General features: G+C 38.0%; 2 protein-coding genes across 13 annotated transcripts; both read right to left on the bottom strand.

The window, feature by feature from the left end:
- Positions 1 to 135203: 135203 nt before the first annotated feature.
- TTLL7 (tubulin tyrosine ligase like 7) lies at positions 135204 to 286660 on the bottom strand. Of its 12 annotated transcripts, XM_070786226.1 has the most exons (23): positions 286192 to 286655; positions 232774 to 232900; positions 230604 to 230803; positions 230247 to 230378; positions 224681 to 224802; positions 223504 to 223571; positions 219303 to 219461; positions 217219 to 217435; positions 212400 to 212564; positions 206493 to 206651; positions 201017 to 201111; positions 195170 to 195317; positions 195011 to 195084; positions 193791 to 193926; positions 186161 to 186247; positions 181300 to 181498; positions 176987 to 177192; positions 175794 to 175928; positions 173773 to 173853; positions 162639 to 162799; positions 156662 to 156835; positions 153523 to 153591; positions 135204 to 139677 (listed from the first exon to the last, which is right to left on the bottom strand). In XM_070786226.1, exons 3-23 carry the CDS (start codon positions 230626 to 230628, stop codon positions 139557 to 139559), a joined length of 2733 nt encoding a protein of 910 aa, XP_070642327.1. In that variant the 5' UTR covers positions 230629 to 230803; positions 232774 to 232900; positions 286192 to 286655; the 3' UTR covers positions 135204 to 139556. The 12 variants fall into 12 exon arrangements, 11 of the variants coding, with proteins under 11 accessions (XP_070642327.1, XP_070642326.1, XP_070642328.1 ...); XM_070786225.1 differs by lacking the exon at positions 232774 to 232900; XM_070786227.1 differs by lacking the exon at positions 232774 to 232900 and having other exon boundaries at positions 230604 to 230684.
- On the bottom strand, positions 240613 to 241312 carry LOC139182211 (eukaryotic translation initiation factor 1). Its single transcript, XM_070786233.1, has one exon. It carries the CDS (start codon positions 241150 to 241152, stop codon positions 240811 to 240813), a length of 342 nt encoding a protein of 113 aa, XP_070642334.1. The 5' UTR covers positions 241153 to 241312; the 3' UTR covers positions 240613 to 240810.
- Positions 286661 to 288358: the final 1698 nt, after the last annotated feature.

The following is a 288358-nucleotide window of genomic DNA, read 5'->3' as shown; positions in this document are numbered from 1 at the left end:
GCCAGATCAATCTTATTCCTGGTGAGAGGCTTCTTCCTGATTTGTCAACAACCATCTTCCCAATGTATGTATCCTCATATTACAGAAAGAGGAAGCAATCTCTTTCATGTTATCCCTCATAAAGAACACTAATCCCATCATGAAAGTTCCACCCTTATGACCTAATTACATCCTAAAGGCCCCTTTTCCAAATACTATCATTCTGAGGATTAAGGTATCAACACACGAATTTCGAGGGGACACAAATATTCAATTCTTAGCAACCACAGTTTTGATTTCTTTATTCTGCATGGTACATCCCCTAATGCACACCTTCCAATGAACATATGAGTCATGCTTAACCTTGGAGGTAGGTGACTTCAAGAGAACAAAATTTAAGGGGAAAGAAACTATATAGCCTAATAGTTCCAAAATATTATTTCCCTTGTTACAAAACACCAAAATTTAAAGACTTTTCAAAAGTGCAAAAGTTTAGAAATTAACAGTACCTATGGGTAGGTGAGAGCCTGAGCCTGTATATGTGTGCACATGTGTGCATATGAGCGCACGCATGTGGGTGTGAATGGTTCTCTATGTTTGTGTGACTGAGTATACAAGAGGTAGGGGTCTGTAAAAACTCACAGGGAAGGTAGTCATCTTAGCCTAGGAGGGCAAGACCTTTTTGAATTAGTCCTACCTTCCCCATGTCAAAACTTACAGAGTATTTCATCACCTGCCATAGGTAATGGTGCCTTGAAAAAAGACATGAGCTGTCAGCCCAGAGCACACTCCCCTCTAGGAACATGAGTATTTCCTCCAGGAGGCATCAGGGAAATGTCAAATCATTGGAGGCTGCCTTTCCAACCCCAGCTAGCCTTGACCTGGGATAAAATACATGTTTCCTAAAAACACCTCATAATTTAGACTCTGCGACAGAGGTCCCAACTGGATTTTCCACACACTATTTATTCTGCTCCCCCAGACTTCCTCACAGAGAATAGATAGACATAATGCTTCCATTCCATGCTATGGATTAAGCTGATGTTTAGACAATCTTTTGTTTTCCCTCTGGAATCAAGTTAAGTCTACCTTTTACTCTCAAATAATATCCCAGAAGTTATTTTTAAGTAGAATCAACTTTATGAAAAAATTGGATAAGAGGAAATAAAGTAAATGAAATTTCTTAGAGAAAATTCCATCTGGTAAATAATCATTTGCCATAAACTCTGGAGAAGTAAGTTGACCTAACATGGTAATCATCACACCTCACTTATAACCAGCCTCTTTTTACAGCTGAGAGTGTAGTTTGATGGCAGCTTTCAGCTATTCATATATTATTTATGAGTTTTGTAAGAAACATAAAGTTTGCAGGTAATCTGCTTTCTCTGTAACCTTTCTATTGCTGATAATACAAAAATGAGTGTAATTAAATTTGCTTTTTTGTCAATGTATGCCTCAGTCACTCAGTTGTCTACAATTCTTTGTGACCCCAACGAATGTAGCCCACCAAGCTCCTCTGTCCATGGGATTTTTCGGGCAAGAATACTAGAGTGGCTATTTTCTTCTTCCAGGGGATCTTCCTGACCCAGGGATTGAACCATGTCTCCTGCATCTCCTGCAATGCAGCCAACTTCTTTACTGGCTGAGCTTTGTCAAAGAGTATATAATTCTAAATGAACTAATTTAGTCTAACCTTTGCTTAAAAAATCCCAGGACTGAAGTTGCTCTTCCAAGTAGGGTTGTACAAAATGCCACAGTTTGGAAAGTTTGAATTAGATTCAAATCCAGTCTCACTATAAGCTTTCTCTTTTAGGGGAAGTTGCTTTTAGTCTAATTTGATCATCCATAAAATAGAATAATACTTATAGGGTAATTAGGAGAAGTGAGTGAAATTAAGCCTGTAGGAACTGACTGAAGCCACTCTTGGCACACTGAAAATATTCTTCCTCTCCAACCCTGGAAGCCGAGTCTAACAACACAGCAGCTTAACATGTCTGTGCACAGGAAGGAGACACTATTGTCAGATAACAAAATCTTCATACACTTTCCACTGTATGATTATGTTTCTTCTGAGCTTTGGACTCTGGCTGAGGCATCTACATAATAAACATAACATCACATGACAATCAACATCAAGGGGATGGTCGATGATCAAAAAAGAATAGTAGCTGGCCCCAGAGGATGAAGATCCCAGACCACAGGTTCCATGCACAGGCAACTCTGTGCCGTTATCAGCAGACGCGTCCCGTTGCTCAGTATCCCTGATGAATGGAGCAGGTGTAGGGCCCTGAGAGAGATGAGATGGATATGCTGACGAATGAGACAGTCCTTGCACTCAAATGCTTATTGTCTCATTGGGGAACCAAGAAGTAAACCTGCAATTTCAGTTTCATGTAGTAAGTGCTGGCCAAGCTTAAGTTCTGGGTGCTATGAAGGAGGGTTTACCAGAGGAAGTGGTACCCAAGCAGTGATTCGAAAACAGGGATGTTTCTAAAGCTACCAATGCCTGTTCACACATGGGGAAATCACTTATTTTTTTTCTGTATAGTTGACTTAAAATTTCTGCTCTTGTCATGTTCTCCCTCTCTCTTAGATAATTCTGTGTTAAGTATAATTTCATTTTTAGTTCTGAGCCTCAGTTTAATTTACTTCCCAATACTTCTCAGTTGCTTTATAAAGTTATTAGTTAGCTGAATTCACCTAAGTGTAGGATACAGAAATTTCTCTGTGGTGAAGTAATGTCATGTACATTATATAGCACAAAGTACATGCTATTTTTTATTTGTTCAAAGTTAAATGTGTGATAATACCCAGTTCAGTGGATTCAAAATACAATTTTTAAATGGCTAAAAATATATACACCTTTATCTCACAAAGCTCATATAATTTTGTACTTGATAAATAAACTGGGAACATGCTTGTTTATTTATCTGGAGTCTTTTTAATGTCATTTACAGAAACCCAGTTCAAATAAACTTAAACAGAATAAAAGAGAAGTTTTCAACTTTTCAGATAAGGCTGGATTTAGGTCCTCAGATATTGTCCCCAGTGCTCCTTCTCTCTTTCCCTCTTATCCATCCATCCATTCCTAGTTACTGCTTTCTTTTTGCACCACCAGATTTTTCATACCTAATGGTGCAAATAGTCCCCAGCAAATCAACCCAAAGCTTCTGCTGATCTACAGTTAATTACAAAGAGAAGTCAGGGATACTTTCCTAACAAATTCAGCAGAATTCCTGAGGATGACTCTGATTGGCTAAATCTGGGTCATCTGGCCATCTAGGAAGTATCGCAGGAGACGAAGGAGGTAACTTGAGTGGCCAGTTGAGTCACATGGTCACCAACATGGCAGGGGAGGCAACTACTGCGACCAACATTTCACCAAGCTATGAGGAATGACTGCTGAAATAAAAAAGAGTTGGGCAGGGATTTCCCTGGTGGTCCAGCAGTTAACACTCCTTGCTGCTTAATGCAGGTGACCAGGGTTCAATCCCTGGTCGGGTAACTGGATCTCAAATGCCACAATATGTGTTCGCATGCCACAACTAAAGATCCTGCAAGCCACAGCTATTAATAAGACCCAGCACAGCCAAATAAATAAATAAAAATAAATACATAAAAAAAGAGGTTGGGCAGACAACATAATAATTCATCATAACAGGAAACCATCGAATGTGAAGCATTTGTGCACTAGACCAGGAGACTCAGTACGTGAGGCCTTATTGGTGGTTCAGCCTGAAAAAGGGTTGCCTCTGCTCTCAGTAAAAACCATCCCTAGAACTGCAGGCACTTCGACCCATATTTCAAATCAAAGGAAATGAACGTTTCAAAGGTAAAGCTAAACTGTGGACTCAAGCTAAAGTCGAGGATTTTATCTCTAGAAAAATGACTGGAAATCCAAAGAAATCTTACCTGGGAAGAAATCTCTATTAAACACATCTGGGCATCCAGTGGCACTGAGAAGCAAATGGAGGGAAATTCTTTAGCTGGTCACTTAAACAGCCAGTAGTAAAACTCCAAGGCTTGATGGGAAGTCTTCATTCTGAGGAGGTCATGAGAAAATCAAGGCAGCTCCAAATTGGACAATAGAGATTTACATAATCTAAATGAAAGGTCTTATTTCACAGAATATAGGTGAAAAGTTAGAAAAATATGGATAGAGAAGAAGAAATTGATTTTTTTTTTATTTCCCAAGTCCAAAATAATTTAAAAAAAAAAGTCACTTTTTATTTTTTTGATTTCCCCCAAGTCCCATATAAAGGGCTTCCCTGGTGGCTCAGTGGTAAAGAATGCTCCTGCCAGTGCAGAAAACTCAGCAACAGCCGAGTATTCAATCCCTGGGTCGGGAAGATCCCCTGCAGGAGGAATGGTAACCCACTCCAGTATTCTTGCCTGGAAAATCCCATGGGCAGAGGAGCCTGGTGGGCTACAGTCCACAGGGTCACAACGAGTTGGACATGACTTAGCGACTAAACAGACACAGGTAGCTCAGTGGCAAAGAACCCACATGTCAATGCAGGAGACATAACATACATGGGTTCCAACCCTGGGTCAGGAAGATCCCCTGGAGGAGGGCATGGCAGCCCACTCCAGTATTCTTGCCTGGAGAATTCCATGGACAGAGGAGCCTGTGGGCTACAGTCCATGGGGTCACAAAAAATTGGACATAACTGAAGTGACTTAGCATGCATGCACATAAGTCCCATAAAACAGATTAACTGCAAAAAAATGCTTCAAGCAACCACCAAAAAGCATTAAGCTGCTCTGTGTTATAAACTGTGCAAAGGGCTGAGGGAAAAACAATAAATGAGACTTGGTCTTCTGGTAAAGTCAGTTTCATGGTTAAGATAGGCTCTTCAGCAGAGTATTAAAGTATAATATTCTACAGCAGAGGTTTATAAAAGGTGTGGATTTAAGAGGTCACACTTGCAACTCTGAGGCAATAATTATGTTCCTCTATATTGCCTGAAATTTCACCTTTAGAGCTCGATTCATCTGGGTTAGAAGACATCTCTTTTAAATTTTAAATAGCCCTGGAAAGCATATCACCTTAATCAGGATTGTCAGTTGTTCAAACTTGGTGTGAATTAATTAATCAAATCATTTCCCACTAACAAGCTTCTTAAATCAGTAAACTTAGTGTGTTTTTTTTTTAGATAGGGGAGGGGCATGAGGAGCAAGGGTAACGCAAAAAGGGAATATTGGTTTTGCAGGATTAGAGAGCCTCCAAAGTCAGACTACCTCTAAGAGACCAATTAAGACTCAGCCTGGCCCAGGACAGTTGTATTTATTCCTTCGATGCACTGTATAAAGACATTTAAGAATACTCAGTAGTATAGAATGGACAATTAAGTAATTGACTGCATCTTATTTGGTGGACTCTAGGCTCATCAGGAAGAACTGAAATCAACTCCCCACTGCACATGTGCAATCTCCCCAGCCAAAGTCAGTTGATATTTGGGTCCTCAAGGCTTTGGGAGAAGTTGTCAGATGGAGATGAATCCAGGCAGACAGCCACTATCAGGCATGTTCATTGAGATAATTAAACTGAATTTGTCTGACAATGGTAACCCATTATACCAGAAGGGGCTTGGTTCTCTAGGACCTGAGAGTAGGGTGAGACTTGCAGGTTCTGAGAGGGTGTGTGGACCTAAAACAATATCCGAGAAGACCTTACAGGCCTGGCAAGAAGCACAACAATGAAGACTGGGGACCAGAGCCTCCCTGTGTCTTCTGAATCTGTGTAAATAGCATGAATCCCATCCATCAGCAAGAGGGAAGGAAAGGAAGCTACGAACAGTGCCTGATGGAAGACATCTCATTTGTCCTCAAGGATAGGGATCAGAATTAACATGACATCTTGATAAAGTAAAGCAGTATTTATGCCCAGGATGGCATGCAATAATTCAATACCCATTACAGAACTACTTATCATTAAGTAATTCTTATCATACAAATTATCATTTCAGTGAGGGAGACACAAAGTCCAAAGGGAAGATATTTAAAGGAAAGTGGGACAGGCACAATAGTTGACTTTCCAAAGTCCATTGTGAGTTTTTATCAGTAAGTGGTTCAGGAATGGGAATTTGACCTAACAAAGACAATAAAACATGAGGGATACCTGCTCGGAATTTCTGGGAAAGGTGTCCTCATTCCTAAGGAAGAGACATTAGGAAAAAAAGATGATCCTTCTTCCTCTGGACACAGTGTGTCTAGATGAAAAGAAAGTGAAAGTGTTACTCACTCAGTCCTGTCTGACTCTTTGTGATCCCATAGCCTGTAGCCCATCAGGCTCCTCTGTCCGTGGAATTCTCCAGGCAAGAATACTGGAGTGCGTAGCCATTCCCTTGTCCAGGGGATCTTCCCACACCAGGGGTTGAACTCAGGTCTCTTGCATTGCAGGTAGATTTTTTGCCGTCTGGGTCATTGCAGTCATGTTGCCTCCAGCTCAAGAACAAAGACAACACATGGGAGAAGCATCACTAAGAAAACAGCTGAGAAATGGAGCTTGACCCTGACAGACCACACACAGAGCCATGGCTTTATGAACTTCTTGTTAGATGAGATGATACCTTTCAGTTTTCTGTCACTTGCTACCGGGAGCATTTGACAGACAAGGCATGATAATTCTGATGCAATCCCCTCTGCATGGAGCATAGGTGGTTTATTATGCTTCAACCAGGACCACAGATTACTATATGGTGCAATGGCCTCTCTCGTCCCCACTCCTACCTATGCTCTACCCTATACCCAAATGCCACCACCCCAAGATCATATCAGACTGTGCCTCTGCTTAAACACCTCTACAGGCTTTATATTTCGTATAGGGACAACTCTCTAGCATGGCAGACAAGGTCCTTGGGAATCTGGGCTTCACTTGCCATCCTGTCCAACTCCCACCATTCATTCCATGCACAGGTGCACTATTCTGCTCTTCCCTCTGTTCCACAGCACCTCTCTTTCTGTCTTTTGAGCCATTCATATGAAAGTCTGCAGCCTAAAATGCCCATATCCTTCTTTTCTGTCTGGAAATCTACTTTTCCATCCATGCTCACCTCTGTGAAGCCTTTTTCTCACTCTCATTTGCTCCATATTTCATAGCACCTGAGTCACGTCAACCAGGACATTTTCGTATATCTATCCATATATGTCAATGTTCTCTAAAAGCCCATGGGCTCCTTGAGGCCATCTCCATAACCACAGCACCAAGTTACGTTCTAGACCCATAATAGGCATTCAATTACTGGAATAAATAAGTGAATGAATGAACAAAGGAGTACAACCCCCCAGGATTTAGAAAAGTTAGAAACAAATCCAATATTATCAAGAGTCCTTCTGAGTAAGAAACTACTTCTCACATCTCTTGAGGGTGTCACAGCTAACCAGCTCTCTTATGCTCCCACCCCACATGATGACTTATTCTATCACCTTAAGCTATATTTCTCATTACTGCTTATCCTTAAGACTGGGTCACTCTGGCGGACATGACATTTTTATACTGTATTTTAAGTGTGAATGTGAAAAACTGACTTCCAGCAACAACAAGGCTTTTCTGGATGGTTAACATAAATTTCATTATGTTAACTTTAAATTAGAAGAGTGTTAGGTAGTGACAAAGAGATCAGAACTAATATCTTGTATATTTGAATAAACTAGTCCCTGAGTGTATTTGTTTATTGATCAGACACAATGTGCATATATGTATTTTGACCCAAAAAGTATTTTCAAAGAATAAAAATGTTGGTAAGAATTGAAATCTGGTCATATTTTAATATCAAACAATGTAATTAGTAACATTTATGCAAGCATTAGTAAGTGTGGATATTTGTTGAGAGAATAAATATATTGGGGAAGGGAATGGCTACCTACTCCAGTATTCTTGGGATATTTGTTGAGAGAATGAATATATATGGAGAGATAAAACAGGCAAGAATGCAGCATAACATACCTAGGCATTCTACTGATGGAATTTTTCTCCAGGGCTCTGCTTCAGCTACTTGCCACTAGGACACAGACCATGGCATCTGGGGAGCTGCCAAAGCCTCGCTTGTCTCGGGCAGTTTGCAAAGTTGGCTGCAAATGGAGGTTTTCTAAGTGGCTGCTCACAAAACCATGCTGGTGGCCTTAGTGCCTGGGAAATACCAAGAGCTAAATGCTTCGTCTCCTTCATTTTCTGAATTTCATAGCCTGATGGCAGTCAGGCTGCAGGCATTGTATTCTGAAAGGATTATTGCACTTTCTGTGAAGTTGAAGTCGCTCAGCTTTTGCCCCCATGGCTTGGGACACCAACCGAGACATACTGCAATCACACAGCTGCAGTAGACGGTCTCTCGTGGCTTACTGCTTAATGATGTTGCCAACTGCAGACCTCCCTTCTATTGTGCCGACTCTTTGCCACCAACTCCCTTTTGCTTCTTTGAAGACTTTTTCTGTTTTTGTATTTACCTTATTTATCTTACCTTCACACTTCCCTGACCTGATTACCCTTAGACATAATCAACTCCTGTTTTCCTTTATGTATCAGTGGCTGCTGCTTGATGTTATGGTGTTATTTTAATACCGTAATAGAAAATGATAAAGGCCAATCAATTACTTTGTATTATCCATTGTGCTCCATTGGGATTGATTTTCCTCTATGTAATCATGTTTGCAGCCATAAAAACAAAGATTAAAAAGGGGTTTCTTTCTATTTTTCATATTCAAAGGAGTCATATTAGTAACCCTGCCTCATAACGTAGCTGCTAAAAGCTAAATTTCATCTAGAGAAATGGTGTCCCTAGGAGGTGGTGAAAGCCATGAACAGGACTCAATGCCTCTCCTTGGACTTTGGTCTATGTCTTGAGTATTTATTCTCTATATTACTGTTTGGCAAAATCTGGCATCACATTTATCTAATGAATGGCAGTCTTGTGTGGGTTGCACTTTTTTGCATATCCTAAGAGGTTTCCTTATTGTCATTCTGCTTTCTCCTCACCACATCAACTGCTAATCAACACCAAATCTCCCATGTCACACAGCCTAGAAAAGTACTGATAATGAATCTTCCCCAGGACTGAAGAGCCCTTCACTTACTGAAACTTCAGCTGCCTGCTGAGGCTCCCGATCTTTGAGAATAAATATACATTAGATGCAAGCAGAGCACAGAACAAACTCCAGAGATAGTACAAAGTGAGCAGACAGCTTGCAGGAGAGACCCACAGACCACAGACGACTCCCAGCCCCTCCAGCAGGGAGATTTTCTGAGCCAGGAACTGGTTCAAAGAGATGAGCTACAGAGACAGTCTTCTAATCACTAGCTTTACATGCTCTGAGATTGACGCGCTGGTGGACAGCCTCAGATAGCAGCCCCAGATGCGATGGAGAACATAACTCCTCCAGAGGCCAGCTTGGCCCCAGAGCTGTCCTCCGCCAATTCCTGTGGCCACAGGTCGACTGGCTTTTTGCCTTTTGTTTGGTATAAAAAACCAATCCAGAAAACCCTGCCTGTAGGCATGCCTTGCAATGCTACTGTGTTGTCTGACCTCATTTTCATTACCAGAATGCTCCAGACTCTCTGCCCTCCTCTTGCTCTTCAGCTGACCCTTTTCTCCGAAGTAGGCAGACAGCATACATTAAAAAACATTTTGATTATGAGGAGAACGTGGAGATGAGGATCAGTGTTTCTGATGCCAGTGTTCCCCTAGAGCATCCAGACATCTGGATGCTGGTGGAATCTCAGAGAAAATGCAGCCGTTGGGGGAGCTCCTGGGGTCTGATTGGGCTGGGTCCCTCTAGTCCTGCTCACCCCTTTCTCTCCTCCAGAGGCCGCTGAGATTCCGCCCCTCTGGGTGCTGGGCTCTGAAAACCACTGCTTCGCTCAGTTGCCATAGTTCAGACTTTGTCCTGTAGGCTGTGGTGGAGGCTCAATTGCTTCCATTTTTGTGAAAATGCGCATAATACAAAAAAGACAAAGAAGTATTCTGGACTATGTGCTTTGAAAGGCGGTCCCCAAGCAGTGCTCTCTCCAGCCCCTCCTGTACTTTCTGACTGAGGCCTCCCCCTTCCCAACCCTTGAGAATCTTCCCAGAACCTCTTCTGCAGCTGCCTCATCCACCTCGTCCCTGGGGGCAGCCCTGTCGCCTCACAAGCAAATGAAGCCTGAGGAAGAGAGGAAGGCCCTCCTCTCAACAAAGCCCCAGGCTCCTGTTTGCTCATTTGGTTAAAACAAAAGTCTCCAACTGCCGCCCGCAGCACCCTCCCTTTGAGAGTTCAAGCTCAGAGCCACTGAGTAATTTTTATTGTAGAGCAAACAGTTGCTTAAATAGATTGTCTCCGAGTGGTCATTATCTCCTCCTCCACCTCCACCTGCCACAGATTCCGTGGGTGCGGCCTCCCAGCTGCTGTCAGACCCGCCCACCGCTGCCAGCCCCTGTATAGAAGCAGAAGCACTGACACAGCAGTGGAAGTGGTCGAATGATCTGGAACTTTTAAGAAAGCATTCCAAATGCATCGTGACACTCTTAGCACTTATAGTGGAGGGAGGGATGGGGTCAGCTTTCTTCCTCGGGGAAATTACCCAAATAGGTTTTAATGTATAGTTTGTGTTGTGATCATACAAAAAAAAAATAAATAAAAGATACCCTCCAAACTGAGAGTTTCTTTGGCTGAAGAGGTCCTCTGGGGTTGGCTGTCTCTACTGCTATTCTGTTTTCAAAGAGAACCGGAGGGCGGTTTTCCAGGAAGCTGCTCCAGGACCCGGCCTCTGAGCTCCCCTCCCAAGCCTACCTGCCTGCCATCCACCGACTTCCTCCTTGTCTGCCGATCATCGCGATCAAGCTTCCTTCTCTGCCGATCGTCGCGGACCCTCCCCACCCCCTCCCACCCCACGTCTGACTCCGTTGTAGCTCCTTCCTCTTTGCTTCTCTCCAGCTCAAGCAGAGAAGCCCTTCCGAATCAAAAGCAGCTTCGGCAAGCCGTTAACAGTAGATTGATATCTAATACAAAGCGTTGCTCGGTGCCCTTTATCCTATTGCCCAGGTTGGGCCCAGCCCTAAGCCCACTGCACCCTACTCCAGCTCACACCCCAGCTTTCTGGGTTGTGGCATATCCCAGAAACGTAATTCCATAGAATTAAAATCAAGGGTTCCAAAAGTTGTTTGGGGCCAGATTTTGGCAATGTGCTAATGGGTGTTGTTTCCCTATTTTCTGAAAATAATTTTGAGGCGTTGCAGAGGAGACATTGTTACTTCCTAACACATCTAGTGAATTATGTCCGAATATAAGGAAAGCAGGCTAGTTGTAAAATCTCAACATCTGCCCTAATTTACTGGCTTCTATATTAATGATGTTAATTGCACTCAATGTAACCTATTGTTGAATTCCCTCTGGATCTTGGAGAAACTCTCAAAAACAATGTGAGATGGATTTAGTGTGTGAAATCCAAAAGACATTTTGGATTTTTTTTTTTCGTTTGGATTTTTCGTTTTTTTTCTTTTTTTTTTTGCTTTGCCTTTTTATTAAGTTAGAATTTATAATTCTCAATAGCCCATATGGAAAACATTTCAAGTGATATGAATGAAATTATCTCCTGAAATTAATTTCTCACATAAAACTGAACTGAGTGAACCCTTCTCATAAGCAGCTAACAGGTAAAGAATATCCAGTGTGTTAACTTCAGTTTTGGAATAGTCTTTATATTAAATAGATTACTGGAGCAAATAGCCCAACTAACTTATTTGTAAAAGGCATTTTAAAGGTGTATGTCTCTGAAATCTTCTTCTGCACCTATCTTAAATTTCAAGGCGCAGTATTGTAAAGTATTCTTGGGTACCTGCCACCATTTAGTGTTGTAATAAGAGCAAAGCAATAAGAACTTCTCTGTAGATTTCAAAACCAAAAGCTGGTTACTTGCTCAAAATATATTTATCATTGGGGAAAAAGGACTTAACAATTATTTCCCCTAATAAGAGTTATCAATATTTTAATGCTTAACATGTCCTGGGTACTGCACTTTATAGGCACTGACTGACCCTCACAGCAACTTTTTAAGGGAGTCTTATCACCTTCTTTTTACAGATAAGGAAACAGAAGAGGTAAAGGCTCACGCTCAAGGGTATGTGGTAGAATCCAAATGGAACCCCGTCTTTTTTCACATCACAGAAGTGTTATGAAAGCAAGAAGATACAAAAAGGGATGTTTGGGAGGGAGGGTTGCTTTAGCTATTTTTTATTTTTACTTTTATTTTTTATTAAAGTATAGTTGATTTACAATGTCTTATTAGTTTCAAGTATACAGCAAAGTCAGTTACACACACACACATGTACATATATTCTTTTTTAGATTCTTTTCCCTTGTTTAGTTCAGTTCAGTCATTCAGTCATGTCCGACTCTTTGTGACCTCATGGACTGCAGCCCGCCAGGCCTCCCTGTCCATCACCAACTCCCAGAGTTTACTCAAACTCACGTCCATTGAGTCGGTGATGCTATCCAACCATCTCATCCTCTATTGTCTCCTTCTCCTCCCACCTTCAGTCTTTCCCAGCATCAGGGTCTTTTCAAATGAGTCACTTTTTGCATCAGGTGGCCAAAGTATTGGAGTTTCAGCTTCAGCATCAGTCCTTCCAATGAATATTCAGGACTGATTTCCTTTAGGATAGACTGGTTGGATCTTCTTACAGTCCAAGGGACTCTCAAGAGTCTTCTCCAACACCATGGTTCAAAAGCATCAATTCTTTGGCGCTCAGCTTTCTTTATAGTCCAACTCTCACATCCATACATGACTACTGGAAAAACCATAGCTTTGACTAGACAGAGCTATGTTAGCAAAGTAATGTCTCTGCTTTTTAACAGGTTACTATAAACTACTGAGTAAAGTTCCCTGTGCTATACAGTAGCTCCTTGTTGGTTATCTATTTTATATATAGTAGTGTGTATATGTTAATCCCAATCTCCAAATTTATCCTCCCCACCCCCTACATCTTTTCCCTTTATTAACCATAAGCTTGCGTTCTATGTCTGTGAGTCTCTTTCTGTTTTGTACATGAGTTCATTTGTATCAAGGGTTTGTTGTTGATGACTATTTTTAATGTGGGCAGAATTTAGTGACTGTTGAAGAGCTAATGTTTGAATATTGTTAGAGAAGATCCCAGAGGAAAGAGCTGGGCCTGCAAGGAAAGTAAACTTTTATTACTATGTTGTTTCAGAAGGCTTGGCAGCACGAGTTACTCTCACGACTTGCCTGTGTTGCTCTGTTACTTAATCAGTATTACACAGAGCCACTTAATCCTTTTTATGGCTTAGCTTGTCTTGTAATGTGGTTGTACTGCTAATAAACCCATTCATAGAAGTAATGTACCTTTAAAAAATTGACACCACACTCTGTTTTTATGTGAGGACACTTTGTGCAAGTTTCTCTGATATCACAGCATTCGTTACGACACAGACACTAACAACAGGGTGACCTGGTAAAATGAAGAAAAATGAAACCATTTTAGAACAAGTATTCATTGCACTGTCTTCTGAGATTCTGATTCTAGGCTATGAGTCCTTTTGAATCATGGGTTAAAAGCTTCTAGACTGGTTTTTTCTCATGATAGACATCAAGTACTTCTATAAATTAAAAGTATAATAATTTAAAAAATGAAAATTAAAAAAACAACTCAATCTTAAAAATGTGCATAGATTTCCTTTTTCTTTTCTTTTGCTAGTAAAGGCAATATTGATTATAACCTCTTCTGTAAACCTTTTTATAGTTGAATATCCAGAAAATCCAGCAGTTTTAATTTCACTAAAATAAGCACGCTTATCTCGAAGAATTTTAAATATGACATAATAGTGACAGTATCTGTCGGCTTCCTTTGAGAATCAATTAGCAGCTAAACAACTATACAGACCCTGTAATGATATGTGTCTGTGGTATTTCTCCAAATTACCTGGAGCAAGGTAAATGGCATGAGAGCTGTGGTCACCAGGGAAAGCATGAAAGAATATACCACACCAGCACAAAGTTATTCAGGAAAAATCTGTAAAGAAAAAATAAGTGTCTGAGACTGCAAGGCAGCTGTTTCAAATAATAAAATATCATTTGCATCTCTGCTGAGGGTTTTGGTTCTGTCGACTGGTTGTGTCCCATGCATTTTTCCTGAACTTGCTGCTCATTTTTTTGAGCTTAGCCAGTTACGATTAAACCATCAAGTAGGTACACTTGTTTGTTTCAGATATATGAGAGACAGTAAAGCTTCATTTCAAATAGAGATGCCCAAGAGGAAAAGGTTAGAAAGTGTTGTGCAAAGCTGTGAAATTCTGACTAGCAATTTAAAGTGGAATCAGACAATTCAGTGTGAATAGGGGAAAAAAAAAAACCCTCACATCCACAGCGTGCGCAGTAGAGGGGGTGAGGGACGGCAAAGAGGTTTTATTTTTAGAATTCTTTTCTAAGTCCTTTATAAGCATCTCAATCTTTGTTAAAAAGAAACAGCAGATATGCACATTTTCCTTAGGGGAGCATTTTTTTTTCATATAAAATTTTAGTAGTTGGCTGCCTAGAGTGCGGTTTTTTGTAACAGAATATACAAATTGTATTTTTTATGGTTCCTTATTTATAGTGAAACTACCATTTTAATAAAATGATTCACTTAGATTATTTTATGGCTTTTCATTACAGATCTTCATATTTTTTCATTCGTTCTTCTCTTTCTCCCAGTTAAAATTAAAATGTTCGACTCTGCAATTAATCCCCAAAGGATGTGATTTTGAAATGCTTTTCTCTTTCAAAAACTTGCTAAAATATCTTTCTACAAATAATAAAGATCAAAATCAATACAAACCATTTGGCTGCTCATATAAGTCATCCTTGGGCTGAATTAAACATTACTCAAAGCAAACAGTTATCATTTATCTAGAGACGAGGAATTAAGTAAACTTAGTACACAAAAAAGAACAAACTGCTTTTACCCTTTCCAAATTACAGGTGTGATACACTGGTACCTAATTATCATTTTATAATATGCAGTATCTTATATACAGTACAATGCATTGTTTCACAATTGTAAGCTGCTTTGTTTTGTTGGAGGGATAGAGGTGCTTTTGTTTTGAATATGAAATATTATAACCTAAAGACTATTCTAGGAAAGACTTTTTCATATGATATGTGCCATCATTTGTCTTAAATCATGAAGGAGATACACTGTATTTAATGTGACAAATGTTAATGAAAATTCTTAGCACTTTGCATCTGGCCTCTAGCAAATCCAGTTTAAAGCAACAGGGTTTACATCTGTGGAGATGAGGATGCTGAAAGGTATCACATTATATGAATGTCTTTTGTACGCCTGCTAGCAACCTAAGAGCACAGTAACAGTCAACTAAATTTTTATGGTTCTAAAAAAAAGTACCAATATTAATTATCTCTTATTTTATTTCAAAGTTATGGTCAAAATGTTCAACAGAACTGATGTTATTAATGTAAAATTAATCTTCTAAAATAAGTTTTAAATTAGAGATCTTAGTTAACACTGGAAAATTCAAAATCACATTCTCTTTCTTTTCAGTGTGTTATTGCTGAACCATTCCATATATTGCTTTGACAATATTCCATGCATCTAAAATACATAAATCAAATGAGATTTCAGTTAGAAAATGTGTGTAAAGGAAAAAAAATGCAGCTTTTATTATTAATATGTATTTTCACAAACTGTGTTGTGGTTTAAAATGTAAAAATATACACATGCAAACACACACACACACAGTCTCTACCTAATTTGTTGAGTTAATGTTCCTTCTCAAAAAATATATACTTTGAATAAGATGAATTAAATATGGTTGGTTGGATTTTAGAATGCAATAAAATGATTACATTAAAAATGACCATATTTAAGGGGAAAATAGCTAAGTTGGGCTAATTTATTATTACTACTCATTGCATTTAAAGAAACTTGGACCAGAGATCAAAGTGCATTTTGATTTGTTTGAAAATTGTAAATGACCCAGTCCCAGATTTCCAACCCCATAAAGTTAGAAAGCAGTCTGTGAGTACTCTCTGCTCTAATCAAGAAGGAAGGGGCTTCAGCTTCAAATGTCAATGCTGTAAACATGTTAAATCTGGAAAATATTTTCTAAGCAAGCAACCATGTGTAAAATTTACTGAACTTGTCATGAAAGGGCTGCAGCTGCAAACCTACAAACTTCTCACTTCCATGAAGACTCCAGATGCCGGGACAGGGAAGCAAGATTTTCATCGTGGGTCCCCAGCTGTTGTACCTTAGAGCATTGCCTGCCGCCATCTTTTAAACAATTTTTTACCAGGTAAAGAAGCTGTGATCATTTAATACCAGGAAAGAAAATCCTGGCTTCCTTCAGAAGGTGCTCCATATAATTTACTACAGCATTGCCAACCCAAACATTCAACCATAGATTGAGATTTGCAATCCTTCCAGCTGCCCAGCTAAACCAAGTTAGTTTAGCAAAAGCTTTCAAAATGCAGAAGGAAAATAACCAGCTAATTATAGAATTAAGCAATTGTCATGTGCTGTTGCCAAAAAAGATTCCCATTAAATTATACTTATGCATTATTTTATGAAACTTTCCGAAAAATATGTTTGCTGCTTATAACTAAAAACATCTTGGGATAAATTTAAAACTTTGCTTTACTACAGAAACATAAAATCTGCCAGATATCATCATAAACAAAGACAATTTGACGAATTTTAAAAAATTACTAACACTCCTTTTAACACTACTAGCATTATATGTGATATTTACAATATGCAATCTTCTTTTATAATGTAAAGTGTTTTTAAAATGAAATCTGCACTTAAATGCCAATATCCTCTCCTTCTGGCTTCTCACTTTATGACACTAACATAGGATCTCATTCACCAAGCCAATTGAAATTTTAATAAAAGAAAGCAGGAGTTTCTAATAAACTCCTGCAGTGAGCTGATAATACTAAACATCTTTAGCAGCATGGTGTTTTTTATTATTATTTTAGCTGTATATTAATATGCTAGTATTTGTAAACTCCCCAGTGCCACTAGATTTATTTCAGAAACCTTCACTACATTCCTCCATTGTGAAAAGTTTATCTGACAAAGAAAAATTCTTTTTCGATGATTTTCCACCCAATGACTACTCAACAGGAAAAGATATGGCTGACAAATGTGTTGCATCTATGCGTTCAGTCCTGGAAGAAAGAGTAACTGATTTTACTTATTCTGGTGCCAGTTCTGGGCTAACCAAGAAAGCTGGTATAATCCATAACTGCTAGAGAGGCATTATTTGGGCTTTTGTTAGAAATGTAGCAAGATATACTGAGCTACATCTTTCACCACCATGTCTCCTTGCTAGGTTTATCTTCTAGTCCATCCCTCTATACCTTCAGCCCCAAATCCCCACCACACCTCCCAACTAGACTGCCATTACTCTTCTATTGGAGCAATAGGGGCTGTGGCTGCATAGCTTCCACTTAAAACATAGTATATAAGGATCCATGTTTACAATGTAGTTTGGATATGGAGTTCAAATAAAACCATGGGGCACAGTTTTTATAACACTGGATACGATGCAGAACTGTCACCATCAATAGCAGTGAACTGTTACATATACTTCATGTAATGAGTCAACAGTTAAATAGCATTTACTGCGTGTCAGGTACTGTTCTAGCCACTTGACATGTATGAACCTATTCAATCCTTTCCACAGCTCTGTGTGGCAGATATTATTACTGCCCTCACTTCATAGATAATAAAACCAAGAAAGGAACTTGCCAATGTCATGCAGCTTGAGAATCTGCTCAAGATTCAAGCAAGAAGTCTACAGAGTCCAACTCTTCATCCCTCTGCCTCTGTAAACAATGTTGTATGACAACTGAAACTTTTCACTGGTACCACTTCTCTGAATAACACCTATTCCATTACTTCTTTGCTGCTTATGCCCTATAAGTAAGGACAGATATCTCTGGTCTTCCTAATTTTAAATTCAGGAAGGAAAGTAAGTCTTCTCACCCTCAATCACTATCACTCCTTCCAAACTGATTACGTAAAAAGTGTCAAAAAATGTTCATTGTTGGTATTCTTAACATCATATTGAAATAAAACAGGAGCAAACCAAGACATGCTGGTTTTATGGCCTTTGTGAGGCTTAGGACAAAGCTCATAAGATGCATAAGCTGACAAGAACAAAATTTTAAAAAGCAAACTTTCTTTCAAGACATCAGAGCCAGGTTATAAGGGTTGATGGAAAGACCACCATTTGAAATGAGCATTCTGCATAGATATCCATGGTGGCCCTGGGACCAGCTTCAACTGGGCTGGCCCAGTGAGCAAGAAAACATGTAGGGCCTCATGGTCTGGCATGGAGAACCCTGATGACAAGAGCACACATTTTATTAATAGCACACATTTTATTAATAGAACTTTGTTTCTTCCAAAACCAGGATAATGAATCAACTCAATAAGAGAATAGCAGCCCTGGGGGCCAAGGTTGGGGGACAGTTCAAACAGATGTACAAAATGCATCGAAGTTGACCTCCCCCCCAAAAAAAAATCACATGTCTACTTTTTTTTCCCAAAATTTCTTGTCTTCATCTTACGGCCTGGTATTGGTTTTGAGCAGACTGCCATAGAGGGGAGCACCTTGACATTTCTCAGATTGCAACTCAAATGTGCTCACATTACATTACTGCCCAGTATGGCTCACAATATTCCATCATATTGTCCATTAGATGTTCTGGAACTAGTTTCCGCAAGCAGGCTACTAGAAGTTACAGGCACATTTGAAAAAAATAAGGTAACATTCGGTGATAGAAATACCATATATCTTTGTTTAGAAGTAGTGGCTTGTATTAAATTTAATTACTTCCCTTGTGGCTTTAAATCAAGGGCAGCTTCTGTTAAATTTAATTACTTTCCCCTGCGGTTTACATGGCAAAGGTGTCACTGCTTCTTGCCGAGTGCTTCTGGCCAAAGTGAAAGCTTGGGTTTGATTTGCTCCATAATACCAATGCTTTCTCTCATAATTTTACTTTCTGCCTCTATCCAAGAGTACATTTTTGTGGACGTTTTATTCATGAAATCTGTCTTTAGTATCTTGGAAATTATTCAATTAGTAGAATGTGACTGACAGCTGAAATCTGAAGAAAAAAAATTTTTTTTATAAATTTCAACACAAGATAGGCTGTATTTATTTTTGCCACTTTATTGTACAAATGACTTTATTTGTGACTTTATTTACATCACATAATCGCATAAAGGCAAGTTTTCTTAAATTTTCTGAATGGGGCAATTATTATTCCTTTGATTTCATTAGTGGTACGCTCAAGCTAACAATTTTTACTACTAACTATGTCAATACCCATTTCAATGGCTTAGGCCCCCGCAATTGTAGCTACCTGACAATATTGCCCTTCACTGAATTGCCATTGCAATGGTTTCACAGAAGTAAATTCCTGAAAGTTTGCTTCTCTCATGATGAAGTGGATCTTCATTAACATTCTGAAAATGAAATGCAGCTTCATAAAAAAAATAAGGCAGCTTTCAGACCATTTTAGAATTTCAGAGAAATTTTGCATTATCTTTCCCATGATTCTATGCTGATGTCAGGCTGTATTTCAAATGAAATGACAATGAAATCATTTCAATTCCATGCAATGTGCAAAAAAACAGTCAATTTTTCACTTGGCAAGCTGAAGTCTAAAGTAATTAAGCACTGCTGTGTGGGAGGCAGCTTCCTGCTCTGAAGTCAGCCTGAGATAATTACCATATTAAAGTCAAAACATCATGTGCCGCACTGATAGATAGATGGATGGAGAGATTGGGCATCTATTAAATGATCCATTTTGTTATGCTTCCTGGGAAATGTGCCATTGATGCCAATTAAGAAATATATATTCCAAGTGAGTATTTCTAAGTGACAAAACTTCTATCCGGTAAATTGAATTTATTATTTACTGATCATGAAGTACTTAAAGTCATAAAATCTGGATAGAGAGCAACCTATGAGGAGAATTACATGCTCTGACTCGGTTTACAAACCCCTCATTACCCAATTGCCACGTTAGCATAAAGTTCTTCACGATAAGATTTGTACCCAAGGTACTAACTTATTTCTGTTGTGAAAACTCTAACTGAAATATGATATTGCACATAAAAGATAAGCATTCAGAAATTTCAAAGACCCAGACAAGTTAAATTTAAATTTTATTTTTCGTATGTTTAAAAGAAAGATAAATGAAATATACTTCAAAGGATAATCTTTCTTAAGTATCTTTAAATCTCTGCCCACGTTACTGAAAAATGAAATAACCCCCAAATAGCAAAGATGGATAGTAATTTTAAAGCATATTTCAACTGAATGCACTGTAGCAAGATTAAATTATCTTAAAATTCTTAGCAACCTTGTTCCTTAAAAGTTCATAATTCATTAATATTCCTTCTCCAGTGACCAAGTATATTGTATTATTTGTGCTTTTAAAGTGATTACTGGTTAACAATCTACTAAGCAAGCATTTGATTTGTAATTGAAATCTGCCCCCTATATATCAAAGCTCACAATCAATTGCAGCAAACAATAAAAGTTGATTTTCATGTAAATATTAGTGGAAGAATAAAAGAACATGTCAGACTCTCTAAAAGAAGAGGGCATCTCCAAGTCAGGATCTTTTTTTCAAGTAAAGAAGAATAGACACCTCTACTTCTGCAGTGAAGGTTATGTTTGATCTTCTTTAACTACTTTCTATGGGATTTATTTGCCACCTTTTCCAGTAGCTTATTGATACCATAAAGGATGGAGCACTAAAGTGATATCCCTTTAAAATCAGAGGCAAGAACTTTGAGGATCAAAACTAATATTTCTCTTGTTGACAAAAAAGAGTAGATTTTCAAATACAAAAATCCACCCATATAAAGATTAAACAATAATTAGTTTCCCAAGGAGGTAATCTAAAGAATCAATAGGCTGCCTTCATATCAGATTCCATCCATGCCCTCTGGCAGATCACTTGATCTGGGGTCCCAGGGAGTCAGGGAGTCATTTGAGTGAGGCTGGCATTGCTAAATTCCAGGCCGTTCTGATAGACAGTTTCAGACCTTCGGTTCTATGTGTTTCAATAGAAATCCTAAAATGAATGCAATTTTAAATGATATTGTGTAGGGGAAGAAGGAAAAATGAGGTTTTTGTTAAGACTTGTTTTTGTGTCCTGGGATTCAACAGGAAAGTTCACTAAGTGATTTACCATCATCTCTCCCACATTGCTAGCAACAAACGTCATTCTCTTAACAAGGAATGGATAGAAAAATAGAGCAGAAGGAATAATAATAGAAAGGAGGAAAGAGAAACATTTCCTTTGATTCGGTGTATATATCTGTATGTTTAGATACAGACGTAAACACACACACCCAGGGACACGCAAACATATAGTAAAAGTTTTCTACTTTAAACCAACGAGGAAAACCATCTGAATTAGTTTAAAATGAAGATAATATTTGTTTTATTTCATTCGTAACAAGAGTTAACATTTCCTAGTAAACTATGAAATTTTGTCCTAAAAGGAAGATCCACAGAGTTAAAAAATTAGATATCACTTTTTAAAGGTTTTTTTTGTTTTTTTTTTTTTTAATTTAGAGAGAAATATTTAGTCAATTTATAACACATTCTAAAACAAAATGAGGCAGACAGGCTTCAGAGCAGGACTAGACTGCTTTGCAGTGGATGGGTCGGATTAGAAAACAGAAAGAAGCGTAAGTCCCTGGTGGCTGTCAGTGCTTCGGGTGGGGGATGCCAGCCCAGACCACTTGAAGAGCACTAATAACCCCAATGCTGGGGCTTATCTGAGGCTGAAAATAAACAAACCGGTTTAGAATGGACCAGAGAGTGGGAATTTGGTTTAGCGAATAGAGCTCTGGTCTAAGAGTAAGGAGATCTAGTTTTCTATTTCTGACCCTGCCATTGAATCACTTTATAAATTGGGATAGTTTAGAACCCCATTCTTTCCTTTTTCCCATTTGTAAAATGGAAGTGATAATATACCCAGCTTACTCTTAGCAAAGCAGAATTAGCAAACAGTTGGAGACAGTGAGTGTATAGATTCAGAGCAAGATTAGCTCTGGGAGAATTTTCAGTTCTTCATTGTGGATTCTAGCATCATTTTTGGCTGCCAAAATCCAGGTGCTATTTAGAGAATTCAACTTCAAACAGTGCATTTATTTTCTGCCCTTTAAATGTCCATGGTTTTGAGGGTTTTTTTCACCATATTAACTGCAACAGTGAAATTAGATTGTTCAGCTTCAGTTTATAGTCCATTTCATTCTTTAATTTCTGTGTTCAGAGATGATGAGTTTGGTTTGCATTCACAGTGTTCCAGGAAAATAGCAGATAAAATGGGTTTTCATTTGAAGCATTTAAGCTTCATGAAAAAGATCTGGCTTTACCTATTGCAGTGGAATATGGTAAATATAAATTGAATAATACATGTGAGAGCAGTCTAAGCTTTCCTAAGGAGAGTGTCCCTAAGCGTCGTCTCCACCTGCCCCCAACACACAATTTTCTACAACTTAAGCTAACTTCCAAAGTCTATTTTGATATATTTTGATTATGTATTGGAAGGTACATTTTTAAAACAGTTTTCCTAACATGCTAAACAATGAAATAGATTGATTCTATCTCAAACCCCTAAATCAAATAAACAAGACATCAATGCACGTAACCTTTCATTCACACTTCATCCACCACCTCATTCTTTACTCTCTTGCACTTCACCCATGGTAATCTTCTTTCTCTCAACAAATGTCATATCCAGTAACTCAATCATGCATCTTAATCAAAAGCAATAAGTGTAGCACCCGACATGAAAGAGTACCTATATAAACATAGTCTTTGGTGCCTTCAAGTCTCTCTCATACTGACACTGTTAACACAGGACAGCACTTCTCATCACTAAAAACACACCCTTGAATTCATTAAGTGTTCAACACTTTCTCTAACATCATGGAATGACAGCCAGCAGCACTGTCATCAGATTTTAAAGCAGACTGGCGCTAACGAAGTTTAGATTTCAGAATTAAGAAGAGATAAGAGAGTGTTTCTTTTATTATCAAGATAATTCCCCCAAGTCACTAGAATAATTACCTGACCCTTAAACATTATTTTTACGTGTAATCTGTCCAATCGCTCCTGGCAACTACAGCGATAAAATGGGTGCTATTCTGTCTTCAAATTTCAAACCTAGGCAAAGAAACAGGATTTTTTGGTGGGAGGTGCTAACAGATTTTTATCAGATAGAGTATCCTGCAATTTCATCGATGGCATCACCTTGGAAAGTATGACCATTTCACAGTGTGCCTGGATAGGTTAAAAAATTTAGGTATTTTCTTCCTTCTCATATTTTTACAACTTAATTTGCTTCCTAATCGTAGTAATAGTATCCTGATTGGATTTTAATATCCAAGTGGATACAGATAGAAGGAAAGAGACTAACATTTCTGGAGCCCCTCATACAAAGTAGAGGCCTTGCTAGATGCCCTCCCATGTCTTGTGTCAATTCTCCCAACATCTTTTGTTAGGCCAGTATCATTTCTCCCCATTTTTACAATAAGGACAGTGTGACTCAGCATTAAGCAAGAAGATCACAAGCTAGAAAATGGGAGTGCCAGGCTGGATTACATATGGTGGGCTTTCAGTAAATATTTGTTAGTAAACTTATGAATTTACATCTAAATATGCTTTACCACATGCTAGGCAAAAATTCTCTAAATATAAAGTTTAAAAATTCAGATATTTAACTTTGAACTGCTCAGGATTTTGCCCTTTAGTTTCAGAGTAGAGTATCCTATCGGATTACCTTCTATAAACTACAAATTAGATATTATGTACCCACATTCTAAGAATGAGAGTAAAGAATCTGCCTACTAACGCAGGAGACACAAGAGATACGGGTTCAATCCCTGAGTTGGGAGGGTTCCCTGGAGTAGGAAATAGCAACCCACTCCAGTATTTTTGCCTGAAAAATTCCACAGACAGAGGAGCCTGGTGGGCTACAGTCCACAGGATCACAAAGGGTCAGACATGACTGAGCAACTAAGCACAAACAACCATAGTGCAAGGATGAGGAAATGAGATTCAGAGAAACAGTGTTCATACAGCTAATAAATATCAGTACCAGGGTCACACTTAGATTATCTCATATTTGAAAATTTATGGGGATCAATAGACAGGGTATCACAAACCAACAAATTTACATTGGAGAGAAAGATGATGCTTATAGTAAACTATATATTTTTTTTTCCAATCTGTGTCTCTCATGGTAATGACTACTGAGTTGAGTATTCTGAAATCAAAGTAAGAATATTGGGTTCCAGTCCTGGCTAAGCCTCTTATTACAGAGACTCCGTTTTCTTATGGAAGAAATGGGAAGAAAAGTATCTGTTTCTAGTTTGGCTTATCAGTGAATCCCTGGCATCAGTGCCTAGAACAAAGCAATCTCTCAACAAATTTTGTTGAGTAAATAAATGAAATGATTATGTCACATATAAACAGTACTTGTTCTAAGTAGATTTAAGAAATGCTAATCTTAATCCTCTAGACTTTGGATTTTTGTTCTTTTTTTTTTTTTTTCTCCGTTGAAAATACAAGTTCCTAAATATTTACTCATGGAAAGAAGCTGCCTTTTTAGTTACTCAATACTGTACTTTTATAATTTATCTGTTAATAATTCATTTGGGTTCATTTTTACACTAGTCTTAAGCTAATAGTTGTCTTCTTCCTAAAGTCATTGCAAAGATTTGGGTCAAGAATCAGCAAACTTTTTCTGTAAAGGGCCAAATAATAAATATTTTAGTCTTATGAGCCCTGTGGTCTCTGTCAAAACCACTCAACTCAGTCATCGTAGCCCCAAATCAGCCAGATTACATGTTAGTGAATGAGCTTAGCTGTGTACTTGTAAAACTTTATTTAAAACAAAAAAATAGGCGGCGGACCAGATTGGCACATGGGCTGTATGCCTTTGCCAATCCCTGATCTAGAGTCTAAGTGACCGTCAGAGAGTGGCGTGCTGTCATTTTCATGTTACCTCTGCATGCATGATTAGTCCCTCAGTCACATCGGACTCTTTGCAACCCTTTGGACTGTACCCTGTCAGGCTCCTCAGTCTCTGGGATTCTCCAAGCAAGACTATTGGAGTGGGTTGCCATGCCCTCCTCCAGGGAATCTTCCTGGATCCAGGTCCAGGGATGGAACCCGTGTCTCCTGTGGCTCCTGCATTACAGGTAGATTCTTTACCAGCCGAGCCATTGGGGAAGCCCCATGTTACCTCTAGTGCTTTGCATATGCTTAATAGTTCTACTTTACTGAGCTATAAGAACTTTCTGAGTTACGCTAGAAGGCAATGGCACCCCACTCCAGTACTCTTGCCTGGAAAATTCCATGGACGGAGGAGCCTGGTGGGCTGTAGTCCATGGGGTCGCAAAGAGTCGGACACGACTGAGCGACTTCACTTTCACTTTTCCTTTTCATGCATTGGAGAAAGAAATGGCAACCCACTCCAGTATTGTTCCCTGGAGAATCCCAGGGATGGCAGAGCCTGGTGGGCTGCCATCTACGAGGTCGCACAGAGTCGGACACGACTGAAGCAGCTTAGCAGCAGCAGCAGACATAGTATTAGGCATCCTACAGAACATAAAGGAAGAGAAGATAGTAGCCTTAATTGCTTATGTTCAATAACCCACCCACATGAGCAAAGAGTTTATCAAGACATACTCCCAGGAGGGCTAACTTGGCCACTGGGTCCCTTCATAGCACTAACACTAGGCAAAAGGTATCATAAAAGGATGTTTCTCCAAGGTTTGGGGGCACAGTCATTAATTTACAAGATATTCAAGTTTCTGCAATAATGAACTATGAGCTATAGCATCACACAAATGCACACAAAGTGAAAGTTGAACACATCAGGAAAAGCCTTTAGCAGGAGCTGATTTCAGAGCTGGTATTTGAGAACAGGCTAAGTAGAGGAGGAGAAAGCATCCCAGGTGGGAGGGGAAACATATGTAAAGCCTTAGAACAAAGCAAAGTAAAAGACAAGCTGATTAGGGTTACATGAAATAGTTGGCTAATAACAAGAAACAATATTAAAGAATTGCACAAGATCTTGCTTACTCAAAGTTACTCCATTTTGTACACATTATTTAACTTGAGTACTGGATCTACAGTCTAACAAAAAGTTCTAAAAAGCTGCTGCTGCTACGTCACTTCAGTCATGTCCGACTCTGTGTGACCCCATAGATGGCAGCCCACCAGGCTCCTCTGTCCATGGGATTCTCCAGGCAAGAACACTGGAGTGGGTTGCCATTTCCTCCTCCAATGCATGAAAGTGAAAAGTCAAAGTGAAGTCGCTCAGTCGTGTCCGACTCCTAGCGACCCCATGGACTGCAGCCTACCAGGCTCCTCCGTCCATGGGATTTTCCAGGCAAGAGTACTGGAGTGGGGTGCCACTGCCTTCTCTAAAAAGCTAGCCCTGTGGAATGAGATGATTTGTAGAAATAGATCTTTTTAAGCACCTCTGCCAAAGGTGAATTTTATCATGTGATGGGTAGTAAATTGATAGCAACAAGGGAGTTAAACTTGTATAGAAATTTTGTGTACTTACAATATCTTTAACCAGCTGAAGTTCCATTATGTAAAATTCTGCATAGGCAGAGGAATGTCCCAAGTAAAAGACCCAAGCACAACCAGAATTTCCTAGCCTTGCCAGCCATGCTGAATTCCTATCCTTCTACACATTGGCTGGTCACGTGGATGCCCCTGTACTGTCTTGACCTGACAATTTTGCAACAGGCAACATCTATCAAAATGCAGCTAGCTTCAGTGGGCAGGTAAAGTTCAGTAGCCAAATCGCTTTTCTTATTTTCAGTTTTATAGAAAGAGGAGTTAGTTTTAAGGCATGTGGGAAAAAAAACTAACTCACACGCTCCCTACTTGGAAAAGCCTCCTGTTTGCCCTGGGGTTAGAGTTTTGGCCTTTCCTCATGAAAAGCTCTTCTCACTGCTGGGAATACTCAAATGTCTCTCAGGTCATGGCAATACATATAGCTCAGAGATGGGGATTCTCCTTATCATTCATCCTGGACAAACAAGGATTAGGGTAAAATGTGAGAAGAAGCCTTGGTTCACAGATTCATTCAAGAATTTAACTAATAGTTAAAAGAAAACTATGGTTCCTGGAGCTTGTCTTGTGAAATACACATTAAATCTTCCTAGCAACCCCAGGGCACCAGTTTTCTAGTTTTGTGCAGTCTCCAACTTTGCATGACTCAAACAATAAAATGAAGAAAGCTTTTATCAGTGGAAGTTAACATTTAAAAAACAGAGCAAAAGAACAGAAACAAATGGACAATAGTAAGACATATAATTTTATATGGCAATGAATTTTCTCTAAGATTCTCTGTGGTCCCTTAATCTACCACACACTGAAGCTTTAAAATCCAAAATAACCCATTACCTGGGACGCTTGAACGGGTAGATGGAAAACACTTCTCAGATTGACATGAAGTACAATTAGTAAATTGCTTCATTTCTTTTAAAACACAAGCCTTTTACTGGCCTTTTACTGGAAGACTGTGATGGAATTTCTCTTTGATGGGAAACAGAGAAGCAAGTGCTTCAACTGGGCAAAGGCGCCAGGAGGAAGTTCCAGTCTCTCATCTTTCACGGAAGATCTGCAGCATGCATTTCTGAAGACAGAGTGACATCTAAAGGGATTATGAAATAGCCAGGGCTGCTCTATGGCAGCCAAACTGACAAAGTCAAGGGCATGTCATATTTTGGAAAACTGATGAGTTTTCAGGTTTCCTGTGCTTGATTGTCCCAAGTAACCATGAAAAGAGGATCAAATTCCGATTTTAATGACATGCCTCAGGGTGCCCTCAGGACAACTGCCATTTTTATCTTAGATTCTGCAGGTCCTCAGTGAACAAAAGGGGGGAAAATCAGCTTTGAATAGATTCCTTACGCTCTTGTCAAAAGTAATCCAACTCTGAATATCTATATCCCCAAATATCATCACGCGGGCAGTTTTTATTAACCTGAAGAATTAATAGAGCAGAATATTTAAAATGGGGTTTCAGTTATTGATTCTCCAATTAGATCTTGTGTTCCCTAGGTGCTGTGTATAATAATGGTTTTGCTCAGTCTCCCGCACTCACTAGCTCGCTCGGGCGCACTCTCTCTCTCTCTTCTCTCTCTTCCTCTCTCTCGCTCTCTCCTCCGTCTCTGTGCCTCTCATAAGCATGCATGCTTTGAATACACATGTGGTGCCTAATGACCAGATCTGGGAGGCGAGGCTGCATTTGTAGATTCTGATTATGCTTTTGAAAAATATCCTCGATCCCCCAATTTCGTCTTTTCCAAGCTTATAATCCCCGCTCTTCTTCCTGCTGCACAAAGTAATTTTTATTTTGGAGTTGGCTATCATAATACGCAGCAGCTTAGCCGGAGAGCAGGGCCCGTGTGCTTGTTAACAGCACCCTGATGTTAACAATGAACTAATTACTTTTACTACTGATGTGCTCTGGGGCATGATTTTCTTCCTGTGTGGTTTCCTACTGAACAATTGTCATTACTCAATCAGAGGACTGAGTAAAGCAAAAGCAAAACAAAAAGGAAAAAAGTGAACGCATTTTCCTCCACAGGACTGAAGCCAGAGTCCCACATCCTCGATCTCGTTTTTTCTCTGCCTTCCTTAATTGTGCATTCCTTGGGAAGTAGGAATGCCGTCTGATGCATTTTTACTTATTTATGAAAAATAGTATAAAATCATGCAAGGCTCCCTGGATACTCTATCACATTTATAACCATGATGCCCCAGTGAACTGCTTAAGCATGGATCAGCTGCAGACCGAGAACTTAACTCTTTCTTCTTTACCAAAGCTGCGTCAAAGTGGTAAAACAGTGTGGGGTGTATTCCCTTTTCGATAAAAGTGCCTCTGGAAAGAAGTATGTGTGTTTCTCCATTCACACAATAGTATTTTTGGTTTTATTGGAGTTGGGGGGCATGAAAGGGAGGGGAGCAATGAGAAAGGACCACATTAGCCCAGAGAAAGTGATGATCAGAGAACATTTACAGAGGGAGATCATTTGCAGCAAAAGTGTTATTTTGCCTGAAGATAGAATTTGCTCACATAACTGACTTTCTGTGATTGTTTTTATATAAAACACCCACCCTAGACCCATTCGCACATCTACCCAAACAACAATATTTCACTTTCACGTCAAAAGAAGTTGGCATAGAAAATTCAACAAAACATGGATCCTGAGGCATTGAAACGATACATAATGACAGGACTTTTCAGCTAGTCTTAATAAAGGAGATTAAAGCAACGTGTAACATAAGATGTGTGTTAATAAAACAAGTGGTGAAAAATAACCAATTGAAGAACCTAATAATAAACGCATATCTTTACATTTCAATTAGCTTTTTGCTGATGCTGTCTTTTTTTTCAACACTTACAAATATATCACAACCATAGAAAAATGGTTATTAAGCCAGAGTGTTCTTGAAAATATGACTATTTCAGTTGCCATTTTAAAATAAATAATCTTTCTCATACGGTAACTTCTCATTCAAAGCTATTGCAATTAGAGCAAGAATCAATCACTGTGTGTTCAGACACCGCTCAATTTTCTAGAGCTATTAGCGCCCACAGTCTGCCTCAGAGGGTTGGAATTCTGAGCAGAAATCAGAAAGGTAAAGGCTGGAGATGCAAACTGGTGTATATAGGGTGGCTAAACAGTAAGGTCCTACTGTATAATGCTGGGAATTATATTCAATATCCTGTGATAAACCATAATGGAAAAGAATATGAAAAGGAAGGTATGTGTGTGTATATACATATGTGTGTGTTAGTGTGTGTGCGTGTGTATGTAATAACTGAGTCACCTTGCTGAACAGAAAATGTTAATTCAACTATACTTCAATAAAAAAATAAAATAAAGAAATGTAAAAGCTGGGATGAGACATCTTGGGGGGGGTGGCAATAGTAGTTAGAATAGCCTTTATTGGTCCACAGACACGTGTTTATGATCAGCAAGAATTCAGCTTCCTATTAATAATATCCCTTGAACTTTGTTGCTAAAATATTTCTTCCAAGTGTGAGTCAGATTCTTGGTTTGAGTCTTTTGTTCTACCAATAGTTATTTTCACACTAAGATGCCGAACATTTAGCTGTTTCCCTGCAGAAGAAACGCTGAGCTCACAGAATAGGACTTTGTTCCTGCTTCTTTACCCAGTTGAACAATAGCAACGTGAAAAGAAACAGTAGAAGTCAGAAAGCAGAATGATGGCATCCTTTGGCTATTACTCTATATTCTCCTCATCGTACAAAGTGTACATCTGGTTTAGGTCTTGTCCTTGTTTCTGTTGCAATATCAGAATGTTAGGAAGTAGTTTTTTTTGGTTTTTTTTTTTTTTATAAAGGAAACATCTTGAAGGTAGGACTTATAAAAAGAGTACAACAGAAAGCCATGAAAGCTGTATCAGTATAAATATATCTAAAAAGGGTTATACTAAGTTATAATACTTAGGCATCATTCAACGCTTTAGATAGGATCAGAAAATCAAATTTGGGACAGTGCATTGATCTGATGAAAGAACAAAACCCCTAAAATATCTCAAAATTTAAAATCAGAACATTACCAGAAGTATGCTGGCTTTTTTTTTTTTTAATGTTATAAGCCCATGATTAGAAAACAGATAATTTAAGGATTCATAGTTTATTTCACTGAGAGAAGAAAAAGAGCATGAGAGCAAGATCACTTCAGAGTGAGGCGGCCAAATCTTTCCAAACTGATTTTATTATTTAACCTCTGTGGATTTTTTTCTTCTATAGTCTAGATGATCAGCTTGATTTAGACATATCTTTTTTATCTTGGTAAATTAAATAAGGCTTGAGCAATACAAAAATTTAAATAATGTTTTTATTCTTTAAAAAAGGTTATCTCAGGAGTTTCTTTACAAGTTTATGTCTGAATATTTCAACCTTGATTTTGGACTATTATGAAACAGATGCTTTTGTTACTGTTAAAACAATAATCCAAAATATTTCCACGTGTCACATACAATAATTTTTTAAATTATATACGATTCAGGTAAAATTGGTATAGAAACTAAAATGAAGAGAAGAGTTAAGCAATTATCTCCATGGGTTTAATTCCATGAGCCTTCCAAGGCTGAAAGCAGAGTCTCACACACTATTTTCTCCTTAACAGGATAATGGCTATTAACGACTCAGGGAGAGTAGCTAAGAAGGGTGTTTTGAACAGACTGAGATCAGCTAAAGTCCTCACAAAGTGAATGACACAGACATTGATCAATTCCCTACCAGCTATTCCCACATATTCACCCCCATTATGATTAGAAAATATAAGATATAATTACAATGTTGGCCAAGTGAAGCTGAACCTATTTTATCCTGTTATCAACAACTTCCATTCCTTGCCGTACAACCCCCAACACACCCAAAGAAGGTATATTTTCCTAGCTCTAATTTTAACTTGAAAAATCACACCTCAAGAAACTCAATATCCTTTTTAAAGAGTAAGAACAATCAAAAAGATGCATAATATATTCAGTTCATAGCAGAGTGAATCATTGAGGTAACTTCCAAGATATGAAAATGTATCTGTTAAAGCTCAGATTTGGTTTTGTCAGAAGTACAGTATTAAAAATAGAAAGTTGATTATATAACTTTGGGAGGAGAAAGTAAGGCATTAGCAAACAATGAAAGAAGGAAGAAAATAAATCCAAATGTCATCTTTATGAAAGTATAAAGAAAGGAGGTACACCAGAACGAGAGTGTAAGTTTCCAATCAATAGCTAATCCACAAAAGTGATAGATGCATTTTCTTTGGAATTAATGAAGTACAAGTTACTGATAAACACCTGGAATTACCTAGCACCTTCTCACAAAGCATCACCCTAGGCAACTTTATTTCTTATCATGACTGTGGATTTAGAAGAGCAGATATCCTTAGCACCATTTTGCAGAATGACAAAGCTGAGGCCTATATTTAATTTCCTAATGTTAACATCAAATTAGCCCTCTTTTTTCTTTTTTTTTTAATACCCAAAACTCTCACTTAAAATATAATACACAGTATATGTTTCTTAAGTCGTTTCTGAAAGTTGAAACAATTTAACAACTAACTATGGAGGTAAGTACATGTTTTAAAAAATAATTCTCCAAGTCCATTCCAAACTTCTTTGTCAATTATTTTAATTATGGATACTACTAACAATCAAAAGACTATCTCAGATTGGTCAAGGTATTCATTCAACAAATAATAGTTGACCTCCATTGTGTAACAGGCATGCAGATATAAAGATGAATATAACACAGTTTCTGCCCTCCAGAAAATCACAGACCAGTGGATGAAAGACAATGTCCCTATAATTATAAAATTCCAGCATGGTGGAGCATTGACATTCAGGCCAGCCGTATTTCCCTAAAAATGGGTAAAACTTCATAACTGTTTCCCCTAGAAAAGTTCCCATGGGGTGGGTGGGCATTTTCCCCTGACTCTGATACACAAGTCTTGTTCTCTGATCCTCACGATGTTCCATAAGCTATCAGCTGCTGCTGCTGCTTAGTCACTCAGTCATGTCTGACTCTCTACAGCCCCTTGGACTGTAGCCTTCCAGGATCCTCTGTCCGTAGAATTTCCCATTATTCCCACTTCATGAACACTGGAGTAGGTTGACATTTCCTACTCCAGGGGTGGAGAAGGCAATGGCAACCCACTTCAGTACTCTTGCCTGGCAAATCCCATGGATGGAGGAGCCTGGTAGGCTGCAGTCTATGGGGTCGCTGGTCTTCTCAATCCAGGGATAAAATCCAGGTCTCTTGTGTCTCCGGCATTGGCAGGCAGACTCTTTACCAGTAGCGCCATCTGGGAAGCCCCAATAAAATGATATGATAAGTGCAATAATAGAGAGCCCCAGGATTTATAGTAGTCCTAAGGAAGTGTACCAAATGCAATAAAATGGTATAGGAGCAGTTCAGAGTTAGCTTCCTGGAAGGGATTCTCAGCAGAGGGGTGTATTGGGGGCACCCAAGACTGCCTTCGGGAGAAGGCAATGGCACCCCACTCCAGTACTATTGCCCGGAAAATCCCATGGATGGAGGAGCCTGGTAGGCTGCAGACCACGGGGTCGCTAAGAGTCAGACACGACTGAGTGACTTCACTTTCACTTTCCACTTTCATGCATTGGAGAAGGAAATGGCAACCCACTCCAGTGTTCTTGCCTGGAGAATCCCATGGATGGAGAAGCCTGGTGGGCTGCCGTCACGGGGTCGCACAGAGTCGGACACGACTAAAGCAACTTAGCAGCAGCAGCAAGACTGCCTTCAGATTTTATGATTCTCTAGGAGAATTTATAATAAACTTAGCAAATATTCATAGCTATGAGTTATTAAAGTGAAATGATATGAAGTGAAATTGGCAAAGAAAAGGCATGCATGTTGAGAAATCCAGGGGAAACCACAAATGAACTTCCAGAAGTCCTCTCCTAACAAACTTAATTCTCCCAGCAATGAATGTGGCTACACATACAAATTATTGCCAATCAGAGAAGCTTGTTAGATACTTGGAGCCCATGAATTTTCCTGGGGGATACTCATTTAGGCATCCTTTGCCTAGAATGCACAAATATTCCAGAATCCCAAAAGGAAAACAAGTGTTCAGCATAAACCATATCATTTCCATAAACAGCTTAGACACTTATCGGTTCTAGAAATGACTGGAACCCTTCCCAAGTCCAAGTTTCCAGACACCACTCAAGGGACAGCCTTGCAATCAGGCCTTTCAAAAGATAGCCATGAGGCCTACTATGTCAACTAGTTTTTATGCAAGGGATTAACATGAATGACTTCAGACAAGGAAAAAATAGCTAGAAGTTTTTAGGAGTGAAAGGAAGATCAATCGGGACTTCTCTCGTGATCCAGCAGTTGGGACTTTGCCTTCCAAAGCTTTGGGTGAGGGTTTGATCCCTGGTCAGGAGGTAGGATTCCACATGCCTCCTCACAGCCAGAAAAAAGAACCCATAAAACAGAGGCAATATTGTAACTAATTCAATAAAGACTTTTTTTAAAAATGGTACACATCAAAAGAAAAAATAGATCTAAAAAAATAAGAAAGATAGATGAATTAAATAGGAGACTAGGACAAGAAATGACCTGGGTATGGACATATATAGGGACACTAGTTCCATGTTGCTGAAGAGCAGGAGTTAGCTGGCTGAGATTAGATCATGGAACCACTTTCAAGTTTAATAAGTTTAGGCTTTATCCATAGAGGTGGTAAAGTAGGAGAGAGACAAGGCCAAGAGCTGTCTGGAAAATCTAATATTTTTAGTTGATGAGTATCTTGAACAAGAAATTTCTCCTCTTTTCCTGATCTGCCAAAGCAATAGTGTGTTAGTAGCTTAGCCGTGTCGGACTCTTTGCAACCCTATGAACTGTAGACTGCCAGACTCCTCTGTCCATTGAATTCTCCAGGCAAGAATACTGGAGTGAGTTGCCATTTCCTCCTTCAGGGGATCTTCCCTACCCAGGGATCAAACCCAGATCTCCTACATTGCAGGCAGATTCTTTACCATCTGAGCCATCAGTGAAGCCCAAAGCAGAGACTCAAGCCTCAGAAGCCTATGTTCTAATCCCAGATCTGCCACCTACCAGCTGTGTTACCGTGGAGAATTTAATTCCCTGGGCCTCAATCTTCTTATCGCTGAAAATGAATAATAGCAACTTCAAGGCCGTGTATGTGAGAACTAAATAGGTTACCTATATTTCATTAAATAGAGACATTGTCAACAGAATATACATTAGGAAAAATAATTCTCCCAATTACGGTATGACTCAATGCTTTCTCACCACTTAAAATTTTTATTTTAGCTATAATTTAGATATAGTTTTTCTTCAGTATTACTATAATATTGGAGTAAATATACATGTAAATATAATATTACATGTGTAGTAATTACAAAATATAATACACATATAAAAGGAAACTGCAATGAAATAAATTGGTTTCTCTTTACAAGGAGATCCAACCAGTCCACTCTAAAGGACATCAGTCCTGGGTGTTCTTTGGAAGGACTGATACTAAAGCTGAAACTCCAATACTTTGGCCACCTCGTGCGAAGAGTTGACTCATTGGAAAAGACCCTGATGTTGGGAGGGATTGGGGGCAGGAGGAGAAGGGACGACAGAGGATGAGATGGCTGGATGGCATCACCGACTCGATGGACATGAGTTTGAGTGAACTCTGGGAGTTGGTGATGGACAGGGAGGCTTGGCGTGCTATGATTCATGGGGTTGCAAAGAGTGGGACACGACTGAGCGACTGAACTGAACTGAAACATTAAATTACAAGCAGTCTTCCTATAAGATTTGATTCATTGATGTTACATTTTTCCTTCTTTTCTTGTTTTTCTGAACATATACTGTTTTTTGGTTTCAGTACTGATCACAATGTAATCATTTTATAGTGATTTTAACACTGAAAACCAATGTAGGTACCAAACATGCAAATGACTCAACTGAAAGGCTGGTAATACGTTGTTGCCAAGTCTATGCTTACATAGACAACGATGTCTATGCCATGACTTCTGCCTGGCTAAGAACAATTATGAGGTGCCACATCCAGTTTATAAGATTTATTCCATTTTCAAAGATGCTAAAATTTGGAGGGTGGGGGATGTGCATCTTAAATCCAATAGTAGAAGAGGTGGATTATTTTAACCAAATGAAATTTTAGCTTCAGGGACTTTCAATTGCATAGTCTCTTCTGATGTTCTGTGAAAGGTGTTCATTAAGTGCTCACAGACATAGTTCTAAAATTCTGACTTATATTTGAAAAATAAAAATAGCTTAAAATTAATGATCTTAGCTTCTACTTTAAAAAACTATTTTAAAAAAGTGGAAAAGAAGATAGTAAAAGTAAAAAGAAAAAGAAACAGTACAATAAATAAGAGAGGAAATCAGTGAATTAGAAAATGGGAAATCACAGAGAAAATAAAGTCAATGTTCATTTCCTTGAAAATATTTATAAAATTGACACATCCATAAGACTGGTAAAGAAAAAAAGAAAGAAAATGCAAATTATTAATATCAAGAATGAAAATTAGAATATCATTCAACAAATATTTTAAAAGATAATGAGGATAGCATGAATAACTTTATGCCAATAAATCTGACAACTTAGATGAAATGGAAAAATTCCTTGAAAAACAGAGCTTGCCAAAACTAATGTAGGAATAAATAGTAAATCTAAAATGGCCCTATATGTCGTGGACAGACTCCAACAATTACCTAACAATTCTCCCTACTTCCTAGTATTCATTTTATGTCATTCCTTCCCTTTGGGATTGGGTGGGACTTGTGACTTGCTTATAATAATAATATAAGGCAAAGCTGATGGGCTGTCACTTCCATGATTATGTTACAAGATTGTAGCTCCTGTTTTGCCAGCACATTCTCTCTGTAGACACTCTCTCTTGCTGGCTTTAATGAAGTCACCAGGTAAAGAGGCTTACACAACAAGAAACTGAGTAGAACTTCCAGACAATAGCCAGCAAAGAAATGAGGCTTCTGTGTGTGTGTGCTAAGTTGCTTTAGTCATATCCAACTCTTCAACGCTATGGACTGCAACCCACCAGGGTCCTCTTTTCATAGGCTTTTTTGGGCAAGAATAGTAGAATGGGTTGCTGTTTCCTCCTCCAGGGAATCTTCCTGAACCAGAATCGAACCTGCATCTCCTGCATTGGCAGGCAGGTTCTTTACCACTAGTGCCACCTGGAAACAACTAAATTGCATTAGTAACCAAATAAAAATGGCAGAAAGTGAAGAGGAACTGAAGAGCCTCTTGATGAAAATGAAAGAGGAGAGTGAAAAAGCTGGCTTAAAACTCAACATTCAAAAAACTAAGATCATCACTTCATGGGAAATAGATGTAGAAACAATGGAAACAGTGACAGACTTTATTTTCTTGGGCTCCAAATCACTGCAGATGGTGACTGCAGCCATGAAATTAAAAGACGCTTACTCCTTGAAAGAAAAGCTACGACCAACCTAGGTAACGTATTGAAAAGCAGAGACATTACTTTGCCGACAAAGGTCCATCTAGTCAAAGCTATGGTTCTTCCAGTAGTCATGTATGGATGTGAAAGTTAGACCATAAAGAAAGCTGAGAGCCAAAGAATTGATGCTTTTTAACTGTGATATTGGAGAAGACTCTTGAGAATCCCTTGGACAGCAAGGAGATCAAACCAGTCAATCTTAAAAGAAATCAGTCCTAAATGTTCGTTGGAAGGACTATTGCTGAAAATGAAGCTCCAATACTTGTGGCCACCTGATGCAAAGAACTGACTCATTGGAAAAGACTCTAGGGAAGATTGAAGGCAAGAGGAGAAGGGGATGACAGAAAATGAAATGGTTGGATGGCATCACCAACTGGATGGACATGAGCAAGCTCTGGGAGTTGGTGATGGACAGGGAAGCCTGGTGTGCTGCAGTCCATGGGGTCACAAAGAGTCGGACATGACTGAGTGACTGAACAGAACTGAACTGAACAGAATAAACTTGTAAGTGGGCTTCCCAGGTGGCCCCAGTGGTAAAGAACCCATCTGTCAATACAGGAGACATAAGATACATGGGTTGGATCCCTGGGTTGGGAAGATCCCCTCCCTGAGGGTATGGCAACCCACTCCAGTATTCTTGCCTGGAGAATCCCATGGACAGAGGAGCCTGGAAGGTAACAATCCATAGGGTCACTTGTGACCCTATGGTCACTATGGACACAACTGAAGCGACTTAACAGCAAACTTGGAAGCAGATCTTTCTCCAACTGAGCCACAGATGAGCCCTCAGTCCTGACCAAAACCTTAGGTGCCCCCATGATATTCTGAAGCAGAAAACACAGCTAAGAAGTGTCTGGATTCCTGACTTACATAAAATGTGAGATAACAAATATATAATGTTTTAAGCTGCTAACTTTATGGAAGTTAGGTACACTGTGATAAATAGTTAAAATCTTTTTTTAAATTGTATATGCAATAAATAATGTTTTTACAAACAAAACTTCAATGGTGAATTCTATCAGACAACCAAGAAAGAAATAATCCTAATCTTACTGAAACTTATTTCAGCATACAGAGGAGGAAGTAGTACTCTCCAACTGGTTTTATGAGGCCAGCAAAACCTTGAAATCAAGATCTAACAAAGATTTGACAAGAGAAGAAAATTATAGACGACTATTGTTCCTTAAGATGGATATAAAAATCCTTAACAAAATTTAGCAAATCAGATCCAGAAATATATATATATATATATATATATATATATATATATATATGTATATGTATATATACATCATGACTAAGTGGGTTTTTCCCAGGAATGAAAGTTAGGTTCAACATTTGAAAAATCAATCAGTATAAAACACTACAATAACAGAATAAGTGGAAGGGGGAAAAAAGATCATTACAATAGAAGCAGAAAAAATTTAACAATGCTCTCAATGATTAAAAAAATCTCAGTCAGCTAAGAATAAAAGGGAAGGTCCTCATCTTGCTAAATGGGTCTAATAAAAACCTATAGCTAACTTCATAATTAATGGTTATAGGTTAAGACTGGAAGCAAGGCAAATGTGACTGCCGTTGTCACTTCTTTTCAACATAATATTGGATGTTCTGACTAGTGCAGTAAAGGAAGATAAATGCCAAGAAGTGATAAATATTGAAAAATAGTAAAATTGGAAAAATTCACAAGTAATATAATTGTGTACTTGGAGAACCCTATGGAAGCTACAAAAAAATGACAAATGACAATAGTTGATAAGTGAATTTTATATAGAATACACAGTGGTCAATATTTAAAAATCAATTTCATCTCTGTATTCAGGTAGTGAATAACTGGAGCATGCAATTTTAGAAATATGATTTCCAAAACATAAAATACTTCCAAAACAAAAAACTAATAAAAATGTGCGAGAGCTCTATACCAACTACTACAAAACACAGCTGAGAAAATACAGATATAAATAGATAAGAGAGATATGTCACATCATGGATTGTAGGACTCAATAATGTTTCTACCCATTCTTCCAAAATTTATCTAGATTCTCAATGCAATCCCTTTCAAAATTTCAGTAGAGTTTTTTGAAGCAATTGACAAGTTAATTCTAAACTTTTATATGGAATTCAATAGATCTAGAATAATATATCTTGAAAAGAAGAAGTCGGAAGGCTTAAATTACCTGATTTCAGGATTTATTACAAATCATAATAACCTAGATTGTGTGGTACTAACATAGACTATCAAATCAACGAAAAAAATGAGTTAAGAAATAGACCCTTACAATTAAGGTCAATAGATTTTTTACCTCAATATAAAATTAATGGAGACAAAACATCTTTTTAACAAATGTTTCTGGAACAACTAGATGACTATGAAAAATTTTTATGAAAAATAATAAACATGAATCCCTGTTCTCTATTTCACTTCATACACAAAAATTAATTCTAAATGGATGATGCTGCTGCTGCTGCTAAGTCGCTTCAGTCATGTCCGACTCTGTGTGACCCCATAGACGGCAGCCCACCAGGCTTCTCTGTCCATGGGATTCTCCAGGCAAGAACACTGGAGTGGGTTGCCATTTCCTTCTCCAAAATGGATGATAGACCTAAACAAAAAACCCAGAACCATAAAGCTTCTAAAAAGAAAATATACACACAAGAGAATGTCTTTGCAATCTTGAGTTAGGCAAAGATTTGTTGGACAGACACAAAAAGCAACAACATTTAAAGAAAAAACTGTTAAGTTAGACTCATCAAAATGAAAAGGCTCTGCTTATCAAAAGACAACATTAAGAAAATGAAGAGGCAAACCACAAACTGGGGAAAAATATTTGGAATATGCATTTGAAAAAGGCATGTAGACACATAAAAATTATATAAAGAACTCCTATGAATCAAGGATAAAGAGACAAATTTAAAAAGGGTATATATGTGGAACCTGAAAAAAATTGGTATGGACAATCTTATTTACAAAGCAGAAATAGAGATACAGGTGTAGTGCAAGAGGAAACATAGGATAAACTAGGAGATTGGGACTGACATAGATAAGCTATTGGGACTATGTATAAAGTACATAGTTTATACTATATGTAAAGTACATGGTTTATATAATGAGAACCTACTGTTATAGCACAGGGAATTCTACTCAATATTCTGTGATGACCTAAATGGGAAGGAAATCCAAAAAAAGGGGATATATGTATACATATAGCTGATTCACTTTGCTGTACAATAGAAACTAACACAATATTGTAAAGCAGCTATACTCTTTTTTTTTTTAAAAGGCAAAAGGCCGGGATGCTTTATCAAAAAAAGATAAGCAAATGGTCAACAAGCACCCATCAGTGCTCAATATCAGGAAAACGCTAATTAAATCCACAGTATGATTCTACTTCGTACCCACTATAATGGATAAAATCTGAAAGACTGAAAATGCCAAATATTGGTGAGGATGAGGAGCAACTAAAACTTTCATACTGGTTGGTATGCAAAATGGCACAATCATTTTGAAGAACTTTGGCAGTTTTTCATAAAGTTAAATACACATTCATCCTATAACCTGGAGTTTCATCCTGGGTATTTACCAAGAGGAAATAAAAGTTATCCACAAAAACGCTTGTTCTAGACAGTCGACAGGCTGAAACTTGGAAACAATTAAAATGTCTATCAATGAAACAATGAATAAACAAACTGTATTACATTCATAAAGTGAAACACTACTCAGTAATAAAATAATGATGTACAAATTCAAGTGACAACTTGAATTAATTTCAAAAATTAATTTCAAAAACATTAAGATGAGAAAAAGAATCTTGATGTAAAAATACACTGCATGTTTTCATTCATACGAATTCTAATTACTGGCAAACTAATCTGTGGAGATAGAAGTAGGAAGTGGTTGAACTCATGAATAGGCTAGGGATTGACTAAGAGGCATGAAAACTTTCAGAATGATGAAAATGATTCTTGTGGGGTTTTTTTGTTTTTTGGTTTTTTTGGTGGGGATAGCACTTACAGAGTTGGAAAGAATTGTCAAAATTCACCAGATGAATAACTAAGATGCATGCATTTCATTTTATGTTAATTTGTTAATTAAAATTTTGAATTCCAATTCAACAAGCATAAATTGAAAACCTACTATTTGCAGGTACTATGTTACACTGTAAAAATGTCACATTTAAAATTGAGAGGAAGATAGATACACACCCTTAACCAGGGAGCCGTATTTCTGCCATTTTTGGTTAGTTACAGAAGTTTCAACAAACTGTATATTCACAACTAATGCACAATTAGGAAATACTTTTGGTAACTCAAAAGAAAAACAACTAGCTTTATCTCTACAAAATAAATGTAAATATTTGCCATGATACTAGTTTCCTTGAAATGAAAAGTCCAGTGCATTCAAGCAGGTAGAAAATATCAGAAGTAAATTAAAGGTCAAAAGAAGAGAAAGGATACAGTTGATCACACAAAGGCTCGTCAGTTAGGACAGCCTGTGACATCTGCTATCCTTAAAGTAACTGGCTTTATAATTGTTGTTACTCCTTACTCCCAGCAAGATTCCCCATCCCAAAGACCTTGGCTTTATCCAATTAGCATTCACTTTGCAAGTGAAATAGTGGGAGAAGCTATTCAACATACTTTCAAAACACTGCAGTAGGTAGTCTCATTTTATTTTCACAGACTTAGTTATTGAAATGGGGAGAGGTCTCTTTGTGGGAAGATTAGTGATTAAAACATCCTGTTCAGTTTTTATATGCATTTCTGGGATTTTTTTTTTTTTTTTGCTGCTACTTGTGAACTTAAATATTTTATTTTAAAATGGAAATAGTTAATTTAAATATTTTCTGAGATCAAGCCTAGAATGATCATTGTCAAACTACCACTGCATTTTGTTTGAACATCTTTGCCACCATTTATCCATTCTTCCAGAGGCTTTCTGTGGTTGAGAAAATCTTATGTTCTATTTTACAATCCACCTGGGAAAACATAGAAAGGTATCTCTTGGTACAGAATACACGTGTAGGTGCAAGCTCAGTGTGCTCAATTGTGTCCGACTCTTTTTGACCTCATGGACTGGGGCTCCTCTCTCCAGGGAATTTTCCAGGCAAGAATACTGAAATGGGTTGCCATTTCCTACTTTAGGGGATCTTCCCAACCCAGGGATAGTACCCATGTCTCCTGAATGTCTCCTGCATGCCTCCTGCATCTCCTGCATTGCCAGACAGATTCTTTACTACTGAGCCACCTGGGAAACTCCACACAATACATAGGTGCTTAATAAATATTTGTTGAATGAAAGAGTGAAGAAGTGTTATGGTCATAGACACGAATTCAGTGTTGTAGTTTGGCTTTGGGGCTAGTCCCTAAAGTCTTGAATCCTGGGTTCCAACAGTATAGATTAATGAGATAATAGGAAAATTTCTTAATTTTTCTAAGTCTCAATTTTATCCTTTATAAAATGTGATTAAAAACTATTCACACCTACTATGATTATAATAAAGGCAATGTGCAAAAAGTATTTTGTAGCTAGCTTGTAAAAATCTCTCAAGTACTTGTATCTATTATTTTTAAGTTTTCCATTACTGCTTTTAAAAACATTGTTGGAATAGTACAATAGCTAAGAGGACAAACTCTAGAGTTTGTCTTCTGTTCTTCAGTTTTCATATCTATAAGATTACAGGTAATGATGATAGTACCTACTACATAGGGTTGTAATGAAGATAAAATAAGTTAATGGGTGACATGTCTAGAATAGTAAAAATACAAATAGGAGTAGTTTTACATATTGTTGGCAGTAGCATTAAGTGATAGAGCCAGCTGGGTAAGTGTGCTTTCAGTGTTATACGGGTTTGCATTCCAGCTCTGCCCATGATTTATTGCATGTTCTTGAGTAAGGTGATTAACACTTCTGTGCCTCATTTTCCTCACCTACAAAGAGCGGGCCTTAGGAAGCATCACTACAACCAAAGCTAATCGAGGTGATGGAATTCCAGTTGAATTATTTAAAACCCTATAAGATGATGCTGTGAAAATGCTGCACCCAATATGGCAGCAAATCTGGAAAACCCAGCAGTGGCCACAGGACTGGAAAAGGTCAGTTTTCATTCCAATCCCAAAGAAAGGCAATGCCAAAGAATGCTCAAACTATCTCACACGCTAGTAAAAAATGCTCAAAATTCTCCAAGCCACGCTTCAACAATTTGTGAACCGTAAACTTCCAGATGTTCAAGCTGGGTTTAGAAAAGGCAGAGGAACCAGAGATCAAATTGCCAACATTCTCTGGATCATCAAAAAAGCAAGCGAGTTCCAGAGAAACATCTATTTCTGCTTTATTGACTATGCCAAAGCCTTTGACTATGAGGATCACCACAAACTGTGGAACATTCTGAAAGAGATGGGAATACCAGACCACCTGACCTGCCTCTTGAGAAACCTGTATGCAGGTCAGGAAGCAACAGTTAGAATTGGACATGGAACAACACACTGGTTCCAAATAGGAAAAGGAGTACGTCAAGGCTGTATATTGTCACCCTGCCTATTTACCTTATATGCAGATTATATCATGAGAAACACTGGGCTGGATGAAGCACGAGCTGGAATCAAGATTGCCGGGAGAAATATCAATAACCTCAGATATGCAGGTGATCACCCTTATGGCAGAAAGTGAAAAAGAACAAAAGAGCCTGTTGATGAAAGTGAAAGAGGAGAGTGAAAAAGTTGGCTTAAAACTCAACATTCAGAAAACTAGGATCATGGCATCTGGTCCCACCATTTCATGGCAAATAGATGGGGAAACAGTGGCAGACTTTATATTTTTGGGCTCCAAAATTACTGCAGATGATGACTGCAGCCATGAAATTAAAAGACGCTTACTCCTTGGAAGGAAAGTTATGACCAACCTATTCAGCATATTGAAAAGCAGAGATATTGCTTTGTCAACAAAAGTCCGTCTAGTCAAGGCTATGGTTTTTCCAGTAGTCCTGTATGAATGTGAGAGTTGGACTATAAAGAAAGCTGAGCACCGAAGAATTGATGCTTTTGAACTGTGGTGTTGGAGAAGACTCTTGAGAGTCCCTTGGACTGCAAGGAGATCCAACCAGTCCATCCTAAAGGAAATCAGTCCTGAATGTTCATTGGAAGGACTGATGTTGAAGCTGAAACTCCATTACTTTGGCCACCTGATGCGAAGAACTGACTCATTTGAAAAGACCCTGATGCTAGGAAAGATTGAAGGCAGCAGGAGAAGGGGGCAACAGAGGATGAGATGGTTGGATAGCATCACCGACTCAATGGACATGAGTTTGGGTAAACTGTGAGTTGGTGATGGACAAAGATGCCTGGCGTGCTGCAATTCATGGGGTCGCAAAGAGTCGGACACGACTGATTGACTGAAGTGAACTGAACGAAGAGAAAAGAATTGTACCCATGGGCTTCCCTGTGGCTCAGATGGTAAAGAACATGAAATTTTATTCAGGATCAAAGGAGAGAATACATATAAAGGACATAGACTAGGGCCTTGCAAAGAATAAGCAAGTGATGAATGTTAGCAATTATTGTCATTATGCAGTAGTCATCATCATCGTCATCATCTCTGCCAAAGAAATTTGTATTTATGGTCTGGAAATATGAACAAATGAAAGCTCTGTCTAGAATGAAAACCTAGGCAAGATTTTCATATAGCACTCCTTTATTAGTTCATAAACCTAATAGTTCCCTGTTTCAAGGTCCTAATTCTCTGAGCTATTCTTTCTTTTTCCTATCTGTCTAGATAGTTCAGAACCTATCAAAGGCAACCCTGTCTCATATAGTTTCGAAGGTCATTTTCTCACTAATTCAGTTATTCCTTTAAAACTAAGGATATAATAACTACAAATCCTGCTCCATGGAAATCAAGATATGTGATTCAGTTTCTGAAATTGCCTCTAAATTGAATGTCTTTGGCTAACTCATCTGCTCTCTGAATTGTGTACATTCTCTCTCAAAACTTATGCCCAGAAACGAGCTTGCAAATTTTTATATACCCAATGCTGCATGTAAAACCTAAAACAACTCAGGGCATCAAAGAAAACTCTACATTGATTGCAATTACAATCATTAAAATTCCAAAGAAATGTATCAGAAATACAGTGTAATTAACCCACAATATCACTGTCCACAGCTGGCAACTGTAAACCCATGCCTCCCTACCTCTCTGTCCAATGAGGAAGCAGCATTCAATAGTTATCAGAAAAAAATATAATTAAAAGACCCCAAAGCTGAGCTGAAAGACATATTAGAGCTCATATGATTTAAACCTTCATAGTCTAAAAACAGGAAATAAGAGTGAAAAATGTTAAATAACTTAGTCAAGGCTGCAAACTCACTTTGAATAAATTTAGTAGTCAAATAATAGTATTAGTAATAAGAATACATTCAAAAGTCCTTTACAGTTTAGACAGTTTTATAGTTTAAACATATTATCTTATACTTCTAGACATATTACCTCCATATTTGATCTTCATGGCAGAGGTAATTGGAGGGTAGGCATTTTATCTACATATTATAGATATGGTTCAAAGGTCTGAAATGATTTAACCAAAATAACCCAGCTTGTCTGTGGCAGAGGAGATACCAAAACCCAGTTCCCTCTGGATTCCCATTCCCTGCTAAGATAATAGGCTTCCCAGGTGGCACAGTGGTAAAGAATCTGCCTGCCAATGCAGGTGATGCAAGAGACGTGGGTTCAGTCTCTGGGTTGGGAAGATCCCTTGGAGTAGGAAATGGCAACCTACTTAAGTATTCTTGCCTAGAAAATTCCAGGTACAGAGGAGCCTTGCAGGCTGTAGTTCATGGGGTCACAAAGAGTAGGACACAACCGAGCAGCTGAGAATGCATACCTTAGTAGATTATAGTATCAGATCATCTACTAGGAGAAAAACTACGTGCTATGGTCTGCATGTGTCCCCTCAAAATACATATGTTGAAATCCTAACCCTCAAAGTTGATGGTATTAGGAAGTGAAGCCTTCAGGAAGTGCTTAGGTCATGAGGGTGGCACCGTCATGAATGGGATTGGTGGCCTTATAAAAGAGGCTCTAGAGAGCTCCCTCACCCCTTCTCACTGTGAAGACACAGTGAGAAGGCACTGGCTGTGAACCAGGAAGAGGACTCTCTTCAGGACTTTCCAGAACTGGGAGAGAGAAAATTTCTGTCATTTGTAAGCTATCTGGTCTATAGTATTTTGTTATAATAGCTTGTATGGACTAAGACATTATGTTACAACTGTGTGGCTTTACTATTTGTTTTGTGGTAGGAAGAATGAAGAATATTTCTTATTTTTTCCCTAGTATTGTAGAGACAAAAGGATCTTTTAACCTTTATCTATTCCATCCTCTTGTTTCAAAGCAGGTTTTCACATAGGTCACATCTTGATAACCAGGCATCTATTTGAAAATAAATGTTTTTCAAAATCTTCAAGGTGGTTTCAGCCATCAATATATTTTATATAAAATAATTTAACCAAGTTGGCAAGTCTTTTATGCTTTACCTAGTGCTTCATGGAAATAATAGGCAACTAAGATTTCTTCTGTATTTTAATGCAGCTATACTAAAAATTATGAGTATGTTTAAGTATCAATATATATTTTATTTCAAATTAGCAAAAGTAATTAGTGGTTTAAATATCTATAAAGGGCTCTGATTAACTTAATCCCATTAGTGAAACTCATCTTCCTTAGTGAAACTACAGTAATCAGTTCAAAGATAAGCACGTAAGCCAGTTTGGCCAATGAGACAAGAGGAAATGGCTTCCAGTCCCTATCTACCAGAAGTGGAAGGGTGATGCTCAGACTGACCAGCTGCCTGGGCCTGCATCACAGATGAATAGCCAGTCTCAGGGCTAGTGGCAGGTAAGCCAGTTCAATTGTTCAGTCATGTCTGACTCTTTGCAACCCCATGGACTGCAGCACACCAGGCTTTCCTGCCCATCACCAACTCCCAGAGCTTCTTCAAACTCATGTCCTTTGAGTCAGTGATGGCATACAATCATCTCATCCTCTGTTGTCCCCTTCTCCTCCTGCCTTCAATCTTTCCCTGCATCAGGGTCTTTTCCAACGAGTCAGTTCTTTGCATCAGGTGGCCAAAGTATAAGCTTTAGCTTCAGCATCAGTCCTTCCAATGAATATTCAGGACGGATTTCCTTTAGGATTGACTGGTTTGATCTCCTTGCATCCCAAGGGACTCTCAAGAGTCTTCTCCAACACCACAGTTCAAAAGCATCAAATGGCACATATAAAGACCAAATTCTAGGCCATTTTACCAGTTTCCTACCCTGTCCTAAGCCCCTTGCTCTTTTCCTGAGATATCACTAATCCAAGAAACCATTGTCCTCCAGCTGAGATAGCAAGAAACTAGGGCTTCCCATAACCTACTGCTCACATGTCCCTTTGTTCTAGGCTTTTATTAGTCAGGGTATCTTGACCCAGGTTCTGGAAAATCCAGGCTTTCTTTTATTCTCAGCTGTCTGATGCCAGTACTATTTGCTTCTGTTGAGAACTGAATTTCCTCTGCTCCAATGGCAAGTCTCAGAAGCATCTTGAATAGGTTTGTTTAGCAAAAACTCCTGAGGATTTGGCCCAATGTGGCAATATAATTATACAAATAATACAAAATTTGTGTTGTGCTGGAGTCTCTCCAAAGCTTTGTGTCTCTCCAAAGCCAAGAAGAAGATGCTCAATAAGTATATGGACACCAGCTCAGAGAAGGAGGCCATCAAGCTATTCATTCACACTACATGGATCCCAGATCTTTTAAAACAAAATTGGAGTTCTACTTCTTCCAAGAAACTCATAATTACCACTGTGAACATTACCAGCTCCCAGTGATCTGGTAGCTTCAAAAGGACATAGTCTTTACAAAATAAGACAGTCAGGACACCTGCTGCCTCACCTATATCTGATGATGAGTAAAGGGTGACCATTCAAGTTAAAACCATCCAGTTCTCACTGAACATCTCAAATGATCACTCAAACCAAGAAGACACGGCCTATTGGATGATATGTGAATGTGCCATGTCTAGCTGATACCCTATGAGACAGAGCCTTTATCAACTACCTGATGCCATCACCTTTAGGTCGACTCCCAGAACTGTGTATTTGAAAACACTGGCATATAATGTTTTCACTGAAAGTTCTGGGGAGGTAGTTTGGCCTATATTGTCTTAAGGTCTGGAGTAAGTAACTTTGGGGCTTACTGGCAGCTCAGTGTTAAAGAACCTTCCTGCCAATTCAGGAGACATGGGTTCAATCCCTGGATAGGGAAGACCCCCTGGAGGAGGAAATGGTAACCCACTCTGGTATTCTTGCCTGTAGAATTCCATGGACAGAAGAGCCTCACTATAGTGCATGGAGTCTCAAAGAATTAGCCACAACACATTGATTAAACAACAACAATAAGTGACTTTGGGGCAACCCAAACCACCCACTCACTTCACGGTTTATTGGTCTCTGTCCTCTATCCCCTTACTCTCTGCTGTTTTGCAAATTTTTCTCCAGTAATTTTATATTAGCTGGTTGGATTCATAGGCCACTCCTGCATCTTATTTTTTTTCACTCCAAATGTTATGTCCTCTCCAATATGCTGAAGTGGGCATGGGGAAGCTCAATTTTGACAATGTCTATTTCCAATTGAGTTGGTGTTCTTCTGGGTTTCTGATTCTTGAAAATATCATATTGCCTTTCAGCTCATCCCATTGAAGGCTATTAGACTGTAGCAGGCAAGATCGTCCTAGAATCCTGGGCAAGAGGCAGGGAGGATTATCAGTCTCTGAGCACTTTTCCTTTTTAATTTTGGAAGTTCAAGAACCCTCAAAATACTGGATAAGAGCCACATTTTGGAAATCAGAATACGAGGGAGAATTTACCTCCACCAACCTGCCACTGCCATCCTTGATTAATGAAGAGTTTTCTGCTTCCATGGATTGTTGTGCTATAGAACATAAAACTGCAGCTCCTAGAAGGTTTTTAAGCTCCTAAAGGAACTGTTTAAAACTTCCCAAGATTTTATTTCCCATGTACTGCTCACCATCCTCAGAATAACAATTTTTATAAATTGTATTCTTGAAGAATAACTTCACTGCCCAACTCCTGCAGCCAGCAAACCTGGCCACATCCTTGGCTCATATAACTCACTGCACTTCTCAAAATACAATACTCCCTTTAACAGCAACTGTAGCTTATAGCCCTATCATCCCCTCCCTTTCCTCCTGAATCACATTCAGTAGGAAATGACACGTCCCCAGAATGACCTTTAGGAAATCCTTGGATAAGCTGAGGAATGAGAGCATCATTTAAAAGAAGTTCCCACACTGGATGTTTCATGAGAGATGATCTGGCTTTCTTCTAAAACCACACATACCACTAAGCCCCAGAAAGAAGGTGGGAGGAGATATATGTGGTTTGATGCATGCTTTTGGTTTCCCAAATAGTTTCTTTTTTTCCCTTATATTCTGTCAAATAAGAAGCACTAGACTCTTAGTCTATTCAGGCTGCTCTAATAAAGTACTATAGACTGAGGGGCTTATAAACCATAAAAATTTATTTCTAACAGTCCTGGAGCCTAGATATCTGAAAGCAGAATGCCAGCCTAGACAAGTTCTGATTACATCCTTTCTCTGAGCTGTAGACCATCAACCTCTCATTGCATCCTCATACATCAGGGAGCAGAGTGGGGAAGCGAGCTGTCTCATGCCTGTTATAAGAACAATAATTACAATCATGAGGGCTCTACCATCATGACTTTGTCTAATCTTAATATTGATACTTCCCAAAGGCCCCAGCCCCTAATACTATCACATTGGAGGATAGGGTTTCAATATACAAATTCTAGAAGATAAACATTCAGTCCATAACAGTGAGATTCAGAGATGCTGTGACCAGCTTGGTCGTTTGGAAAGAGAGCTAGACCTAAGAGTTTGACTCCTACTTTCACATCATTTCTTATCAGGTCTTACTCTGAGTAAATCGAGCATACCGCAGCCAATTTATACCTCTGCACTAGCTCAGCAGCCTTGACAACTACACTATTTTGTGTACTAGTTGCCCTAAATATGTCCTCTCTCGTTTATATAATATATGGAAGATAGTCACAACCGTTATTCAGTGTGTTTCCTAACATTGCAGATGTAGTCCCAACAGAGATTAAAAAAAAAAAAAATGTGAGTACAAAAGGGCAAGAGGGGAGGAAAGGTACGGGATTAACAGATATAAACTACTATACGAAAAGTAGATAAGTAGCAAAGATTTACTCTATAGCATGGGGAATTACACCCAGTATCTTATAACAATACATAAAGAAATATAATCTGTAAAAAAAAAAAAAAAAGGCAATCAAATCACTATGCTGTACACCTGAAACTAACACAGTATTGTAAATCATACTAAATAAAAAAAGAAAGAAAATGTAGCCCCAATCTCATTTTGAAGTGTATTCACTAGAGTAATGTATTTTATAACTCATGGTGTCCAGTTTAAAAGGTAGCTTTCCTTCTATAAGTAAATAATATTTTCTTGATTTGGGGCTTCAGTGAGACTGCCTTTTACTAGTTCTTAAGATTCATGGCTATTTTCCAGTAGATAGTAGGTAGATGCTCAGGGGAGCAGAACAGATACCAGACGTGGATACAATTACAATTTAAAACCTTAGCAATGAAAGCATATAAATAATTGTATTAGTATATGACCAACAATTTAGAGTGACTCATAAATTCTATCACTTAAGCCCAGAGTAACCTAGCACTAAAAAAAAAAAAAAAAAAATGAGATCAGAGTTTCTTTCCTTCCTATTGTAATTTCCTTGCAAATAGCATACTCATTGGCATTTTTAGAAGGTTCAGTTGTTAGGTTGAAATCTTAGGAAAAGTAGGCTATAACACTAAAATGTTAATTAGTAGTTGCCATAATATTTCCAGCAAGAAATAATCCCATTTTCGTGTTCAAAAATAAAATTAGAATGTCTTGTTATTTCAGTTAACCAAACTCAGAGAGTTACTGGACAGTTATGTATGGCATTTTGTGGGTCAAGAGATAGCAACATACTGTTTCTAGTCTTAGAGGAACTTCAGTCCTGATCAGGAAAACAGTAAAGGTATATAAATGCTAGAATATGATGAATTTTTATGAAGAGAAGATCGCATCAATTTGAGATGAAGAGAAAAGGCTTTAGGCTTTATGAAATCAGGACTTGAGAAATTAGGATTTCCAAAAGGAGCACTCTGAGAAAAGTTGAAACAAATCAGTGAGGGAATAAGTAAATTCATTCATTAGTAAAGTTATTTATGTATGAACGACTGAAGTAAGAAATTCCTGAATGAGAGAATAATAAATTGCTGCTGAATATGTGAAATTTTTCAGCTGTATTTGGAAGGATGTTGCCCTCAACAAGAACACTTGATGTTACCTCTGGCAAGATACAGCTGCAGCTCTGAAGCTGAGTACCAGTGGTTTAAATTAAGAAACAGCTTGTTATATTAAAATTACGATATTTTGGAATAAAGCAACAAGACATATCACAAACTTCACAGAGATATAGAGCCTTTCACATGGTTCAGCAAATACACGAATAAGATTCTATGTATTTATTAAGCTGGTAAGCAATCACTAGTTACCAACTGTCTACCCCATATTGCACTAATTATTATGAAGAAATAAAAGAAGGTGAGGAAAGAATCCTTGCCTGCCAGGTTGCATAATACCTAAAAGAGAAAATAAGATATGTAGAAATAAAGGGGGAGAAAATTTCTGGACAAAATTGAGAAATGCAAATGCTACCTAGAGTTTTTCTGTCTCCCAGGGGGCTCAAAGCACATCATAATTATCTAGTAGAGAGTATCATTCTCATAAGCATTTTACAATGTGATTGGCATGGGTGCAGGGAGTGTAAGTGATCTGCATAAAGACCATGTGAGTTGAGGGGAAGAACCAGAAATTAGTTTTCTGTAAGATATATTGCAAGGAATATTGGTAGATCCAGAGTCAGAAGGCCTCAAGGTTATTTTTCCCTCCAGTTTTTAGGCATCAGGTAATGCTAGGAAAGTTATTTAACATCTCTAAAATAAGGTTTCTTCATCTGGGAATAATTGCCTGAGACATCTAGCTTACCTAGCTGTGTAAATTGAATGGGTTGAGGGAGGAGGAGAATTTTAAAGAGCTGTGTAATGCACAAAGCATTTTATACGTATATGTTAGAACCTTATTATTATTCATTTATTTCTTGGGAACCTAGACACTATTTAGGTGAAAGGTGAAGAGTGTGTTCTGAAAAGAGCCTGAAAATACCAAGATAAGTGTCATTTCAGATGATAATGGTTCCAATAGGCACAGTGCAAAATTTTGAGAGGCAAAAGTGAGAAGAAGGGCTCAAAAGTAGATTTAGAAACCTCAGGTGTGCAGGCACTGATGCTAGAGAAAAAGAGACATGGTTGTGGGGAGTCTACGTTCCAAAGGATCCAGGCAGCCACACTACAGCTCTCTCAGCTACAAAACACAGAGAAATCTTTCTGTCCCCTGAGACAAGTTCATAAACTAACTGAAAAAGAGAGAAAGCCAGCTGGCCCAAAGGGGATTCCCTGGTTTTCACAAAATGCCACAAGAGAAAGCAGCAGAGACTATAAAAGCAGGGAGAGGATGGAACCATGTGAGTATGGCTGCTTAGCAGACACCAGCATGGAGCAATGGCCATGCTCCAGGGAAAGGCACCACAAATGGTTAATTTAATTCCAGATGATAACACAAAACTATAAGTCCTTTGGAATTTTGATGCCATGGTGAAGTGAAATGTAAAAAGTGGCAAATCATGACTGAGTTTAAATGTGAAGTGACAGAGAAAATCAAATGACTGGGTTCTCCTAGAATTGACTAGAAACATTTTCCACCATCAGACCATATGAAAAAACCCTGACACAGAAACTATGTTCTGTATACAAAACTATAGTTATATCTTGGGGCTACCTTATATCAGGGGCTACAATATAATTTCTGCTCCAAGATGTCATTCTGTGTTTAATGGAGAAGTATGGAATCTTTCAAGCAGAATATGACACAATCAGATCTATGGGCTATAAAAAAGGTGTAAGGAAAGTGTAATGAGAGGAAATGGATGGTGGAAGGATACTAGATGGCTTGACTCAGGTAATCCGCAAATTTAACCTGCGGGTGGCTCAGATGGTAAAGAATCTGTTTGCAATGCAGAAGACCTAGGTTTCATCCCTGGGTCAGGAAGATCCCCTGGTTAAAAGAATGGCAACCCACTCCAGTATTCCTGCCTGGAGAATTCCATGGAGAGAGGAGCCTAGCAGGCTATAGTCCATGGGGTCACAAAGAGTGTGACACGACTGAGTGACTAACACTTTTACTTTTCAGGTCACCTGGGGGACTTGTTAAAATGCACTTTCTGATTTGTCCTGGGAGTGAAAGTCACTGAATCCTGAATTTCTAACAAACTCTCCACTGAAGCTGATGCTCCAGTCCATAGGACGTATTTTGAGTAGCTAAGGTCTGGGTGACAGGTGACCTAACCTAGGCGGTGATCAAATTAAAGAAAAAAAAAAGGAGAGACTATAAAGGCCGAGAAGCAGCCAGGAAGTAAAACTGACACAACTCAGTGACTTATTAGGGTAAGAAGAAATATTCAGGATGACTCCGAGATTGTCAGGCTTGGACAATAGAGTAGATTATGGTGCTATTCACTGAGTCCTTGGAAAACAGTCTTCTGCAGAAACACCACAAAACCCTTTACACCTATGTATTTCTACCAAGTTATCAAGAAATATTTCGTCACTGAGTCCTTGGAAAACAGTCTTCTGCAGAAACACCACAAGACCCTTTACACCTATGTATTTCTACCAAGTTATCAAGAAATATTTCGACTGAATGAGTCTGCTTTTTGAGCCTTTGCCCAGTCAAAAATTCTCTGGAGAGCACTGGCTGCCTGCACACCCGCCTCGGTATTAGTGCTCCATGCAACGGGCCTCCACACCAAGGGAAAGCAGTTTGAAATGCCCATCCAACTCTCTTTGCTTAGTGAGTTTTGGCTGCTTTGTTTTCATTGTGTGTTGCTAATGGTCTGCCCTTGAACAAAGAAAATATGCCGTTAGAAAGATGAGCAGACGTGGAATGCCTAAGTATCTAAAACATATTGTACAATGAGTTCTTCCCTAAGTAAGGCGGAAACCATGGCAAACAGGCATTTTAAGATTCCCCAAATAACAGTCCAGAGAGGGTTCTGGAACCCAGCAACCATCTTCACTCATTGTGTGAGTTTGACTCTTGATCTGAAAGAGGGAGTGATGAAGAGATCAGGAGAGGCCCTTGCGTCCCCTGATGCCCAAGAATCATTATCACAGGTGAAGCAGCAAGTCAAGAGTGGTCCTCAAGGTTGCCAAAAATCATCCATGGAGATGGAAATGGCTGTGCAAATTTCATTCCTCATTTCAGGTTCTCACTGAAGTGAGACCAGGTCAGACTCAAGCCCTGGTCTGTGTTCTGTGCTTACGTTTGGAGGAGGTGAAGGGAGGGGTGAAGGAAAGAAGAGGGGGAGGGCAGCGGGAGAGGGCCCAATGCTCTGCTTCTGTGAACTGATTTTCTTAGTGCATGGAGGTAGTGCTTAGAGCAGTTCATGGCTTCCCCAGGAAACCATTCTAAGTGGGCCACGTGCCCAGTGGTTTCTATCCCAGTTAAGTAAATAAATGAAATATGCTAATTAGCACCCTATTAGCTCACAGCAGGGAGTAATCCATGGCATTTTGATTGGAAAGAATTCTGTCATCCAAAAGGCTGGTCTGTAACAGAATGCATACTGGCCCAATTTCTTCCTTCCCTTCCTCGTGGCAGTAATCCAAATGTCTGAGAAGCAGACCTCACAAATGTGTGCAATTCCGAGGGTGTCACTTCTCTCCGTGAAAGCAACTCCCGGCCTCCATGGAATCTGGCAGTGTGCCATCACTGAGCATGGATTTATGCAATCCAGAAATCTGGTACAGAGCTCCAAAACACGGAGCAGGTTTGAAAGGATCTTTGGGGGGCAGCTCTTACTTCTTTCATTATGAGAATATCCCCACTTTTTTCTCTGGCCCTCCCAGACTCCTATCCAGGATGCATTTCTTTAACTCAGTTATGCAAGCATGCTGCCACTGAGTAGCTGGGCTGAAGATCTCCTTAACATAATTGTAGGCCTTCAGGGGTTCGTTGGGGGAAAAGCAAGCTCATTTAGGTTCATGTCTTTGTATCTTTATGGTTTCAGATGCAAAAACACACCATCTAGCTCTCACTTCCCTACTGCTGCTGCTGCTGCTGAATCACTTCAGTCGTGTCTGACTCTGTGTGACCCCATAGACGGCAGCCTACCAGGCTCTTCCGTCCCTGGGATTGTCCAGGCAAGAACTCTGGAATGGGTTGCTATCACTGTGTAAATGCCTGGGTTTGCCTCTCCCCAAGTACTTTGCAGAAAAATGGATTCAGGGGCAGTGTGGACAGTGGAAAAGAAAGCTCAATACAAAAACAGCTTGCTTTCCAATTTGCTCTTTTAAAACATCCGCTTTCCGAGAGCTCTGGGTGTTTAAAGGGATTAGACATTATGACACATCTGTCAGGTTGCCTCAGAATTTATCAGAAATCCTCAACAGAGTAGGACTTATGCAATGAAGCTCAGTTATACTATGAATTGGGTTTTCTTTATATGCAAAGTTACAGAGATCACTTGTGTATTGGCTGATGGCCATTTAATAAAAGAGATGCGGTGGGGTGGGGAGGGGGGTGGTGCGGGGCGGGGGGCAAGACTTTTAATCATCTGCACATTATGGAGATAAGTTTCCAGTGGGTTTACTTTCTCAAGTTTCAGTCTCCATTTCTATGATAATATACTAAAGACAAATAAATGTTGAATGCCTATGACAAGTCCATGTGAAAACACATTTCTCTCCTTGCTGTTATGTTTCTCCCCCAATAAAAATTGATTATGCTTTCTTAAAATATATTAATGGAATGTACTGGTTCTAAGATTATAAGGAAGTTACTCTTTTTTCCAGTACCACTTGTTCTTTTACCTATAAAGAGAATCTGTTGCAATATTTATCTTGATTAGATATAAATTCGAAAAAAATGTTAAATATGAGCTGTTGTATCAGCAGCATTTTAGAATTCATCCTTAAGTGAACTCTTCAAGAAAGCAAGTCCAAGAAAAACTTCATAGTAAAATCTGTATTCAAACTACATTGATTGCAGTACCTGAAGACATTGTAAGGTACCATATGACACTGATGTCTATTTAGAATGTTGTTTTTTATTCTGTATTGAAAAATAAAACACATTACCTAAATGATTCAAATGGCAAGGAAAAAAATTATCACCCCAAACCATCTGTGAATTAGCATATGGGCTTCTGGAACCCAACATCTTGGTTCTATATGTGAGTCAGAAAAAAAATGGAAAAGAGAAGAAGGAAGAAAAGGGGACACTGTCTTTAAATATAAAGCAAGGAGTGATTTTTTCCAATCAAGGGGACTTCGAAGAGGGAAGGTATTTCTGAGAATGAAGCAGTCAGCTGGACCTCACAGCACCTTGACCCAGGACTGATCCCAAGAGCTGTCACAGAACTTTGCAGCCAAGACCTGGGCTCTGCTAATGGAAAAATGTGTTCCTGAGCCAGTGGTCTGTAAATCTAGGCACGTTGTCTATTCAATATACACTTTGTCATTTTGGCACATCTATCTATCTTGAACTAAAAAACAGTTCAGTGAAGAATTAAGAAAAACAGGTCCATGGGTTGCCAAAAAGAAAGAAGTCTAATGGTTGTTGCAGCCACCAATATTAGTAGTCAAGTGTTAGCATTAGAAGACCTTTATGTGCACCACTGCTTATCCTCAACCTAGCTGGCAAAGTGGAACTTTGCTTGGTAAAAGACTTAATGTCCATCTTATACTCATCAGATAGTATATATCTGCCTTGAATATATGAATTGATATAACCCTGTCAAGTCTTTGAGGAATGTTGCCTAAATGCTTTTTTATATTTGAGGTTGCTGGGGAAATTTTTCCCTTGAAATTTTTGCGTTCCAAATATCTGTCTTACTTTGAGTCTGGATTTTAAAGGGAAAACTCACAACCTAGTGGAAACAAAAGACAGTAATAAACTTTCTACTGATACTTTTTTTTTTTTTAACTTTTTGGCCTCCCTGAATAGCATATGGGATCTTAGTTCCCTGACCTTGGATCAAACCTGTGGAGTCTTCACTGGACTGCCAGGGAAGTTCCAACACTTTAACCTGAACATGGTTACAAGACCATTCTAGATGACGATTACCCCTAAAGCAGCCCTGATTGATAAATTACAAGCAAACACTGCCTGCTATCTGGTAATTCTACCTACTAATTACTTGAAAAGATTCAGATGCCCAACAACTGACCTGAATGTTTTTGTGAGTTTGAAGACCAATTAAGGAGGGGTACAGGGGGTGTGAGTCACATGGTGAAGTTGACAGTCATTCAGGAGCTGTTGAAATTCTATCAAAAATATTCTTGGAGCATAATGAAGCCTTTCAGGCAGTCAATCTCCCCAGACATTTGCCCTTGCCAACAGTTACAACAATAAGGAAAACTTTATTAGTACTGTGGCAATTTTTTTTAGTGCTGACTATAAAAACACCCACTGAGCTGTTTGTAGGCTCTGCCAAGTGGCAAATGCACAGTGAATTTCAGATAAGAGAAGACTTTGGATTTCGGCCCAAAAGTAATACTTGGGAGGTGCGTGTGTGTCTTTCTGAGTGAAAGAGAGCAGACGTGCAAGTGTGTGTGTGTGTGTGTGTGTGTGTGTGTGTGTGTGTGTATGAAAGAGAGAGAGTTAGGGAGGCAAGAAAGATGACAAGAAGCAGATGAAGAAACAGACAAGTAAATGCTACTCCTCTTCCTGATTTTTCTCCTGCATCTTCTCAGCCACCTCAGTAGGACAGCATCTCCCAAGATAACGGCAAACATTTGTGCTGGTACTGGCTCTGTCTGTGAAAGAACTGACCCGGAGGAGTTCCTGTTGATGAAGGAACCGCACTAGTGGGAAGCATAGCAGAGGGACACGATGGTGAACTCTTACCAAAGGTCACACATGTCATCACTCAAGGTAAGAATAATTGGCTCTTTCATGAAATTGACATTTTCTAAGTGCCCATCATTTGCTAGATGCTGGAGATACATGGCTTCTATATAGAATTCAAGCCCAGTCAAAGCTGCTACAGAATTCATTCATTGAAAAGAGAAAAAGGCACAGTTCCCTGCCTCCACGATGCTCATGCTCTAGGAACAGATACTATCTTTATATTTTTACTTTGTACTTTTACTAAACCTATTTAATTATATCCTCACTACCCTCCTTATAAGGTAAGAATTATTAGTCCATAAATTTATAACTGATAAAAATGAGCCTTGACCCCACTCATGGTCATACAGCTCGTAAGCTCACGTCTTGCTTCCCAGTGTTTTGGACCATGGTCCCTGCTGTCTGAATTTTGGTGTACTTTTAAGTAATGATGCAGCAGAACTCAACTGAAATTAGTGTCTGAGGTCTTCAAGACCCCACTTGGAGCAGTCTGCTCTCACAATACGCGCCAACCAGCTACTTCAAAGATGCAAGAAAAGACACAGAAACAGATCAGAAAGATCTGAAATCAACAGCCTAACTTTACAACTTAAGAACTAGAAAAATAAGAACACGCTAAACCCAAAAATAGCACAAGTAAGGAAATAATGAAGATTAGAGCAGAGACAAATGAAATAGAGAATTGAAAAACTAAACTGAGAGTATTAATGGTGATTATATAAATTCCTGTTGCTTTATAACTAAATTACTTCTCAAACTTAGCAGCTTGGAACAACAAGCACTCATGATCTCAGATTTTTATGCAGGTTAGGAATTTGGGAATGACTTCACTGGGTAGTTCTGGCTCAGGGTCTCTAAGTCATTGTCAAGCTGCCATCTAGGGCTAGTGCCGCAGGCATCTGAAAGTTTGACGCTAAGAGTTCTGCTTCCAAGAGGGCTCACTCACATGGCTGGTGGCAGGAGGTCTCAGTTTCTGGTTGTCTATTTGTAGGAAGCATCAGTTCCTCACCATGTGGGCCACTCTAGATTTCCTGGGTATCCTTAAATAATGGCATGTGTCTTCCTCCAGAGCAAGTGATCCAAGAGCAAGGAGGAAGCCACAGGTTTCCATGACATAGGCTTGGAAGTCTCATGTGTTTTCACTGTCACTACATTCTACTTCTTAGAATTAAGTTGCTAAATCCAGCCCTCACTTAAAAAGAGGGGAATCAGCTTCCCCCTTTTGAAAAGAGAATTATCAAGGAACTTATGGATATATTTTTAAATCACCACATAATCATATTATGAGGCTTCCCAGGTGGTCCTAGTGGTACAGAAGCCACCTGCCAATGAAGGAGACACAAGAGATGCAGGTTTGATCTGCGGGTCGGGAAGATCCCCTGGAGGAGGGCATGGTAACCCACTCCAGTATTCTTGCCTGGACAATGCCATGGACAAAGAAGCCTGGAGGGCTACAGTCCATAGGGTAGCAAGGAGTCAGACACTACTGAAGTGATTTAGCATGCAAATATATAATTGCAGGAGTGTAAGTCATTTGTTTCTTTATTAACCAATTTCATTTATATATTGTATGCATTTTATTTTTACAATAAGAAAAACTTTAAAAGGGAAAGTTGTATTTAAAACACTCAGCAAACTTTATTTATTTATTTTTTTAAAGATACCTCCACCTTTTATTTTAAAGATAAAGTTGAGGTGTTTTAAAGATACCTCAACGCTCTTAACAACTCCTCTGGTCTTTACCACATCCTCTGAAAATAGCTACTAGACAGTTCATTGTCATCTGTTTGCATACAATGGAGAAGGAAGAATATTTGGGGTAGCTGGCCTAACACACAGGCCTTACACCAGCTCCCTTGCATTCTCACATCTACCCATCCGTCCAGGCAGACCTCCACTTCAGCTTAGCTGCCTTTAGAATTGCCATAAGTTGCACTAAAACCCTATGCCTTTAGCTTTTCTTAGTTTTCATAACAAATACACATATGAAACCTGTTAGTAAAGATTTTGTAAATCAGTTTTCAAGGACACTGTATTAGTATGTCTCAGTGCTTTCTATAGTAGACCGTTGGGGAAATATCTTTTAGAGTGTACTGCTGTGAAAAAAATTGCTCACTTGAACAATGAGAATACTTAGTTATAAAGCTTGGAATGTTTCCTTTCTTTGTCCTGGCTACAAGGAAACTCACAGGAATGTATTGTCTTTTGCAATTAACATTGGACCTTTACTTTTACATGATCATGATTTTTACAATATTGCAACTTTATTTTACACCAGCCCTTTATTCAAAGCTATGAAAAGTAATTTTTGTAGTTGGAAAGATGCAGGTAGGAACAATAGCTACTGTTTTAGTGCTTATCATATGTTAATCACTGGCGAGAACTAAATATATTGTAGTGAGGTCTCCAGTGAAAGAGACCTTTCTTTGCTTTAAGCAACAGAAGTTCAATTTGGAAGTGGTTGACAGTCTTCAGTTTCTCCAGATACAGACCTCAGGGACCTTTAGAGAATGGGAGGTTGGGATTATGATCAGAAAAAAAAAAAACTTGCTATTACTGATACAAAGCAAGTTCCATCCATAGATTTTTAGGAAAAGAAAAACTGTGATGTCACCCTGTGATGTTTTAGACTAAGATATGAAGTATTTGTTTATTGCTATAATTACAAATTAGATCGAGCTCTATGTTGTCTTTGCTGATGTAGAGAAATGTGTTTCCAAAATATGGAAAAACTTAGACTAGATTTTAGAACTCATGCACGGTATTACTCAAGTTGGAAAAAAAAATTACTTTTTGAGTGATGTACTTTCTACCTTTGTGATCATCTTGTCAGGACAATGGAATTCAGACTATACCTCTGGGTAGGATTAGGAGCATCCCCAAAGGACGAGAAAGTTTCTACTATCAAGAAGGAAACAGCACAGCCTTCAACAGAGAGAGGTATGTAGGGATTAGTGAGTCTTTTGACAATAAGAAGGACTTGACAAACATCACTGCAGAATGGAAGGATAGACCAACATTCTTATAAATGGTATCTTCAAGAAACCATGGCCAGAGGTTTATCATAGTCTGTCTGTTCTCATACCTTTGAGAGTGCAAATTTGTGAGAATACATCCATTCTGCACTAAATGGGCTACATGTGTATTGTCTCATGTGATGCTCATCTTCAATATTCCTAACAACCCTATTATTTTGAAGATTGGGAACTAAATATCCTGAAAGGTTAGGACAAAAGCTGTCCAGGTCTCACAGCCAAGAAATTATTATACTGCCAATGTTCGGACCCAGCTAATCTGACTCTAGAACCCACATGCTTAACTGCCTTCAGCTTTCTGCAGTATGGTTTTCTTATTCTTCTCTGCATTCAATTGAAATCTATCAAGTCCGACTGTTAGCGTTTTTGAGCAAAGTATAACTAGGAGCAAGAAAAGCCTTTTGAAAAATTTCCAATTGCCTACTTGCAACATTCCATTGTCTTCTTGTACTCAATAATAGTATCACCATATATGGCCCTGGATAAGTTACCTAAAATCTCTCATATGATCAATTTTTGATCAATAAGATTTATGCCAAAGTATCCTTGTGATGCTCATCTTCATCTCCTCCTCCATTCTTCTATTTCAAACTTGGATAAGATAGTTCGAGCTCTCTGTTTATTGTAGATTAGTAGATGACCTTGACAATGGAAGCTATTTATTTAGTAGTGGAACAGAAAAACAGGAACTATGCAATCTAATGACACTATGAAGTGGTGAGATCCACCCTAGAAGCTCTTCTTCCTTTTATATGAGCAGGAAAGAAACCTTTAATTTGCTTAAGCCAGTATTGCTTTGGGATTTTCTGTTGCATGCAGCCAGGGACTACCCAGAGTTACTTATGCCTCTATTGATTTTTTATTGCACAAAAGCATCTGACTGGTAAAAGGAATGGGGGCTGAAGTCACCCTGTACTCCCCTCAACAAACCGTGAATCTGATGTAGAGCTGAGTTCATTTGGATAAATAGGACTCTATTTTCTAATTCATCCAAAGGTCTAGTGTGTCTGATCCTGAAACCCTCACCCTATCTGGAAAGGGCAATTTTTCCTGATTCACACAAAGGCACTATGTGGCCTAGCTGACTTCATTTTAACTGATCCAACCACAGAGAGGTGAGTTCTGCAATGGTATGAGGTTACAGGAGAAGTCTGAAACAGAGCTCTTTTATAGGAAGAATAATCTCCAAGGGTATTCTGTAGAACTAGAAGTGTTTTCTTTAGTATTCCCAGAAATAACTTGGGGAAAGGGGATACAATGGAAAATTGGACTTTTTAGAATAAGTAGAGTGAAAGATTATGATAATTTATGAAAGTGACTATGGCTTTACTTTTAAATCACGGATGATTTTGCATTCATTATCTCATTTAATTCTCAAAATGACTTTATAATTACTATTGTCCCAGATCTGCATGAGAGAAAGCAGAAATGAGAGAGAGAGAAAAATATATTATTCAAGGTCACAGCTAATTAAAGGCAAAGCCAGGATTCTAACCTGTGTGACTGTGTGACTCCTAAATCTATGCCCTTAACCATTATTGAATATTCCAGCCTACTTATTACACGTCCAAATTAGTGAAGTCCTGAATTCAGTTGAGATTGTGGAAACTTAAAAATACTTCATAAGTGGGCCAGCTGATGGGTTAGAATCCCTTTGTTTAGAATCAAGAGTTTGTCTCACTTCTTCAGTTATTTCTGTTTCTGAGAAGTCGAGTGTTCCCCACATGTGTGAAGCAGCCAGAGTGCAGAGTTCCCACTCAGCATGATACAGCCCTCCCAGCCTCAAGAAGTCAGACCCGGAGCTCTCTGTGGGAAAGGCCAAGTCCTCTTTAATGAAATTTCTCCTCTGGAGGTGCAGCTTCCTTCCCTCTGGTGCTCAACTCGAGTTCATCTTGGGATCACCCTACCCTAAGTTATTTTAAGGCAGTATTAATGTTTTATGACTCATTTCCTAGTTTCCTGCTGGGGGGAAAAAAATCACAGCCCAGGCACTCAGTCTCAGACATTGCAAACAGCTGATGTGTAATATGGAAAAGTATATTTTATTATGAGTGGGAGGATATGCAAGAAAGAGAAAATTATTTCTGTTGGACTAGTGTCTGTTTCTAGCCTTCTTTATCGTGGTGGCCCTGCCCCCACTTTCAATCACGCATACATATACATGGCAGACCTCTGCGCTAACACCTCCTCTAGGACTATAAAATTTACCTTAGAGAGACGAAGTTTTGTTATTGAGTTGACTCAAGATCATTTCAAGGATATGTCCTTGGATTATTTTACTTTATTTTGGTCTCTCTGAATCTTACTCAGCCTCAGATATACAGGTATCTGGTGTGTGTGTGTGTGTGTGTGTATGTAACCATTGGAAGTAATATATATTCTTCCTCCAAATAAAAGCTGATGCTAAATAAAAGGAATACTAAAGAAATTGCCCTAATACCCACATGAGGTCAGCAATGCCTGCTTTTGCATGCAGTTTAAGAGAAGTGGCTGTGTTTTAAGAGAAGGCCATGAACTCTTAACGTCTCCCTCTGAGGAACACAAAGGGTCCTGCTCTGCCCTCGCCCGTGGGGCAGCTCTCTCACATCTGCCCCATGTACAGGCAAACCCATCATGCCTTAGTCATTCTGGAACTACTCCTCCCACACCGTTCTGGGGGGAGCAAAAAGGTTTTCTGTAAAGCAATTGATGAAAATTGTGCTGAAAAAAAAGGGAAAAAAAATCAAAGAAAATGGCTTGAAACAAACTCTGAAGACTCACTCACTGGGGCTGAGACCTGAAAGAACCCCAGTCATATAGCTGACCCAGTGAGAGCTCTGAGGACAATTGCATTTGAGATTCATAAGGCATTTTGCAGAGCAGAGATCTGCCACCATTTTAAATTAGCATATTGTCAACTTCATATGAATTTCTGGCATAATTGTGGTTATATATTATAAAGAAAATATTCTATTTCTTTATCTCATGTTAGAAAAGAACTGCCTTTCTTAAACCCCCAATCCTTCCACCCCCTCTTTTCTAATGTTAACAATTTTTGAGTGTTAGCTTTATGTTAATCACATTATGTATTATTTTATTTGCATATATCAAACAAGACGTACCCATGATTATATACTATAATTCTCCCCATTTAAAAAATGAGGAAACTGAGGCATGGAGACTTTAGATAACTTGTCCAAAGGCATATTCATTTGAATCAGATCTATCTCATTCTAGTGCTCAGGTTTCAGAATCCCAATCTTGTGATACCATATGCTTTGGATTTGCTTGCCAGGAGATGGGAAAGGGGTAGGGTGTTGGGGGTGTGTCAGGGAAAGGACTGAAGTTGTAGGAGGACCTGACATAACATTTTGTGTACATCAAGAGATGGGAGTGTAATTTTCATGATGCGCTTAGTCTAGTAGCATAAAAACTGCACATTGTCTTTGTAATAACCTAATAAACTATTGCACATTTTTACATAGACCAAAGTGATAAAATTATAAGCTCATGAATGATCACAAACAACTTGAAGATTCCCACTGAGCAAGGCATCATAATGTTCAATAAATTGAAGCTATTACGTTGCTGTTGTTCTTGTCCTTATTATGGAGATATGGCATCTAGATGTATTTTTAGAACAAAAGTGGTTTCACAGCCCTTTTCTTACCAAATCACTGAACAGCCTCAGTGCTGTTCTAAATTAAACTATCTCTTCATTTAATCACCAAACATCTACCAAGTGCCTTCTCCAGGCCAGGCACTCTTCTAGGCTCTGGAGATAACACAGCAAAAGGGATACCGCAGTGAAGAAAACCATGTCCCTGCATTCTAGAGATCCCATGTTCCAAAGGGAGAGACAGGCTGTAAACAAATGACCAATGTGTGCTTGTGTGTTCTGAAAAATAAAGCGGATTGAGGAACCGAGAGTGATGGTCCCCAGCGCTAATTTAGACAGAGTAGTCAGACTTCCCTGCAGTGATCACATTTGAGTAGAAGGTAGAATGACATAGCTCCATGGAGGGAGGAGCATCCAGGCATAGGTACCACAGGTGTGAACAACCTGGGGTGGGACCTTGACTTCTGTGTGGTAAGGAGACAGCAAGGAGGCCCATGGGGTTGGAGCACAGTGAACAAGGGCAAGAATAAAGTGAGGTTGCAGAGGAATCAGGGCCAGGTCCCTTGGGCTCACCTGGGCCCTGGGGAGCAAGACCCTGATCTTATTCTAGGTAAGATGTGAAGACATTGGACAGCCCGGAGAGGGGTGTGTTCTTTACATTTTTTTTAATTTTCAAGAATGTCTATAATAGTGATTTAAATGCAGACAAGTGGATGGCCATAAGCATTCACTGAAATATTGTTTTCATATTCACATGAAAGTAGTACTCTGAAACATTTTTAATATATGCTGCTGCTGCTGCTAAGTCGCTCCAGTCGTGTCCCACTCTGTGCGACCCCATAGATGGCAGACCACCAGGCTCCACCATCCCTCAGATTCTCCAGACAAGAACACTGGAGTGGGCTGCCATTTCCTTTTCCAATGCATGAAAGTGAAAAGTGAAAGTGATGTCGCTCAGTCGTGTCTGACTCTTAGCGACCCCATGGATTGCAGCCTAACAGCTCCTCCGTCCATGGGATTTTCCAAGCAAGAGTACTGGAGTGGGGTGCCATTGCCTTCTCCAATGCATGAAAGTGAAAAGTGAAAGTGAAGTCGCTCAGTCGTGTCCGACTCTTGGCAACTCCATGGACTGCAGCCTACCAGGCTCCTCCGTCCATAGGATTTTTCCAGGAAAGGGTACTGGAGTGGGTTGCCATTGCCTTCTCCGTTTTAATATACACATGTATTTAAATAGAAATTTACATTTGGAGTGAGGTGATGAACACATTTATTCTTTAAAATAATGTAGCCCTCACTGTTCTTTATCTGACATGTTTTAAACAATCACTCTAGCCCTATTTTGGAAATAGGCCATAACACCTAATAGTACTAATGTTAGGTGACAGCCACTCAGGGGGTTGGAGGTAGCCATGATGCTGAGCAGCAGCTGTGGCAATGGCTGGTGTCTCACTTCCCACAGAAAGAGGCCAGGCAACTTGAGTCTACCCTGAGGGAAAAGTTTTCATGTGAAGCTGTATAAATTGAGCAAGAGTATGAATTTAAAGCATGAATGTGAACTTAAAAATCATACATGTTTCTACTGAAACCATCAGGGCTTCAAATAACAGACTTCTGGCTTCTGTTCTGGCTGAAGACATCCTGGGGCACCTCCAAGAATCACAAACGCCCACCTTCCCTATGAGATCAACAAGGAGATGCTGACCAAGTTACAACATCACAGGAGTGGTCCAACTGTAGGGTAAGCTTTGTTTAGTTGTTAAGTCATGTCCAACTCTATGACACCATGAACTATAGCCTGCCAGGATCCTTTGTTCATGGGATTTCTCAGGCAAGAATACTGGAATGGGTTGCCATTTCCTTCCCCAGGGATCTTCCCAGTGCAGGAATGGAATGCAAGTCTCCTGCATTGGCAGGCAGATTCTTTACCACTGAACCACCAAGGGAGTCCAAGGTAGGGTGAACTAATGATTTATTTATTTGCTTCAGGTTAGAGCCAGAAGAGAAGGGAGAACAGAGAAAGGCAGGCACAAAAAAAGAAAGTCTAGGTGGGCCCCTAGAAATTAACTAGGAGGAAATTAACACCACAGGCCTACTAGGTAGCAGGCTCTGTACAGGTGTGTTCTTGTTTAACTGGAACAACAATTGAGAGGAAGTGAAGCAAAGTGAAGTCGCTCAGTCATGTCCGACTCTTTGCGACCCCATGGACAGTAGCCTACCAGGCTCCACTGTCCATGGGATTTTCCAGGCAAGAATACTGGAATGGGCTGCCATTTCCTTCTCCAGGGGATCTTCCCAACCCAGGGATCGAACCCGGGTCTCCTGCTTTGCAGACAGACACTTTACTGTCTGAGCCAGAAAACACGGCTCAAATATGTTCAGTAACCAGCCCAAGGTCATGCATGCAACTGATGAGTGGCAGAGCAGACATTTATGCTCAAACTTTTTTCTTTTTCTCCAAAGCTATGCTTTTTTTTTTTCAATGCAACGTCCAGTTGTACTGATGGTGTTGGCACAGTGACAGTGAGAAGATTGTCCTGAATAAATGTGAAAATAAATCTTGAGCTATTCATTACCCAAGCTTTATAAGCAAGCCATCATCCCTGCAGCAAGTCTGAGCTGCACCAGAGACATTTCAGTGCAAGCATAGGGAAAAATCAGTCTATATTATGGTGACCCTACCTGCCAGGTTGGAGGGCTGGGGTGTAGAAGAGGCAATATCTCCAAAGCTGTCCTGTTTTTGTTGTTTAATCGCTCAGTCATGTCTGATTCTTTTGTGATCCCCTGGACTGTAGCCCTCCAGACTCCTCTGTTCATGGGATTTCCCAGGCAAGAATACGGGAATGAGTTGCCATTTCCTTCTCCAGGTGATCTTCGTGACCCAGGGATCAAACCCAGGTCTCCTCCATTGTCAGGCAATTCTTTATCACTGAGCCACCAGGGAAGCTCCCAAAACTGTCTTACCTGGAGCTAAAAAGACAAAAAGAGAAACTGAATTCAAGAAAACAGAAAAAGATCTCTTAGGCTGAGCTCTCTATTTCATTCAAGAAATATTCATCATTAGTTTTAATCAGTTTTTATTAACTCTCTGTCTGGTTTGGAATTCTACCTAATTTGTGAGAACCTGAATTGTGAAATGTTTTAAATATACTGTTAGCTACTTGAGTCCACCTCCATGAATGTTACCATTACAGGTAAATATATTCTTTTATATCTTTATTCACTGAGTGTTTATTGAGCACCAATTATGTGCCAGGCACTCGGTTAATTTAGTAAAGAAATTCTTAAATTCTGCTGGTGTTCTTTCTCAAGTGTCTAAGTCCTCCTGCTACATCACTGATTCTTAATAACAAACACCTGATGGAAAGTTCCTCAGTTAAGTTACATATAAAGTCTGCAGCCTTTGGAACTTGGAAATTTACACTATATGAAAAATATGACATACAGATTATTGCCCTTAATTTTTCAGTAGTCTTGCATATTGTTCTCATTTTCTTAAGTCTGGTTATTATTAAGTAGAGAGCATTCCCAGCAGACTATGACATATTAATTTCCATTGGCAAAATGTCAACTGGAATGACTGATTTTTATGTGTGGTTGGCATGTATACATGTGGAGGCTGCTAACATTTCCTTGTGTGTTCTCCAACTTTGACAGGCCAGGGTGTGGGGAGATGGGCTCTCATCATGGACCAGCACTGCCCATCTGGCTTGTCACCTTCTGGCTCTGCCATCATGTCCAGAGTTCACGTTTGGAGACCCTCCAAGGAAATGTTCTCTGTGGCCAGTGTGCAATTGAGTCTCAAGTCACGCTGCTGGAATCATACAGGCCAGAGGAGAGACTGGATTTATCTTGAAGTCATCACTGTACTATTAGACCAGGTTGCACTCCCTTCCTGGAGCTCTGCATGTCAGAGACACTAATTCTCCTGCCTGAGGAGAATTAAGTCAAGCCAAGGTGACCAAACTGTCAACTGAAGCAGCACCACATCAGTCAGAGACTTCCTCAGGGCAGCAAGACACAGAGGACTGAGAACTTGGCTGAAAAGGCTGCTGCTGGTGAGCTGCTGTATAGCAGAAGGTGAAATCACAGCATTGGATTTTAGAGCTGGAAGGGAGCTACATCAGCCCCTCATTTTACAGATGAGAAACGAGCCAGCCAGAGAAAGTAGGTATTCACTCTAAAAATATCCCACTGTGAAACTGCAAAATCAGGCCTGAGCTCCCCACTCCTAGAATCCCAGCCTTGGCTGTGTATTGGCACCATCATAGGCAAATTCCCCTGTCACATTTCTAGAGCTGCATTTCCCATAACTATTAAAGAAGCCCCCACTAATGTGTTTGCTGCTCACATGTCTGGACTTCTCCATAGAAACTTCTTTTCCCCTTTCCCAACTTTTAAAAAATAATCTCAGACTTGGAGAAAATTGTGCACACAGTACGAAGAAATATTTTCCCTAAAGGATTTGAGAGTAAGTTGCTAAAATGATATCCTGAATCCTAAATACTTTATTTCAGTTCAGTTCAGTTGCTCAGTTAGGTCTGACTCTCTGCAATCCCATGGACTGCATCACGCAAGGCTTCCTTGTCCTTTACCATCTTCCAGAGTTTGTTCAAACTCATGTCCATCAAGTCAGTGATGAGATCCAACCATCTCATCATCTGCTATCCCCTTCTCCTCCTGCTTTCAGTCTTTCCCAGCATCAGGGTCTTTCCCAGCAAGTCAGTTCTTCCCATCAAGTGGAAAAAGTATTGAAGTTTCAGCTTCAGCATCAGTCCTTCCGATGAATACTCAGGACTGGTTTCCTTTGGGATTGGCTGGCTTGATCTCCTTGCAGTCCAAGTGATTCTCAACAGTCTTCTCCAACACCATATTTCAAAATCGTCAATTCTTTGGCGCTCAGCTTTATTTATAGTCCAACTCTCATATCCATGCATGACTACTGGAAAAACCATAGCTTTGACTAGATGGACCTTTGTCAACAAAGTAATTGTCTCTGCTTTTTAATATGCTGTCTAAGTTGGATCACAATAAACTGTGGAAAATTCTGAAAGAGATGGGAATACCAGACCACCTGACCTGCCTCTTGAGAAACCTGTATGCAGGTTAGGAAGCAACAGTTAGAATTGGACATGGAACAACAGATTGGTTCCAAATAGGAAATGGAGTACATCAAGGCTGTATATTGTCACCCTGCTCATTTAACTTATATGCAGAGTACATCATGAGAAACACTGGGCTGGATGAAGCACAAGCTGAAATCAAGATTGCTGGGAAAATATCAATAACCTCAGATATGCAGATGATACCACCCTATGGAAGAAAGTGAAGAAGAACTAAAGAGCCTCTTGATGAAAGTCAAAGAGGAGAGTGAAAAAGTTGGCTTAAAACTCAACATTCAGAAAACTAGGATCATGGCATCCGGTCCCATCAATTCATGGGAAATAGATGGTGAAACAGTGGAAACAGTGGCTGACTTTATTTTGGGGGGCTCCAAAATCACTGCAGATGGTGACTGCAGCCATGAAATTAAAAGACGCTTACTCCTTGTAAGGAAAGTTATGACCAACCTAGATAGCATATTGAAAAGCAGAGACATTACTTTGTTCAACAAAGGTCCATCTAGTCAAGGCTATGGTTTTTCCAGTGGTCATGTATGGATGTTAGAGTTGAACTATAAAGAAAGCTGAGCACCAAAGAATTGATGCTTTTGAACTGTGGTGTTGGAGAAGACTCTTAACAGTCCCTTGGACTGCAAGGAGATCCAAACAGCCCATCCTAAAGGAGATCAGTCCTGGATATTCCTTGGAAGGACTGATGTTGAAGCTGAAACTCCAATACTTTGGCTACCCGATGCGAAGAGCTGACTCATTTGAAAAGACCCTGATGCTGGGAAAGATTGAAGGCAGGAGGAGAAGGGAACGACAGAGGATAAGATGGTTCGATGGCACTGCTGACTCAATGGACATGGGTTTGGGTAGACTCTGGGAGTTGGTGATGGACAGGGAGGCCTGGCATGCTGGGATTCATGGGGTCGCAAAGAGTTGGACATGACTGAGCAACTGAACTGAACTGAACTGAACTGAGCTAGGTTGGTCATAGTTTTTCTTTCAAGGAGCAAGTGTCTTTTAATTTCATGGCTGCATTCACCATCTGCAGTGATTTTGGAACCCAAGAAAATAAAGTCTGTCACTGTTTCCATTGTTCCCCATCTATTTGCCATGAAGTGATGGGACTGGATGCCATGATCTTAGTTTTTTGAACACCACTTCAGTATTCTTGCTCTGAGAACCCCATGAACAGTATGAAAAGGCAAATACTTTATTTATATGTCCTATAAGCAGAAGTAACTCTCCTATATTGTTTTAAATACCCATAATTTATCTGTCTACAATTATTTCTCAAAATTAGGAAATTAACACTTATACTTTGCTACCATCTAACCAACAGATCACACTCAAGTTTCCACAGTTTCCCTAAAAGTCTTTTAGATTAGAAGAATCCCATCAGAATGACACAAAAGATTTGGATTGTTCAGGAGGGAAACTATTCTGTATGATGCTATGATGGTGGATACACGTCATTATACATTTGTCCAAACCCATAGAATGTACACACCAAGAGTGAACCTAATATAAACTATGGACTTTGGGTGATAAGTTACATGCCAATGTAGGTTCATCTATTACTTGTGACAAGTTACCCACTGCAGTGGGGGATGTAGATAGTGAGGGAGGAGGTCCCTGTGTGGGGTATATGAGAGCTCTCTGTACTTTCCAGTAAATTTTTCTATAAACCAAAACCTACTCTAAAAAACAAAATATTAATTAAGCCAAAGAGACTATATGAAAGTCATTTAGAAACAGAAAGCTGCAGAAGTGCTTTCAGAAATCCAGAAAGAAAAAATAGTGACTATTATGAAGCCATGATGCAATGAAAAGAACTAAAAAAGATGGGTGATGGAATTTCATCACCATTAAAAGGCAATTTAGAAAACAAAGTTAGATTCATAGCATATTTACTGAGGGCAAGTTACATGCCACCCAAGAAGCATTCAACTAATGAGACATTGTCTCATGTAATTTCATTTAATCCCTATCTATTTCACATGAACATGTGTCATTGGCCCATTTTAAGATGAGGAAACTGGAACTTAAATTTGATACGTGGCTTGTCCATTTCAACTGATTCAAGTAAGCAGGGTTGTCTCAGTTCAGTTCAGTTCAGTCGCTCAGTCATCTCCGACTCTTTGCGACCCCCTAAATTACAGCACGCCAGGCCTCCTTGTCCATCACCAACTCCTGAAATTCACTCAAACTCACGTCCATCGAGTCGGTGATGCCACGGGTCAAAAAGTGTGCTAAACTCTAAAAAGTTTCATAATAAGTAAGAACAGTTGTCTGTAGAGAAAATATTGACAGCTTCAAGAGACAGTGACTATCTAATCCACTAACAATATAGTGTTCAGGGCCAAGGAAATAGAGAAAGGCCTGGAGCAATTAACTTCACTTGGAAGCACAAAATGGCTCCACAAAGCAGATTTGATTAGAGCTGGGACTTGAAAGATGAGTACAACTTCTAATAAGCATAAAATGTGGGAAAGAGTATTTCTGATAGGAATGATGGCAAATGCAAAGCATAGAAAGTCCAGAGTTGTTGAATTATTGCCCTAATGAGGGAGATGGCATAAGAGGTGTTGGAGCAATGTTCCAGGAACATCAGGTCCTGCCAAGGGGCATCAGCTTGACTCTGAAAGCACTAGAGAACCACTGGGTCCTTTGGAGAGGAAAGTCACACAATTGAATCTATAGTTTTGGAATATCATTTTACGGCAATGTGGGATTGTCAGTGACAGAGAACCAGGGTTGGGAATAGGAGAACATAACAAGAACAGGGAAATACCATGACATCCAAGTAAGACAAAGGCAAGGCAGGATGTAGTAATCAAGTCAGAAATATTGGGGTCTTATTAAGTTAGAAAAAATGTAGTATATCTTTTGAGTTGTTTCTGAGTAACTTTTTAAAAATGTTTGACTAAATGTCGCCTTCACAATGAGGTTGCTTCTAACCACCCTATGGAAAATTGGGACTCTACCCCAGACTCCTGATCCCCTTAATCTTTCTTAGTATTTCCTTGTTTCATAAAATTTATCAATATAACTGCTAACCACTTTCATCGTTTCTCTTCCTACCTCCACTGGCATATAAGTTTCACAAAGAAATGCACGTTTCTCTGTCTTGTTTATTGATCATCTCAAACACCTATAGCACTGCCTAGGACATAGTAGATGGACAACAAGTATTGTCAAATGAGTGAATGAGCATAGGCATGCATGGGCACACTCCCAGCAGTGCTTTAATGTAGGCAAACAATATGGCATGAACTACAGACAATTTCAAGCGTATTTAGAGGTAAAATATTTTCTATTAAAACATTTATACCCTACCTAAGGAGAAATAATAGGAAGGAATTCCATGATTAGTAAACTGTATATAACACAAGTCCAGGAGACGATGTTTTATATGTGCTAAAGCCTTCTATGATACTGAATATATTTGTAGATTGAGCAAGAGATTGATTTTAAGGAGGGATACTTTAGGTGTGGGGATTGAGTCACTGTAGAAATCCTTGACAAGATTTGGTAAACAATATTTTTCACTTTGGTCTTCCCTGATGGCTCAGCAGGTAAAGAATCTGCCTGTAATGTAGGAGACTCAGGAGATTCGAGTTCAATCCCTGGGTTAGGAATATTCCCTAGAGGAGAAAACAGCAATCCACTCCAGTGTTCTTGCATAGGAAACTCATGGACAAAAGAGACTAATAGGCTACAGTCCATGGGGTTGCAAAGAATAGGACACGAATGAGCATACACACACACATGCAGGTTTTTATCACTTTATTAGGCACCTGCTGCTGCTGCTGCTAATTCGCTTCAGTCGTATCCGATTCTGTGCGACCCCACAGACGGCAGCCCACCAGGCTCCCCCGTCCCTGGGATTCTCCAGGCAAGAATACATCATGACTTATTTTTTACATATTTTATCTCTATCTTTGAAATAGTATGTCAGCACTCTAAGACACTGATATTTTCATCTAACAGATGAAGAAACTGAGATTCAGAAAGGCAGCTCGCTTACCCAGGGATGTAGTTCAAACAAGTCCATCTGATTTTAATAGCTGTGTGCTTCCCACTATAGTAAGAAGACTATATAATAAAAAAGAAGACTTTGGTAAGCATTTGTGCAGGATGATACACCACAATGCTATTCACTTTGCAATAACCCTATGAGATGGCTAACATTAATTAACCCATTTTACAGTTGGAAAGCCTCTCACAGAGAGTTGAAGTAAATTGTTCAAGATCTCACGTCTAGAAAGTTCTAGAGCTGGAACTCAAACCCAGGCCTGATGGACTCTAAGTCCCATGTTCTTGCCACTATACCATGTTGACAAGTGAAAAACAATGATATTGCTAGATGAAGCAGGCTGAGGTTGTAGATTTAGGAGAAAGAGAACCAGTAAAAGATCAGTTTCCAAAAGGCAAGTGCAAAGAGATAAACATTCAGCCAATTAATGCAGTAGCGTGCAGGGTAGCTCAAGCAGATGCCATGTGGAAGTTACCGGAGAAAACATCAGTTCTTTAAGCCAAATGGTATTTTGAGAGCAAGATGAGAATGTGCTGATAAGATTTTTAACCATAAGAACAAATCTGTGTACATAAACTCTTAGCTAGGAGAATGGGGCATGTTGTTGAGACTACTACATTAACCATGTTTTTCACAAATTAATAAGACATTGGTCATTATGAAATTACAAGTGCTCAAATACACTAATTATGTTGGGATTTGATGTATGATTACTGATGTTTATGATTATATTCAAACATGCTTCATCCCCCTCGCTTCTCCCAGTGCATGCTCGCTCAGTCACATCAGACACTGTGATCCTGTGGACTGTAACCTACTAGGTTCCTCTGTCCATGGGATTCTCCAGGCAAGAATCCTGGAGCAGTTTACTCCAGGAGATCTTCCTGACTCGGGTATCGAACCCATGTCTCTGGCGTTTCCTGCATCGGCAGGTGGATTCTTTACCGCTGGGCCACTTGGGAAACCCTGGGACTTCAACATACCAAGGAGTAAAAAGCAACTACGTGAATAATAATATACCCTTGACTACCTATAATAGACCCAGTTCTTCTCTGTTACATGGGGAAATGATAAAAATAAGCCAAATCCACTGCTAATCTGACATGAAGAATAACCTCAGTTGGGTTTCAGCATCACACATCAAGAACCAAGCAGGTGTTACGCTGTGTTTGCACATAACAGTGTGGAAAAAATATGACACGTTTACACTGACTATTATAGGAACTAGAAGCACAGGGAGAGAGGGCAAATCTTTGTAATGAATAGCAATCTTTGTCATTCATCACTGAGGAACCCCCAGTCTCTCCCAACACAGTCCAGCCTGCAGCCTCCAAGAACGGAGAGAACAAATGCTTTCCTCATTCTACAGCATTTATTTCACCAGCAGTCAACATCTCTGCCATTGCCCTTCTGCATTTCAGGCTCAGATGGAAGTCTCTGCCTTCTTATATTGTATAAAAAAAAATCTTAAAGTTAGAAGTGGAAATAAACTGAAAACAATGATGGGACCAAAACAAAACATTAGAGAAGTGCATGCCAGAGTGAAATCCAATAAACTTGTTTCGTAGCTTACACTAGGTTAGTTATCTGCAAGTCAGTTTCAGAAAAAAATTTACGGGCTTCTCTGGTGGCTCAGATGGTGAAGAATCTGCCTGCAATGCAAGAGACCCAAGTTTGATCTCTGGGTTGGGAAGATCCACTGGAGAAGTGAATGGCAATCCACTCCAGTGTTTTTGCCTGGGAAATCCCATGGACAGCAGAGCCTGCTGGACTACAATCCATGGGGTTGCAAACAGTCAAACACAAATGAGCAACTAACACTACTGCTACTTCAGGAAAATTATGTTATAATACGATAAACATTCACAGACATGATCCATAGTTGGGACCCAGTAAATATTCGTTGGATGGATTAATTAATGCTAGCTTAAGTAGCACAGTGCCAGATGTGAGGATTCAGCATCATTGTTAAAATGTCTCCAGCTCTGCTCACCTGGCTTCTGTCACAGCACACTCTGCTGATTGTCACTTTTCCTCTGTATCAGTCTTCTTCACTGACATTCTCTTTCTCTGTCCACTCAAAGAGATCATATTCCCCAGAGGACTGAGCCTAGCCTCTTGTTCTTACTGAGCACCCTCCATGTGAACATACTAATTACAATTAAGCTGCTCTTAATCTCAGCCTACACCATGGTGATTCCCACATCCCATCTCCAACCTCAACCTTCCCCTGAGCTTCAATGCCAGAAGATTTCCTATGTCCACCCATTCACTCTGTCTTCTCTCCTACTGTCCTCTCCCACATCCTCATCCATTCCCTCCAGGATTAATGCAATGTCCCTTGACCTCCAGCCTCAGTTCAGTCGCTCAGTCATATCTGACTGTTTGTGACCCCATGGACTGCAGCACGCCAGGCCTCCCTGTCCATCACCAGCTCCCGGAGTTTACTCAAACTCATGTCCATTGTTGGTGATGCCATCCAGCCATCTCATCCTCTGCCGTCCCCTTCTCCTCCTGCCTTCAATCATTCCCAGCATTAAACTCTTTTCAAATGAGTCAGTTGGCCAAAGTATTGGAGTTTCAGCTTCAACATCATTCCAATGAATGTTTCAGCTTCAACATCATCCCAATGAATGTTCAGGACTGATTTCCTTTAGAATAGACTGGATGGATCTCCTTGCAGTCCAAGGGACTCAAGAATCTTCTCCAGCACCATAGTTCAAAAGCATCGATTCTTTGGCGTTCAGCTTTATTTATTGTCCAACTCTCACATCCATACATGACTACCAGAAAAAACATAACGTTCACTAAATGGACCTTTGTTGGCAAAATAATGTCTCTGCTTTTTAATATGCTATCTAGCTTGGTCATAACTTTCCTTCCAAGGAGTAAGCGTCTTTTAATTTCATGGCTGCAGTCACCATCTGCAGTGATTTTGGAGCCCAAGAAAATAAAGTATGTCACTGTTTCCATTGTTTCCCCATCTATTTGCCATGAAATGATGGGACCAGGTGCCATGATCTTAGTTTTCTGAATGTTGAGTTTTAAGCCAACTTTTTCACTCTCCTCTTTCACTTTCATCACGAAGCTCTTTAGTTCCTCTTTGCTTTCTTCCAGAAGGGTGTGTCATCTGCATATCTGAGGTTATTGATACTTCTCCCAGAAATCTTGATTCCAGTTCGTGCTTCATCCAGCCCAAAGTTCCTCGTGATGTACTCTGCATATGTTAAATAAGCAGGGTGACAATATACAGCCTTGATGTACTCCTTTTCCTATTTGGAACCAGTGTGTTCCATGTCCAGTACTAACTGTTGCTTCCTGACCTGCATACAGGTTTCTCAAGAGGCAAGTCAGGAAGTCTGGCATTCCCATCTCTTTCAAAATTTTCCATAGTTTGTTGTGATCCACACAGTCAGTCTTTGGCATAGCCAGTAAAGCAGAAATAGATGTTTTTCTGGAACTCTCTTGCTTTTTCACTGATCCAACGGATGTTGGCAATTTGATTTCTGGTTCCTCTAGTTCCTCTGCCTTTTCTAAAACCAGCTTGAACATCTGGAAGTTCACGGTTCATGTATTATTGAAGCCTGGCTTGGGGAATTTTGAGGTCATTCTCAAATCCATTCCACTCTGGCTGCTAAACCCAAATTAAAGCATGCTGGTCCTTCACTTCATGACTTATACTACTCCATTCTCCAACCACTACCTATAGGACCAAGCTTCACCTATTCAGGATGATATTCAAGCACCTCCAGGATTTATCTCATTCTACTTTTCTGCTCTTATCTCCTCTATTCATTATCTTGTTTCTTTAGTCACTAGAAATTCAAGCTGCTTGTGTTACCCACACACTCCATGCTGCTTCATGGCTCCCAGCCTTTGCCCTCATTGTTCCCCTAGGTCCTACTCTATTTCAAATATTTAGTTCCAGCTGCCCCTCCTTTAACCTTCCTGTCCTCCTCCTCCACTCTCTGAAGGCTGGGTCAAGTACCCCTTATCCCATGTGACCTTATATGATACACTTTGCTACCACTGAGTTTCCCAGGCTACATTATGATAATCCATGAACAATGCTTCTTCCTCTATCAGAATGCACCAAAAGAAAGTATGCTGCTGCTGCTGCTTCTAAGTCGCTTCAGTCGTGTCCGACTCTGTGCGACCCCAGAGACGGCAGCCCACCAGGCTCCCCCGTCCCTGGGATTCTCCAGGCAAGAGCACTGGAGTGGGGTGCCATTTCCTTCTCCAATGCGTGAAAGTGAAAGTGAAGTCGCATTTCCTTCTCCAATGCGTGAAAGTGAAAGTGAAGTTGCTCAGTCGTGTCTGACTCCTAGCTATCCCATAGACTGCAGCCTACCAGGCTCCTCCGTCCATGGGGTTTTCCAGGCAAGAGTACTGGAGTGGGGTGTCATTGCCTTCTCCGAAAGAAAGCATAAATAAGCATAAATAAATAAAATAAGACCATATTTTTTTCAGCTTCGGGTTCTCAGCCCATTACATGGTATCTATTAGTAGTATAGAGGACAAAAAGAAAAATATTTACATATAAGTGAATCACTTTGCTGTACACCTGAAACTAATACAACTTTGTAAATCAACTGATTCAATTTTTTAATTAACAAAAAAACTAAATATTTGAACTGAGATTTGCAGATGTGTAAATCAATTAACATCTTAACCATCTCTGAGTGCATAACTACTCAAAGCACAATCCATTATTCCATTTCTTAAATTCCCCTGAGGAATAAGCTCTCCACACTCAAGGCCATTCAGAGTCACAGTTGCTAAACTGGTATTGCCGAAACAGACCTCAAGTAGTGAGAAAAGTTTCATTCCCCTTGATTGTGAAGTTTTTGAGATGCACAAAATTACTTTAGCGATACTTGGCTTGCCGGAGTTAGGATTGTGGCACTTATTTTTACAAATATATTGCTAATTAAGCATTCTTTGACTAATAGTGTCACAGGCCAGGAGAACAAGCCAGCCATAGGTAGGTTTTCCCTTAACCTCCCTGGAGTATCCATTTCTTTGTCTTTACACTGTGTGCAGAAATATATTACCCATTTTGTTGATTTAAGCACATTCCCAAACAACTTGAAAATACTCCAAACACCGATAGCCACGTGAAAGGGAAAAAGATAAAATGTAGTTTGTAGAAAATAAATTCTTGATTATGTGGGAATTAGAGGGTATATGCTTTGCTGCTCTCTCAAGAATTAGAGATAAGAGGCCCAGCAGGGTTTGACTCCTGTGTCAAACACAGAGCTGGCAATTTACTGTGCAAAATAAACAGTGGAAAAAACAGAAAAGTTGCATCTCTGCTTTTTAACTATATTCCTCAAAGGTCGTCATGAAGAGAGAAGTCATAATTATAGCAACCATGTGGGTGTTCTCTTGCTTCTTGGAAAGCTTTATAGACCAGTTGTTTATTGCTAACTTTTGGTGAAAGACTAGTTTAAGTATACCAAGGCTTTATAGCCTGCATGGGAGCCATTGCATATAGAAGCTGACCTGACTGTTACTTATAAGGAGGCCAGAGACTAGTATTCATTATACTAGAAATAATAATATTACCGTTGCAAAGAAAGACCAAGATTGAACTAGGAGATCATTTGGAGTAATCAAGCCACAGTTTTCTGCCATCTTGATGTACAAGGATGGTATGTGTGGTGACCTCATTGAAAAAAAGAAAGGAAAACACCTTTAGCCTGAAAATTGGTGAGCAGACGTATGTGTATGGGATTTGGAACAGGTCACAGATATATTCATGGCTCACTTGGAGGTCACCAAATGGAAAAGAAATAAAACTCAAAACAGCAGGATCTGTACTTAAATAGTGAATGGCATAGTGACTGGTGTTTGGTGATGTGCAAAGTTGTAATAGATGTAATAATGCTGGTGAATGTTGTAAGGTCCAAGTTTTCTTAAATCCTTCTTTGTAACAGTAATCATGGCTGGTCCTTCACTTATATTCCCAACGTCATCAGCCTTGTCCAAGACTTTAGTTCTTCAGACCTACAGTCTCCCAGCTGGGCCTCCCACATAGAGGCTCTCCCTTCTCCACTATCTTTTTTTACAACTTTACCATAGTTGTTTTTTGCATACCACAAACTTCTATTCATTTCCATTCTATTAAGGAGCTGTTGCTTTCCTATTCTAACCATGTGTCTTGGAATGAGGGAAAGACGCTCTTCTCAGAGGAAGCACCTGACTTAGAGGGGACTAATCATGGTACCCAGTTCCCATGCCACAGTCAGGGTTCACACTCAAACTTTTTACTGAGGAATCAGCAAAATTTGGAGATTCAGCATAGGTAGATTTACTGTGACACTAAAGAGGTTTAATCTCCAGGGCCCTTTATTAGAACAGGCTCCCGGGAGTGGTGAACATGCTAGGAGATACAGAGCATCCTACTGAGGAGGGAGGAAGCCAGGTTGCAGTCATGAACATTTCCATGTAGGCAGTTCTGATAAAATGCTTAAAGACATCTCAGAGAGTAGAGATCTCACCGTCAAGATTCCAATAGTTTGATGGATTTTTTTCTTATTGTAAAATAATCTTTTATTTTACATACGGAATTTTGCATTCATAATTTCCTATAATTTTTTCTTAGAAAAAGTCCCTCAAATTCTATAAGCTGAAGGCTCTAGTTTCAGAGCAGAGATCTCTGTGTCACTCTTGGAAATCACCTCCAACATGTGCCTGGTACTCAGTCACATTCCCCACCACCTTCCTTACCACCTGTGTCCTAGGTTCCACCCTCCTCATCTCATCACTCCTTCAATAGTCTGTGTCCAACTTAGCAGCCTCATCCCCCCTTTCCACCCTGGAATGCCCATTTGCATCAGCCAAAGACCCATCCTTTAGCCAAAGCCCCATGCAAATAAATTTGCCATAGTTTTATTCTTTTTATTTTTGTCTTTCCATTATCTTTGTCTTTCCAATATCTAATACCATTTGTTAAATAAAATTGAACTGGATTAGGATACTCATCACAGTACGTCTTGCATTAGTTACCTGTATGTTGATCTTTCCTTCTTTCTTTATGAAAGTTCTGAGGTCAGGACTCTATTTGCTTCAAGTTTATATCTCTACAGCCCCTGTCATCGCTTTACACAAATAACTGAATTGAATGAAACACACGTGCTCATTAAGTGGTTGTTGATTGACGGAAGGGTGAGGATTGCTATTGGGTTGACCAAAACGTTTTTTCAGGTTTTTCCAGAACATCATATGGAAAAATCCAAATGAACTTTTTGGCCAACCCAATATTTTAGCAAGTATTTCCTGAACTAAGAGACCTAGTGTACTCCCACAGAGGCAACTATTTCCATTTCTCAAAATTTTCCCCCTTTAGCACAAGGAAGCACACAGTGGAGGGTGGGGAGAGGTAAGCAAGGAGTCTTGTACTTCCTGGAGCAGGAACCAAAGTCCTGTTCAAATGATTTCCCTTCCCCTTTGATCCCAGTCAGCAATTATATTGCATCATGCTTCCTGCAAGTCCCTGCCATGAGGAGCTAGCCATTGGTTTGTAACAGCCCCCTGCAATCTATATCTTACTTATTTGCAGCTTTTACTAAACAAATCTTGCTGGAAGATATATGAAGAAAGGCATAGACAGGGAATCTAAGTGGTAGCAGGTAAAGCACAGTCACTTTTCCAAACTCTCTCTTTGGAGAATAAAAGTCACCTATGTAAATAAATAGCTGGACCAGCCATGATTCCTAGCCCTTAAGCTACTTCTACTTAAGTTAGGTGAAAGGAAAATAATAAAGATTGTAAATTGCACACAAGGTGGATTGCTCAGGTCGGATTCAAGGCATATCACTTGGGGTCATCTGGATTTGTTAACCATCTTTATAGTTTTTGCTCAGAGAAAAAAAAATATTCTTCTGGCAATTTTTAGGCCCAGGTGTATAGGGCTGGGCTTTTCATGATCAGATGGACCTCTTGAATAAGGATACTGTTGCACGAAAATATTTACTTTCTGAGGCTGGAATACAAGAAGGTTTGTTCCTTTTTTTTCAGCAGGAGTTGCTGACATGAGGGCACCAGCCTCAAGTATCCCACTTAGGAGGCAGAGAGTAGTTCAAGCAAGCAGGACAGTTGCCAGAATCCACAGGCAGAAAGAAAAAAAAAAAGAAAAAAGGATTCTATTTGGGACTTGACCTCTGCCTGGCCCAGGAAGATTGAGTTTGCTATCAGTGTCTGAACAAGCTCCCAAAGGTTAGCGAGATCTCCCTTTCAAGACTGCCCTTTGTCACTGGGTAAAAAATTTATTAGTGAGAAATTTCAATTTCAGACCTTAAAATTGTCTTGCTTGGCCTCAAGCTCTATCCATGCCATGTATTTGTAATACACTTCCTATAACTGTTTGAACTTTTTTTTTCCACCCTATGATCCTTTCCCTGTTTGTTTTTAAAGAGATTTTCTTTTAAAACAAACTTATTTTTTCATCTGGACCATTTTATCCAGTGTCCCAAAGGATTCTTAACAGGCTTGTGGCAGTTCTTAATGGAGTTAGTGGAGAATCACAGCTTTGAGTGTGCCTTGTTCCCATGCTGGTTGGTCTGCCCAGATCTGAATGCATCCCAACTGCAGTTCCACTGAGATGGAGCTTATGGGAATCACTATGTTAGTTTATGAGGGCTGCCATAAAAAGTTTCACAGACTGTGAAACACAATAGAATAGGTTTAAAACAATAGAAATTTATTGTCTCACATTTCTGGAGGCTAGAAGTCCAAAATCAAGATGCCAACAGGGTTTGTTTTGCCTGAGGATGGTGAGAAGAAATCTGTTTAGTGCCTCTCTCCTAGCTTCTCGACTCTTGAGAGCCCCTTAAGGGCTTTCTTGAATTTGATCTCTTGCAAGGAGATCAAACCAGTCAATCCTAAAGGAAACCAACTCTGAATATTCATTGGAAGGACTGATGCTGAAGCTGAAGCTCCAATACTTTGGCCACCTTATGTGAATAGCCAAGTCATTGGAAAAGACCCTGATCTGGGAAAGATTGAAGGCAAAAGGAGAAGGGGACAGCAGAGGATGACATGGTTACATAGCATCACCAACTCAATAGACATGAATGTGAGCAAACTCTGGGAGATAGTGAAAGACAGAGGAGCCTGATGTTCTGCAGCCCATGGGGTCACAAAGAGTTAGACATGACTTGGGGACTCAATAGTAACAACAATTCTAGCTTCTGGTAGTTGACTGGCAACATTTGGCCCTCCTTGGCTCGTCGATCTATACTTTCATCTTCACACATTTTTCTGGTGTGAGTGCCTCTCTGTCCAGATTTTCCTTTTGATAAGGACATCAGTCATCTAGGATTAGAGCTCATGCTATTGACCCCATATTAACTAATTATGTCTATAACAACACTATTTCCAAATAAGGTCACATTTGGAGGTACTTGAGTTCAATATATGAACTTGGGAGGGAGACACAATTCAGCCCTTAACAATCACTAAGGAGACACCAGAAAGCCTTTAGAAAAATCCTGTTCCTTGAATCAAGACTTTAGGTCATTTATCATATGACAATCCTGAGATAGGTAGAAGAGACTAGGATATGCTCTGGTAGTATATTTGTTGCTGTTCAGCCGCTAAGTCATGTCCGACTCTTTGTGACCTGAAGGACTGCAGCATGCCAGGCTTCCCTGTCCTTCACTATCTCCCGAAGTTTGCTCTAACTCGTGTCCATTGAGTTGGTGATCCCATCCAACCATCTCATCCTCTGTCATCCCCTTCTCCTCATGCCTTCACTCTTTCCCAGCATCAGGGTCTTTTCCAAAGAGTCAGCTCTTCACATCAGGTAGCAAATTAACTCATGGCTTAACACAGTAAAGGTTTATTTCTCCTTCATGTCAAAATCTAATGTGGATCTGGTTGCTTTTTTTGAGGGCAGGGGGATAACTTTCCTCTAACAGTGACTCAGGGGTCCAGACTGCTTTCATCTTCATCTATCACCATCTCAAAGTTTTTCCTTTTTAGCCTAGCCAATGAGTGAGAAAGAGCAAGAAAAACACTCTTGTTCTTAATTGCCTTGGTTTGGAAGTGACACGAGTTACTTCTACTCCCAATTAATAGACCAGAATTAGTCACGTGACATCAACACAACTGCAAAGAGAGCTGGGAATTACAAAGAAGCACATGGATTTAAAGAGCACAAACTTCCTTTGCAACATCTTTCTTCACCTAGAACATACTAGGTTTGATAAACTGATTCTAAGAGAGGTAGATAGAAAAGCATTAGTTCAAAACTCTGGGCTTTAGAGTGAGATTGAATTTGACTGCCAGCTCCACCTCTTAGTAGCTAAGCATACTTGGCCAATTCACTTCATCTCTCTGTCCCTCGATCTCCTTCCTATCAAATGAAAATAATGCCACTTATTTTGTAAGCTTGTTCCACAGATTATATGCATTGTAAAATGGCAACCCACTCCAGTGTTCTTGCCCGGAGAATCCCAGAGATGGGGGAGCCTGGTGGGCTGCCGTCTCTGGGGTCACACACAGTCGGATACGACTGAAGCGACTTAGCAGCAGTAGCAGCAAGTTTTTATTATAAATGTTCCTAGAGCAACATACTACAAGAATTGAGCCATTTCATTTACAGAAGATGATTTACAGATGTTAAAACTGAAAAAGGAGGATGGTGGGTCATATACAGAATACTGTGAAAATTTTATTGATCTCAGTCTTGGATAATTAAATCTTGAAGCTTAGTAAAGTTTCTGTTTAATAGAGAAAGCTGGCTTCTTGGTGGCCCCATAAAGAAAAGTCATAATTGGTGTCATCATTGTCAGTCATCTCATAAGAAGGGTCAGGAAACTTTGCTCCTACATAGCTGGGAGCACATTGTTTCTATTTTGTTCACCTCTTACACAGAGAACTTCCGTCTTTGTGACGAAATTTCACCAGAAAAGTTATGAGAAAGAATGCAGGCAATCATCTGATTCTTAATATCATCCTTAGTAGAGTAAAAAATGGGACTTTGTTGAAAAAGTTTCTTCATTTTTTTAAATTTTTAATTGAGTTAAAAATTCATACAACATAAATTCATCATCTTAATGTGTATAATTCAGCATCATTTGACACAATCAAAACATTGTTCAACCATCACCTCTACCAACTTCTAGAACATTTTCATAACCCAAAGGAAACCTCTTAACCATGTTCTTGAAAACCAACCACCCATTTTCTGTTCCTATGGATTCTGAACATTTCATATAAGTAGAATTTTACCATAAGTGACCTCTTTTGTCTTTTGACCTCTTCAGTCACTTGGCATATATTCAAGGTTCACCAGTTTTGTAGTATAGAACAGTACTTCATTTCTTTTTATGAGTGAATAATACTCCATTGTTTGGATTTACCACTTTTTGTTTATTCATTTTTTAGTAGATGGATACTTGTTTCCATCCTTTGGCTATCATGAATAATGCTGCTGTGAACATTCAGGTACAAGTTTTTGTTTGAATATCTATTTTAGATATATATCTAGGAGTAGAATTGCTAGGTCATATGGTAATTCTAAATTTAATTTTTTGAGGAATTGCCAAATTATTTTCCACAGTGACTATATCATTTTACTTACCTACTAGCAAAATACAAGTGTTCCAATTTCTCCACATCTTTTTCAACATTTATTGTTTTCTGTATTTTTTTAATTGTAGATATTCTGATGGGTATGCTTCTTTAATGATTTGCATTTCCTTCATTCTAATGATGCGGAATATCTTTTCATGTGCTTGTTGGACATTTGTGTACCATCTTTGGAGAAATGTCTATTCAAGTCCTTTGCCCATTTTTAAGTGTATTTTTATCTTTTTCTTGTGGAGTTGTAAGAATTCTTTATATATTTTGGGTACTAGGCCCTTATCAGATGTATGATTTGCAAATATTTTCTTCCATTCTATAAGACTGTATCTTTACTTTCTTTATAGTATTCTCTGATGCACAAAATTTTTAATTTTGATGAAGTATAATTTATCTACCTTTTCTTGTTACTTTTGCTGTATCTGGAAATGCTTCTTAGAAAATTTCTCTTTCTTATAGTTTCACAAACTCATTGAAAAGAAAAACTATAATTTGTCGATTTGACACAGATAAAGTAAAGGAGTATTCTATGATCTTCTATATTAATTTTTGAGCAAGAATTTACTAAAACTAGTTTCCAGTTTGCAATGTATTCCCTCCAAAATGTGTCTGTCATGAATATGTCTTTACGGCTATGTTTAGAATCAGATATGCAGATACGAAATAAGCAGAATCCAATAAATGTTATTAAAATATCTATAGGTATTGTGGGCCAAAGAGGCAAGAAGGATTCATAATTTAATCAAGAAATTTAGAAAATGAAGAGCAAAGTTTTGGCAGGTAGTTACATCCTGGGTGAATGCATTATAAGGCTGGTATCCTAAACAGATCAGCTGAGCCAATTAGATAAAACGTATCTTGAACCCAGGAAATATGGGTTATACAACAACCTCATGCATAGAAAGTAACTTGAAGTTCTGTTTTCATAGCAACAACTAAAAAGGGTTCCAGATGTCCATATTTGAGATAAAAAGAATAACTCTGAATGTGCAAAGCCCAATTCCACACCTGAGATGAAAAAACTATTCCCTTAGTAAGTGTCTTTCCAAATCCAGGATGGTTTAGAATAAATTATGAAGATGATGAAGTATTAATACTTTTGTGTCAAGTTCAAGAATAGATGTTTCATCATTGGGACAATCTGTGTATATTCTGTATTTAAAGTGTTTGCAATGGTTTAAAATTGCCCTAGGAGGCAGTCTGACAGATTAGCCTTGTGATTCCAATTTCAAGCATGTAATTGACTTGTGATTTCAGGTCGAGGTATAAGATTTTTGATTAAGTTTGTAAACAGAATTAGAATGTTTAAGAGAATTAGATTTACTATATTTGTAAATTTAACAATTTATTAGATGGAAATGACATATTTGAATTCTCAAGACAGTTTTGCTCATTAGAGGCTTAAACTTATCTGGTAAAGTACCTCAAGTGCTTAAAAAGAAAGAATATATTACATTAATAATTTAGTTTAAAACCAAGTTTGTAAATGAGTCTATTTAAAGAGAAATTAGTTAATTAAACACTTAGCCAATTCCCCCCTCAAAGTTATGCTTCTTAGTTATTTAAAATTTTAAATTTGTAACAAGTAAATTTGTAAATTGAACTGCCAGATTTAGAAAAAAGTAGGGGGTTTTAATTTTGTGAATTCAACATTAATTTAAATTACAGGTAATCCTAATCATACAATATATTGGACTTTAAAATTTTAAAATTTTATAAGCAATGAAGATAATTCCTGATACACAGAGTATCTAGTAATAGGACTGTGGATATTATAAAATAACTTCTAACTTATCTATTTTTGTTTTGATTACATTATTTAAAGAGAGAAAGAACTTTCTGGATAGCAAACCATAGACATGATAAGCTAAAGATGGTTCTAACCCAGAGTAGCAGTTGATATGAATCACAGGACTTAAGTGCTTTTGGTCACACACACACACACACACACACACACACACACACACACACAATCACACAGGAAAAGAAAGAGAAATGTTTTAGACAGGCAAGAAATTTGAAGCACCCCTATCTTCAAGTCATCTTCCAACAGATTGGAGTTATGTTAAATGACCATATGTCATCATGACCATTCATATTGTTCAAGGAGCAGGTCCTTCTGGGATAAGACAAATGAAATTCGTTAGCAAAGGTCAACATAAGATAGACTGGGGTCAATTCTGCATATATTAGGGAAAGGCTCAACATTTTTTTAATAAGTGGAAAAGTCAGTCTTCTTTCAAGGAATAAAAAAAGAAAAAACAGGAACGTCCCTGCGGTCTAGTATCTAAGACTCCATGCTCCCAGTGCACAGAGCTCGAGTTGATCCCTGGTCAGGGACCTAAATCCCACATGTTGCAAGTAAAGGTTCCACGTGCCACAGTGAAGACTAAAGATCCCGCATGCCACAACTAACACTGGTGCAGCCAAATAAATACAAATACAATAAATCATTTTTTTAAAGAAAAACACAGCTTTAGGTATTGTTCTCTGAGCTCTGTTCATGGAGAAATATAATTGCTGCAACTAATATGCATCTCTGAAACACTGGTGACCAGACTAAACTTCCCAGAAAAGACAAGGTCTTGACATTCAGGATGGCTGAGCTCAACATTCTTTTAAACTACCTGCACATGACTTTGTGGTTTTAAAATGGAAAAGCGGAGATTTTTAAAGACCTCAAGGAGTGAACAGCTGATATGTTTCTCTAGTGGGAAATGAAGTGCAATCAGGTGGCTTAACAAAGCATGACTTTGGAGTCAGATAGCTTGGGTTCAAATCTTAGCTCAGCAACTTATTAAACAAATGACCTTGGACAGGTCACTTTTCCTCTGGAAGTTTAATGATTTAATAGAACTGTAAGTAGAAAAGGCAACAGCTATTTCTTGGGGTTGTGAAATACTGGTATAGACTTATTACCATGATCAACATGTAAGAACCACTCAGTAAGTTATACGGCTGCTTTCACTGTATTGTTAGATACAGGAAAATTCTGTTAAAAGAACAGGAGTCCACCATTAACATGACTGCAAGCTTTTTTCTGTCCTCAGTCTCTGGCCAAGAAATACACATTGCTGTTTTATATTAAGTTCATGTTTTTCATATACCTGAAGCAAGCTGTCTCTTTAAGAATCAAGAATGATACACGGTCATCTGTTAAACATTTGAAGAAAAGACATAAAAGCTGAAGGCTTTTATTAAAATGTCTCTAGATATGAAATAAAGTTCTTCTCATTGAATGGTCATAAATTGAGAAAGAAGAGGAAAGCCAGTTTGCACAGCTGTGAAAGTATTGTTATTATAAACCAAAATTTGACTTTTAAAATCTCACCCATACATGAAGCAACGACAAAATTATTAAAAATTGTGACAGTTTAGAAGTGTTTGATATGACTTTATTGTTATTCTAATTGGTCTTTCAGTATTTCACTGTTTGTTAAATTAATTCTCTTATATCGGGATAATGCCAGTTCCAAAGCATTAATTAAATACAGAGTCATACTTTGTATTTTTTTTTGTAAATTTGGGAGCCTGGGGATGACAGTATGAATGGAATGTCATTTAAGATCTCTGAGCCCACCCCGAGAAAATACAGTTTCTGGAAACTGGCCACATGTTCACATCTACCTATGTCTCCATGAAGATGGTCCTCTTGCAAGCAAACTGCTCTGCTTAACTGTTCATTTCAAAGAGACTTGAAACTATTAAGCAGCAAATGTCATTTTTCAAAACACTGTGTTCCCCATGGGTTCAATAAGTAGCAAGTTTTACTAAATGTATACGGAGCTGGGATTTCATTTTTTAATTAAGGAATATTTTAAATAAAGAAATTAGGATTTCATTTTTAATAGAGTATGGAAGTGATAAGATAATCATAAATTTAAAATTTTTATACAAATATGGACCAGCTGTTCCATATCTTCACTAGAAGAAAAAAATATTAAGAAAGGGCACAGGACATTTAGATGGTGAAAAGAATTGAAGAAGATTTTGGAACCACTATGCCTGAAGGTCTTGCAAAGGACAATCCATACATCTGGGGTGATTAGGTCCTTCTGGGCCAGATGCTATCACAAAGCCCCAATTAATCTAAATATTCCATTTTTGACAGATATACTCCTGGGGGTTCTACAACAGGAAAGTGAAATTTATAGTTGGGGAGTGAATCTTTGATTGCTAAGCTCAATTTAGGCTGACCCTGGATGTGGACTTTGATCTCAAAAATGGTTGAATCCTGAAAATGCTGTCATTGTCTTTAAAAATCTCAAGGACTGGAGACAGCTTTTTAAGTAGAATAATTAGTATGGAAGCATCTTTCACAGGTTTAATGGCATAACCTTCCATGAATCTGAGAGGGAAGACTTCATCTTGTCCAGAAACTGGGAGGGACTTTCTTTACACTCCCATTTACCAGATTTAAAAAAAAAAAAAAAATTCTTAAAACTAACTAAGGCACACTTAAGACTCAAAAGTTGGAGTACTTAGGATTTTTTTAAATCTCCCCACAAAAAGCTTGAAAACAAATCCTGTCAAATGCTCAATTTCCGTATTTTTGTCAAACATTTTTTGCTTGGCCCTTTCCCTTTTATTACGCTCTGAACTATTAATAACATTATCTTGCAAAATACTGTATATGATTGTTAGCAATAACTTGTACCTTTAAGCATTTTTCAAAGCAGTTGGAAAGCAAAGCTTTGGTATTTGCCAACATGGTAAAGCTCACTTATGAACATATGATTCAGCAAAGCTCAGTTATGAACATATGATTCACCAGAGAAAATAAACTGAGAGAATATTTTTGAAATGCTATAAACACACCACCTTTTCTTCAGAACTTTTTCTCCATTAGCACAAATTGTTAGCTCTCTTAGGGGGCACCGAAACAAAGTTTTAACTGAATATACACAGCAAAGTTTAGTGAGTTTTCCTTGCCCCAGAAGCTGGCAAGGAAGGCCAACCAGGTCTCATTTGCAAGAAGGTGCAACGTATCAAAAAAGCTTTGGAAATACTGAGATTGACACATGACCGGGAGGACTGACATCCTGAACTCTCCAGGAATGAGACTTCCAATGGACCCCAAGCAGTGCACCTGGATAAACAGTGAAAAAATGAAGTGGATGGTGCTTACGGTCTGATGGTGGAAACAAGCCATCCCGAGAAGACAAGGTGGAAGTTAATCAGCTGACCCAGGAATGCAGTTTTGGGGTGGGGAGGTCACAGAAGATGAATGACTTTAAGTACTCCTTGGTTTGGTGGCACTCAGATTCAGTTCAGTTCAGTCACTTAGTCATGTCCGACTCTTTGCGACCCCATGGACTGCAGCACGCCAGGCCTCCCTGTCCATCACCAACTCCGAGAGCTTAATCAAACTCATGTCCATCGAGTAGGTGATGCCATCCAACCATCTCATCCTCTGTCATGCCCATCCTCCCGCCTTCAATCTTTCCTAGCATCAGGGTCTTTTCCAATGAGTCAGTTCTCTGCATCAGGTCACCAAAATATTGGAGTTCAGCTACAGCATCAGTCCTTCCAGTGAATATTCAGGACTGATTTCCTTTAGGATGGACTGGTTGGATCTCCTTGCAGAGTCTTCCCTAACACCACAGTTCAAAAGCCTCAATTCTTTGGCAATCAGCTTTCTTTATAGTCCAACTCTCATATCCATACATGACTATTGGAAAAACCATAGCTTTGACTAGACGGACCTTTTTTTGGCAAATAATGTCTCTGCTTTTTAATATGCTGTCTAGGTTGGTCATAGCTTTTCTTCAAAGGAACAAGCATCTTTTAATCTCATGGCTGAAGTCACCATCTGCAGTGATTTGGAGTCCCAAAAAATAAAGCCTTTCACTGTTTCCAATGTTTCCCCAACTATTTGCTACGAAGTGATGGTATGGGATGCCATGATCTTAGTTTTCTGAACGTTGAGTTTTAAGCCGATTTTTTCACTCTCCTCTTTCACTTTCATTAAGGGGCTCTTTAGTTCTTCTATGTTTCTGCCATAAGGGTGGTGTCATCTGCATATTTGAGGTTATTGATATTTCTCCCGGAAATCTTGATTTCAGCTTGTGCTTCATCCAGCCTGGCATTTTTCATGATTTATATTTCATAAAAGTTAAAGAAGCAAGGTAACAATATACAGCCTTGACTTACTCCTTTCCCAATTTGGAACTAGTCTATTGTTCCATATCCAGTTCTAACTGTTGCTTCTTGACCTGCATACAGATTTCTCAGGAGGCAGGTCAGGTGGTCTGGTATTCCCCTTTCTTTCAGAATTTTCCACAGTTTGGTGTGGTCCACACAGTCAAAGGTGTTGGCATAGTCAATAAAGCAGAAATAGATGTTTTTCTGGTACTCTTTTCTTTTTTTGATGATCCAATAGATGTTGGCAATCTCTGGTTCCCCTGGCTTTTCTAAATCCAGCTTGAACATCTGGAAATTCATGGTTCATGTACTATTGAAGTCTGACTTGGAGAATTTTGAGCATTACTTTGCTAGCATGTAAGATGAGTGCAATAGTGCAGTAGTTTGAGCATTCTTTGGCATTGCCTTTCTTTGGGATTGAAATGAAAACTGACCTTTTCCAGTCCTGTGGCCACTGCTGAGTTTCCAAATTTGCTGGCATATTTAGTGCAGCACTGTAACAACATCATCTTTTAGGATTTGAAATAGCTCAAGTGAAATTCTATCACCTCCACTAGCTTTGTTCATAGTGGTGCTTCCTAAGGCCCACTTGACTTCGAATTCCAAGATGTGTGGCTCTAGGTGAGTGATCACACCATCATGGTTATCTGGGTCATGAAGATCTTTTTTGTACAGTTCTTCTGTGTATTCTTGTCACCTCTTCTTAATATCTTCTGCTTCTGTTAGGTCCATACCTTTTGTGTCCTTTATCGAGCCCATCTTTGCATGAAATGTTTTCTGGGTATCTCTAATTTTCTTGAAGAGTTCTCTAGTCTTTCCTATTCTGTTTTCCTCTATTTCTTTTGATCACTGAGGAAGGCTTTCTTATCTCTCCTTGCTATTCTTTGGAACTCTTTGACTGGAATTCAAATGGGTATATCTTTCATTTTCTCATTTGCCTTTAGCTTCTCTTCTATTCTCAGCTATTTGTAAGTCCTCCTCAGACAACCATTTTGCCTCTTTGCATTTCTTTTCCCTGGGGATGGTCTTGATCTCTGCCTCCTGTACAATGTCACGAATCTCTGCCCATAGTTCTTCAGGCACTCCGTCTATCAGATCTAATCCCTTGAATCTATTCCTCACTTCCACTGTATGGTTGTAAGCGATTTGATTTAGGTCATACCTGAATGGTCTAGTGGTTGTCCCTACTTTCTTCAATTTAAATCTGAATTTGGCAATAAGGAATTCGTGGTCTGAACCACAGTCAGCCCCCGGTCTTGTTTTTGCTGACTGTACAGAGCTTCTCCATCTTTGGCTGCAAAGAATATAATCAGTCTGATTTTGGTGTTGACCATCTGGTGAGGTCCATGTGTAGAGTCTTCCCTTGTGCTGTTGAAAGAGGGTGTTTGCTATGACCAGTGCATTCTCTTGGCAAAACTTTGTTAGCCTTTGACTTGCTTCATTTTGTACTCCAAGGCCAAATTTGCCTGTTATTCCAGGTATCTCCTGACTTCCTACTTTTGCATTCCAGTAACATCATCTTAAAGGAAAATGATTATAAACATTGAGTACCATGGAAGATCAAGCCACCAGAGATGAGCAAGGAGCAAAGCAAGAGAGAAAAGAGAGTATTTCCCCATTTCCAATTGCAAGTTCAGTTCAGTACAGTCGTTTAGTCATGTCTGACTCTTTGCAAACCCATGAACTGTAGCACGCCAGGCCTCCCTGTCCATCACCATCTCCCAGAGCTTTCTCAAGCTCATGGCCATCGAGTCGGTGATGCCATCAAACCACCACATCCTCTGTAATCCCCTTCTCCTCCTGCCTTCAATCTTTCCTAGCATCATGTTCTTTTCCAATGTCAGTCCTTCTCATCAGGTGGTCAAAATTTTGGAGTTTCAGCTTCAGCATCAATCCTTCCAGTGAATATTCAGGACTGATTTCCTTTAGAATTGACTGGTTTGATCTCCTTGCTGTCCAAGGGACTCTCAAGAGTCTTCTCCAACGCCACAGTTCAAAAGCATCAATTCTTTGGCTCTCAGCTTTCTTTATGGTCCAACTGTCATGTTCATACATGACCACTGAGAAACTATGGCTTTGACTCTATGAACTTTTGTTGGCAAATAATGTCTCTGTTTTTTAATATGCTGTCTAGGTTGGTCATAGCTTTTCTTCCAAAGAGCAAGCAGTCACTACCTGCAGTGATTTTGAAGCCCAAGAAAATAAAGCGCAAGTCTTGCACAAGACTTCTTCTTTATGCAAGACTGAAGGACAACTGGAACTAAACCATTTTAAAATAGCAGAAGAGGATGGGATTAATACACATACTATACTGTATAGCATAGGAAATTCTACTTAATATTCTGTAATAATCTAGATGAGAAAAGAATCTGAAAAAGAATGGATACATGTATATGCATAACTGAATCACTATGCTGTACACTTGAAACCGACACAATATTGTAAATCAACTATACTTCAATTTTAAAAAGATTTTTTAAAAAGGAAGAAAATAGCAGAAGATAATACCTGAGAATATCCTGGCCATTGCTGAGAGTGTGAGAGCAGAAATAACAATACTGGAGATCAGCAGAATAGAAGAACTTGACAAGAAAACACAGGTACTTCTTTCATTAATAGGAAGTACTTGGGGAACGAGGGCTCCAGTGACTTCAGTGGGAGGTGCTAAGCCACAGATTATTGTTTTTCACTATTATTGTGATCCTGTTGTGACTGCAGATAAGAATCTCATGGAAAGCAAATGTAAGTGGTGTATTGATAAATCTGGACACCACAAGGCTCAGTCCCTGCCTCATACCTTCTTGTTGGCAAGTTTCTCTCTGCCATGATTTCCTCAGATCTTCTCTCTTTATTAGCACCTGGTACAACTCACCTCAGCCTTCTTGCGACTGGTGTCACTTCTTCCAGCACTTGGTCAACATCCTAGCCAGACGTTTCAAGCCCAGCTTGCTCCCACAGGGTCCAAAAGGAAGAATCTCATAGAACTCTCTTAGGCCAGACAGTGGTGTAGCTGAGGCAATATTTCCATTCTCATCTCTTGCCAATTCCTTTTCCCTTTGTTCACATCAGCAAATCCTCTTCATACACAGAAGGCCACCTGGAGAGAAGATGCAAGCCTCTCTCCCTTTTTTCTAACCATGCATACAAATTTAAGTGGCTCCCTTAGCTCTCCCTTCAAATGATCTGGTGGCTACAAGATGTAGGTGCTCCAAGAATGCATTGTCCTCTAAGCTGACAACTTCTCGAATTATTCTTCTTGACTTTTTCAAATAAATGGAGGGGCTAGTTTTGTCATCTCTCTCTCTTTTTTTTTTTCAGCTAAAGAATGAAAGTTTGTTTCTACTATGGTTTGCAATGCAGGAGTATTATAGACATTTTCTCATGGATAAATCAGCATAACTAAGGTTTAGACATGCTTGAGGGCAGGGTCAGCAGTATATATCAAGAGAATAAATGGCTTTTATTAGAGTTGCTGGATCTGACAAATAAAAATGTAGGATGCCTAGTTAAATTTAAGTTTCAGATAACCAATGAATAATTTTTTAGGATTGGTACACTCCATCCAATATTTGTCCTTTGTGAAATATTTGGAACATGTTTATGCTAAATAAATGATTCATTATTTTAAATTCAAGTTTAATGAATGTCCTGAGTTATATCTGGCAGCCCTACCCCTATTTAATTTGGTTTTAAGTGGGTTAGGGGTGGGATGATGTAGAAAACCCTTCACATATCTTGGCCACCTCTTAGTATGATCTGCAAGGGTTTTTGGAGACAATTTTTAGAATGGGAGGCCTACTATTCTCATTTTAGGGGATTGCCTCCATGTCTGAAACTTGAAAACAGTCAACATCTTGTTCCATCCAGTAAACACCTTAGTGAAGAGATATTAAGAAGGGGCAGCAACAAGACTGCTACTCAAATGAACAATTTCCACAACTTTTTTAGAGCAACATCACTGACATTTTATTGATACAAAATATGATAGAAATACTACTTTTTATTCTTATTCTATAGGCAATGGCAATGAAACTTAAGCATCTTATACAAGATTATCCAGCTAATAAAATAGAGTGAAGACAAGATTCTAACTCAGTTCTCCTGGAACTGAACTTCACAATTTAACATGTTATTTGACATACTCTCACTACTGTCTCACCTGGGCTTCCTTAGTGGCTCAGATAGTAAAGAATCCATCTGCAGTGCAGGAGACCTGGGTTCAATCCCTAGGTTAGAAAGATCCCCTGGAGGAGGGCAGGGCAACCCACTCCAGATTCTTGCCTGGAGAATCCCCATAGACAGAGGAGCCTTGCAGTCTACAGTCCATGGGGTTGCAAAGAGTTGGACACGAGTGAGTGACTAAGCACAGCACAAAACTATTGTCTCATGTGTTATTTTCTCTTTATAGTGGATCCCTTGTATGACTAAAATAATATCCATGCATTCACATGCCTGAATATTTTATGTTGCTAAGATTAAAATTCATAGTTTTGGCATTTTAAGTAGATGTTATTTGGACATATACTTAAATCCCCTGTATAAACATATAGCTAAATCCCCTAACCTAAACATATAGCTAAATCCCCTATATCTAAGAGACTAACCGTTTGTCAAGTGACACTTCATATTCTCTTTAAATGATTTGATAAAATTGAGAATCAGTTCTCTAGCTATATGAGGAGAACCCAGAGTCAGTAGGTATGTTAGTTCTTAGGTAGAAATTCACAACTTGAGACTATCTCATATTATACATCCCCTAATAAACAGCAGGCCAATTACAGGCCAATTAGGTAATGGAAAAAATCATTAGCAAAACGAGATATAGCATGTCTTGCTTTCCAGACAAACATACTGCAAGAGGAAAAAAATCAATCTGACCCAGCTTGACCCTCCAGAAATTGCAAATCTATTTATTCACTGTACCATGTCCAGTATAAAACATCATCTTAAATACTGGTGAATTTTTAACATTCTGTCTGGAAATACTCCTGAATAATGACACATTGGGATCAGCTTTTTATAGGGTGTTGTATTGTTATTCAGTCACTAAATCATGTCCAACTCTTTGTAACTCCATGGACTGCAGCACGCCAGGCTTCCCTGTTCTTCACTGTCTCCTGGAGTTTGCTCAAATTCATGTCCATTGAGTCAGTAGCCTATAATATTTTAATAAGTCAGTAGCTTATAATATTTTTTTCAGATTTTTAAAGACTTTTTTTTTAACAAAAGAGGCTTTTAAGTTCACAACAAAAATAAGAGAAAGGTACAGAGATTTCCATATACCCACTCCCATATCAGCATCGCTCTTCAAAGAGGTACATTTGTTACAATTGATAGACCTACATTAACACATTATAATCACCCAAAATTCATAGTTTACATTAGGGCTCACTGTTGGTGGTGTACATCCTATGGCTTGGACAGATGTGTAATGACATGCAACTATCACTATAATATCACACAGAGAAGTTTCAGTGCCCTGAAAATCCTCTGTGCTCCACCTATTCATCCTTCCCCTAACCCCAACCCCTGGAAACCACTGATATCTTTACTGTCTCCATAATTATGCCTTTTTCATAATGTCATGTAGTAGGAATCATATAGTATGTAGCTTTTCAGATTAGTTCTTTTCACTTGGTATTATACATTCAAGGTTCCTCCATGTCTTTTGATGGCTTTGGTAGCTCATTTCTTTTTAGTGCTAAATAGTATTTTATTATCTGATATATGGCAGTTTATTCATTAACCTATTGAAGCACATGTTGGTTGCTTCCAAGTTTTGGTAGTTATGAATAAAGCTGCTATGAACATCGGTGTATGGGCTTAGGTGTGAACATAAGTTGTCATACTCTTTGGGTAAATATTAAGGAGAGCAATTGCTGGATCATATGGTAAGAGTATGTTTAGTTTTGTAATTAACCACCAAACTGTTCTAAAGTGGCTGTGCCATTCTGCATTCCAGCTAAGAATGAATGAGTTCTTGTTGCCCCACATTCTTATGAGCATTTAATGTTGTCAGTGTTCTAGATTTTGGCCATTTTGATAGGTTTATCGTGGTATCTTGTGGTTTTAATGTGTATTTCCCTGATGATATGTGGAGCATTTTTATATGCTTGTTTGTGATCTGAATATCTTCTTTGGTGAGGTGCCTGCTAAGGTCTTTGGCACATTTTTAAATTGTTTGTTTTCTAGTTGTTGAGTGTTAAGAGTTTTTAAATATATTTTGGATACCAGTGCTATACCAAGTATATCTTTTGCAAATACTTTCTCCCAGTCTGTGGCTTTTTCTTGATACTTTTGACAAACTTTTAACTTTGTCCTGAGTATACCTCAATTAAAAGCCAAATGCCAATTGGATGCACCCAGAGAAAGCCTGTCTTCATTAACAAAAGCGTCAACTAATTGGGCTTAGGCTGTGAGGATTATATGATGGTTGGATGTGCTGATATAGGTGCCATTTCATATAAAAATGAAGACGAAATGTGTGGGTTTAAGGACCATTGAAGCTCAGGTGTATATGTGAAATAGAAAAAAAAAAAGAGTTAAAGATTCTTTGAAAAATCTCAAAGTTGAAAACAGAGTTACTCTTCTTAAAACAAAGTGACAAATATCAAGTCTATTTAAATGGATGGGATCTGAGCCCAATATGACATAGGAATTGCCAATAAGCTAAATTGAAAGAATTAGCACATCCAAAATGGATCTATCATTTCAAAACAAAGAAGAAGAAGAGTCACATAAGGAATGCCCAGGTGGTGTCCATCAAACACTGTTGTGGGGCAGGATGCCCTGCCAGGCCAACATGCATATAGTAACTTCAACAGATGTCTATATTGAGCAGAATAGTGCAGCCATAAGCACATAATTAAAGATTTGAATCACATATAATTTTCCTTGCTTTGACTCAAAATGTACTAAACTGTGTATAGATTTACATTCATTGGTAGCAACCTTAATTCAGTTCAGTTCAGTCTCTCAGTCGTATCCAACTCTTTGCAACCCCATGGACTGCAGCACGCCAGGCCTCCCTGTCCAACACGAACTTCCGTAATTTACTCAAACTCATGTCCATTGAGTCGGTGATGCCATCCAACCATCTCATCCTCTGTCATCCCCTCTCCTCCTACCTTCAATCTTTCCCAGCATCAGGGTCTTTTCAAATGAGTCAGCTCTTCGCATCAGATGGCCAAAGTATTGGAATTTCAGCTTCAACATCAGTCCTTCCAATGAACATTCAGGATTGGTTTCCTTTAGGATGGACTTGTTGGACCTCCTTGCAGTCCAAGGGACTCTGAAGTCTTCTCCAATATGACAGTTCAAAAGCATCAATTCTTTGGCACTCAGCTTTCTTCACAGTCCAACTCTCACATCCATACATGACCACTGGAAAAACCATAGCCTTGACTAGACAGACCTTTGTTGGCAAAGTAATGTCTCTGCTTTTTAATATGCTGTCTAGGTTGGTCATAACTTTTGTTCCAAGGACTAAGTGTCTTTTAATTTCATGGCTGCAATTACCACCTTGGAGTGATTTTGAAGCCCCCAAAAATAACATCTGCCACTGTTTCCACTGTTGTTTCTCCTTCTATTTGCCATGAAGTGATGGGACCAGATGCCATGATCTTAGTTTTCTGAATGTTGAGCTTTAAGCCAACCTTTTCACTCTCCTCTTTCACTTTCATCAAGAGGCTCTTTAGTTCTTCTTCACTTTCTGCCGTAAGGGTGGTATTATGTGCATATCTGAGGTTATTGATGTTTCTTCCGGCAATCTTGATTCCAGCTTGTGTTTCATCCAGCCCAGTGTTTCTCATGATGTATTCTGCATATAAGTTAAATAAGCACAGTGACAATATGCAGCCTTGATGTACTCCTTTTCCTATTTGGAACCAGTCTGTTGTTCCATGTCCAGTTTTAACGGTTGCTTGCTGACCTGCATATAGGTTTCTCAAGAGTCAGGTCAGGTGGTCTGATATTCCAATCTCTTTTAGAATTTTCCACCATTTAATCAAATGATTAATGACTAGTCTTCTTTTCCCAACAGCTTTCAGATATGTAAGGGTAGCTATTATGTCCTTATCCACTTTCAAACTATCTATAGGCCAGTCATTTCTAGATTTTCCAATCTTCCTCCTCATGCCAAGGTTTTCATTTCTTTAATCTTCTTGGTTCCCTTCTCTGATTCTCTTCAAGTTTACTGTGTTACTTTCAGGTTATCCTTGATCAGTTCAGATACTGCAATTTCATTTTTGCAAAGTAAGATCATATTAGCTTGTGACTATATCTCATTGTTATCGAGTCACTCAGTCCTATTTGTCTCTTTGTGACTTCATGGACTATAGCATGACAGGCTTCTCTGTCCCTCATCATCTCCTGAAGTTTGCCCAAATTTATGATCATTGCATGGGTAATGCCATCCAGCCATCTCATCCTCTGACATCCTCTTCTACTGCCCTCAATTTTTCCCAGCATCAAGGACTTTTCCACTGAGTCAGCTGTTCGCATCAGGTGACCAAAATACTGGAGCCTCAGCTTCAGGATCAGTCCTTCCAATGAGTATTCAGGGTTGATTTCCCTTAAGATTAACTGGTTTGATATCTTTGCTATCCAAGGGGTTTGATCTCCTTGCTGGTTTGATCTTCCTGCTGACTCTCAGGAGTCTTTTCCAGCACCTCAGGCATCAAAAGCATGGATTCTATGATGCTCTGCCTTCTTTACAGTCCAGCTCTCACAGCCATATGTGACCTCTGGGAAGACCACAACAGAGTAATGTCTCTGCTTTTCAACACACCGTCTAGGTTTGTCATAGCTTTCCCCCCAAGAAGCAATCAGTTTCTGATTTTGTGGTTGCAGTCACCTTCCACAGAGATTTTGGGGCCTAAGAAGACAAAATCTGTCACTGCTTCCATCTTTTCCCCTTCTGTTTGCCATGAAGTAATGGAGCCAGATGCCATGATCTTAGTTCTTTTAGTATATAGTTTTAAGCCTGCTCTTTCACTCTCCTTCATTCTCATCAAGTGGCTCTTATTTCCTCTTCACTATTTGCCATTAGAGTAGTATCATCCACATACCTGAGGTTGTTGGTGTTTCTCCAGCCTATCTTGATTCCAGCTTGTAACCCATCCAGCACAGTGTTTCTTATGATATTCTCAGTGTATAGGTTAAATAAATAGGTTGACAATAGGCAGCCTTGTTGTATTCCTTTCTCAATCCTGAACCAATCAGTTGTTCCATACAGGGTTCTAACTGTCACTTCTTGACCCAAATATGGGTTTCCAAGGAGACAGGTATTTCAAATCCTAAAAGATGATGCTGTTACAGTGCTTCACTCAATATGCCAGCAAATTTGGAAAATGGCAGTGGCCACAAGACTGGAAAAGGTCACTTTTCATTCCAATCTCAAAGAAAGGCAATGCCAAAGAATGCTCAAACTACTGCACTATTGCACTCATCTCACACGCTAGGAAAGCAATGCTCAAAATTCTCCAAGCCAGGCTTCAGCAATACATGAACCGTGAACTTCCTGATGTTCAAGCTGGTTTTAGAAAAGGCAGAGGAACCAGAGATCAAATTGCCAACATCCGTTGGATCATGGAAAAAGCCAGAGAGTTCCAGAAAAACATCTATTTCTGCTTTGTTGACTATGCCAAAGCCTTTGACTGTGTGGATCACAATAGACTGTGGAAAATTCTTCAAGAGATGGGAATACCAGACCACCTGACCTGCCTCTTGAGAAACCTGTATGCAGGTCAGGAAGTAACAGTTAGAACTGGACATGGAATAACAGACTGGTTCCAAATAGGAAAAGGAGTACATCAAGGCTGTATATTGTCACTGTGCTTATTTAACTTATATGCAGAGTACATCATAAGAAACGCTGGGCTGGAGGAAGCACAAGCTGGAATCAAGATTGCCAGGAGAAATATCAATAACCTCAGATATGCAGATGACACCACCCTTATGGCAGAAAGTGAAGAAGAACTAAAGAGCCTCTTGATGAAAGTGAAAGTGGAGAGTGAAAAAGTTGTCTTAGAGCTCAACATTCAGAAAACTAAGATCATGGCATCCGGCCCCATCACTTCATGGCAAATAGGAGAAACAGTGGAAACAGTGGCAGACTTTATTTGCTAGGGCTCCAAAATCACTGCAGATGGTGACTGAAGCCATGAAATTAAAAGACACTTAGTCCTTGGAAGAAAAGTTATGACCAACCTAGACAGCATATTAAAAAGCAGAGACATTACTTTGCCAAAAAAGGTCCATCTAATCAAGGCTATGGTTTTTCCAGTGGTCATGTATGGATGTGAGAGTTGGACTATAAAGAAAGCTGAGCACCAAAGAATTGATGCTTTTGAACTGCAGTTTTAGAGAAGACTCTTGAGAGTCCCCTGGACTGCAAAGAGATCCAACTAGTCCATCCTAAAGGAGATCAGTCCTGGGGGTTTCATTGGAAGGACTGATGTTGAAGCTGAAACTCCAATACTTTGGCCACCTCATGCAAAGAGCTGACTGAAAAGACCCCGATGCTGGGAAAGATTGAGGGCAGGAGGAGAAGGGGATGACAGAGGATTAGATGGTTGGATAGCATCACCGACTCAATGGACATGAGTTTGAGTAAGCTCCGGGAGTTAGTGGTGGACAGGGAGGCCTGTCATGCTGTGGTTCATGGGGTCACAAAGAACTGGACACGACTAAGTGACTGAATTGAACTGAACTGAAGGAGAACACATAAGATGGTCAGGTTTTCCATCTCTTTATGGCAGAAAGTGAAGAGGAACTAAAAAGCCTGTTGATGAAAGTGAAAGTGGAGATTGAAAAAGTTGGCTTAAAGCTCAACATTCAGAAAACGAAGATCATGGCATCTGGTCCCATCACTTAATGGGAAATAGATGGGGAAACAGTGGAAACAGTGTCAGACTTTATTTTTCTGGGCTCCAAAATCACTACAGATGGTTATTGCAGCCATGAAATTAAAAGATGCTTGCTCCTTGGAAGGAAAGTTATGACCAACCTAGACAGAATATTGAAAAGCAGAGACATTACTTTGCCAACAAAGGTCCGTCTAGTCAAGGCTATGGCGTTTCCAGTGGTCATGTATGGATGTGAGAGTTGGACTGTGAAGAAGGCTGAGCGCTGAAGAATTGATGCTTTTGAACTGTGGTGTTGGAGAAGACTCTTGAGAGTCCCTTGGACTGCAAGGAGATCCAACCAGTCTATCCTAAAGGAGATCAGTCTTGGGTGTCCATTGGAAGGACTGATGCTGAGGCTGAAACTCCAATACTTTGGCCACCTCATGCAAAGAGTTGACTCATTGGAAAAGACTCTGATGCCTGGAGGGATTGGGGGCAGGAGGAGAAGGGGACGACAGAGGATGAGATGGCTGGATGGCATCACTGACTCGATGGACGTGAGTCTGAGTGAACTCCGGGAGTTGCTGATACACAGGGAGGCCTGGCGTGCTGTGATTCATGGGGTCACAAGGAGTTAGACACGACCAATTGACTGAACTGTACTGAAGAGCTTTCCACAGTTTGTTATGAACCACACAGTTAAAGTTTTTAGCGTAGTCAATGAAACAGGGGTAGATGTTTTTCTGGAATTCCCTTGTTTCTCTATGATCCAGTGAATATTGGCCACTTGATCTCTGGTCCCTCTGCCTTTTCTAAACCTAGCTACGATGTCTGGAAGTTCTTGGTTTGCATAATGCTGAAGCCTAGCATGAAAGATTTTAAGTATGACCTTACTAGTATGGGAGATGAGTGCAATTGTCTGAGGGTTAGAACATGCCTTAGTACCACCCTTCCTTGGAATTAGGGTGAGAATTTACCTTTTCCTGTCTTGTGGCCACTGCTGGATTTTGCTGACATATTGAGTGCAACATTTTGATAGCATCATCCTTTAGGGCTTTGAATAGCTCTACTGGAATTCCATTGCATCCACTAGTTTTATTAAGGGCAGTGCTTCCTAAGGCCCACTTGGCTTCACACTCCAGAATGTCTAGCTCTGAGTGTTTGAGCGCACTATCGTAATTATCCAGTTCTTTAAGGTCTTTTTTGTACAGTTTTTCCATATATTCTTTCCATGTCTTCTTGATCTCTTTGGCGTCTACTAGATCTCTACTGTTTCTGTCCTTTACTGTGCCCATCTTTGAGTGAAATGTTCCCTTGATAATTCCAATTTTCCTGAAGAAATCTCTAGTCTTCCCCCTTCTGTTGTTTTACTCTATTTCTGTGCACTGTTCATTGAAGAAGGCCTTCTTGTCTCTCCTTGCTATTCTTTAGAACTCTGCGTTTAGTTAGATGTACCTTTTCCTTCTCCTTTGTTTTTCGGTTCTCTTCTTTCTTCAGCTTCCCTCATAGCTCAGTTGGTAAAGACTCTGCCTGCAATGCAGGAGACCCCGGTTCAATTCCTGGGTTGGGAAGATCTGCTGGAGAAGGGATAGGGTACCCACTCCAGTATTCTTGGGCTTCCCTTGAGGCTCACTTGGTAAAGAATCTGCCTGCAATGCAGGAGACCTGGGTTTGATCCCTGGGTTGGGAAGATCCCCTGGAGAAGGGAACAGCTTACCCACTCCAGTATTCAGGCCTGGAGAATTCCATGGACTGTATGGTCACAAAGAGTCGGACACGACTGAGTGACTTTCACTTTCCTTCTCCCTTGCTTTTCGGTTCTCTTCTTTCTTCAGCTACTTGTAAAGCTTCCTCAGATTAACCACTTTGCCTGCTTGCTCTTCTTTTTCTTTGGGATTGTTTTGTTCACTGCTCCTGTACAATATTACAGACCTCTGTCCATAGTTCTCCAGGCACACTGTTTATTAGATCTACTCCCTTGAATCAATTTGTCACCTCCACTGCATATTCATATGCTTAAATATGATTTAAGTCATACCTGGTTGGCCTACTCTCTTTAGTTTAGCTCTGAATTTTGCTATAAGAAGCTGATGATCTCAGCCACAGTCAGCTTCAGGTCTTATTTTTTCTGACTGTATACAGCTTCTCCATCTTCGGCTACAAAAATGTAATCAATTTGATTTCAGTATTGATCTTTTGGTGATGTCTATGTGTGAAGTCATCTTTTGTGTTGTTGAAAAGGGATGTTTGGTATGACCAGTGCATTCTCTTGGCAGAAGTCAGTTAGCCTTTGCCCTGCCTCATTTTGTCCTCTAAGGCCAAATTTGCGTGTTACTCCAGGTATCTCTTGACTCCCTACTTTTGCATTCCAGTCCCTTATGATGAAAAGGACATTTTTCTTTTTGTTTGGTGTTAGTTCTAGGAGGTTTTCTAGGTCTTCACACAACTGATCAACTTCAGCTTCTTCAGCATCAGTGGTAGGGGCACAGATTTGAATTACTGTGATGTTGAATGGCTTGCCTTGGAAACAAACTAAGATCATTCTGTCATTTTTGAGACTGCACCCAAGTACTGTGTTTTGGACTTTTTTGTTGATTGTGAGGGCTACTCCATTTCTTCTATGGAATTCTTGATCACAGGAGTAGATATAATGGTCATCTGGATTAAATTCACCCATTCCTCTCCATTTTAGTTTACCATATCTCATATGGCTCACTAATAAGACTTCCAAATCATTTTAACAGAAATTGTTGTCAAGCTAAGCCCCCTACTCCTTTTTCTAATTCTGTACCATTGTCATTTATTTAATTTTTTATTTGAACCCACATGCATAATCTTACAGTTAACTCATAAAAACTTGTCTTTTTTATATTTTGCTTACCCCTTCAGCTTGTCAATATCTTCAGTCATGCTAGTAATTTTGTCTTCCATATTAAAGTGGCCACATAATTTCTACACAGTAGTATCTTTAAGGATGAAAGGAGCATGAATTTACTTGGAATTTAGTTTTTAAAGGAGCATTTGCTGAACATATTAGACAAGATTAAGAAAACTTCTAATGGAAGCCAATAAAATGTGGTGAACAGGTTTTCCAATTCATCTCTTTTGTCTTTATTTATCAAATATTTGATATTCTACCCAGCTTCATCCTATCAGCAAATTTGAAAATCATTCATATTTTCAAGCACACTATCAACAGAATGTTGTACAGAACAGGTTTGAAGACAGAAATGTTATAAACTTTCTATCAGATTAATATTGATGAATTCATCAGAAATATTTTTATATAGTTGTTTAACTTGTTATGACACTGTCTAATTTTACTCCCAAGCAGTCTTTTTGTCTCCTCAATTTAAGCTATCATGACACAAAGGAAAAAGTCAAAATAAAATAATACATTTCCAAGATCTTCTAGTAAAATAGCTCTGACAACGAATTAGATTAACATGTCTTGTTTTTATTAAATCCAGCTATCCATTCAATGGCTCACCTATAATTTTGCCTGTGCTTATGTTAATTTCTAGAGTTTAACTTTGGGTTTAATAAAGGTAAATGGAAAGCCCCACGATAGCAGGGTACCATAACTGCCTTGTATCCTGAAAGCCCTGCACAGTGCCTAGCATCCAGTAGACAATACATGTTGGTAGCTGGTTAGCTGGTTAGTTGGTTGGTTGGTTGGCTGAATGTATGAATGGCTCTGTGGTTCAGAGAATTCACTGGTCCCATTTTTTAAAAAATCAAAATGGCATTTATGTTTCTAGCCTTCTGTTCCCCACACAATTTCTCAAGTTCTCTGCTCCAGATGTCCAGGAAGTAATGTGAGGTTACAGACAGGATCAGCCTTAAATAGACCCTGAGGTGATTATGGCAAAGTATTATCCCTCCCAAGAAGTGCGTATGTCTGTAGTTCTCATACCCTATGATTCTTTAGTAAATTTTGTTCCTTGAGTGTCTAAAAGAGATTTGACCTCTAGCTCTTTGTCCTAACATTGAGCACATATAGATTGGACTGTTTGTTAGCATATGCCTGACTACCCTTGTGACCAATTTTTATCTGAAACTGAGGCCTGGAACTAATTCCTAAGCTTGAGGTACTGAACTCTTCTCTTTATTGCCAGCTGGAGACTGGATCTTGCTTCTGACACTCCTGTTACTAACCTGTTACTACAAGATGAACAATATCAATTGCCATGCCCTATCTACCATTTCAAAGGACCTCTTAACATCACTAGAGTCTTGGTTAGAATTAAAATGTGTTATCTTCTCTTATATTTAGGGGCCTTGTATGTTTGTCTAGCTTCACTGTGAATAGGAGTAACTCTTCTACAAGTTCTTAGGTATTCTGCTTTGTTTCCTTAATTCCCATTCAGCCAATCCGAACCCTGGAGGGTTCCTAGAATGTCCCAAGATCAAAGAAACAATGGCATTCAAAGTATAGCCATCTAGATTAAGGACACAGTATCATTTAGATATCTAGGTTTTCTTAAATCTCTTTGTCTCTTTGGATCTGTTTTCTCTGTATAACTTCAGTTCTGTCATATTTAGTTGAATATTAGCTTCCTTGACATATAACACAGAAGTAAAAACAATTGAGAAGCTCTGAAAGCTTCTTTCTTCCTTTTCTTCCAATATTATACCATCAGTTTTTAACAATTAAATTAAACCTCAGTATTTTGTGTTTTAATGTGGTTGACACTATTATTATAGGTATGGTCCACTCTCTTAATCACCACGATTAAATGTCCTCTTCTAAATCTTTTTTACATGTCTTTTTAATTCATTTATTCAAAAAATATCTCTGGTATCCTTCAACTTGCCAGCTCCTTTCTAAATGCCAATGATATGTTCATGAACAAAACAAAGGGCAAAGATCTGGGTTTTGTTGCTTACATCCTGATATGAGGAGAAAGAAAATTAGCAAATATAAATATAATGTCCGGTGGTGAAAGTGTTATAATAAAAAAATAAGATGGTGTAAGAGCATTAATGAACAGGGTAATGAAGGAAGGCCTCTCAAGGTTACATTTCAGCATAGTGGAAGGGAAGGACCAAGCTATATTGTAAGATATTTGCAAGGAGAGTTTCATAAGCAGAAGGAATAATTAGGGCAAAGCCTTGAGGTGGAACTATGTTTGGCTTTGTTCACCACAATGAATGAAAGTAGGCTGGCAGGTGAAATAAAATGACACTAAAAAACAGGAAATAAATACAGGAAAAAATAAAAAGAAAAGTAGACAGATGGGACAGATTGAAAACAAATAGCAAGATGGAAGATGTAAATCAACCACATCAATAATTACATTAAATACATATGGTCTAAGCCAATTAAAAATCAGAGATTATCAGTCTGGTTAAAAAATCAAGACAACTGTGTGCTATGTAGAAAAAAACAGATGTCTACAAGAATCTTAAATAAAGATTCAGAGAGATCAAAAGCAATAGAATAACAAAAGATATGTCATGTAATCACTAACCATAAGAAACCAAGTATGGCTTTACTAGTATCGGACAAAAGAGACTTCAAGACAAGAAGCATTACCAGATATAAAGAGAAACATTTTACAACATTAAAAGTGTAAATTCATCTGAAAGATGTAAAAATCATTTTTATTGTGGGAGAATATACATTACATAAGATTTACCATTTAACCACTTTCAGGTGTACAGTTCATGATGTTAAATACATTCACAGTGTTGTCCAGCCTTGGCCACCATTCATCTCCAGAACATCATCATCTTCCCAGATAAAAACTGTATACCCATTAAATAATAACTTGCCATTTCCCCTTGCCCCAACCCCTTCACTACCACCACTCTATTTTATATCTCTATAAACTTGACTACTTTAAGTACCACTTATACAAGCAGAATCATATGATATTTGTCCTTCTGTGTCTGGCTTATTTCACTTATTGCACATCTTCAAGGTCCATTCGTGTTGTGAAATGTGTTAAAATTTCCTTCCTTTTTAAGATTAAACATTATTTCATTGCATGTATACACCACATTTCGTTTATCCATTCATCTGTCAAAGGACATTTTGGTTGTTTCCACTTTTAGGCTATTGTGAATAATGCTGTTACAAAAATGATCATACAAATATCTATTCAATTCCTTGCTTTCAATTCTTTTGGGCATATACCCAAAAGTGGAATTGCTGGAGGATATAGAAATTCTATGTTTATTTTCTGAGGGACTAGCCATGCAGGGGCTGCACCATTTTACATTTCCATCAGCAATACACGAGAGTCCCAATTTCTCCACATCCTCATCAATACTTGTTATTTTCTGTTCTTTTTTAAGTATGTAATAACTGTCCTAATGGATGTAAAGTATCTCATTGTGGTTTTAACTAATTCTCTAAAGATTAGTGATATAAAACACATTTAATCCTTGTTGGTCATCTGTATATCTTCTTTTGAGAAATGTCTATTTAGTTCCTTTGCCCATTTTTTTTTGGGGGGGGGGATTGTTCTTTTTATTGTTGAGTTGTAGGAGTGCTTTATATACTCTGTATTAATCCTTTATTAGGTATGTAATTTGCAAATATCTTCTTTTATTCCATTGGTTTTTACTCTTTTGAGGTCCTTCAATGCACATATAATAATCTTAATGAATTTCAAAATACAGGAAGAAAAAACTAACTGAATTAAAAGCATAAACTAAAATCTATAATCACAGTTGATTCCTTTGACATTCCTCTCTCAGAAACTGATGGAAACACTAGACAAAATATCTGTCAAGATAAAGATTTGAATAACAAAGTTGACCTAAATGACATTTATTTTTAATTTTAGTAACACATTTCTAAATAACATAGCAATAAAAATACAACATAATAAAATTTGTGTGATGCAACTAAAGCAGTGTTTAGTTAAGAAATTTATGCATTTAAACACATGTGTTAGGAAGGAAAGAATATGTAAAAGTAGTGATCTAAATTTCTACATTAAGAATCTAGAAAAAGAAGAGCAAATGAAAACCAAAGTAAGTAGGGGGAAGAAAATTAAAATATTGGGGCAGAAAACAAAGAAATAGAAAACAAACATCAGGGAAAGTTAACAAAATCAAAAGTTGCTTGAGAAGAATAAAAGTAATGATAAATTTCTAGTGGGCAGAATAAGAGATTAAGACAGGAAGTATATTTCTGGCTTAGATACAGAGAGTTACAAGACACTATCACTCTCACCATAATAACCCAGACAAGGTAGATCAGATAAACTATAAAATAATAGGTTTATAAGACCAATCAAAATACTGAGCACAGAAAGAACCTCAGGTAACCCAAACACCAGAAATTGAGGAACCATATTATGTAGGAAAATAAAAACCTCCAGATGTTCTCATCCCAGGCAGAAATGTGAAAAAGCTACCACAGGAAGCATTAGTATACAAGGTAATAAATAAAAGCAATTGTATTTTTGTATCCTATCATCAAAAACTTAGAAAATAAGTTTTCCACTTACAAAGCATCCAAAATGTACAATACTTTTGAATACATCTAACAAAAAACTCAAGACATGTATATTGAAGTTCAAATCATTTTGTGATATACTAAAGAATTCTTACATAAATGGATAGAGATAAACCATATTCAGAGATTAGAAGACTCAATAATGCTAAGATGTTAATTTTACACAAATTAGTATAAAGTCGATGTAATTCCAATAAAAACCCTAGAATTTTGTAAAAAATTAACAAATATGTCATAAAATTATATGATTCTATAAATAACTTAAAACAGCCAAACAGTTTTTTAAAAGCACAATAAAACTATATTGATACTACTATTTGACTTCAAGACTTTACTATAAAGCTACCATGATTATGTGGTATAAACAGAGTGTTGGCGTAATGATGACAAAATAATCTGTGTAAAGAAAAAAGTGAGGGTGAAGATATTTTTGACTAAAGTATAATATCATGACAATTCAATGAGGAAAGGAAAATATTTTCAACAAACAGAACTGAAACAACAGGACATCCCTATGGAAAAGCAAATAAACTTCACCCCCTATCTCACTATACAAAAACTAATTTGAGATGTAAACTAAATGTAAAAACGAAACTTGTAAAACTTGGAGAAGAAAAGATAAAGAATATTTTAATCATCTGTGGTATACAAAGATTTCTTAAATAAGGTACCAAAAATCATTAACCATAAAAGAAAATATTGAGTAGACATCATCAATATTGAAGACTCATGCTTAACAAAATATATCATTTAAACAAATAAAAAGGCAGATCAGTGGACTGCAAGGAACTCCTATAGTGTATACACTGAACAAAGGATTTGTATACAGAGTATAAAAGAAACTACTACAATCAATAATAAAAAGAAAAATGACCCAATTTTTTCAAATGGGCAAAAGATTTTAACAGACAATTTACAAAAAAGATACACAAATGGCCAATAAGCACACAAAAACTGCTCATCAGAGAAATGCAAATTTAAACCAGAATGTGGTACCATCTTACACACACTTTTTAAAAATGGCTTAAATTAAAATACTGACAAAATCATATGTTGGTGGGAATGTGTAGTAACTGGAGCTCTCATATACTATGCTGGCAGGAGTATAAAAATGCTACAACCACTTTCAAAACTACCAGTTTCTTATACAGTGAAACATGCATTTACTCTGATTACCTAGCAGTTCCTATTCTAGATATTTACCTAATAGAAATAATGGCATATGCCAAGACAAACACTTATACAAGAATGTTTGTAGGGACCTTATTCATATTAGCCAAAAAATGGAAACAATGAAAAATCTCAACAAGAAAATACAGTAAAAACAACAAACAGCCATGGTATTTTCATACCATGGGTTAATATTCAGCAGTAACAAAAAAGAATGGATTATTGATACAAGCAACAATTGGATGAATTTCAAATGTCTTATGCTGAGCCAAAAAAAGCTGAACACATACTTTATTATTCCATGAAATCCAGAACAGATAGAACAAATATGGCTATGAAAAATAAAAATGGTGATTGCCTATTGGGTTGGGGAATATTCAGATATATATATATGTGTATATATATATATATATATCAATAAGAAAAAAAGTGAGAGTTATAAAGAGGGAGAGAGAGAAATAAAGAGGATGAGAAACAGAATAGGAAAAGAGAATTTGAGATACCAAGTAGGAATAACTCTTTTGGGAAGTTCTGCTATAAAGAGACTCAGAAAAAAAAAAAATGGAGCAGGAAGGGAATATTGGGTCTAAGTAATGCTGTTTGTATGCAGTCGGCTGATATTTGAGCACTTTTGTTCCGTGATTCAGAAAAGAAGGAGTGCATGAAAATGCAGGGAAAGAAGACCCGAACATAGAAGTGGCATTCTTAAGAAGGGGAGATGAGGTGGACTCAGCCTTAAGTGCAGGGGCTCTTCAGAAAGGGTTATGAGCAATCATCCTGATCTCTTTAAATACCCCAAATTAAAAGAGATAGTGCATTTAAAATGTTTAATACAGTGCTGGCAGATACTCAACTGCCAAACACACACACACACACACACACACACACAAGCTACTTTCACTCCTCTTTTTTCTTTTGGGTGATTTCACAATTTACACTTCCAGCATACAAAGAAAAATTTGTCACTAAGGGAGGATGATGAATTTGAGTTAAGGGATTGTCACAAAGGGTTTTCAAAAGACAGGCACTGCATAGAGAGGAAACATAAAAAACTTCTTGGTCCAATGCAGGTTCAAGAGCTGAATTAAGGTTACAGCAAAATAACTGGTAATCACCCTTTTCTCATTTTGAACAGATTGAAAACTCCAGCTCTTCCATTAATGTTACAAATATCCTAAACTGCCTGGGATTTCTGTAAGCCTCACCGGTTTAGAATTAATATCACTATAGCTCCATTCTCACCACTTAGGACTATCTCACACACACATACACACACACACACACACACACGCACACACAGCCTGTGTTCAACATTCACAAATACCCACAGCTTGAGATTAATAGTCAGGAATTAGGAGGGCAGAAACCTTCGATAAAAGCCACATGTGAAGGCCAAAGTGGATTTTTAATACTGGGGACAACAAGCATTAACTAATTTTTCCTACTGGAGTGCACTGTCCTTTAGTCTCTATTTCTGTTCCTAATTGTTCCTGCAGGTAGTAGGTTAACATGGAATGTACTTAGAGAAGGAAGCAATTGAATATGGCATAGACACTGAAAGAAAGGGCTCAATAAAAGAGCAGCATGCGCTCTAATCTGGCCTTTTACAACATCCACTATCAAAGAGCTTTGGGGGTTTAAGGGGATTAGATACCATAACCCATCTGTCAGGTCATTATGTAAGGAAATGCTCCTGCTGTTTTCAAGGGAAGATGCCCTACTGTATATTATTACCATTAAGCATTTACAGAGTACTGTAGGCTTGTGAAACACTTTCAAGGCATTTTTATTTGTTGTTCCTCACAACTCCAAGAATTACAAACAAATGACGAAACTGAGGTTCAGGAGGATGATGGCAAAAGTCTCGGTCACCCAGGGAGTAGCCGGAGCTGCAAGGGGAACTTGGAGCCATGAGAAAAGGCAATACTTCCTGTCTCCCTCTACCTGAAAATATGCCAATGGGTTTATTTTTATTTTTATTTTTGCTTGCTTGTTTCCTTTTTTTAAGCCAAGACCTTTTCTCCTGTGTTTTCCTGCAATCTTATGCATTATTTCATAACAAATACTTACGGGTTATTTTCAGTAGACATAGGATGTATCTTAACAACAGCTGTACATCAATGATTGACATTGTTCCATATGGGAGGAGAAGCAGGATGCATTCAAGCATGAGCATGTGTAAAGATGGCCTGATATATCATAGCTATCATTTACAAAACTGGAGATCCCAAATCTAAGGCATAATGAGGCAAAAATGAAATACTACATGTCCATTCATCCATATTGCTCATAATTTACTAGAAAAAAATTTAGTTTTCCAGTAAACCTTAAGGAAGGTACTTAGTATACATGGAAAAAATATAAAGATGCCTGCTGGAAAATAGCAAAGCTGTCTAATATCGGCTTCCTAGAGAGCTGTAATATGTCACAGTAATGTGGGTGCAGTTACCTGACTATGTTTGTTTTTCTGAGATTCTCCTCTGCTTTTTAAAACAGAATTATGGGAGTCATTTTTGAGAATTTTGCAATTGAAAGATTGCAGTTTTTCTTTAAAAAGGAATTAATTCCTATTTAAAATAAAGGAATGAATAGATTTATATATTTAGATCTTAATGTTATAAAATATATTCCTCAACTGTGCCAAATTTTAAAGATACTGATCAAACAGGAAGACAACTGAAACTGTTTTGTATCTTCTAAAAGTTATGTCTTCCCCCCATTGAGAAGCAGGGGGGTCATATATTCTTAAGCTAGTAAAAATGATTACCAATATTAACTTAGCTATTATCTACTGAGCACCTATCATATGCCGGATACAATCCCTTACCTAAGGAGTTCACAGCCTGATCAAAGAGATGAGATATATTCATATATAACTTTACTGCATGGTAAAAAGTGATGGTTTTATCTGTGAATTATAGGTAAACTATTCTGGAGCTTGAGGGAAGGTAAAGCTTCACAGGATTATCATCTCATTCACTGGGGGAGGCAAGAAGAGGGATGTGGGTAAGCTTTACATGATAAATTTCAATTGAGATGGTTCTCCAAGGATGGGCACACAGGGTAGTAGGATATGGAATATTCCAGAAGAAGGTAATGAGGCAGAGAAGGTAAAGGGGCAGAGAAGGGACTTGTAGCGGAGCACTAACAGTAGCTGGTAGATGTTCAGAGTAACTAGGTAGTTAGACAGGATCAGAGCTACTAGTAAAACGAAGTAGGAGAGAAGACAGAGGCAGACCAATCAGTGCCGTTGTTCACAAATTTGGTTAGTCCTCAGTTTTAAGAAATTCTAACTGAGGTGGCCCAGGGTACAGCCTTTGAATCCATAGCTATAATAATCCATGGGTGATCTGATACACAGCCAAGTTGGGAGCCACTGCTTTCAATGTCCTCTCATTCAGTCTGTCTCTTCTTTTCTTACCCATCCTCGTTGCCCACCTCATGTCCTCATTACTCCTCACCTAGATGACAGCAATACCTTCTGCTTCACTTTCTTGCTACTGCTGGAATCATGTTCCTAAATTGTATGTATACTCCTCACCACCCTACTTAACACCCCTGATGACTCCCTGCTGCCTATTAAACAAAAGACATGGTATATACTTATTTAGCCAAAAGCAGACCTCTAACCCACCTTTTACCTGCTTCCAACACAAATGTGCACACACATACACACACTCCCCCCACACATACGCACATACCCACCCACACGTCCTCCCAACGTTTCCTAAAGGCCATTCAGCCTCTGTTGCAATGTCCTGTGTTCCCCTTCTCTCCCAGAAGACATACTAATATCATTTTGTTCCTGGGAATCTGTTCTAAAGGAATAATGTAAATGGCTCTCTTTAGCCCCATCTCTGTCTTCCCAAGGCCCTCTCTGGCTCCAGCTGTAAAGAACTACTGGCAGTTCTCATTGTCTTTCGTGGTCTCCCTCTACTTGATGCCTTCCTGCCGCCTGACTTTCCCCCTTTCTTTTCACGTCTCTGTATTTCACCCTTAAAGACCAATTCTGATGCCCCTCCCCTGGTGAGTCTTCTCCATTCCGCTAAGTAGGTTGCTCTTCCCCTCACCAGACTTCATAGCAGCTGGACTGTGTCTCCACTATCACACTCACCACACTGCATTGCAACGATTTACTCACAAGTCCATCGCTCTCTCAACTATGAGGGCCCAGAGAACTAGTAGTATTTCTTTCTAGCTAGGTGCTTTATCAGAGGCCTTCCTACACTTGTGAATAAATCAATAAATGGTTCAATTCAGAAGCAGTAAAGTCTTAAACCAGAGGAGTTTTGAGGGCTGTTGCACAGGTAAATTTATAGGCTTGTTGCCTGTTAAACAGGAATGATGAAGCTGTGAAAGGTGTCAAAGACAAGGTCAGCCCTAGGGGATGGTGAGGATGATCCTGAAAAAGAAATAGAAAACATAGGATGAACAGGAAAGTAAAAGAAAAATGTTAATGAATTCAGGCTGGGGCTTGAAGAAAACAAGGAGGAGAGTGAGCGTTCTATGCATAGATGCGCTAGACATGGATGTGAGCTGCTGCGTCTCTCTCTGTTCACGTGAGTTGAGGAATCTGTCTCTCTATGCTCTGCCTGGGATCCTCCATCTTTTGACTCTCACATTTGGGATGTAGTGTGGGTTGCTATTAGTCATTTTATGACTACATGAGAATCGATAGATGTGTAACCAGTCTATTGAAAGGGTTGAACATAATGAGTAGAAACAGGAAGCAGCTGTATTTTTCCTCCTACCACTGCCTTTCAACATGTCAGATTCCCCTCTCCCATACCTGAATGACTTTTCAAGCAGCTCGCGTAACTTTCCAGTCATTTTCAGTATAAAAAAAAATCAGTCCAATTTCAGTAATTATGACTCACTTCCAGGTAATAAAAGCTTCTGTTAAATGTGAAACTTTAATCTCACATCTTATTCAAAACTTTTCTTCTCTTCCTAGCATGATCAGACCCAACCTGAGTTCAGGATCTATAATAGAAAAGCTGGACATGATCTGTTCTTCTCCTCTCTCTCCTGCCATCTACTGTGGCTTTTCTAGAATTAGAGCAGGGAGAGATATGTCCAAAAAAAGGGACAAAATATTGTTATTTAGGCAATGATGCTTATAGTTCTGTACTGGCTGTCCCTAATGCTTTATATGCTATTTGTATATTCACATGTCAGTTTTTTTGCTGGGGTCATTTGTGGGTACTTCAGACTCCCAGGATGATATGGGCACTCTCCACTTAATTTCTTATGATTCACACACACACACACACACACACACACACGTGTCCCATCTAAGCACCTGTATCCTGATTACATGGAGAACCTGCTCTATGAAAAATACTTATTTGTGTGACACTGACTGATGGGAGCAGAGGCCTGCCTTAATGCTACCACTTCTGCCTTCATAGGTGGCTCTGTAAGCCCACAAAATCTTGATGAACCATCACTCAATAATGAATAGTCTTTTTTTGTCTCTGGGAGATCAGTATTGTTATAACATGAGAAGAGAGAGAGAAGGGAAACAGTCAGTCCTCAGTTTTTAAATTTTAAAGATTTGTGAAACTGATAGCAGAAATAATTGTGAATGATAAAGCTCTTCCTCACAAGAACCAGACTTTTTTTTTTGCAAGAAAGAGACTTTTTTTTTTAATTCAAAAGCATGGTTTGGGGAATTGGGTAAGAAATAAAAAGGCAAAGCACTGAAAGAACTTGGGACATAAAGTTTATGCCATAAACACTAATTAGAAAGACCAAAAGTGAGTCAGGTTACTGCACTCCAGAGGAGATAAAGATTCAGGGGGCTGGAAGAGGAGAGACAATAATGAAAGAGGATGTGACTAAGGAAAGAGGTCCCTGAGGCTCAAGACAGAGACCTGAGCCTAGAGGAAAAACAAAATGCACCCTGAAATTGCCCAGTCTTTGCCAGAGCAAAAGGTACATGTTATCAGCACCATGAGGTGAAACCGCTCAGTCGTGTCCAATTCTTTGCAACCCCATAGACTGTAGCTTGCCAGGCTGCTCAGTCCATGGAATTTTCCAGGCATGAATACTGGAGTGGGTTGCCATTTTCTTCAAGGCATAGAAAACTGTCTCTTGTCCCATGTCCATTCTAAGAGCATCCAGTGGACCACTACACATCACTGATGCTAAGAAATTCTATTGGCTGCTCTTTTATTACATCCAGGAATTTACTATTCACTGCAATCTGCTTATCACCTGATTATCATGCCTATCTGTTCAGCCCTATCTGAATCATCCTTTATGGACAGTCCACCTCCTCCCACTGATGCTCTGGAAGCTCAGGTCGCTTGAGAGTCTCCAACAGAGACTGGGGTCTTAGTGTGGTGATGTGACAGCAGCAGGAAGGGCTACCTGCCCCCAGCTTCTGTACATGGGTTGTCTTGAGTGTTAATCTCACCCATGCCCTTAGTAGCCTCCATGCCAAAACACCATCGTTATCATTGTTTCTCTTAGGATAAGGTCTAAACATATCAAGGTTTACCTAGGGGGAAACACAACATCAACAATAAAACCTGACAACCTAAAAAAAGCAGAATACTGCAAGGTAAGTTTCCGTCTTACCACAGATTGTCACACTAGCTATTGTGACAACTTTCACAACTAAACTATGTGGGGAAGTGGGCTTTCCTGGATAATGGGCCTTCAAAGTACTTTCTCCCAAGGTCTCAAATATGAAGAGTAGTATAACAAGACTAGTTTATTATTTTCTAAAAACTCTAAGTATGTCAGATAAGTTTCTTATAAAAAACTTGATAAGAGAAGAAGGAGGATATGCAGAGGTGGTATAACTATGAGGCATTCTAAAGTCAAATCAACACAGGTACTTAAAGATGCTCTATATTTAATTCAGTAATAATCAGTTTTCAAAATTAAATCGCTAAAATTTATCAGGCCACATTGGAGAAGGCAATGGCACCCCGCTCCAGTACTCTTGCCTGGAAAATTGCATGGATGGAGGAGCCTGGTAGGCTGCAGTCCATGGGGTCGCGAAGAGTCGGACACGACTGAGCGACTTCACTTTCACTTTTCACTTTCATGCATTGGAGAAGGAAATGGCAACCCACTCCAGTGTTCTTGCCTGGAGAATCCCAGGGACAGGGGAGCCTGATGGGCTGCCGTCTATGGGGTTGCACAGAGTCGGACACGACTGAAGCGACTTAGCAGTAGCAGCAGAAAGTGTTCATAGTACATCCCACATTTCTCTAGATATTCACAAGCAAATATCTCATTTCACTTGGAAATTTTTTCGGGATCTTTTGAAATCTATTTGTATTGACCATTTCAGAATCTGTCAGTACTGACCTCAACAATTATAAGTCACAACTCCTTCCATTGCTTTCCAAATCAATAAGCTAAAACATAATGAAAAAACCTTCAATATTCAACAAATCTCTTACAGCTCTTGGATGAGTGACTACAGTTTATATATTCTATTCATACCTATAGTTGCAAAGTATCTTTGTAGGCTACAAGGTGAGATATTGCTCAATAAAAATTTGTTTTCTTCTTTTTTTAACATTTTAACAAACATTTACTAAGAACTTACTTTGGTGTGCTAGGAACTGAAGACACAAAGATGAACGAGAAACAAGCCTTGCCTTTAGGGAGTTCATAATCTCCTTTATTTCGTGTATTTATATAGTGTTCTCTTCTTTTTTTCTGTTCAATTTATCTAGATAAATGGGGTGTGCCTGTTAAACCTTTCATTCATACTTGCGCTGCTGTGTTTGAGGTGAAATCTGATTCCCCCTCCCTCTCTTGGTGGTTGTCCTCATGATTGTCAGAGGTTTATTTCTTTTTCTGGTCTTCCCCCTCCTTTCACCTCAGACTTCTTTATATTTCTTCTTCTTTACTTAGTGAGTAAAGTCAAAGTGTATTTTATTTTATTTTTGTTAAATTTGCTAGATTTTTGTGTTCCCTAATCACAAATCTTAATTTTTACACTTAAAATGTCTCTTTACTACTTAGGTAGCCCTTAGGTTGGGGGCTTCCCTGGTAGCTCAGCTGGTGAAGAATCCACCTGCAATGCAGGGGAGCCCGGTTCTATCCCTTGGTTAGAAAGATCCCCTGGAGAAGGGATATGCTACTCATTCCAGTCCTCTTGGGCTTCCCTGGTGGCTCAAGTGGTAAAGAATCTGCCTGCAATGTGGGAGACCTGGGTTCGATCCCTGGGTTGGGAAGATCCCCTGGAAAAGGGAAAGGCTACCCACTCCAGTATTCTAGCTTGGAGAATTCCATGGATAGAGGAGCCTGGCAGGCTACAGTCCTTGCGGTTGCAAAGAGTCAGACACAACTGAGCAACTAAGCACAGCACAGCACAGCACAGCACAGCCCAGCCCTTAGATAAATTTCTCCCTATACAAGTCAGTAGAACTCAACGGAAAAGTAGGTTTTCTACCCTCTGAGTTAACAACTTTGAGGTTTTCATATTTAGATGCTTGGATTATATCCTCAGAATAATTTCTTATGAAATATAATGATAATAAAAACTCATAAATAATAGAGGATGATTACCTTCATTTCTCATTTCTACCCATTGTCTGATAACAAATTTCTCTCTCTATGATTTTCATTAGACCTAACCTCATTTCTTTCATGTTCTTAGTATGTGGGCCAGAATAAAGGTATTTAATTTGAGAGCAGTAAGAAATGCCTATAAAAGAAATCAGGAAATGTATAGATTTTGAACAAGAAGAAAAATACTGTCATACCTAGAAAATAACATAAGAATAAACCTGGCTCAATCACCATTTCACTGTATTTTGTGCCTTTAGATAATTAACTGACACATACAAAATGAGATCAAGTTTACATGTACATTAATTACACCCTATCTTGTGAAACTCCAGATTTCAAAAAATTAGATTGTGCACCTTTTTCATTCTTATTTGGGGACTGTTTATTATGAAGCCTTACCCTAGTCTTAGGTCCAGAGTACTGACTGAATATATTATCAACTGGTTTCTCTTGAAAACTTCGGCTCCTCCGATCCACTTTATGCACTCCTGGCCACAGCTGTAAACCGCTGCAGCTCCCTGTCTCTCTAACGCTGCACAACAAGCATGTCTGACTTCTCTCTGTGGGGACCTTCGATCTTTTGTTCTGACAGCTGCCTTCTCTCTATGTTGTGTGATGGGAGAAGTTTGAAAGCTCTTTGGTCACATGTCTGCATTTGGACTTTAAACTGAAAATGGATTGTACCACTTCACCACGGCCTAGTGCATCTGTGTAGCGCCAGTTCTCTCGGCTCTCCTTGCCCAACAGTCCTTACTGGCTTCATGCTCAACTCACACCATGGGACTAAATCCTTACTGGCTTCATGCTCAACTCACACCATGGGACTAAAATGATTCAATTCAGTTGAAATATTTGGAATATATACTCTATGCCACACAATCAGATAGGGATTTAGAGATACAAAATGAAAAGACAGGAACCTTATTTTAATTAATTGTCACACAATTTACTAGGAGCATAGAGATTTTGACTTTAGAAATGCATATAAGCCTTAACATAAAGGACAAAGGCAGTTAGTAATGAGGACGTTAGGGGCTGGTGGAGATTTTGACAGATTTCAAGTAAAGGGAATAGCATTTTACAAAAGGCAAAGCAAGGAGGTAACCAGCAGAGCCTCTTCCAAGAATTGCATGAAACAAATGCTACAGATAAACAAAGAGGCTCAGAGAAGCTTAAGATAAAAAGAGGCTTAAAAACTCTTGTAAAAGGCTTAAGATGACAGAACAAGTATTAGATTTAGAATTAATACTCAGGTCTATCAGACTCCAGAGCCCGCGCTCTCCACATTATTGCCCCAAACAGAATGAAATTCACTATCCATATTACACATATGTAGCAACAGGATATGCCCTCTTAATTCTTAATTCCTTGAAGGTATTGTACTTCCCATAATATAGTAAATCTAATTTAAACTAGCTTCCTTTCCAACCACTCTATTGAAACAGCGCTTGTGAAGGTCAGAGACAGCCCCATGTTGACCAGTTCACCTCTCTGCTCATCTCACTCCCCATTGTCTATGCAACTTTCATCTCCTTGAAACAATTTCTCCTCTTGGCACTTATGACCCTTCCTACTCCTGGTTTTCCTTAGATCTCAGTGGCTGCTCTTTTTCAGTCTCCCTTGCTATCTTCTTATCTCCTGCCCTACCTCTACTACAGGAGTATTCAGGTTATGAGTCTTTCTACTCTCTATCTGCCTTCATTTCCAAAGTGAATTTATTCTAACACCATGGTTTTAAATATCTCCAACTCTGACCACCAAAATGACAGAAAAGTGGTTCACAGAGTAGACTTTGAGCCGGACTTCCTGGATTGTAATCCTAGATCCACTGACTAAACTAAACTGAGTTATCTTGGGTTAGTTGCTTAACCTTTGTGTGCCTCAGTTCTCTCATTTGAAAATGGATAGGAAAATAGTAGCTATTTTTATATACAACAATCTTCTTAATAATTCCACTTGAATATCAAATCTTACATGTTAAAAATAAATTCTAAATTCCCCAGTCCCCCACAAACCTTTCCTCTTCATGTCAGTAAATGTCAATAAACCATACACTCAGGTGTTCAAGTCAAAACAATCTAAAACCATCCTTGATTCTTTCCCTTTACTGACTCCCAACACCAGCAAGTCTTACTGCTCTACATCCCAAATATTTTAGATTTCTCCTGTTTTCTTTATCTTCATCTTCTCTTTCATCCTAATGAAAGCTACTAACATTAGCAGCTTCCCAAATGTCCTTCCTATGTTCACTCTTTCTATCCTATAATGTCATCTACAAAGCAGTAAGAATGATCTTTCTTCGAAGGTACACTAGCACCTCACTTTTCTGCTTAAAAGCATCCAGTGGCTTTTCATGGAACTTAATAATAAATATCCAGCCTCCACACCATGCCTGTATAGCCCATGTGACTAGTTCCTTTTTCTGCATTCTCATCTGCACTGCCCTTCATGACCTTCACGGGTCAATCCCTGCCTCTTGTCACAGCCTTTCTCTGTTCCTTAAACATACCTTGTACTTTTTAAGGACTTTGACTTTGGTGGGCTGTCCTTCCACTGGCAGAGATATTTTACCTTGAATCTCCAGTACTTATCAGACTGCCTGGAACATAGTGTGTGTTCTATTAATAGTTTTTTTGATTGATTGACTGATTGATGGGTCTGCAAGTCAAAATTTTATTCTTTTAATTTGTATTGTAAATTCTTTAGGGGAATTTTCTATATAAAGAACTCTGAAGTAAAATATTTTTAAATGTGCAGAATAATTCCTAAGCTACAGCTTTAAAATAGGGATTTTGCAGTTATAAGTATTGTGTGTATGTGTATGTACATATATACATGATCTAGGGATATTTTTATGTATATCTTTTAAAAAGTAAATGACTCACTGAATACATGAAATTTGTTATATTCTGAGGTAACTATATGTAGTATAGAGTTAGTCCCAGAATGTTAAATATAATTACTGTTTTTTCAAAATTAAGTACGAAAGGACAAGAGCAGTACCAGACCTCAAGGGCACAGTGACACAGGGCAATGCCTCCTCGTGGCATTAACATTCCTAACACATGCCTGTCAACAGTCCCAACAGCAAGCTACAGAAAGCATGCAAATATTTACACAGAATCTGTAAAATCCACAAGCTTCTTCCTACAAAGACTTCTAAAAGTAAGTCTTATATAAATAAATGCTTTGAGTGTATTTTTTTTCTGAATTTTCCTAAATTTAAAATCACATGAAAATAACTTTCCTAAAAACATAGAACTGATGCATTTATTTGTAGCCATGACCTTTTTTTTTTTTTTTCTGCTTCTGCCCTCACCCTGGTAAATGCCCCCCAGAGGTTGACAAGTATCTAAAGATCCATAAAACATGAATTTAATAAGTATAATAAATCATTTGTCACTGACATTTTTAAGATTTGTGCTTATCGAATTTTAACTGATAGGTTTTGCAGGTTCTTCTGCTGTTATGTGGAAGCAATATACGTTTAATATTTAGTTACTGCAACCTAAAGACACTGTCTTACTCAAGTATGAAAACCTTAAGAGGAAATAGTGTCCCTAAAATATTTACGGCAAGACTTTAAGCCACAAAATCCAGCAAAATTTCCAATTAAAGTTAATCACAATTAATTCTTTGAAAGTTCCACTTTTTGGTCAAGTGTCAATTGTTTGTATTCAGAGTTGCCATTCCATTTAATAGTACTAAAATCTCCCTGAGGAAAATTTCCAGATATACCAGTTCTCTTAAAGTCAGATATTATACACCTTCATTATTTTCAAACAATATAAACATTAAAAATCCACCATTCACACATGTAAAACTCTTACAGTTTTACTTAGTGTCATTAAATCAGATGGAGCAAATACATGTTGAAAATTATTTCTGACCAGACAAACAATGTCAATATTCAGAAACTCAAACATGGATGATAAATGAAATCATAATGAAGAAACATATTGTGCGTAGAAAATATTTGAAGGCTAAATACGATCTCTATAAAACTCATCAACTGCCATAACCCTAAGTAATCACCGGACCTCATCCATCATGTTTAGAGGCAGGTAAAGTAATAGATTCCTAAGTAAAGCACGGACATGATTCTACCACTTACAATGTAAAATGGCCACTTAATGTATTTTTGTAAAATGTGCTTATGTTGCTCTCTCTTGGCGAAAAAGTGGTACTGTTCAAATTGATTGCCACTGATTTTTTAAAACTTTTAAAAAAGGTTTTCTTGTTAAGAGAAACAGTTTATTTTGAAACAGCATTTTCAGTACCATTTGCACAAATTGAAGTGCTAATTGCTAACCTTAGAACAGCTAGGACTACTTTAAATAATTCTGAGTTTCTAAATTGACATGAATTAAAAGCCAGTTGGAGCACACAAACATTTTCATTTATGGACTCCCAGGAAATTTCACTTTGTAATAAACAGAGTACCAAAGAAAATGAACAGGAGGGTACGAACTACTTAAGAAATTGTACTTTGAAAATCTGATTTAGTGAAAGGTGAAAGTATTTGCTAGCTCCTAAGTGCTCTATCTATTTACATATTTGCAGAAATAAATTATGGCCCATTTGAAAAGAAAACTTACTGTATAAGCACAAGTGGTAGCAAAAAGTCCAATTGATTGGTATAAAAAACAAACAAATAAAAAAAAAACCAACTGATTACCAATTTTAAAACCACAGCCAGTGATCTGCTGGAGCCAACTATTGTTGTTGTTGTTTAGATGCTAAGTTGTGTCTGACCCTTTTGTGACCCCATGGGTATTAGCCTGCCTGGCTCTTCTGTCCATGGTATTTCCGCAGCAAGAATACTGAGTTGCCATTTCCTTCTCCAAGGTATCTTCCCATCCCAAGGATCAAACCCATGTCTCCTGCATTGCAGGGGGATCCTTTAACACTGAGTCACCAGGGAAGCCCCAGAGCCAACTATTACCAGCTTGCAAAAGTTAACTGTGAACGTAATGTCGCAATTTCATGTTCACTGACATAATTTTGATATTAGAAATCTGTCACGTGGAAGTATTTCCACTGCAGAAACTGGCAAACACTATAATGACGGTTCCATTTTTCTATGTATTTACCAGCATATCACTAGAATTGCTGAAGAGCACGCCACAACCATCTTTTCCATTGGTCAATGACAGCTGATATACAATTAACAAATTGACACAAAACAAAAATTTTCCTAACTGCAATGAGTATAAATACTGAATAAGGAACCTGTCAGGGTAAGTTTACCTACTAGACACTGTAAAAGTGAAAATAATGCTAAATTAAATTATAGAATCTTGGAATAACCAAGCATATTTTCTTCTCTCTTTAATTCACTTAAAACTCAAGCAACATATAGAATTTTATTATTAGAATAGAAACTTCACAATTACCATTTCTACTCTTCCAAACCAAGAGTCTTTTCAGAGAGGCACTCTAGTCATACTTTAACCTGCATTAGCCAAATACAGCTCAGTAACCTTTGGGAAATTTAACTTACCAAAATACCACACTCAACCAAAGTGAAAAGACATTTTATGTGCTTTTGTATTTTAAATATGAAACAGAATAAAGTAGATGTTCAATCACGTAAATGAAGACATCAAAGATACAGGCCAAAGTTTGTTTGACAAAGACTTGAGAATGGTGTTCCATCAGCCAAGCCCCTCATCTGCTGATTGAGTTTCTCATCTTTGGAAGGCAACACTCAGGGATTTTTAAGAGCTGTCCTTTCCCTTAGAAGACATACCCATAAGTTTACAGAAATAACCCCAAGAACTGTTATGGTGTTTAAAACTGTAGAGCAGGACCTTCAGTCTATAAAGTTGTTGTTCTATTGTTTAGTTTTTAAGTTGCGCTGGACTCTCTGTGATCCCATGGACAGTAGTCCGCCAGGCTCTTCTATCCATGGGATTTCCCAGCTAAAAATACTGGAGTGGGTTGCCATTTCCTTCTCCAGGGGATCTTCCCAACCCAGGGATAGAAGCTGAGACCCCTGCAATGGCAGGCAGATTCTTTACCACTGAGCCACCAGAGAAGCCCATCTATGAGATAAGAAAACTTAACTTCTGAAGTATCAGTCTTCTGTAGCTCACAGATGTCAAAGGAAATGCCAGGAACTCACACTGCATGGTCTGGTAGCCTGTGCCTGCTTTAGGTACAGCTCACTGTGTAGGGAGGATTATCAAGTGGAAGTTTGATTGATTATTATAATTCCAGTTCTGCCTCTTCCCCCAGCATCTGTTTGATGATATTATACCTCACAGTGACTATTTTATTGAAAAGAATATAATATTAATTAATTAATGATTACATATAAATAATGAAGAGACTAATTGAGCAATAGTTCAGTTAAGTAGCTCTAACAATGTCACTAAGAATGACAGCAGAGCTATGGAATTGATAAATAGTTCCAGAAACTGAGGACAGAAATGCTGTCTTTTAAATTAATCTTTCCATGTATTTCCTCATAATGAAAACCAATAACAAGGGCATATTTTAGATGAAAAGATTCTAGAGAAGATATAACCATTAAAGCAGCAAGAGTTGTCTCTCTATCATTTAAACTTCAGAATAGAATATCTAGTGATGTAAGATTGCTGCTAATATTATTGACAGAAGAGCAGGAAGATCATCATATCAGTAACACAGAAAGAAAGAATTATCACACTGCAAAGAACAATCAATGGGAATGCAATTTTCACTGTTACAAGTCATTAGGTTGAAGATACATGAGAATCAGCTTTAAATACAACATATAATCAGAATTTATTTTGGAACCATACAATAAAAATAACTTTTGAAACTGCATCAAATCAATAAGGTATTTACTAAATAAAATAAAAGCCTGACCTCCAAGCACCTATTTTGAAGGTAATCTATCATAAGCAATGAAAATAAGACTTTATCTTTCTCTTTGATGACTTCAGAAATACACACATCAATCTTCATAAACACCCTATCGAACCTATCGTTATCATCCCCATTTTACAGACAAGAAAAATGAGAAACACTGTTAAGGAACTTACTCAAAGTCAGGCCATTAGGAGACAGTAGAATTGGGATTCAAATACTGACAGTTCGACTCCTGAGTCCTGCCTCTTGGCAACTGAATTATATACCTCTCATCATTTGGACTAAAATGAAACTGTAGAAAATCCAGGAATACTTTCTGAAGAAAAATTTTATATTTTCCTCTTCCTACTATATACTCCTCTCACATCCATACATGACCACTGGAAAAACCATAGCCTTGACTAGACGGACCTTTGCTGGCAAAGTAATGTCTCTGCTTTTGAATATGCTATCTAGGTTGGTCGTAACTTTCCTTCCAAGGAGTGTCTTTTAATTTCATGGCTGCAGTCACCATCTGCAGTGATTTTGGAGCCCAAAATAATAAAGTCTGACACTGTTTCCACTGTTTCCCCATCTATTTCCCACGAAGTGATTGGGACCAGATGCTGAGCTCTGAAGAACTGATGCTTTTGAACTGTGGTGTTGGAGAAGACTCTTGAGAGTCCCTTGGACTGCAAGGAGATCCAACCAGTCCATTCTGAAGGAGATCAGCCCTGGGATTTCTTTGGAAGGAATGATGCTAAAGCTGAAACTCCAGTACTTTGGCCACCTCCTGTGAAGAGTTGACTCATTGGAAAAGACCCTGATGCTGGGAGGGATTGGGGGCAGGAGGAGAAGGGGACGACAGAGGATGAGATGGCTGGATGGCATCACTGACTCGATGGACGTGAGTCTGAGTGAACTCCGGGAGTTGGTAATGGACAGGGAGGCTTGGTGTGCTGGGATTCATGGGGTGGCAAAGAGTCAGACACGACTGAGCAACTGAACTGAACTGAACTATATACTCCTATTTGTAATCTAAATATTAAACATCAATTCTGCTTTCTGTTAAGCAAAGTACTTATTGTACCTGGATGCTTCTAAGGGAATTCCATCAGGGAACCAGAGCTAAGCCCTCACTTTATAGAGATCTTCCATGCTAACAAAAATAGAATGCATTTCATAGAGTTCCTTGCATATCTTTCTGTTATTTATCCTTATTACATTTCATTATAATTATTTGCATAGATGACTTTTTCCTGTACTGGATGGAATTGCAGCTCATGAAAAGTGAGCACACTGTCTTATTAATCGTTTGTTTCTCTGGTATCTAGCATAGCTCCTGACATACAGCTGATACTTGATAGCTGTTTGTCCAAAATGGAATTACACATCACAGCCAATGAAAGCAGGCTTGAAAGGAACAACTTCAGCCTGCATATTAAACACACAATCATTTTTTACACTAAATTTTTCACAACAATGAAGAAAATGTAGATAATCCCTTGATTTCTCTCCTTTATTCCTCATATAAAATAGGTGCAAAAGTCTGAAAGATTCCCCTCAGAAATTCTCTTGACTCTGGATCCACACACCTCAGCTGAGGCCCTGGTCCTAACTCCAGTCACAGTCATAACTACCTTCCACCAAGCCCAGTCTTCCTCCTTCCACCAGGCCAGCGTAGCCAACTCCACAAATCGCAGACCCCATCTTCTTACTACTTGATTTTTTTTAAATGCCCATTGTCTCTGCTGTGTATAGGAGAAAATACAGACTCTTAAGTGCAGCATCTAAGGATTTTGCAATTTGGCCTCAACTTAACTCTCTTTGGGCTTTCCTGATGACTCAGGCAATAAAGAATCTACCTTCAATGCAGGAGACCTGGGTTTGATCCCTGGGTTGAGAAGATCCCCTGGAGAAGGGAGTGGCATCCCACTCAGTTATTCTTGCCTGGAGAATCCCTTGGACAGAGGAGCCTGGCAGACTATATAGTAATGGGGTTGCAAAGGGTCAAACATGACTAAGCAACTAACAAACACACACACACACACACACACACACACCTCTCTTCATTCACTCAATACCCCAACCCACATTGAGCTACACTGAATTTCTCAGCTCTGTGAGTCTTGCCCTCTCACCTCTGATGCTCCCTGTGATGGAACCCGCCTTTTGGCTGTTGAAATCCTGCTCATATGTCAAGATCTAACTCCACTGCTCTCTTGTGACACTGTTCCCAGTTCTCCCACACAGGATGCACGTGGTTTCTGCTATTCTCGCACACATAAAACCCTCGCATCTTCCTTGTACCACCTGTCTGCCTTAGTGCTACCTAGCAGAGACCTGTGCATCTCCCTACCTGGAACGTGAGCTCTATATACCCCAGAGCTCCATTCAGTGGCACTTGGCCAGTAGTAGGCCTAGTACTCTTTGTGGTGCTAACAGCATTCATCAAGCTCTGTTGAGCAAAACCAAGAGCAGCCCACGGTGGTGGTGGTTTAGTCATTAAGTCATGTCCGACTCTTGGGACCCCGTGGACTGTACCTGCCAGGCTCCTCAGTCCATGGGATTCTTCAGGCAAGAATACTGGAGCGGGTTGCCATTTCCTTCTCCAAGAGCAGCCCATATATAGCCTTTATTTATTATGATTTTTCTCTACACCCGTTTCAGAGAAGGCATGTACATGGTAATTCTGTCATGTTTATACTATTTCCAAAAAATAAATACTTAAGTCTCTTCCTTATAGAAAACTCAATTTCCCCTTCTATTCAATGTTTTCAGAGATCTCAATGATTAGAGGATTTGGGGGGGAACTGAACAGCCACAGTGTTTCCTTGTTCAAAACTGACTTGTTACACAAGAGGAGGAATGAGCTAGACTGCAAAGCTGAAAATAGGTGATGGGAGGACCTTGATCATGGCCCAGAGTGCCATGATCGGTTGGGGAGCTTGCAATCCTAAAATATCTCCACAGAATTGTGCTTCTCTGGGATGGAGGAAAAAGGCATCACATGGAAATAAAATAACAACAAAGAACATTTATTGAGGGGCATGTACCAGGCTCAGAACCTTGCATCAGTTCAGTTCAGTTACTCAGTCGTGTCCTACTCTTTGTGACCCCATGAATCGCAGCACGCCAGGCCCCCCTGTCCATCACCAACTCCCAGAGTTCACTCAGACTCACGTCCATCGAGTCAGTGATGCCATCCAGCCATCTCATCCTCTGTCGTCCCCTTCTCCTCCTGCCCCCTATCCATCCCAGCATCAGAGTCTTTTCCAATGAATCAACTCTTCGCATGAGGTGGCCAAAGTACTGGAGTTTCAGCTTTAGCATCATTCCTTCCAAAGAAATCCCAGGGCTGATCTCCTTCAGAATGGACTGGTTGGATCTCCTTGCAGTCCAAGGGACTCTCAAGAGTCTTCTCCAACACCACAGTTCAAAAGCATCAATTCTTCAGCGCTCAGCTTTCTTCACAGTCCAACTCTTACATCCATACATGACCACTGGAAAAACCATAGGCTTGACTAGATGGACCTTTGTTGGCAAAGTAATGTCTCTGCTTTGAATATGCTATCTAGGTTGGTCATAACTTTCCTTCCAAGGAGTGTCTTTTAATTTCATGGCTGCAGTCACCATCTGCAGTGATTTTGGAGCCAAAAAAAAATAAAGTCTGATACTGTTTCCACTGTTTCCCATGAAGACTAGGCCAATTAGTTCCCTCCCAGCACTATAAGGGAAAGCCCTATGCTACTATGAAGAAACTGAGACTCATAGGCAAGGAAACCCAGGTCATCTAGTATCTGAGGCCACTCTTTCTACCAGCATCTTACTTTACTGAGGATAACAATATCTAGGGATTTTGGTTTAGCTTGGTCTAAAATCCCAGTGTAAATAATTTTAACTTACTTGTGATCTTGAGAGTGGATTTTGTGGGTACATAATAGGTGATTTTACAGAATGGATGAAGATGATCAGCACTTGGTAACAAGTTTCTTTCATCCCATTCCTACAGATACTGACATCCTGATGACACCCTGACAGACACAGATCACAGGAAGAGTCTTCTGATCATCGGTGAGATTATTTTTTTATACAATGAGAAAATGACAATACTACATAGTTTAGTGCTTCCTATATTCCTCACCGGAGAAGCAATGGCACCCCACTCCAGTACTCTTGCCTGGAAAATCCCATGGGCGGAGGAGCCTGGTAAGCTGCAGTTCATGGGGTTGCTAAGAGTCCGACATGACTGAGCGACTTCACTTTCACTTTTCACTTTCATGCATTGGAGAAGGAAATGGCAACCCACTCCAGTGTTCTTGCCTGGAGAATCCCAGGGACGGGGCAGCCTGGTGGGCTGCTGTCTACGGGGTCACACAGAGTCAGACACGACTGAAGCGACTTAGCAGCAGCCCAGCATATTCCTCACAAAAAAACTCTCACATAGATAAAATCAGTATTTATTTTTAAGAAATGAAGACCCTGTCCCACACAGCAGAACCAGGATTGGAACTCACACCATCTGTTTCTTGTTGCAATGGATGTTCTCTTACACAAGAAAAGTAAACAAGACAATAGATGAGAGAGAAGAAGCTAAGGGAGATGATAAAGCAGACACCAACCTATATAAGGAGCTTCATTTTATTTTCCCAAACCTTGGGATTACTTGGAAAAGTGTTATGGTGCCATGGAGTTCTTTAAGAAATCTATAATACCCTATTTAATAATGAAGTACCTAGGTCAGATGTGCAAACTGGTGTGAAAAATTCTAGTATGTATAAGATCAATATTAGAAATTTCAGCTCTAGAAGTGGGCTTCTCATGGTTTATCAGGATGCACATTCTCTGGAGATTCTGAGTACCACAGAACTGAGAGAAGTGAAACCATTTACTTGCTGCTCAGAGAAAATGGATACTATGCGGACCAAAATGCTGGGGAAAAAAATATCAATCCAAAGTATAGATAATAATGCAGAAGTGGAATCTGCCTTTGCTTTTTCTATACATTTATGATAAGAACTTGATGTTTTAGTTAAAACAACCAAACTAGGCAATGATTACTTAGTATTTTTAGAGTGAAAATAATCACAAGGGAATAAGTGGAACTAGGGAGATGAAATATAAAAAATTAAAAGTAGTCAGGAAAAAAATTAAGAAAAAACAAATATAAGTAATCTTTGACTGAGAAACCTGAGGCTAAAATAAAAAACCAAGCTAATTCTAAAGAATTTACTTATTCTTTATTTGTAGTAAATGTTTCACAACAACAAGACTACTGTTTCAGTTTCAAAGAGTCAAAAACATAACGGAATTAGCTAGATTTGCTTTAAAAAAAAATCCCTTCATTTTCTTCCACAAATTTGAGTTTTCCTTTGTACATCACATTATGATATAGAACATTTGTTGAACAAATACCAATTTGAGTTAAAATGATATTAGGTTTTGATGATATACCTATTTTTAGCCTAAGTGATTTTCTGAATTTACATTTTCATCATTTAATGAAAATGAGGTATTATGTGAAATCGTATTTTCTTAGGTTTCAGGCTTGTATTCAGCTTTATATAGTCTATATATTTTCACCTTCATTGCCACATATTTTCCGTCAAATAAGATATATTATAAATATAACAATATATTAATGTTTTTACTGATAACAGCATATTGCAGTTTGAAAAAATAAATTTTGTTTCTTGATCTTTTAAAAGTTATGTTACTCTAACACTAAAAACAGCAGCATCTGTAATAGAACAGAGCTTGGCTAAATTTACATAGTTTTGTTATTATCCTTGAAAGCTTTTGTCACAACAGTGCCAGTTTAGGTGGTTTGTGCTCACCTGCACCTGTTCTTAGTACAAAATCTGGAATTCGCTTACTCTTACTGTATATTTCTATTACTACATAAAATACTATAGGCTGCCTTGCTGTAAAGCTATAAAAATGGTGAGTGTAATTTCCGTGCAACAGTCTAGACACTACTTTCCAAGCCAAAATTTTAGTATTTTTGATAACTACATAAAATAGTTCAGTTTAGGTCATTATAGTACCATTCAGTGTGTAACTCCCTAAATATACTGAATGGCAGTATTCTTTCAATATTTGTAAAGAGGGAGGCTAATTTGGCAATATTTCATAAAGGACAAATAACTGAAAGACATAACTTCTGAAGGCTTTCGAAGTGTCTAACATACTGCTTAAGGAAAACTTAAACACTAGGAAAAAATGGCTCAATAAATTTTGTTTCTCACAAATAATGTAACACATTTTTAATAAATTCTAGCTTTGTAGGAAATCTATCAGTCACAAACTGACCTTTTTTTGTTTATATAAGAAGATTCTTTCAGAAGGCCAGCAAGGGCTTATAGGTATTAATATATTGTCTGTTATATAAAGCTCTTATCATCTGTAGATGGGTACTGTTAGAATCTCAGTGAAGACAAACTTTTATCATGTTAGCTCCTCCAGAATACTGGAGTGGGTGGCCCATCCCTTCTCCTGCACTACTGCCCAACCCAGGAATCCAACCAGGGTCTCCTGCATTGCAGGTGGATTCTTTACCAACTGAGCTATCAGGGAAGCCCCTACATCATTAATAGTTTCTCATAAAGACTTGAATCACATTCTGACTACATCTTAAGCATTTTATATTACTTTTCATATCATGATTACATTTCAAATATCTAATATAGCTCATGTTTACCATTAAGACTATTTATGTATGGCCATCTTTCTCAGGTCAAGACATTGCAGCTGAAATACTTGGTCAAATATTCTCTGGAAATGGCCAAATTCTCAAGTGACAAGTGCAAGTAAATTCTTGCACTAGATTTGTCAGTGTTAATAATTATACCACAGTGTATATTTAGTAAATAAATAAATAGTCTGATTTCTTTATTAGCGAATGACTTCATTTTGGTAGTTGTTTTTCAAATGTTAGTCAATAGAAGAATTGTCCTGGGAGGTGCCTTTCAATAAAAGATCCCATAGTGAAATTAGTTTAAAAACTACCATATGTTCCAGTCCCTTGCTGGGGAATCTTAAAGCATCTTAGAACACTAAAGGCTCTTGGGAGGTTCTGGAAGTAAAAAGAAACACATTCCCATTTATACACCCAATGTTTTCCACATTTACGAGACCCTGGTGATGGACATTTTTGTCACCATATTCTGTATTTCATCACCATATTCTATGTGTATATGAAGAGTCATTAAGAGAGAACTTTCTGATAAACCAGTTTAAAGATCTATTAATATTAATCTTACTTTCTACAATACAGCTAAGTGATAATTTTGTGTTAAGGCACTACACAAATTTTTCTAACACTTGAGATTATTTTTTGTTGTTCAGTCACTAAGTCATGTCTGACTCTGTGACCCCGTGAGCTTGCCAGGCTTCCCTGCCCTTCCCCATCTCCCAGAGCTTGCTCAAACTCGTGTCCATTGAGTCAGTGATGCTATCGAACTATCTCATCCTCTCCCACCATCTTCTCCTTTTACCCTCTACCTTTCCCAGTATCGGTCTTTTCCAATGAGTTGGCTCTTCACATTAGGTGGCCAAAGTAATGGGACTTCAGCACTTTTTTTAGAGATTATTTTAGGATGACTTATTTAGAGTTTTAAAAGATTTTCAAACATTTACTATATGTATATTGATCTTACAAATTATTTGATAAAATAGGGAGATACTAAACTAACCACATTGGCCTCATGTATATCTGTCATTGAAAAAAAATAAAAAATTCAAAGTTTAAAGCTTTTACAGAATATTTTTACTTTGTAAAAGAACAAATTTTTAAAAATATATTTAAAAAGTCAATGTCTATGTCACTTGTTGAGTTGTCAACTCAAAAAAATAATGTATACATGCATTAAAGTTCCTGTCATATGATAGATTTTTCAATTTCTTTGTATATAATCATGTTATAGACAACAGTAATAGTGGTAATAAGACTACTAGGATATGCTTCTTATTGAGGATCAGTGTTTTAATCCTGACAAAATTGTAAACTCCTGAAAAAAGTAACATCATAGCTGAGATGCTGATGTACTTCTATTTGGGTTAGTAATCCTATTGTCATAATTAATGACGCTAGAAAGATGCTATGTCATATTCAACGATACTAAAAATGCCATTTATAAATTTTAGGCCAGTCTCCTTTCAGCTAACTGAGAGGAACTGACACCAATTTTGTTTACTTGACCTGACTTTAATAGCAGGTAAAGTTATCCCTGACTTCCCAGGTGGCGCAGCGGTAAAGAATCTGCCTTCCAGTGCAGGAGCCATGGGAGACACAGGTTCAATCCCTGTGGGGGACTGTCTCCAGGGGAGATCCCCTGGAGAAAATGGCAACCCACTGCAGTATTCCTGCCGGGATAATCCCATTGACAGAGGAGCTTGGTGGGTACAGCCCATGGGGTTGCAAAGACTCAGACATGACTAAGCACATGTGCACAAAGTGATCCTCACGGTGCTATTGTCAGTGCTGCAGAAGAAATTTACTGTGAAAATATGTTTCATCACCCTGAAAGCTTAATTGAGAACCAGTCTCTTCTACTACTTAAAACTCTGTGTGTGTGTGTGAGAGAGAGAGAGAGAGAGAGAGAAACAGAAATAAGCATTTGATGACATATGCAGCTTTCTTATGTTAAACATTTTTATTACAGTAACATATCTGAGTAGTTGAAATATGTCATCATACAGGTATCACATGCTGAAGCATGATGATGCAATACTAACTGCACACTGTGCTGACATTTCAAGCATATTTTCTGTAACAACATTTGCATTCATAGACAGGCAGTAAAACACATGGGGATAATCTGCATCATGATTCACGGGAGCAAATGCATTGCTTTCAAACTAATCTTCAAACCTAAAATCTTCAGCCAATCTATTAATATTCAAAGTTGTAGTATGTATATTAGTTATTATATGAACCAACCAGCTCAGGACTAAAACTGTTGTTTTAGTCTTTGAAAGAGAAATATCAGCATCATCTGATAACTTTTGTAAGGTAAGTCTTACTAATTTAGAAAATATTGGCCTATTGAATAATGATTTTACCAATAGTTTTCAAATTGGCAGGTGAGGATAAAGTAAAAACTTTGTGTAGCTCTTTTTAGTTAATACAGTCCAGTTAATAGAAACTGTTTTACCTGCATAGTTTCCTTCAATACCATATACCCAACTCATAATAAGGCAAAAAGGAAAAACACCAAGAAAGGCAACAATCTCAAAGTGTGCAATTAATTTTAATTTAACATTTTTGGTCACCTGCCAATTTATTGCTGAGGCAAAAATATACCACTATAAACCAATATTTTAAAAAGCAGAATTTCTCTTTTCTTGACTTAGTCCATGCAAAGGTCAAAACTTTAAATGGAACTTGAAGTTTAAAAAAGAAGAAAAGAAAGAAAAAAAACAGTGTAAGGAATAAATTTTTGATTAATACACTTTCAAATTTTATTTGTAAGTAGCACTTGTCCAAAATATTTAGATAACTAATTCAGTTCTGGAAAGCTTTATTAAATTTCTCGATCTCAAGATAAAAGAAATTTTCACAAATCACCAGGTCATAAGAATAGAACAATTGTACTTACACTTCTTATCATTTAACCCTTAGGACCAAGTAAACTAGGACTCAAAATGTTAAAAAAGTTTTACAGAACAGAAAAGGAAGGTATTTATTGTCACTCTTCTCAACATATTTGCTATTATATTTTAAAGAATATACATATAAGAATTAATCAAATGCTTTAAGAAAACTACAAATAATAGAGCTTACGCAACTATCAATTTTTGGTACTTTTGAAAATGTCAAGTAATGTGGAAGTTTAGATTTAAAGAGAATTTTTAAATGGAATTACTTTGTCATGCTAAAGAAGAAAGCATTTGGATTAATTTATATTAAAACATGAAATTTAAAGTTTGATAACTAAAGTCTATAATCATATACTTTCTAATGAAAAAAGACTTAGAATGAAATCTTTTTCTTGATGTCTACAAGCCACTATCATCTAGCTGTGTGTAAGTATTGGATGAGAAGACTGGGGTTTTTTGCTTGAGTTTGGTTCATATTAGTTTTAGGGGGAGAACTTAAAAAAGTTTTGTGTATTTAGACCTAATTCAGATATATGAAAAAATGTGTGTAGATCTTTGCATCTAACATTCCTATTGCCATTTTCATATTTGATCCTACTATAATTTAATTTTTATACATGCAAGGTAAAATAAAAATTGTTGCTAATAATCATAATATGAATCACAATAGTTCCTTCAACAGAATACATGAAGCAAATACTATTACAATGCTGGATTATTACAGTGAAAACTAATCTGCAATCTCATACAATATTCATATATGATAATTTAACATTAAAAGGTTGCTTCTTGGACAGTTCTGGAATAACTTCAATCATATACAGTTCTGGAAAGCATCAGTCACAGAATGATCAGGGATATATCTTTTAATGACAGAATGAAAATATGCTTTCATCACAAGTAAACCAAACTCCCTATTAAAAACTCTGGTAAGACTGAATAGTTTCTGGAGTTTTTCAGATAAAAAAGTATGTTCTCTCCTAGAAGAGAGTCAGACTCATACTATCACTTATACTGATATATTTTAACTCTATGAATAAAAAATTTATAATAAAAACTAAAAAATATTTTATATTACTAAAACATTTCTATGGCCTCTAGAGACTTTCACAGTTTATTACTGTGTCTTCTTAGTTTCTCATTAAGGAATAAGCGTGAACACAACCATAGTCCACAGGGTACCAGGTAGTATACATAAATAATGGGCACATGGCTTTTATTCACATCTTCCTCATATCAGAACTAGATGAGTCTAAAGAGGCAAATGTGGGCAAGAAAATTCTAGCACTCAAAAAAAGTCAGACTTGGGTAGCTAGAGGAATCAAATTTGATTGTTAATAACTAACTGGGTAGTTTCATATATGTAAAGTTACTCTTTTTAAAATATTTTTTCCTAGGGGGAGACATGTTAGACATTCTTTTCACTCTAGCAAATTAAGTCACCACTGTGATTTAAGCTAACGCAAGTGAGTGGCCAAGAAACTGGACTGATATCATACATCAGACCTTTGAAACTGTGTCTCATTCATGAACAAATCATGAATCTGAGCCAAAAAAATGACGAAAATTGCTCCATGAAAAGGCCTACTTGCTGATCATTCTTACAATGATTTTATTAATATCCCAATTTCAGCATTATTTATTCTCCAAAATTCTAAACATATTTAGGAATTCACAAAATGGTGTCATAAACACTCAGAGCTACACTGTGATTTCCTTCATCCTGACATCCTTATCCTCTTTTCCCACAGACAATAACTCTCCTTTGGGATGCAATTACCATGGAAGAGTATCCATTGGAATATGAGTGTTTGGTAGTCACAAAGAATCCAGTAACTAGCAATAATTTAGGGAAGAACCTATTTTATCCAAATACAGCCTCAGATTATGACTTTAAAAGCAAAACATATCTAACTTACAACCTTGGGTTGTCAGTTACCCAGCTTGTGAATTAAGCAGGCCAGTTTGCCCCCCTCAGTTCTCCTTCTGCTTTGGGACCATTTCTCGATTTACTGGAAAAAGCTTTCAGGATAGTAAAAGGAGGTAAAACATTCATGAATGTTGCAAATAATTACCATCTGTGAAAAATAAAACTACTGCGAGAAATTAAAATAAAATTCTAAAAGGTGAATATCACAGTCTCGAAGGATATCCATGGTATTTATTATATTTGTATAGAAAACTGAAAGCTCACTCATAGTTTTTGAAACTGTAAGCAGAAAAGGAAGTAAACTGCTATGAAAATTATGCATAATAACTTTGGACAAGAAGAAAACTTCATACTATATTTTGATTTTTTTGAAATTCTCAAGAGAACATCCATGACTAATAATAGTAATCAGAATCTTCTTTTTGTAATAATTTAGATGACTTTCTATGGTGCAATATGAAACTCTGTATTAGTTTTTGCAATGTATGTTGGTCTCAAAATTGAGAGACTTATAAAATAATGTGACATATTCATTCTGTAACATTGAAATAAGTTTAAAATATCAGCTCTTCCCCTTCTGAAGAGAAGAAATTGTATTTGACCATATGTACCCATCAGAGGTATACTTTCAAAAAAGAAAACATAAGTGGTATGAGTGGTAAGAGATACAAAAACCATATGGAAAGATTTTGCTATTACCACCATTTTCTGTTCCCTTTATGTGACTCTCAATAAAAAGTAAAAATATAAGCTAGTAAGTTTAATTTTTAACCCACTGGATTGTCTTCCATTTTAGACAGTATTGTGATCTTACTTTAGCCTTACTGAACATTTACGTTATCATTTTCACAAGTAGCTAGATTCCCACACTGAGGAATAAAAATATTGGAGAATCCAGGTGGGATTTTTAATATTAATAGCATACTACTGTGTGCTACAGTAATGACAAACCCATTTTATACTTAATCCTATCATCAAGCAACACCAAGCTTCTAATTTTTGTTTTCATTTTAAATGGCTACTAGATATATACGAGAATTAATAAAGTAATATACTATTAGTTCTTTTTAAGTCAAAAGTATTATCTAGAAAATAATTTAACACTGTAATGGGATCTTCAAGATCAATTCTGTTTTATATACTCTGCAGCAAAAATAACATTTCTAGTAGGAAGGTATTAATTATAAACCTAGCAAATTCTAGACATTCACATATTTGTGTAAACAATTTTAACATGGTTTATTAGGTTAAATCTTATATCCAGTTTCCTGCTAATTCTTCTTTCATATATTATAATAAATATATGTGTTATCTGAGTGCATGTGTGTACATATTTTCACACACATATATGTCATATATACATAAAACAGTAGTTAATGGTCACTGTCTTTTCAATATTAAATTGGGGAAAATATGAATTGCTATTATGCATAACCCATGGTGATCTTCCCTTCTGTTTCACAAATGGCCATATCGGGATGTAAACAAAACATTGGAGCGAGCCATTCCAGGTGAACTGTATTTCAAGTTGTAGGTTGGTGTTCTCATGAAGAATTGTGTACTTCCTGGCAGTAAATACCTAAAAATAATAGTTTAAAAATTAGACTTTTACAAACAAATTAATATTAATATCTCCCACTAAAGTGTTATGTGGTTAATAATTTGTACATCTTACATGAGAAATGACACTGTAACAATGCAATCCACATAAAAGGATTTCATCTCCTGAGGAGGGGAGGCAGGAAAGGGTCATGAAGCCTCACTTAAAGAGCTGCATATAGATGCAAAATGTGGTCTTAGTATCCCAAGATATCCCATAAAGAGCCATGAACTTACAAGCTAGGAAACTGTTTACATCACTCATGTTAATTTGGAATTCATTAATAATCTCTGTAAATAATATGTGTAGCCAGTCAAATATTTCTTAAAAACATGTAACATCATGTAACATGAGAATTTGGCTAACCACATTAAAATAATTATTTCAAGGATGTTGAAACCATTGATTTTAATTTCATAATATATCACTGATGTATTATGACTGTAGTTAATCTGAAAGAAAAAGTTAAAGATTAAAATTTATAACTAAATTATAAATTTTATACTCCTAGACTACTGGGTGCTTAGATTACAGAATACCAGAAACAATCATGATTACAGGTTGCATGCAACCTTTGCACCCAAATGTATTTCAGAATATATGAATATTCCAGATTTTAGGACAATACGGTGTATATACTATATATAATGCAACATCTTCATCAGAGTCTTAGGGCAGCATTGTGCAAACAAATCATTAATATTTCTGTAATGAAGTGCAGAAACATTCACAATAAATTGGAAAAAGACTATAAACAACTTTGTGTCAATTTAGATGTGCCAATAAATGGGTTACTTTTACTTTATTTCTATTAGTTTGAGTTTTCAGAGCTTTGAGATTTAGGAGTTGCAAATAAGAATGTGTGTCTGTATAATCTTATTCCTCTGGAAAGCCTTTGATTGGCATTAGGCCATTCCAATCTATATGTCGAGAGAGAAATGATTAAGGAAATTGACATGAGCAAACACAAGTATCACTATTAAAAGCCTAAGTCCAGATGATGATGAGGACAGGCTAGAAAGTCAAGACAAAGATATCTATAAAAAATTTCTAAGAGAAGTAACAACAGAAGGAGATTAATAATTAGTCTTAAAAAGAAACAAAGGTAGAGATCAAATCATTTTTTTTCTTCATGTGACCGTAGAATCTTCCAGCCACAGTATCATACTTCCAAAGACAAATGAAGAAACCGAGGACCAAAGATATTATTAGCTACCAATTCTTTATTAAATAATACTGGTAACTACTAACTTCTGTGTCAATGGAAAATTACATTTATATTGTTGTTACATGAATTTTGTAGAAGAATACGAATTCATTATGATCAAACTGCATACAGCACTCAGATTAAAATAGCAGAATTCCACATAATATTCATAGACGTCATTTCATTCTGAATTATCTGATAATATCCCCTAAATCTATTACTTAATATCACAAACTATAAATAATTGCTCAAATCATTATGTTAATAGAGCAGTAAAATAATCTACAACAAACTAAATTAAATCAAAAATGCACAATGGGTGATGAATAATGAAATAATTGATTTCTCACATCATAGATTATATAAATCATTTTCTTAATATCACTTGGGTAATTCATATGAATTAATTATTATGTCAAGAGCTAGTGTATCATGATGACTGATCTGATATCTTCTGAAAGAAACAGGCTGCCCTTCCTATCTAGGGCAAAGGTGCAAAGGAAACTAAGGTGTTTGATCAAAATGCACTATTCCATACTACTTGAGAGTTATTCTCTCTCCTACTGAAAATTGGTTACATCCTGGTTACCCTGATAATAATTATAGTAAATAGTAACTTTTACCAACTTTCTTTTAAAGACTCTCCAAGCAATAGTTATTACTGGCATTACAATAACATTCACATTGCCTTCTGAGCTAAAGATTTTCATTTACACAGGTGAAAAAATAAAAGTACAAAGTCCAGGGTTACAGTGAACTTATACTATTTTATTTAACACTATTTTGTATTTAAAAAGTATGTGTGTGTGTGTGTGCCAGCACCATTATACTTGCTTTAAAAATATTTATTTTTAATGATTCTCTAGTACTCTTGCCTGGAAAATCCCATGGACAGCGGAGCCTGGTAGGCTGCAGTCCATGGGGTTGCTAAGAGTCGGACACGACTGAGCGACTTCCCTTTCACTTTTCACTTTCATGCATTGGAGAAAGAAATGGCAACCCACTCTAGTGTTCTTGCCTGGAGAATCCCAGGGATGGGGGAGCCTGTGGCCTTCCGTCTATGGGGTCGCACAGAGTCGGACACGACTGAAGTGACTTAGCAACAGCAGCAGCATGGTATATATTATTATCAGCTCCATTTTATAGATGAATACACCAAAGTGTACAGGCGTTAAATGACTTGCCCACAGTCACAAAAGTGACTAGAGCCAAGATAAAGATCCATTTGGTCTCACTACAGAACTATTGCTCCCCAAAAATACTATATTGCCATTTCTGTGTATGAATTCCAATTTTAAAACTGACAAATACAATGATTACATTTATTTTTCAGAAATATGAAGTATACAAACTTAGAAAGTAGAAAAATATTAGCCACAAAACTAAACTTTTAATAGAAGCAGAAAAGGCTAAAATGAAACTAAAGATGTAAAAAGGAAAATAAATTCAGTATGAATGTAAAAAAGCATATAAAATCACACTGTAAGAAACACTTTGCTTCCCTAAAGCAAGGGCTGTGGGATATTTTAAAGCATTACAGTGAAACACAATGGATTATTTGCCTTAATATCTCCATTAAGATCTCTTGGGAGAGCCCACAGTAGCTGAATGTCAAAGATTATTTTTAAATTTTTTCTGCAATGAAGTTAATACAATTTGATTTTTTAGCAAGAAGAATCTCTAGAAAGTGGATTTATAGATAGTATCTAAAGAGTGTCTGTTAAAGCACAAAAATATGTGAAGTCTCCAGCTTTATTTCTATTGTAGCTTACTCTCGAAATACAAATATAGCTAACTCGTAGCTAACTCATTCCAAGAAGAAATAACACAAACTATCCTCTTTGTTTCACACACATACCCTTACCCCTCAATTCTGAGATGAGGGATACACATCTTCACATATCCATCATATAAATGTAAAATATGCATTTATCTACTTCCTATTTGACATAGAATTGTTTGGTTTGTCATGTACCAATTTATTGCTGACCATGGAGAATCTCTAGAACATGAAACATGTCAAGACTGGTAAGTTAATTAACCTTGAAACTTAAAATACACACACCTCTGAGATTTTCCTGGAGAAAGATCCAGGACCCTGACCACACCTCCGCCTTCCCTACCCAGAGTAAACTCAGCTTCCTGGTTTGGGGAACACAAGGTAAATAAATTATATCACTTTATTTAGGCTATGTTCTTTTTAACTATTTTGATTGTGGTAAAATAAATATATAACATGAAACTCCTTATGATTTTTAGGTATCCATGTTCAGTGTAAATATATTCACACTGTGTAATATTGGCTGTGTAAAATGGTTGTGTAACCAAAACTACAACCTGGTTCCAGATCTTTTCATCATGTCAAGCAGAAACTCTGTACCCATTAAACACTAAATTCCCGTTTCCTCCTCCTCCCAGTCCCTGATAACCTCTATTCTGTTTTCTGTCTCAATAAATTTGTTCTAGATACTGCACATAATTGGAATCATACCATATTTCTCCTTTTATGTTTGGCTTATTTAACATGCTTTGAAGGTGCATCATTCCTTTTTACGTAGTATAATATTTTTATGCTTTTATATTTTTATACATAGTATAATGTATTTTATACTAAGTATAACCTTTTAACATAGAATAATATTTTATATTTATAAATTTTATATAATACTATATTTATATTTACAATTTTACATAGGCATAATAATAAACATGCAAGTAGCTCAGTGATAAAAGAATCAATCTGCCAATGCAGGAGATGCAAGTTCGATCCCTGGGTCAGGAAGATACTCTGGAGAAAGAAATGACAATTTACTCCAGTATTCTCGCCTGGAAAATTCCATGGACAGATGAGCTTAGCTGCAGTTTTTGGGGTCACGAAGAGTCAAACACGACTGGGTGACTAAGCACAGAACAAAGAGTCAGACCCAACTGAGCACACATGCAAAAAGAGCAAAGAGTAGTAATACACACATAAACATATCACATTTCATTTATCCATTCCTCTGCTGATGGACATTTGGGTGGCTGTCACCATTTGACTACTGTAAATAATGTTGCTATGAACACTGGTGTACAAGTACTGGCTTGAGTCCTTGTTTTCAGTTCTTCGGGGTATGTACCTAGGAGGGGGAGTGCTGGGTCATATGGAACGGCTACCCACTCCAGTATTCTTGCATGGAGAATTCCATGGACAGAGGATCCCGGCAGGCTACAGTCCACGGGGTCACAAAGAGTAAGACACAACTGAACGACTAATACTTTCATACTTTTCATGGTCATTCTATATTTAACTTTTTAAGGCACTGCCACTGTCTTCTACAGCACTCATGCCATTTTACATTCTGAACCAGTACTAAATTCTCAATATACTTACCAACACTTATTATTTTGTATTTTAAACATAACACCCAGAACATTGTACTGTGGTTTTAACTGCAAATCCTGCCTCTTGTCATTTGCTAACAACATGGATTTGGATGAGCCATTTCACTTCTTTGGGCTTCAGTTTTCTCACTGGTGAAAAGAATCCAATAGTTTCTGCCATGCCTGTATTACAGAGTAAGGACCAAAGGGAATAGTGTGTATAGGTGAAATATTATTATTTATGTGTTACTAACATCAGCCTTGCTTCCCAGGTAGCAAAGTGGTAAAGAGTCTGCCTGCCAAGACAGGAGATGCAAGGGATACAGGTTCAATCCCTGGGTCAGGAAGATTCCTGGGAGAAGGAAATGGCAATACACTCCAGTATTCTTATCTGGAAAATTCCATGGACAGATGAGCCTAGTGGGCTACAGTCCATGGTGTCGCAAAGAGTTGAACACAACTGAAAAACTGAGTACTCACTCAACATCAGCCTCTTTAGCAAGACCATGCCTGTTTTAAGATAGATGTACCAAGCTATCTTAACCTAAGATCAAAATAGTATCATGTATATAACTTGATTTTTAAAACCTTTCAATCAAAAAGTACATAAAATAAACATCTAGTAAATGAATATTATAAAGTGATTACTCATATAACTGCTACCCAGGTTAAATAACTGAATATTCCTAGCACCCCAGAACCACGTACTGCTGCCCCATAAACTTACCCACTATCCAGACTTCTGAATAGCCATGATGGTGTGATCACTCACCTAGAGCCAGACATCCTGAACTGTGAAGTCAAGTGGACCTTAGGAAGCATCACAAAGCTAGGGGAGGTGATGGAATTCCAGCTGAACTATTTCAAATCCTAAAAGATAATGCTGTGAAAGTGCTGTACTCAATATGCCAGCAAATTTGGAAAACTCAGCTGTGGTCACAGCTGACTGGAAAAGGTCAGATTTCATTCCAATCCCAAAAAAGGCAATGCCAAAGAATGTTCAAACTACCACACAGTTGCACTCATCTCACATACTAGCAGAGTAATGCTCAAAATTCTCCAAGCTAGGATTCAACAGTATGTGAACCAAGAACTTCCAGATGTTCAAGCTGGATTTAGAAAAGGCAGAGGAACCAGAGATCAAATTGCCAACATCTGTTCGGTCATAGAAAAAATAAGGCAATTCCATAAAAACATCTCCTTCTGCTTTATTGACTATGCCAAAGTCTTTGACTGTGTGGATCACAACAAACTGTGGAAAATTCTTCAAGAGATGAGAATACCAGACCACCATACCTGCCTCCTAAGATCTGTATGAAGGTCAAGAAGCAACAGTTAGAAACAGACACGGAACAACAGACTGGTTCTAAATTGGGAAAGGAGTACATCAGGGCTATATACTGTCACCCTGCTTATTTAACTTATATGAAAAGTACATCATGCAAAACACTGGACTGGATGAAGCACAAGCTGGAATCAAGATTGCCAGGAGAAATATCAATAACCTCAAATATGCAGATGACACCATCCTTATGGCAGAAAGCAAAGAACTAAAGAGCCTCTTGATTAAAGTGAAAGAGGAGAGTGAAAAAGCTGGTTTAAAATTCAACATTCAAAAAACGAAGATCATGGCATCCGGTCCCATCACTTCATGGCAACTAGATGAGGAAACAATGGAAAGAGTGACAAACTTTATTTTCTGGGGCTCCAAAACCACTGCAGGTGGTGAGTGCAGCCATGAAATTAAAAGGCACTTGCTCCTTGGAGGGCTTCCCTGATAGCTCAGGGAAGGGATAGGCTACCTATTCCAGTGTTCTTGGGCGCCCCTTGTGGCTCAGCTGGTAAAGAATCTGCCTGCAATGTGGGAGCCCTAGGTTTGATCCCTGGGTTGGGAAGATCCTCTAAAGAAGGGAAAGGCTACCCACTCCAGTATTCTGGCCTATTCTGGAGAATTCCACAGACAGCCCATGGGTTCACAAAGAGTCAGACATGACTGAGTGACTTTCACTCACTCACTCACTGCTCCTTGGAAGGAAAGCTATGAACAACCTAGACAGCATGTTAAAAAGCAGAGATATTACTTTGTCAACGAAGGTCCATCCAGTTATAGCTATGGTTTTTCTGGTAGTTATATATGGATTTGAGTTGGACCATAAAGAAATCTGAGCACCGAAGATTTGATGCTTTTGAACTGTGGTGTTGGAGAAGACTCTTGAGAGTCCCTTGGACTGCAAGGAGATCCAACCAGTCAATCTTAAAGGAAATCGATCCTGAATATTCATTGGAAGGACTGTTGCTGAAGATGAAGGTCCAATACTATGGCCACCTGATGCGAAGAACTGACTTATTGGAAAAGACCCTGATGCTGGGAAAGACTGAAGGCAAGAGGAAAAGGGGATCACAGAAGATGAGACGGTTGGATGCATCACCGACTCAATGGAAATTGTGTTAGAGCAAGCTCTGGGAGTTGGTGATGGACATGGAAGCCTGGCATGCTGCAGTCCATGGGGGTCACAAAGAGTCAGAAACAACTGAGTGACTAAACTATCCATACTTCAGTGGCAATTACTTCCTGTTTGCCACCTAAGTACATATTCTGTAATACTATAATTCAATTTTTCTTGTTTTTTTTTAATTTAAATATAAATGAAATATGTAGTCCTTTGCCTGTGGCTTCTTTTGCCCAATTTCTGTTAGAGACTCATCCATATTGCTGTGTATGCATGCAGTTTGTTCATTTTCAATGCTGTCAAATATTTCATTGAGTGGACATTACAAAACCTGTCCATTCTTCCTTGAATAGACATTTTCAGTTCAGTTCAGTTCAGTTCAGTTCAGTTGCTCAGTCATGTCCGATTCTTTGCGACCCCATGAATCACAGCACACCAAGCCTCCCTGTCCATCACCAACTCCCGGAGTTCACTCAAACTCATGTCCATCGAGTCGGTGATGCCATCCAGCCATCTCATCCTCTGTCGTCCCCTTTTCCTCCTGCCCCCAATCCCTCCCAGCATCAGGGTCTTTTCCAATGAGTCAACTCTTCGCATGAGGTGGCCAAAGTATTGGAGTTTCAGCTTCAGCATCAGTCCTTCCAATGAACACCCAGGACATTTTAGGTATTTCTAATTTCTAGCCATTATAAGCAAATGCTACTGTGATGATTCTAATATGGTCTTGATGCACATGGGCATACATTCTGCTTAGAATCATTGGGAATAAGATAACTGAGAAAATGGTAAACTTTAGTGGGTTATCCAAACTTTTTTAAAGGTAATGATGCTCACCATCATCAGCAGTGTGAAAGAGTTTCCATTACTCTACATTCTCAACAACTCATGGTCTGAAAGATGGGTTTCATGTCTCCCTGAGTATGAGTTTGAACACTTTGAATACTTACTGCCTTTAAAAATGCCTCTTCAAGTATCTTCCCCATTTTTCCATGGAGTCTCCTATTTTCTTCTTAGAAATCTGTAGTTCTTAAATAGTCTGTATAACAATCTTTTGTAGGTTAAACAGATTGCAAATACCAACTTTCATTCTGAGGCTTGCTTTTTCACCTTAATGGAGTCTGCTAATAAACATATATTCTTAATTTTAATATAGTAAAGTTTATCTTTTCATTTATAATCTGTACTTTCTTGGTCTGATATTTTACACTCTTTGTGTACCTCAAGGTCATGAAAAAATCTCCTATATTTTCTTCCAAAATCTTTAGTTTTGCCTTTCACATCTGTGTACTCAATAATTTGGAAATGATTTTGTATATGGTGTAGGTAAATTCAAGTTTCTTTTTTTATTATTATTTGGAAACTCAATTGCCCCAGAACCATTTGTTTAAACAAACTGTTAACCCATTTGTTATAAGTGTCCCCCTTTTGTCATAAATCAAGTCTCTATATAAATTTGGGTCTATTTATAGCCTTTCTGTGGTGGTTTAGTTGCTAAGTAGTGTCCAACTCTTGCAACTTCATAGAGTGTAGCCTGCCAGGCTCCTCTGCCCATGGTATTCGCCAGGTAAGAATACTAGAGTGGGTTGCCATTTCCTTCTCCAGGGGATCTTCCCAACGCAGGAATTGAACCGGAGTCTATCCTGCATTGCAGGCAGATTCTTTACCAAATGAGCTATGAGGGAAGTCCATGGCCTTTCTGAGTGCTTCTATTGGTCTATTTGTCCATCCTTTTGGTACTAGTGCATTGTATTCAGTTCAGTTCAGTTCAGTCTCTCAGTTGTGTCCGACTCCTTGTGACCCCATGAACCGCAGCACGCCAGGCCTCCCTGTCCATCACCAACTCCCAGAGTTTACCCAAACTCATGTCCATTGAGTCGGTGATGCCATCCAACCATCTCATCCTCTGTCGTCCCCTTCTCCTCCTGCCTTCAATCTTTCCCAACATCATGGTCTTTTCAAATGAGTCAGCTCTTCGCATCAGGTGGCCAAAGTATTGGAGTTTCAGCTTCAACATCAGTCCTTCCAATGAACACCCAGGACTGACTTCCTTTAGGATGGACTGGTTGGATCTCCTTGCAGTTCAAGGGACTCTCAAGAGTCTTCTCCAACACCACAGTTCAAAAGAATCAAGTCTTCTGCCCTCAGCTTTCTTTATAGCCCAACTCTCACATACATACATGACTACTGGAAAAACCATAGCCTTGACTAGATGGATCTTTGTTGTCAAAGTAATGCCTCTGCTTTTTAATATGCTGTCTAGGTTGGTCATAACTTTCCTTCCAAGGAGTAAGCGTCTTTTAATTTCATGGCTGCAGTCACCATCTGCAGTGATTCTGGAGCCCAAAAAAATAAAGTCAGCCACTGTTTTCACTGTTTCACCATCTATTTGCAATGAAGTGATGGGACCGGATGCCACGATCTTAGTTTTCTGAATGTTGAGCTTTAAGCCAACTTTTTCTCTCAGACACTATAGCTTTATTACAATTCTGAGTACACTGTAGTAAATCAATCCTACTATTTCAAGAATATCTTGTCTATTCTTGGCCCTTTGTTTTTTTGTATAAATGTTAGAACAAACGTTAGTCAAATTCTTCACTCTGCAAAAAAATTGTTAGGATTTATGTAAGGAATATGTTGAATTTATAGATATGAAGAACTATTTGAGAAGAAATGACATTGATATTGATTTCAATATCAATATAAGGTATAACTTTACATCTTTTACATTTTTCTGCATAAGGGTCTTACATGTTTTTGTTACTTTTATTCTGAAGTATTGGTTATTCTTTGATGCTATTAAAAATGACATTTTATCTAATCTGTTATTGATATAGAAAAAATATTGATTTTATTCACATTTTGATTTCATCAAAATTAGTAGGTTTACTTAGTAATTTATCTGTAGAGTTATTTAGATTATGAATGCTATGAATGTCATCACAACCATTAGTAAGGAGTTTTATTTCTTTCTCTCAAATCCAATGCCTTTTACTTTCTTGACTTGCTTCCTTGAGTAAGCCAGGTCAAGTATAATGATAAACAAAAGTTGTAGTTAATAGGTAATCTTGTCTTGTTTCTCTTCTCAAAAGAAAAGCCTTCAACATTTCACCATTAAGTATATGCTTGTAGGGGTTTTGTAGTTACTTTTTATTAGATTAAGGAATTCCCCTTTTGTTTTTAACCTGCTATTCATTTTTTAAAGCAAAAATGTATATTGAATTCTATCAAATAACTTGTCTGTGTATTTTAAATGATACTAATTTAAATGATACTGTATTTTTATTCTACTAAAATTACACTGATCACATTTTAATTTTAATGGTACCTTTAAATAGATTCAATAAACAAAAGTTAGTCATGATACATTATCCTATTTAAGGTTTCTAGGTTCATTTTGCTAATATTTATGTAAGATTTTTGCATCTATATTCAAGAGTGAGACTGAATTTTCATTATCCTTTGCCTTAATGTCCTGGTCAGGTTTTAGTATCAAAGGTATGGTAGCCTTTGGTATCGGTAGCCTTCTATATTGTCTTGTGTCATTTTGGTAGTATGTGTTTTTCAAGGAATTTTTTAACGTAAATTAACAAATTTATCAGCATGAAATTTTTAATATTTGTAGTATCTGTAGTTATCTCTATTTCTATTCTTGATGTTAATTGTTTCTTTTATATTCTTGATCAGTCCCAACAGTGATCAATTTTATTAGTCTTTTTGAAAACCCACTTTTGCCATGTTGATCTTCTTTATTCTGTTTGCTTCATTATATTATTAACTTCTGCTCTTGTTTTTATTATTTCCTTTTTCTGTATTCTTTGGGTTTACTTTAAAGTTATGATGTCATCATTCAAGATGATGGATCATTTAATTTTTGCTTTACACTCCTTAATATGTTCTTTTAAGTCTATAAGTCTCCCTGTGATAATGATTTATGTACATACTGCAAGTTTTTATTTCTAATATTTTTGTTACCTAAGTACATTTACATACATAATGATTTTATTTTTTATCTTTCCAAAAAGGATGGATTTTGTTACTTTTAAAGGCCTGTGATGATACTTTGCATGATTTCAATTTTTTGGATGTTTCATCATTCCACTAGTTGATTTTTATAAAAGATTCAGGTATGCTTACTGTATTGTATTCTGAGGTGACTGACTTCACTATTATGTGACAGTTAAATCTGTTAATCATATTGTTAAAATTTTCTTCGTTTTTAAATCTTTTAAGAAATATATATTAAAATCTCCTTCAATGGTTGTAGATTTGTATATTTTCCCCTGTAATTCTGTCAACTTTTGCTTTGCAAAATGTTTGGGATATTATTACATGTAGGAATCTATGCTGTTTATCAAAGCCCCAATCTTTGACAGGTCCTGAACTCCTACTTTTTTATTTTAGGTCCGAGTGTCTGTCAAAAGCACTATTCAGTACTAACAAGCACCTGGTTTTGACTCTCCGATGTTTTCACAGCAAATGTTTTGTTGGTATTTTGTCCAGCCTTTCCTGTCAACATCAGAGGGAGGATTTGTCCGAACACCTAGTGCTCTACTGCTAAAGGCAGAAGCTCTAACTCAGAGATTTAAAAAATGACTTTAGCCACAAAAATGAGCTTATATGAAGGCTCAGTACATAAAAGATAGAAATACAGAGATGCTGAGACTAAAAATTGTTTGGCAATCCCAAAGCCTTTGAAATAAGGCTAGCTATAGTGAAATACTGACTCTAGTATCCTAGATATATGGATATAGATATAGATATGCATACAGATATAGAAACAGAGGTAGATTTAATGATCCAGCTGTGAATATCAGTTAGATTTGCTTAGTTATGAGTCCACCTCTGAGAAATGGCTTCTCAGTTGGTATGGCTATTTTTTTTTTTTTTTTCTTTTTTTGGTCACACCACACAGCATGCAGGATTTTAGTTCCCTGGCCAGGGACGGAACCCATGCCCCTTGCACTGGAAGCGAGAGGTCTTAACCACTGGACCATCAGGGAAGTTCTGCTGCTAAGTCACTTCAGTCGTGTCCAACTCTGTGCAACCCCATAGATGGCAGCCCACCAGGCTCTGCCGTCCCTGGGATTCTTCAGGCAAGAACACTGGAGTGGGTTGCCATTTCCTTCTCCAATGCATGAAAGTGAAAAGTGAAAGGGAAGTCACTCAGTCGTGTCTGACTCTTCTCGACCCCATGGACTGAAGCCTACCAGGCTCCTCCGTCCATGGGATTTTCCAGGCAAGAGTACTGAAGTGGGTTGCCATTGCCTTCTCCAAGGGAAGTTCTTGGTATGTCTATTAAATTGCTATCTTTCTGAGACTGCAAGGTTGAAGGCCACTCTCTTCCATGTAACAGGTGCTACATATACCTTTAAGCCACATATACCTTTAATATATTCTTAAGAAATATTAATATCCTGCAGATGTGTGGTCAAGATAAAGATGATCCATTAACATGACTGATGGGAGCTTTATGTTCTAATTTTACAGATAAATTAGTCAAATATATATTTCCTCATGAAATATTTAGCTATACCCTCTCCATTATTTATATTAGGCATACTTATGAAAGTGAACTGGTGAAAGTGAAAGTGAAAGTGAAGTCATGTCCGACTCTTTGCAACCCCATGGACTATAGCCCACCAGGCTCCTCCATCCATGGAATTTTCTAGGCAAGAGTACTGGAGTAGGTTGCCATTTCCTTCTCCAGGGGATCTTCCCGACCCAGGGATCAAACCCTGGTCTCCCACATTGCGGACAGATGCTTTACGATCTGAGCCACCAGGGAATCCCTCTATTTATACTTATACTTACTTATAAATATAAATTTATATTTTAATAGGTATACTTTATAAATACAACTTATCAATCTATTGTTGTTATTGTCATTCAGTTGCCCAATCATGTCTGACTCTTTGTGACCTCATGGACTGCAGCACATCAGGCCTCTCTGCCCCTCACCATCTCCCAAAGTTTGCCCAAGTTCATGTCCCTTGCATCAGTGATGCCATCCAGCCATCTCATTCTCTGACACCCTCTTCTCCTTCTGCCCTCAATCTTTCCCAGCATCAGGGACTTTTCCAACGAGTCAGCTGTTCACATCAGATGACCACAACACTGGAGTTTCAACGTCAGCATCAGTCCTTCCAATTAATATTCAGGGTTGATTTCCCTTAAGATGATTGGTTTGATCTTCTTGCTGTCTAAGGGACTCTCAGCAATCGTCTCCAGCATCATAGATTGAAGGCATCAATCCTTCAGCGCTCCGCCTTCTTTACAGTACAGCTCTCACAACCGTACATGACCACTGGAAAGACCATAGCCTTGACCATACAGACCTTTGTTGGCAGAGTAATGTTTCTGCTTTTCAACATACTTTCTAGGTTTGTTGTAACTTTCCTGCCAAGAAGCAAACATCTTCTGATTTCATGGCTGCATCATGGATGCAGTCACCATCCGCAATGATTTTAGAGCCCAAGAAGAGGAAATTGATCACTGCTTCTACCTTTTCCCTCTCTATTTGCCATGAAGTAATAGGGCTGGATGTCATGATCTTAGTTTTTTTAATATTGGTGTAGTCTATGAAACAGAGATAGATTTTTTTGGTAATTTTCTAGCTTTCTCTATGAACCAGCACATGTTGGCAATTTGATCCCTGGCTCCTCTGCCTTTTCTAAACCCAGCTTGGACGTCTGGAAGTTCTTGGTTCATGTAATGCTGAACCAAGCATAAAAGATTTGAAGCATGACCTCACTAGCATGGGAGATGAGTACAATTATCTGATGGTTAGTGCATTCTTTAGTGTACCTTCTTGGGAACTGGGATGAGGATTGTCCTTTTCCAGTCCTGTGGCCACTGCTGGGTCTTCCAGATTCGCTGAAATATTGAATGCAACACCTTGATGGCATCATCCTTTAGAGTTTTGAAGAGTTTACTGGAATTCTGTCAATCTATTAATAAATATCAAATTAATTGACTCCTATATATAAAGTAAAATGCTATAGGTTCCTAATATACAAGGGAAAGAATGTGTAGCCATTTTTCCCATTTTTTTAAATTAATGTGACTCCGGGAGTTGGTGATGGACAGTGAGGCCTGGTGTGCTGCGATTCATGGGGTTGCAAAGAGTCGGACATGACTGAGCGACTGAACTGAACTGAACTGAACTGACATTAACTTGGACTTTAATAGCTTGATATTAGATGTGCTCAGTCACTCAGTCATGTCCAACTCTTGGTGACCCTATGGACTGGGGCCCACCAGGTTCTTCTATCCATGGAATTCTCCAGGCAAGAATACTGGAGCAGGTTTCCATGCCCTCCTCCAGGGGATCTTCCCAACCAGGGATTGAATTTGCGTCTCTTGCGTCTCCTGCATTGGCAGATGGATTCCTTATCATTAGAGCCACCTGGAGGGACGTGTTCGTTTCTCTCTCTTTGTGTTTCCAAGTAAAACTTTGACCAGTATATATTTTCTGGGCTCTAACCAGAAGTAAATTATTTGATTTGCAGGTTTAAAAGAAGGAACCAGTCAGGCTTGGCTCAGCCCCTTTCTCTTTTTGTATCAGCCTATGTGCAGAAAGAATGCATTTTTACTTGCTCTCCTCCCAACACTAATAGAATAAGACTTCATGGATAGTGCTAGTGGAAGGTTTGGGTTGATAGAGTTCTGTCTTTGACTGGATGGATACACTTAATTCTAGAATTCAACATTAGAAAACACGTGACTCTCATCTATATCATGTCCCTCAATAGCTTTTTTCAGTAATGAAGCTACATTTTGATGATCATCTGTAATGCTCCTACATTTCTCTCTCAAATGGTTCTGAACTTGGCAAGGAATAAAGGATGTGTTTACTGACCTCTCTCCCCTAAGAAGCTTATAATCACTATACTGGGGTCATGCTGAACATTTATCAGGGTCCATAACTCAAGATCGCAAGGGGAGAAATATTTCTTCCAATCAAAAGAAGGGGAGGAAAATTTTAAAAACTGAAGCAACTGTAAGGTATAATTTCTTCCTCCAGAATAGCCAGCAAAACTCATCTTATTTTGCTTAGTCATAAAAGTAACATGATCCTTCAACAGAAAATAGGTTATGAAATCTGGATTTTTAAGAGTGATATTAAAGAGCCTGAAACCATCCTTCTTAGAGCAGAATTAAAGGTTTTCCTGATCATGATCCCAGAGTATCATTCTTAAAGAGAAGGCCCTTCACTTATATGTTGTAATGTATTAAAGATGGCCATCATTTTTTTTTAAATCATATGAGAATATTAATAAAAGTAATATGAGCTTTATTCAATAATTTGCTTCTGTCAAACCATTAAAACTACAAACTACAGCTTTGGTATTTTAAATATTAATGTCTAACTTTACCTCCATCATTTTTAAAATCAATCAGCTTCTGTTTGCTGGGGGATAGTTAAAGATACTGCATTATACCTCAATAGTGTAAAAGACAAACAAAGGTTAAACATATCTCTCTCAATACTTTTTGTGAAAAGCATTCCAAGCCATTCTGCTGTTGCAGATGAATTTTGTAGAAAGTTAGCTATATTATATCTCCATGATTTTTTAATAAACAGATTAATTTCTAGATATTTCAAAAAGAAAACCCAAGCTATGGTAGTTCATTTTCCTCACCATCTATTCAGTTACTGCTGTTTGTCATTTACTAAGTCATGTTTGACTCTTTCATGACCCCATGGACTGGAGCCCACCAGGCTCCTCTGTCCATGGGATTTCCCAGGCAAGAACACTGGAGTGGGTTGCCGTATCCTTCTCCAGGGATCTTTCCGGCACAGGGATTGAGCTGACGGTCCCTTCCCAGGTGGCACCAGTGGTAAAGAACCTGCCTGCCAATGCAGGAGACAAAAGAGACTTAAGTTCAATTCTTGGGTTGGAAAGATCTTCTGGAGGACAGCATGGCAAAGGATGGCAAAGAGTCGGACACGACTGAAACGACTTAGCACGCTCCTGCATTGGTAGGTGGTATAGTTGCCACTGAGCCACCAGGGAAGCCATTCAATTGTTACCAGATCCTATTATCTTTTGATTATCACTTAGTTTTTCAAAATCATGGTTTATACTTTTCTCTCTTAATAATACTACAAAAACTTACACATACTAAAAGTCACATGAAAGTGAAAGTGTTAGTCTCTCAGTCATGTCCAACTCTTTGAGATCTCATGCTAGGCTCCTCTCTCCACGGAATTCTCCAGGCAAGAATGCTGGAGTGGGTTGCCATGCCCTTCTCCAGGGAATCTTCCCTACCCAAGGATCAAACCTGGTCTCCTGCATTGTGGGCAGATTCTTTACCATCTGAGCCAAGACATTTGTCTTTAATTCTAATGGGAACTACGATTGTCTTGAGAAGCGCTAAAATGTACTTCTTGTTTACTCTGTGTATCTTTGCAGTAAACAATATCTTCATGTTTTTAGAAAAATACCTATTTTAACTGGACAATATTTATAAAAGTCCAATTTTTAAATGGATCTTAAAATCCACCTCCCACAGATCTATTTGGTGATAAAGGGAATAGTAGAGCCATACTGAACATTAAAAATGAAACTAAAGGCATCTTCTCAACTATATTAGGATAGAGGAAAAAGACAAAATATCCCTGCTGAGGGAAAAGTTAAATTTATTACCATTTTGTATGCTCTTACTTGGCTTTTGAAAAAGAAGTATGTTAAGTTACATAATATCATTTCCATGTTGGTTATCTTTGAAACCTTCAGGTTTGTGATTGTTGTTTTTGTTCAGTCTTTTAAAGGTAAAGATTGTTCAAGTTAAAAGAATCTTGTAGATAGTAGCAAGTATAAATTTTTAGTCTTTAGCTTTTCTCTAGCCATCTAGACAAAAAGAGACTTTCACTTTCAAAGTACGTTGCAGCATTACTTTATATAAAACACACAGGATCTAGGAAATGTAAAACAAGTACCTGGAATTACCCCAATCAGTACCAATGCCTGAGAGTGATCCTCTTGAGTCACTTGCATATTTGTAAACCACTAGCAGGCACTGTTTACAAAGCTCGACTAGGCGCTGGCAACATTGAAGCTGCAAAGGAGTCACCACTTCCGGGCTTTTATTGAAAATACTCTCCCAAGAGGATCTGTTGGCATGGAAACAGACATGACCTCATGTGGCTGTTAAAAATGGCAACCAATAATATCATTTACCTAGCAACAAACCAATAAAGAAAAAGTATAAATGGCCTCACATATATGAAGTAACTACAGATGGTTAAAGTTATCCAGTAAATATGCAAATGAAAGGTAATCTTTATGTTAAAAAAATACAACACAGAATTCCTATCTTTAAAGATTTAACTGATGCCAGCTCTGAGTAGCTAACAGGATGGTTTCCCAATAGCTCCTAAAAACTGAGTTACTTTACATCGAAGGAATTGTAAAACACTGAACTAATTTCTCAAAACTTAGGTATTCTAGAAATACAGATTTTCTAGGAAGCTATATTTATTTTTATATTAATGATGATTCCACAGATTAAAAGGTCACTGTAACTTAATTTGTGATCTCTCTGAACCAACAAAATTTAGATTAATCCCATGATTATGACCACCGCTTTCAAAACATGTTCATATGTAATTATGTCCATGATATTCCTAGAGCACACACTCTATACTGTAGAAGTAATGAATCTCAACAAGTGCTGCCCTGCCGCAGTTCCAAAGGCAGTGTCCTTCAGCACACTCAGTTTAGCGCACAGCACGCGGTAGTACACAGTGCCTTGGTAAACTTGAATGAGCACACGTGTGTGTGTGCGTGTGTGCGTGCGTGTGCGTGTGCATGTGTACACATATATATTTGTTCACAATTCCTAAGTTGACTGTTATGACCCAAATGAGAAAACATGTTACTACCCCCCCAGCATCGGGAAAGAGAGAGAGAGACTGATTTCCTTAGTGTAACTGAAACTCCTTTCAAGCTTCAAGGGGAAAGTTTGCTTTGAGACTTGGTAATGGTCCAAGTCTCATTTTACATAAACCAATTCACTTAATCCTCAGAGAAAGAAAAGACTAGATTTTAAGGAAGAAAAAATATATTAAGAAAAATATTTTTCTGAATAACTGCATTTCCCAATGGGAAATTCAAAGACTCCATTTTCAATCTTCTGTGGATATTTGATATCTTTGGAATTTTTAAAAAATGCGGTAGGAACTCATAAAGGTATTTTTTAGTAGAAAGTCTATTGTTTATTTTTTCAGGAGAAACATGGTCCCAAAAAGACAGCATGTCATCAGTGAATGACATATTTTCTTAAAGGGAATAAGATTCAAATAAGTAGACTGAAAGAAATAAACTTTCTTCTATGTTCTGAGATGTTCAGGGCTAATTATATAATAGAGTTTTTATTATTTAAAAGGGATTAAAGGTTATTTTCATTCAAGAAACAGTAATATGTTAGTTAACTCTAAATTTTTATTTTATTACTAAATGTAAGAAAAACTAGATATGACATACATGTCTATATATCTATATTTGTATATATATACACATATATGTCACCAATTTACTTTATGTGATCAAGAAAAATATTGGAGAATGCCAATTAATAAGGGAATTTGTTTATGTCTTGGCCTAGCAAGTCTTACATGACTGGGTTCAGAGAAATTACAGTTTCATCTGAATGTAAATACACAAAGAAAATGTTCTGACTTTTGACTGAGCACTTTTACATTCTCTTCTCTGGGGTTCTAGTTATTTCCATAAAAGCCTACTTCCATCACCACCCTCTCTTCTGAATAAGAATATATTTCTATTTTAATACTTTGGAGCCATTTGATTAGATTCACTATCAGATCACTTACATCATGGTAATTTTTGTTTTCCTGACTTGAAGTAAGAAAAGAACAAACAAAATTGAAGAAAGACAAATGAGCTTCTTTTATCAATATAACACCTTAATTTGACATAACATTCTGAGTAATATGTGAGTTATAATATGGACAGCTTTGGCCTTTCATTCTGTCATTGTTTCTTAAAAACTGAAAATAAACATGACAAGGTTCTCTACCGAATTTTGCTGTGTATGTTCACTACCACTGACCAAAGGCTACATTCTACACTATTAATCCATATTTAAGTGTCAGAATGCCAGAGTCACTCATAAAGAAAAAGAAAATGACCAGGACTTGCTTTGCTTGGCACTAGGCTAATGGTACCCCTCTGCAGAAAAGAAACCTATTCTTCGTGTGTTTAAGAACTGTGTCCCCTGCCACCTGGCACAGCTGAGTAATGTGAAATCCTTCTACAACACTACAGTATCTCAATTTTCAATACTAACACAAAAAATTTGAAGTAAGTGAAAGGATGGAGAATAATTTATGACACTAATGCTTTTATCAAAGAACTCAGGGTCTTATCTGCCTGCTTTCTGAATCTAAATTCCAAGGAAATGGGAGGACCAAAATCCACGAATTCAGAAAGAAAATTTAAATGGTTAAAAAGTTCTCTCTGGCACTCCTGAATCCTCAGAGAAATATTAAAAGTAACAACTTCAAATGACATGTTAAAATAATATAACAATAAGATACAGAATACTGAATAACCTCCTGGTAACAAAAGGGAATCATTAATGAAATCCAGAAACTTGAAAAGCCACATATTATCCAATAATCCAATAATTTTCATCACCTTTTTCATGAAAAATATTTAATAAAGCAGCTATCTAAAAAAAAACATTCATTTCTTTTTCCTCTGGTAGGAGCCCTAATGAATGATCGAGGAGCCCAAAGTTAAGTAGCAAAAAGAAGAAAGTAAAAAAAAAAACAAAAACAAAAAACTGGACATCACCAACTGGATATCAGCTCAGAAAGATTAATGAGCTGAAAAGTACTAACAACACAACATCCAACTAAAGTGATAGAGAACAGTAAGAGTCACATCATTTTATTAATAAGTAGCATATATGATATGCATACATTTTCACATAGGCATATAATTCAGCCTAGAAGCAGACCCTTGCCTTAGAATATTCCTTACAATTTCTTCCCCCAAGATTGTTAAAAAATAAAACAAATAAAAATAGAAAGCATTTCTATGATGAATTTCCATAAAAAAATGTCTTTGACTGAACAGTCTAGATTCTTTTCTCTAAGGTTTACACACCAGGATTTTGAGTGAAGATGGGGTTTTTCCAAATAATACATTCCTTCTCCCATAGGCCCCTGTTTCCTCTTCTTCCTCCTCCTGCAAGTCTAAGCTGCAATGTTACTTCCCTTGGACACCTCTTGTGAGCTCTATGGCCCAAGTTTAAGTCCCATAGCACCCAGGCTTGCCCTATCTCAGTAAAACGGGGTGGATAATTTTATTTATGAAAATTCCAAGAGCTATTCCCTTGGAGAGGACACATTCAGAATGTGGAGCATCATTCTGAATAGCACTCCCAGGCTGCATGTGATTAAGAGTCTCTGAGCATGGGCTTCAGCAGCCTGAAAGAGCAAGAGAAAAGGGTGAGCATGTTTTCTATTCAGTGCATCAGCAAAACCCCTGGGCCAATTGTCAGAAAACCAATGACAAACATCCACATTATTTGATGTTTTGAGATGTAGACAGGGAATGGTTTATTCATTTTGATTTATTATTGGGAGTTGAGACAGGAAGTGGCAGGAATCAAGGTGGTTCAGAGTTATTCGGATTATATTTTTTCCAAGAGTTTTATACCTAACTGTGAAAGCTGCACCTTTTATTAAAATCATTCCTTTAGAACTAAGCTTAGAGTAGATTTTTTTACCTAGACCGCTAGGTTGTTAGATCAAAGGTTAAAGTATACATTGACTGGACATGATTCAAAGAAAAAGTAGAGCTATCCTGGATTCAAAGTGCCAACCAAACACACACACAGAATTATCTGACTTCATTAAATTAAGGAACCCGAGGAATGTCACTTGTAAAGGTATAAAATGAAATCTAGTATAAAACTCATCTCTACAAACCACCAAGTTTTTAAAGAAATGGTTAGAGAGAGGAGGTCAAATCGGATGCAGAGCTATTCCTGCTGCATCTGCTCAGTTTGATGGGTTGAGGATTTGGCTAGTGCTACAGGGCTTGCAACATAGCAAGCTTGGCAACCACTGGTAATGCTGCTTTGAGAAGCGTGAATAAAGCAGAGAGTTAAGAACCTGGACTCTTGACTCACACAACCTGAGTTTAAATGCAGGCTCACTATGAAAATTTGGGCAAGTTATATACTTTATGCTTCACTTTTTTCATCTATACAATGAAAATAATAATAATAGTTTACTAAAAATATTATAGTGGCAATTATAAAAATATTTAATATGTAACACAGTATCAGACATTTAGTAATCCTTCAAAAAATGTTATTTACTTTCATTATCATTACCAGTAGTAATAGACACCACCAGAGAAATGTGAGTAGAGTACTGTTCCAGGTACAAGAAGAAAGGATTCTGAATGGAGTCGAAGTAAATGACCAAAATAGAGTCACCAGCACCCATTTCAATAGCTGACTATCTCACTGTCTTCCATTTGTGAAGAGAAGCTGAAATTCATGTTCAACATTCCAACCAATGGATCAACAAACAGAAAGAAAAATCTCTAATTATGATTTAAGATAAGAGAAATTCTGTAGATAGTCAGCAACTAAGGGTCATGGCTGCTGCTGCTGCTGCTAAGTCGCTTCAGTCGTGTCCGACTCTGTGAGACCCCAGAGACGACAGCCCACCAGGCTCCCCCGTCCCTGGGATTCTCCAGGCAAGAACGCTGGAGTGGGTTGCCATTTCCTTCTCCAAGGCATGAAAGTGAAAAGTGAAAGTGAAGTCGCTCAGTTGTGTCCGACTCTTCACGACCCCATGGACTGCAGCCTACCGGGCTCCTCTGTCCATGGGATTTTCCAGGCAAGAGTACTGGAGTGGGGTGCCATTGCCTTCTCCGAATAAGTGGTATAGCATTAGCTATTATCGTTTTTAAGTCTCTTGAGGGCAGTGTTAGTGACTCAGTCATGTCTGACTCTTTGTGACCCCATGCACTGTAGCCTATCAGGCTCCTCTGTCCATGGGATTCTCCAGGCAAGAATACTGGAGTGGGTTGCCATTTCCTTCTCCAGGGGATCTTCCCAACCCAGAGATCGAACCTAGATCTCCCGCACTGCTGGCAGATTCTTTACTGTTTGAGCTACCCCTGGAAGCCTCTTAAGGGCAGGGACTGTATCAAATTCAGCACTATATCTCCAAAAGTATTTAAATTATCAAGTAAATACTAGATAACTGTTAGGAACAATGAAGAACAATCTTGAATTAAATAATTGAGAACTGTTAAGAAAAATGAAAAATAATCTACAGTAGCTACAGTGGGGATGTGATAGAAAAACTAACAAGATTAGCCCATGGCTGAAAAGACAATGAAGGAGAAAAAGGACATGGATGCCCCTGAGATACCAAACCTGTATGACTGAGAGAGTAATAATGGGATTTTGGGAAGTCCAGAAGGGAAGCCATTTACGAATAAAAGGGAAGTATGGAATGCTTGGCTTTAGATACCTTGAGGACAAAATGACAGTGAGTCACAACAGCTTTGACAGGACTGAAAGTCTGGAAAGGAGCAGGAGTGTAGCCATGATTTTGGAAGATGGTTACATAAAGGAAACAGCAGAAGAACCATAAGGATACTGATGTAATTGAGTTTTTTCATTGGGAATACTTTCTCTCCATTGAATTCAAATTAGTTAGGTGGTATTGTGTTCACAGCCATCATCTCATCTACATCAGTTTAAATATTATAAATTATAGTTAAGCACTGAAACTTATATGCAGTTACAAAACCACATTTTAAGAGAGTAAAGAAATTCAGCCATTTGATTGGGCTATCTTTATAATTAAATAGTAAAAGATTTAAAAAAATGAAAGTAATAGAAAATAACTTAAAACTTACCCTGAATCACAAAAACAGTTCCACAGACCTTGGCCATGACTCCAGAGTAAGCGATTAAAAACTCGGTTGAAAATCCTATACAAATTCACTTCCTCAACATCAGGTACCTTCCAGATACGTGGAAGAACTGTGCGGACACTTGTTTTTACTATGTCCAAAACCTAGTGCAAAAACCAAAATATTTAAAAATCTAGGTGTATAGGTATGTGTCTAGAATTCAAAGATGAATATATTTAATTCAAATATGACTACACACACACGTACTGACTCACTTATTCACTAAAAGACAGCACAGAATTAAAAGTCCAGAAACAGATCCAGTATTTATGAAACTTTGGTATATGACGTAAGTGGTAAGTCTGACCATTGGAGTAAGAAGACATTAAATTTAAAGTAAATCAATAAACAGATTTTTTTTAAATAGTAATATTCTTGAAAAAATAGCTGAAGCTGAAATCATTACTCAATCCACAAAAATCAACTCTACAGTGATTAGGGCTTTAAGTTTGAAAAATAAGCCATTAAATATCTTAGTGGAAAGTATTAGTGAATATCTTTTATCATGGGTTAGAAAAAGATTACTTAAATAACAAAAAAGTATAGAATATAAAATATTAACAGATTTTGATTATACTAAAATTAAGAACTCTGGACATGAAAAGATATCTTAAAGGCAATAAAAGATCAAGTTACAAGCTAGGAAAATACATTCAAAACATATACATCTAACCAAATAATAGTATCAGGAGTATATAATGAATGCCTAACCAATTGTTAATATACACACCAACAAATTAACAGAAAAAAATGGACAAAAATACATAATTCACAAAAGAAGAAAAATATGCCCAATAAACATAAAGAATAAAAATTGAGACTATAATTAGATATCATTTTCTATCCATTTAATTGACAAAAATTAAAAGTCTGACAATACCAAGTATTGGAGAAATATGGATCTATAGTATCTCAAACAAAACTGGCAGGAGTACAAACTGGAAAATATTAGCTGGGCATTAACTCCTAAAGTTGAAAATGCATATATCCTATGACCCAGCAAGTTTATTCCTAAGAGAAAATCTCCCATAGGTTAAAAGCAAGAGCATGTACAAGAATGTTCATACAACTGGTCACAATTGTAGACACCTGAAGAAAACCTAACCCTCCATCAGTGAGAAAGTGAATAAATAAATAGTCATAGGCTCATTCCCTTAAGACTTTTATACAGCAGTTGAATAAAATAAAAGGGCACATAACAGAGCATCTTAATTATTATAGGTTAAGTTTTTACAAAATACATACCAGTCAATACATACAAGGTGAGACTTTTTATATAAGTAAAATAGTTAAATTTTTAAAATACTTATGAGGAATACACATAGATATAATAAGATCATATTAAAAAAGGGGGGTGGGGGGGACTGAGGAATACCGAATTCCAGAAAATGGCTACCTGAGACATGAAGGGCCAGGGGGATAGGAAGGGAGTCATTTGATAAGATCATAGGTTATTGCCAAAATCCTTAATTTGGGTGTTGGGTTCACAAATGGTACAGTAACTTAAGAACACTATTTAATAAAAGCAGGCCACATATGGACCAGAAATGAGAGAGTGTCACAAAACAATGGCTAGGATTAATCTAATTCTACGCAACTAAAATCCTGCTGCTGCTAGATAGATATTCTAAAAAAGTATAAATCCCAGAAAGCTACTTTGTCTAGTTTGACATATTTAATATTTTTTCAATTCACAAATTTCCAATGAAATGTTTTCTTAAAAAGTAAATATCACAAATATAGTATCCTAATTTCAATCCACCAAAGTAAATTTTTCATTTATTTTATTCATCTCATATAAGGAACTGACTGTAAATATGACAGTAAAAGATGAAAAAAGAACAACTTTCAAACATAAAGGCTGATAGAAGATACGGTTTTTTTTCCATAGGCACAAATGTATAAGAGAATTGGAAGCAGATAGAAGAATTTAATTTGTTTCTCTTTAAAACAGCCATATTTAAAGAAGTGATATTAGTTCTCTCTGATGAAGGCAAATTTAGAATCAACATATGTTTAAAAATCAATTCAGGAAAAAATATCTCCAAATAACATTTTATTTATAGAAGAATATCAACTACAGCTTCTCACATTAGTTGTGTAAGCACCACGGTGCCGTCCCTTCCTGCTCCAGCTTCTTTCTGTGAAGTGGGAACAGTATGTAAACTGAGAAAGGATCAGGGGTGTGTGGGTTGAAGGGGAGAAGAATGAGGAAAGATAATGCCATCTGTAATAAGGCAGCTTGTGAAAAAAACTGTCCCAGAAAACCTTATTACAGATAATGAAACCTTAATTATGAAGAGGGATTTTAAATTTTTAATATGAATTATTCACAATAATACTGATAAAATATGCACATCAGACATTAATTCACACCTTTTTTTTTTTTTACAATTGCAGTTGAGCTAATAGTTTAACCTCTTATATTTTTAATGTGGAAAACAGGACTTACGATTGATGTGATACAAGAATCAATACTAGCAGTAAATGGTGAATTTTAATCAATGCTCTTCTCAATTTTTCTTCCTCCTTTCTATGTATTAGTGAGTAATAATTTACCCAAAAGTCATAATGCAAGAAGAATTTTAAAAAGTAGCAAAGATAATCCATAAACTGGTTTTAAGAATAAATATGAGTTCTATATAATAAATGAAATTAAAGTGTTAAAAAATGTTAACGATCTTCATTTTGTATTCTATTATTAATTATTCAACTTTAAAGTAACAGAAGGCTTCCCCACTAGCTCAGTGGTAAAAGAATCTGCCTGCAATGCAAGAGACATAGGAAATGATAAGAAATGCAAGTTTGATCCCTGGGTGGAGAAGATCCGCTAGAGCAGGACAAAGCAACCCACTCCAGTATTCTTGCCAGGAAAATTCCATGGACAGAGGAGCCTGGCAGGCTGTGGTCTATGGGGTCACAAAGAGTTGGACACGACTGAAGCAGCTAAACACCCACGCACACAAAGTGACATAGCATTTGAGATGATAGGTCATTCATTTCTTTCTGAATATGTGCACAGTGAAATGCATATGATGCATAAGAGCCAAAGAGGAGGGTGAATCGCATGTACAGGCCGCTTGCTCCATGCCAGGTACGGCACTAGTACATCACTTAGAGGAGACTCTCTTGGCCACCACTCTGTTTATGTTTTATTTTTAATTTTGATGGAATTTTAAAGCATGATGGCCTAATATACTAGCCTTGCTGCTATTATTTGTTGTTTTAGTTAATAAGTCTTCAATTCTTTTGTGACCCCATGGACTATAGCTCACCAGGCTCTTCGGTCCATGGGATTTCCCAGGCAAGAATACTGGAACGGGTTGCCATTTCCTTCTCCAGGGGATCTTCCTGACCCAGGGATCAAACCCACATCTCCTGCGTTGGCAGGTGGATTCTTTATCACTGAACCACCTGGGAAGCCAAAACACATGGCTAAAAGCAGCAACTTCAGAAAGTGGTCAGAGAGTTAGGGGTGGGGAATGCAGCTGCTCCACTCCTAATGTTTCCTCCAACACGAAGATGGATAGACCTTCAGGTCTCTTGCATGCCAGCAAACATCACTGCCTGAGGGGTGATTTTCCGGACTGTGGAACTAGCATGGTCTGGGCAACCCACAAATTTCTTTCTTCTTTGCCAGAGTGCCTACTGGAAAGATTCTTTTGCTTCCTTTGCCTTTCAATTTCAAGCTCTGGTCCTGGAGAAAGGAGTGGTTTAGAGAGACCTGTAATTTGGAAACCATAAGGGAATAAAAATCAAGGGATCAGGAGCCCAAACTCTTCATCTTTCCTCTGAGTCTTCATATAGACTCTCCACTGCCTGTGTTCACCTGGTGAATTTCCATGTTTTACCTCAAACATCACTTCTTCAGGGAGACCTTTGCTGCTGCTGCTAAGTCGCTTCAGTCGTGTCCGACTCTGTGCGACCCCATAGATGGCAGCCTACCAGGCTGCCCCATCCCTGGGATTCTCCAGGCATGAACACTGGAGTGAGTTGCCATTTCCTTCTCCAATGCATGAAAGTGAAAAGTGAAAGTGAAGTCACTCAGTCGTGTCCGACTCAGGGAGACCTTTACCTGTCACTACATACCTTATGATCCCTTAATGCCTAATTCTACTATTAATAATTATCTCACTTTATTTTAATTTCCTGTGTAGTTAATGGAGATTGTCAGCTACATAAAAAGAAGAATTATACCTACCAGGTCCTCAAGGCCCAAGACAGGCCTAGCACTTAGTAGGTATTTGTTTTAGTGAAAATGCTCCTTGCAAGGAATTCAAACCTATGTCAACAAGGTCAAAATCAGAGCTAACACTTATTGAGGGCTTACAATGGACAAAGCACTGTTCCAATCACTTTTACAGACAGCAATTCATTTAATACTCAAGATAAAAACATTGAGAAAGATATGAATTGTCCATAATTTCTTTCCAAAAATCTTGAGGCTAGATTCCACAATCATAAACATTATATTTCTATAGGAAAACATGTGAATACTCAAAGGAAGAGACAGACAAAAATAACTTCCTGTCATGTCCTTGTCACTGAAAGAGTTCAGGTGTGTTAGATTTTGCTGCCTAATAGTTTTGAAAAATGTTTTAGTTTTGAAAATGTTTGGATCTCATTTTATAGGTGAGAAAATTCAGGCATAGAAAAGATAAGGAACTTACCCAAGATCACACAATTAGGTAACGGATAGCATTGTAGCTGGACCCTTGTTCTTAACCACTACCCAGCAATACTTCAGAATTAATTTGATCTGTCCAGGGGACAACAGCAAAATCAGAAGATAACCAAATTGTCTCTGCTTAGATTCAGATTCACCTTCAGTCAAGCAATACTTGAGAAGGTGGGTGGAGTCACTGTGTACATACAAGGCTACGCAGGCATGCCCTCCAGCAGAGCCATGGAATCCATCAGGGACCAGTTTGCTTAAAAGGCCACACAGATGGGGAGACAATGCCTGCACCTCTAGTAAAACACCAACTGAATACTTTTAGGAAGGCAGAAAACAGGCAAGAAATCAGACTGGAATGAGGCAAATTAGTGTCAGTACTATTTGCAATGCTATTTGATTTTCTGGGTGCTTTGGTGTTAAAAGCAAATGGATGGAAGATGAATAATTTGTGAAACACAAAAACAAGTGGTCAGCAAGGTGCCCTTTGTGTTTATCTGTGGACTCAAGTGAGGCTAACTTGTAGAATATGGGTATCCACTTACTGACATTGTGACTTTTAAAAGCATCATGATCCAACATTAAGCTCTCCAAGGGAAAAAATAAATGGGAGATTCAGTCAATGAAAGCATTAATAAAATGAAAAGATATGTCTTTTCCATATGAAATACAGCACATTTGAAAGCATAAAGCACACAGACAAATTCATATTTTGCAAGTACATACAGATGTTGAATGACAAACTGCTCCATATGGCTGAACAGTTGGTCCTAAATTAAAATAATGGCACGAGGTGAGGGAGGTTTAGAAATAGCATTAAAATCACTACATGCTGCACTAATGATGCATGCAGCAGCCAAGGCTATAGGGTAAAGGCATCTTTGCTGATGCAAAATGAACGGCCTGTACAGCATCTGTGTCAGCGCAAGTGAAAAAGAGGTAGAAAATAAGAACATCAGAGGGATGGTATGGGGAGGGAGGAGGGAGGAGGGTTCAGGATAGGGAACACATGTATACCTGTGGCAGATTCATTTCGATATATGGCAAAACCAATACAATATTGTAAAGCTAAATAAAATAAAATTAAAAAAAAAAGAACATCAAAATCCATGCAGAAGCAGCTACTGTAGGTATTTTTAAAACTGTTATTTAGAGAAGAAATACTTGATAAACAAGGATTTCTTAGAATCCTAAAATAAATGTAAGTATAATACAACCTTTTTACCACTACTTGATATCAGAGAAAAAAGCTCTTCAGAAAATATGGCATTCTTCACCACCCAACATCACGGTAATATTTTCATACTTCAGGTATATTCCTTACAACTGCATTCTTGGGAGAAGGCTAAATTATGCTAGTGTGAAGTTACCACAACATGACATTAAGTAAGATTAGCTGATTCAATTTTCACCTAGTGAGGATTATTTTCAGTAGTTTAGTCCCACATCATTGACCTTTAAATTTTACACCCATTAAGGAAGTTTTTAAATAAGATATGTGGAAGCGTTTGTGTGTGTGTCGCATTCTAATCTGAGAGTTTCACAACATTCTAATGAGCAAGTAGCAAAAGCTTTGATACTAGAATGGAAAAAGTAAAATACATATTTCAACAATGGTTTCTAATGAAATTAAGAGATTTAAATGAGTCTTGTGCATTCCACATTTAGAACTGTGCTTGGGACATTGTAGTCTCTCAATTAATATTGTTAAGTACATGCTTTGATGTGCAAATAAATGAATGAATGAATGAACAACTCTCAAAATCCCCAACAGTGCCCAGTATAGTTCTTGTACAAAGTTGGCAACCAATAAATGTTTGTCACACTAAATTTTATCACACACAACCATTGTGGCAGCCTTGGAGATATGCCATTTGAATCAACTAATCTCTAAGAGTGCAGTTAGCTGACAGCATCCCCATTGAGGATCAATGATTTTACAACTTCAAGCCAAGTTTAGGTACTCCCCAGACTGCTCTTGGCCAAGGTTGAGCATGGCTGAGATACCAGAGGGAAGCCATTTCTGCCCAGTGTGATCGCTCTCACAAGCAACTTGTGTTCTGGGCTCCCAATCAGCCTGACAGGTCTTACTCAGAACTTCTCTAGTCTGAACTTCTTCCTCCCCAGTCCTCCTGTTTTCCATTCACTGGTGTCAGACCAGCTCCAGTCAGAAGGCTCTTCCTGCCTGCTCAAACTCTCTCCACCTTTATCTTTCTTGTATGTCTTTCCTCAGAAATTTCTTTCACTTCTAACTCTGTCATATGTCTGCTTTCCAGGGGACTGAACTGATATAGCCATCCAATAATTATTGACTATACTCATAGTCCAAAGAAAGATAGTTCTGATTAATGCACATCTAGATGTTAAATTAGTTAAGTTCTTGGTCCTCTAAGTGGGTAACTTTTAATAATACCTAATTCTACTTGGGCTCGAAATACACTGTGGACAGTGACTGCAGCCAATGTATTAAAAGATGCTTGCTCTTTGGAAAGAAAACTATGACAAATCTAGACAGCATATTAAAAAGTAGAGGCATGATTTTGCTGACAAAGGTCCATACAGTCAAAGCTATGGTTTTTTCCAGTAATCAGGTACAGACATAAGAGTTGGACCATAAAGAAAGGTTGGGAGTGCCAATGAATTGATGCTTTCGGTGCTGTAAAAGACTCGAGAGTCCCTTGGACTGCAAGGAGATCAAATCAGTCAATCCTAAAGGACATCAAGCCTGAATATTCATTGGAAGGACTGATGCTGAAGCTGAAGCACCAATACTTTGGCCACCTGATGCATAGAACTGACTGGAAAAGACCCTGATGTTGGGAAAGATTGAAGGCAAAAGGAGAAGTGGGTGCCAGAGGATGAGATGGTTAGATAGCATCACCAACTCAATGGATATGGATTTGAGGAAACTCCAGGAGATAGTGGAGGATAGAGGAACCAGGTGCGCTCCCGTCCATGAGGTCACAATGAGTCAAATATGACTTAGCGACTGAACCACAATTCTACATTCCAAAGTTGATCCACATTTCTAGGTTTCTTTTTATTTTTCTTTGATGCAGTTTCTTAAGCAATAGCACATGTATCAAACAGATAGTCCAATGAATGGTTAGCATGTTACAACCCAACAGACAAATTTTCAGATCCCTTTAGTCTAATATCAACATGTAAAAGCTTTTAAATTTTTTTCAATACAGTTTGCAACTTATTATTACACTGGCTTTCTTGTTGTCAAATATTTTTACTTGAAATTTATAAACACAATTGAGCATGACACCCTTAAAACACAAAATAGTTTCACCTAATTCATAAATAGTACTACTATCAGACACATACATCATTTGATCACTCTGTATAATCATATCACATGTAAAAAAACAACAGCATTTTCTAGAATTTATTGTTGCATAGGGTGAGAGATAATGCTCCAACTTAATTTTTTTACAAATCATTGATTATTTTAGTATCATTTATGGGAAAATTTATCTTTACTCCATTAATTTGAAATGTCATATTTATCAGGTATTAATATCTTATGAATATTTTAATCTGTTTCTGGGCTATCTGTTTTAATTACCAACTTACTTATCTATCATCTAGGTTAGAAAAAATACATTGTACTTACAAAAAGATTCAGCATTCCAATAAGAGGTTCCTTTTTTAATGAATCAAGGCCACGTACAGTCAGTGACTCGGAGAACAGGAACTTTGGGCTTACAGAATGTTTTCAATCTACCTCTGCTACCAGCTTTGCTACACTCTCCTGAACAGCACTTGGCACGTGACAGGACACTAAGTTGTCCTTTGTTGAATGAGTTAATACTTAATTCTGGTTTCAGTTTACTCAGAGGAAAATATTTCAAAGGCATCATTTGATCAGTGTCAACTTTCACCTTATTAGCAATACATTTCAGAAAGGGGAAGTGATAGTTTGCATTATTTAGGGATACAACAGCTTCACTATAGCTACTAAAATAGCACAGATCAGATCAGATCAGTTCAGTCGCTCAGTCGTGTCTGACTCTTTGTGACCCCATGAATCGCAGCACGCCAGGCCTCCCTGTCCATCACCAACTCCCGGAGTTCACTCAAACTCACGTCCATCGAGTCAGTGATGCCATCCAGCCATCTCATCCTCTGTCATCCCCTTCTCCTCCTGCCCCCAATCCCTCCCAGTATCAGTCTTTTCCAATGAGTCAACTCTTCGCATGAGGTGGCCATAGTACTGGAGTTTCACCTTTAGCATCATTCCTTCCAAAGAAATCCCAGGGATGATCTCCTTCAGAATGGACTGGTTGGATCTCCTTGCAGTCCAAGGAACTCTCAAGAGTCTTCTCCAACACCACAGTTCAAAAGCATCAATTCTTCGGCACTCAGCCTTCTTCACAGTCCAACTCTCACATCCATACATGACCACAGGAAAAACCATAGCCTTGACTAGATGAACCTTTGTTGGCAAAGTAATGTCTCTGCTTTTGAATATACTATCTGGGTTGGTCATAACTTTCCTTCCAAGGAGTAAGTGTCTTTTAATTTCATGGCTGCAGTCACCATCTGCAGTGATTTTTGAGCCAAAAATAATAAAGTCTGACACTGTTTCCACTGTTTCCCCATCTATTTCCCATGAAGTGATGGGACCGGATGCCATGATCTTCGTTTTCTGAATGTTGAGCTTTAAGCCAACTTTTTCACTCTCCACTTTCACTTTCATCAAGAGGCTTTTGAGTTCCTCTTCACTTTCTGCCATAAGGGTAGTGTCATCTGCATATCTGAGGTTATTGATATTTCTCCTGGCAATCTTGATTCCAGCTTGTGTTTCTTCCAGTCCAGAATTTATCATGATGTACTCTGCATATAAGTTAAATAAGCAGGGTGACAATATACAGCCTTGACGTACTCCTTTTCCTATTTGGAACCAGTCTGTTGTTCCATGTCCAGTTCTAACTGTTGCTTCTTGACCTGTATACAGATTTCTCAGGAGGCAGGTCAGGTAGTCTGGTATTCCCATGTCTTGAAGAATTTTCCAGTTTGTTGTGATCTACACACAGTCAAAGGCTTTGGCATAGTCAATAAAGCAGAAGTAGATGTTTTTCTGGAACTCTCTTATTTTTCCGATGATCCAATGGATGTTGTCAATGTGATCTCTGGTTCCTCTGCCTTTTCTAATAGTGACTCTTAAGTTTTGTATCTCCATATACAGCCTTAGCTCTGAACTCATATATACAATGACACATTCAACATCTGCATTAGATGTCTAATCAGTGTATCAACTTTAGTATGTTCAAAACCAAAGCAAAACAAAACAACAGGGAAAATAAAGCCCTTTTCTTTCTCCAGTGTACACTCAATTCAGTTATCAACCTAGCTAAGCAATGGCACCCCACTCCAGTACTCTTGTCTGGAAAATCCCATGGGCGGAGGAACCTGGTAGGCTGCCGTCCATGGGGTCGTGAAGAGTCGGACAGGACTGAGCGACTTCACTTTCACTTTTTACTTTCATGCATTGGAGAAGGAAATGGCAACCCACTCCAGTGTTCTTGCCTGGAGAATCCCAGGGACGGGGGAGCCTGGTGGGCTGCCATCTGTGGGGTCGCACAGAGTCGGACACGACTGAAGTGACTTAGCTTAGCTAGCTTAAGCAACCATTAGTTCTCAGCTCAGTTACTCTAAAAACCATAGAGTACCTAGTCTCTACTTCTGTTCTGCCATTTTCCATTTACCCTTGTTCTGTTCTTCACAAGTAGCTCTCATGATCCCTCTAAATTAGAAACCATACTATGTAACTCCTCTGCTCAAAAATTTCTGGTGGTGTTCCATCACTTGGAATAAAACCCAAAGTATTTCCCCAGCCTGTAAAGCTATGACCTGATCCTGCTTATCTATTCAACTTCAACTGTCACCAACACATCACACACTCTTGACCAGCACACACCAACCATCCTGTCAATCAGGAAATAAATGGTGTCCCCTATGTCTCATGGACAGATCAGGCTAACTTATACCCCAGGCCTCTGTATCTGTTCTTCCCTCTGTCTAATGCAATGTAGCTAGATGTCTACATAGTATTTTTCTCATTTCATTTAGGTCATCTTCCCTCAATTTTTAATCCTGATTTATTTTCCTCCACAGTACTTAATACCACCATACATTCTGTTATATATTGATTTATTATCAAACACCTTAACTAGAATACAACTCTATGAGACAGTAGTATTTTTTTAATCCACTTGTTTATTCTCAGAACCTAAAATAGCACCTGAAACATAGTAGATAACAAATGTTTGTAAAGGAAACTAGGAAACAAATGAGCATGTGTACAGTTTGGTTATGAATGTGGTTTAATGATCCTAGGTTAATACATAATCCAAAAGAGCAAAAACCTGTTTGGGGGTATTCATTACTCACTTTTCGTTGTTTTACAGAATCCAATTTTATGAGCCAATATGAAGCCACTTTTGTTTTATGATACTTCCAGTTATCAATGATCTGTTTGAGGGAAGACATATTAAGAAATTTAATGTAGTTAATTTGTGAAATGAAAACACCATAATACTATTTGAAATAAAGGATGCCTACTTTCATTAAAAAAAAAAAAGAATGCAAAGATTTTTTTAACATAAGGTAAAGAAGCCATCTGAATTTAAAGTTTTTCTCTTCTTGCTGTAAAAAGCAAACAATCTTTAATTAATGAAACTCAAATGTCTTCAGAAATATAAGGACTGGGAAGAAGCCAAAACTATAGGTTTTTCATTTTAATTCCAAGAACTGTATTTATAGCATCATTCATTATAACAAAATATTGAATAGCACATTAGAAAATAGCCTATATATAATTAGGATTCTATTATCCCCTTTTATTTTTTGGTGCAAATATGCAAAATATCTGAATATATATTCTAGTTATATACACTATAACAAATAGATTAAAATAGTTGCTGCATAAGTAAACATGTTGTAACTAATCTAATGTCTAATATATCAATTATATAAGCCTATACACATGTTCTTTACAGAACAACCACAGTTATCCACAAACATTAGTTTTACCCTCAGATTATCTAATTTTTCATCCACCTGACTGAAAAATGTAGTATACAACTTACATCTTAAGAAATATAAACAAAATGTCTGGTGCAAAAACACAACCTCTACTCTGTTGAATAAGATAACAATGTCAATAGAAATATATCTGGCATAATGCTTTACAACTAATGTTCATTCTTCTTCCTTCTCCCTTGATGTAACAAATAGCATCTCATTTGTGAACAAGATACCATTTTCACTTTTTAAAATATATATATAACAAACACAAAGCATAATATTTGGAGGTTTTGGTTATAACTATGTTATGATTGCAAAATACAAATTGCCATTATTGATTTTTAACTACAAAAGTCTTTTTTATTATTGTTTTCGGTTGTTTTGTTTCTAGACAATGCTTTAGATAGGTCTGCTGCTGCTGCTGCTGCTGCTGCTGCTGCTAAGTCGCTTCAGTCATGTCCGACTCATAGGTCTACACACACACACACACACACACACACACACACACACAGAAGTCACTCAGTCGTGTACGACTCTTTGCGACCCCATGGATTGTAGCCCACCAGGTAAAGTACTGCTAAAAAGTGAAAAAAAAGCCAACTGCATGGCTGTGGTTTCTATCCTACGACTGGCCACTAGATGGTGCCTTCTCCGGGTGAAAAACAAAACGAAAAAAAAAAAAAAACCCCAGAAACCAGAAAACAACATTCTATTACTGAGAAATTATCTAAGAATGACAATTTGAAAGGATGTTTCAATGAAGAAATATCAATAGAACTTTGGGTGAAGAAATGCTATTTCACTCGAATATTTTACTATCTTGGACCTTCTTTCTAAATCAGGAGTAAGTTACCAACTTTAATGTGAATTTTAGGACTCTGCCATTTTAGAACATTCCACTGGGTGGCGCAAATGCATATGTAACAAGAAAACACACACCACGTAAGCCATTTCAAAATTCGACTAATACCATTCAAGGTATCATATTCAAACATTTACTTCATGCCCATGGCCCACTTTTTCCCTTATTATCTCATTCCATATTAAATCTTTCAAACTCTTTATAGAAGCAAGCTTAACTTGATGTGTCTTTAATCATTCGGAACAAATAACTATTTAACACTAATTATTTTCAACTTGATGAAGCATCATTAAAATAGGACTATACACTAAAAGATATTTTGCATTGCTGATTATAAATGTGATCTAATTGTTCATGAATCATAATAATTCAAATAACCCCTGTATCTTCTAAAACTTGTGGAGGTCATTTAAGTTTACTATGTCACTGGAGATAATGACATCAGGAAACAAATTTTAATATTTTAGGAAGAAGAATAAAAATGTATGAGCTCCTTGGAATTTTATATACATCAAATACTCACATCTTCTATCAGAATTAATGATTCTGCATCTGATTTTCCTGGAAACCGGATCTTCATATCCTTGAGAACAAATAAGGTCTGACTTGTTAGATCATCTTCTTGTTCTTTTGGTCTCAGTTTCCGCAAAGACTCACTCTTAAATTTGAAAGAATACAGATATTTGGAGGGGGTCTTATTTCACTGTGTCACTATAATCTAAAAGATATGTCTAGGTAAAAACGATGCATTTTCAATTGAAAACATAACGATGAAAAAGGAAGAAAATAATGTTTTTGCATTTCTTCTTAGCATTAAAATCTTAGGATTAAATGGATATGATTCCCCAAGAATGTCTTTCATGCTTCCACACAGTTGCATTTTATGTAGTTCAAAATACCCAAACAAAAACATGAGTGTTTAAAATTTTTCATTTTCTACATATATCTCAGGCAATTCTTGATTAGCAAAAAAAAAGAAAGAAACTTGTTACCAAGTGAAATTCATTCACTTATACTTTTCATATTCTTTCCTTTGGAAGCAACATCCACATTAAATAAACAAACTAAATAAGTCATTGGTCTATGTGAAGGTACATGGAGGTATCTGCTGAGTTGGCCAACAAGTTCATCTGGGTTTTACACCTGATTGAACTTGTTGGTCAACCCAATATTTGAGCATTTACTAGAAAACTTGGTTGCAAAAAAGTTCACTGACTTCCTCAATACTGAATCTCTAAGATTTATGCTAAAGGAGGAAATATTATATATATGTATATATATAATTCTATATGCTAATTTAATATACAGAAAATGTTATTAAAAATTGCATATTTCAGTGCTCTAAAGATAATTTACCAATAGTTAGTTTTTTAACTTATTTATCAATAGTCCCATTAAGGAAAATTTTCCATAAAACAAAATTCCCCAAATTCAGACACACTGTACAATCAATGCAAAATTACCCTACTCCATGAGCAAATGGAAAATAAATATATTCTCAGTGTTCGTCCTCAAGTTTTGTGATATAGTGAAGCTGGCCTTTTAAGAATCCATACTTGGTTATAGGTGAAGAAAGAGGAATAATCCAAATTCCAGGAGACCAGGAGTTGAATAGAAAGGATTTGATGTTCAATCTGTCCTCCTCCCAGCTAATCCCTCTGCCACCTAATTCCTGAGTACAGTGCTCATTTCAGGGCAGCAAAACAGAAGACTTACCATCAGAGAGTCAGAGGAGCTGGCATCATTACTTTGAGGCAGATGCCTCGTGTAGGAGGAGGCACGGTTTAAAGAATGTGACCGAGACCCTGAAGTCGGCCGGGATGCTGATATCACTTGTTGAGCAGAAAAGGGGCGGATGTCTGCACAGGATGGTGACTGAGAAGAGATGGACCGAGGACAACTGACTGAACGCCTTATGGAGCCTATGGATGATGAAGAAAAGGGATGGTACAGTAGCAGAGTTAGTAGAAGTCCTCCACTGTATTGTATCTATACAAACTAATGATTAGCAGGGTGACTTGTTTTTTTAGTTTCTAAGTCATGTCTGACTCTTTGTGACCCTATGGACCATAGCCCACCAATCTCCTCTGTCCATGAGATTTTCCAGGCTAGAACACTGGAGTGGGTTGCCATTTCCTTCTCCAGGGGATCTTTCCAGCCCAGGGATCGAATCCATGTCTCCTGAATTGGCAGGCAGGTTCTTTACAGCTGAGCCACCAGAGAAGCCCTAGAAGGGTGGCAGTAAGTGTCAAAGCATCGGCATCACCATGAGAATATAAATTTGGAGTTATTTCTTCAATTTAAACAGTGAACACAGTGCAGAACCCCTGTCATGTATAAAGAATGGCTCTTGTGAGAATAATACTTAAATAGTACCTTAGTGTTCTGTTCTTGAAACTTGACAAAAGGACCAGAAGAACAGAAAGCTAACATGTATGGAACACATTCTACAAAGCAGGCATCATGCTAGGTGGTACACTATTATCTTTGTTCTCACAGAAACCCTCCGAAGTACAAATCTCTATCATGTGGAGACTCAGAAAGATTTTGTCACATGACAGGAAGATTGCCAAGTTCAGTTCTAAACCCTGACTTAATGCCAGCACACTCCCTTTTTCTATAATATAGACTGGTCACTTATTAGAATCTGCGCAGATGTTAGAAACAGAATATTTTACAGCAGGATTCATAGGGGCAAATGAATAGGGGAGAATGGCCAGGATAAATTGATGTTATCAAATTTAGGGCCCATGAAAATAAAATAATAATAATAATGTGTGATGGTGTGCTCAGTTGTATCCGACTATAACCTGCCAAGCTCCTCCGTCCAAGGAATTTTTCTGGCAAGAATACTGGAGCAGGTTGCCATTTCCTACTCTAGGGGATCTTCCCAACCCAGGGATTGAACTCGCATCTCTTGCAGCTCCTACATTGGAGGGCGGGGTGATTATCACTGCACCACCTAGGAAGGATGCAATTATTGCAATAATAATAATATAATAGAAGAAAAACAAAGATTATATAGCTGGTTATTATAAAAGTAGTACTAGACAGACAAGTCCTTATTCACAGGACAGACGAATTTTAAAAATTAGATTTAAATTACCATAGTAAAATATTTAAATGAAGAAAAAAACGTCTGGATCAATGATTGTTATCAGAACAACTTAAAAAATCATAGAATATCTTCTATGCTTGTGCAAATTGAGAACATTTAAAGGGAGAACCAATTATTCCTGACAAATTTTAATGCCTGACACAAAGAAATAGAATGTTATTCAATACTATCAACATCTATAACTTTCCTAGCACATATGTTCTATATACCCTCCATTGTATATTTTCTCTCTGCTTAGGAAATATATCACTCTTCATTAATTAAATAATTTCATAAAACTCACATGAAGGCAGGTTCAATACCCAAATATTTCTCTTCAATAGCTGTTGATAAAAATGTAAACCTTTATAAAGGCAATGGACTTGAGCCTTATATTTAGAGATGTATTTCTAAAGGATTTTGAATTGATGATAAGTCTAATAGTTCTATTTAGTTCTGCAGAGTATAAAAAAGTATACTCATTCAAGCTATAAAAAATGTCAAACAAATGAACAAAAAAAGCTTCCATTTGTTCCAACTGTTAATCTCCTTCTAAAAGTCACACTAGTTTTTGAAATGGCACTTCTAAAAAGGGCTGTGTGGGAAACATACCATTGGTCAATCTTCTCCTAAGAAATACTCATAAGCATGTACTAATACATATACCTTGGCCCTGCTTTCTTCAAGGGCTTATGATGGTGGTTTGGATATGTATAATCTGATTATAGCTGCAGAAGGGAAACAAGACTTTTTCTTGAATCACAAGAGATTTTCATTTTTTCTCCTGCATACATTAGAATTCAGACAGAATAACTAAGTAGTTAGATATGTCAGTGAAATTTAGGTAGACTAACAAAAAATGGTTGAAACTTTCATGCATAAATTATCTGAGAGAAAATACTTCATACAGTTTTGCATAGGACTGCTGCTGCTGCTGCTAAGTCGCTTCAGTCGTGTCTGACTCTGTTCGACCCCATAGACGGCAGCCCACCAGGCTCCCCCGTCCCTGGGATTCTCCAGGCAAGAACACTGGAGTGGGTTGCCATTTCCTCCTCCAAAGCATGAAAGTGAAAAGTGAAAGTGAAGTCGCTCCGTCGTGTCCGACTCTTAGTGACCCCATGGACTGAAGCCTACCAGGCTGCTCCGCCCATGGGATTTTCTAGGCAAGAGTACTGGAGTGGGGTGCCATTGCCTTCTCCCTACCATATATCAAATCAAAATATATCCTTTGGTACTGTAACAAGTTTAAATTTCCTATATTAACCCCCTACAACAGAAAGCGTTGTACATAATCTGAATTTTTATCCTCAGTTATCAACATCTGTTTGGAGAGAAAATTCAAGGAAGGCTTGTGGCTATAACATTCCTTAGTGTAAGATTAAAAAGAGAATATAAGAAATTGAAACCTTTGTTGCAATTCTTAATGGCTATGAAAACAAAATACAACTAATAAGGAGAAAGATATTAAGTGAATTAGACAAGCTTTAAAATGTAAATTTATACTTAAAAACATTTTTAGTACACTCTTGTCTAATCTCAATTTATTAAAACTACTGGTCTCAGAAGAAAAAAGAATCTGAGTACAAGAACCCTAGTAGTTTTTCTCATCCCTATTCCATCCTCTGTCAGTTCATGCTGTTAGGGACACACACATTAGCCAAGAGGAAAGGGGCTCCAAAACCGATTAAATCTGGGCAGAACAATGTCAGCTTCCAAAAGAGAAACAGAGCCATACTTACAGAGACATACTGAAAGTACTTAAGGAGTCTTTAAAATAAAGGAAATAATGGATAAAAGAGCTTACAAACTCTGAAACAGGTGCTCAATAAACATAAATTAAAAGAGTAAATAAAAAATGAAATATAATATACTACTTCCCCTCAAAACATAAAAGCTGTCAAAGACAGGAAGTATTTTTATGGAATAATTTGAAAGTAAAAGAAAGATCATTTAAAATCTTCATATATTAATTCTGCATTGCTTATGCATTTTCCCCATAAGTATGGAAGGCCGAGTTTATCAGGAAACTACCATATTAAGCCATTGCTGCAGACAGAGCAACAGAGGCTCAGAAATGTGTTTACTGAGTGACTGAAGCAGTCCCTTGTGGAGCTCTGGGACAGTGGAGGACAAGGCAGTCAGAGAGATGAGTGACAGAGGTTAAGAAAAGCCCTGCATTGGAGACAACATCAGGAAGGGGTATCCGAACGAGCCTGGGCAACACCAATACCAAGCTGGATATCTGGGGATGAAAGAAGAATCAAAGACACAACACTGGACATTGGGATTGAAAAAGGAATGAAAGAGAGAGAAAATGGGGAAAGAAATAAAGGAAGAAAGCAGAAAAGGGCAGCAGGAAAGAAGGAAACAGAGAAGCTGGTTGGTGGTTCTCCTGAATACTTCCTGTACACCAAAGTCCTGACTGAAGTGCTTACCCGTGATGAAAATGGGAGGGAACAAAACTTCAACTATTTCACAATTGTGTGGCTCACAGATACATTCAATTCAAATACCAAGAGAGAGACACATTTTTTGAAATAGGGGAGAATATAAAACAAAATGAATGACAGAGTGGGGAACGGAATGAGAGAATATTGGGGCTTAAAAGAGAATGCCATCAGCAGATCAACCGATCATCATGAGGCATAGGTTCAAAGACTCATGCAGAAATTTAGGACTTAACGAAGACTTTGAAATATGGAACAGAAGACTACAGAGATCCTTAAGTCAAACTCCTTTTGTTTCCCATTTGCAGACCCCGAAAGGGATTGTGGGATCCAGACCTAACTGAGGTCTGGTTGGGGAAGGAAGTGGGGTAGAATCTAGGTCTCCTCACACAAGGGTTCATTTGGCCCAAGGTCTTTTATTGAGTTCAGTGATTTCAATTCCATACTTCTTCACATAACAGCTAAGCTAGAAGAATTTAACTTACTGGATGGTTGGATTAATTTGTAGTGGTTGGACTGCTTAAGATTATATGTAACTTGCTTTTCTCTTTTCTTATTTTGGTACTCGTCTTTTTCATTTTCGTCGGATTCTGAAGAGCTGTTGCTACTGCCATAGCTGCTGTCACTGCTGTAGTACTTCTGTCTTTTCATGATCTCGGTACTCTCAGGCATGGAAGACAGAGGCTAAAATGGAAGGAAATGTTTATTTTGTTAGAATTCAGAAAGTCTTATGCACATGAGTAGTTTAGCATTTCTAGTTTCCCACTTGGCAAATAGATGAGGAAAAGGAAAAAAGGTGGCAGGTTTTATTTTCATGGGCTTCGAAATCATTGCAGATGGTGACTGCAGACATGAAATTAAAAGACACTTACTCCTTGGAAGAAAAGCCATGACAAACCTAGACAGTGTATTAAAAAGCAGAGACATCACTTTGCTGACAAAGGTCCATATAGTCAAAGCTATGGCTTTTCCAATAGTCATGTATGGATGTGAGAGTTGGACTATAAAGAAGGCTGAGTGCTGAAGAATTGATGCTTTTGAACTGTGGTGTTGGAGAAGACTTGTGAGAGTCCCTTGAACTGCAAGGAGATCAAACCAGTCAATCCTAAAGGAAATCAACCCTAAATATACATTGGAAGAAATGATGCTGAAGCTGAAGCTTCAATACTTTGGCCACCTGATGTGAAGAGCCGACTCATTGGAAAAGACCTTGATGCTGGGAAAGATTGAGGGCAGGAGGAGAAGGGGACGACAGAGGATGAGATGGTTGGATGGCATCACCAACTAAATGGACATGAGCTTGAGCAAACTGCGGGAGATAGTGAAGAACAGGGAAGCCTGCTGTGCTGCAGTCCATTGGGGTCGCAAAGAGTAAGACTCAGACGCTGACCAACAAAATGTTCAAAATCACTCAATAAATGTGTATATGTGTATGTGTGCATGTGTGTTTGTGAGAGAGAAAGGAGGAGGAGAGAAGGAAGAAAAAGAAAAGCAAAAGAGGCAAAAAATAAAATAAGAAAGCAGCAGTCCGATAAGCTATTATAAGTAAGATAATTCACTATAAACAAAACAGGCCACATCTTAAAACAGTCTATGAGACTATCCACTTGAATAATGTGCAACAAGAAGCGAGATATTCCTCACATGTCTAACTTCATTATGGACACTTTAAGAAACAAAATTTGTAGTTAGTTTTCCACGTTTCCCATTGGCTCATGTCTTTTCTTGGAGGATTCCTACCTCTGACACATAGGGTCTGGTCATAATGGAACAACATTGCTTTCCATTGCCCACACTAATTTTAAAAGGAGATATAAAAATTTCAGTATTACATAATTTTTTTAGAAAATAAGTGCTATGTAGATGGGTAAGTTTGTAAAGATTCAAAATGCCCTGATATCATGTTCCAGTATCTCTATCAGAATCACCTGTCGCTGAATCTCCCAGTCAATGTGTTTCCAGTGATGACAGCGGAAGGAATAAAACATAAGGGAAGTGGGGAATCTGCACTTCAGAAAGAATGTGCACAACCAAGTGGAGTAAGTCAGTTTCGTAACTTAGTCATTTTAAAAGACAATTACACATGCTATACGCCTCCTATTCCTGCTAGGGAAGGTTCCTGCAGTTGTATACTAGTTTCTCGTTCTCTGTTAAATCAAACAAAAATGTTTTGATGTTAGCATACCCTGCAATGAAATCCTTGGTTACCCTGGGATTTCATGGAAATGAGGAATGTCTTCTTATGTAGCAGTGTAGGATGGAAAGATAAAGAAAGAAAAAGCATTTCACAAAGTGCCTAGAATACACAGTAAGCCAAAGCACAGTCTTAAAGTCACTGTCTTAGCAAAGGATGAGAAATAAAGCAGGGAATTAATTTAATACACTAAAGTACCAACTTGTGTTTAAGATATGTTCTTCTTTTGATAGTTTAATATTTACTGAGAGCTAACCATGTTCAAAGAGATACACAGAAAAACATTTACCAGTAACACAATCTTCAAACATTTTGATAGTCTTGGGGAATATGAATTCTAGAGAAAGGATGTTTCTTCAGAAGTCTAGCATACCCAGAAGAAACAATGGCACAATGAAGCTTGCTAGTAGTACCTTCCTTCAGGTAGGCAAGCAGCTTTAAAGTTTCTTAAGGAACTTGACTACATAATGAGCTATTTGAGTCTACAAAGAATCGCAAACAGAAATGGACTGCTAAATCTTTGTTTCATACATGCATTTGGGACTAGTTAAAAATACATTGTTTAAGCAGTAATTAATAAGAAGTCATAGCAAATAAACTCCAAACAGTGCCTTAACTACAAAATGAAATTTGCAAACTGGTACTGAGTTCTAACACAAACCATATCATTCATTTTTTTTTCATATCATTCATTTTTATGTCCAACTGTATTATGAATGGGGTTGCATATTAAATATATATAAATGGCATAAAGAATAATAAAACAAATACCAAATACATTCTACCTGACTGAAGAACAATGATAATACTTTATGTGATATTATTCATGTATACACAACTGAGCGAATAAGCACTTATTTATGTATTTAATACCTAATTAATATTTCTTATATTCTTAAATAATTGAAACTTTGTTTCTCCTAGTACCAGTTTCATTTAACCTTGATTACCTTCAATTATTCTACCAGTAAATACATTGGAAATCAATATTTGGTGTGTGATAACATCACTCTAGCTCAGTCGGTAAAGAATCTGCATGCAATGTAGGAGACCCAGGTTCGATTCCTGGGTCTGGAAGATCCCCTGGAGAAGGAAATGGCAACCCGCTCCAGTATTATTGCCTGGAGAATCCCATGGACAGAGGAGCCTAGCAGGCTACAGTCCAGAGGGTCGCAAGAGTCGGACATGACTTAGCGACTTAACTACTACTACTAACTACTAACATCCCTCTAAAAGGAAAGGCCGTTTTGAAATTTAGTATACTCCAGACCCTCAGTGTACAGGATGTTAGAAGTTTTAAAAGTACTTTTATTTCAGATTGATTATGTAACTTTCAGTACTTCAAAATATTTCTAGTGTTAATAACTACAGGAATTAATCAATTCATTTCAAGAAATACATTGCTGTGCTGTGCTATGTGCCAAATTGCTTCAGTCGTGTCTGACTCTTTGCAACCCCATGGACTGTAGCCTGTCAGGCTCCTCTGTCCATGGGATTCCCCAGGCAAGAACGCTAGAGTCGGTTGCCATTCCCTTTTCCAGGGGATCTTCACAACCCAAAGATTGAACGTGTGTCTCTTATGTCTCCTTCATTGGCAGGTGGGTTTTTTACCACTAGTGCCTCCATTGTTAGCCCCTACTATTTGCCTGGAATAAGAGGGGTTGAAAAATACACAGTGTGAATTCTGTCCTCTTGGAGGTAATATTTTTATTTGGATGATAAGCCTTATTTGACGAAGCTAAACAAAATTATAAGACAGTAGAAGGGTGACTTAGAGCCTTTGCATTTGCAAATCTTCCACAAATATTGTGCACCCAGGTTGCCTCACATCTGGTTTGCCAAATTGCTAAATAATTAATATACAAAGTCTAGAAACTTCCCTATATTTTCCAAAATGAAGCAATAACATGAAGGTATTCACTTTTACTCATACTCTAAAAATATATTTGTTCCAAAGGAATTACCAACAACATCTTCTACAGTTCTTTAATATAGAACACATAATTCAAAAGAACAATGCCTGACATCCATGTTTCTGGTCTTCACTAGATACGTATCTTTCACCAGATTCGTCTGATATCCATTTACTCTCCAAGAATCTTTCACTTGAGTCATACCAAATTCCTTGTTGTTTTCCCAATACTGTATGCAGTGTTATACCTCCATGTCTTTGCCTTTAATGTTCGCTCTACCCTCAATGTCCTTCTACCCTTCTTGTATGTTCAGAGAACTACTCAAGACGCAACTCAAATCGTGCTTCCTTTATGAAGCCATCCAAAGTCTACCAATCCCTTTCTTCTCTGTGTTAATGTAGCACTTTTCACTCTCTTAATTGCAGTACTTGCCACAATATACCTTGGTTTTTGGTTCACGTATCTGCCCTTCCACTAGTCACAAGGTCCCTGTGGACACATTCAACAAATTTAACTAATGGTTTTGAGAACCTACTAACTAATGGTTTTGAGAACCTACTAAGGCATGTAATAAGAATCATGAATGCATGACAGAGCAGGATATCTGTGAGGATGAAGTGATAGTTTTAGTACTGCTCAAATGTAAAGTGAAAAAAAGTAGAATGCGTATCTTCCCAAGATTTTAGGAATTCAAATTTCCTACTTTACTTGCAAAGCCTTTGACATATAACAAAAGAACACATGGATGAAGCACAGAGCATATTAAGGTAAAGCAAACACTTGCCTATTTTTGCCAGCATGATAGATTTCTATGTATTCTTACAAACTTTAACTGTTTTACCTTACACAAATTTAATGTTGCAGGGCTAGTAAAAGATGGGGCTCCTCATTAGTATCTCTAGAGTCATGATTTGTCTTATCTAAAATGCTACGCATCTCTGAAAATTATATGTCTGGAGATATAAGGAAAACTTAGTACTGAGTATATAATGATGGTACCAGTTCTAGGTCTCATTTGACCCTGACTCATAGGGCTTTCACTCAATTAAGGATAGAATCAGAAAATGAGAAAAACTAACAAAATGAAGTTTCTCCTAAATACAAGATAATGTCAGCTAATTCTGTAGTCCACAAAGTTTCATGAACGTGGCATCAGTCATTCGTAGAGTCAGAAAAGTGAGAAGAAAATCACCTGTCCATAGAAGAGTCTACTTTGATAGGAAGTAAGGGAGATGGTACCTTTGGTCCTCGAGACTTGGTAGTTTTGCCCATCAGCTTTTCATCATCAATTTCACATTGTTCCAGAAGATCCAAAATGTCTTCCTCCTTAAAAAAGTTAATTAAAATCATGATCACTAATGGACTCCAGAATTTTTCCAAGTTCATTAGTCTTTGTGTATAGTAAAGATTCTGAGAACTATTTAACAAAGATTGCTCAGATCAAATGAAAAATAAAGGATCATGGCAAACTCTTGAAAAAACTTTCACTAAGATCTGGTAATAAAAATAGTACTAAGCTGAAATTATTATGTATTAATAATCATACACAATATATCCTTATGTTTTCATAAATTATTAAGATCTTAGAATACAATACTTCAATAAATTAGCCTATTGGATACTTTAAAATTTCTAAAAGTTCACTCTGATTTCTCTAGACCACAGTTTCACCAATCATTTCCATATCGATTCGTGTAAAATAAAATTACAACTTCAGGCAGAACACTGACGACTGGCCTAATAGGTTCATTTAGAACAGTCCAATGTTCATATTTGGGTAACGGACACAGTTTAATGAAACTCAAATTTTTAACTAATGAACAATATCTTTAGAACTTTATGAAAGGTTTTCATTTTATAGGCCTAATATCTTCTCTTACACTCTTCGAGAGTCACTTTGAAGTCAAAGGGTAACATTATGAAAAGACAGGAGCAACAGGAGTATAACAGCTATACTAAAAGAGGCACAGTCAACTGCTTTCATTGAGTTACTTATTCAACATATAAAATATCGTATCTTTACTTATATATTTATGATTTATATTTGTGTTTCTTTTTTTAAAGGGGGGTTAAAATAAACCAGAAATATCACTGTGCAATGGAAATCCATAAAAAAGGTCACTCGTCATCCCAACCTAAGATTTAGTTATTAAAATACCAAAAGATTCTTGTTATAAAGCTTTGATTAAACAACAATCCTACAATGAATTCTAAAGACAGCAGTACACAATAGTTAAAAAGTAAGGAGTTCTGATTTTGTTAGGAGAAAGAAGGTCATATAGACAATATTTTCATCATAACAGCTAAAAAAAAGATGATAAACTAAATAGTCATACTTTTTAAGACATCGGAAAGCTATGGATAAAAGTAATGTAAAAGGAATTATACCAGAGAGGGAAAAGTGCTTCGTAAGTGAGCAGAGATAAGTGGCCACTTTCCACTTTGGGGTCATTTGTCAAGCCTAGAAACAGTTGAGCAGAGATTAGGTCTATAATAAGCATAGAGATTCTACAAGGATAAACAGAATCTAGTGGAATTTTCTAATGTCATGTGGGCTAGTGAGACACCTAGAAGAGCCCCATAGACCTGGTTCTCTTCACCTTCTGCCTCTCCAACAGCAATTTTAGTTGAGTGTGTAGTGGAATAGGAGGAGAGAGGCACGGATAGAAAACCAGAAACACTTCTCTATAGTCTTGAAATTACTAGATACCAGTAGAGAATGAGGCCTGTAATAGACTGAATAGATATCACTCAGAAGGTGTTTGAAACCAGAGGTAAACTAAAGCAAACCTTTTGCAATGCAGCCTGAGCCTCAGTTCAACTGTTTTCTTTTCTTACTCCATTTTTAGTTGAAATATATTTGACATATAACACTGTATAAATTTAAGGGAGACAAAATGTTGACTTGATACTTTTATGCATTTAACATGATTGCCCTTTTAGTAATAGCTCCTTTATCACATCACATAATCATCATTTCTTTTTTGAGACTGAGATAATTAAGTAATGTTTGATAATTACAATACGATATTGTTGTCTATATTCACTCTACTGAGCATTAGATCTGTAGGGCTTATTTACTTCTAGTTACAAGACCCTTAAACAGGATTTCTCCTACTCCACCACACCCCAGCCCTAGTAACCACCATTTTACTCTTTGTGTTACGCTTGTCTTTTTGGATTCCACATCTAAGCAATATCATACAGGATTTGTCTTTCTCTGTCTGACATCTCACTTAGTATAATGTCCTCAAGGTCCATCCACATTGTCACAAATAGCAGGATTTCCTTCTTTCTCAGGGCTGAATAATATTCCATCTATATACACACCACATCCTCTTTATCCGCTCATCCATTGACAGGCACTTAGGTTGTTTCCATAACTTGGCTAGTGAGAATTATGCTGCAATAAACATGGGAGTGCATTTATCTCTGATATCCTGTTTTCATTTCCTTTGGGTAAATACTCAGAAATGGAACTGCTGGATCATATAGTAGATTTATTTTAATTTTTTGAGGAACCTCTGTATTATATTCTTTAGTGGTTGAACAAATTTATGTTCCCACCAATGGATTATAAGAGTTCCCATTTCTCTACATCCTTTCCAACACTTGCTACCTCTAATCTTCTTGATAATAGCCATTCTAACAAGTGTGAGGTGATATCTCACTGTAGTTTTGATTTAAATTTCCCTGCTGATTAAGGATGCTGAACATCTTTCTATGTACCTGTTGGCCACTGGAATATCTTCTTTGGAAAACTGTCTACTTAGTCCCTCTGTTCATTTTTAATCAAGGTGTTTATTTGTATGTATGTTATGGAGTTGTATGAGTTCTTTACAAATTTTAGACATTAACCCTTTCTCTTATATATGGTTTGCAAAAATTTTCTCCCATTCTGTAAATGGCCTTTTCATTTTGTTGATTGTTTCTTTTGGCGTGCAGAAATGTTTAAGTTTGATACAGTTCCCATTGTTGATTTTTTGCTTTTGCTTTTGCTTAACTTTTCTTTGCCTCAAAGAGCAGCCCCTTGACCTAGCACCCTGAAATAAGAAAGAAATGTCTTCTTTTGAACAAAATAGTATCAGTTCAATTTTGATGCTTTTAACAATGTCTGTAGAATAAATGAAAATTATAGGACATTCAAACTAACAGAAAAATGTGACCCACAATTAAAAGGAAAAATCATCAATAAAAGCAAGTCCATAAATGATCCAGATGTTAAAATTAACAGACAAGGATTTTAAAATAACTTATATACATATTAGATAAAATTGATAAAAACAAAATGAATAAAAGATGCAAACTTTTAATAGAGAAACAGAATTCAAAAAGCCAAATGGACATCCTTGAGTTGAAAAATATGTGATTGGATAGCCTTATTGGCACACTGAATTAAAGATACATCAATAGAAATCATTCAAACTGAAGGACAGAGAGAAAGAGAGAGAGAAGGAAAACAGAACATGCTATCAAAGATACAGTTTTTCCCTTAGTATCCATGGGCATTGGTTCCAGAACCTCCTGCAGATATCAAAATCTGTAGATGCTCAAGTTCCTCATACAAAATGGTGCAATATTTGCATATGACCTACACAAATCCTCCTATATATTTTAAATCAGCTTTAGATTACTTATAATACATAATACAAAGTAAATACCATATAAATAGTTACAAATATAATGCTATTAAAGTAGTTGGTGGAGCATGCCAAATTCAAGCTTTGCTTTCTGGATCTTCCTGAATTTTTTTCCAAATATTTTAACCTACAATTGGTTGAATTCACAGAGCAGAACCTGTGAAGACAGAAGGCCAACTGTATGTGAGATACTGTCAAATGACCTAATATGTGTAATGAGAGTCCCATAAAGAGACAATATACAAAATAATGCAGCAAAAAATCTGAAGGAAAAACAAAAGACAGGTTTCCAAAACCAATGAGAGAGATGAATCCACAGGTTCAAGAGGTCAAGAAAATTATGAGCAGGGTGAATAAAAAAAAAAACAAAAAACACAGACACATCAAGGTTAAAACTCTGAAAATAAAGAAAAAAGGCTGCCAGGAGAAAAAAAAAAACAGCAACATATTACATTCAGATGTGCTGGGATTTAAAAAAAGAAGTGCCAACATAGAATTCTATACTCAGTTAAACTATAATTTTAAGTAAAGGCATAAATAAGACAATTGCAGACAAAAACCAAAACCAAGAAAAACAAACAAACAAACAACAACAACAAAAAAAAAACAAGCAGAAGACTCATCACCACTACACTCATGCTACAAGGAACATGAAATAATAGACTTCTTCAAATGGAAGGAAGACAAACCTTGTCAAAAGCATGAATATGCACAATAGAACAAAGAACACAAAAGGCAAATATGTAAGTAAACATGAGAAGTTATATAGGAAACAATTTAAAATCACTGAATGCTTAGGTAATAGTAATAATAATACATTTTGAGGCTTGCAACTTATGTAAAAGTATAGTATATGATAACAGCACAAACTATGGAAGGAGACACTAAATGAAACTAAACTGATATGGTCCTTATATAGTCTATGATGTGGTAAAATATCAATTCAGGGTAGATTATTATGATTAAAGGATGCATACTGTAATTTCTTTTGAGAAAAAATCATATTATACCTATGGCTGATTCATGTTGAGGTTGACAGAAAACAGCAAAATTCTGTAAAGCAATTATCCTTCAATAAAATATTAATTTTAAAAAATCATATTATGCTACAAATATAAACAGAATAATAAGATAAAATAGTACAATAAAAATAATTGATAGAAAAAGATAAAAGATAAAATAGTATAATAAAAGATTAAAAAGTATGAAAATAAATGGGTGGAAAAGATATGTAATTGAAATAGCAATCATAAGAAAGAAACTAGTATGACTGCATTAATCACACAAAGTAAATCTTAAGACAAGAATTATCACCCAAAAGATTTACATTTCATAGTGGTAAAACAGAATATATGAATTCATTAAAAAGACACCTTTGTAACTTCAAAGGATATGAAATCAAAACTGACAGAACTAAATCCACAATCAAGGTTGGAATGTTTAACAAATCTCTCAGTAATTGCTAGAACAAGTGGGACAAAATAATATGAAAGGTTATAGAATATTTGAACAACAGTAATAGCCAAATTTACTTAAAAGACATATATAAAACTCTATAACCATCACCTGTAATATACACGTTATTCTCAAGTAAATTGGGAAATTTATTAAAATAGTTATATCAAGTTAAAGCAAGTCTCAATTTATTTTATGAGACTAAAATCAGAATATTTTTTCTAACACCAATGAACTAAACTAGAAATCCTTACCACAAGTAAAACTAGAACTTTTTAAACACATGGAAATTAAGCAACAAAGTTCTAAGTAACCAAAATAAAAGTCAGAATATAATTTGAAATTCAGTTAGTAAAAATACAATACATAAAAATGCTAGATATAAAGGCAATATACAAAAATAACCAGATGTTTACAACCTGGCAACAAATCAAAAACAAAAAATTTACAAACAATATTATCAGCAACAATAGCAAAAAAATTAAGGATTAAATACTTAAGAATAAATTTAATGAACTATGCACAAGAAATATAAACTGAAAACTATTAACATAGAGAAAGATCCAATTAAAGATCCAAGTAGATGGAGAGATATGCCATATTAATGGATCAGAAGACTAAGTATTGTTAATTCCCTAGAAATTGTTTTATAAATTCCTCAATCCCAATTAAAATACCAGCAGCCTTTTTTGTAATTAAACAATTAATCAAGATTTAGAATAAAACTGATTCTAAAATTTATAAAAGAATAAAAGGACTAGAAAAGCTAAGATTTTAAAAGAAAAAAAGAAATTTGAGGATTCACTCTCCCTAGTTTTGACACTATGAAACAACAGGAATGAAAATTGTGTGAAGATTGTATAAGAATAGGCTCATAGACCAATGGAATGGTGCAGGCAAAGTGTTGACATTTAAACTAAATTTTGAAATGTATTCATTGGAAGGACTGATGCTGAAGCTGAAACTCTAATACTTTGGCCACCTGATGCGAAGAACTAACTCATTGGAAAAGACCCTGATGCTGGGAAAGATTGAAGGCAGGAGAAGGGGACGACAGAGGATGAGATGGTTGGATGGCATCACCAACTTGATGGACATGAGTTTGAGCAAGCTCCGGGAGTTGGTGATAGACAGGGAAGCCTGGCGTGCTGCAGTCCATGGGGTCGCAAAGAGTCGGACACGACAGAGAGACTGAACTGAACTGAGCTGAAAGTACTTTAAACAGACTATTTTAATTAACTTCAATTTTATTTTCACAACCTGTCACGTATACTTTTAATACTACTATTTTAGTGATCCAATTGAACAAATAGTTTAGTCTAAGGTTACAAAATTGAAACATAGGGGAGCTGGAATTTGAACATAGGTCTGTCTGGGTCCAAAATGCTTAGGATTTCTTAGTGCAGAGTGATGGGAAGATGGATCAAAGACTGTACTCACAGGAGAGAGAAATAACATTACAGAACAGGTAAAGGAAAATTAACAAAGGTCTCTAACTATCTGGGTCAGGAAAAACAAAAAAGCTACAGAACATAATTCTAAAAGTGGAAATAATTGCATATGTCAAAAGAGGGAAATTGGAAGGAAAAGAGCATTAAAGTATACAATATCCCTTCTGCTTCTGTCCCTTAGGCCTATTCCACTTGAAATGGCTTTATAACCTTCTATTGCAGAATTTAAGTGCAAAGACTATACAAAAATATATTTATAATAAACTTTACCACGATTTTTAAATCACTCAGTATAATAGTGTAGCCAAGATATGGAGGTATCACACTAGGGAGATTTCCAGCAATATAAAATGTAAACAACTATAATAGGTCTGCATGCTGGAATTAAGAACACAAGAAAATATAAGTATGAGTAAATGTGAATACTTAAAAAAACTATTAAAGACCACTGACTCTTTAGACAACAACAAAAAAATCTTATTTGTCCAGTGGGACATTAGTGAGCACAATGCTAGCAGGGGCTTGATTAGCCTCTGCATGCTGGGTTTGTCCTCTTGAAATGCTCCTTTTTGGAAACTTGAGCTATCATATTGAGTTCTGATTACCCTCCTTACATGTCATGTAAAGAGAAAGAGACACCCAGCCTACTCCCCAGATGTTCCATCTCTCAACCGAGGCACCAGACATATGACTGCAGCCACCTTGGATTTCCATCCCCAGATGAGCTTTCCAATAAATGCAAATATATGATTCACTTCAAGCTAGCTCAGCAGAAGAGCCACTGAACTGAGCCCAGCCAAGATTGCAGAATAATGAACAAATAAATGAAACGGCTTATTATATTGCAGTAAATAACTAATAGACCTTTTAGTTATACAGATTATTCTGTATAACTAAATAGGCATACAGGTTATTCTGCATGTGAATGTGTGTGTTTCAATTATTTCTCATATGCCATGTCTATGCAGCATCAGGAAGAAAACATTGTATAGTACTATTTATAATCCAAATAATGAGAATATCACAAACCACTAGCTTATTTCAATCTATTTTTATTCAGTTACGTATACACAACTCTACAATAAAACATTTATTACAACAGATTACAAAATAACATCAACATTCTCTACCTCGTAATTTGTCCTGTTAAGACAACTTACTTATGAAATCTTTTGGCTGGTTATGAAACACTACCACCTGTTAAAATGGAAGAAAAGTGCATCTTAAAAGTGAAACAGTTTTACATGTGGAACTAAGATGGGTTGTTTTTAAAGACATATTGTTTGGCTTCATTCTTTTCTTTATAAACATTCATTCTTTTACCTTCATCCTTTTCAAAGGATTATTCAGCTCTCGCTGGAATGAAGCCGCTCTTCCTGAAAGGAAGGTCTGAAAGGCAACAGCCAACAAATTTTCATACTTTTCAAGTAGTGTTTTATCTTCAGGAGGATAAATTCGCCTACAATAAAATCAGATAAACCAGCTTTTTTAAAAAGCTATTACAGTGCAAGACGTAAGGTAAACTACAAAGATAATCCATGACTCTGTATCAGTCACTTCACTAGGTGCTAGAAATAAAGATGAATACAGTACGAGATATCCATAAATTTTTATCTGTTACCCATACAAACTGAAGTTTATCTAGAGAATTATCATTAAGTGATGAGTTCCAAAAGGCATAGTATAAAAATCTGGTTGAGGGGAGGTGGTTTAAGAAGAATTGCAATGGGACATATTGGAGAAATCCTGGAGAGCTTTATCAGAGATAGTTTAAGTGATAAGGTTTGGAAAGTTTTAGACTTAGTGTGACTATTGATGTATACAAGAATGTCGGGATTAACCCTAATGATCTTTTGAGGGGTGGCAGAATTTTCCTCTCTGCTGGAGAGAATTAGGTAGACAATTAGGTTGAGAGGCATGTGTTTTCATCACTACTGCTGATGGTATTAAGGCTGGAAAGAACACCTTACCAGGAGGGCAGGAAGTTCAGTGATCTCAAATTCACCTAATTCTGCTGAGTCATTATCAAATCTTGGGAGGAGGGGCAGTCTTTACAGGAACACAAAGAGCTTAGAGGGGCCCCCGTCTTCTCCTGTCAAATGTGGCACTGGGGGGGGGTCCAGTCCCACACAGTCCACGTCCCTTTCTGTCTCATACCTGGCTCCTCCAGACAGTTTCACTATTTGCCTGGTTCCTGATACATTTGAATTTACAACAAAGTACAAAAACGACTTTGAACTGACAGAAAGAATACTAAGAGACCTGACTTTCTCAAAATACCATATGATAATAAAATAAGATAACAGGATAACATCAGGCTTAAAGACTACACAACCACTCTTGAGGCTGGCAAGCAGGAGCTCTCACCAAGTCTGAACCATCTACTTGACTATCTTTCCTTGCTGGAAGTAAATTAAACAAAAAGCACGTTCTCAGCATGATATAAACACGACTCAAAATAAGCCTAAAAGTTAAAAAATATAGATACTGCTGTTTTGACACTTCACTTTTTTCAATCCATAAAAAAACAAAAGCACGGTTACCTGTAATTCCCCATGTGTCGATTTTCGTGTTCTTCTTTCGAGATCTGCTTCCGTACCTGAGCGAGTCTCTCCTTCTAGAAATGAAGACGTTTTACAAATAAAACCTGACAAGCGAATTATGTAATTCAAACTGTAGGTACATTGTTAAAGTTTTCATACCAGCTCTTCTTTCCGCTTCTCCAACTGATGTCTCTGTTGTTCCCAATCTGAGGAACCTGGTAAGGGTCTTTTTATTGAATTCTGACCATAAAGCCTCCTTTGAGCTTCAGCTTTTTGTTTAGCCAAGTTTTTCCTTTTATCACTGGTCCTAAAATATAGAACATAAGACCATATTCCAGAATTCAAATAAGCTCTGATCTTATCCCTGTAAGGAGAATTAGCAGAAGAGGAGATACAGTGGGAATAGGAATCAATGTTTATTAAATTTATATATTCACACATATATTCATCTAGTCATTCATCAAATATGGATTTCCATACAACAAACAGAAGTTTTGAAGATAACAAGAGAAAATGGTGACAGTATAGCAACTGATTAGCTATACAATCTTAGGTCAATTAATTGCTGGGTATGTTTTTCCATCTATCAAATGTTAACAACAGCACTTCTCTTCAAAAGTTCTTATAAAGATTAACCCAGAGTGACACTGCAAGCATGATCATCTGCTCAGTTGTGTCAGACTCTTTGCGACACCACAGACCACAGCACACCAGGCTTCCCTGTCCTTCTCTATCTCCCGCAGTTTGCTCAAACTCACGTTCATTCAGTTGGTGATGCCATCCAACTATGTCAGCCTCTGTCTCCCCTTCTCCTCCTGCCCTCAATCTTTCCTGGCATCAGGATCTTTTCCACTGTCACCTCTTCACATCAGGTGGCCAAAGTACTGGGGCTTCAGCTTCAACATCAGCCCTTCCAATGAATATACAAGGTTGATTTCCTTTAGGATTGACTGGTGTGATCATTGTGCTATACAAGAGACTCAAGAGTTCTCCAGTGTCACAATTCAAAAGCATCAATTCTTCAGCACTCAGACATTTTTCTGGTCCAACTCCCACATCCATACCTAATTAATGGAAAAACTATAACTTTGACATTTGTCAAAGGCCTTATACAGACCTTTGTCAACAAAGTAATGTCTCTGCTTTTTAATATGCTGTCTAGGACTGTCATAGCTTTTCTTCCAAGGAGCAAGCATCTTTTAATTTTGTTGCTGCAGTCACCATCCATAATTATTTTAGAGTACAAAAATAAAATCTATCACTGTTTCCGCTTTTACCCCATGTATTTGCCAAGTGATGGGGCCAGATACCATGATCTTAGTTTTTCTGAATGTTGAGTTTTAAACCAGCTTTTTCCCTCTCCTCTTTCACCTTCATCAAAAGGCTCTTTAGTTCCTCTTCTCTTTCTGCCATTAGAGTGGTATAATCTGCATATATGAGGTTGCTGATATTTCTCCCAGTAATCTTGATTCCAGCTTGTGCTCCATCCAGCCCAACATTTCCCATAATGTGCTCTGCATAGACATTAAAATAAACAGGGTGACAATGTACAGCCTTGACGTACTCCTTTCCCAATTTGAAACTGGTCCATTTTTCCATGTTCGGTTCTAACTGTTGCTTCTTGACCTGCATACAGATTTCTCAGGAGGCAGGTTAGATGGTCTGGTATTCCCATCTCTTTAAGAATTTTCCAGAATTAGTTGTGATCCATACAATCAATGCCTTTAGTGTAGTCAGTGAAGCAGAAGTAGATTTTTTCTGGAATTTTCCTGCTTTTTCTATGATCCAACTAAGATCATGGCATCCAGTCCCATCACTTCATGGCAAATAGATGGGGAAACAGTGCAAACAGTAGCTGACTTTATTTTGGGGGGCTCCAAAATCACTGCAGATGCTGACTGCAGCCATGAAATTAAAAGATGCTTACTCCTTGGAAGGAAAGTTATGAACGCCCTGCTGCTAAGTCGCTTCAGTCGTGTCCGACTCTGTGCAACCCCACAGACGGCAGCCCACCAGGCTCCCCTGTCCCTGGGATTCTCCAGGCAATCTAGACAGCATATTAAAAAGCAGAGACGTTACTTTGTCAACAAAGGTCCATCTAGTCAAGGCTATGGTTTTTCCAGTAGTCATGTATGGATGTGAGAGTTGAACTATAAAGAAAGCTGAGTGCTGAAGAATTGATGCTTTTGAACTGTGGTGTTGGAGAAGACTCTTGAGAGTCCCTTGGACTGCAAGGAGATCCAACCAGTCCATCCTAAAGGAGATTAGTCCTGGATGCTCATTGGAAGGACTGATGTTGAAGCTGAAACTCCAATACTTTGGCCACCTAATGCGAAGAGCTGACTCATTTGAAAAGACCCTGATGCTGGGAAAGATAGAGGGCAGGAGGAGAAGGGGACGATAGAGGATGAGATGGCTGGATGGCATCACTGACTCAATGGACATGAGTTTGGGTAAACTCTGGGAGTTGGTGATGGACAGGGAGGCCTGGCGTGCTGCGGTTCATAGGGTCGCAAAGAGTACGACATGACTGAGCGACTGAACTGAACGGAACAAATGATGGCAATTTGATCTCTGGTTCCTTTGCCTTTTCTAAATCCAGCTTGTACATCTGGAAGTTCTTGGTTCACATACTGTTGAAGCTTAGCTTGAATGATTTTGAGCATTACCTTGCTAGCATGTGAAATGAGCACATTTGTACAGCAGTTTGAATATTCTTTGCCTTTCTTTGGAATTGGGATGCAAACTGACCTTTTCCCGTCCTGTGGCCACAGCTGAATTTTCCAAATTTGCTTTGGTGATTAATTACTATTATTAATTATATGTGAGAAGTAACAAAAAGGGTTGAACTTGAGATGGCAGCAAGACTTTTAATTTTAATGACTGTATGATTAAGAATATCATTTTTCCAGTGATAAATATGAAATTTGGCTGAGTTTCCTTTCTTTAGGGAAATGGAAAATGTGATTTAGGTAGCTCTTAACTTTTATTTTATTCCATTTTACCTAGGACAAATCATTTCTATATACCATACAATTTAAAGGAAGGACAGGAGAGAAAGGGGGAATGGAAATAAAAGGAAGAGGAAAGAACAAAGACTAAACAATTGGAAAGGGAAAAAGGTAAGAGAGAAAGAAAAATGAAATGACAGAATAGAGGAACGGAGAACAAAAAAAAAGGACTGAGAATACCATGATGAGAATGCTGAGGAAGAAATGAAGGCAGAGATAGATGCACCTCTACACAGCAAACACTTAAGTCACAGACAAGGACACTGACACACACCCAGCTCAAGCACGTACAAATAAAGAACTCTGTTTGCATTCCTATAAAAACTGGTATGAATAAGCACTAATGACTCAGTCCAAAACAAAATTTAACCAGAGACCAAAGGATCTCCATTCACTCAGCATTTTAATCAGTGTTTTTCCGCTCAGCTATATCCAAACACTGACCTAAGGAGTTTTGTTTACACTTTCTGGAGTTCTTTCCACTACTCATTATCCTGTGATTCCATCCAAGGGTTTTCTCTTTCTAATAAGCTGGCCTCACACATACAAGCTCTTGTAATATGGAAACTCTGGAAGTTCTATGAACATGCTGTGCTTGCCTCACTTCCTTATCTTACTACAAGGAGTTACCTTCGAATGAAGTGTCCTTCCCCATCCTTGTCATCATTTTATTTAGTACTCACCATACTCTAGTTCTAGACATGGGCCTGGAAAGACAAAGATGAATAGAGACATTGCCCTCAAGCTGCAATGGTCTAAAGGGGGAGAGGGGAATATCAGGTGAATAAATACACAGGTTACAGTGGATGCTACTTAAAAAGTGACAGTAGTAGGGGTGACGGCAAAAGCGAGGAAGTAAACCACTTTGCTACAGCAAAGGCTTCAAACAGAAGGTCAGGTTTGCACTAGGTATTCAAGAATGAGTTAATCAAAATGTGGCATATACATGCAATGGGCCTTAACAGGGAAGGAAATTCTGACTACATGCTACAAAAAAGAGAAGAACAAAAGGTGATCAGGGAAAAGAGAAGAACAAAAGGTGATCAGGTTGGCAAGAGATGCAAGGGCTAGATGATAAAGAGTCTGTGTCTAAAGATCAAAAATGACTTGTAGGCAGTGTTTAAACTTTCTGATAATGTGGCAACAATCTGAGCAGAATAGTAGAATTTACAAGTATCTCTTTAAATGTTGGCATCCATCAGGCTCTGCCCCTGCCCCTCTCTACTTCTCAGTATATACACTCTATGTTCTCATCCACTGGATTCAACAGCAATCTATACATGTATGTCAGTCACATGGAGGTCTCTTATCTCCTGGGACCTTGTATATCAAATCTCCCACTTGACAATTATGCCTGAGTGTCTTAAAGCACTTCAAAATCAGCATGTTTAAAACTGAATTATCTCTTAATTTCTACTTCCCCCATCACTTCTAAGTCTGTTTCTTGCCTAAAACCTTTATCTAAATAAAAGACATACTGTCAAACAACTCATCCAAGCCAGAAACCTAGGAATCATGGGAGACTTTGAGCTCCCAGCATTTACTCCTATAGCAGTAGGCACTCAATAAACACTTTTTAAATGACTTGGAGAGCAACAGAATGGAAACCACAAGATGGGGTGAAAGTCAGTGCTGAAGCCAGGGAATCAATAAAACAGACCAGGAGAGAAATGAGAAGTCCTTAAACTTGAAGAGGAGACTAAGAATTTAAGTCATACATTTAACAGGACTACTTAAACAATATGTATGCCAAAAAAATGTATAGGCCTGTTGCTTAAATAATCTAAAATACCTGATACAACTTGAATAAGTGAAATAAAAATTTCCCATTCTATATCTCTTTCCTTCCTATTCATTTCCTTTAGAATAACTGAAATATTAGAATTTAGGCAAATCATTCTCTGATCACACAAAAGAAGGTGTCATATGAAAATTTCTGAGCAAGCTATATCTCAATCTCTTTTTAATAATGCCTTTCATATGAATCTACTTCTCAATCAGGCATTTACTAAATGTTTGAAAATATTTCAAGTAAATAAATTGCTTGGAGGCATCCCACAGCTCTTAGAGAGTTCTTGAAATAACAATTAGAATCAATTGAGATCACAAAATTCCTGAGCTTAAGTGACCTCAAGAGGTCCTAGAAGTTATTTAAACACTTATACTAGCAGACAGCTCACTATTTCATTAAACAATTCAGCTAAACTTCTAACAAGTTTCTCTCATAATAAGATAACAGCTTCCCACATAGTAACATTTCACATATTTGATTTTCATGATCATGTAAATGGCAGCCAGTCAAATAATATTCCATTGATCCAGCAATCCCAATTTTGTGTATATATCCAAAGAAGTTGAAATCAGGATTTAGAGTGATACTCACACTCCCATGTTCATTGCAGCATTATTCACAACAGCCAAGACTAGGAAGCAACCTATGTTCATCAATGGATGAATGGATAAAAAAATGTGGTACGATGGAATATTATTCAGCCTTTAAAAAGAAGGAAATCTTGTCTATTCTTTTCAATGGGAAAAGTTAAGCTCACTTAACTGCTTCTCTTATCCGTTTACCCTAGCAGCCTGAAATACTAGGAAGACCTCTGGACAGAAAGGTAGGAAATGCATTTTTTTAGTTTTCTTTACTTTCTGAGTGACCTTTATGCTTTAGTTTCTTCTTATGAAGTAAGGAAACTTCTAGAAGGTTCCCTAAGGTATGCTCCAATTCCACCTCAATACTCTGTATTAAATAATTATACCAATAATGAAATTTAAGCATATTTATTATAGGTTCAAATCATACAGGGGGAAGGGGAAGTAGAGTTCAGGAGGAGAGGAAAAGATATTTAAAAAGAAGAAAATTAAGTGGGTTTAAAGAACAGAATCAAGAAACTCAAAATATAAAATACTAAAATTATAAGCCAATTTTATTTACAAATGACTGTTCTACACCAAACATGTGAAAAAATTCCAAAACACAGAGGAAACTATTTACCTAATATTTAGTAGCTTCAGGGCATTTAGCAGCACTCCCTTTTTCACATCATAGTCTATTTTCTGATCAGTGCCAAAGCTCGGAGCCCGATTGATCTGAAATTAACAAAGAAAACAATGAATATCCAAATGTTGGCAGATCAATCTATATTCAGTAAAATTTTTTTAACCCAATGTGGGATCCCCAACCAGTAGAAGGACTCTACAATAAATCTCAAAGCTCTACACAGTCGATGGTCCAGTCACCACCGCCACACCTGCATTCCCCACCACCTTAATTTAAGTCAAGGACTTGCAAGGAATTGACTGTCATCACTGCTCCTTCCCGCTGCTGTCTTAGCTCAGGATTTTTCAGTCAGCATTATCTGCTCTCTCTCCAGTCCACTCTCTCCAAATTATCACCCCATGCATTCCAGGTATTAAATTTAGAAAGTTAAAGTGATTCATCCTGACAAAAAGTTTGGACGACCAGTAATAATAAGAAGAATAATAACACGGGACAAAAAATAACATGCATGTTACCAATATAGTAATAATTATATTCATATATCTATTTTGCATGTTGAAATTATCAGTGCCCTCTTTTCACTGCTTTCAGATCTTCTGGATGGATCATCCATTGCTGCCTAAAAAATAAATTTTCTCTCTTTCTACCTGGGTCAGACAATAATTCATCAATTTTCATTTTACTTCATTTCACTGAAGTTACTTGGAGGATACCATTAAAGGTATCTGAAGACTAACCTGTATTAGCTTTTCTAACTGTTTAAGGATTCGTGGAAATCAATGAGCCATTTGTGGCTGTTCTACTTTACTCCATCATTTCCAAAGTTTCATTAAGAAGAAAAATAACAAGCAACTATATATACTTTATATATTTATACACACCCAGAAATGTAGTTTATAATATGCTACAACTTCAAGAGCTAGAGTTTTCGTTTTTTCTTTGCTGTTGTTGGGTTTTGTTGTTATTGCTGATGTTATGAAAATGCAATTGGGATAGCAGATATTTAAGGAAATTACTTATTCTATTAACTCAATTGATGAGGACACTATTGAGTTCAAAACTACAGGTTAGCTTCTTCACCACCAACTAATTCCACAGGCTATCTCAAAAAACATGCATGCTGCTACTCATAGAAGAGGGTCATCTTATACAAATCCAGCACCACAAGAGACAAGGTAACTGATAGCATTTTTTTTTTTACAACTGGCAGCTTAAGGAAATACCACATTATAGTTAAATCATCCAGGAATATAAGTGCTTCTAATCAGAAATGTGGCACAAGATCGCTGCAGAAAAATTAGAAACAAAAGTCCAAAAGGACAATAGAGAGATCATCTGCAATCCCAACATCTAGCGTACTGTTAACCATCTGATAAATGGTGTTCCAGATATTAGCTACACATATTCATCATATTCATTTAACCTTCCAAATATATCTCTATACTAAATATTTTATAACCAAGGTTTTCCCTGAACGGTGTGTCATATAAATCTTGTAAGCCATCATTTTGATGGCTACATGTTATTCCTTGCGTAGAGATACGGTAAACTAATTTCTTCAATAGAGATGTGCCTTACTGTACTATGTCCTTGCTGATTTCTGATTTAAAAGGTGATGAACCTATTTCTATCTTTGTGATGTAGTCTCAAGGGGAAGAGTATAACTTGGTAATTGCAAGAACATGCATTTATTCCAGGGAATTTTGAGAGAGGGAGTTTATTCTACTACTTCAAAGTTTCACGCATTTCCTCTTACAAGTGCAGAGAAAGGATAGAGTAATATATTTTATATATAAAAAAAGTTTCAGGCATTCCATCTCTATAACTTATAAAACAAAGACAGTTCTGCTGCTAGATATAACAGGATTATTAAAATAAAACAGACATTTAGGAATTGATGATTAAGTGGTTCACTGAAATGTTATCTATCTGCATAGAAAATCTTAGTATTTCATTTCAAACTTGCAGCCTGGAATTCTGCCAGGCATATCCCTCCACCAGGATGGAAGGGAGGTCTTGATACAATACAATCACAATCCTCTCTCTTATCTATTTCAGATTCTTCACTCTACTATCATTTGAAAGAAATTGGTCTCTGAAGAAATATGCCTACATACTAAATAAACTAATATATGGAAAGGTAGAAAAACTTAATTAACATTTTGGATTTTAAGTTTTATGAGAAATTTAAAGGAAAAAAAGAAAAGAAAAGAAAAACCACAAATGGCGGACAGAAGAAATGCCAAAAATTATGGCTCCATCCAGCCAAACTTCTACTATGTGATGACTTCTTTGTTCTCATTTCCTAACATAGTTGTAAAAGAGACAAAGCTCACAAGTGTTAGAGTCTTAAAGCACAGCAGCCTGTAAATGCACACAAAAGGAAAATCAATAGAAAGAATTAAATTAAATTAATATATTTATGAACTGTCCAAATCATAGTTTTATTATCAAGATAAGCACAATCATTTCATGCACAGATGAAAGTTTCCATAATAGTTTCTGGGCTCCTAAATTAGTGCTGTTGCCTCTGGCCTATAACTTACCCCAGCCTCAACCTCAACTCTCCTAATCCCTGGCCCCTCCCCACTTTCTACAGCCTTAAGTACTCTGACCAGGTGTTCACTCCTTTGCAAAGACTTTTTTTTAACACACAAATATACACATGTATACAGAGAGATTAATCATTGTTCTGCTTCCTGTTTCCTACTTATACTTGCAATTATTATTATAAAACACATAACTGAGTCCCCTACAAAAACAGGACAAGTATTCTCTTATTTTTCTTTTATCTCCACCATCTGGTGCAATGATTTGCAAATTAAGGATACTTAACATAGTAGAAGTATATTTATACTCCACTTAATTTCCATGTTTTTCCCTAAAAATGTTTTCTATGATTGAAAATCTCTGTAATTTGCCACTATGAATCATCCCCTGTGATTAATGAAGTTAACTAAAAGTTATCACATGCTCAGAGGCATCCTTTGCCTTCTTCCACTGGATGGCGCCAAAAGGTTTTTAACAATGTATATTCGCACTACTATGATCTCAGATTCTTTCAACTGTTTTGATATAATACATGTTCAGTACCCACAGCTGCCTATTATTGTGGCATTTTTTTAAAGGGCTATGATTGATTTGAAAATGATGAAACAATGAATATAAAATTAAAATAAATTACTGTGGTGTTGTTTTTTTTTAAGTGGTTTGTTGATCAGGAAGTTATGGAGGAAATAAAGTATGAAGAAATATGAATGCAAACAATGTACTTTTGAGCTTTTAAAAGATACATAATTCAACCATTCAGTCAATTCTGATCTAACCAAGCAATAGTCAGCTTCAGTTAGGCAAATGCTTTTAAAATTAGGTGAATAAAATACGTATAAAATCATTATTTCTTATTAACCTTTCAGTTCTATTTCACGCACGTGCCTTCACTTCTTTCCCACCCCATCAAAGCTAAAAGACAAGTATAGGGCAAAAAAAAATACAGGTAAGAACAGGAATTGATACTTTCAAATAGTAATGCTGGAGAAGATCTTGAGAGTCCCTTGGACTGCAAGAAGATCAAACCAGTCAATCCTAAAGGAAATCAACACTGAATATTTATTGGAAGGGCTGATGTGGAAGTTGAAACTCCAACACTTTGGCCACCTGATGCAAAGAGCTGACTCACTGCAAAAGACCCTGATGCTGGGAAGAAAGATTGAAGGCAAAAGGAGAAGGGGGTAGCAGAGGGTGAAATGGTTAGACAGCATCACCAACTCAATGGACATAAATCTGAGCAAACTCCAGGAGGTGGTAAGGGACAGGGAAGCCTGGTGTGCTGCAGTCCATGGGGTCACAAAGAGTAGGATACAACTGAGCAACTGAACAACAAAGAACAGGAAAGGAAAGTAAGATAAGAAAATGGTATCAATAAAGAAGAAAATGTCAGGACTAAGAGGAAGGGCCACTGTTCAGAGTCAAGTGCTTTCACATTCAAGGAACGGAGGAAGTAAAAGGATACATAAAGTTCTTCACATTTATCTTATTTCTAGGATCCAAGCCAGGAGCATAATTTGAATACCTGACAGAATTGTATTTGATTAGCAATATAATACACATTATTTGTTCACAGTAGATTCATCAAACACACACATGAAAGCAGGGGCCCTCAAACTGGAAGTGTTCTTTCCTAAAAATATATTTTGAATGTCTTGATTTCATCTATCATTCATTCAATTTGCTTTCCAAAACCTTGGTATTACAGATGTAACTTCTAATTTCCAAATCATTAACAAAAAAAAAAGGTAATCAACTTAAAGGTAGTTGATGATGATATCTTCTATAACAATATAGTCCTTAAAATATAAGCAATCTAGTATACTGTTCGCTGCTGCTGCTGCTGCTGCTGCTGCTGCTGCTAAGTCGCTTCAGTCATGTCCGACTCTGTGCAACCCCACAGACGGCAGCCCACCAGGCTCCCCCGTCCCTGGGATTCTCCAGGCAAGAACACTGGAGTGGGCTGCCATTTTCTTCTCCAATGCACGAAAGTGAAAAGTGAAAGTGAAGTCGCTCAGTCCTATCTGACTCTTAGCGACCCCATGGACTGCAGCCTACCAGGCTCCTCCGCCCATGGGATTTTCCAGGCAAGAGTACTGGAGTGGGGTGCCATTGCCTTCTCCATACTAAGTGTTTAGATAGCTGCTATTTTCCTAAACACAGTATTTTGTGGCCCTGCGATCTGTGACAATGGAGCTTAATGATCAGAACCAGGTGTACTGGTTGGGGTACTCTAGGACCACATGACTTCTTAGGTTTCTTCTATATATAATAAAAACATGACAGAAAAGAAAGGTAAAAAAATCTTAAACAGATCATTTTTATTTTTCCTATATATTATTCTGTATTTTCTAAATGTTAAGTGACCTTTTATAATGGAAGAAACATAATGATGACTCTAACCACAAAGACTGGCAGAAAACCAATCCAAAAGCACAGCTGACGAGCTAGACGTGAGGGGAGCCCTAGGCACATAATACGGTCTTGAATAATTCATGTTACCCAGTGTGTTAGCTATTAACTAAGATTGATGAGCTAACTGGAGCCTCTCTCCTCTAGGAGAGTTTGAAGGGGAGGGGCACTGAAGCCCAGGAGCTACAGTCCAGCAGCCCAAGCACCCACACAGAAGAAACACAACATCCTGAAGTCATGAGGTGGTAGATCTGTGAGGCTGAGAAAACAGTAGAGAAAGTAGACCTCAAATCAGTAACAGCAAATCCATGCATATATGCAAAATGCCCAGCCTAGAAATTCACCCAATGCTGATTTGGGAAAAGCAAGATCAAACACATTGATCCACTCTAGCAAATGTATTCCTTGAATTCTCATTCTCTTCCTCCAACAGACTCCACTCAGGCCTCTTTATTCTCAATGAATGAAATAACAGTACTCATTTCTCTTTCTTCTTAAAGAAACACCTTACCTCCAGAAGCCATGGCTTTAGTTTTCTATCCAACAAAATATCAAATCCCAGGACTTCAAAGCAGACACTTTCACTTCCTGGAGGTTGACCAGGTCTGCACATTCGATAGGCATGTAGGACGTGAGGTTCTGCTACAATCAGAGTCTTCACCACCAATTCCTATAAGGATTGTGATAAAAAAAAAAAAAATGAAAAGCTTTATTTCTTATTGTTTCATTTATATACATGGAAACAAGGCCTGGATTTATGAAGTAGCATCCAGGCCAGGTTCACGAAACTATCGTTATCTTATCCCTACTGTTGCTCAGACTGTATTTCACCCAACTCACGCCCTGCCCACTGTGGCCCAGGCATGCTCTCCTTCTCTAGGCTTCTGGCACTAGCTGATCCCTCTCCCTGGAACACTCTTCTCTCAGTAATTCAATGTCTGGCTCCCTGATATTCAGAGAGTCTTTCCCTGACACCTGAGTCAAAAGTAGGCACCCAAACATTATTCCTTACTGTGTCACTACACAGCATAGGCCCAGATGATCTTTTTTCTTTTTTTTTAGAACAGAGTCTTTGTATCATTTACAACCCCATTCCCAGTCCTTACAATAGTGCCTGGCATTTAGTAAATGCTGAAAATCATTTGTGAACAAACAAAATGAAAGTTTATGAATGTGGCTTGAATTTGTTAAATAGGTAAGCTAGGATCATAAGTGCACCTTCTCAGAAACCCATACAAAAGGGGAGGGGATGGGAGGGGAAAAAAAATTCCAAGGAGAATAACTATTTCACAAACAACATTATAGAATCTCCATTCAGAGAAAGGCTGAAAGGCCAAGAGGACAAAATTTGGCAGAGGTGGGTTTCTCCATGCAGTGATGATTTTGTAGTTCAAAAGGTTTATCTGAGATCAGAGTAATGCCAATCAACGAACAATCAACATTTTCTGTAAGGGCACATAACATGACTAGGGTGAGTTACTAATGCTAATAAAAGAAAAAGTTGGTTTACTGAAGTCTGAGAACAAGCTATGGATTGCATAAAAGCTGTCCCCCTGGTTTTTGCTTAGAATATATTCTTTTTAAGCGCCTCTCTACAGGTAGACAGCATATTAAAAAGCAGAGACATTACTTTGCCAACAAAGGTCCATCTAGTCAAAGCTATGGTTTTTCCAGTAGTCATGTATGGATGTGAGAGTTGGACTATAAAGAAAGCTGAGCGCTGAAGAACTGATGCTTTTGAACTGTGGTGTTGGAGAAGACTCTTCAGAGTCCCGTGGACAGCAAGGAGATCCAACCAGTCCATCCTAAAGGAAATCAGTCCTGAATATTCATCAGAAGGACTGATGTTGAAGCTGAAACTCCAACACTTTGGCCACCTGGTGTGAAGAACTGACTCATTTGAAAAGACCCTGATGCTGGGAAAGACTGAAGGTGGGAGGAGAAGGGGACGACAGAGGGTGAGATGGTTGGATGGCCTCACCGACTCAATGGACATGAGCTTGAGTAAACTCCAGGAGTTGGTGATGGACAGGGAGTCCTGGCATGCTGCAGTCCATGGGGTCACAAAGAGACGGACATGACTGAGCAACTGAACTGAACTATTCAATATAGGCAATATTGTATGGCAATTAAGAATCTGGCTCCAAAGTCAGACTTTCTGGGTTATTCCAGGCTTTTCTACTTGCTGGATGTGCAACCCCAGTCATGTTGCTTAAACTTTGTGAGTCTCATTCTTCCCAAATGTAAACTGGCAATAATAGTAATAATACCTGCTTTTAAAAGACTGATGGAAGGAAAAAATGAGACTCCATGTGAAATGCTTAGCATAGTGCCTCAGTTCAGTTCAGTTCAGTCACTCAGTCGTGTCCGACTCTTTGCGACCCCATGAACCACAGCACGCCAGGCCTCCCTTTCCATCACCAACTCCTGGAGTCAACCCAAACTCATGTCCATTGAGTCGGTGATGCCATCCAACCATCTCATCCTCTGTTGTCCCCTTCTCCATAGTGCCTAGAACAGAGTAAATCTTCAAGAGGGGTAAGCAACTTAATTACTATTGCTATGTTTATCCTTCATTCTTCTAGAACTCCACTTCATATGTCTGGTTAGTCACAAATATTCCACTGCCTGGAGAAGCAGCACTGATTATATGACATAAAAAATGGAAGACAAAGTTAATTTCACTGTTACCCAGAATCCCAACACAGACTATTTGGGTCTATCAGAGATGCCCTGTAAGGCTGTTCTCAGAAATTTTATTCAAAATAACAAATTCATGATATTAATAGCACCACAGATATGGAGATAAAAGAGAAAAGACTACTTTACATAAATTTTGAGATATTATTGAAACTACTTGACTAGGGAAAAAAGTTAAAACTTTGGCTAATAATTGTCTATGTGAAATAAGACATGCTGGGGGTGAGGAGGTGGGAATGAATACTTAGACTCTGAATTGCAAATCTGTGTTTTTTTCTACATAAAAAACAACATATTTTCAAGAATGTAAAGACAAGATTGCATGTATATGTGAAGTCAGGAATGACATAATCAAACACAAATTCTACTAATGCTTCTAAGAATTTCCAGTATTGATGATTTTTTTTTATTTTTACCTAAAGTATATAAAAAGCATTCAGTAAGGATGATTTTATGAATGGTTTTAGTCATTTTTCACCTTCATGGCCTGATTTTCTCTTGATTTCTTATTCATTCTTGACCAGCACAAAAGCACACATAGAGAGTATTGATGAATGTTAGTTTTCATATACAGACAGCTACTTCTTAGAAAAATTACCATCAATAAAGTGGTCATTGAAAAAGGTTCTAAGTTAAATTCATGAAATTTGTAAACTATTAAGATAAAAATTTACTGCACAATTGCCCTCTCCACTTTCTCTTGTCATTCTTTTTATATTATCCCATTGATTGATCTTAAGAAGATATCTGTAGGTATATGCAATTCTTAATAAAGAAGGGAAATTTTAAAATAATTACATAAATACAGTCAGTTTGACAGGATAATTGTAGGAAAGTACTTGGAAGCTATCAGTCTATTATTTATTAATTGGTTATTTATAAGATAATATGTAACTAATATAGGCAAAATTTATCCATTTATAGAAAAGATCATGAAATGGGTCAGAGCACAATTACTATGTTCAGGTCATATCTGAAAATTATATTCTAGACTCTAACTGAAAAGTTAATTTCCATACTCATTAGTATTAGTTGTACTCCTAATTCAATTATGTGGGGAAAGTAACACTTAAAACCAATGTCTGTAAAGCTAATGGGACTCATTTTTCTCTCTGATTGACTCTCTGTATATTCCTCACCAAGACAACCCAACAGGTTCCACCTTTTCACAAAGACTTCCCTGAAGAATCAAAGTGAAGAATTTAGTAAAGAAAAAAGAATACCAGAGCGTGTCTAAAACTTGGGTCTCTGAGCTAATCATCAAACAACCCATTCACTAAATCATCCAGGTATCACAAAGTAGGATTTACCACCAATGAGTTATTTTCCAAAATTACAAATTTCAGCCATTTGATGCTTCTGACCCACAGGATAGTAAACTATCACTATGAGAATATTTTTGGAATTTCAAAAAAACTGGCCTATAAAATACACAGACAAACAAACAGCACTGTTGGAATCAAATTTCTTGTTTGGATGTATTTAGTCTCTCGGGAAGATACAATAAAAAGTTAACAAATTGGTAAGAATTTGACCAAATCCAAGTGACAAACTTCAAAATTTGAAGGCACCGCTAAATTTCTAAAAAATTTGAATCTGCTGCCAACGTTTATAAGTCAGGAGACTTATGGTAGCTACTGACAAATTAGGAGAATTGTGGCCCAAAATGCCACAAGGCACCAATAAGCTGGTGCTGAGTAGTGTCTATCTCCCTTAGACCTCACATACTCTTCAAATTACCACTGTTCTAAGCATCCCTATTTTCTTCTATCCAGATTACTTCATGCCTTTTTACCTGTCTGACACCTAAGGACCTTTGGGTTTACGTTCTGTGACACAGAAAAGATTTAGAAAGAAACAACCAACAAAACATCCAGAAAAGGAAGAACTATAATGATGCTGACGTTTTCTCTGATTTTCTCAAGAGAACTGAGTTCAACCAACAGTGAATTTCCATGTCCATTTTCCATGATACCTTTATATAAATATATGTCATTTGTCCCAGAAGGAAAGCAACATCGAATTGTATAGCCCTCATCACATTAAGTATTTTCAGTAGACATACTCCTCTAACTATAACTTTAATATTTCTTTTAAGATTAATAAAAGGGTCTGTTTTTATCTTCTCATATGTGTTTCCTTCTCATAAAGGTTATCTTCTCATATGTGTTTCCTTTTCTCTCTCAACCATTACCATTTGGAATTGCATCCCCTGCCATGGCTTTAGTTATGAATTTCACCCCATACATACACTGTTAACTGTCTGCTTTTCTACCTGAGAGAGAATTTCAAGTTCAATGTATCTAAAGTAAAATCCATCATAGCCTAGTGGACTTTTAAAAACTTGATTCAGGTGTTAATTCCTCCAGGAAGTCCTCTTCCTATCTCCATCTACACTATACTCCATCTATACCCTCTATAATATACAGGCTACTATATGTGATCTTAATCTATATCCCCACAAATCCAATGTATGCCTATATTTTTGTACTTGATACACTGCATTTCATTAACAATTTATTTGCAGGTTTTTCCTACCAGACTCTTAAGGCTTGGAGTTGTATCTTGTGTATCTTCAAATTAACAGCCACAGACAGGCTTATAGTACAGCTTCAGCAAATGTTTACTGAATAAATGAACAAATAAATACATAGAGAGAACTTTTCTCTCATCTGCAAAACTAAGCTCTACATCTTCTTCTCACAATAGATTTCTTTCTATTCTATTTCAAATAATGCCACACCCATTTGCCTTATAATTATTCCTCAGAACTACAGAGGAATCTCTGAATACTTCTATCCCACCTCCCCATTCTGAACATTCAGGTCATCTCTAAGGTCCACCTCATTGTCACCTCTTTCACTTCAGACCATCCTTTTCACTTGAGCTACTCTCAAGTGCCCTCCTCTATCTACTCTTGGTCTTCACTCTAGCCCATCTAGCACTCATTCTCAGATTTATCTTTTAAAGTCATGGCCTTTGGCATTATTACTCTCTTCCCTTAAAACTAAATGAATCCATAATGTCTACCAAGTTAAGCCTTGCTTTTCAGAACTAAAACTTAGTCTTCACATATATTATCCTAAGTCCTCATGAATCTCCCACAAATACAATATGTGCCAATCTGGACCTCTTTTAACTATTCTCATACCTCCATGCCTTGACTTATGCTTTGGAAAGTGAAAGTTGCTCAGTTGTGTCAACCCTTTGGGACCCCATGGACTGTAGGTTGCCAGGCTCCTCTGTCCATGGAATTCTCCAGGCCATAATATAGGAGTGGGTAGCCATTCCCTTCTCCAGGGCATCATCCCAACCCAGGGATCAAACCCAGGGGCTTCCTCATTGCAGCCACCAGGCAAGACCAAGAATACTGAAGTAGGTAGCCTACCTCTTCTCCAGCAGATCTTCCCAATCCAGGAATAGAGCGAGCCAGGGTTTCCTGCATTGCAGGCAGATTCTTTACCAGCTGAGCTACCAGGGAAGCCCAACTTATGCTTTGGCCTCCACTTAAAATTTCCTTTCCAATCACGAGCAGTAAAAATACTACTTATCTATTAGTACTACTTATCTACTTATGACAAACTTCACTTTCTTAATTAAAATACACTATATCTGCCCAATCTAATGTAATTGGTTCTTTATTTTAAATGGTTGATGATCCTTTCAAGTAATATGAGGAGAGAGAGAGAATTAAAATTATAAAATGGTACAATCTTACTGAAATATCACTCCAAAACTTAGCAACATCATGCTGATTTGCTTGTAGGAATTCTGTAAACCATTTGATGGAACGTTTGCTGCCTTTGTTTTCAGTTTCATCCCTTTCAAAATGTTCATTATGCTTGTTCACAGAGTAGTTTGTCAGATGCATGTATAACTGGGTCTGTAACAAGTAAGAACCAAAGTTGTTATCACCTATGAAACTCTAGAACCACGAGGTTTCACAGAAAAGAAAGTATCCAAGGAGAAAAGACAATTTTAAAGTTTAAAATATACAGATTGCTAATTTCATGATTATATAATTTTCAAATAAAATGCAATGGCACGTTTTTCTAAAAAGGATTACGAATATAGTCATCTACAAAGTTACTCTGTATGTTATTAAAAATATATCTACCCTAGAAGTATGAAAATAACAATGATATGTAGGCTGATTAAATGAAAATGCAAAACTATATATTGCTAAGCAAGAAAAATGCTCTAACTCTGAAGTTTGCTTTTCTTAGTTGGTTTCTTTTCATGTTTTTCAAAATTTTCATCCTAATTTGTTTTGGGAAAAGAATTTTCTGAGACATTTTCTGGGTCTTTTCAAACAAAATGTTTACAGTGAAAGTTAAGTAAGTAGCAGAAACTGAGAACTGTATACCAACCACAACCTCTGCTCTCCCATCCTGACTGGGAGATCACTGTACCTTGTTAACACGACAGAGTGCACTTAGAGTCAGCAGCAGAAACAGCACACAATGCTGTACACACGTCTAAATGACTAACAGTAAATTTACAGTGCTCCATATTGGCGCTCTTAGGGCTTATTCTCCTTATAGTCTTATGTTGGTTGACACTGTTACCCTCAAATAAACTTGAAAAAGAACTCAAAATTTAAAACTTCTCATAATTTAATGGCTCCATGTCAATCTATCATAAACACTCACTCATGATCCTTCTCCCAGAGACCACTTTAGATAACTATGTTGCATCGCAACTAATATATACTTCAAGCATATGATTATTAGTTTCATTTGTTAATAACCAATGATCTATGATTATTATTTTGATTTGTTAATAACCAATGATATTAAGATCATATTTTATTTTTACTACAGTTACTTAAGTCTATAGTACTGAAATCTTTGAAGCAAATATATAGAACTGATCATATGAGCTACAAGTTATTTACTAATCCATATGCCCACAAGTAATTAAGAATCTTTTTTTCATTCATTGAACAAAATTTTAGGAACATCCACTACTGGGAGGAATGTATGCTGGGCACTGTGGACACAAGGATGAACAAGACAGACACAGTCCTTCCTTTCATTACAATCAGGAAAAGCTTTAAGTGATATTTAAAAGAAAGTGCATAAATCTCAAGCTTGTCTAATTTTAAGTGTCTGATTTAAAGGAAAAGGAAACTAATCAAACCGTAACATTTCCTAGTTTCCAAACTAGAAATCATTTTTTTGTTTGGAAAATAATTTTTAAGGAGCTCTCCATTTGGCAGAATACTAACAGCAATAATAAAAATTTTAGCTATCCTAGTGAAAGAGAAATGAAACTGCATTTTTCTTAAAACATTATCTTTGTAAGTGGGATTGGAAATTCCACAATTTCACATCTACCTTGACAAAAAATCCCCATCTAAACAGTTAATTGTCAGTTGGACATTTGTCACAAGGAGAAGTGATGGCAGCTATGAATCAATAGCAACCTACATTCGCTATCCTATTTTTCAATGTATAGGCTCAAAATAATTAATTGGGATTACAAAGTTTTACAAGGATTGGTGGACTGATACATTGGTAGCCAAAAAAATGAATGTTCATTATATTTCAATTTCTGAAATTTTCTTATATGATCTCCTTATATGTAGTTTATCAATATTTAATTCTTACTTAAGACAAAATGCATAAAATATACACTATTTAAAAAATTAGAAATATGAAGAGGGAAAAAAATATGCAGCAGTCTGCTGCCCAAAACAACGAAATGGGAGCATTTTGGTTTCCTTTTTCCTCCTTTTTTTCTTAAACTTATCTTTTACATAAAGTGACCTCATTTTAGATAAAGTTTTGTATTTCATTCTTTAAATTTTTCATACCTTCATGTAGGAATTCAATCATGAAATTTTAGAGATATATGAGGAACACTGAGGTTTATACAAGAGAATATACTTTTTCATACATATGAGAACTGAAGCCAGGAGACCATGTGACTCGACAGTACTTGGCAAAGTAAAACCTAGAGGCCACATCTCCTGACTCTCAATCTTCAATACGACTTCCTAACCCAGTGTACTTAAGCAAATTATATACATACAACTTAAGAAACCGGAATAAACCACTTTATCATCCAAATGAGCTTCTAAGTCTTACCTTTTCCCCTCTGTTCCCTTCCTCTTTCCTCTCAAAACCTGACTATCTGCCTTCCGTTTATATAATCCAGTCTTACCCATACCAACTATTTTAATTATAATCTATGACCTGACAAGCCCCAAATTATGCCTATTGCTCAGCTCTCTCATCTGAACATCAGACTTAAATTGTATATCCAAATGCCAATTGTATATCCAAATGCCAAATGTATAGATCCATTTCGAAGTTACACGGGCATCTCAAACCAGACACATCAGCTTTTTGCAAAGCCTTTAAAAGCTGCTGTACTCCCTATCACAGTGAATGTCACCCATCCACCCAACTGTCTGTGCCAAAACTCTTGAGTTTTAACCTTAATTTCTCTCTTCATTCCCTCATCCAACAAATCAACCTGTCAGTATATCAATGCTATCTATGTTACCATAGATATATCGGAAACCTATGTTCTTATTCTTTACTTCAAATTATGTCATCTTTTTTCTCACACATGGTTAGACTAGAATATAGTTTCTTATCCCCCTTACTCTAGTCTCTCCCATCCATTTATAGCACCATCTCACATTCCCCATACTATAGACCAGGTGACCTTTTTAGGAAAAAAATCTCATTCCTTCTTTCCCTTGTTTAATATCTTTCAATGCTTCCTTTATTATAAGGGTAAATTCTATAATCCTAGCCATGGTCTACCAAGATCTGGCCTCTAGGACTCTACATCCTGATATACGAACATCCATTCTTTCTTAGTCTGTGCATGCATGTTAAGTTGCTTCAGTCGTGTCTGACTCTGTGCAACCCTATGAGTCATAGCCTACCAGGCTCCTCTGTCCCTGGAATTCTTCAGGCAAGAATACTGGAGTGGGTTGCCATGCCCTCCTCCATGGGATCTTCCTGACTCAGGGATCAAACCCACATCTCTTAAGTCTTCTGCATTGGCAGCCAGGTTCTTTACCACTAGTACTACCTGGGAAGCCCTTCTTAGTCTGGGCTTCAGCCATGCTGAACACATCTGCTCTCTGCAGACATAACACGCTCCCTTCTCATCTCTGGGCCACTCTTCTGCCTGGAGTTATAACCCATCCCACTCCATCTCTGGCCTAGCTAGTACCTCACTATTCAAACTATTCACTATTTACTTTATAAACTCCCTCTCCAACCTTCATCTCCAGTTGAGTTAGATGCCCCTGCTAACACTGCCATAGTACCCTCAGTTTCTTAAAACACTACACTCATCACCGGGCATTATAATTGCTTATCTTATTTTCTGCCTCCCCGCTAGATTGTTGCTTTGTAAGATAAAGTACATGGTCACTGTTTTTCCAAAACCAGCACAATATCTAGAATGCAGCAGAGTCCAAACATTACTTGGAGACTGGATATATCTATACCTTATGACCTTTAAAGAGATGATGCTTTCTTTCATCTTCCTTTCCTGTAAAAATTTTGGCAGTTCCCTTATTCTTCCTTGGCCAGGTCTAAAACATTTTTAGATAATTGAACATAGTAACCTTTATGATCAGTCATTATTTAATTTTGGAAAATGACCACTCGGTATAGTTAATTATGTGCGTAATATTGGAGAAAAGCAATAACCAGACTTTTGACAAAAATGGGAAACAATACTTAATTAGGTGTAATTTTTACTGTAATTAGTAGATCCAAAAAAAGAGGTAGAGGTTAACTGAACTTATAAGTGTGGAGAATAAACTATAGTTTATCTCTCACAAACTATAAATTATGATAATAAATTATAGTTAGAACTTCAAAACTATACAGGCATGACTTTTATCTATATATTATGGCTGCACAAAGGTAATCTTAATGGAAAAATATAAAAATCTCCACTAAATAGAATTAAAAATGTACCCCAAAACTGCCAATGTATTTCTCTACTTCATAATTAATGTAAATTTAAAACCCTCTCTTTTCTTCCAATAAAAATTAATAACTCTACTTCCTGATAAAATTTTCTTTCTCTGTTTCATGTACTTTCTCCCACATTCTAAAATATACCTTTCATACAAAACCTGCTCAACTACCACCTTTGCCGTGAGAAATTGAACAAAATCTATTCCCACACTCAATTCCATTACACTTTATCTGCACTTCTCAATGGCATATTATTTTAATTTATATTTCCATATCAGTCACTTCTATCCAGGACCACTATATACACTTACATACTTCAAAATCCAGCCTTATGCTCACAGCACCCAGAGGGCGTGCCTTTTTCTAATCAGCCTTCCTGGAACAGCAGATACATATTTTTTTCTAATTTTCACAAAGCTGTCTATAAATTAGAGGCAGTCTTGTTTATGCATATAATTCTTCTAGACTATAAAATTCTGACAGGAAGAATTTTGTTCATTTAGTATTTATACACAATGGGTATTTTAAAAAGTAGATCCTGAACAAACGAATAAAATCATAGTGTCTAGTACCACTTACCAGGTTAGACTCATTAGGTGGAATGTACTTCTCTGTTCCCATTCGCACAAGTCCATCATGGTAGAGAAATATTTTTAGTGGATCACATGATGTTACCAGGATATAAATTCTTAAATCAAACTTGTAACCTTCCATTAGGAAAGGCTTTTCAATATATTCTTGAACAATCAAATGATCCTGAGATGGAAGCTTGTCACCATTTCTTATCAAAGAAATTCTAAATTTAAAGAAAAGATCAAAAGAATAATTTTGCAGTCAAGATGTTTACAAAGTTGAAGACAATACTCAAGAGGAAAGTGATTCCACACACACAAAAATAGCATAAAGATACTGTCAGAAGCAATTTTTTGGAATCCTTGATACAAACCAAAAGCTTGTAATAACCAGGGAACTTGTAATAAAAAATAAAACAAAAACAAAACAGTTGAATGTCTCTAAAAGAACTTCTTAGCATTTGAATTTACTCTGGTACCACTCCATCTCCCAGCTCAGCAGTGGCCTTGAGCAGCAGCCCCTGTTCCTACTATAGGCACTGGTTCTAGAGGGAGCAGAACAGACCTATTCTTGTGGTCTTTTTGTTTGTCCATGTGTTTAAATCAGTTTGGGGTTCCCTGGAGGATCTCAAAGGATTTGCTTTTATCTTGTCTAATTGAGAACTCTCCCACTGCTTAGGCAGCTACATGCAGGAGGGGGATGGGAGACAAATGCTGATAAACATTTAGAGACAGATGTATTAGTCCCTGCTGCCTAAGGCAATAAATATTTGGGGAAAACAACAGACTAACTGCAAAGATTGGGATAAAAGACTGGGGAATGGGAGTGTTTGGGGAAGAAGGGCTTTGAAAAGCTCTGAACTATTTCTAAGATTCTGGAAGCCCATATGCATGCCCAGGGTTAAATACATGCTCAGGAAAAGACTTGAGAAGGCCCTAAGCTCTTACTTCTAGCTAAGCATCCAGCTCTGTACAAGCAGGAAGTGAAGGCTCAGGCAGAGTTGCAAATGCCTAGCTAAGCACTGAAGGCATGCTACAACATGCATACAGACATACACACACACACACACACACACACACACACACACACACACACCCCCACATCAGCAAGCATTGGGGGAATTTTTTTGTTTCAAGTGTTTATAGAAATCTCTGTTCAAATACTAACAGATTGGACAATTACAGCTGACCACTGGCCTAACAGAACAGAAACTTCAGAGACCACTCACAATAAAGAATACAGACTTTACAAAATTGTTTCAGAAAGGTCACTAAACAAATAAACAACATCTAGAACGAACTAACAAAAAAAACCCTGTAGAGGAAAATCTAATTATCAAAGTTGCTACATTACAATATTCATAACGTCCAGTTTTCAACAAAATATCATCAGTAGTGCAAAAAAAAAAAAAAGTGTAGCCCATACAAAGAAAAACTCTCAATTAATAGAAACTATGTCTGAAGAAATCAAGATATTTTGTTTACTAGACAATAAATTATTTAAAATCAACCATTTTAAATTTGCTCAAAGAGCTAAAGGAAATCATGTACAAAGAATGGAAGGAAATCATAAGAATAATATCTCACCAAATGCAGAATATCAGTAGAGATAGAAATTATATTTTAAAGGTGTTGGGGAAGGAGGGTGGGAGCTGAACAGAAATTCTGAGGTTGAAAAGTCCAGTAACTGAAACAAAAATTCATTGGAGGGGTTAAACATAAGATTTGGGAAGGCAGAAAAGAATCAGCAAACTTGAAAATAAATCAGTTGAGATTAGTCTGAGAAATAAGGAAGTAAAAATAAAAGAAGAATGAACTGACTTGAGTCCTACAAGACAATATCAATAATATCAACATGTTCATAATGGCAGTCTCAAAAGGGGAAAAAATCCTCTGAAGAATTAATGGCTGGAAATCTCCCAATCTGATGAAAAATATTATCCTACACATCCAAGAGGTGTAATAAGCAACAATTAGGAATCTATTTTATTATTTTTTTCATATTAGAACTCAACCATGAGCAAATGGTCACATTTATTCTTTCTCCCAATTCTTTAAAAATTTTATGTATTCCAGATGAAAAACACCTACCCATGACCCATTGCACCATTAGCTGGTTTTACTATAAAAGTCTTCTGCTTTCTTTTTTTCTTTAATTCTTTCATATAGTTTTGAAATTGTGTATACTCAGCAGGGAAGATCCATGTTCGAGGAACAAAGGCATAATCCAGAGGCCGGGACTTGATCATTCTGTAAATTAGAGATAATATGAAAAGTACTTTCTATTCCAACTTGTCTAAACTTCCTTTCTCTGTGCTACTGACATTTACTACAATGATTTCAATTCCCTCCATTTCTTCATTTATTGATCCATTCATTGACTCATTTTTTTAAATGCCTATTAATCACCTACTACTTGTTAAGCACTATTCTAGATACTAGGGATACAGTAGTGAAAAAAAAAAGACAAGAATTTCTGCCCTATGTACTTACAATTTACATATTAATAGATCAAATGTTTGAGTATGTGGTATACATTGGGCACTGAGGATTAACATGGTCTTGGTTCTAAGGTATTTACATGCAAGCCATTAATTAAATACAATGTGATAGTTGCAAAAAAAGGTATATAAGGCAAAGTAAAATGTGGACGGAATCATTAGCTCTGGCTCTGGGATGAGGGTGGTCAATATGGTTCACAGCCAGGTGTCATTCATACTGCCTCTTAAAAGATGATTTGGAGTTCACCGGGTCATACACGGGGAGGAATTTTCAAATTGCCTTTTACCCAGTACTTTTTGAGTGTTACTACTTCTGTGAGAAAACCAGTGAAGCCTCTGAGTCAGCAGAGGTTTTTCTTATATGAACTACTATCTACCTACACATGTGTTTTTATTGCTATAATGTTTGTCCTGACATTTTTGTATTTGCTATAAATCAGGCTGCCTATACGATACGTAACTTAGGGATACTGATACAATACTAGATATAAAATGTTTGCTTTTGATTAATCCAAATGCCATTTATTTCATACACACTGATTCTCAATGACAATTTTTAAATCAGTAGAAATATTTTAAATTATTGTCTATTAAAGAAAAATCTGATTGTCTCAAAAAGTCTTCTTTATAAATGTATGCAAGTCTTTTATAGATGAGCAAATATTATTCCCAAGTGAGATTAGTCAAAATTAAAATGGGACCCTAGTATACAATATGCACAGAGGTAGGGCCATTTTGTAAGACTAGGGTGTGGAATATATAAGCCACTGGACTCCATGACTAGAAGGTCATATAGTTATACTTCAAGTGCTCTTTCAAGAGAACCCTGTAAAAAAAATTGCTTCCACTATGAGAAGAAAGATAATCACCAACTCCATCTATCAAATCCAGAATAAACCAACCAGCTAAACAACCTCACTACAAAATAGGCTAACACTGATTAGTCTGAAACACACAAACGCACACAAATCTAATGGAAGCACAATAACAGTCCTAATGTACACTGTTGCTTCCAACACCCTTACATGTGTTTATAGTTTTATAAATAAATTTGTAACAATAATATAAAATTAGATTGTTAAATCTTTAATAGAGCAATATATTTAAAACTAACCATGAACTGTTCATGAATAATACCATTTCTTCATATATACATTTGAAAAAATCCAAGCATACATATATTCAAGAAAAATACTTTATCCAATTTAGGTGATCTAGCACAAATCATTTAATGTAAAAATATGTAGCTTCAACAGAGACAAGCAGTCTCACTTAGGAATTTGGGATACTGGAATAATTTCTGCTCAGAGTTCTGTCATAGATTTACTAAATGATATTGAACATGTTTTTTTAAACTCTATTTTTAATATTACTTGGTCATCACTTTTTACCTAATAGAAGATCTTTTTTTCCTCAAGGAGACTTGCAAGGATTCTACAGAGTGAAAAACTGCCTAATTGCAACAGCCTACTAATGGGTCTACATTTAACCCTCTTGCCTCTCCTGGGCCATACAGACTTCTGTTGTCTACAAAGCAGCCAGAAGGATCTTGGAAAAACGCAAATTTGGTCATATTATCTACTTCATCTACCCCTCCTCTTCTGTGGCATTTAGGATAAAGATCATCATCCTGAAAAATCACTCTTGAACCAATCTCCCCCACTGCTCCCCATCAACCTCTCTGTGCTCCAGCTACATTGGCCTTATTTCAGAATCTTGACTATCCATGTTTTCTCCCAGCACAGGACCTAGGCCCATACTATTCTTCTTGCCCTGTAAAGCTATTGCATACCATCTGCACCAATAAACTCCTACTCATCATTCATATTTCAGCTTCCATATCACTTCCTCAGGGAAATTCTCCAAAGCTTCCCTAAGTTAGAAGTCCTTCACTATGCACTAATTTAGGACTACATACCTCTACTTCATAGCACTTATCACAACTGCATTGCAAGGCTGTAAAAGCCATAACTCTGCTTTTGATCACCTCATGTGCTCAGAGCCCAGCACAATGCCTGGCATTTAATAGACACTTAATAAATATGTGTTAAATGGAAATAAATGACTTAAAAGAAACACATGTCCAAATTAGAGGTTAATTTCCATTCCTCTAAAGTCCATCCTTCTTGTAATTCCTATGTTAACAAATCACACCCTCCACATAACATCCTAATCCAGAAACCTAAGAATCTTGGTGACTTCTATCCCTCTTTCCTTCTCTTCCCTTTTCTCACATCAGAGCAGTTTTCAAGTCTCAGCAATTCCATGTTCTTCATATCTTTCAGATTTACCTTCTCTTCCCCATTCGTCCTATCTCTCTTTTGGATCAATAGATGTTCATTATTTCTGAACTAGATAATGACAAGCATCTCTTCCAGAGTTTTCACTTTCTGGTCCTATCATCATTGAATCCATTATCCTATGATGCCACCAAAACTACCTAAAACAGATTATTTCTCTGCTTAGGCCCATTAAATAGCTCCTCATTTCTCTCAGGATAGGCAGAAATGTTTGTTGAGTAAAGAGGTTAAAGAATCAATGATTAAATGATTAAACAAAACACAATAATACAGGGTACACAGCTTAGTCTTTACAGTTATTTCCAGCATCATCTGAGGTTGAGCCTCCCAATATCCTATTTAACCAGAAAAATTGCTTGAGGTTCTCCCAAACATATCATGTGATTTAAGTCTCCATATACCTTCTCCCACTGTTGTCTTTGCCTACAAGTTTCCTTTCTTCTTCTCAAAGGGTGAACTCCTTTACTCCTTTCAATATCCATCTCATAATTTAATTTCTCCAGAAACCCTTCCCTGCTGTCTCATAAAGAATCTCTCCCACCATCTTCATCGCAGTCTCTACCTCGAATGTGACAGCACCAAACTATTTATGTATCAGTGCTCCTCTCTTACCAAATTTTGAGTTCTAGGCAGAAACTAGGCTTTAATTAACTTGTTTACTTCAAAGCTAGCAGTCTCAGGGGCATACAATAGACATGCAAAAAATACTGTTGTGTGAATGGATTAAAAGCTTTCACGTGGATGAATACTAATATTTCTTGAATTACATGCATCTTCCTAACCTTTATCTGTGAAAGAATCCTCTTGTTAATATTTTTTCTCAATTTATCAACCCTCTGAAAATAAAAAATCTAATAAACAGAAATATAAACTGCACAAAAATTCTACAATATATTCATTATAAGACTTTACCTGTTAACAGTTTTTCCCATGAAAGTATATTAGTACTCTAAATAATGGTCTCCAAAATAAATATCTGTGCATGTAGCCCTGAGTGGGCACATCTACATGTGTTCTGTGTGTGTGCACACAGGCACCTACTACAGTGCTTGGCACATATCAGATGCTCAGTAACCAGTATTCTGAACACACCCACACGAGGGATAAAATGCGACAAATTAGTCTGTGCAAGGTTTAACTGAAAATAAGTAAGTATATATTGAATGTTAAGTACAGAAAACTTCTTACATTTAAACGAAAAATTTATTTTGCTGGAGAGATAGCAAGTTACAGTGAAAAGAACCCTGAAATTCTGAAGACCAAGATCCTACTCCAGCTCTGCTCTTAACTTTGACTTTACACAAGGTATTCACATCTCTGACTCTCAATTACCTCCTCTGCAAAGTCAAAGAACAGAACCAGTAAAATTTTAAGACCCTTCCAGCTCTGAAATTCTTCCATTGAATTTCCATTTCAAATTAGTTAATTTGTTAAAGATAGCACTATGTAATTTTTAATAGGTCTTCTCTATAACAAAAAAATGAAGATTACTTGGTCATATTTCTTGCTAGGAAATCCTTCCTACAGATCTCCCCCATTCCTGGAAAATGGTTGATCCTCTGCAAAATAAAAAGGCAAACATTAATATTCTCATTGACCTAATGAATATATTCATTTATACTGTGATACAGTTACAGGCATCCTTTGAGTTTAGTGTTTTTTAGTAAGAGACTAAAGACTAAAAAAAGGGCTTCCCTGGTGGCTCAGAGGTTAAAGCGTCTGCCTGGAATGTGGGAGACCCGGGTTCAATCCCTGGGTCAGGAAGATCCCCTGGAGAAGGAAATGGCAACCCACTCCAGTACTCTTGCCTGGAGAATCCCATGGAGGAAAGACTAAAAAAACAGGTGAAAATGGACTTAATGTCTACAGTCAATTTTGTACAAGTCACTACAAATACAGGTAAAGGAGAACTATACAAAATCTCAATTGCCTAAAACTCCATGTATTTGGCTTTTATTTTTTAATACACTTGTATTACATTCTAATAATAAAATAATGAAGCCAAACTACACATAGCTGACATTACAAGGGGTAGTTGTATTCGGATCCCTTTATGCAATCTATTCCACATCGTTCATCTGTATGCATAATGCAAAGCACCAGTCTAGGAAGAGCTTTCCTCTATCAATTCTTCCTTAAAGATGGAAAGAGGTTAAAGTTAAATCTGAAAGGATGCAGTCTTCAGGCAACAGGCTACTGAGGTAAATTGTGTTGTGTGTATAGCTGCTAAGCCGTGTCTGACTCTTTTCGGGACCCCGACTATAGCCCATCAGGCTCTTTTGTCCATGGGATTTCTCAGGCAAGAATACTGGAGCGGGTTGACATCTCCTTCTCCAGAAGATCTTAACAACTCAGGGATCAAACCTGTGTATCTTGCATTGGCAGGAGGATTCTTTACTGCTGAGCCACCGGGGAAGCCCATTCAGGCAAGAATACTGGAGTGGGTTGCGATTTCCTCTTCCAGGGAATCTTGCCAACATAGGGATTCAACCCACATCTCCTGTGTCTCCTGCATTGCAGGCAGATTCTTTACCCACTGAGCCATGGGGGCCATCAGGGAGAAATGAATTAATATGTCAACATATTAAGAACCCTACCTAAAGAAAACTATAATGGAATTCATAGAATTTTCCTACTGACCAATAATTGGTCATGATTAATTTCCTACCTGGTAATTTTGCAGCTCCGCAATCTTCTCTTGCTGAACAGCAGAATCACACCATATAAGATTGCTTGTTTCATCCTCATCTGGCGTTTTCATAAATCCCATTTCATCTATTACTAAACGAACTGTAAGTAAACAGTTCAGTTAAACCAAAATTAAAATGCTTCTCAAACATAGTCATTGCGAAAATCTTATATATGTATATTGTGTATATATATCAATTTTAGCTCACATTATTTTATCTGTAAAATTTCCTTTAGTTATAGAATAACCTTAATTTAGGTACAATGAATTATCTAAAGCTGGATTATACTCAACAGCAACAAAGAACTGCTTTTAGTTGGCACCCAAAATCCTTAGTTTCAATTTTCTGAGATATAACAGGTACACAATACTGTTAAAGAGCTTAATGATTATTCATAGCTCAGTGAAAACACACACACAGCTGACACAACACCTCGACTCAGGGAAATGTACTTTTATGGCTTTTTCATGACCTTGGGCTAGGAACAAAAAGAAAGGATAAAAATAGTCCCTGATCATCAGACCCATCCTATACTTTCCACCTCCCTAATTCAAATTATTTTTAGCAGTAAAAACCAAGTCAGTTATACTGACACAGGATACAAAATAATAAAGCAGAATTATAGTAGAGATTTAGAAACTCTGGCCCTCACATCAGCTCCCGACCCTCTAATCCTAAACACAAAAAATATGTTGAGAGAAAATCTTGCTTTATAGATTCCATAATATTGGCTATAACAATTAACATATTGATATCTTTCTTCCAATGAATTTCAAATTTAGAATAAAGATCGGAAAATACTTAGGATAAATTTTGGGTTCCAGTAGAATTTGGAGTCTTAATATAATGGTGTAACTAGATAGGAGTGTTTCAACGCCTACTTTCCTTTTATTGCCCATAGATAGGAAGATATGGAGAAGGAAATGGCACCCCACTCCAGTGTTCTTGCCTGGAGAATCCCAGGGACAGGGGAGCCTGGTGGGCTGTTGTCTATGGGGTCGCACAGAGTCAGACACAACTGAAGCGACTTAGCAGTAGCAGCAGTAGGAAGATATAGTAAAAAGGGGTTAACTGTCTAAGTGTACTTGGCTCAAGTATAAAACTAATGACCAGACACCAGTTGGTCTCAAGTCCAAGGGACTCTTGATTTCTTTATGATAGTGGAGATAGAACAGGCTTTTTATGCAATAGTGCCTGGAACACAGGCATAATAATAGAAGAGGACAGTGACTGGAGACAAATGAGGTTAGGGAGAGGACTGTCGGGGTGAAGCTACTTTTTTCCATGAGCACAGCTTGATAAGACTTGGGGTTGTTCTGAAGGCCCAGGTGACAGCACACAATACAAATTTGGGGAAACGGTTGTTCATCTCTCTGCCCCAGACTACCAAGCTGCATTGGCGTCCTGAGGCCCAGGAGCTTGTATGTCATCTAGAGCTCGTGGGGAGGGGGAGGACCGTAGTGACACAGCCTGGGAGAGTTCTTTTAACTGGCTCACAAGCAGAAAACAATGTCAAGGTCAGAACCACAGCTCAGAAGCAGACGTGGTCCCAAGTACATGCAAGTCATTGTCCTAGTCCTCTGAAATCACTAGGAAGACCTTGATGAGAGAAACGACACTGGTGGTAGTTACGGACAGAGGGAGTATCAGATCAGATCAGATCAGTCGCTCAGTCCTGTCCGACTCTTTGCGACCCCATGAATCGCAGCACACCAGGCCTCTCTGACCATCACCAACTCCCAGAGTTCACTGAGACTCACATCCATCGAGTCAATGATGCCATCCAGCCATCTCATCCTCTGGCGTCCCCTTCTCCTCTTGCCCCCAATCCCTCCCAGCATCAGAGTCTTTTCCAATAAGTCAACTCTTGGCATGAGGTGGCCAAAGTACTGGAGTATAACGAGCTACTAAAATGTGGATATTAATGTATACATGAGCTGGTGAGGATGGAACATTCAGGATACATAACAATGCTGGAAATAACCCATTCTTTCTCTAAATTCACAAAATCAAATTTGTAAGGTCAGTCTCATATAAATCTCTCCTACTATGAAATTCAAAGCTTGAAGAGCTAAAGAGTTGAACTTCAAAAAAATTATAATGTTGGGCATTAAACTGTCACTTTTTTTCAGCTAAGCTATCTACTCATATTTTTGTTTGAAATGAAATTTTAGAAATCAATTGGCATACTTTTAAGTATACCATCCTCCCTTGCATAGAAAAGAAATTCCTTTAACACGTCAGTTTCAAATACAAGGTTGTTAGCAGCCAAAGTCTAAATGCGTGCTTTTAAATGTTGGCCTTTTCAGAATGTAAAACAAAGTGAAAGTTGCTCAGTTATGTCTCACTCTTTGCAACCCCATGGACTATACAGTCCATGGAATTCTCCAGGCCAGAATACTGGAGTGGGTAGCCTTTCCCTTCTCCAGGGGATCTTCTCAACCCAGAGACTGAACTCAGGTCTCCCACACTGCAGGCGGATTCTTTACCAGCTGAGTCTTTTAGGAGTTCTCTTAAAAAAGGAAGTGAAATAATTGCCTCAATATATAATTTCTACCAAACCAAATTCCTTTATTGGTAAAAGAGAGATAACCACACCAACCATTTTTCTCACATTTCCCTTTGCATAATTAAGTACTCCCTTCTACAATCTGTCTTGTCCCCATTTACTAAAAATTGCCAAATATATGTTTCTCACAAATTTGGCCTACTTTTTTTTTTTTTTTGCCTTCACCCATAGAGCTTTCAGAAGCTGTTCAGGAGTTTTAAAAATAGAAATCCACGTAACAACTCTCTGAATTTTAGATACAGAGGGTACTTCAATGTTATTCAATTTAAATTTTGATTCATATTTTATTTAGGCAGTATGATATAGTAAAAAGAACACTAAATTTGGAAGCAAATTAATTCAGGTTCAAGTTCTACTTTTGCCATCTGTGCAACCTGGAGGAAGTGGCTCTTACTGAGCTTTTATTTATTCAACTGTGCCTAAGGGGTGTTTTAAAAAGTAATAAAGTTTCATCATATATTAATTACAGGATTACTGTGACAGTGTAGTTCACCATTCCACAATGTGTCTCCATGAGAAATTATGGGAGAAATTTTTCTCAAGACTTAGCAATAGGAAAATTGCATTTCCCTTGAATAACCAATATGGTTTTATCTTCTGACCACTGTGCATTCTATAGCTGATTATTTGCAATTATTAGCTTTGCTTGCTAGGCAGCTCAGAGTCAAATCCATATACATCTCTAACTATAGAGGATTTCATGGAATGTAGATTACATTCTGATCAACCACAAGCTTCATCCAATTTTATTATTTTTATTTTTCCTTATTTATTTTCTCACGGCTCTTAGCCACTTTAAATTCACTATTAGAGCAAGTAAAGTCAGAGGAAGTGGCAACAAGGGAGTAACACAGCTATTTCACCAGGTTATTTGGAAGATTAAATGAGGTAATTCATGTGAAAATATTTGGTCCATGGTTGTAAAAGCATTAATAGTAAAACTGCTGCTGCTGCTGCTGCTAAGTCACTTCAGTCGTGTCCGACTCTGTGCGACCCCATAGACGGCAGCCCATCAGGCTCCCCTGTCCCTGGGATTCTCCAGGCAAGAATACTGGAGTGGGTTGCCATTTCCTTCTCCAATGCATGAAAGTGAAAAGTGAAGTCTCTCAGTCGTGTCCAATTCTTTGCAACCCCATGGACTGCAGCCTACCAGGCTCCTCCACCCATGGGATTTTCCAGGAAAGAGTACTGGAGTGGGGTGCCATTTCCTTTCCAAATAGTAAAACTAGTAGTGGTTAAAGTATTCTACATGAGGAAACAGGCAACATCAGGGAGAAAACACAAATGTCCTGACTATGGCTTAATCATCTTTCATTACATAATCCAACCTGTCAAATGAGCAGTAGTTAAATTACAAGAAGTAATCTGTTGCACATCACTAGGTTACATAAGGGAAAGCAAGGTAGCATTATCTCCTGGACACATGGCCAATTGTCTCTTTCCCTCCCCTATACCTGGCTCTGTTTTCTCCCAGAAGTCTCTGGTCCAAGTATCCAAGTCTGACCAAGAAGGGATTTTGCTAAACACAACTGAGCAGGCTCAGCACAGAGGTCTGGAATCAGTATGAAGAAGGCTAATGCAACTTCAGTCCTTGGGAGTGACAGGGAACTACATCTAAAAACACTCTCCTCTAGATCAAGTTCCTTATAAATCCCACCACAATCTTAAAAGCAAATAAGATGGTAAGTTAACACCACTCCATCTATCACTTTGACAATGGTTACTCTTATTTTTTCAAGCTAGAAAATACCCTGCAAATAACTCACATTTCACTCTCCCACATTAACTTGAAGTTTTTCCTGTGAGGAATAGAGTATTAGGGGACCTCAATTCCTATGAAATATTCCACTGATTGCTGATGAACTTTGGTGAAATACTGTAAGTGGAAATGTGACTCTCAAAGATTAACAAGGGTAAGAATAATTAATATCATTGAGATTCATATGGTTTTCCTCAACTCTTTTAATGCAAAATTATTTGTTTAAAAAAGGAAGATTATTTGAGTACTTGTAGTAATGATGAGTTTCTCAATGCAATGCTGGGCAAGAATATCTTAATTTAAAGCAATTAATTCTTACCTATTCTCTCCAGTGCAAATACTGCTTACATGTAAAAACAATAAACTACGCTACGCTACGCTAAAGTCACTTCAGTCGTGTCTGACTCTGTGTGACCCCATAGACAGTAGCCTACTAGGCTCCCCCGTCCCTGGGATTCTCCAGGCAAGAACACTGGAGTGGGTTGCCATTTCCTTCTCCAATGCATGAAAGTGAAAAGTGAAAGTGAAGTCACTCAGTTGTATCCAACTCTTAGCAACCCCATGGCCTGCAGCCTACCAGGCTCCTCCGTCCATGGGATTTTCCAGGCAAGAGTACTGGAGTGGGGTGCCAGTGTCTTCTCCGAAAATAAATAAATAAATAAATAAACTATATAAATAAAAAGAAACAGTATCATCCAAATTATTTTTAAAGCATAGAGAGAAATATGTTGTTACACTGTTTTTAAGTCAGTTTCTCATTGTTTAACATGAATCTCAAATTCTGCCATTTTCAGTGTACATGTAATATTTTTAATCTGCTTTTAAAATTATTTACAAAATAATGAGTGTTAAAAATAATTTTAGTCCCAAATGAAAAATTCATTAGACTCATATAATTGTCCTAACTAATCACGTCTGTATTTCAAGATTAAAGCTAGAACTACTGTGTTTTACTGTTCATATTACTTTATACTTGACTTAAAAACTAAGCATTAAAATCATATATATTTAATCCAATCTCATCAATAGCTAGAGCTTTTTAGCTTCATTGATGTTCTATTTGGTTATTGACATGTTAAATATCTCATAAAAAATTCTATAGAAGGCATACAAAAATCCATTAATAGAAGAAAAATCTCTGAATTTTTACACTGTTTTTAACATCAAATAGCTTTCCCAACAATTATGAAAATCTCACTATTCTGAAGAGACCTACCAATTTCAAACTTTGTCCCAGCAACATTTGCTGTAATGGTTCCCTTCTTTTTCTTCTTTCTGACTTTCCTTTTCATCGTACTTTGATAAGGCAATTCTGTATTCAGATCCAGGGGAGTGGGTCCCTGAATAACTTTAAAAGAAATGTAAACCAACCAAATGTCATTGAAATAATAAGAACTCCACACCAAAGAACACAAATGCCCCTGCCCTCCCGCCCACCACGACAAGGTAAAAGTATAAATTCTTATTCTTTAAGGGTCCCCAGTTGATTTTTAATTCTTGGAAAGATTACCAGTGATGATCTATAAAATGTAGATCTATATAGTAGGTCCACATGTTAAATCAAGCTGCTTACCTCTTTCCTGAGGCAGAGATGGCATTCTTGTCTGTGCCAATCAACGAGCAGAGTGTGTTGCTGTACAAGCTCTTAGGAAACCTGGAAGACCCACATTAGTCTAAGTAGGATACGGCTCCAAATCACTGCAAGTTCCTATCATACTATCTTGGTGGGATCCTCAGATTTCAGGATACTGAAATTATGGGATAAGAAGGTACCTGCAGGAATTTTAAAACACAGGTATGTAGAAAACAACTCTTATGATTTTTTTTCTTCAATATATGTCAATACTCTTCTTTTTAAAAGTCAAGTGAAAAAAAAAAAAAAAAAAAAAAAGTCAAGTGAAGATGAAAGTTAATGTAGTCAATAAACAAACACAGTTAATTTATTAAACCTTATGCATAAGCAACAGTCCTCTGTTTTTAGAAGAACACAGTCTAAAGGAAACATATTTACATACAGTAAATAACATGATTTACACAAAGAAGAAAAAAAATAATATTATTCACTACCATTTATTGAACACTTTCTATTTCAGGCCACTTATACCACTTAATCTCTCAACAAAACTATAAGGTAGAAGCTTTTATCTCTAACAGGTAAATACGTTGAGCTCAGAAAGGACAAATCTTTACAAAGAAAGTAAGGGACAAAGTGGAGATTAAAATAGTATCTCTCTGATATCAGGACCCCATACAACCTTCAACTCAATGCCTGGAAGCCCAGCTGCAGCTCCCCTTTTAGTATGAAATGGTGAAATAAGTGCCAGGTTAGAGGCCACATGCTGACAGAATGGAGATGAAAGAAATTCCCTTTTAAGGTGTGTGTCAGGGGAGGGAGTGGCTACATAAAACAGATCACATTTGAGTTATGCCTTTAAATACGAGAACAATTTTGAAAAGTAGAAAATGGGAGGAGTCATCACCAAAATGATCTTATTTGGGCACACAGAGGAACACAATAAAACATTTTGCAATGAATGAACTAATTTGATCTGGCCATGCCTCAATATGGCCTGTATTACATTTCACTTTTATTTTCATTATGTATGTATGAACCTAGGGGTTGCACCCTGACTATACTATACTATATTATCAGCTTTCTAATTTCTCCCATCATACACCAAGAATCTTGAATGTAAAATGTCTCCAAATATAATGAAAATTTATTAAACCTATCATAATAAACAAAGGTATGATATCAACACCTTTATCAAGAGATTATCAGGTTTATGAGAAATTCAGAAGTATTTGAAAATTCAGCTACATAAAATGTGACTCTTGTAATTCACTCCCAACAGTCATTAAAAACAAGACTAATTATTAAAGAAAATTTAGAAGTTAGTTTGTTTTTAGGAATCATTTTCACTACAATAATTCTCTAGAATAATTCAAAATCAAAACTAGGGAAATATGATCTATTACAGAAACTGTGGGCAGGTACTATGTTAAGAATCTAAACTATTTTACCTCAGTAACAAACTTGGAACTTGGGTCTCATCTCCCCCAGTATTCCAGATACGGAAATTAAGGCTAAACAAGTTAACTAAATCAAGGTAAAACATCTTATAAAAAGAAAACCTAGGTTTTGAACCTAATTCTGTCTGATTATTCTGTTCATTGAGCCCCACTATTTTCAGGCAGCATGCTAATATACTATCTAGATGTACAAGAAGCTTGTGACCCTACTGCAGTCCATACTGCAAGATACGGGAGTATTCTGGGAATTCATGATACTTCAAACAGTGAAATCACAGTAAACATCCCTAACTGGATAATAGATCCCTATTCCAAGCTGGAAATAGACTGGATCATTTTTCAGAATAAAAGAAAGGAGTAGTCTGAAGTTCAGTTGATTTCTTTCTGGAACTTCTGATACCTAGGTAACTATTTGAGTTTACAGGTCCTTATCCAGCACCTTGTTATTGGAGTAAACAAAGATCCTCTTATAGTAACAGAGTGCTTATTACGTTGAAAGTAGGTGACAAAGTCAACAAGAGTTCAAGAACAATATTTGCCTAACTATACTAACAATAAATCAATAATTGTTGTACACCGTAAAAGCAAATTTATTCATTTCTGACTTAAATAATGAGGCTCATAACTTCGATCTATATAGGGCTCAAAACAAGAACTGAGCTTCCCAGGTGGCACTAGTGGTAAAAAAACCAAAAAACAAAAGACCCCACCTGCCAATGCAGGAAACAAGAGATGTGGGTTCAATCTCTGTGTCGGAAAGATTCCCTGAAGGAGGGCACGGCAAACAACTCCAGTATTCTTGGGCTTCCCTGGTGGCTCAGACGGTAAAGAATCCACCTGCAATGCGGGAGACCAGAGTTCGATCCCTGGATTGGAAAAATCCCCTGGAGGAGGGCATGGCAATCCACTCCAATATTCTTGCCTGGAGAATCCCCATAGACAGAGGAGCCTGGTGGGCTACAGTCCACGGGGTCTCAAAGAGTTGGACAAGACTGAGCGACTAAGCACAGCACACAAAACAAGAACTACTATTCCTTCCCCCAACCACACAAGAATTAAAGGCCTTAAAATTATTCTCTCCATAGATAACGCTTAATTCCATTTATGGTTTGGTGAATAACAAGAAAAGTGCTCTAACGAATTCCAGGACTTCATTCTGTCATTCAATTCTAACATTTCACTTCATTCTAAACAAGAGATGTGAGATGACAGATTGATCACATCACTCAGACAATCCCATGGCTACCTACTTTCCAAAAGGAGAAGCATGTTTCAGTTACCTCTGAAATAACCCAACAATTTCTGAAGTTTGGCTACAAAGTAAAATCACCTGGGGCCTTTTGAAAATCCTGGTATCCTGGCCACACCCTAGACCCAGGCGAGGCTTAAGCAGCAGCATTTGTTGTTGTTCAGTCCCAGACCCCAAGGACTGCAGCATGCCAGGCTTCCCTGTCCATCACCAACTCCTGGAGCTTGCTCAAACTCTTGTCCATTGAGTCAGTGATACCATCCAACTATCTCATCCTCTGTCATCCCTTTCTCCTCCTGCCTTAAATCTTTCCCAGCATCAGGGTCTTTTCCAATGAGTCAGTTCTTCATATCAGGTGGCCAAAGTATTGGAGCTTCAGCTTCAGCATCAGACCTTCCAATGAATAATAAGGGTTGATTTCCTTTAGAATTGACTGGTTTGATCTCCTTGCAGTCCAAGGGACTCTCAACAGTATTCTCCAGCACCACAGTTCAAAAGCATCAGTTCTTCAGGGTCCAACTCTCACACCTGTACCTGACTACTGGGAAAACCATAGCTTTGATTAGACGGAGCTTTGTTGGCAAAGTAACGTCTATGCTTTTTAATATGCCATCTAGGTTTGTCATAGCTTTTCTTCCAAGAAACAAATGTCTTTTAATTTCATGGCTGCATTCACCATCTGCACTGATTTTGGAGCCCAAGGAAATAAAGTCTATCACTGTTTCCATTGTTTCCCCATCTATTTGCCATGAAGTGATAGGACCAGATGCCATGATCTTAGTTTTCTGCATATTGAGTTTTAAGCCAGCTTTTTCACGCTCCTCCTTCACCTTCATCAAGAGGTTCTGTAGTTCCTCTTCACTCTCTGCCATAATGGTGCTATCATCTGCATATCTGAGGTTATTGTTATTTCTCCTGGCAGTCTTGATTTCAGCTTGTGCTTCATTCAGCCTGACTTTTCACATGATGTAGTCCGCACGTAAAGTTAAATAAACAGGGTGACAATATACAGCCTTGATGCACTCCTTTCCCAGTTTGGAACCAGTCCATTGTACCATGTCTGGTTCATGCTGTTGCTTCTTTACCTGCATACAGGTTTCGGGCAGGCAGGTGGTCTGGTATTCTTATCTCTTTAAGAATTTTCCAGTTTGTTGTGATACACACATTCAAAGGCCTTAGCATAGTCAGTGAAGCAGAAGTAGATGTTTCTCTGGAATTTTCTTGCTTTTTCTATGATACAATGGATGTTGGCAATTTTTAAAACTCTGTAAGTGAGTCTGGTGTGTAGCTAAGGCTGACAACCTCTGCTGTAAGCACACAACTGCACTAAAGCAAATAGTAGTTAATTAAAACATGAAAGTGAAAGTGTTAGTTGCTCAGTTAGTCACTCAGCCTTGTCTGACTCTGTGACCCCACAGACTATAGCTGACCAGGCTCCTCTGTCCACGGAATTCTCTGTGCAAGAATACTCGAGTGGGTAGCCATTCCCTTCTCCAGTGGATCTTCCTAACCTAGGATCAAACCTGGGTCTCCTGCCTTGCAGGCAGATTCTTTACTGTCTGAGCCAGGAGTGAAGCCCCAATTACAAGGTAAACATATATAGTTTTAAGAAAAATGTCAAACAAAGACGAAAACATTTATAACTGTATGAAAAGGTCAAATAGGTAAAAGTCGTCTATAAAAATCCTCATATCTAGTTCAAATAAACAAGTTAGGAGAAAAAAGAATTAGGAGATCAGCAGAAATTGATTTCTAACACAATTTTATTTTGCAAGTAAAGAAGCCATTTCCAAGAGAAACCAAGTTACCAAAATTTCAAGGAAATAGTAACTTTAAATGTAGAACACCTAGTGCTACCATGCAAAACAAAGCTGCGTTAACACTGGAACACAAAGATGCTGATACACCGTGACAGTACCCTTTCTGCACAATGCTTCCCACATTTCTACCCATCACTTAAAATCCACATTAATTTCTGCTTTTTCCTTAAAGTTTCTTCCGCTCGTGGCTGAAGAAATTCATTTCTCCCTCTTCTGGTCTATCAGAGACCATTCGCATCCCTGTCATAGCATCAATCACAAACCAAGAAACACCTCCATGAAAACGGTGGTTCTCTTCTATCCTGTTCATTCCTCCACTCCCAGGCCCTGAAATAGTGCCTAACATAGTGCTCAATAAGAGCTTGTTCATGAATTTAAAGAAAATAATCAATTAACTAATGACACCTGGGAATAAGATGAGGTGGTTATGGAGCTCCAAGAAGCAATATGTATAACTTTTATATTTTTAAGCGAAAAAAGCAAAGTACATAAAAGTTCACATTTCTGTAAAATGATGGATGTGTGCACAGAGCAGTGGTGGCCTTTTGTATTAATATCTAGGGGCAGAGCCAAGGAAGTCTTCCATGTATACCCTTTAGCACCCAAAGCATGTATCACCTATTCAAAAAGTTAAATACATGTGATAAAAGTTTGTGTCAACATTATCATGTTGAGAATAAAAATATTCAAATTTTATATTTCAGTTAGATGAAAGAATACGGTAGAAAGAGCTCTGAGCAAGAAGTCAGTTAGAATTCTTACCTTTACCCTGCCATTTACCAGACAGATGACTTACTTTCTTAATAAGGAGAAGGAAAGAACTGATTCTTTCCAGCCCTAAAGTCTAAAATGTCAACCAGTTGAGGATGCTCTTTTGTATGACAACATGATGAAGACATGTAGAAAACAGGTGAACTGTGACCATCCCCAGTAATCCCCCCAGTCTATGCCCTGGAGATGCTATACATGGGCTTTTTGTACATATTTGTGAAATTTTAGCTTACCATAAATTACTAAAATAATCTAACAAAAAAGGTCAGTTGGAATCAAAATTAGAGCTGAATTGAAAATACATAAAATAATGTCAAGTAAAAATGTGATAAAAGGGCATTTCCTGGGGTCCAGTGGTTAGGACTAGGGGCTTTCACTACTGGTGCCAGGGTTGAATCCCTGCTCCAGAAACTAAGATCCCACAAGCCACACAGAGTGGCCCAAGGAAAAGGAAGAAAAGTTGTTTTTCTGGTAATGAGAAGAAGGAGAAGAGACTCAAACAAACCAGTACCTACTGTACACTAACCACTTTCACATACCTTTATGTGTAATATTTAGTCCATGCAAAGAACTTTTGATTCTAATATTACATTTGGTAAAGTTTATATTCCATGGCAAGTAACTTGCTCAAAGTCACATCTTAACAGGTGACAATGAAGTGGTTTGTCTCTAAAGTCCATGTTCTTTCCCACTTTTTGTGCTACTTTCAAAACTCAAAATATGTCTTTAAACATATTAAGGACGTCTCAAAGAAGCTTAACTCTGTTTGACTGGAACTATTTTAAAAGCTAGGGAATGAGAGCCAGAGAATCAAACTGTGATTTAAAATGTGGTTGAGATCACAAAGTCCTAGCAGATTTAGTCTCTCTTTTTGGATACCCTAGGCAGCTGGTGGTACCCAGATCACCTTCCTGTTTCCCTTCATGAATGTATTGCAATTCAACCAATATTGTTATGGATCAGGTACTGTTCTCAGTAAATAAAATGGATTTAACAGTTTTCTTTCTTTGTGGTGTTTGCATTATACTTGGGGAGAGACAAATAACAACAGCAAACATTAAATAAGTAAACTTGAGAAAATGCTAAGCTCTATGGAGAAAAAAAAACAGAGCTGGTAGTTAGGATTTCAAGAGTGTGGTAGAGGCAGGGCAGCGGGGAGGATGAAGTTTTGTAATTTTAAATATTGTATCCAGACAGGCCTTACTGGGGATGATTTACCAAGGAGGGCAATGACTTGTTATCACAAACGGAGTTGATAAAAATATCATGCATAAGTGCAGATACGGGCACGTAAGCATGGACGGATGTGAACATATATAATAAGGAGGAAATGAAGAAACTGACGACTTTCTGGATACTGAACAATCTTTAAGCCCTTCAAAGTGACTCCTCTTCCTAAACCTTAGTTTTCCTATGTCTTTATTCTCTACATTAATTTTTATATTACTATTTTCACACTGACCAGGGGTGGAACAAATATGTGTCACAATGCTTGTAACTGGTTTTACATACTTTTGAGAGTGAGATCTCAATCACTCCCTCCACCGTGTGTCCCCAGCTTGTACTGACATTAGATTGTGACACACTCCTCAGGACCCTCTCTGGTTCTCGGCTCCTAGTATCACAGTTTTGTGAATCTAGCTCAGTCCTAACCCCACTTCCATAATTTGAGTTCTCAAAACTCATTTTAAAAAAATCTGTATTATCCAGTTCAGGCTATGTAATGCTGAAATAATCTCAGGCGTTTAAAACAACTAGGTCTATTCCTTGATGCTACATATAAACCAAAGACTGGCAGGGTGCTCCACATATCATATCACACAGAAGCCTGAGCTGTCTGAACAGCCATCGTCCTAACAATAACAATGTGCCAGAGGGAAAGAGAGTTTTGGAGGATCTTATCCAGGCAACCAATGACAAAATTTCTGCTCACAATTCAACAGCCTGAAGCAGTCACATGACCACAGTGAACAAGAATTAGGAAGTGCTATCATATCAAATGACTAGCAGGGGGAAAAAAGCTAGTAAATAACACTAAGAACCACCACAGACTCAAACTTTGATTACTCTCTATTTGAACCTAGTACTATTTTATAGTTCTCCATAGCTCCACTTCATAGTATTCTCCCCTGCCTAGAAAAATAAATAGCTGAAGATTCTGTATTGAGTCCAGTCTCCTTAGATGTATTACATTCTAAATTAGACTGTTGAAAATTTAGGTCCAACTCTGATTCGTGAGCAATGTGATGGGAGTCACTGGAGGATTTAAAGAGGAATATATTGTGTTGTGTGCTCAGTCATGTGCAACTCTTTGAGACCCTATGGATGATAGCCTGCCAGGTTCCTCTGTCCATGTGTCTTTTCAGGCAAGAATACTGGAGTGGGCTGCCATTTCCTCCTGCAGGGGATCTTCCCAATTCAGGGATGGAAACTGTGTCTTCTGTATTTCCTACATTTCCAGGAGATTCTTTACTGCTGAGCCATCAGGAAAGCCCCCAAAGAGGAGTAACATAATCCAAATTTCTTTTTGGTAGGTTATACCAGCAGTTATTGTGGAGAATGGATGGAAAAGGGGCAAGAGTGAACAGGCAGTTTCAAGAGTTACAAAACTCTGGGAGACAGATGCTAAGAGCTTGATCATGGACGAAGCAACAGACACAGGAAGAAAGAATAGGGTTACTACAGAAGAACAGCAGAACCTGGTGATCAAGAAGGAAGTTATCTCGGATGACACAGTTCTCTGCCTTATGAGAACTGAGCAGAAGACGGCACCATTCATCTAGAGAAGGCAGAAAGAAGAGCCACTTTGAGGGATGAGATGATTACAATTTTACATTTGTAGAAAAGGATGGATGGAAAAAAAATGGAAAATAAGACAAAAGAATTTGTGATGACTAAAGATAAGGAAAACATCCACTTTTATAAATAAAATGCTTTTAGTTAAACACAAAAAGGTCCCTTCTGAAGCATAACTGCTCCTATTTCTGTGCTCTCTGCCAGAAAACAATAATAGATTTTCAAAATGCCCAGCTGTCTGACGAGTGAACAAATGACATCACCCAAACAACTGTCATAACAATAATGCATTGCCACCACTCATTGTGTGTACAAATTAAAAGGATTTTTAGAGAAGCTACATACTCCCTGAACATAGAAGCTTTTGTCTCCCTTTCTCAGACTGGGTATATTTTCAAAAGCTAGTTCTGTAGTGTGTTCTAGACCTTAAAAAAACCATTTAATCAACCATTTGTAAAGACCCAAATGAGAGTCTTAACATAATGCGACATTATATAAGAATAAACAGAAAAGTATTTATTCATTCTAGCAACAATTAATATTGACCTTGAGCAACAGGGGTAACTCCCACTAATGTACTGCATATTTATATTTCAAATTGCCTTAGCCTGCTTAGTATCTGCTCAGTGTTTATAATTAAATTACAGCACCCATACAAAATTCCACTAAGCTCTGTGGAATCCCTTGTGTTTGGAATTTAGTGTAGTATGACATGAAGAAATTGGGATTGATAAATAGGTAATGATAACATAGCACACCTTGCAAGCATTGTTTTCCTTATTAATAGCTGTATTTCCAGTACTTATGATAATGAGAAAGACAAAAAGCTCACTCAAAAATGTTGAACTAAATAAAGTTCAAAGCCAGTATCAGCTATAAGTCAGATATTAAAGTGACAGATGACAGGCTGATTACATAATATAGCCATCAAATGCTAAAGGACAGTTAAAAACTGCTTTGGGTACATTTCTCCTAGAATATAATGTTGCAGTTCTATACAATTCTCCAGTAACCTAAAAGAAAGTCTCACTTGCTCCCTAGGAATAACACATTATGTTATCAATTAACTTGTAAATATGTCATTCACTTTTGTAAATCTATTTGCCCCTTTCATTTCCCCACCCTGCAAAGAGCTGTACCATATCTAACATAGTTGAATCTCGCATCCTCAAAATACTCAACCCATGCTGGGCTTCCCTGGCAGCTCAGCTTGTAAAGAATCTGTCTGAATGCAGACCCCAGTTGGATTCCTGGGTCGGGAAGATCCACTGGAGAAGGGATAGGCTACCCACTCCAGTATTCTTGGGCTTCCCTGGTGGCTCATCTGGTAAAGAATCTGCCTGCAATGTGGGAGACCTGGGTTGGGAAGATCCCCTGGAGAAGGGAAAGGCTACCCACTCTAGTATTCTGGCCTGGAGAATTCCATGGATTGTATAATCCATGGGGTCACAAAGAGTGGGACACAGATGAACGACTTTCACTTTCACTTTCATGCTGACTCCATAAACACTTCTATCTTGTTCTAAGCTATAAACTTGTAACTAGAGGTTCTTTGGACCCATCTTTCCATTTCAGTAACCTATACCACACAATGAAAGAAAGGGACTGGGGGAAGTGGAGAATTTTTAAAATATCCGGTTCTCTCTTCCCTGCCAGAAAATGCACAATAGATACCAAAATGCACAGCTGGTGAACAAATGACATCACCCAAAAGTTATCTGATGCCAGCATTCTAGTTCAAAACTTAACTGTTTAGCTTCTGCTGAAAACCTGGCATGTCTCTTATGTTTCTTTTCTTGGGCAAAGGCATCATTACTGTCAAGTAAATCAAAATCATCTTTATCTCTTTCTTGGACTTCCGTGTTTGATACTCATTCAATGCACACCCTATAGCCAATTTTAGGGTATATATTAGCTCTTTTTTTTTTTTTTTTTTTTTGGCTCTTTTCAGTTTATTGCATGAAGGAGTTACACTAGTCCAAGTTAAAAGCAGACCCCAAATGGTTACATTATACAAGCTGTGAGGTTTTTAAACTTGTGACAAGGGACAGAAGGGAAATTCTACTCATTGCAAGGAAATCCTCACTTAAGCTTCAGTGAGCCAAAAGCACTTAAAACCCATGAACCTTCAGCTGGTCGTCCTTAGCCAGTCCAATCTCTACCAGGAACTGGCATATGTTCTTGCGCTGGTCACCCTGTAGCTGAATTACTTCTCCATATTCTGGATGCTCAATTACAGTACCATTGCAGGCAAATTTCTTCTTAAACGCCTTCACTAGTTTCTTTTTATCGTAATCATCAGCGATCCCTTGGACAGTAGTAAGGGTCTTCCTGCCGTTTCTCTGTTGAATTCTTATATGGATATAATCCTCAGTGCCAGCAGGAAGCAGATCATCACCCTTACTTGCATCAGCAAAGGGGTCGAAAGAGTGGAGGTTCTGGATAGCGGACATACGATACGATTCCTTTTCCTCGGTGGAAACGGCCTGCGGAAGGCGGCGGCGGGAGAAGGCGGGCAGGGGGGACGGAGCGTCGGGAAGCGAGGGGGCTCAAGGGGGAGGCTGCTGAGTCCTCGGCGGCGGCTCAGTGACTGGGGCCTATATTAGTTCTTTATTCATCTTACTATATACTTCTAAAATGTGTTTTAAGTCTTAAGTGTATAAAATGCATTGGGTTGTTAAGCCTCTGATGTCATCCATATCAGTTAGTAAGTTAACACATGAAGAAAGACTATTAGCTACCTAATAGCCTTTCACTAGTTCTTCCTTGGAGAAGGCGATGGCACCCCACTCCAGTACTCTTGCCTGGAAAATACCATGGACGGAGGAGCCTGGTAGGCTGCAGTCCATGGGGTTGCAAAGAGTCGGACACGACTGAGTGACTTCACTTTGACTTTTCACTTTCATGCATTGGAGAAAGAAATGGCAACCCACTCCAGTGTTCTTGCCTGGAGAATCCCAGGGACGGGGGAGCCTGGTGGGCTGCCGTCTATGGGGTCGCATAGAGTCGGACACGACTGAAGCGACTTAGCAGCAGCAGCAGTTCTTCCTTACTAAGTCACCTGAGTAATTATTAGATGTGGCATTGTGCCGATCTAAATAGCTACATTTCCCAGACTTTGTTACAGGTATACATGGCCATGTGACCAAGTTCTGACCAGTGAGTGTAGGTGAAAGTTGTTGAGCGAAACTTTCCAGTAAAGGGAGGTAGACAAGTGATGGACACTCATTTATTTTCTTTCTTCCTTCCATCCTGAAATGCAAATGTGATTACATAAAGTGCCAAAAATCAAGAGAAATAAGAGGAGACTTCATTATACGTTTCCTCTATGAGGTAACTGTCTCCAAGGCAGCAGCTTTAAAAATGTCTTTTAATTTACATATTCTTCAATGTCAAACACAGAGCCTGGAACATAGGAGCTAAACTGCTGAGCTTCCATATCAGAGAGATAAAATTGTATGGGAGATTTTGAACTTAACAAAGAGTACTCACAGATATAGAGAACAAATAATGGTTACCAGTGATGAGGGAGGGGAGGGTCAACATAGGGGTGAGGGAGTGGGAGATACAAACTATCGGGTATAAGATAGGCTGCAAGGATGTGCTGCACAACTGGGAAGATAGCCAATATTTTGTAACAGCTGCAAATGGAGTGTAACCTTTAAAACTGTATATTCTTTTAAATTTCTACTGTATTAATTTCTAGAATCAGGTAAATTTGTCACAGTGTTCAAGCCCCTCTAAATTAAATTAAATCCCAGTAAAATTAAGCCATAGTCTTAGAGTCATGCAGTCCAAGTGTAGAAAATCCATATGAAAGAAAAGAAAATGCGCAAACCTAGTTCATATAATGCTCTGTATCCCCCAGCAGCTAAACTAAGCTGGGTGTTTCACTATAAGATCTTAAGGATAGAAGGAATAATAAGACTATTTTATTTCTAGATCATTACACAAGGTGTAAAGAGAATTTACAAGAACAGCTTTTGGAAAGAAGTAAAATACTAATAGCTTAACTAATTAAACTTAACTATATTTTAATAAGTTTGGCTCATTTTAAAATAAGACTCTTTCCCCAGAGTCATTCCAGACCTTTAAAAACACTATCTGGCACCACAATCTTTGCTGTGAAACCAGTCCTTTTATAGAATTGCAAAGAAACAAAACTATTTTTGTCCTTCATTCTAAAAACAATAACAATGCAGAATAGAATTAGTGCCCAAAGTTAACCAGTGCTCAATAATATAATACCCACAGACACTAAACTTTCCAATATTATAAATTTCTTTTTTAATAATTCTTTCTTCTCTTGACCTCTACTTTCCCTTCTCACCCAGAATAAATAAATACTATTGAGATGTATCACTACTCTGTTTAAAAGTTTAGTTACCCTCCATTATTTCATTACATTTCTAATTAGAAATGTAGGCAATAAACATCTTTTAACACTCACTGTTTCGAAGGTGTTAATCGCTCATTCATGTCTGACTCTTTGTAATCCCATGGACTGAAGTCCTCCAGGCTCCCCTGTCTATGGAATTCTCCAGGCAAGAATACTGGAGTGGGTAGCCATTTTCTTCTCCAGAGGATCTTCCTGACCCAGGGATCGAACCTAGGTCTCCTGAATTGAAGGCAGATTCTTAACTGTCTAAGCCACTTTTACTAGATGCCATATTGAGAAAAAATAAATGTGTCCTGCCTTCCACAAACACATTTATCCTTCAGAAAAGTAGGTTAGCATATCCAAAACTACCTAAAAGATAAGAACTCATCTAAAACAAACTGAAATTCTGATTATTTCAACAGAAATATACTTAATGAAAGTCGACCCTAAGAATCGGTAAAATTAAACATATAACCATAAGTTCACAACATGCACCTCAGTGTTATAAATTTACTATTATACAAAATTAATGAAGTTGATTTTCTGTGGTGCCTCACAGGATTTAGCTTTATTATTTTTAATGTTACCTCGTATTCAAACTAACCTATATGCAGGAGATCAAGATAGCAGTGTATGGGGGGGTGTGGAGCTCACCTTTCCCTCCACAAACACAACTAGGAGTGCAATAATTCTCATGGGAAACTAACTAGAACCTACAGAAGGACTCCTATATAACCAAGGCTGCGAAACAGATTTACACAGCATTGTGTAGCATGGGAAGAAACACTTCAGGTTGGACCTCTGCCCCTGAGAGAATTAAGAAGGAAAGGGACATCACACAGATGGAGCTTGTCCTGGGGAATGAGTGGGTCAAGCCCAGACTGGATATCCCAGTCCTGGGGTCCAAAGCACAGAGACAAGCCACCTTGGCTGCATAGGGAACTGCAGGGACAGATAAAACAGGAAGCCCAGACTCCACTGATGAGGAGTGCACCAGTGCTGGTGTGTCCCAGGGCCAAAGAGGGCAAAAGAGGTCTGCCCTGGCAACTACTGCCTCTCTGCTGGCCAGTCTGAGCCAAGTGAACACTCCAGCCTCCCTCATCCATGCCACAGCTTGACACTGAATCTACAGCAGCCAGGACCTGGGAAAAGACTTGATCTAGGGATGCAGAGATGATCCAGGGGCCTAGGAAGTGGCCCAGGTGGGGCAGCTGCAGGGGCTACTGTTGGTGCTTACACAAACAGCATGCCCCAGAAGCAGCCCAAACTCCTGGCACCATGGCCACCTGAATTTCTGAGACCTCCTTGCACCACCCAGTCCTAGTTGGGTAAATGTTCTGGCCCATCCACTCTATGCCACAGACTAGCAATGGACCTGGAGAAGCCACCACAGGGGAAAAGAGGACTGGAAGCTGCATCTAAGCAGAACCACAGATACTTACATAAGCAGCGGATCAGAGCTCTGTGGACTTACCTGGTGGCTCAGATGGTAAAGAATCTGCTTGCAATGCAGGAGACCCAAGTTCGATCTCTGGGTCAGGAAGATCCCCTGGAGGAGGGAATGGCTACCGTTCCAGTCTTCTTGCCTGGAGAATTCCATGGAGAGAGCAGCCTGGCAGGCTACAGTCCATGGGGTCACAAAGAATCGGACACAACTGAGCGACTGAGTGCACACACGCTCTCACACATACAAAGGAACAGAAAGATATCCACTCTTGGATTGGAAGAGTTAATATTGGTAACATGGCCATACTACCGAAAGCAATCTGTAGATTTAACACAACCCCTATCAAAATACTCATGATATTTTCTAAAGAACGAGAATAAATAAATCTAAAATTCATATAGCAGCACAAAAGACCCAGGATTGCCAAAACAATTTTGGAAGAAAAAAAGAAGAAGAAGAAGAAGCTGAAGTATATCCCTCCTAGACTTCAAACAACACTACACAGCTACAGTAATAAAAACAGCATGCTATTGGCACAAAAACAGACACAAAGATCAATGAAATAGAATAGAGAGTCCAGAAATAAACCCATGTACCTATGGTCAACTGATCTACAATAAAGGAGACAAGAACATACAATGGAAAAAAGACAGTCACTTCAACAAGTGGTGATGAGAAAACTGTACAATCATATGCAAAATAATGAAATGAGAACATTCTTTCACACGATATACAGAAATAAACTCAACATGGTTTAAAGACTTACATATAAGACGAGAAATCATCAAACTCCTAGAAGTGAACAGAGATGGAACACTTTTTTAAATAAACTGTAGCAGTATTTTCTTGGATAAGTATAAGGTAAAAGAAATAAATGCAAAAATATACAAATGGAATCTAAGTTTAAAAGCTTTTTGCATAGAAAAGGAAACTATCAACCAAATTAAATGACAGACTATGGAATAAGAGAAAATATTTGCAAATGATGTGACTGACAGTGGGTTAATATTCAAAATATACAACCAACTCTTACAACTCAATATCAAAAATACAACAACCCTATCCAAAAATGGACAGAAGACCTAAAGAGTCACCTTTCCAAAGAAAACACTCAGATGTCTAACAGACATACAAAAAGTTGTTCAACACGGCTAATTGTTAGAAAAATACAAATCAAGACAATGAGGTATCACCTCACACCTGTCAGAATGGCTACCATCAAAAAGTCTACGAATAATAAATGCTGGACAGGGTATGGAGAAAAGGGAACCATCATACACTGTTGATGGGAGTTCAGTTCAGTTCGGTTCAGTTCAGTTGCTCAGTCACATCCGACTCTTTGTGACACCATGAACTGCAGCACACGAGGCTTCCCTGTAATCACCAACTCCCAGAGCCTACCCAAACTCATGTCCATTGAGTTGGTGATGCCATCCAACCATCTCATCCTCTGTTGTCCCCTTTTTCTCCTGGCCTCAATCTTTCCCAGCATCAGGGTCTTCTAAAATGAGTCAGGTCTTTGCATCAGGTGGCCAAAGTATTAGAGTTTCAGCTTCAACATCAGTCTTTCCAGTGACCATCCCGGTCAGATCTTCTTTAGGATGGACTGGTTGGATCTCCTTGCTGTCCAAGGGACTCTCAAGAGTCTTCTCCAACACCACAGTTCAAAAGCATCAATTCTTCTGCGCTCAGCTTTCTTCACAGTCCAACTCTCACATCCATACATGACCACTGGAAAAACCATAGCCTTGACTAGACGGACCTTTGTTGGCAAAGTAATGTCTATGCTTTCTAATATGCTGTCTATGTTGGTCATAAATTCCCTTCCAAGGAGTAAGTGTCTTTTAATTTCATGGCTGCAATCACCATCTGCAGTGATTTTGGAGCCCCAAAAAATAGTCAGCCACTGTTTCCACTGTTTCCCCATCTATTTGCCATGAAGTGATGGGACCAGATGCCATGATCTTAGTTTTCTGAATGTTCACTCTCCACTTTCACTTTCATCAAGAGGCTCTTTAGTTCTTCTTCACTTTCTGCCATAAGGATGGTGTCATCTGCATATCTGAGGTTATTAATATTTCTCCTGGCAATCCTGATTCCAGCTTGTGCTTCTTCCAGCCCAGCGTTTCTCATGACGTACTCTCCATATAAGTTAAATAAACAGGGTGACAGTATACAGCCTTGATGTATGCCTTTTCCTATTTGGAATCACTCTGTTGTTCCATATCCAGTTCTAACTGCTGCTTCCTGACCTGCATATAGGTTTCTCAAGAGGCAGGTCAGGTGGTCTGGTATTCCCATCTCTTTCAGAATTTTCCACAGTTTATTGTGATCCACACAGTCAAAGGCTTTGGCATAGTCAATAAAGCAGAAATAGACGTTTTTCTGGAACTCTCTTGCTTTTTCAGTGATCCAGTGGATGTTGGCAATTTGGTTTCTGGTTCCTCTGCCTTTTCTAAAACCAGCTTGAATATCTGGAAGTTCACGGTTCAAGTATTGCTGAAGCCTGGCTTGGAGAATTTTGAGCATTATTTTACTAGTCTGTGAGATGAGTATTAGTAGTTTGAGCATGCTTTGGCATTGCCATTCATTGGGATTGGAATGAAAAATGAACTTTTAAAGTCCTGTGGGCACTGCTGAGTTTTCCAAATTTGTTGACATATTGAATGCAGCACTTTCACAGCATCATCTTTCAGGATTTGTAATTGCTCAACTGGAAATCCATCACCTCCACTAGCTTTGTTCATAGGGATGCTTCCTAAGGCCCACTTGACTTCACATTCCAGGATGTCTGGCTTTAGGTGAGTGATCACACCATTGTGATTAACTGGGTCGTGAAGATCTTTTTTGTACAGTTCTTCTGTGTATTGTTGCCACCTCTTCTTAATATCTTCTGCTTCTGTTAGGTCCATACCATTTCTGTTCTTTATTGAACCCATCTTTGCATGAAATGTTCCCTTGGTATCTCTAATTTTCTTGAAGAGATCTCTAATCTTTCCCATTCTACTGTTTTCCTCTATTTCTTTGCACTGATCACTGAGGAAGGCTTTCTTACTTCTCCTCGCTATTCTTTGAAACTCTGCATTCAAATGAGTATATCTTTCCTTTTCTCCTTTGTTTTTCGCTTCTCTTCTTTTCACAGCTATTTGTAAGGCCTCCCCAGACAGCCATTTTGCTGTTTTGCATTTCTATTTCTTGAGAATGGTCTTAATCCTTGTCTCTTGTACAATGTCACCAACTTCTGTCCATAGTTCATCAGACACTCTATCTATCAGATCTAGGCCCTTAAATCTATTTCTCACTTCCACTGTACAATCATAAGAGATTTGATTTAGGTCATACCTGAATGGTCTAGTGGTTTTTCCTACTTTCTTCAATTTAAGTCTGAATTTGGCAATAAGGAGTTCACGATCTGAGCCACAGTCAGCTCCAGGTCTTGTCTTTGCTAACTCTACAGAGCTTCTCCATCTTTGGCTGCAAAGAATATAATCAGTCTGATTTCGGTGTTGACCATCTTGGTGATGTCCATGTGTAGAGTCTTCTCTTGTGTTGTTGGAAGAGGGTGTTTGCTATGACCAGTGTGTTCTCTTGGCAAAACTCTATCAGCCTTTGTCCTGCTTCATTGTGTACTCCAAGGCCAAATCTGCCTGTTACTCCAGGTGTTTCTTGACTTCCTACTTTTGCATTCCAGTCCCTTATAATGAGAAGGACATCTTTTTGGGGTGTTAGTTCTAAAAGGTCTTGTAGGTCTTCATAGAACCATTCAACTTCAACTTCTTCAGCATTACTGGTCGGAGTATAGACTTGGATTACTGTGATACTGAATGGTTTGCCTTGGAAATGAACAGAGATCATTCAGTCATTTTGAAGACTGCATCCAAGTTCTGCATTTCGGACTCTTTTCTTGACTATGATGGCTACTCCATTTCTTCTAAGGGATTCTTGCCCACAGTAGTATATATAATGGTCATCTGAGTTAAATCTACCCATTCCAGTCCATTTTAATTCACTGATTCCTAGAATGTCAATGTTCACTCTTGCCATCTCCTGTTTGACCACTTCCAATTTGCCTTGATTCATGGACCTGACATTCCAGGTTCCTATGCAATATTGCTCTTTACAGCATCGGACCTTGCTTCTATCACCAGTCACATCCACAACTGGGTGTTGTTTTTGCTTTGGATCCATCCCTTCATTCTTTCTGAGGTTATTTCTCCACTGATCTCCAGTAGCATATTGGACACCTACCGACCTGGGGAGATCACCTTTCAGTGTCCTATCTTTTTGCCTTTTCATACTGTTCATGGGGTTCTCAAGGCCATAATACTGAAGTGGTTTGCCATTCCCTTCTCCAGTGAACCACATTCTGTCAGACCTTTCCACCATGATTCGTCCGTCTCAAGTGGCCCCAAGTATAAGCTGGTATAGCCACTATGGCAAGCAGTATGAAAGTGAAAGTGAGTCATTCAGTCGTGTCTGACTCTTTGTGACTCCATGGACTGTAGCCCACAAGGCTCCTCTGTCCATGGAATTCTCCAGGCAAGAATACTGAAGTGGGTTGCCATTTCCTTCTCCAGGGCATCTTCCCAACCCAGGGATCAAACCCAGGTCTCCCACATTACAGACAGACTCTTTACTGGCTGTGCCACCAGGGAAATCACAAAGAGCAGTATGGAGATTCCTCAAAACACTAAAACTAACCATATGATCCACTAATCCTTTCCTGGGAATATATCTGGAAAAGATGAAAACTCTTAATTCAAAAAGATACATGTACCCCAACTTTCATAAGCAGCACTATTTACAATAGCCAAGACATGGAAGAAACCCAAGTACCCATCAGTAGATGACTGGATTAAAAGATGTGGTAAGTAAAGTGAAAGTTGCTCAGTTGTGTCCGAATCTTTGTGACCCCATGAACTATACAGTCCTTGGGATTCTCTAGGCCAGAATACTGAACTGGGTAGCCTTTCCCTTCTCCAGAGGATCTTCCCAACCCAGGGATCAAATCCAAGTCTCCCACATTGCGGGTGGATTTTTACCAGGTGAGCTACAAGGGAAGCCCAAGAATACTGGATTGGGTAGCCTATCCCTTATCTAGCAGATCGTCCCAACCCAGAAATCGAACCAGGGTCTCCCGCATTGCAGGTGTATTCTTTACCAATTGAGCTATCAGGGAAGCTCAAAGATGTGGGGTGTGTGTATATATATATATATATATATATACACACACACACACACATACATATACATAATATGGAGTATAAAATTGACTATAACTCAGCCATGAAAAGAATAAAATACTGACATTTGCAGCAATGTGGATATACCTAGAGAATCATTATGCTTAGCGAAGTGAGTAAGAGAAAGACAAACATTGTATGATGTTACACATGGAATCTAAAAAACAACACAAATAATGTATATGCAAAATAGAAACAGGCTCATAGATATAGAAAACCAACTTGTTATCAAGGGGAAAGGGAAGGGGAGAAGGACAAACTAATTGTATCAGATTGAGAGAAACAAACTCCTATATACAAAATAGATAAGCAATAAGGATATACTATATAGCACAGGGGATTATACTTATCATCTTGTAATAATCTATAATGGATTACAATCTGTGAAAATACTTAATTACGATGCTGTATACCTGAAACTAACATAATATTATAAATGAACTATACTTCAATAAAGGCTTCCCTGGTGGCTCAGAGGGTAAAGCAGCTGCCTGCAATGCAGGAGACCTGGGTTTGATCCCTGGGTCGGGAAGATCCTCTGGAGAAGGAAATGGCAACCCACTCCAGTACTCTTGCCTGGAAAATCCCATGGATGGAGAAGCCTGGTAGGCTACAGTCCATGGGGTCACAAAGAGTGAGACACAACTGAGCGACTTCACTTTTATACTTCAATAAAAGGAGAAATACTAACAGTTATCCATATACTCTATAAGTCTGACTAGGAAAATATGCAATCTTTAGAACAATTTTAATCCAGGTGTTGTAAAACTATTCACCTGTTTCTCTCTTGGGCTGGCTTTGGTTACCATGTCACATTACTGGAACTTACACTAACATTATTTTTTTAAAACTTCATTTATATCATCCCAATAAATCTATAAAAAAAAACGTTTTGCTTTCTTTAAGAGCATGGAAAATATGAATCTTAAACAGCAATATACATTTGGTGTGCAATCTTAGTCTACCTACATTGTTCTCTGCTATTATTTAGTTTATTAACTATTTTACTTGAATGTCTTCTTTAAATAACTAGAATATAAGCTTCTGTACAGTGTATATATTGCACATTCCCCACAGCACTTCATGTGTTCAAAATATGGGTGGGTCTCCTCCAATCAGGTGAAGTCCTTAAGAGAAAAGAGACTGGAGTCACCAGAGAAATAGGGATCTCAGTCTCAGACTGTCTTGGACTTGAGCTACAACATCAGCTCTTCACTGGGTCTACCTGTGAGATTGCCAATCCCACAGATTTTGAATTTGCCAGTGTCCAGTCACATAAACTCGGAGAAGGCAATGGCACCCCACTCCAGTACTCTTGCCTGGAGAATCCCATGGACAGAGGAGCCTAGCAGGCTACAGTCCATGGGGTCACAAAAGTCAGACATGACTGAGCGACTTCACTTTCGCTTTTTACTTTCATGCATTGGAGAAGGAAATGGCAACCCACTCCAGTATTCTTGCCTGGAGAATCCCAGAGACAGGAGCCTGGTGGGCTGCCATCTATGGGGTCGCACAGAGTCAGACACGACTGACGTGACTTAGCAGCAGCAACAGTCACATAAATTAATTCATATGCATTCTCGCCTCCTCTCTCTCCCTCCTTTCTTCTCTTCATCCCTCTCCCACTTCCTTGATCTCTCTCCCTCTTCCCCTCGTCTTTTTCACTCTATGTATATACTACTGATTCTGTTTCTTTAGAGAACCCTGAGTAAAATATTCATTATTCCATAGGGTCGGCTACATTTCATGAGACTAAAACCGAAATTTTAAAGCAAAAAGGTTCTGGAGAAAAAGATATACCAATCTAAATATAACCAAGGCCTAAACTAAGGTTTCTAGATTATTATAAAAAGAATGGATGAGGACAGTTGTATAAGGAAAAATCTACAGGATTTATCTCAAGAACAAAAGTGAAAAAATGAACAGAGTATATAGATTATTTCATAATCACCACCATATTTCATTGATTCTAAGCCATACTGCTTTGCTTTTTAACAGTCAGAAACATATAAACCTGTGATGCATCTGGCAATCACTATCAGCCAGGTGGCAGTGCTGATACAGTGATCATTGCCTGTACATGTACATCAAAATCTGCAGAATCGATGTCAGAGACTGGGAGAAAAATGCAGATAAGATGATGAAACACTCTTTTAAGAAATAGTACATCACTAACTCTCAATGACACAGAGGATAATGTACAGAAAAACCCAGAAAATGAGGACTCTAAAGAAGAAGATATTCGAGAGTATCTGCCTTTGAATGTGAAGCAATTTAAGAAATGCCTTGATCAATCTGACTCATATTTTCTCTTATTTTTGTTTCCATGAAAGTTAGGTGACTTTTAAAAATTATCTTTAAAAGGCTCTTTCAACATGTATAAAATAAAATTGTAGTACCAAGAAAGCATCCATGTCGTAGCTGAAATTGTAATAAACAACGTGTCTTACCGTGAATGTAATCTTAACTGTAATGAAAACTAGCAGTGCATCAGCTATTAAAATCTCAAGTGTATAGAACTAATGACAACTCCAACCATTATTTGAACCTTTACGCAAACAGTTCTCAAACCTGAATGTGCATCATAATCTCCTGGAGGGCTTGAATGAGATCATTAGACCTCATCCCCAAACTTCTAGCTCAAGGCAGCACAACTCATGTCAGACTTATTCTAGCAAGGCTGCAAAACCTCACATACCCTCGACTTGGGCAGCATTAGCTCCGAATAAAGGGTTAAACCTTCAGAGAAAAGGTATCAGTACCCGCAACTGCACACAGGGAGGGGAAACAATGACTGATACATGAGAGATCCATTTACAAATGCAATTCTGACATCAACAATCTGTGCAGTAACTGCACAACATACTAACATCTCCGATTATTGACATGAAAAATAAAAGAAAGTAGAACTAAGACCCCTTCTGGCTCTAAAATTCTAAAAATCTTTGGCCCAATCAAAGAAAAAAATTGTAGTCTAGGTCATTTACGATCTGGATAGGCTTCTATTCAAGCCTCACTCAAAATTCAACTTTCAACATTCCAATTAAAATTGGACTTCAAATGCAAAACTTCTAAAGGAGTTCAGAAATTCTAAAAACAATGATAAAACTGCACAAAACTGTCAAAGGACTCTGGGGTATATGAAATTGAAAAGCTTTCATTCAAGAAAAACTACTGAACTTGGAGGAAGAACAGTGGGAGTGGCATTTTAGCCTGGAGTCATCCTCATATACCACTACCTTCTAGTTCCATCAGTACTAGGGCTGGACAGGGCATGAAATGCAGCAACTCTGCAGCTGGATGGACCTGACTTGATTTGGAGTAAAGTGTGAAAGAGCACCATGCCCACAGGCATTATCAAAGACTTGGTGGCAGATAATCAGGGAAAGTCAACATCACAGTTGCCTGTGGTGGTGATCCTGTCTATGACATTACTGGACCAGAAAAACACTGAAGTCATAAGTACCTACCCTCCATCACTCCTGATCCCAAACTGAAGTTGCTTGCCATTTCCGCTGCCCTCTTTCCTCATCACCTCCACTCGCCGTGCGCTCAGTCATGTCTGACTCTTTGTGACAGTAGTTCTCCAGGCTCGTCCGTTCATAGAATTTCTCTGGCAAGAATACTGGAGTGGGCTGCCATTTCCTTCTCCAGGGGATCGTCCTAACCTATGGATGGAACCCATGTCTCCTGCATTGGCAAGCAAATTCTTTACCACTGAGCCACCAGGGAAGCTCCTCCACTCTTCATCCACCCCTTAAAAGGATAAGAACTTAAGCATGGAATCAATTCCTGTTTTCAGTGAAGACACTACTCCCCTCTGGCTAATCGAAAGTCAATTATACCTGCTTCTAGACTTTCAGTTGAGTTCTAGTTAGAAGAGACATATTATAACTAAGTTCTAAGCAAAATAGGCTTTATTAAAAAACACCAAAGTCAGCTAAGATGTTGGCCTAAAAAAGCATCTTTTCTTTTGGCTCCTTCTAACACTAAAGCTAGAGAACTGAGATATCTTTCTCAACTTACGAGTTCCTAATGTTTGCCTGTCTAACAGAGTTTCCGTTTTGTGCTGTCAAAGAAAAATAGAAATGCTGATTTTATAACTTTGATTTCTATAGCTGCCAAATGGAATTTTCCTTCACCCAAGGAGGTGGTAAGATGTGGTAAAGATATTAATAATAAACATTAAAGTTGTCTAGAAATCTGTCTACCCTTTAATTTTTTATTTTATTTATTTTATGTAGTCTATTCTTCTTAATGACAAGAGTTAGTTAAAAGATAAATGTTTATTTCAGCATAAAATCTTTATTCTCAGAATATTCTTATTCACTACAATGGAAAATAAGAAAAATATTCATAAAAGAGTAATTTTCCCTTGAATACAGAAACATCTTTCTGAGCATAGTAGGTACTCCATAAATATTTACTGAATTAAATTAATAATTTTAGAAAACTGCTGCAAAAAATTTCTATTCAGTTTTATTGCTTATGACTATTTTCTGAAAGTATTAGAAACTATCAAGAACACTCATTTGATATTTAATTACATTATTTTACTTACCTTAGGCTTGAAAGTGAAAGTGTTAGGTGCTCAGTTGTGTCTGACTCTTTGCAACCCCATGGACTGTAGCCCACCATGCTCCTGTCCCTGGAATTCTCCAGGCAAGAATACTAGAGTGGGTAGCCTTTCCCTTCCCCAGGAGATCTTCCCAATCCAGGAATCAAACTCAGGTCTCCCACATTTCAGGCAGATTCTTTACTGTCTGAGCCACGACGGAAGCCTCTTTCTAGGTTTACTTTTGGTTAAATGACCATGCAGGTAATACAGCAACTTGGTAAATGGAATATTTAGGTTTCCAGAGAGGACACAAATACACTCAAACAAACTAGTCATAACAGACAACAGTTAAATGTCACAGTTTATTATCTAGATTATACTGAGTCCAATGTGTGTTACATTACTAAATTTGAAACACTATTTACAAATGATATCTCGTATAACACAAAATCAAATACATCACATTTGTGTACATAAATCATCACTTTAAGAACAATCCACTGACTTTGGTACTACTAACAATAGGAAACTGGAGACACTAAATTTAAAAATCCCAGCAACAGAAATAATACTCAGAACAATTTGTTATTAATTTACTTATTTGAAGGCAGCCTATAATTTTTCCTCTCGTTAAAGAAAATATTCTGGAAAGCAACTAGAAAATACAGCAAAAGTATAACATAAGTAATGTGTTTAATACCACATCTAGGAATTAATACTGGAGAAGGCAATGGCACCCCACTCTAGTCCTCTTGCCTAGAAAATCCCATGGACGGAGGAGCCTGGTAGGCTTCAGTCCATGGGGTCGCTAAGAGTCGGGCACGACTGAGCGACTTCACTTTCACTTTTCACTTTCATGCATTGGAGAAGGAAATGGCAACCCACTCCAGTGTTCTTGCCTGGAGAATCCCAGGGACAGAGGAGCCTAGAAGGCTGCCCTCTCTGCGGTTGCACAGAGTTGGACACGACTGAGGCGACTTAGCAGCAGCAGGAATTAATACTAGTAAAATCACCAAAAATGCTGAGGCTTCATTGTGAACAAGGATGCTACTCTAACCATCCCTTACCACCTGTAACTAAAAACAACCTAAGTATATCCAATTGAGAAATTATATAAATTAAGATATAGCCAAATAATGGATTGTATGGTCATCAAAACTGACTATGAAGACCTATACCGGTGTGGGAGGCAGATAATTATTTGACCAATATATATATGAATCACAATAAATAAATTATATTATTCACTTTACCATGAATGTGCTCAGTCATTCAGTAGTATCCAACTCTTTGTGAACCCATGGACTGTAGCCTGCCAGGCTTTTATGTCCATGGAATTTTCCAGGCAAGAATACAAGAGCTGGGTTGTCATTTCCTACTCTAGAGGATCTTTCTGATCCAGAAATCAAACCTACATGTCTTGCATCTCCTGCATTGGCAGATGGACTCTTTATCACTGTGCCACCTGGGAAATCCTTACCATGAATGACTGAATGACTAAAATTGGAGAAGAATTAATTTACTAAACCTAATAAATATGTTTCAATTGAGATATTATATTCACCACCTATCTGCTTTACATATCACATTCCATTGTTTTTGAAATTTTAAAATACTTTAAGGCAAAGACATGAAAACCACCAAATTATTAATTATATGCCAGGAAGAACTTTACTGTATTATATTAAAACCTCTTAAGATAAATCTATAAGTTGGCTATTTCCAAAAAAGGACAGATTCCCAAGTAGGACACAAGGATTATGATTGTGAATTATAATGTTTTGTGTTTATTTAAGTCCTTGGAATATTTCCTAAACTACCTCAGAGGTTAACACTTCTATAGCAAATCAAAATTTAAGCTAAGTGATCCCAGATTTCAGGAATTCAAGCCAAGACTTAGATCATCAAGTAAAAATAGCTAGCAGTGAAATTACAGTACAAGTTACACTTGTTCGAGGTGCTATTCACACTGCAAATCAGAGGAAATTAAGAACATATAGTAAGTAATACTGAATTCCTTTAAAAAAAATTTTTCCTTTAGAGATGAATAGAAAATAAAACAAAATCCTAAAAATCTTCTTTTCTTTCCTAATCAATCTGCTTTTTAATCAGTCTGTTCTTTAAGTTCTGATTTCTAGTTTCAGATTACCAATGGGATGCCCAAGTAAAAATTCCAGGAAGTAGTCAGAAATTAAAACAATTGTTAAAAAAAAGTAAATAAATAAGATGCAGTTGTTCGTCACTTGTCTACCTCTCAGCTGAGGATATTATGAAAGAGATCTGCCTTAGTTCAAGATCCCCATAAACAAACACTAACATGAGGATTCAGATACGAGGAGTTTACTTCAGGAAGTACAGGAAACCCTGTTAGGGGAGTTGGGAAGTGAGACAGGGAAGAGAAAGCAATCAAGCTACACTGTAGGTAGTTGGAGCTTAATTCCCAAGGGAACTCTAAGAAACAGTGTAAAACACCACTGGCTTCAGAGTTAACCCACCCAGGGATCAGTCCTTCGCTGATGGCTGCTGTAGGAGGCAAGTGAGTATTAATTCCTTAGCACTTTCAGTCTTCCTGAGAGGCTAGAGTGGGGATGGGGGCAGGGGCAGGAGATGAGGCCTGGAAAGGCAAGGGGCCTCTCTTTCCATAGATTCCAGAAAGGTCCTCAAAACCCCCAAGGGAAAGAAACACAGATATTGGCAGGCAGTTGGAAGTAGTTAGTGTTAGTCGCTCAGTCGTGCCCGACTCTGTGACCCCATGGACTGCAGCCCACCAGGCTCCTCTGTCCATGAGATTTTCCAGGCAAGGATACTGGAGTGGGTTGCCATTTCCTTCTCCAGCAGATCTTCCCAACCCAGGGATGGAACCCAGGTCTCCTGCACTGCAGGCAGATTTTTTACTGACTGAGCTACAAGGGGAGAATTGTTGGAAGTAGGGAGAATATAAAGAAGATTATGAAAGAAATCTGCCTTAGTTCAAGGATATGGGCAGGGCACTGAGGGCTTCTAATCAACAGCTATCCCTAAGTTACATTATTTGAGCCTAAGACTTAATAATCTTACCTGATGATGGATCCATTCCACACTATGGTTTAAATTCAACCCACAGATTATCTACCATGGCCCAGCTATCATATTTATAAAAACAAGTTAAAATATCAACACCAGTTCTTAGCAAGATCTGGAATTCAGTTTCTATATGGAGGAATGACAACCTGATTTAGATGGGTGTGCTAGACGATTTGACACTGTGTAGCAAGCACACTATAGTCGCTTATATTGTTCATTTACTGTCTTTTCAGAGTAGGTATTCTTCATTAGATTAGGCTTGTGTGTGTGTGTGTGTGTGGTTTTGATGAAGTTGATATAGATGTTCTACATATGTGGTTCACATCTACATAATTCACCAGAGTGGCTCACGGCTAGAATCTTTTGTTCTGTCAACTCCACTACATGTGCTTGAGTTTGCTACACTCTTGGTTCTGTGTTACATCCTGGAACGTTTCTTCTCAACACTGCAGTTTTATAGCCAATGTGCACTTACCTTCTGGTTCTTGGCATATCGTGTTTGGTTCTCACTTTTGTTAAGGTTTTGATGCTTCTGCTGCTGCTGCTAAGTCACTTCAGTCATGTCCGACTCTGTGCGACCCCAATGACGGCAGCCCACCAGGCTCCCCCATCCCTGGGATTCTCCAGGCAAGAATACTGGAGTGGGTTGCCATTTCCTTCTCCAGTGCAAGAAAGTGAAAAGTGAAAGTGAAGTCTCTCAATCGTGTCCGACTGCCAGCGACCCCATGGCCTGCAGCCCACCAGGCTCCTCCGTCCATGGGATTTTCCAGGCAAGAGTACTGGAGTGGAGTGCCATTGCCTTCTCCTTGATGCCTCTATTACCTAGTAATAAACTGCCCACCCCAGCCCCCATGCCCTGTAAAAAACACATCCTAAAAATAGAAGATAAGAAGAAAATAAGGAAGAGATGGGAAGAAATGATTTATATCATTAAAACCTCTAATTCCTGGGGATTTCCCTGCTGGTCCAGTGATTATGAATCTTCCCTGCAAGGCAAGGGACATGGGTTCAATCCCCAGCCAGGGAACTAAGATCCTACATACCCTGGAGTAAGTAAGCCCATACACCACAACGTCTGTGCCTGCACACCACAGCTAGAGATCCTATGTGCTGCAAATAAGACCCAACACAGCCAAATAAATAAATAAACTCCTATTTCCTAACTCTCCTTTAAACTCCAGATTCTACAACCAAAGCTTTTCCCTTGAACATCTCAACCTTAGTGGCATTTTCTATCTCAAAACTTCAACAATTTCAGTAAGGAAATAAAGTCTACCAAAAGACTTGCATGAGAATGTTCCTAGTAGTTTTAGTAATAACAGGCCAAAAGCAGAAAAAAAAAAATCACCTAAAGGTAAAATAAATAAATTGTGATATAGCAATACAATGGAAAACTACACACACACACACACACACACACAAATGAACTACAGCTACTCACAATAACATGGATTACTATCATAGCATGATGAGTGAAAGAAGCTGGATACAAAAGAGTATGCCCATATATTCTGTATGATCTCATTTACATGAGGTTCAAGAACGAGAAAAACTCAACCTAAACAATAATCAAAACTGCAGGGTACTGGCACTAAAGCAGACACAGAGATCAATGAAACAGACCAGAGATCCCAGAAATAAACCCGTACCCTTATAATCAATTATTCTACAACAAAGGAAACAAGAATATACAATGAAAAAAAAAAGATGATCTCTCCAATAATTGACGCTGGAAAACTGGACAGCTACACATAAAAGAATGAAATTAGCACATATTTTCATACAATGTACAAAAATAAACTCAAAATAGATTAAAGACCTAAATGTAAGACTTGAAACCATAGAACTCCTAAAAGAGAACATAGGCAGAATACTCTTGGACATAAATTATAGCAATATTTTTTATCTGTCTCCTAAGGCAAAATAAATAAAAGCAAAAATAAACAAATGAGACATAAAAACTTAAAAGCTTTTTTCAGCAAAAGAAATCATCAGCAAAACAGAAAGATAACCTTCTGAATAGGAGAAAATATTTGCAAATGTTATGAGTGATAAGAGGTTAACACCCAAAATATACCAAATATTCAAACAACCCAGTATCAAAATAAACAACCCAATTACAAAATGGTCAAAGACATGAATAAACACTTTTCCAAAGAAGATATATAGATGCCAACAGGCATATTAAAAAAAAAAAAAAAACTGCTCAACATCACTAATCATCAGAGAAATTGCAAATCAAAACCGCAATATCACCTCACACCTGTCAAAATAGCTATCTTCAAAAAGTCTATAAATAATAAATGTTGGTGAGGATGTGGACAAAAGTGAACCCTAGTACACTGTTGGTGGGAATGTAAGTTGGTACAGCTACTATGGAAAACAGTATGGACGTTCCTCAGAAAACTAAAAATAAAACACCATATAATCTAGCAATTCCACTCCTGAGTATATATCCAAAGAAAGTGAAAACATTAATTTGAAAAGATACATGCACTCTAATGCTCATAGCAACATTATTTACAACAGCCAAGATATGGAAGCAACCTAAGTGTCCATCAACAGATGAAAGGATAAAGAAGATGTCACACACACACACACACACACACCCAGGAATATTACTCAGTCATAAAAAGAATGAAAGAATGCCATTTGCAAAAATGTATATGTACTGATCCCTAGTGTAATAAGTCAGACAGAGAAAGACAAATACTCTGTTATCACTTATATGTAAAATCAAGAATAATAAAACAAATATGTATAACAAAACACAAAGAAGCTCACAAATACAGAGAACAAACTATTGGTTACTAGTGAGGAGAGGAAATGGAGGGGCAAAATAGAGGTATGGGATTAAGAGACACAAACTACTGTATATAAAATAAATAAGAAACAAGAATATATTTTATAGCATAAAGAAATATGCCATTATTTTATAATAACTGTAAACAGAGTAGAATCTACAAAAATATTAAATTACTATTTTGTACATCTGAAACTAATATAATACTATAAATCAACCAAGATTCAATTTTGAAAAAAAACAAAAATCTAAATCTGAAGGGATAGAATTCAGAATAAAGGCCACCTCTGGGCAGAATTAGGGGTCATTCATTGTGATCAGTCATGAGAGAAACCTTCTGGGATGCTGGAAATGTTCTATATCTTGACCTGGGTGATGTTTATACAAGTTTAAACATATTTAAAAATCCATCAAGCCATATACTTAATATGTGAGCAGTTTATATGTTACATATATGTGCATGAGAGTGTCTGAGACCTCAATGTTTTTATAGACAGAAATATATAACCATCAGGAGAATAAGTCAACGGAAGAGCAGGGTTTCTAAAAAGGTCTGATATGAGCAACTGTATGAGTACTACAGAAAGAAAGATCGAAAAGACAAAAGACCAAGAAGTAGACATCTTATTTAGAAAAGTGGAGGTTATGACGGTCCCGGGAATAACAACAGGAAAAGTCAGGTTACTGAGAGTTTACTAGATTAAAGGAGGGAGAGATGACCTTCCAAAGGGAATGGGCAAAGAAAGAGGACATGTAGTTTAGGGGAAAGAAAGTTTAAGGAAAGCTGGGTCTTTGGAGAGGTGGGTAGTAAAAGAGGGATACGATAGGAAAAAATGTGAATATATTTGAGCCAGTAAGTTGAAAATAATTAAAAATAAAAGAGAAATGAAGTGCCTAATGGGTTAGGCCCAAGGATCTCACTATAGCCCACAGGCTAAATCCAGTCTACTGCTTATTTTATAAATAAATATTTAGTGTAACACAATCACCCCATTTCTGTATGTACTGTCTAAAGCTGCTTTTGCCTTAAAAGGACAGGATTGAATACCTGCAATAGAACCATCTGACTTCATAGAGAAAAGTTTACTGACCCCAGAATGGGGATACTCTAGGAGTTAAAAGGAAAATAAACATAGAGAGGTTAACTCTCTACAAAAGAAAAAATGTGAGATTTTGCCAACAACATATGGTGGTCAAGAGAAGGAGGGATAAAAAAAATTAGGGCTATTCTATGCCAAGGAACGAGCAATGCACTGAGTGTTCACATACAAATTAGAAATGGCTTCAGGCCCCTAGAAAATCAGTCAATTAAATGGCAACCCACTCCAGTATTCTTACCTGGAAAATTCTATGAACAGAGGAGCCTAGGAGGCTACAGTACATGGGGTCACAAAGAGTCAGACATGACTGAGTGACTGAGCATGCACGCACATGATAATATTAACTACTACTGATGTTTCTTTCCAAATTTGCAAATATACTGAGTGCAGCACTTTCACAGCATCATCTTTTAGTATTTGAAAGAGCTCAACTGGAATTCCATCACCTCCACCAGTTTTGTTTGTACTGATGCTTCCTAAGGCCCACTTGACTTATTCCAGGATGTCTGGCTCTAGGTGAGTGATCATACCATCGTGATTATCTGAGTCATGAAGAAGTTTTTTGTATAGTTCTTCTGTGTATTGTTGCCACCTCTTCTTAATATCTTCTGCTTCTGTTAGGTCCATACCATTTCTGTCCTTTATTGGGCCCATCTTTGCATGAAATATTCCCTTGGTATCTCTAATTTTCTTGAAAAGATCGCTAGTCTTTCCCATTCTATTGTTTTCTCTATTTCTTTGCACTGATCACTTAGGAAGGCTTTCTTATCTCTATTTGCTATTCTTTGGAACTCTGCATTCAAATGGGTGTATCTTTTCTTTTCTCCTTTGCTTTTGGCTTCTCTTCTGTTCACAGCTATATGTAAGGCTTCCTCAGACAACCATTTTGCCTTTTTGCATTTCTTTTTCTTGGGGATGATCTTGATCCCTGTCTCCTCTACAATGTCACGAACCTCTGTCCATAGCTCTTCAGGCTCTCTGTCTAGCAGATCTAATCCCTTAAATCTATTTGTCACTTCCACCGTACAATCACAAGAGATTTGATTTAGGTCATACCTGAATGGTCTAGTGGTTTTTCCTACTTTCTTCAATTTAAGTCTGAATTTGGCAATAAGGAGTTCATGATCTGAAGCCACAGTCAGCTCCCGGTCTTGTTTTTGCTGACTCTATAGAGCTTCTCCATCTTTGGCTGCAAAGAATATAATCAATCTGATTTTGGTATTGACCATCTGGTGATGACCATGCATACAGTCTTCTCTTGTGTTGTTGGAAGAGGGTGTTTGCTATGACCAATGCATTCTCTTGGCAAAACTCTATTAGCCTTTGCCCTACTTCATTTTGCACTCCAAGGCCAAACCTGCCTGTTACTCCAGGTGTTTCTTGACTTCCTACTTTTGCATTCCAGTCCCCTGTAATGAAAAGAACATCTTTTTTGGATGTTAGTCGTAGAAGGTCTTGTAGGTCTTCATAGAACTGTTCAACTCCAGCTTCTTCAGAATTACTGGTTGGGACATAGACTTGGATTACTGTGATACTGAATGGTTTGCCACGGAAACAGAGAGAAATCCTTCTGTCTTTTTTGAGATTGCATCCAAGTACTGCATTTCAGACTCTTTTGTTGACTTTGATGGCCACTCCCATTTCTGCTAAGGTATTCTTGCCCACAGTAGTAGATATAATGGTAATCTGAGTTAAATTCACCCATTCCATTTCATTTTAGTTCGCTGATTCCTAAAATGTTGATGTTCACTCTTGCCATCTCCTATTTGACCACTTCCAATTTGCCTTGATTCATGGACTTAACATTCCAGGTTCCTATGCAATATTGCTCTTTACAGCATCGGACTTTACTTCCATCACCAGTCACATCCACACCTGGGTGTTGTTTTTGCTTTGGCTCCGTCTCTAAAGGTCCGTCTAGTCAAAGCTATGGTTTTTCCAGTAGTCATGTAAGGATGTGAAAGTTGGACTATAAAGAAAGCTGAGTGCTGAAGAATTGATGCTTTTGAACTGCAGTGTTGGAGAAGACTCTTGAGAGTCCCTTGGACTGCAAGGAGATCCAACCAGTCCATCCTAAAGGAAATCAGTCCCAAATGTTCATTGGAAGGACTGATGCTGAAGCTGAAACTCCAATACTCTGGCCACCTGATGAGAAGAACTGACTCATTTGAAAAGAACCTGATACTGGGAAAGATCAAAGGCACAGGGAGAAGGGGACAACAGAGGATGAGATGGTTTGATGGCATCACAGGTTAAATAAATGGACATGAGTAAACTCCCAGAGTTGGTGATGGACAGGAAGGCCTGGCGTGCTGCAGTCCATAAGGTCTCAGAGTCAGATCAACCGAACTAAACTGAACTGATGCTTCTACTACTATAGCAATGACTAATATTAATATTAAAACTGCTTACTGAACATTTCCATCTGGACATTCTCAATGCCACCACAAACTCAAAATATCCAAAACCAAAACTCACAATCTTGGCATCTTCCTTTCCTTACCCTCTAGCAACGTCATGCCCAAATTCTGCTTTGTTTATCCCCTGATTATTTTTGGAGGAGCAGGCAATGGCAACCCACTCCAGTACCCTTGCCTGGAAAATCCCATGGACGGAGGAGCCTGGTAGGCTGCAGGCCATGGGGTCGCTAAGAGTTGGATACGACTGAGTGACTTCACTTTCACTTTTCACTTTCATGCACTGGAGAAGGAAATGGCAATCCACTCCAGTGTTCTTGCCTGGAGAATCCCAGGGACGGGGGAGCCTGGTGGGCTGCCGTCTATGAAGTCGCACAGAGTCGGACATGACTGAAGCGACTTAGCAGCAGCAGCATTTTTGGAACCCACCTACTTGTTTCCATGCACATACTTCGCCTCCACATCTAGTCCTGGCTGCCATCACTCTTTCACTTGGACCACTACACTAGGTTCCAAATAGTACTACTCATCTTTATACTCTTAGTCCCCTCTAATCCATTTCCTGCAATGCAGATTACAAAATACAAATATGATCACAAATCTTTTCTTGTTATTCTCCTATTTCCCTTCCCCCCATCATCCTACCTGGCTAACACCCCTTTGACAGCTTTTCAGTGCTCATCTAATGAAATCCAAAGGCCCATTTTTTGGTCCCACTAATGGACCAAAAAGATCTTTCCAAAATAAAAGACATGTGGTACTAGTCAATTCAGCTGCTGCTGCTGCTAAGTCGCATCAGTCGTGTCCGACTCTGTGCGACCCCATAGACGGCAGCCCACCAGGCTCCTCTGTCCCTGGGATTCTCCAGGCAAGAATACTGGAGTGGGTTGCCATTTCCTTCTCCAATGCATGAAAGTGAAAAGTGAAAGTGAAGTCGCTCAGTTGTGTCCGACTCTTCGCAACCTCATGGACTGAAGCCTACCAGGCTCCTCTGTCCATAGGATTTTCCAGGCAAGACTACTGGAGTGGGTCGCCAGTGCCTTCTCCGAGTTAATTCAGCTACACTAATATTTCCTAGATATCCCGTCCTTGCATGGTTTCAGGTTAGAGTTACCCACAAGAAGAAATCTGTATGCAATTTTGAAGGTAAAGGTAAAGAAGTAGCCATTATATTCCTAAAGTCAGTACAGGGGCACCATGCACTATTGTATTTGTTGGTGTTCAGTCACTAAGTCGTGTCTGACCCTTTGTGACCCCATGGACTGCAGTACACCAGGCTTCCCTGTCCTTCACCATTTCCTGGAGACTGCTCAAACTCCTGTCCATTGAGTCAGTGATGACATCTAACCATGTTGACACTAATCTGCTGGCTCCTCCTTTTGGCAGAGGGCAGGATCTGAGCCTGCAGCTGCTCCAGATCCTACCGAATCTTCTTCAGCTTCTCTAAATCCTGGCACATCTAGCCTTTCCAGACCAGGCACATGTATGGCAAGGAACACCAGCTCTTCCTGGAGGCCACCCACATTGTCAAGACTGAAGAAAGCAAGGGTGAGATATAGGTTCCAGTTTGTTCTTATGCATTCCATTCTGTCCTAGTAAATTCTAATTCATGTTGAATTCTTTGACACATCCAGCCCTCCTGACTCAGCACCAGATGAAAAAATATAAGCCCTCTGTAGACTGCTTTTCATCTTTATAGTAAATGTCTTACTCCCCAACACTCTTAGTGGTTCTGCTTCCCTCATGGAACCCTGATGTGTCAGGCAGCCTGCCTGTCTTTCCAGCCTGATTATAAGCCGCTTCCCTTTTACTCTGTGTGATAACCCCCCAGTGCATGTTCCCACCACACAGACTGCACATGATACTCTTTCTGACTGAAATCCACTTGCAGCTGTCCCTGGCCTTTGCCTGGTTAGAGCCCACCTTCCCTGATGTTACTCTCAGGGCATGGGTACTCTTCCTTCATAGCACTGAGAGTAGCAATTATATGTTTATTTTAAATTAATTCCATCCCTCTCACTGGCCTACAAACTTGCAAAGAAAAGGGACTATCTGTGGTTCTGCTCACAGGTGTTTTCCAAGCACCTAGCAAAGCACCTGGGACAAGATAGGTGCTCAATAAATGAATGAACATTTGCTCTTTTATCAAGCACTATGTAAAATGCATGACGTAGATTATCTCATGTGACACAAAAACCCTATAAGACTGGAACTATTACCATTCTCATTTTACAGATAAATAGATGAAGTTACACTGCCATAGGTGGTAAGACGTATCTCACCACTTATGCACAAAGAACAGCTTTACTTCAGCATTCATACCCTCAATCTCTTTGCCCTTCACAACACTATAAGGTCAATTTAATAAGATTTTTCTTTCTCATTTGACAAATGAAGAAGCTGAGTATTAAGAAGTTAGTTGACTTGCCTAGTGCCATGCTGCTGCTGCTGCTGCCGCTGCTGCTAAGTCACTTCAGTCGTGTCCAACTCTGTGTGACCCCACAGACGGCAGCCCACCAGGCTCCCCTGTCCCCGGGATTCTCCAGGCAAGAACACTGGAGAGGGTTGCCATTTCCTTCTCCAATGCATGAAAGTGAAAAGTGAAAGGGAAGTCACTCAGTCGTGTCTGACTCTTCGTGACCCCATGGACTGTAGCCCACCAGGCTCCTCCATCCATGGGATTCTCCAGGCAAGAGTACTGGAGTGGGATGCCACTGCCTTCTCCAAGGCCATGCTAGGTACCAGTTAAGGCTAAAACCCAGGTCCAATACCAAGTTCATTGCTTTAAAAAAACACACACTTGATCCCTCTACCTCTTAGAAACCAGGCACAAAATTCATCCTATACTGCTATCCACATTCAGATTCACCAACTCTCTCCTATTATAACTAACTTTCACAGTAAACTCTACAAGCATGATGTTTTTTTCAGAAATCAGTTTAAGTTGATGGGAAGACATAGCACAGCACCTTAAACAATACAGTTGTATGCTGATGTCATACAGTATCACAGCATAGTTTCTGTTAGCATAATTTTTAACACATCTCAAGACCTTTAATCACAGGAAATATAGAGTGTGGGGAAATGCATATCATAGCATCATAACATGTTTATATGGAAACTTTTCTCAAAAGGAAGTTAATTTTTCATAAGGAAAAGGAAGGAAGAAGGAAGAAATATGAATAAGGGAGAAAAGCCCAGGGAAGCAAGTGGAAAGGACAGGTTGAGAGTTAAATTTTTGTTCCTAGCAAGATTATGCCATTTTTTTCAGTCACCAAGTGTATGATTTCATTTTTGCCTCCACGAAATATGCTTAGTCCTTAATCACATGGCCTCTGACAATGGCTGTCCTATGTGACACATTCTAGATTTCAACCATCAATCACAAGAGAGTCACAGTTCCACAGTGTCAAAGGTAATAATCTGAGAATGACGACAGCAGAGTGAGAGCAGAACATATGTCAATCTTCATAAGATTCAACTCAGTAGTTTAGACATATCTCATAAATTCTAGAATTAAATCCAAGTGGATTATTACTAACTTGGGTTTTATCATATTGGAATACTCTGGAAACCAATAACCCATCATTCAAACCCTACATTCAGAAAGTGTTCCTCCCTTCTCTACTAACACTTCATCTCAAAACCGTTCCAGTGCTATCAACTGAATTTAATTTTATGCCTACAAACACTAACAAAGTAAAGGAGTACGTCCTTCTTAAGGCTTAAATGTCTTCAATTTTCTTAATATTCTCAAATGCAAAGCTTTTTAAACTGAATCATCTGTAAAAGGTCAAAAAGCTGATTTTCCTTCCTGAAATCTGACACTTCAATTTTAAATACCTAATTTCAGCTTTGAATATATGATGCCTGTTGGTATATTCCATTTTCAGGTGCACTGACAAGCAGAAATACCAACTTCCATTCTCAGTCACAAAACTTAAAGCTATTCAACTTCTTTTGCAAATATCTGACTCTATCATAATACACTTGCATTGTGCATTTTCTTAAGCCCATGGAAATAAACAATGACTAAAGTATTAAATGCTTACTAAGCACCAAGTACTATTCTAAGAACTTTAAATCTATTAACTCATTTAAATTTACTTGAGTATGTGTATCCTACAAATGCTTTAATACTTGAATAGGTTGAAAGAAAATGAACAAAGGAAAAGGTGAAACAAGTATGCATTTTACCTAAACAAAGCTGGTGTAGCAATTTACAAATCCATTTCCCAGACACAGTGAAAATGTTTATTTTATTTGAACATGTACTAAATGTAAGGAACACATACGTCCATGAAAAATGAATGCTTTCCCAGTCGCCATTATGGAAGCTGTTGTTGAAAACTAAGCAGCAAACTAAAGATGATGACAAGAAGTAGGTAAATTCTTATCTAAATGCAAAGAGAACTGATAAATTATATATTTTAAATAAATCATTCAGATAATCTTTTTGAAGCAGTTATATTATAAAAAAATAATATTGAAAAGTAATTATAATAAATAAATAATCTTCTTAAAACCAAAACAAACAACAATAGCAAAAAGCATACCCACAGGCTGCTAAGTATACTGACTCAATACAATGGAAAATATACTTTGTTTATAAGCACACACAAAAATGTTCTTGACATCCTAACACTAAGCATAATAGATTTTGATGTCAAGAGGCAAAAGCATTTGTAGGTTAATACTCATTTTTTTTTTACTTTACTTTCTAGAGACTATACACCAGACATCACCCTTCTCAGGCAGTGCAGTGGTAAAGAATCTACCTGCCAATGCAGGAGATGCAAGAGACATGGGTTCAATCCCTGGGTTGGGAAGATACCCTGGAGTAGGAAATGGCAAACCAGTCCAGTATTCTTGCCTGGAAAATTCCATGGACAGAGAAGTCTGGCAGGCTACAGTCCATGGGATCGCAAAGAGTCAGACATGACTGACCACACACAAGCAGAGCACCATACACCAGACACAATCCACTACATAATATCACTGCTGCTGCTGCTGCTAAGTCACTTCAGTTGTGTCTGACTCTGCGCGACCCCATAGATGGCAGCCCCCCAGGCTCCCCTGTCCCTGGGATTCTCCAGGCAAGAACACTGGAGTGGGTTGCCATTTCCTTCTCCAGTGCATGAAAGTGAAAAGTGAAAGTGAAGTTGCTCAGTCATGTCCGACTCTTAGCAACCCCATGGACTGCAGCCTACCAGGCTCCATCCGTGGGATTTTCCAGGCAAGAGCACTGGAGTGGGGTGCCATTGCCTTCTCCACAACATAGGGACTAAAGAACAGCAAACCTGCATACCTGCATATTGGGTATGAAAGGGGATTCCCTATGAATTTTGAACTCTAGTACAGTTTTTTTGGCTTCTTTGTTTTTAAATACAGACCATGATCTATGAATGTCACGGAATCAATTTAGTGAGATTCAATCAGTATTTTTAAATGAAAGAATAGAATAGACAAAAATACAAGAGTGCCAGGCTGCACTGAATGCAGGAAGAAAAGAGTACTGAGTTTTGAAACTTTGATTTCCAAGTGAGGGGAAGGGGGATGCATGGGTGTGTTTGGAGGTATGTATATATACTATGGCAAAAAATAAATCATTATTTCTTCTTACCATGAGTTGCAGCCAAATATGTTCAAAAATTATCCTAGCTAAACACATGAGATTAAAAAAAAGAGCATCCTGAAAATGGTATTCATTTCCTAATTTGAATACACTTACTTGTGTTTTTCTCTAACCCTGGAGTTTCCTCCTTTGCTACCCAACATTCAAGCCTAGCTTAGCTGTCCCTTCATTTTCTTCTCTTAGGCAGAATGGACTGTTCTTCGGTGCATGAAAGCTCACAAAACTGTATCATATTTTTTAAGTATTAGATTTAAAGTTCTTTACTGTAAAGGGCAATGTCTTTCATTCTCAGCAATATGAATAAAACACAGAGCCTGATACATCGTGGGGCTTAATGTATGTGCTTGTTTGTTTGTTTAATTGGGTTACAGCAACTCCCCATTTTTTACTCATGAAATTTTGGTGTTACAAAATACAAATTAAGAATGAATCACATCTTCCATCTTTCTGAATAATCACAAATATAGTTACTTTAATATCTGGTTTATTGACATCTAGTCTAGATGATACCCTTCCTTGCCAAAAAAGCAGGAAGTCAAACTTTGAAAATATCTCTATTACATTAGCTTACATTGTTTATACAGCTTATTCTCTTATCTATTTTAATATTAAATCGACTTTTCCAATTCCTATTTTCATACTTGGTTTTAATTAAACAGATTTACTGAACACTTACCAAAAAAATACACTGTTACGGTTTGTTTCCATTTTATGAATGGCAATGAGGAAAAAAAAACATTTTCACTAAAAGGTAAATCAAAAGGAAACAAATAATGATTTATTCTCTCTTAATCCTACCAAACTCTCTTTATCACCTATGTTGACCTAAATAAAGATATTTGATCATGTCTTTCACATATCTTAACTTCATTGAAGTACTGGGACAATGGGATTATCCCCAAAAAAATCTTTTAAAATATATATTATATATTCAAATATATACATATATGGGGCTTCCCAGGTGGCTCAGTGGTAAAGAATCCACCTGCCAAAGCAGGAGACACAGGAGATGTAGGTTCCCTGGGACAGGAAAATCCCCTGGAGGAGGGAATGGGAACCCACTCCAGTAGTCTTGACTGGAAAATTCCATGGACAGAGGAGCCTAGTGAGCTACAGTCCATGGGGTTACAAAAAGTCGGACATGACTGAATGTGCACAGACACACACATAAATATATACAAACATACAAATATATGGTTTTAATATATTATATCCCCGACCAGTCAAAAGTTTATCACAATGATCTGAATAATTAAGACATTTAATACGTATTATTCACCCTATATAGTAAGTACTGGCTAATGAAAACTACAGAAATTTAAATAAAATAAAACTTAAATTCATTTAGCATTAGAAGAAAGTAATTTAAAATTATAATAGGATATAAATGAGAATTAAAATTGAAACAATGCCAGAAAGCATACTCCCTAAAAATCTATTTCAAGAATCCATGTAAAAAATTCTGCCAGTCTTTCTGAAAATTTAACTTTCAAAATTTCTAGTTCCAATCTTTTGCAATCATAAAAGGCAAAGAAGAAAATCACACAGCATTCTTAGTTTCAAAATTTTGGCCCAAATCAAATGGCTTAATGACTTTATACTTAATGCAGCTTCACTTAACGCTATGAGTCCAAGTATTAGAAAGAAGAGCCAGCTATGGCTGGAGCTGACTGGCAGACAGCATCGCTGATTCACCTCAGGAAGAAGCAAGCTGCAGCACTGACAGTTCTGAGGATGTCCAAAGAAGGTAAGCACTGGTTATAGGCCAAGAATTTCCTCCTGGAGCACACACAGAAGCACTGGAAGGAGACAAAACTCAGAGCTTGCTATATTTGAATTTCAATGTAAATGTGGTTCCTTTGGGCCAGAAAAGGGCTAGGGAAAGGTAAAAGTAATAATTTGCAGTGCTATACTATGATCCCAAAATTGGACAATTTAGTGATGTTTTTAGAATACAGCAATATTTTCCTTTTTCCCTTAATTTTATTAATGTGACTACTTCACCTGTACTATACTAAGTGTTTAGTTTGTACATCTACAACTTCTTGGAGTAACCTATAACAAAACAATGAATTTCCTATTGTCCTCATTTTAGTCCATTAGAATTTGTATAACAGCTATCTCACCTACCAAATATATATCTAAGGATTTTAGAGTTAAAATAATAACCTTCATCTATTATGGCATCTGAGGCAACTGCTTAAGAAGACTATCAGGATAAAAATGACTCAGACACCAGTCACAGAGACTGAGTTACAAATGTGCCCAGGGGACTACAAGCATTAAAGAAGCTTTTCCTTCTCAAGTTCCCAGTTCACTTATTGGCTCCTCACAGACTAGAATCCACAAATTAGAGGAGATGGCCTAATTCAGGGACCCTAAATCAGAATTAAATCCAAAGCTCAAGAGACAGATAAATGATGGTGGTAGATAGAAAGAAAAAGAAAGAAAGGAAGGAAGGAAGGTCAGGTAAAAGAAGGGAAGGGAAGGAGGAAGGAAAGAGTCGCCCCCTAATTACCCTCTAGAATGTCACACGATAGATTTTTCATAATATAGCGAAGAAATACTTTTTGTCAAAAATCATTCATCTAGTTTTCCTAAGAGAAACTATAAATCTCAACCATGAAAGCAAGACTAATAAATAGGTGGTATAAGTCTACTATTTAAATATTTTCATATTTTTATAACTGATTTGGTAACTCATTATGTAACTCATTTTTTAAGGATAAGTTTAAATCAAATTAGAAGATATTCCAATAAAACAAGAAGTTTTTGGTACTTGGAAAAGGAAAACTAAATGAGAATTATAGTTTGTTAACATATAATATCATATATTAATAATCATTTATATTTATATAGAGTGTTAATCATAAATATTACAAATAAGTGAGCATTTATTTAAACTCCAAAACTCTAATCTGGCCATGATGAAAATGGAAATTTCTAATATGATGGACATTGGCTATGTTATAATCAAAATTAGTTGCTTATAATCTTAAAACAATTATTGAGGCTAAGATATAAATTTGACTCTTCATTTATTCATTAGTTCAACACAGATTAAAAGTACCTAATTGACTCCAAACCTAAGACCCTGACCTCCCCATTGGTTTAGTCTGGACAAAAAGGATCTGAGCCCTCCTCTCTCTTGTGAGCCCTGGGAAGCAGAGAGAAAGCTTCAGCCGCCTGCAGACACCACACTGAATCTGAGTTAGGCCACCATGGGCAGCCCCAGAAGGCTTCTAACCATATAGAAAATGTGTACAGATCATAGGACTTACCTGAGGTAAGTCTCAAGAGACAAAGGAAAGAAAATTCAACTCAAACACTCAAAAAGATTTTTAAAAATCAAACACCCATTCCAGTCATCTGATACTTGACTTTAAAAGATTAAAATTAAGTAAGCAAACCAACCTTCTGGAATGCTCATGCAATTACTACAAATTAATTTTACTCCTCTATTCAAAGAAGTCTGAGGCCTAATTCAATTTTTACTAAGAGAGAGTTTACCAAACCCCAACAATTTTGTTTTCACTTTCCCTCAATAGAGACTCAACAATGATTTAAAAAAACACTCGAGAAAAAATGTTTTGGTCTGAAGAGAAAAATTACACTTCTTTACAAGAGAGGTAGAAGTGGTAATTCTGACTATTTTATCTGTACATAGGACTTTCAGCTGAAATGGGCATTTGGAGCTACATTCCATGCCATAAATTTAGGACTTCCAACACCCACTCCTCTGTGCATTGTAACAAATGAAAAATTTATTTTGGAGGAGGTATAAAACCTTATAGGGTCATTCCTTTAGCCTTTTTGGTACAGACAAAAGTCCTCCTATTATTCGGTCTAGATGACTTTCAAATCATGGAATTCTTTACTTGATTGAAAAGAAATAAGTAGGCATTTGACTGAATTGAAAAGAAATCATATTGAATGAAAAGAAATAGCAGGTAATTCTCAGGGAGCAAAACCTCAAATGGATCGTTCCTCACAGTTACAGCTAATAACAATAATATGTATGAAGGATTCCTAAAAGATAGGCAGAACTCCAATTTTTTGAGATTCTATAATGTTCATTCCTGGATTAAGCCAGGTGATCAGAGAGCTATAAACTTGGGACCATGCTACATTGCTGGTCACAGTCACCCTAACAGAAGGATGCTTACTGCTCAGTCGCTTCAGTCATGTCTGACTCTTCACGACCATATTGATTATAGCCCGCCAGGCTGCTCTGGCAATGGGGTTCTACAGGCATGCTGGAGTGGGTTACCATGCCCTCCTCCAGGGGATCTTTCCAACCCAGGAATCAAACCCTTATCTCTTATGTCTTCTACATTGGCAAGTGGGTTCTTTACCACTAGCGCCACCTGGGAAGGCCTTAACAGAAGGATGCTGCTGCTGCTGCTGCTGCTGCTAAGTTGCCTCAGTCGTGTCTGACTCTGTGTGACCCCATAGACGGCAGCCCACCAGGCTCCCCAACCCCTGGGATTCTCTAGGCAAGAATACTGGAGTGGGTTGCCATTTTCTTCTCCAATGCATGAAAGTGAAAAGTCAAAGTGAAGTCGCTCAGTCGTGTAATTTATTGAGCAGACACTACAATCTTTACCTATATTACAATGCTCTCAAGGCAGATATTATTCCGATGTTACAGAAGGAAATCTTTGGAAGTTACTTCCCCAAAAGACATACATCCACACATCCACATCAGTTGCCCAGGTTTAAAGACATTGTAAAAAAAATAGTCCAAAGAATCCTATTGAATTTCACTGTAATGATATGAAGACATTTTGCATTACACTAATTTGAATTCACTTTAAAAGAAACTACAGCATAAATTTCACTTTGGATTCTATGTAGGAAAAACCTTGTTCCTCTTAGGCAATTGTTTCTTCATGTATGAGATTTTTAATTAATCATTAAAATTTCTGTATGCTCTCTTTCCCTGGAAATTAGAAAACTGGAATCAAATGTGTGCTCAGCTCTAATAAACATGAAGGATTTCACAAAATGGATTTTGTGAGCTAATGTCTCCCCTAGTTGACTTGATCTTAGTTTTTTCCTCATGAATAACGCTAAGATTTTTTATCATTTCATTTTGTATGTTGATACTATTACAAACTAGGTATCTTCAAATGCTATTTACCAAAATATTGTCAAAACTCTACAAGGTACACATTTTACTATATACAAATAATATGAAAATAAAGGGCTGGAGAAAAGTACAAAAAAAATCCATTTATAATAATCAAAATCAAAAGACAGTAATTTAAATGTTTCTTGCACTATCTTTTAGTCAATTCTTGACAAAACATTCTAAATTACTTCATCCTTACATAAGTCATCACTGAATTAATATTTCTATTCTATTTATTGTGTGCATATTTAGTCATTCAGTTGGGTGCAACTCTTTGCAACCTCATGGACTATAACTGGCCAGACTCCTCTGTCCATGTAATTCTCCAGGCAAGAATACTGGAAGGGGTAACGATTCCCTTCTCTAGGGGATCTTCCCAATCCAGGGATTGAACCCAGGTCTCCTGCATTGCAGGGAGTTTCTTTACCATCTGAGCCACCAGGGAAGCTCAATTCTATTTATTATAATTTATAAATTAAAATATAGTTTTCTATATATAACATTTATTAGAGTGGGGATAATTTTGAGGGATTTCATTTTGTGACGATTACATTATGGACTTCTATTGGTCTATTTAAGATATTTTTTCTAGGAAGTTAGAGTGCATATCAAAGAATCAATGTGGAAGAAAAAGCATATTTTGTGAAATAAAAATACTAGTGGAGAAAAAAGAAAACATGCACCCGGAGCAACCTGATCAAGCCAATGCCAAAGGTGAGATGCACATGCCCAGGCCTCTGGCTTCACTTTTCTCCTTATCTTGGTCTTCCTAGTAGTGTTTCTCAAACTTTTGGTGTTGGAACTCTTTACACTCATTTAGTTTTGGTGAGATTCATTTTGTGAGTCATATTGATCAATATTCATCCTATTAGAAACTAAAACTGATAAATGTTTGAAATATTTATTCATTTTAAAATAACAATAATAAAACCATTACATGTTAACATTTAATGTTAACATGTAAATGTTAAAGTGTTACATGTTAACAAAATCATTTTACATTAAAAAATATAGTTTTTTTAAAGAAATAAGTGACATTATTTTGTATTTTTTTTAATTCCTCTAATATCTTGCTTCAAGAAAATAGATTCTCATATCTGCTTCAGCATTCATTTTGATAAGTTCTTTTGGTTGAAATATATGACAAAATTTGGCCTCACAGAGATATATAGTTGGGAAAAGGAGTTTTAGTAGCCTTCTCAGGTTATTATAATATTTGAATTTGATACAACACCCAAACTCAACAAGTAATAGTTTCTTAGTGCCAAATGAGGCCAGTAATAGTCTAACAACATCCAAATAAATGAAGCACAATAAAAAGGAAGCTGCAAACCAATATCTCTTCAAACTTAAAAGCAAAAATAATTAACAACATTGGCAAATTGAATACAGTGAGTGTGTATATTTTTAAGTATATATGTGTATGTTTGTGTCATGTACACATGACCAAATGTGATTTATCCCATGTATTCAAGGCTGATTCAATATTCAAAAATTAATCAATGCAATCCACCATATCAACAGGCTTAGAGAAAAGTCATATGTCCATATCAATTGATAAAGTAAAAAGCATTTGATGTAATTTGACATCCATTCAGGATAAAAAGTCTCAGTGCATTAGGAGCAGAGGGGCAACTTCTTCAACCTAATAAAGAACAGCTACAAAAAAAACATACAGCTAACAGCATACTTGGGCTTCTCTGGTGGTTCAGTGGTAAAGAACCCACCTGCCCATGCAGGAGATGTGAGTTCAATTACAGGGTAAGAAAGCTTCCCTAGAGAAGGAAATGGCAACCCACTCCAGTATTCTTGCCTAGGAAATCCCATGGGCAGATTTCACGGGGATGCAAAAGAGTCAGTCATGTCTTAGCGACTAAACAACAACAATAACATCATACTTAGTAAAATAATGTTTTTTCTTGTAATATTTGGAAGAAGGCAAGGATGTCTACTCTCACCATTCTTACCACAATACTGGAAGTTCTAGCCATTGCAATCAGGCATGAAAAATGAATTAAAGGCACACAGATTGAAAGAAATAAAATTGTTTTCATTCTCAGATGACACAATTGTCTACATTTAAAAAACCCTCAAAGGATCTGCAGCCCTAGATTCAAAATGTATGTGAGCTTAGTAAAGTTTCAGGATATAAGACCAACACAATAACCAACTGCATTTCTATAAACTGACAGAGAAGAAATGGAAACAAAAATTTCAAATGCAGTTTCTTTATAGTAGCTCCAAAGAAAACGAAATACTTAGGTATAAGTCTAACAAAATATAACTATATATAATCAAAATTATGATATTCTGATAAAAGAAATCCAGGAAGACCTAAATATTAATACCTGGAGAAGCATACCATGTTTACAAATTGGAGGAATCAACATAGTAAAGATGCTAATTCTCCCTAAATTAACATACAGGTTTAACATAACTCCTTTTATCATATTAAAGTATAGCAACAAAATTCTACATTAAATAGGTTTAAAAGTGGATCTTCCAAAAAGAAAAAGTTAATCAAAATTGTTTAATTTGTTAAATAATTACACCAGGCATCATAATTGCAGTCTCAAAAATAATCTCATGGACTTCAAAGACTAAAGAGAAAAATAATAAACAGCAATTTGAAACAATTTTCTTAATACATTTTTAAACTGCTAAAAATAATGCTACACAGGCAACAAAAGCAAAACTAGATAAACAAGACTACAATGAACAGAATTTTTGTGTACAGCAAAGAACACAATCAATAGAGTGAAAAACGCAACCTATTGAGTGGGAGAAAATCATTTATTTGATAAAGGGTTAACATCCAGACTATAGAGAGAACTCCAACAACTCAACAACAAAAAAATCAAATAACCAGATTTTAAAATGGGCAAAAGACTTGCATAGACATTTCTCCAAAGATGATATTCAAATAGCCAACAGGTACGTGAAAGACACTCAACATCATTAATCATCAAGGAAATGCAAATCAAAACCACAGTGAGATATCACAGTGAGATATTACAGTAAGCTGCCTACTGTAAATAAATAAACAAGTGTTATAGAGGATATGGAAAAACTGGAACCCTTGCACACTCCTGACAGGAAGATAAAGTGATATAATCACCATGGAAAACAGTATCGGAGGTCCCCAAAAATCAAAAACAGAACTACTATATGATCCAGAAAGCCCATTTCTGGGTATAAATCCAAAAGAATTGACAGCAGAGTCTTGGAAAGATATTTGTACATCTTTGTTCATAGTGCCATTTTTCTCATTAGCAACCCATGTGGAAGCAACCCAAATGTATATCAACGGATGAGTAAAGAAAAACTGGTGTGTATATACAATGGAATATTATTTGGTTTTAAAAAAGGAAATGTCATATTCTATAAATGGGTAAAATTTTAGCAATTATATTAAGTGAAATAAACTAGTCACAAAAAACAAATAATATATGATTCCATTTATACTAAGGTATCCAAACTAGCAAAACTCATAAAAACAAGAAAATATAATGGTGGTTACCAAAGTCTTGGGGGAGAGGGAAAGGGAGGTTGTTATTTAATGGGTATAAGATTTCTGATTTGCAAGAGGAGAAAGTTCTTGGAGGTCTATTTCACAACAAAGTTAATATATTTAATGCTACTGAACTATATACTTTAAAATGTTTAACATAATAAATTTCATGTTGTGTGCTTTTATCATAATAAAAAGATTATATAAAAATACAAAAGCTGGAAGAAGCAGAAGCTGGAATCAAGATTGCCGGGACAAATATCAATAACCTCAGATATGCAGATGACACCACCCTTATGGCAGAAAGTGAAGAGGAACTCAAAAGCCTCTTGATGAAAGTGAAAGTGGAGAGTGAAAAAGTTGGCTTAAAGCTCAACATTCAGAAAACAAAGATCATGGCATCTGGTCCCATCACTTCATGGGAGATAGATGGGGAAACAGTGGAAACAGTGGCTGACTTTATTTTTGGGGGCTCCAAAATCACTGCAAATGGTGACTGCAGCCATGAAATTAAAAGACGCTTACTCCTTGGAAGGAAAGTTATGACCAACCTAGATAGCATATTGAAAAGTAGAGACATTACTTGGCCAACAAAGGTCCATCTAGTCAAGGCTATGGTTTTTCCAGTGGTCATGTATGGATGTGAGAGTTGGACTGTGAAGAAGGCTGAGCGCCGAAAAATTGATGCTTTTGAACTGTGGTGTTGGAGAAGACTCTTCAGAGTCCCCTGGACTGCAAGGAGATCCAACCAGTCCATTCTGAAGGAGATCAGCCCTGGGATTTCTTTGGAAGGAATGATGCTAAAGCTGAAACTCCAGTACTTTAGCCACCTCATGTGAAGAGTTGACTCACTGGAAAAGATTCTGATGCTGGGAGGGATTGGGGGCAGGAGGAGAAGGGGACGACAGAGGATGAGATGGCTGGATGGCATCACCGACTCGATGGACGTGAGTCTGAGTGAACTCCGGGAGTTGGTGATAGACAGGGAGGCCTGGAGTGCTGGGATTCATGGGGTCGCAAAGAGTCGGACAGGACTGAGCGACTGAACTGAACAAAATATTAACTGGAGAAAGAGCTGCATTTATTGAATGCCTACAAAATATGAAAAATCATCCAAACAATTACATAAATCATGGTACCTTTATACTACTCTGGACTTTTTTCTTTCAGAAAACATGAATATCACTTGTATGTTACCATAATATGTATAATTATACCAAGGAGAGAAAAATTTTTGGATTACCATTAGGTAATTTTACTTGGAGATCTAAATATCCATATTCATAGGTAATGCTGAGTGTATTCATTTAATTTTGTTCCCAGCAGAAGTTACACTTTAGGACTTTCACTTCATCCTATATTTATTATTTAGTTCTTTATGAATTCAAAAACAAAATTCATAGATACACTTTGGAGCACATTACAGAAATAAATATGCCATACTATAACTAATGAAAAACACATTTAACTTTTAATTCCTTAATCAAGAATGAAAACAGCTATCAATACATATATACCCAAGATACATTTTTAAGGAGAAAATGCCTCCTATTCCAAAATGACAACCTCCTAACATATGTAGCAGCAAATTTTTCTTTCTGCCAGAAACACTCATTCGGCACTGATTTTTGACAAGTGAAAAAGCTTTTCCACATATACACAGCCCACTTGATTTTTAAAAATGCTGATCCCTCCCTTTAAAACTTTTCATACATTAAAATGTCTATTTTCCTTTAATTTTTGCAGCAAGTTCCAGAAATAACGTTTCAATTTTCCAAAAATAATGCATTGAAATATGTGTGTGTTGACTAAGGGTGAAGCTGATATGGACTAAAAGCAGAAAACACAGAAAAAAATATCCAGTGGATTTGACAAGTAATTTTTTTCTCAAATACTGTAACACTAGTAAAACCATTAAAACTATGCAATAAATGAATAAAGGTCATCCCCTTGCTTACATGTTATACCTAGATCTATTGTCAAAACTAGTATCTAAGAGGGGCAGTTTTAGACCAATTTCTAATCCTACTATGATTTTGCACACATTTTTATCTGTTTTTTTCTCTCCCAAGCTTGATTTTTCATGTCATTAAGATGGAAGAAATAATATCTGCCAATCTTTAGGATTCTAGATTAAGAGATGCTAAGTAATGAAATATTACCATTTTCGATGTGATCAAACCAACAGCTAAATGAAAATGCCTCCATCTGGTTTCATGTGAATTATGCTGATTGTAGAAAATGTTCAAGGTCTAGCTTTCCTCTCCACAGAGTAGCTAGCACATAGTTGTTGGGTAACTGCAGACAGACTGATTCTAAATATAAACTGAGATGTGTGCTAAAATTATTGTCCTGGTTTTTCAGCAATCATTATGCTACACACGGTTACAGATTTTATTTATTAAATACCTTGAAAAAAACATATTTTCAATAACAGCAATGACAGAATTACATGTGAAAATTGTCCTATCAAATGATTCAAATTAAATTCACAGTTTCTAAACTTTTCCTACCTAGTACTCCATATGTATGACCATTCATATTCACATATGCAGTCAAACTTAATATTAAAACCACATCAACTAGATTTTACACAAATTTTAAGTGGGCTCATATCTCTCACAGAAGAAAGGTAGTACTACCTTAAATGAGAAGTACATCTAAGAAAACCCTACAATTCTAATCCAGCGAAGAACATTGAAATAATCTTGAAGCTGCTGCCTAGGTTATTGCTGATCCACCTTCCAAACTGCAAATGCTCAATTTACTTTAAAAAGTCAATGTCGCTGCAAATAAGCTCACGGAAAAGGGAGGAGAGTTTTTATGAAAACAAGCTATTGTCATCTTGTTGAATTAGGTGTGGCACCAGTTCAGACTTTGCAAAGTAGTGGGTAAAAGAGATAGAAATGCTCAAAATAATCTTTTATCAAACATAATGTTCCATTTCACGTGACTATGCAGAAGAACAAAGATAATACAGAAATTTGGAAGCTCGGGTGCCAAAATACAACTCAGAAAAACCAAACAATGTGGATGGTTCAGCATGCCCAGTGGACCAAGAATATCATCAATTTCAAAAGGAAAGACTTCTCAGTCAGCCCCAGGGGAGAATCAGTGACCACTGGGCCGTCTAACTCTGAACCTTTAAAGAAGTCAAAGGAAACAGGACAACTAACCACTTGCAAGAAAAAAGAGGAAATTGGATTTATCACTCAACTCCCAGAACCTAAACAGTCCCAGAACTTTATGGCTTTGTAAACTACCCTGTGCACTACAGGTAGGTAAACATCGAATGGGAACTAAGGAAAATAGGTGTTGGAAAATAAATAAGCAAGCCTACCTAAATTTAAGTTTTTAGCTCTAACTTAACCCTATGCAAACTGCTGACTAAGCCCAGTTGAACTTTGACAAATAATGCCTGGAAGATTTATCACCTTCAAAGAGTTTAAGCAAACTGCTTTAAATAGTAAGTCCCAACTAAGCATAGAACAAATTCTGACCAAAATTGCCCACCTTTATGTCCAACTTCCACCAGAAATCATCTGTCAGGTCCTGAAAGGTAAGGCCTATTTTTGGTTTATAAAGATGCTTCAGTTTTCACTGTTTCCTTTCAGGGCTTCCGAAACTGAGAGCATATTCCAAGTACCTGCCTTTCTGCTCCCTACTTGCTCCCTCAAGGCACATTCATATCCCTAATTCCCCTTCCACTGGTTCTCAGAGACACTTCATGGCCTCCCTGCCTCAGTGGCTTCCTGGCCTCAAAGTCCAAGGAGGGTGGGAGTGGTACCGAGAGGAAACCCAGGCGAGAGCCTAGGGGAGCAAGGCAGAGGCCTGGCCAAAGTAGGAACACCTGTCCAAGGAGGTAGGGTCATGTATTCCTACAACTGGAGGGACATGGGGGAAGAGTCTCTCCTCAATGAGGGGATCTTCCCCTGGTCAAGGGATACTGGGAACGAGAGTGCAAGGGGAGGCTGGGAATGTCCGGCATCTCCTGGGGGCTTGCTGTCTCTAGCAATGTACACAGCAGAGGGGACGGGAGTCTTCAGTGTCCACCACATACTCTTACACCCTGTAACCAGGACTTCTGCAGAGAATTGGAGGAGGTCTGGAATTCCTGCCCTCATCAATGTGGATTCTCCAAATTAGAAGCCGAGAGTGAGTTCATAAGCCTTGTACTCCCAAGATATCGAAGCTGGAGACCTGGGACACTGATACAGGTGGGTGGAAGAAGCTGAAGTTTGAAAGAGAGAGAGAGTGTGGGGAGAATAAGGGTAGATTCCCGAAGGAAGGACAGGAGAAAGGAGAGAGCCGAGGTCTACAGATACAACACCAGGACCAGAAAGTAGTTTATCACACAAGCTCCTTCTCTGGCTGCAGATTCCTGCTCACTCCCACAAAATCTGTCCTCCACTACCTACATCTTTTCTCTTCAGTGGTCCCAACTGCCTGCCTTTCTCCCAGAACCCATGGTTTAACTACTCTTTCATGGTTTAACGAATCAAAAGACAAGTCTGCCTGAAATAGTGTAATCTGAAGAGACATAGACAGGAGTGTTATTAATTATTAATATGCAAGTATCCTATACTTAATATACTAATGCTCCAAAGAGAATATACAGAAATCATCAGGGTTTTAAAATGTGTATAAAATTCAGTCAAACTGATAGAGAACTAACTTGTGGATACAGCAGGGGAAGTGGGACAAATTGAAAGAGTAGCACTGAAATATATACCTTACCATGTGTAAAACAGACAGCCAGTGGGAATCTGCTGTGTGACACAGAGCTCAACCCAGTGCTCTGTGACAACCTAGAGGGGTGGGATGTGGTGAGAGATGGGAGGGGAGGGAGGTTCAAGTGGAGGGGACATATGTATACCTATGGCTGATTCATGTCGATTATGGAAGAAACCTACACAACATTGTAAAGCAATTATCCTCCAATTAAAAATACATACATAAAGAAGAAGAAGAAATTAGTCAAATTAAGCATCATAAAAAATCTATAACAATGTGTGGTGATAGATGTTAACTAGACTTATTGTGGGGATCATTTTGCAATATACACAAATACTGTATCATTACATTGTATACCCAAAACTAATATAATGTTATGTCATTTATACCTCAATTTTTTTTTCAAAAAAATCAAACTAAGAACTCATACCTTTTAACCCAGAAATTTTATTTCTGAGACTAGGGAACTAATTTCTAAAATTTAGAAAAGAGCTTATGAACAAAGATACTCATCACAGTGTTATTTATTATCATCAAAAAAAAGTGACAGTGAGGAATGATTAGAAATTTATGGCACATCTACCTAATGGAAAATTATGTAGACATTTGAAATGTTCACGGTCAAACTGCAATTAAGTGAAAAGTAATGTTATAAAATTTAAAATAAAGACTATAATGGAAGAGGGAAATCTTTTAAAAGGCAAACCTCCTTGGAAGAGGAAAAATCTTACTTGCATAGAAAATTTTCTGGGTTTTTAGTGCTTTAAATAGCAGTACCCTGAAAAGTAACATTTTCTGGAAGAGCACTTGGAACATGAAATATGGAGAATGTGAGCAAAACCAGCCAAAGAGAAATTTGGCTTGCTTAGAGACCTAAGCTAGTTCCCTAGATTACCTGATAACCAGTAGATTTCACTGCCTGATATGCAAAGTCCTTCATAATCTGTCACCAGGTATCCAAAAGTACATGACCACTTCTCAGCTGAACTACATCTGCTTTCTCTTTACCTACTGAAAGCCTTCCCATCTCAGAGTGATTTCATTCACTTCCATCCATGAAAACTTTCCTGATCTTCTTATGACCCTAGTCATCACTATTTCTGCTTCTTAAAGTATTGATGTGGCACTTAAATCTGCCTTACCTTTTCCTGGTATTAAGCCGGTATTAATCTATTTGGTTAATTACTAATATGTAGGTAACTATTTCTCCAGCTAAACTTTCAGTTTCCCCATCTAGACTTTTAGAATTTAGATGGTCTGCAGACAGTAGTCATACATACATACACTGAGCGAGAGAATGAAGGGTAGAGAGAGACAGAAAACATTCCTAAGGCCAAGTTGGTATTATATTTATAGTCGTGATGAATATCTAAATAAAATGTGCTATGTCTGTTTTAAAACGTTCCTGCTGACCCTCCAGCACTAGAACATGCAGTTTCCTTTTTTTTTTAATAGCAGTGGGATTGAATTTTGCTTATTCATTCATACCAATTCTGCTTTCCCTTTGGGATTAAACAGATTGGACTGCAAAAGGCCTCACTGAAGTCATAAAGAAAAAAAAAGAAATGACCTTCTAGAAATCAAAATTAAGACTCATCTCAGGACCTTACTTGTCTTAATAGTCTTGTCTAAATAACAAATGTAAATTTGTGCCTCCATTTTATGGCTTTAGTCTATCAATATCCTCATTAACTTAAAAAAGAATTCTCCCGTGCATATGGTTCAATACTTTAGAAATGATGGCCTACAATGACTATGTTCCTATCAGACATCACATATTATTCTAGTAGTCGGAGATAATGAGCATGTGTACTATAGCAACCTGCCTCATGAGACATCAGCGAGAGTTGCATGTCTTAAGAGAAAATATATAAATCATAAATGAAAGCAAATCAAATGGCCAAGGAAAGAACAAAGAAAAAACCTAGTGTCCATTATTTTCACAGAAAGAGCATACAAGGTCAATACAATTGTTGACTCTGAAGGGCAGGGCAAAAACAAATCAATACAATTTCCCATTAAACAGAATTACACTTTGCTACAACACACATATTTTGTGTAAGAGTCAATGTTGTCCAGATTCCACCACTAGCTGTGTAATCTTGAAACTTCTCTGTATTTCAGTTCCTTCATCTGTAAAATGGAGCTATCACCTGCTATGCCAAATCACAGAGTTGTAATGAATCAAATCGTATTATCAGCCTGGATTTATCCGTCACCCTATCATGGGTAACACACCCTACAAAAACAGTTCAGTCACACATGCCATGTACTAAATAACTGTTTTCATTGCAAATGTTTCCCTAACATGAAAAAAAAAAAAAAATCCAGATTGCCTTTACGTTCCTAAAAGATTTCTCCAACACTTAAGCATTTACCATATATCACTGCTAAAAATGTGTTGAACATCTTCTATTATAAACTAGCTCTCCTATGCAGTGTTGTTCAGATATTATTTTTTGGCATATGCTTTCAAAGAAAATAGTATTTTTTCATGCAATTCAAAGCATGCTCCTTCTTTTATACTAAAAGAACAATAATTCCATATACAGGAAGTTTACAGGTTATTGCTGTTACTTGAGATTACTTCTCTGAAACTTAATTCTATGTTTAATATGTAATAAATCATATATATGTACACACAACTTGGACACATTTGGATACACAACTCCTTAATGCAGTGGAAGATTCGTGGGTTTGGGGACCAGGCACACTTGTATCCAAATTCCTATTCTGTAACCTTGAGCATACGATTTAACTTCCCGCTCTTTACTTACCACATTTGGTTCTGAGATACGATTTAATGAAATTGTATGTATACGAAGTGGCTAAACTCTAAAAGTATTATTTCTTAATCCCCTTAAATCTTTTCCTACTATGCCAAGACCAGTCAAACCCACTCTGAATACAAGACAAGTTGGATACAGCCTCTTAGCGGAGGGATGCAACACGATGTAAAATTGAGCGGAGAGGGGCACGAATTAGGCATCCAAAGGAAGGAAGTAGAGAAACTGGCTGGTATAGAGAAGGGCCCTAGACTTCACTCGCCTGTGAGAAAAACCCACTCATCTGACACACTGAAGGTTGCACCGCACATTCACGAAGGTTTGTACCGTGATGTGGCGAAAGGACGGAATTATAGAGCAAGCCATCAGGGAGCCTCCTGGCTCACCCCACCCGACCTCGCCCGCCGGGGTCGTTCATCTGGAACCTGGAAGCGCAGGCGAAAGCCCAGCAACTGATCTCGCCCCCACCCCCCCCCCACCCCACTTCCCCGATTCTGCCCAGATCTCTCAGGGCACGAATGGTGCTGAATCATTAGCACCAACAGTAACAGCTCCCCGTGCCGCTGCTCCCGCAGGGGTCAGTGATCCCAGGCAACTGACCGTCCGGGCGGCGGCCCACACCTCGCGGGCGTGGGCACAGGGAAAGGGGATCGGGGAGGATTGGGGCAGCAGGTACTCACCCGGGGTGAGGAAAGCCCAGCCCCTGGGTCCTCGCCTCCGGGCTGCGGGCGGTCCCTGCGCGATTCCCGCGCTCCTTGGCTTCCCTCCGCGGCCGCCCTGGGCCGAGCAGCCTGCGTTGATGGTCCGGTTCTCCCCTCCACCAGCCCACCGCCCGCGGCAGCCACAGCTCCGGGCGCCGGCGCTAGACCCGGAGCAGCTGGAGCAGCTGGCGCTGCCGAAGGGGTGGCGGCTACCGACGGGCCAGACCATTAGCGGGAGGCGACCGGGGGTGCGCGCCGTGCGCGGCGGAGCGGGAGCGAGGGCGCCGGGTCGGCGACGGTTGGGAGGACCCACGGCCGAAGGGGGCTCCTCCGCGCCCCGCCCCGCGCCCGGAGGGCTTGGGGGCCGGAGGGACCAACCGGGGGAGAGGCCGCTTTTCCCGGCAGGGCAGTGGGGACGGTCCTAGACTTTTCCGGTCCCCCTCCGGGTTGGCCTTGGTCCCGCTCGGGGCAGCTTTAGAACCCGGCAAACAGAGGACCTAGCAACGCGGGCGCCTGGGCGGTGTCCCCTCCTAAGGAGATGCCAAAGGGCGCCGGCCGGGAACCCTGCCTTCGTGCCCGCTCCTGCTCCCTGCGGGGCCCGGGGCGCCAGTCCTGCGGCTGAGCTCACCACTGACGCCTCACCACCAAAGCCAGCGGGCCGTCTGGAACCCTGCAAGGGGCTCCACATCTTTTATCCAAGCATCTCTGTGGCGCAAAAAATAAAAGCGCCAGCTTTCAAGGCCCGCTTGAAGTTAGAAAATAAAATCAACGGGGATCCCATCATGTAGGTGCTTTAGTAGATAACAAGTAAGGGAGGGACAGTTTGGGATCGCAGAGTTATCCTTTCCTCCGCAAAGATTGAACCACAGCAGTTGGAAAATGTAGATTTAGGAAACCGTTTTAACATAGAGATCTATATAGGATGATTAAAGAAATGCAAAGCTGTTTCAGGTTCACTGTTTACCATTTTACAGATTAGTGTCTCTGGAACGGGGAAAGAATCGTGTCCTCATATGAAATGAACTTTATGTAACTAGAAAGAGACGCCTCCGTATGTGACAGCCTTTAGACTTTATTGAAAGCTCTTTTGTGGTCCCTGCCCTTGTCACATCCAGGCTTAAACAGGTTCATGTCAGACCATGGTGGAGATGGACACACGTGTATTGTTCTCCTTATAGAAAGAAAAAATAAATAAATAAAAAAGAACAGAGTTGATGTCTTCCTCTAAAATGTGATTTAAGGAAGACCCCCCCCCCCCCAAAAAAAAGACCCAGCAAATGCTTCCCAAACAGTATGAAATTCCACAGTTAAAAGCCATTTTCTCTGGTTTAAGGTCTTGTTCTCTTTAGAGTGAATTAACCAGATTTTTAATCTTGTTAAAAATTAACAAAATAGAGCACCTGCTATGTACCAAACACTGTACTAATAAGAGTATTTCCAGTTTTATTCTTTCATTTCTTCCATCTAAAATTCCCTGCTCCATCTAAAATCTCTGGTGAAATTGGTAATATCGTTGCTATTTTTAAGAAAGAGAAACTGGCCTCAGAGTTTGCTGCTGGATTCACATCTCATAGAGTGGCAGAACAGGCATTGCAGCCTGGAGTTTTTGACTAATGCCTGTCCTCTAGAATTTCTCTGGGAAACACAGGTCAAGCCTTGTCACATCCACAATTGGCACTTGAGTGTGAGTTTGTTGATCCTGCCCTTGTGAAAACTAGATTTTAGAGTGCAGAAAAGAACATTTAAGTGTCTAAGATGGATGTCACCCTGAGGTTAGGAATAAGGTTCAGAAAGATGTTGGACTTCATCCAGAACTAGACTAGAAACATCAGTTTCAGAAACACAAGATTAGGGTCATGAAGGTAAGAAGGAATTCTTTATTACCTTTTTGTTAATCATTATATTGCATTTTGGGCTTCCCTGGTGACTCAAAGAATCCACCTGCAATGCAGGAGACCTGGGTTCGATCCCTGGGTTTGGAAGATCCTCTGGAGGAAGGCATGGCAGCCCACTCCAGTATTCTTGCCTGAAGAATCCCCATGGACAGAGAAGCCTGGCAGGCTACAGCCATGGGATTACACACAGTCAGACACAACTGAGTAACTAAGCACACATATTGCACTTTACATTTAAACAATTATTGCTT

The sequence above is a fragment of the Bos indicus genome, chromosome 3 (assembly GCF_029378745.1).
Source record: "Bos indicus isolate NIAB-ARS_2022 breed Sahiwal x Tharparkar chromosome 3, NIAB-ARS_B.indTharparkar_mat_pri_1.0, whole genome shotgun sequence".
Classification (NCBI taxonomy): Eukaryota; Metazoa; Chordata; class Mammalia; order Artiodactyla; family Bovidae; genus Bos; species Bos indicus.
This window is presented reverse-complemented; position numbering and strand designations above follow the sequence as displayed.

What these genes read in the sequence shown, in the direction of transcription:
- LOC139182211 (XM_070786233.1), bottom strand. Translation starts at nt 241,152, where the DNA reads ATGTCCGCTATCCAGAACCTCCACTCTTTCGACCCCTTTGCTGATGCA.
- TTLL7 (XM_070786226.1), bottom strand. Translation starts at nt 230,628, where the DNA reads ATGCCATCTCTGCCTCAGGAAAGAG. An exon ending in TAAAGCCATGGCTTCTGGAG is followed by an intron (nt 201,112 to 206,492) that starts GTAAGGTGTTTC and finishes TGTTAATTTCAG; the next exon opens with ATCAATCGGGCTCCGAGCTT. An exon ending in ACTGATTGGGGTAATTCCAG is followed by an intron (nt 153,592 to 156,661) that starts GTACTTGTTTTA and finishes TCAATATTTCAG; the next exon opens with CGAATCTGGAAGACCCAGCA.